The sequence below is a fragment of the Dama dama genome, chromosome 19 (assembly GCF_033118175.1).
Source record: "Dama dama isolate Ldn47 chromosome 19, ASM3311817v1, whole genome shotgun sequence".
Classification (NCBI taxonomy): domain Eukaryota; kingdom Metazoa; phylum Chordata; class Mammalia; order Artiodactyla; family Cervidae; genus Dama; species Dama dama.
In genome coordinates this window covers 88,069,004-88,357,361 of record NC_083699.1, presented here as the reverse complement: position 1 = coordinate 88,357,361, position 288,358 = coordinate 88,069,004, and the positions used below count along the sequence as shown (strand labels likewise).

At 43.9% G+C, this 288,358-nt stretch overlaps 2 protein-coding genes across 4 annotated transcripts; both read left to right on the top strand.

Annotated features, from left to right (window-relative positions):
- Nucleotides 1-91,228: 91,228 nt before the first annotated feature.
- NMNAT3 (nicotinamide nucleotide adenylyltransferase 3) lies at nucleotides 91,229-226,069 on the top strand. Of its 2 annotated transcripts, XM_061167708.1 has the most exons (6): nucleotides 91,229-91,478; nucleotides 144,130-144,279; nucleotides 196,762-196,945; nucleotides 210,221-210,303; nucleotides 222,771-222,859; nucleotides 224,891-225,045. In XM_061167708.1, the coding sequence occupies exons 2-6, from the start codon at nucleotides 144,171-144,173 to the stop codon at nucleotides 224,903-224,905; spliced, it is 480 nt and encodes a 159-aa protein (XP_061023691.1). In that variant the 5' UTR covers nucleotides 91,229-91,478; nucleotides 144,130-144,170; the 3' UTR covers nucleotides 224,906-225,045. The 2 variants fall into 2 exon arrangements, with proteins under 2 accessions (XP_061023691.1, XP_061023690.1); XM_061167707.1 differs by lacking the exon at nucleotides 222,771-222,859 and having other exon boundaries at nucleotides 91,242-91,478; nucleotides 224,891-226,069.
- A 32,831-nt stretch (nucleotides 226,070-258,900) lies between these two features.
- RBP1 (retinol binding protein 1) lies at nucleotides 258,901-285,624 on the top strand. Of its 2 annotated transcripts, XM_061167704.1 has the most exons (4): nucleotides 258,918-259,161; nucleotides 259,642-259,820; nucleotides 282,920-283,021; nucleotides 285,382-285,624. In XM_061167704.1, exons 1-4 carry the CDS (start codon nucleotides 259,089-259,091, stop codon nucleotides 285,433-285,435), a joined length of 408 nt encoding a protein of 135 aa, XP_061023687.1. In that variant the 5' UTR covers nucleotides 258,918-259,088; the 3' UTR covers nucleotides 285,436-285,624. The 2 variants fall into 2 exon arrangements, with proteins under 2 accessions (XP_061023688.1, XP_061023687.1); XM_061167705.1 differs by lacking the exons at nucleotides 282,920-283,021; nucleotides 285,382-285,624 and adding an exon at nucleotides 273,994-275,606 and having other exon boundaries at nucleotides 258,901-259,161.
- The last annotated feature ends 2,734 nt before the right edge of the window (nucleotides 285,625-288,358 follow it).

The window sequence follows — 288,358 nt, the reverse complement described above, 5'->3', positions numbered from 1 at the left end:
AAAAAAAGAAAATGAGCTGTGCTGGAATTCTTCCTTTACAGAAATCTAGACCCTGAGCTATCCCATCCTAGTTCTCAGGAACCAAGAAGGACCCTTCCTCAAAGGTGACCACCCCCATCCCAGGACCACCCCAAGTGATGGCTGTGGTCCCACAAAGGAAGTGGTCCCTCCTTTCTGAGAGTATAAAGGTATGGCATATGAAAGGAGACATGGCTCCATCTGGCTCTAGAATATAGGATTGCAATCAGCCCAGGAGGTGGGAGGTTTTACCCATCCCTGCTGCGGTGAGTGTAGACTGCTAATGGCTCAGGACAACCGTCTCTCTCTTGAGATCTCTTCAAGAAAATGAGAGATACCACGGGAACATTTCATGCAAAGAGGATGGGCACAACAAAGGACAGAAATGGTATGGACCTAAAAGAAGCAGAAGATATTAAGAAGAGGTGGCAACAATACACAGAAGAACTGTACAAAAAAGATCTTCAGGACCCAGACAACCACGATGGTGTGATCACTCACTTAGAGTCAGACATCCTTGAATGCAAAGTCAAGTGGGCCTTAGGAAGCATCACTACAAACAAAGTTAGTAGAGGTAATGGAATTCCAGTTGAGCTATTTCAAATCCTAAAAGATGATGCTATTAAAGTGTTGCACTCAATATGCCAGCAAATTTGGAAAACTCAGTAGTGGCCACAGGACTGGAAAAGGTCAGTTTTCATTTCAATCCCAAAGAAAGGCAATGTCAAAGAATGTTTAAACTACCACACAATTGCACTCATCTCACAGGCTAGCAAAGTAATGTTCAAAATTCTCCAAGCCAGGCTTCAACAGGACATGAACCGTGAACTTCCAGATGTTCAAGCTGGCTTTAGAAAAGGCAGAGGAGCAAGATATCAAATTGTCAACATCCATTGGATCATCAGAAAAGCAAGAGAGTTCCAGAAAAACATCTACTTCTGCATTATGGACAATGCCAAAGCCTTTGACTGTGTGGATCACAACAAATTGCAGAAAATTATTAAAGAGATGGGAGTACCAAACCACCTGACCAGCCTCCTGAGAAATCTGTATGCAAGTCAAGAAGCAACAGTGAGAACCAGACATGAACAACAGACTGGCTCCAAATCTGGAAAACAGTACATCAAGGCTGTGTATCGTCACCCTGTTTCTTCAACTTATATGCAGATACATCATGCAAAATGCTGAGCTTGATGAAGCACAAGCTAGAATCAAGATTGCCAGGAGAAATATCAATAACCTCAGGTATGCAGATGACACCACCCTTATGGCAGAAAGCAAAGAACAAAAGAGCCTCTTGATGAAAGTGAAAGAGAGTGAAAAGTCTGGCTTAAAACGCAACATTGAACAAAACTAAGATCATGGCATCAGATCCCATTGCATCAAATAGATGGGGAAACAATGGAAACAGTGACAGACTTTATTTTGTTGGACTCCAAAATCACTGCAGATGGCAACTGCAACCATGAAATTAAAAGACACTTGCTCCTTGGAAGAAAAGTTATGACCAACCTAGACAGCATATTAAAAACATTACTTTGCCAACCAAGGTCCAATGCTATGGTTTTTCCAGTAGTCATGCATGGATGTGAGAGTTGGACTATAAAGAAAGCTGAGCATTGAAGTGTTGATGCTTTTGAACCGAGGTGCTGGAGAAGACTCTTGAGAGTCCCTTGGACTGCAAGGAGATCCAACCAGTCCACCCTAAAGGAAATCAGTCCTGAATATTCATTGGAAAGACTGCTGTTGAAGCTGAAACTCCAATACTTTGGCCACCTGATGTGAAGAACTGAGTCATTGGAAAAGACCCTGATGCTAGGAAAGACTGAAGGCAGGAGAAGGGGATGACAGAGGATAAGATGGTTGGATGGCATCACAGACTCAATAGACATGAGTTTGAGCAAGCTCTGGGAGTTGGTGATGGAGAGGGAAGCCTGGCGTGCTGCATTTCATGGGGTTGCAAAGAGTCAGACATGACTGAGCAACTTAACTGAACTGAACCCTCTCTCCAGAGAACCGCCCTTGACTGGGTCCCAGAGGCTACAACCCCACCCTCTCCTGAGAGATGGGTGCAGCACTGTCCCATGGATGGAGCCTAAAAGGAATTAGGTCTCTTAATTAGGTTAACTTGCAACCTCACATTTATTTAATCCATGATTCTAAAATTTGGGAGTACAGAAGAATCACCTGGGGGCCAGTAATTTTACAAATTGACTTGCCTCCTGTTCCAGAAGACTGAGGGATTGTAGTGAGAGCAAATGTCTAGCCTACCACAGGAATACCTCCACAATAGAAGTGATAAAGACCCAACTCCTAACCCATGGCCTTATGGACTATTCCAGGTGTGGTCCCCACCTCTGACAGCGTCCTTCCCAACTCTCTCCTCCACTGTCTGCACTCCAGCCACAGAAAGGAAATGAACCACTCTTCGTCCCACCTCAGAGCCTTCACAGAAGCTGCAGGAAAACTCAGACCCCACTGTTGACCCAGTTAATTCCTACTCCATATCTCATTTAAAAAATCCCTTCCTTAGAGCCTTCCCTAATTCCAGACTTGACTCCACCCCAAAAACCTGCATTGCATGATGATCACCTACTGCCCGTCTCCCCCCTCATGATCTTTTGTGGTTTAATACAAAGTTCAGAATTACTTGTTCTAGTTCTGAGAAAAATGTCATGAGTGTTTTGATAGGAATTGCATTAAATCTGTTTGGATAAATTGCTTTGGATAGTGTGGACATTTTAATAATATAAATTCTTTCAATCTGTAAGCACAGGATACATTTCCTTGTACTCTCTTCAATTTCCTTCGTCGAGGTAGAGAAAATGTATATTATGCTACCAATTACCTGTAAAGGAGGATTTATAAATTCACAAAACAGTCTGCTTTTGTTCACTGTCTTAGCCCGGTGCCCAGCACAAGGCAGGTGTGCTTGCTTCTGTGCTCTGTCGCTCAGTCGTGTCCAACTCTTTGAAACCCCATGGACTGTGGCTCGCCAGCCTCCTCTGTCCATGAGATTTCCCAGGCAAGAATACTGGAGTGGTTTGACATTTCGTTCTGGGGATCTTCCTGACCGAGGGATCGAACCCACGTCTCCATCATTGGCAGGCAGTTTCTTTATCACTGAGCCACCTGGAAGGTTCAATAACAATTGTCTGGCCAATGGCCTTGCCATCTTATTACTGTCCTTGTATGGCTGAAGCATTCTTCCTCCCCGTATGTGTGCTGTGTGCCAGGATTGGGCCAAGTTCTGGGCACAGCAGAACAACTGGGTCATCTAGTGCACACGATTGAGTTAATTGGGGGTGTTTGGCTTGTGGGCATTAAGGCCTATGGACATGACCTCTTTGGATACTCAAAGGTTGAAATAAGCTAACCTCCGAGCCTCACTCAGGGACAGGCATGCTTTCATTTTAAAGCATGGTTATATATCCAGATTGCCATGATGTACCCACCTCTCCTTGGTCATAACATAGGTGGTTTGAGCTAAGCAGTGCTTTCTCTGGGAAGACAATGAATGGGAGAGAACCAGCCACTTCAGTAAAATGCCCTCTCTCTCTTTCTCTCTCTCTGTTGGATTTGGACAGTTACCTTGACACCTGTGTCCCAGCCAACACTCAGTGCTAAGAGTTTTTCCCAAGCTACTTCTTTCTTCACAGCAGTTCATTCTCATTTTAAACTGCCCTCGACCTCCACCACCCACAAGGTATGTATGGTATCCCATGGAGTGGCCTAGCCATATCACCTTACCGTTGGGAGGCCTCTAAACCACCGTCCTTCCTCATGTCACCCTGTGGCTTTGGACCGCCTGGTCTAAATAAGCTCAGTTCTCCTAGAGTCAGAAATGAAGCATCAGAGAGAAGTCTGATATGGAGAAACAAAGGAAGCAGTGCCTCTCTCCCCAGGGAGGGGTGGTATTGGGCAGCTGGGAAGAGAAGACTTGGCAGGGCAAGGGAAATTCTGATGGACATAGGTGTGTGAGCACCTTTCACCTTTCAGGACCAGTCCCGGGCAAAGCTGACTGCTGAGGCTGCTGAAGGAATGTGAGAGCAGGCAGGGAGTCAGGCATCCAACTGGCCTCAGATGCCTCGGCCAAGGCTGGCCTTCTAGGGAGGCAGGGGAGGTAGGATGGAGTGCCATGAAGCACCTTCTTTTCAACCACCTGTCTCTCTGGCCTGCCTCAGAGCCCAAAATGCCTTTACATGCCCCTCTGGGCGAGGGTTCCCTGGGTCCTGATTCAAACATCAAAGCACCATGGAGCCCACCCTGGAGAGTCATCATTTATTCTGTAAACTGGAATGTGCCCTAGTAACATCTAGGGAGATTTTTAAAGTCCAGAACCCAGACAACACCATGCCAATGACATCAGCATCCCTGGATAAGAACTCAAGCATGAGCATTTTAACTCCCTAGGTGTTTTCAATGCATGCTCAGGTGAAACCTCACTACCCACACTTCGGTGGGGATGAGCTTCTCAGGTAAGACCAGTCTAAGAGCAAGGGGATATATGGCACAGAGATGTGGAGGAACAGGCCAGGTATTGGGTGCTATATTTATCATCCCCACACCAGACATATGGGAGAGGCGTTATCACTCCCATGTCCACAATGAGAGGTCCAGAGCTGGGGAAGTGAAAGGGTAGGGCACAAGCCAGCCCAGTGGTACCCCAGAGCCTTCACTCTTCTCAGGGTTCTGCCCTGCCACTGAGAAGGGAGGACAGGAACCCGCAAGTCATTGGGGACACCTGGGGACACTGCAGCTGTCCTGCTGTCAGGGTATCTCCAGTACAGGTGTGCTCCCAAAGGAACCTGGTCTGAACGGGTGTGGCACTTTCACAACCCAGTGAACCAGCAGAGCAGCGGTGGGTTTTTTTTTTTTTTTTTTTGCCTTGGAAAAGTCATGATTTGTCTGGAATCTCCACTCTGTGTGCCCGTGCATTTATCTTGGGCAACTCTGACCACAAAGATCATATTTTTTTATTTATTATTTATTTATTTATTTGCTGCACTAAGCCTGTGTTGTGACACACGGGATCTTCATTGCAGTGTGCAGGCTTACTCTAGCTGTAGCTGGGACTCTCTAGTTATGGCATGCTGGCTTAGTTGCTCCCTGGCAAGTGGGATCTTAGTTCTCTGACCAAGAATCAAACCTGCACCCCCTGCATTAGAAGGTAGATTCTTAACCATTGGACTGTCAGGGAAGTCCCAAGACCAGCTTTTAAACAGAGTAGGTGACCTCCCAAATTTCATAAAAATCTGACAGGCACAAGAAAGATAGCTAAATGTCTCCTGCACCTACCTTCCCCACAGCCTGAAGCCTCACCACTAGGGCACCCAACCTTCCTAATTAAACCCCTGGTTCCCAAGCTTTCTGAACATTAGAAGCACTTGGCTGCAGTCATGAAATTAAAAGATGCTTGCTCCTTGGAAGAAAAGCTATGACAAACCTAGGCAGCATATTAAAAAGAAGACATATCACTTTGCAGACAAAGGTCCATATGGTCAAAGCTATGGTTTTTCTAGAAGTCTTATATAAATGTGAGTTGGACCACAAAGAAAGCAGAGCACCAAAGAATTGATGCTTTCAAACTGTGGCTCTGGAGAAGACTCTTGAGAGTCCCTTGGACAGCAAGGAGATCAAACCAGTCAATCCTAAAGGAAATCAACCCTGAATATTCATTGGAAGACTGATGCTGAAGCCAAAGCTCCAATACTTTGGCCATCTGATGCAAAGAGCAGACTCACTGGAAAACATCCTGAAGCTGGGAAAGATTGAGGGCAAGAGTAGAAGGGGGCAACAGAGGATGAGATGGTTAGATGGCATCATAGACTCAATGGACATGAGTTTGAGCAAACTCTGGGAGATGATGGGGAACAGGGAATCCTGGCACACTGCAGTCTATGGGGTCTCAAAAGTCAGACACAACTGAGAGACTGAACAACAACAAGAAGTATTGGGGAATTTTAAAAATTCCAATCTTCAGGTCACCCCCTGTATCAATTAAATCAGAACATCTGGAGATGGGAGTCAGGCATCAGAAATTTTTAAAAGTCCCTACAATATTACAACATGCGGCAAAGTTGTGCCTGCCATTGGGTCAGGCAGTGCTCTTGGTGAGCACCTCACAAACTGCCAAGGACAGGGGACCCATCACTGCCTACCTGCCCACCCCCCACCCCCACTCCCACACCCTCCCAGGTCCCAACATGATCCAAGTGCTCAGATTTCTTCCCTCCTGCCCAAGAAGGCTGCTCACAGCACAGTTTTCTCCCTCATCAAGGAGCCGAGACCAGTTCTGAAAAAATGCTCCCTGGGCTGATTCCCTGGCTGTCTCTTTCTCCCCTCATCTGCAGCTTGGTTTTCAAACTGGATCAAGCATCAGAATTCCCTAGAGGGCTTATTAAAACCAGGTCCCTGGGCCCCACCCTCTAGAGTTTCTGGTTCAGTGTGTCTTGGGCTGGGGCCTGAGGACTTGCATATCTAAAAATTCCCAGAAGATACTGATGCTGCTGGTCATTGAAGGGTCACACATGGAGAATGATTGGTCAGAGGAAAAGAAACAAAATGGCTTCTCAAAAAAGTTAACAGAACAGTGGTTGGCAGAGGCTTGACATAGGAGACCCCCAGGGGTGCTCAGAAAAAATGCAAAATGATTCTTTTATTAATCTTTTATTAATTCTTTTATTAATTTTTATTGGAATATACTTGCTTTACAATATTGTGCTAGATTCTGCTATACAGTGAATCAGTTGTACATAAACATATATCCACTGTTTTTTAGATTTCCTTCTCATGTAGGTCACCACAGACCATTGAGTAGACTTTCTAGAGTTATACAGGAGATTCTCGTTAGTTATCTATTTTATACATGCATGCATATGTGAGGTTGCTTCAGTCATGTCTGACTCTATGCAACCCTATGGACTATAGCCTTCCAGGCTCCTCTGTCCATGGGATTCTCTAGGCAAAATCCTGGAGTGGATTGCCATTCCTTCCAGGGAATCTTCCTGACCCAGGGATCAAACCCATGACTCTTATGTCTACTGCACTGGTAGGCGGATTCTTTACCACTAGCTCCACCTGGAAAGCTCATTTTATACATAGTAGTGTATATATCAGAGAAGGTAATGGCAACCCACTCCAGTACTCTTGCCTGGAGAATCCTATGGACAGAGGAGCCTGGTAGGCTACAGTCCATGGGGTCGCTAAGAGTGGGACATGACCAAGCAACTTCACTTTCACTTCTCACTTTCATGCATTGGAGAAGGAAATGGAAACCCACTCCAGTATTCTTGCTTGGAGAATCCCAGGGACAGAGGAGCCTGTTGGGCTGCCGTCTATGGGGTCTCACAGAGTCGGACACGACTGACGTGACTTGGCTGCAGCAGCAGCAGTGTATATATGTCAATCCCAATCTTCCAATTCCTCCCACACCCCCCATAAGTAAACATAGGTTTGTTCTCTGCTTTTGTGATGCTATTTCTGCTTTGTAAATAAGTTTATCTGTGCTATTTTCCTAGATTCCACTTGTAAGCAATGTTACACAACACAATACTTGTTTCTATCTTTCTGACTTACTTCACTCTGTATGACAATCTATCAGTTCATCAGTGTCTCTGCAAATGGCATGTCATTCCTTTTTATGACTGAGTAGGATCATCAAAAAAGCAACAGTGTTCCAGAAGAACATCTACCTCTGCTTTATTGACTACACCAAAGCCCTTGACTGTGTGGATCACAACAAACTGTGGAAAATTCTTAAAGAGATGGGAATACCAGACCACCTGACCTGCCTCTTGAGAAATCTGTATGCAAGTCAAGAAGCAACAGTGAGAACCAGACATGGAACAACAGACTGCTTCCAAATCTGGAAAGGAGTACATCAAGGCTGTATATTGTCACCCTGTTTCTTCAACTTATATGCAGAGTATATCATGCAAAATGCTGAGCTTGATGAAGCACAAGTTGGAATCAAGATTGCCAGGAGAAATATCAATAACCTCAGATATGCAGATGATACCACCCTTATGGCAAAAGGTGAAGAACTAAAGAGCCTCTTGATGAAAGTCAAAGAGGAGAGTGAAAAGTTGGCCTAAAACTCAACATTCAGAAAACTAAGATCATGGCATCTGGTCCCTTTATGACAAATAGATGAGGAAACAATGAAAACAGTGGCAGACTTTATTTTGGGGGGCCTCCAAAATTACTGCAGATGGTGACTGCAGCCATGAAATTAAAAGACGCTTGCTCCTTGGAAGAAAAGCTATGACCAACACAGACAGCATATTAAAAAGCAGAGACATTACTTTGCCAACCAAAGCCCATCTAGTCAAAGCTATGATTTTTCCAGTAGTCATGTATGGTTGTGAGAGTTGGACTATAAAGAAAGCTGAGCACTGAAGAATCGATGCTTTTGAACTGTGGTGTTGGAGAAGACTTAAGAGTCCCTTGGACTGCAAGGAGATCCAACCAGTTTATTCTAAAGGATATCAGTCCTGAATATTCATTGGAAGGACTGATGCTGAAGCTGAAACTTCAATATTTTGGCCACCTGATGCGAAGAACTGACTCATTGGAAAAGACCTTGATGCTGAGAAAGATTGAAGGCAGGAGGAGAAGGCGACAACAGGGTATCAGATGGTTGGATGGCACCATTAACTCGATGGACATGAGTTTGAGCAAGCTCCAGGTGTTGGTGATGGACAGGGAAGCCTGGCATGCTGCAGTCCATAGGGCTGCAAAGAGTCGGACATGAATGAGCGACTGAACTGAACTGAATATTCCATTGTACATACATACCACATCTTCTCTATCCATACCTCTATTGATGGACATTTAGTTTACTTCCATGCCTTGGCTATTGTAAGTAGTGCTTCTATGAAAACGGGTGCATGCATCCTTTCAAATTATGGTTTTGTCCAGATATATGCCCAGGAGTTGGATTGCTGGGTCATATGGTAGCTCTATTTTTAGCTTTTTGAAGAAGAAATTGATCCTTAGTGATTAGAAACCTCATCTCTTCAGCTCCTTCAAAACTCATGAGAAGGAGAGAATGAAAGAGGGGCTGAGTGAGAGATGGCTGGTCAGGGAAGGTCCGATTTGGCCATAGTTCAGGGCTCCCTGTGTTGTAACACAGAGAGATATCCCTGCAGGGTGTGGGGGTCTGAATTTTAGATCACTTTTGTCCAGATGAAAGTGTCCATGCAACTGGTCTTCCAGGGAGAGAACCTGCATGAAGCAGGCAGTTCTTTAATTTCCTCTCTGAAGGCAGAGTTTCCCTTGTACCCTCAGTTTCATTTTCTGTCACTCAGAGAGGCAGCAATGAAATAGTGCTCAGAAAAATTACATTCCCAGCAATTTCAGAGCATGCTGGATCACGAAGCATGCACATAATGGCTACTTCACAAAAGTTTGATAAATGAGATGCAAAATATACAGCTACTCCCTCTGAACAGGGTAAGGGGCCTTATTCCAGGGGTCATTTTAGATAATGAAAACCACAATTAATGAGTTTGATTACAGGATTCATTAATGGTAGTGAATGTTAAGAAACTAAAAACAAGCCTCTCATCCTGGGGGCACTGAGCAAGCCACATCAGTTCAAAGCCTGACTGGTCATGGTTTCAGGGGAACTGGCTTCTGAACTCTGTTCTGGACCTCTGACCTTTCTGGATGACCTTGGGTAAGTCCCAGACACTTTTTCTGCCTCACTTTCTCTAGCAGGAGAGCAGAGAATCACATTTCCCTCTTGATTCTTAGATACCAGTTCTGGGCGTAGGTGGTGGTGGTGGTTTAGTTGCTAAGTCATGTCCGACTCTTGCAATCCATGGACCGTAGCCTGCCAGACTCCTCTGTCCATGGGATTCTCCAGGCAAGAATACTGGAGTGGGTTGCCATTTCCTTCTCCAAGGGATCTTTCCAACCCAGGAATTGAACCTGGGTCTCCTGTACTGCAGGCAGATGATTTACCAACTGAGCTATGAGGGAAGCCATCTGGGCCTAGAGTTTGCTGCAAAACTGGTCCCTTGGGTCTGCTGCCCAGTGGACTGCTCAGGATCAAGTTGGTGGCAATAACTGACTTTCTATCCAGTTGTCTGGTTTCTCAACATAGCAGAAAGGAGAGCAGTGGGGAAATAGAAGCGCTTCTATCTCAAATAACCATTTCAAACTCCATGATGATGAAGAATGGTGAGTGCATGTGTGTATTTGAGCCTAGCTGGGAGTGTGTGGATGTGCATATGAATGTGTGTTTCATGAGTGTTTTTGGTGAGTGTGCATGAGTATGTGAGAGTATGGATGTGTGTGTGTGTGTGTATCCGTGTATGCTTGTATTAATTAGGAACCTGAGTGTGTCTGAGTGTGTGTTTACCTGTATGTGTGTGTGTGTGTGTGTGTGTGTGTGTGTACACCAGTTTTGAGGTGTCCTGACTTTTACCCTCTATTAGTGGACGTGCCTCCTGCTGGTCTTTATCTCCTTAGACTATCCTCACAATAGCTCCAAGAGGCAGTTCAATAATGCAAGCTGAAAGACATGGAAACAACCTAAATATCCATTGGCAGATGAATAGATAGACAAGATGTGGAACATATATACAATGGAATAGTACTCAACCATAATAAAGAATGAAATGAACCTAGAGATTATCATATAAAGGGAAGTAAATCAAAGAAAGAAATACCGTATGGTATCTGTTACATCCGTGCATGCTAAGTCGCTTCAGTTGTGTCCAACTCTTTGTGACCCTATGGACTGTAGCCCACCAGATTCCTGTGCTCATGGGATTTCCCAGACAAGAATATGGAAGTTGGTTCCCAGGCCCTCCTCCAGGGGAGTGTCCAGACCCTAGATTGAACCTGCATCTCTTATGTCTTCTACATTGGCAGGTGGGTTTTTTATCATTAGTGCCACCTGGGAAGCCCATGATACATGGTACCATATGCTATATCAATACCATATGATAGCTCTTATATGTGGAATCTAAAGTATGAAATAAATGAACTTATTTATGAAACCCAGACAGACTAATAAACATAAAAACCAAACTATGGTTACCAAAGAGGAAAGAAGTAGGGAAAGGATTAATTAGGAGTTTGGGATTAGCAGATGTAAATCATTACATATAGAATTGATAAACAACAAGGTCCTACAGTATAGTTCAGTTCAGTTCAATTCAGTCACTCAGTTGTGTCTGACTCTTTGCTACCCTATGAATTGCAGCACACCAGGCCTCCTTGTCCATCACCAACTCCCTGAGCCTACCCAAACTCATGTCCATTGAGTCGCTGATGCCATGCAGCCATCTCATCCTCTGTCATCCCCTTCTCCTCCTGCCCCCAATCCCTCCCAGCATCAGGGTCTTTTCCAGTGAGTCAGTTCTTCTCATCAGGTGGCCAAAGTATCAAGTTTCAGCTTCAACATCAGCCCTTCCAATAAACACCGTGGACTGATCTCCTTTAGGATGGACTGGTTGGATCTCCTTGCAGTCCAAGGGACTCTCAAGAGTCTTCTCCAACACCACAGTTCAAAAGCATCAATTCCTCGATGCTCAGCTTTCTTTACAGTCCAACTCTCACATCCATACATGACTATTGGAAGTGCAGGGAACTATATTCAATATCCTCTGATAAACCATAATGGGAAAGAATATGAAAAAAAACATATTTATATGTATAACTAAATCACTTTGCTGTACAGTAGAAGTTAACACTATAAATTAAATATACTTCAGTAAAATTTTAAAAAAAAAACAGGCTGAGGTGTGTGTGCAACAATTTGTAATAGCCTTTCAAAGCAAATCGTTTGAGGCAGAAGACCACAGCATTATAAAAGCAATACTATGTCCAGTCTGTTCATATGTTGTTGATTCTGCAGTGGTCAAGGCAAGCTGTGGCCCAAAACTGAAGACCCTGTCATCTGGAGAAAACAGAAAAATTTTATGCTTTCAAAAGGGCCAATTATTTCCAGGCCACAAACAGCTACATTATTAATGCTTAGCCAATAAAAGTTTTCATTTAAAAAAATGCCCAAGTATTTTATGAAGACCTGAATATACTGGACCTGAGTCCATTCAAGATTTAACTATGAGATGTAAACAGATGCTTTCAGCAGGATGAACTGAAGCTGAAGACATCCTAACATCCAAACAACTGTTTGCAGACACTAGCAGTCTTCACCACCCCCAGGGTTTCAATAGGCCCATCAGTTCAGTTCAGTCACTCAGTCATGTCTGACTCTTTATGACTTCATAGACTGCAGCACCCCAGACTTCCCTGTCCATCACCAACTCCCGGAGCTTGCTCAAACTCATGTCCATAGAATTGGTGATGCCATTCAACCAGCTCATTCTGTCATCCCCTTCTCCTCTTGTTTTTGAATGAAAACAAGCCCTTGTCAAAGGAGAAATCACCATCTGAGACTGAGAATGGACAGGTCATGTATGAATGTTCCATGAAGATGAGGAATGATGTCCATGGGCTGAGAGGATGAAGCGAAACCTCCTCGGTTCCAACTTCCAACTTGGTGTCTGGGTGTAGCAGATGCACAAAAGCTTTTATAAACTCAGTGAACACATGATCAGATGAATCAATAAATCGAATACTGTTAAGGAAGAAAAACAATGAATCCCATCCTGGTTTATGGAATACCTTTATTAAAATGAGTCTTGCCACATGATGCTTTTATCCTTAAACCTGCATGATCCCAGAAATGATAGGTTTTTCCAGAAGAAATTCTAATAACAAAATAATGATTTTTCAAGTACCAATATCTTTGCTGCCAAAGGGATCAAATGCTATGAATAAGTTTGATGTCAATGTAGTGCTTTCTATTGCACAGTGACTGCTTGTTGTAAAGATATCTAAAACATTTTGATACAATTCAACTACTTTTTGTTGAGCAACAAGTGTGCTGGGGGCTCAGCAGCCATAATACCCAGCAGAAAGACAAGATCCATTCCTTACTGTAGAGCTCCATGGGTCTTTACTCAGCCTATTAACACACAATCTTTGTAACCTGGGAGATCTGCACTCCAAGGCACAGGTTCATCACTTTAAGGTAGAAGGTAGATTGCTAGAGACAGGCAGAGTGAGACTGACAAGAAACAGTATCATACATTAAAAGGAAGAAGAATTGAGTCAATGGAGAAACCTCTAAGATGTATTAGTGCAAAAGGCAAGGTAGAGAAAATGTGTAGTGCGCTACCAATATCTACAAAAGGAGGGTTTATAAATACACAAAACTGATTTACTTATATTAAGAGCTAGCTATCCTTAAATATACCTTGATTTAGAGATTTAATTTAGAAACCATGTAAATATTTTACCTAAGTATGAAATAAAATTGAGTTTTAGAAAAGCAATCCCTTAAAATCAAAATGAAATAAGTGAATCTAACTCTGTACTCAGTTGTTAGCATAACCACACACAGAAGGATTATTCCCTGTGATTTTAAAACACAGCAGTTTGACTCTACATCCATCACTATTGAAATATATCTTAAGGACAAAAAGAACTGCAAAAGATTTGTATTGCTCTTCTCAGACTGTTGTGCATGTGTTGTGCAGTAGAGCAAATGAGTCATGATCTGGTGACTTTGAGAAATAGCATTTGCAATATGACAGAAAAAAGCATATACATATAAGACCAATGAGGTTCAAAACTCACTACTGGACACATCATTGCACTTCAGAGGAAGAGATCCAACTCCACCCACCAGAACACTGACGCAAGCTTCCCTAACCAGGAAACCTTGACAAACCACTCGTTCAACCCCACCCACAGGGAGGAACCTCCACAGTAAAGAGGAACCACAAACTTCCAGCATACAGAAAGGCCACCCCAAGCACAGCAATATAAACAAGATGAAAAGGCAGAGAAATATTCAGCAGGTAAAGGAACATGATAAATGCCCACCAAACCAAACAAAAGAATAAGAGGTAAGGAGTCTACTTGGAAAAGAATTCAGAATAATGATAGTAAAAATGATCCAAAATCTTGAAAACAAAATGGAGTTACAGATAAATAGCCTGGAGACAAGGACTGAGAAGATGCAAGAAATGTTTAACAAGGACCTAGAAGAAATAAAAAAGAGTCAATCAATAATGAATAAGGCAATAACTGAGATCAAAAACACTATGGAGAGAACCAACAGTAGAATAACTGAGGCAAAAGATAGGATAAGTGAGGTAGAAGATAGAATGGTGGAAATAAATGAAGCAGAGAGGGGAAAAAGAATTAAAAGAAATGAGGACAACCTCAGGGACCTCTGGGACAATGTCAAACACCCCAACATTCAAAACATGTGAGTCCCAGAAGAAGAAGGCAAAAAGAAAGGCCATGAGAAAATACGTGAGGAGACAGTAGTTGAAAACTTCCCTAAAATTGGGAAGGAAATAGCCACCCAAGTCCAAGAAACCCAGAGAGTCCAAAAACAGGATAAATCCTAGGCAAAACACCACAAGACACATATTAATCAAATTAACAAAGATCAAACACAAAGAACAAATATTAAAAGTAGCAAGGGAAAAACAACAAATAACACACAAGGGGATTCCCATAAGGATAACAGCTGATCTTTCAATAGAAACTCTTCAGGCCAGAAGGGAATGTCAGGGCATACTTAAAGTGATGAAAGAGAAAAACCTACAACCCAGATTACTGTACCCAGCAAGGGTCTCATTCTAATATGAAGGAAAAATCAAAAGCTTTACAGACAAGCAAAAGCTGAGAGAATTCAGCACCACCAAACCAGCTCTCCAACAAATGCTAAAGGATCTTCTCTAGACAGGAAACACAGAAAAGGTGTATAAACCTGAACCCAAAACAGCAAAGTAAATGGCAAAGTCATCATACTTATCAATAATTATCTTAAATGTAAATGAGTTGAATGCCCCAACCAAAAGACAAAGACTGGCTGAATGGATACAAAAACAAGACCCCTATATATGCTGTCTACAAGAGACCCACCTCAAAACAAGGGACACATACAGACTGAAAGTGAAGGGCTGGAAAAAGATATTTCACACAGATGGAGACCAAAAGAAAGCAGGAGTAGCAATACTCATATCAGAAAAAATAAACTTTGAAATAAAGGCCGTGAAAAGAGACAAAGAAGGACACTACATAATGATCAAAGGATCAATTCAAGAAGAAGATATAACAATTATATATGTACCCAACATAGGACCACCACAATATGTAAGGCAAATGCTAACAAGATTGAAAGGGGAAATTAACAGTTACATAATAATAGTGGGAGACTTTAGTAGCCCACTTACACCTACAGATAGATCAACTAAACAGAAAATTAGCAAGGAAACACAAACTTATAATAATACAATGGGCCAGTTAGACCTAATTGATATCTATAGGACATTTCACCACAAAACAATGAATTTCAACTTTTTCTCAAGTGCACACAGAACCTTTTTCAGGATAGATCACATCCTGGGCCAAAAATCTATCCTTGGTAAATTCAAAAAAACTGAAATCATTCCAAGCATCTTTTGTGATCACAATGCAGTTAGATTAGATGTCAACTACAGGGGGAAAAAAACTATTAAAAATAAAAACATATGGAGGTTAAACAACACGCTTCTGAATAAGCAACAAATCACAGAAAATATTTTAAAAAAGAAATAAAAATATGCATAGAATTGAATGAAAATGAAAATACAACAACCCAAAACTTATGGAATGCAGTAAAAGCAGTGCTAAGGGAAAGGTTCATAGCAATACAAGCTTACCTCAAGAAACAAGAGAAAAATCAAATAAATAACCTAACTGTACACCAAAAGCAACTAGAAAAAGAAGAAATGAAGAACCCCAGGGTTAGGAGAAGGAAACAAATTATAAAAATTAAGGCAGAAATAAATGAAAAAGAAAAAAAGGAGACCATAGCAAAAAAAAAAAAAAAAAATCAACAAAGCTAAAAGCTGGTTCTTTGAGAAGATAAATCAAATAGACAAACCATTAGCCAGGCTCATCAAGAAAAAAAGGGAGAAGAATCAGATCAACAAAATTAGAAATTAAAATGGAGAAATCACAACAGCCAGCACAGAAATACAAAGGATCATAAGAGTCTACTATCGGCAACTATATGCCAATAAAACGGACAACTTGGAAGAAACAGACAAATTCTCAGAAAATTATAACTTTCCAAAACTGAACCAGGAAGAAATAGAAAATCTTTACACACCCATCACAGGCACAGAAATCAAAACTGTAATCAGAAATATTCCAACAAACAAAAGCCCAGGACCAGACGGCTTCACAGCTGAATTCTACTAAAAATTTAGAGAGGAGCTTACATCTATCCTACTCAAACTCTTCCAGAAAATTGCAGAGGAAGGGAAACTTCTAAACTCATTCTATGAGGCCACCATCACCCTAATACCAAAACCAGAAAAAGATGCCACCAAAAAAGGAAACCACAGGCCAATATCACAGACGAACATAGATGCAAAAATCCATAACAAACTTCTAGCAAACAGAATCCAACAACATATTAAAAAGATCGTACATCATAACCAAGTGAGCTTTATTCCAGGGATGCAAGGATTCTTCAATATCCACAAATCAATCAACATAATATACCACATTAACAAATTGAAAGGTAAAAACCGTATGATTATCTCAATGGATGCAGAGAAAACCCTTGACAAAATTCAACATTCATTTATGATAAAAACCCTCCAGAAAGCAGGAAAAGAAGGAACATACTTCAACATAATAAAAGCTATATATGACAAATCCACAGCAAACATTATCCTCAATGGTGAAAAATTGAAAGTCAGGAACAAGACAAGGGTGCCCACTCTCACCACTACTTTTCAACATAGTTTTGGAAGTTTTGGCCACAGCAATCAGAGCAGAAAGAGAAATAAGAGGAATCCAGATTGGAAAAGAAGAAGTAAAACTCTCACTCTTTGCAGATTACATGATCCACTACACAGAAAAGCCTGAATTTTCCACCAGAAAATTACTAGAGCTAATCAATGAAAATAGTAAAGTTGCGGGATATAAAATCAACACACAGAAATCCCTTGCATTCCTATACACTAACAATGAGAAAACAGAAAGGGAAATTAAGGTAACAATTCCATTCACCATTGTAATTAAAAGAATAAAATACTTAGGAATAAATCTACCTAAAGAAACAAAAGACCTATATATAGAAAACTACAAAACACTGGTGAAAGAAATCAAAGATGACACAAGTACATGGAGAAATATACCATGTTCATGGATCAGAAGAATCAATATAGTGAAAATGAGTATACTACCCAAAGCAATCTATACATTCAAAGCAACCTCAATCAAGCTACCAATGGTATTTTTCAGAGAACTAGAACAAATAATTTCATAATTTGTATGGAAATACAAAAAACCTCAAATAGCCAAAGCAATCTTGAGAAAGAAGAATGGAACTGGAGGAATCAACCTGCCTGACTTCAGACTCTGCTACAAAGCCACAGTCATCAAGACAGTATGGTACTGGCACAAAGACAGAAATATAGATCAATGGAACAGAATAGAAAGCCCAGAGATAAATCCACGTACCTATGGACACCTTATCTTTGACAAAGGAAGCAAGAATATACAATGGAGAAAAGATAACCTCTTTAATAAGTGGTGCTGGGAAAACTGGTCAACCACTTGTAAAAGAATGAAACTAGAACACTTTCTAACACCACACACAAAAATAAACTCAAAATGGATTAAAGATGTAAAGATTAAGACCAGAAACGATAAAACTCCTAGAGGAAAACATAGGCAAAATACTCTCTGACATAAATCAAAGCAGGATCCTCTATGACCCACCTCCCAGAGTAATGGAAATAAAAACAAAAATAAACAAATGGGACCTAACTAAACTTAAAAGCTTTTGCACAACAAAGGAAACTATAAGTAAGGTGAAAAGACAGCCTTCAGAATGGGAGGAAATAATAGCAAATGAAACAATTGACAAAAAATTTATCTGAAAAATATACAAGCAGCTCAATTCAAGAAAAATAAACGACCCAATCAAAAAATGGGCCAAAGATTTAAACAGACATTTCTCCAAAGACATACAGATGGCTAACAAACACATGAAAAGATGCTCAACATCACTCATTATCAGAGAAATGCAAATCAAAACCACAATGAGGTACCATCTCACACCTGTCAGAATGGCTGCTATCAAAAAGTCTACAAGCAATAAATGCTGGAGAGGGTGTGGAGGAAAGGGAACCCTCTTACACTGTTGGTGGGAATGCAAACTAGTACAGCCACTATGGAGAATAGTGTGGAGAGTCCTTTAAAAACTGGAACTATAACTGCCATCAGTTCAGTTCAGTTGCTCAGTCGTGTCTGACTCTTTGCGACCCCATGAATTGCAGCACGCCAGGCCTCCCTGTCCATTACCAACTCCTGGAGTTTACTCAGACTCATGTCCATCAAGTCAGTGATGCCATCCAATCATCTCTTCTTCTTTCGTTTCCTTTTCCTCCTGCCCCCAATCCCTCCCAGCATCAGGGTCTTTTCCAATGAGTCAACTCTTCTCATGAGGTGGCCAAAGTATTGAAGTTTCAATATGACCCAGCAATCCCACTGCTGGGCATTCACACTGAGAAAGCCAGAATTGAAAGAGACACATGTACTCCAATGTTTATTGAAGCACTGTTTACGATAGCCAGGGCATGGAAGCAATCTAGATGTCCATTGGCAGACGAATGGATAAGAAAGCTGTGGTACATATACACAATGAAATATTACTCAGCTATTAAAAAGAATACATTTGAATTAGTGCTAATGAGGTGGATGAAACTGGAGCCTATTATACAGAGTGAAGTAAGTCAGAAAGAAAAACACAAATACAGTATATTAATGCATATATACAGAATTTAGAAAGATGGTAACAATGACCCTATATGCAAGACAGCAAGAGAGACAACAAATGTAAAGAACAGACTTTTGGACTCTGTGGGAGAAGGCGAGGGTTGGATGATTTGAGAGAATAGCATTGAAACATGTATATTATCATATGTGAAATAGATCACCAGTCCAGGTTCGATGCATGAGACAGAGTGCTCAGGGTTGGTGCACTGGGATGACCCAGAGGGATGGGATGGGGAGGGAGGTGGGGGGGGGGGTGTTCAGGATGGGGAACACATGTACACCCATGGCTGATTCATGTCAATGTATGGCAAAAAACACTACAATATTGTAAAGTAATTAGCCTCCAATTAAAATAAATTAATTAAAAGATTAATGAGGTTAAGTAGTTCTATAGTCCTAGAACTGAATTGGTAGCTGCAGTATTAACTTCTAGTATATCTTAAATATATATACACACATATGCATTTTTTCCTATATGAATTCTTTACCATCTGAGCCACCAGGGAAGTTCAAGAATCCTTGGAGAAAAGGTCTGGGGCAGAGATTTCATAAGATAAGTCTACAACATCTTTAGGGAAACTGTGTAAGTTTTGAAGGGTCAGGTCAAAAGAACTCAGGAGCAAACTCAAAAAGGCTCTAGCTGGCCAAAGGGAGGCAATTTGAACTTCAATAATGATAGTAACTGAAACAGATTTCACCATCAGATACATTTCAATCCACAAGTTCATAAAAATAAAAAATAAACTAATCATCACTGGAAAATACAAATGAAAAACTAATATCTTAAAAACTGGTGAAGAGAGGGGGAAACAATAAAGCATTAATTTGCTTTTCTTAAATGAACTATCCCTCGGGTAACTGTAAAGTTGACAAAGAGAAGCATCTATTTACAGACATTTCCAGCTAATAAACAAAGATGGCATCATCGAATTGGTGTATCAACATTTTGGCGCTATCAATGAGTTAATAGTGTAAGCAGTGAGCATCACTGTCCCAGAAAGATGGTCAGGCACTGCGTACTTCCTGATAAAACACAGCACTACCTGTGAAGTGGTCTTATAAGCTGAACTTGAATATATCAAGCCTCTAGATCTAACTTCCAATTTATAAGAAATACAGGCAACAGAGGACCTGGACCACACAAATACAATCATCAAAATTCACAGTGTGATAAACTTTTCAAGACAAAAGATCCAGACTAGACTTTCTCACAAATAAATCACAAGAGAAAAAATTTATAAGGAAATCTGTAGATTAAAAGAGACTTAAAAATTTATGTCAGCTTATCACTTACCTCAATCTTGATGCAAACAAAGTATTAAAGATATATATGAAGCACTCAGGGAAATTTGAACACAGATTGGTCATTTGATGAAGTCAAGGAATTATTGCTAATTTTTTGATGTAATAATGGTACTGTGTCTATTTTTTTTTTATTCCTTATCTTACAGAGGTATAACCTGAAATATTTAGCAAGGAAATGATACAATAGCTGGAGTTCACTCTAAAATAACCTGGAGCAGGTTGGGAAGGAAGTGGGCAGAGAGGATTAAGAAAAAAAGACGAGCTCTGAATTGATAACTATTGAAGCTGGGTGTTGGGTAAATGGGAGCTCATTATACTATGTCCTCTACTTCTGTGTATGTTTGAGATTTTCCATAATGAAAAATACATGAAGAAAAAGCAACTGACAGCCTCATAGCAAAGAGAAACAAAAAGATAAATAAAGCAACAAAAAAAGCAGTAAGCAGTATGCAGTGTCTAAGAAGGCAGAAGCATGGAATAGACTGTAAAGAGCCTTCTCAATAAAAGAAGGAACCAGAAAACCCATGTAAGTTCCACCCACCTGAAAAATTTCATTCAGGGAGGACTTTACCCTAACAATGGCTGTAAACTGAGCTTCACCAAATTTTTTTAATTAATTAATTTATTTTAATTAGAGGCTAATTACTTTACAATATTGTGGTGGTTTTTGCCATACATTGACATGAATCAGCCATGTGTACATGTGTCCCCCATCCTGAACCCCTCCTCCACCTTTCTCTCCATCCCATCATTTTATTATAAAAATGCCACATATATATGTGTGGCATATACATATATACATAGCATATATGTGTGTGTGTATATATATATATATATAATGATATGTCCCTGATGATGTCATTTTTTCCTCTTATTTCACAGGCGAGAATGCTGAGTCTCAGCTATGTACATGACATCCAAGGCTGCTCAGCTGGTCAGGGCTGGAGCTGCGACCACAGGCTGGAGTTCACCTTCCCTGCAGAGAGCTTGAGTTTCCCCTTCTCCACATTGTTTCCTCTCTGGGAAGGACACCAGTGTCCCTTGATGGACCCAACAAGTCTCTCCCTTGGATAAGTGACACTCTGCTCCCCAAAATAGCATATCCTGCCTAAAATAAGCAAACCTCCCACAATCTACTGACTCTCACATTCCCAGGGAACCCCTTTTTCATTCAGTGTGCCATCACAGTCCAATTTCACCTAATCACACTATTAATGTTGAAAGATGTTTTCATTAGCATTTGAGGCTTCATGGGCTCATTAGACAGAAATACTCACTTGCAGGTGGCAGCTGTCAGCTCCTAAGGAGGGTGGCTGCAGTTCAACACACTTAACGCAGTGCCATGGGGCCTCGTTTCTGCGGTGGCAGGTGTGAGATGCCACGTGCTCTAAGTCCCCTTCTCTCTGTGGGAAGAAAGGCTTCCCTTGGTTTAGTGGACATTGGAGCTGGAGAATTTGCAGTAAAGGCAGCTAAACTGATTCAGTTCCTTGATGCAGAGTGAAAAGCAAAGCCATCCACTGAGAAGGTTGGTGATGCTGTATCACCCTACATGCCCAGAAACATACAGAGGTCCATCCCATCAGATCAGGAGGTAGGGGGCTTATGTGGCCCTCTGAGCCAGTCCCTTCATCTTCTAGACTTCACCGCTTCCATCTCAAAGATACGGGTGGCAATCCCCACCAAACCTAACCCTGTGGGAACAGAGAAAACCATGCAGGTGACCTGGGATCGCTGTAGTCACCACCAGCACAGATATTTTGGATCAGCCAACTCTCAGAGCAGGGACTCCAGTAATGTCAGCCTGCAAGTGACAGCTGCCTACTGGGCATGCGCTTCCCACAGTTCATCCTCACAGAGACCCTGTACAGAAGGCAGCGCTGTGATCCCCATTACAAATGACCACACTGAGACATGGAAGGGAAATAAATTTTTCAGTCGCCCCAAGAGAGGGTGGCAGAGCTAGGATTAGACCCCAAGTCTTGTTGATGTCAAAGCTATGCCCTTAACTTCCTGCTACTCTGACTTTGTCCCCTTGAATCCTAGAACAAGGGTAACATGTGCTAAATGCCCAATCAACACTTTAAATGAATAAATGAAAGAATGAATGATTAGTAACCCCCAGAGAGAATGATGTTCATGCTGGTGGGGAGAAGATTGTTCAGCCCAGTGCACTGAAATTGTGTCTTGGGTACTGCTGTGTTGGAGATGCCCATGGTTTTGTAAATAGCATTTTTCTGCCTATAACGGCAATAATACATGTTTGCAGTAGAGAATTAGGGAAGTGCAGAGAAGTGTAAAGAAGAAAATAAAACTCATCCATAATCCACTCCTGGAAAGGTAAGTACTGTTGACATTTGGGCGTATTTCACTCCAGGAAAAGAGAGAATCTTAAATAGTGCAAGGCTGAGGCAGCCCTTGTGGTCTCCACATTTGTACCAATAACACTCAAGTCAAGGGGTTCAGTAGAATTCCAATGGCCCCCTTCCCTGACAGCAATAATAATAATAAGCATTTCTATAGCACTTACCATGTTGCAGATATTACTGTAAACATTTCTCATATTAACTAATTTAACAGCAGGAGAAAGAGCCATTTTATAAGGTAAATTTCAAGATTTTATAGCATCATAAAATTCAGCCAATAACATTAAACACCTCTCTTTCTTTCCCCTGCCACTCACAAGGAAAAAAACAGTCTTTTCCAGGTAATAAATGAGCAATGACTTCTTAATCATCTGCTTTTAACAAAAAAGCACTGGGCAACACTCCTGATAAAAAGGGTTTCTTGTCCCTGCAGGCTCTCACTTGGTCATAAAGGAAATGGCACGAGCCCACTGAACAGTAACCATCACTTTAGACTGGAAGTATCAGCAGTATCTGGGAACTTGTTAGAAATGGAAATTCTTAAGCCCCGTCTCAGAAATATTAAATCAGAAACATTGAGTTGGGACCCAGCTGGCTATGATTCAACATGCCTTCTGAGTGATGTGACACATGCAAAGTTTGGGAGCCTACACTTTAAATATCCTAGCCCAACGATTAAAGGGTTGATGCCAAGCACACCTGATGTCCAACTGAAGGGGGAAAAGCCACTGTGGGGCTGAAGCAAGTAGGGCAGCCTTCCCAGAGGAGGTGATTCTTACCTAGAGCTCGAAGTCATTCCCTTTGGAAGAAGGAGAAGTAGTGTGGCAGAGGTGAGGGAGCATTGGTTGGGCTTTTGGACTCAGACAAGAGATGGACGCCTCACCTTGCTGCATCTGGAGCAGCACAGCCAGACATAAGGGAAGTGTTCATTCCCTCACCTTCAGATTTCAGCCCTGTCATCACCAGTCAATAGCTGTCAATGGTGATTACTGTGAAGAGGCAGAGAAATGCCAACTGGGCAAAAGGGAGTGAGAGGTGTTGGCAGTGAGCAGTCCAGAGACGGTGGGGAGGTGAGTCCTGGAGCACGGGCAGGCCTTCATTGATCATCCTGTCCCCAGAGTCACTCCCCATGTCCTCGGTTACCATCAGCCCCCAGGACCCCAGAGTCCCCAGATATGGCACCCAAGAACTACAGCACAAGAGGCAAGCTATCCATCAGCCCACGGCAGTATATCCACAGAGGATCTGTCAGATGGACAGGCATGGACTGGGGTGGGGCATGGGGTGCACTTACAAAACAGGTCCACATTGGTCTTGTTGGTTTCCCTCAGATCCATTACTTCCTCTTCCTTGATTCTGCTCTGTGGGACAGAGGGGCTAACTCCTTAGGCTGCAATTCCCAGGCTCTGAGATCTGCTCACTTCCAGGTGGCTCAGCTCATGAGCAAGGCAGGAGGAAGAGAGAAGCCTGGTGTTTATCTCCCGCTCTCTCTGTTGCAGGAGAATGGCCAGCCATAGTCTCCATGGTCTCAGCACCCGTGCAGCCCCATCATGGGCTGGCAAGCTTCTTCCGTGTGTCCCCACCCCCACCTCACCAGTGCCTGCAGCCAATGGTATAACCATATCCAATTTGCCCCACCAAACTGCATGGTGTGAGCTCTCATTCTCCCTTGGACCATCTGACCCAGTGCCCACACACCCTGGCCACCTCTGAAGTCATCCTCCTATGTTCAGAGCCCTCCTGGGGCTCTCAGTTCTACAAAGGCCCAGACTCCTTGGCAGGCCCCAGACCTCCTCCTCCCATCTGCTCCACTTTGTCTCATACACTCCTCTGGCCAAAGAGAAAACCTTGCCAGTCTGAGCCACATCTTGTGCCCTAGCCCTAGTCCTTCCAGGTGTCTTATCCCAACCACTTCACCTTAAATGTATTGATTTATCAGAACCTTCTCCTTCCTTCCATGTGAATGTCCCCTACACCAGGAAGCACACCCCGCTCCCCGCCCTGCTTATACACCCTCTCCTCTGATCTTGAGGTCTCTTCTGCCCCTTCCTTGATCTATCTCACCTACAACATTTGAACATCTATGAGGGATTCGCTCAGTCCTGGTCCCCAGCTCTGTAAGGACAGGACCAATATATTCCAAGTCTTTTTCCCACAGTACCTGGCATAGAACCTTCCAAGGAATAGAGCCCTAATTGATAGCCTACAGCCTTGACACCTCTCCCATCCAGTGGTCTTTCTAAAATGATCATTTTAGCTGCCTGGACCTCCTGCGAGCTCTGCAACAGCCCTCCTGCCCCTAGGGGAGAGTCTGCACTTCTCTGTGTGCCCTACACACCCACTTCGATATGACAAGGGCTGTGGTGGGTGCCCCAGACCAACTACTGACTGGGCAGTTTTACTCTGTCCTGAACTGGTCCCCCCACCTGTCTCCCATTCCTGCTCAGTACTGGACACTTAACAGGAAAATAGTCAGACCCCCACCCCCACTCTACCCAGCCTGACAGCTCAGCAATAGGCTCATGCCCTGAAGATTAGAGCATGGGGAGTGAAAAATGAAGCCTTGGTGGAGCAACTCAGGCATTCTAGAAGCATCCGTGCTTTGGAAAAATTGCCTGCAGCTTAACACTCTAGAATTCTGATCCCTTGCTCCATCTCCCCACGGGCAGCTCAGCCCTGAGGGCTGAGGTCCCAGAGCACAGAATAGAAGCTTGAAGGTGTCTGTGAACCAAGGGATGATGGAAATAAAAAGGCGTGGGAGATTCATCTCCCAGGAAGTCAGAAGTATCTCTTCAGCAGAAACCTCAATTTAGATCACCAAATAGTTAGGGAGTGGCTACCATATACCAGGAAGTAGAAGAACCAAGATGGTGGGATTTTAAGAACACTGTCTCTTCAGCTATGCATCGTCTGGTCTTTGCATAGTGACTGTGCCTGCAAAGGCTGGGAGAATCAAAGGGGAAAGGCAGGAAAAGAGGAAGGAGGAGGCAGAGTTCCTGTGTGTGCCAGGATCTGGGATCCAGAGATGGACAGGGAAGTTCCCTGGCCCTGCAAGACCTGAAGCATCCTGATTGCTCAGACAGGACAGTCCTTGAGATGGTCTCTTTCCCAAACTTGTTGCTTGGCTCTTGAGAACAGGCCCTCCTGTTGATTGAGAAGTCAATCTGAGAAGTCAAGCAGAGCTATGAGTGCCCCTCGGCATCAGGAGGCCACCTAAGAGAGACCCAAGGAAATATAAAAGCAGCCAAGTGTGAGGACTTGACAGCCAGGGCTCTTGTACCCCCAGGTGGAAGGGAAGGTACTCACACAGCAGATACAGTGACATCCCAGGTGGCTTCCTGGAGGAGGAAGACATGGAGCAGAGACTGGAAGCATAGGGTGGGTTTATCTGAAGGGAGAGGAAGGAACAGGAGCATGTGAGCAAATGGACAGGGCAGGAATACACACAAGAGCAACAACATGGGGTGCAGAGTGAGAAGTTAGACAACGCATACACCAAGAGGAGCTTCCTTAAATGAAAATCCCTCAGTCGTGTCCGACTCTTTGCAACCCCATGGTCAGTAGCCTGCCACGTTCCTCCGTCCATGGAATTCTCCAGGCAAAGAATACTGGAGAGGGTAGCTGTTCCCTTCTCTGCAGGATTTCCTGACCTAGGGATTGAACCCAGGACTCCGGCATTGCAGACGAATTCTTTACTGTCTGAGCCACCAGGAAAGCCCAAGAAGACTGGAAAGAGTAGCCTATCCCTTCTCCAGGGGATCTTCCTGACCCAGGAATCAAACTGGGATCTCCTTTATTGCAGGCAGATTCTTAACCAGTTGAGCTACCAGGGAGCTCCCTTATAGAAAAGCATTAGTGTGTGTGTGTGTGTATGTATATAATAGATGCTTAAGCAACAGGGACCTACTGTGTAGCACAGGGAACTACAATATTTTGAAATAACCTATAATGGAAAAGAATCTGAAAAAGAATATACCGAATCACTTCGTTATACAACTGAAATTAACATAACATTGCAAATCAACTATACTTCCTTCAATGAACTTAAAAAATAATACTAAAATATAAAATTTTAAAAATAAAATTTTTAAAAAGTGTTAGTAAGTGCCTATACAGTCATTAGCACAAACTGACAGTGCTACCCTTAGCTGTTTTTCACCTGTTCTCACATGCACGGCTTCCCTCAATTATTCCAACAATCCTCTTAGCCACCTCTTATCAATGGCTTCTCATATTCTCCACTCAGTCATTTCACACCCTTCCCTTATCTTTTAAGTTCCTACCATCTCCTCATGCCCCTTGCTTTTAGCGCATGATCTGTGTCCTGCCTCCCACAGAAATGGAGACCTTCTAGGAAGTTTCCTCTGTAGCCTCTCAAGCTAAGTTAGACATTCACTGCTGGCTACCTGAAGTCCCAGCACGAATGCATTTATGGGCTGCCTTTCCTGTTAGCAGGCTTCCCTGGTGGCTCAGTTAGTAAAGAATCTGCCTGCAATGCAGGAGACCTGGGTATGATCCCTGGGTCAGGAAGCTCCCCGGGAGAAGGAAATGGCAACCCAATCTAGTATTCTTGCCTGGGAAATCCCATGGACAGAGGAGCCTGATGGACTATGGTCCATGGGGTCGCATAAGAGTTGGACATGACTGAGCGACTAAACCACCATAAGTGAGATCATATGGTATTTGTCTTTCTCTGACTTATTTCACCTAACATAATGCCCTCAAGACTCATTTATGTAGTTGTAAATAGCTACATTTTCCTGCTAGATTGGACATTCCTTGAGGGCCTGTCTTATCTCTTCCCAGTCCCCTGGGTTCAGCATGTAATCTAGACCAGAGTAACTGCCTAGGACATGTTTGCTAAGAGGATAAGTGACTCAGACTTACTTATCAGGTGGGCATTATTTTCTCCATTTAGTTAAGGGAAATCGGGTCAGAGAAATTGATAGAACTGTCTAAGGCTCCCCTTCCAGTGAAAGGCAGAACAAACCCCTAAACCCACCACTCCTGATCCCAGTGTTAACACTCTTCAGACCCTAAGATTGTCAAGAGAAGAGCCAGCAAATGCCCCCAGGATGGGTTAACCTTCCTACCTGGCCAAGGCTGCCCTGCACACCACCGCCCAAGGCAGCACAGATGGGAGAGATGGAGGCCTTTGGCGGCAGTCTCTGTAGAGTTGATGCGTCTGCTCATTTCTGATCCGTATGTGGGATTTCCTGCCAGTCATCTGCAGACGACGCTGGATGAGAGGCCGGCTTCTGGAGGAGCCGCGTGGGTGGAGCGTGGCCAACATATGGCTCCTATGCCTTCCTGTTTATGCATGTTGATGTTTCCCCACGCTGTGTGCTGAGCCCGTATCTTCTGTTTGTTTTGAAGTTAGTGTAATTAGTGAACTGGGCTTGACTTCTCTCTCTGTGCCAGCTCTTGGCTCACTTCTCACTGAATGGTTCTATTAGAGGCTTTTCCAGGGATGTGTTATCAATGCTGTGATAGCATTCACCCTTCCAGGGATGTGCCGACCAGCTGCCACATACTACCCAGAGAGGGGGGATGCCAAGTCCACAGCAGCAGAGAGGACAAGATGCCACACTTTCCCTCACTTCAACCCCTCTCTACAACCACAGTTGGTAGGACATAGGGTATCCTAAAGTATGTTTTTAGGGGCCTTTCAGCACATGCAGGTGGCAGTGCTTCATGTGACTCTGCCACCACTTTGTTCAAAACCTCTCAGAGAGCCCCCTTGTTCTACACAGAACTTCAGAAGCACCTTCATGCAGATCCATTGCATTCCAGCCCTGTCTTACACTTACTTCCACACTCAGCTCTCCCCCGATCCTAAGTACCACTCACCTATGCTCTCTTTGTTTCCCACACCTGGAACGCCTTTCCTGCTCTGCCCCATATGGGATCGTATGTGATTCTGCAGATGGTAACTGTTTTGTTACTGCCAAGTATGGTTTATCATAACCATTCTTCAGATGAAGAAACTGAGGTATAGAAAAGTTGAGTAACTTGCCCATGGTCACTCAGCTAGCAAGAGGCAGGGCTAGGATTTTGCCCTGATATCTCTTTCACCATAAACTCTATGATTTTAAACATTTCATGCCTCCATACCAGACTCTCATCTCTCAGGATTCAGTTCCTGCTTCCTCTCCTCTCTGAGATCTCTTCTGAATCCTGTTTTACCCTGCCAGAGCTTCTCTGTCTCCCTCCCCACCATTTCTCTAGGCAGACTTCAAGCTGAGCACCTGAAATGCTGCACAGCCCCGGGTCTCTGTCGCCCCACTGGACCAGGAGCTCCACAGGCAGGGAAGGGCTTACAGCCTGCCAGTGGCCCTGATGCTTCTAAGATGCATGGACACACCTGTAGGTGATCACTACACTGTTTTAATTTTTTATTTTTATTTTTTAAGCTTAACTTTTTATTTTTAATTTTTATACAATTTTTACAATTATTACAACATGTTGGCTATATTCCTTGTGTTGTACAACACATCCTTGAGCCTATTTTATGCCAATAGTTTGGGCCTCCCCCCGCCACTACCTTGTTTTAAAATGAGCTAATAAATGGGTGGCAAAACCTCTAAGTACAAATGGCGGCAAGAGCTAATTGCATCCTGCATTTAGGAGGGTCCCACACTCAGGGCTTAATGCTCTGTTTTGCTGCCTTGAAATTCATAATAATCAATTTTTGAACCTGCATTTTAAGTGAAGCACGTGGGTACATGGAACAATGGAGCCTGGACTCAAGGCCAACCCTCAGCTTATCCATGGCCCCCACTCCTGCCACCTCCCTGCTTCCCTGGGACAGGCTCTTGGCTGCCTGCTCCTTTCCTCCTGGTGTCCTGGGCTGTGTCTGGCCTGCCCTTTCCACCCCTGCCCTGCTCAGCATGGTGACCAGCTTGCATTGCTTGGAGGAGTCCCGGGCTGTGCTGTCATCCTCCGCCCCCCAGATGGGCTTGGGTGCAGCCACAGGGTGATCAGATGAGTGGGGCAAAGGGAAGCTGTTCTGACTCGGGGCTGGCACCATCGCAGCATATCCAGTGGGGACTTGCAAGAGTCCATCTGTCCCTTTACTGGGGGGGACAATCCATGTCCCTGAGTGGAGGTAGACGAAGCACAGGGAGTTGGACATACAGGTGAAGGAGCGGTATGAGGGCTGGGACAGAGGACAGTTCAGGATCTCCTCCCAAGAGGGGCAGAGCTTGTGCAGGTCAGCAAGGATGAGCAAGACAGGGCATTCTATCCTATTTTCTTTCTTTCTTTCTTTTTTCATTTATTTTTATTAGTTGGAGGCTAATTACTTTACAATATTGTAGTGGTTTTTGCCATACATTGACATGACTCAGCCATGGATTTGCATGTGTTCCCCATCCTGATCCCCCTCTCCCACCTCCCTCCTCATCCCATCCCTCTGGGTCTTCCCAGTGCACCAGCCCTGAACACTTGTCTCATGCATCCAACCTGGGCTGACACTCTGTTTCACACTTGATAGTATATTTGTTTCAATGCTATTCTCTCAGAACATCCCACCCTTGCCTTCTCCCACAGAGTCCAAAAGTCTGTTCTGTACATCTGTGTCTCTTTTTCTGTTTTGCATATAGGGTTATCATTACCATCTTTTAAAATTCCATATATATGCATTAGTATACTGTATTAGTCTTTATCTTTCTGGCTTACTTCACTCTGTATAATGGGCTCCAGTGTCATCCATCTCATTAGAACTGATTCAAATGAATTCTTTTTAATGGCTGAGTAATATTTCATTGTGTATATGTACCATAACTTTCTTATCCATTCGTCTGCTGATGGGCATCTAGGTTGCTTCCATGTCCTGGCTATTATAAACAGTGCTACAATGAACATTGGGGTGCACGTGTCTCTTTCAGATCTGGTTTCCTCGGTGTGTATGCGCAGGAGTGGGATTGCTGGGTCATATGGCAGTTCTATTTCCAGTTTTTTAAGGAATCTCCACACTGTTCTCCAAAGTGGCTGTACTAGTTTGCATTCCCACCAACAGTGTAAGAGGGTTCCCTTTTCTTCACACCCTCTTCAGCATTTATTGCTTGTAGACTTTTGGATTGCAGCCATCCTGACTGGCATGTAATGGTACCTCATTGTGGGTTTGATTTGCATTTCTCTGATAATGAGTGATGTGGAGCATCTTTTCATGTGTTTGTTAGCCATCTGTATGTCTTCTTTGGAGAAATGTCTGTTTAGTTCTTTGGCCCATTTTTTGATTGGGTCATTTATTTTTCTGGAATTGAGCTACAGGAGTTGCTTGTATATTTTTGAGATTAATCCTCTTTCTGTTGCTTCATTTGCTATTATTTTCTCCCATTCTGAGGGCTGTCTTTTCACCTTGCTTATAGTTTCCTTTGTTGTGCAAAAGCTTTTAAGTTTCATTAGGTCCCATTTGTTTATTTTTGCTTTTATTTCCAATATTCTGGGAGGTGGATCATAGAGGATCTTGCTGTGATTTATGTTGGAGAGTATTTTGCCTATGTTTTCCTCTAGGAGTTTCATAGTTTCTGGTCTTACATTTAGATCTCTAATCCATTTTGAGTTTATTTTTTTGAGACAACCTCTTTAACAAGTGGTGCTGGGAAAACTGGTCAAGTACTTGTAAAAGAATGAAACTAGAAGACTTTCTAACACCATATCCTATTTTCTATAAATGTCACTCCATAAGCATCATTATTTTAAAAAGTGTCTGAAGCCTGGGAAGGGTGCACATGGTGGCCACGTGTCAATCACATGGCTACACCTGTCTGCAAGGAAGGGCAGGAGACACAAGCCAACTACTTGCCCAGGGCAGCCATCGGCCAACCTCTGCCAAGTGAGCAGGGCTGCAGCGCAAGAACACTGTGCAAGAGGAAGTGGGTAGCCTTTGGAGTAAACAGTCTGGAAACTCCAAATGTCTGTCAGGTATTTTTTTTTTTCATTCATTTTTATTAGTTGGAGGCTAATTACTTTACAATATTGTAGTGGTTTTTGCCATACATTGACATGAATCAGCCATGGATTTACATGTGTTCCCCATCCTGATCCCCCCTCCCACCTCCCTCCTCATCCCATCCCTCTGAGTCTTCCCAGTGCACCAGCCCTGAACACTTGTCTCATGCATCCAACCTGGGCTGACACTCTGTTTCACACTTGATAATATACATGTTTCAATGCTATTCTCTCAGAACATCCCACCCTTGCCTTCTCCCACAGAGCCCAAAAGTCTGTTCTATACATCTGTGTCTCTTTTTCTGTTTTGCATATAGGGTTATCATTACCATCTTTTTAACTTCCATATATATGCGTTAGTATACTGTATTGGTCTTTATCTTTCTGGCTTACTTCACTCTGTATAATGGGCTCCAGTGTCATCCATCTCATTAGAACTGATTCAAATGAATTCTTTTTAATGGCTGAGTAATATTTCATTGTGTACATGTACCATAACTTTCTTATCCATTCGTCTGCTGATGGGCATCTAGATTGCTTCCATGTCCTGGCAATTGTAAACAGTGCTGTGATGAACATTGGGGTGCACGTGTCTCTTTCAGATCTGGTTTCCTCAGTGTGTATGCCCAGGAGTGGGATTGCTGGGTCATATGGCAGTTCTATTTCCAGTTTTTTAAGGAATCTCCACACTGTTCTCCATAGTGGCTGTACTAGTTTGCATTCCCACCAACAGTGTAAGAGGGTTCCCTTTTCTCCACACCCTCTCCAGCATTTATTGCTTGTAGACTTTTGGATTGCAGCCATCCTGACTGGCATGAGATGGTACCTCATTGTGGGTTTGATTTGCATTTCTCTGATAATGAGTGATGTGGAGCATCTTTTCTTGTGTTTGTTAGCCATCTGTATGTCTTCTTTGGCGAAAAGTCTGTTTAGTTCTTTGGCCCATTTTTTTTTTTTTTAATTGGGTCATTTATTTTTCTGGAATTGAGCTACAGGAGTTGCTTGTATATTTTTGAGATTAATCTTTTGTCTGTTGCTTCGTTTGCTATTATTTCCTCCCATTCTGAGGGCTGTCTTTTCACCTTGCTTATGGTTTCCTTTGTTGTGCAAAAGCTTTTCAGTTTCATTAGGTCCCATTTGTTTAGTTTTGCTTTTATTTCCAATATTCTGGGAGGTGGGTCATAGAGGATCTTGCTGTGATTTATGTCGGAGAGTGTTTTGCTTATATTCTCATCTAGGAGTTTCATAGTTTCTGGTCTTACATTTAGATCTCTAATCCATTTTTAGTTTATTTTTGTATATGGTGTTAGAAAGTGTTCTAGTTTCATTCTTTTACAAGTGGTTGACCAGTTTTCCCAGCAGCACTTGTTAAAGAGGTTGTCTTTTCTCCATTGTATATTCTTGCTTCCTTTGTCAAAGATAAGGTGTCCATAGGTACGTGGATTTATCTCTGGGCTTTCTATTCTGTTCCATTGATCTATATTTCTGTCTTTGTGCCAGTACCATACTGTCTTGATGACTGTGGCTTTGTAGTAGAGCCTGAAGTCAGGCAGGTTGATTCCTCCAGTTCCATTCTTCTTTCTCAAGATTGCTTTGGCTATTTGAGGTTTTTTGTATTTCCATACAAATTATGAAATTATTTGTTCTAGTTCTCTGAAAAATACCGTTGGTAGCTTGATAGGGATTGCATTGAATCTATAGATTGCTTTGGGTCGTATACTCATTTTCACTATATTGATTCTTCCAATCCATGAACACGGTATATTTCTCCATCTGTTTGTGTCGTCTTTGATTTCTTTCATCAGTGTTTTATAGTTTTCTATATATAGGTCTTTTGTTTCTTTAGGTAGATATACTCCTAAGTATTTTATTCTTTTTGTTACAATGGTGAATGGTATTGTTACCTTAATTTCCCTTTCTATTTTCTCATTGTTAGTGTATAGGAATGCAAGGGATTTCTGTGTGTTAATTTTATATCCTGAAACTTTACTATATTCATTGATTAGCTCTTAGTAATTTTCTGGTAGAGACTTTAGGGTTTTCTATATAGAGGATCATGTCGTCTGCAAACAGTGAGAGTTTTACTTCTTCTTTTCCTATCTGGATTCCTTTTATTTCTTTTTCTGCTCTGATTGCTGTGGCCAACACTTCCAAAACTATGTTCAATAGTAGTGGTGAGAGTGGGCACCCTTGTCTTGTTCCTGACTTTAGGGGAAATGCTTTCAGTTTTTCACCATTGAGGATAATGTTTGCTGTGGGTTTGTCATATATAGCTTTTATTATGTTGAGGTATGTTCCTTCTATTCCTGCTTTCTGGAGAGTTTTTATCATAAATGGATGTTGAATTTTGTCAAAGGCTTTTTCTGCATCCATTGAGATAGTCATATGGTTTTTATCTTTCAATTTGTTAATGGTGTGATGAGAAAGCCATGTGTCACTCTGCAGAGAACAGGTTTTATTTCTTGAGGCCATTTACACTTACAGGTTTTGTCACCCCTTAATTAGCTCATTTTAAAACAATGTTGTCTCTAGGGAAGGACCCAACAATCTGTGTTCCAGTGAACCCTCCAGGCCATGGCAGACCTCTAGCCAGCAATGCATGTAGACCACAAACTCTCACAGTGACTCCAGAGGCACAAATCCTTCAACAGAGGCAGGGAGCCCCAGCTCTACTACTCACATAGCTATGTGACCTTGGGCAACTCAGTTAACCTCTCTATGCCTCCATTCCCATGTGTAAGATGACAAGGCTCCCACCTCATAGGGTTGCCCTGATGATCAAACGACTTGAGACAAAAGCACTAGCACACAGTAATTGCTCTGTATGTGTTCATTAATCAAAATAAATAAAATAATGATGGGAGTTAATATTGATCAAACATGTACTATGTATCTGACACTTGGCTCTACCTTTGGTGATAATTTCGTTTGATTCTTACCCAGGTTGTTACTTTTCTTCTCATCCTATTTTGCAATAAGGGAAGCTTAGGGAGTGAGACCCCAAGGCCAACAGAAACTAGGTCCACTGCTTCCTGGGCCCATGGTACTGAGGTTCACTTTGGTCCTCTCTGGAGAGGAGATGGGGGGCTTCCCTGATAGCTCAGTTGGTAAAGAATCCACCTGCAATACAGGAGACTCTAGTTCCATTCCTGGATTGGGAAGATCCCCTGGAGAAGGGAAAGGCTACCCACTCCAGTATTCTGGCCTGGAGAATTCCATGGACTGTATAGTCCATGGGGTTGCAAAGAGTCAGACATGACTGAGCAAGGAGAAGAGATGGAAACATTTGCCTAATTTGATTGTGATAAGAACTAAATTAAGTTCTGAAATGAACCTGGTACATACTAGGCCCTTATCACACCCAGCTGTATAGCAGTAATATGTGTTCTGTGACCTTTTGTGGGTCCTGCTAACCCCCAGCTGTGATGTTATTTGCAGGACGAGGTTCCTCTACCATTTCTCTCTGGCTCTTAATTGCCACATCTCTCTCAAAGCCCCACTAGGAAGAGAGAAACAGACTCGCATCATTCCCCAACTTTGCCCTGTAAAGCAGCTGGGGATGGAGTCTGGATTTCCCCATTTCTTTACCATTTCTTGGCTGTTTTTCTCTTTGAAGAAGGTATATAAATATTCAGAGAACACTGACATTTAGATGCCCTACAATTTAAGGATCTATTTAAAATTAAGCATGCTGAATAAAAGTCCTTTATGAGGTGTTCTAAACCCCTATAAAATACCACCGCCGACATCTCTGCAAGCGGGTTATTTGCAGCTTCATAAACAGGGCAAGTAGTGGGTGTCTCAGCTGCACTTGGCTCTACCCTGGTTCCTTCTCATAAATGTGGATCGGACCCTTGGAATGCTGTGTTTATGAGCCTGGCAGAAGCCACCAAGCCCAGCCTAGGGTTGAGGATCCATTCAAGAATTATGTCCTGGGACACTGGTAATCTTCAAGCGGAGGGGAAAAGCAAACTGAGACAGGGTTTAGGAAAAGCAGTACATCAATCTCAAGGTCTGAAATGTCCTTCCACCTTTATATCCATTTATCTGCTTGTCTGCTAGTGAGAGACAGACAGTCTGGAAACTTCCCTGCATTCCTCCTGCTGGGGCTTCCTGTGGATGTGAGGGGCTGAGGCACCCCATCCTAAGACCTACAAAGGGGCCTTTGGGCTGTGTCCAATGACACCTTTTGCCATGCTTTCTCAAATAAAGTAAAGTTATAGTTCAAAGGAAGACTTACACACACACACACACACACACACACACACACTGTACCAATGTTCTTTCTTGGTTTTTATATTGTATCAATACTACAATGACATAAAATGTAACTTTTGGGAGAAATTAAGTGAAGATGCAGGACTTCTCTGTACTGTCTTTGCAACTTCCTGTCAATCTATACAGGAAGTCCCCCACCCTTTTGAACTTTCAAAGACGTGAAACTCAGGCATAAATGAAATTGTTTCTTGCCCCTATTGCTGATGATAATTCAGCTCTACCATCTCCCACTTCTCTCCCTCATCCAGTCAGTAACTCTTCTTGCCTTTTCATTTGATACCAACCCCTATAGGCCAGCTGTTATACTGTACTACTGTACTTTTCAAGGTACTGTACTGTGAGATTAAAAATGTTTTCTTTATTTTTTGTGTTTGCTGGGTTTTTATGTATTACTTGTGCAAAAGGTATTATAAACCTATTACAGTACTATATAGCCAATTGTTAGTTGGGTTCCTAGGCTAACTTTGTTGGACTTATGAACAAGTTGGACTTACGAACATGCTGTTGCAACCGAACTCATTCATATGTAAGGGACTTAGTGTAATTATTTTTACTTTAAACAAATTCAAAAGGAGACACTAGGTTTTGAAGAGTGCATTCTAGGCTGCTTGGTAAATGGCACATGATGAGAGGGGGCTCTCCCCACTTTCCCCAGGGAAGGGTTTCTTGAATGGATTTTGGTGATTTAGATTTTTCATAAACTGATCTTTTTAATTCAAACTCCAGGAAGGGAATTTGATTCAATAGACATTTGCCAAAATGTCTACTAAGTATCCTACTCTGTGCTAGACTATTGAGTTTGAAATTTATCAATTATAATTATAGTAAACACCAATAAAGCATTATAGAGAGTCCTATGTTTACTATACTAAGACCTATAAATCTTCACACGGGCTAGTCCCTTAGTCAGCACATAAAATTTTCATTGATTGGTTGACTGATTCAGTGCTGCTTTGACTATATAAGTCTCAATTAATTTCAATTCAATAAATGATTCCACAAATGCCTATTGAGCACCTATTATGTAGAGACTGGGGCTCAACAAATACAAATTAAATCAATTGTATGCTCAGTGCAGAGGGATTCAAGTTTGTGATGCTAATTCTGGCCAAACTTTACTAATCTTAATAATGGCAGTCACAGGGCACTCTGCCTATTGTTCATAGCAACCACAGTGAGGTAAGTAGTATCATTGTCATCATCATCATCATCCCCATCTCATAAACAGGGAAGTGAAATGGCTCACCCAAGTTCACACAACTAGTAAATAATAGAGTTGGGATTCAAACCCATAGAATGGTCGGAGAGTCTAAGTTTTTGACCACGATGCCTCTTCCTAAGACACAGAAAATCTGTACAAAGGGCTAGGCAAGAACAACTCACTCTGTGTTGAAAGATGAGAGATTTCCCAGAGTGGGTGACACCAGAGCTGAGTTCTGACGAGTATGAGCTTGATCAGCAGAGCTGGAGGTCAGAAAAAGTGAGTCACCTGATTGACTGATCAGTCAAACCTGGTGTCCTCCTTAGCTCTGTATACCAAGCCCTGCTTCCCTTATCATTGCCTGGTGGTGCCTGTATTTCAAAGCCCTAGGAATTTGGGCCCTATGAGACCATATATGTCTACCATTCATGCAGCCTGGCCCTTGCTTTGTGAGCTCTCAAGGAGAAGTCTCTCTCACCATCTGAAAGTGCTGGTTTGTCTTCTACAGCTAACTTAGTCATCTGTCCTACTTCCCTGGGTGGCAATGACTTTTTGGTACCCAAACATAACAAAGATAAATTTAAGGGCGAAGATGAGAATTTTTTTTTACTGTGGGAAAAAAAAATGACCTAACTTGAAATTACCTTTTAAATCAATTTTTAAGTGTACAATACAGTATAGGCATACTGTACAGCAGATCTTTAGAATTTTTCATTTTAAATGACTGAAATTCCAGTAAGAATTTTAAGATGGAGACTTGAATCCCAAGCAGTGGGTTGGGTACTGTCCAAGGTCCTAAAATACTAATACCAGAGCTGCAGTTTCTCCATGAGTCAACAGAAAATGCTGGAACAGAAAGAGAACCTTAGCCACTATTTTATTCAACTATCTTATCAGTGTCAAAAATGAGATAGAAATCAAAGAGATAAAGGCAGAAAGTGAAAGATTTTCCTCAAATCAAATAAGCTAGAAAAAAAAACACACAAGACCATTTTGGAAATTTCAGTGTTCAAAAGGTAGGTCATTTTTCCAAAGAGGACACGATGGCCCCAGTCAAATGAGCACTGGATGGGGTCCACTGCACTCTAGTCCAGATCTCAGTTCTGTTTTTCAGATAGTAATGCCTTCCATTCCAAGCTAACAATGATCAAAAATAAAAATGAGATACTGCATGAGAAGGCACTTTGATATCACGAAAGCATAAACACATAAGAAATTGTTATTGCTAGTAGAGTAATAAATAGTACAGCAAGCATTGCTGTGTTAGACAGATTTATTCCTACCAAATAAAATCTCTTAAGTTTCTGATTCTCTCGCAAATGTGTAAAGTAAAGCTCTAAGTGCTCTTTTTATGGAATCAGCCAAGCCTGTTAATAAAAAAAGGCCAGCTCCCATTGGAACAACACTCATCCCTGATGCATCCCAAGTGATAAGGCAGGACATTTGACAATGACTTAATGACAGGACAGGAAATTCACCTTCTCTGGGACAGATAATGAGGTGTCAGAATATGCAGAGAAGTTGCAGGCCTGACCCTGTTAATCTGAACAACATGACCCAGAAGTGATGCTGGGTGGGAGATTATGTTTTCCAGTCCCAAGCTAAAAGCACACTCAACTTTATCACATCCAAGAGAGTCAAAACATGTATATTTACTCCACAAACACTGTGGAGTTCCTGCATTCTGTGGTCTCTACCATCCAGTAACTCACTAGAAAGGATGTCAAGAATGTGATTATGAAGTATCTTGAGCTTTCATCTGAGGACTTTAAATATCATCCCTAAAATTTGCCTGACAAATTTAAATAGAAGAACAGAAAAATCAGTTTTTAGAAAGATAGTGGAACTCCCATGGAGACCAAAAAAGGAACTGAAGGCAAGTATCTCAGCAAGAGAGAATCAATTTTAACCTAAGAGGGAAAAAACATGGAGAAGAAGGTGCCAGTTCCAGAAGTAGTTTAATAAAAAACTCTTGTCTGATAGGCTTAGGGAAGAGAAGGGAATTCTCGAATGTTATCTAGATTCCTAGACTGGCACTTTGAGCTGACATTTGGTGCCATTTATCAAGCTACTGAATACAGAAGGAGAAGAAGCAGGCTTGGGCGGGGGTTGGGATGGTGAAGATGATGAAGTCTATTGGCATATGGTAAGTTTGGAGGCCCTGGGAGCAGGAGCAGTCCTTGGTGGAGATAGGTCTCTAATGCAGGCAGAGTTCTTGGCTGGACTGAGAGTAGTTAGCAAGTGAATGGTAGTTTAAAAAGTGTGGGAGCTTGGTCAGGCAGGAGGTAGACATTGAATACACCACAGATCCAATGCCAGAACCTCAGGGGAGCCAGGCCACATTGAAGCAGAGGGGGTCTCATGGGAGACCAAGAAAGATCAACCAGAAAAGTGGGAGGAAACCCAGGACACAGTGATGTCAAATGATGTCCTGCAGAGCCCGAATCCCCAGAGGTAGGGTTCCAGTCAGATTTGCCCAGAATGAGAAAGGCCAGCTCTTCAAGTTCTAAAATTCCCAAATAAATAAATAGTAGAATGTTTCATATGAGATTTTTCTGAAAAGTCTGTTCAGGAACCAGAGAATCAGAAAACATGACTCCTGCCCTCAAAATACCTCAATCTAGGGTATGGACCCTGAGAGCTGTGAGGAGTCAGAGAAGGTTCAGGGAATATGGCAGTACTTAGGAAGTCTTTGCAGAGAGGGGACTTGACACTAGAAAAGTGGGAAAGTGTTGGAATGTAGACTGGCGGACCATGAAATATAAACAAAGACTAGAATGGAAGGAACAAGATCCCTGTGGGGTGCACCTTGTCTGAATGCACTGGGTTTTTACCCATACCCTGCCTTGCAGTTAAATTAAATGATGCAATTGCTCTAAAACTCCAAGTTCTGTTTGCCTGCAGGCCTTTGAATGTGCTGTGTCCACTATCTGGGCTGCTTTACACCTTTTCTTGCCTTACACCACTTCTACAGTGCACATGCTGCCCCAGGCTGGTCAACAGTCTGTGAACTCCTTAAGGACTGAAACTATATCTAATCTATATATCTCTAGATTAGACTTAATGCTATTAAATCCACACTATCACATTTGTTAACTGAATCAATGAATGCTAAGAAACAGCATGAAGTTGGCTGGAAGAGGCAGGGAAGATGCTCTGAGAAACAATGTGGTTTTTAACTGATTAACCAGGTGCTTGAGTTTTCAAATTTACTTCATATTATTCCAATGTGAGACCAACTGACAGATCAATAGATTTTATAGTGGCAGTGTGAGGCTTGAATTAGATTTCAGGAGAAGGAAACATCATCTCTAGGTTTAGAAGTTTTTTTGCTTTTTGTTTTAGCCTATCAATATTTTAACCACAAAAGGCACTTTAATGCAAAGTAGGTTGGGTAATCACTTCTGAAACATTCTAGCAACACATCTCTGTGAGCCTAGCTTTATGAAAAGATAAATCTTTCTCTTCTTAACTTTTTAATATTGAGAGAGTTCCGTGGTTTGGGAAAATTGTGGTTGACCAGTTGCCACTTCCTACTGAGCTGAGCTGAGCCCACCCAGCTACCCAACCCTATTCCAATGGTGTTGATTGGAAATGACTTCCCTGGAGGCTCCAGGCTCAGCACCACTTCTCCTTACCTCCTAATTGGAATCACTTCTCTTCCCCTCACCCCCTCATCCCTCCTCACCATGATGAAGAATGCAAGCTCTGAAGCCAGACTACTTGGATTCAAAACCTCTTGCTACTCTTTCTAGATAAAGAATTATTGAGAAAGCACTTAACTTTCCTGAAACTCAATTTTCTCACTTATAAAGTAGAGATTTTAATTCACCTACTTCATAAGGGCAGTTGTTCTTAGCTGGAAGCAATTTTGCCTCCAGGAGACATTTGAGAGTGTCTGGAGACATTTTTTGATGGTCATGATGGGTGGTAAGTGCCATTGGCATCTAGAAGATAGAGGCCAGGGATGCTCCTAAACCTCCTACAGGACATCCCAAGGGACAGCTTCCACCACAAAGAATTATCCAGCCCAAACTGTCAACAGCACAGAGATTGAGAAACTCTATTTACAGGGTTATTATAAAGCATTTGATACTTACCACCTCCTCCCCAAATTCACCTTCAAAATCCCATCATTTCCTTTGGCCTCTAGCTCCATATTCAAAATCCTTCCTTCATCTCTTCTTACCCCCATCACTGCCACAAACATCCTGATGAAAGCCCACATCTCTTTACGCCTGAGACTTTCACCTAATCCCTAATTTACCTTCCTTGGTTCCCCACTTTGGAGCAAACTCTGGGCTGCTCACCACCAAGGCTTGGTATTTTCCTCTATGTGTCTTATACACCAATTGCAATGCCTGAGACATGGTGGGTGCCAAGTGAATGTTTGCAGGACCAGCTTGAGATCCATGCCTTGCTGAACAGGCAGATCATCGGTTCCAGTACATTGTCAGGCACTAATCTCCAAAATGCTGCTTAGAGATAAACTTTTAGCCATCTCACCCAAAGTCCCAATCTTTACTTGTAACTTCATCTCCTATCACCCTACATGAACTTTTCTTTCCAACCACACTGTCATGTTCACTGTCTACAAAGCACATCTCTATCTAGTCTTGTCTCTTATTGTACATTTGCTCAATCAGTGTTTCCTGCTTTGGTTCCTCCTTCTTTCTTTTCATATAATCAAATTATTTCCATCCTTCAAACCCAAACCCAAACTCACCTCCTCCAAAAAGTTTTCCTTGTGACCCCAATCCATCAGCCACTCTCTCTTTCACTTTTTCTACACATGGTCACCTTGAGCATGATGTTTCTCTTTCTGAGACTCAGTTTCCAAATCTTTGAAGCAAGCATTGATGAAGTGTTTTATTCATCTTCAAATCCACAAAATTTCTCCAACCAACTACTAAACCTACAAAGAAGTAGAGCAATGTTTGAGAAATAACTCTGCAGTCTATATCTGTAGATGTTATTATTTGAGTATATCTCCTAGCTTGTTCGTGAGAGTTATTGTTGTTATTCAGTTACTAAGTCATGTCCAACTTTTTGCAACCCGATGGACCACAGCACTTCCTTGTCCTTTACCATCTCTCGGAATTTGCTCAAACTCATGTCCATTGAGTCGGTTATGTCATCCAACCATTTCATCCTCTATCTCCTCCTGCCTCCAGTCTTTCCCAGCTTTAGGGTCTTTTCCAATCAGTCAGCTCTTTGCATCACGTGGCCAAAGTATTGGAGCTTCAACTTCAGTATGTCCTTCCAATGAATATTCAGGACTGATATCCTTTAGGATTGACTGGTTTGAATCCTTGCTGTCCAAAGGACTCTCAAGAGTCTTCTCCAGCACCACAGTTAGAAAGCATCAATTCCTTGGCACTCTGCTTTCCTTATGGTCCAACCCTCACATCCATACATGACTATTGGAAAAACCATAGCTTTGACCAGACAGACCTTTGTTGGCAAAGTTATGTCTCTGCTTTTTAATGTACTGCCTAGGTTTGTCATAGCTATTCTTCCAAGAAGCAATCATCTTCTAATTTCATGCCTGCAAACATCACTCTTTTTCTTGGAGCCCAAGAAAGCAAAGTCTGTCGCTGTTTCCATTGTTTCCCCATCTATTTGCCATGAAGTGATGGGACCGGATACTATGATCTTCATTTTTGGTTTTTGGATTTTTTTTAATATGGTTTTAGTGACAATTTATTTATTATATGTAAATTACTTAGAACATTGTTGCCATGTATACTCAGCCAGCTTTTTCACTCTCCTCTTTCACCTTCATCAAGAGGCTCTTTAGTTCCTCTTCACTTTCTGCCATTAGAGTGGTATCATCTGCCTATCTCAGGTTGTTGACATTTCCCCTAGAAATCTTGATTCCACTAGTGAGTTGCTCAGCCCAGCATTTTGTATGATGTACTCACAATATGTCAAATAAGCAGGGTGACAATATACAGCCTTAACATACTCCTTTCTCAATTTGGAACCAGCCCATTGTTCCATGTCTGGTTCTAACTGTTGCTTCTTGACCTGCATACAGGTTTCTCAGGAGGCAGGAAAGGTGGTCTGGTATGCCCATCTCTTTAAGAATTTTTCACAGTTTATTGTCATCCACACAGTCAAAGACTTTAGCATAGTCAATGAAGCAGAAGTAGATGTTTTTCTGGAATTCTATGCTTTTTCTATGATCCAAGAGATGTTGGCGATTTGATCTCTGTTTCCTCTGCCTTTTCTAAATCCAACTTGTACATCTGAAAGGTCTCAGTTCATGTACTGTTGAAACCTAACTTGATGGATTTTGAGCATTACCTTGCTAACATGTGAAATTAATACAATTGTGTAGTCATTTGAACATTCTTTGGCATTGCTCTTCTTTGGGATTGGAATGAAAATTAACCCTTTCCAGTCCTGTGGCCACCTGATGCAAGAACTGACTCATTGGAAAAGACGCTGATGCTGGCAAAGATTGAAGGCAGAAAGAGAAGGAGACGACAGAGAATGAGATGGTTGGATGGCATCACTGACCCAATGGACGTGAGTCTGAGCATTCTCTGGGAGTTGGTGATGGACAGGGAAGCCTGGCGTGCTGCAGTCCATGGGGTTACAAAGAGTCGGACATGACTGAGTGATTGAACCGAGTCCTGTGTCCACTGCTGAGTTTTCCAAATTTGCTTTATAATGGCATCATATTTTAAGATTTGAAATAGCTCTGCAGGAATTCTATACCTCCACTAGCTTTGTTAGTGGTAATGTTTCCTAAAGCCCACTTGACTTCACACTCCAGGATGTCTAGCCATCATGGTTACAAAGATCACACCATCGTAGTTATGTTGGTCATTAAGACCTTTTTTGTACAGTTCTTCTGTACATTCTTGCCACCACTTCTTAATCTCTTCTGCTTCTGTTAGCTCCTTACCATTTCTGTCCTTTATTGTGCCCATTTTTGCATGAAATAGTCCCTTAAGTGAAAGTGGCTCAGTCATGTCTGACTCTTTTGCGACCCCATGGACTATACAGTCCATTCAGTTCTCCAGGCCAGAATACTGAAGTGGGTAGCCTTTTCCTTCTCCAGGGGATCTTTTCAACCCAGGAATCAAACCCAGGTCTCCCACATTGCAGGCGAGTTCTTTACCAGTTGAGCCACAAAGGAAGCCCAAGAACACTGAAGTAGGTAGCCTATCCTTTCTTCAGAGGATCTTCCCAACCTAGGAATCAAACTGGGTCTCCTGCATTGCAGGCAGATTCTTCACCAACTGAGCTATCAGGGAAGCCCACAGATATAGTTCCTTGGTATCTCTAATTTTCTTAAAAAGATCTTTAGTCTTTCCCATTCTACTGGTTCCCTCTATTTCCCATTTTACTGGTTTCCTCTATTTCTTTGCATTATTCACTTACTTTCATATCTCTCCTTGCTATTCTTTGGAACTCTGAATTCTGTTGGGTAAATCTTTCTTGAGTACTTCTTGATTTAAATTGTCCAATCAGTCCACTTAAGGTAAGAAGGAGAGATCATTTTATTTATTTGAGGAAGGGTGGATCAGGAAAAACCAAATAGTTATCAAAATTCCAGTGCCTTGTTTCCCTATGGTCCTCAACCCCAGGTTCTTAGAGTGGAAGGTTGACCATATGTTCCCATAAGCTTCACCCTCAGAAGATTTAGCTTCCATTAATAAATGTAACTGGGAGCAATGAAGCATGTGGATCTCATTTTAATAAGTCAGCACATGTAAATGAAGACTGTGGTTAGCAGAAACATTTTTTCCTGGAAAACGAGACATCTCTTCATGCTGCAGCATGTTTGGGGGAGGCGCTCAGGATGGGGGATGAGAACTGCTGAGCCTACGTATAGACAGCCATCTGCAGACAAGGTTTGAGCAGCCCTAAGAAGCCACCATCCCCCTTGAGTCTCTGCCGTCCATCTGACACAGCATCTGAAATCCCACTAGCAGAGGCTCAATTCAAGCCTACACACATCTGGCTCCTCCTTCAGGGTTGACTCCTAATTCTGCCTTCGAAACTAACCCTGTTTCTCCTCTGGGACAATTTAAGAAGGTTGAGTGGAGAGTACAAAGAGTTCCAGAAACTTTTGCATTCTTTGGAGAACCTGATAAAGTTGTCTGTTTTACATGGTAATAATGCAATAATTGGGCTTCCCCAGCGGCTCAACGGCAAAAACAAAAAAATCTGCCTGCAATGCAGGAGACATAAGAGAATACAAGTGTGACCCCTGGGTTGGGAAGATCCCCTGGAAGAGGGCATGGAAACCCACTCTAGTATCCTTACCTGGAGAACCCCCATGGACAGAGAGGCCTGGCAGGCTGCAGTCCATATGGTTGCAGAGTCTGATACAACTGAAGTGACTGAGCACAATTAAGTAATTAATTTATAGTCACACACTCACTGAGAAACCCCAGCCTCAAACTGTCACAGCTGAAATGTACTAGAGAAAGGTGAAAAAGAGTTTCCTGACCCTGGGTCTTCTTCTCCAATCTGAGAGGCAATCCCATAAGGGAAAATCCATCAGAATGAAGCAAATGAAGCCTTAGGGTTGGGGTCCTGGCAGCTGCCAAAATTGCCAATGTCTGACCAAGACAAGTGGTTCTTTCATTCACACATTCAACAAACATGGTGTGCCAAGCCTGCGGATCATGCCAGTGACTATTTCAATTCTCTGAGGTCTGATGTACCCTAAATCCTCTGGGGTTGTTGGAGGGCAGAGGCACACATCCTTGACCCCATAATCTCACTTCTAGATATTTATCAGACAGATACACCTACACACGTGCAAGATGTGTAAGATGGCACACAGGCAGCCACATTTGCAGCAACATTGTGGTAGCAAATAATTAGAAACAACCTATATGTCCATCAAAAGAGAAATGGTTAAGTGGATTATAGTACTGCAAGAAGGAGGTCATGATGACTACCTAAAACAAGAGCAATCCAGCATGTTATGTTAAATTGAGAAAGCATGACAGTGTGTGGAGAACAATACTATTCTAAGTAGCTGCCTGTATTTGCAAATGCATAACCCCTGGAAGGACACACAGGAGCTGGTACTGGTAGCCAAATCTGGCAGAAAAACTGGGTGGAACAGGAGCCAGAAGGATGGCTTACTCTTTTTTGTGCGTTTCTTATTTGTCTCTTTTGAATGTGAGCCAAATGCACATTTGCAAAGAATAAATAGCTTTACAGAAGAAAAGAAAAGCAAGGGTTTTGTATGAGAGTGTGAATGTAAGCCCTTCCACCAACTAGCTATTTACTTGGGGTAGGTACCTGGGGTAGGCTGTCTAACCTTGCTGAGCTTTAGTTTGCTGAGTTTCTAGTCAGGGACAATATTATCGTTCACATCACATTATCGGGAAGACTAGTGGTCCATGTCAGAAGCTCAGTATTGTCACCCACAGCCACCAGCATTCTGGTTACCCTCATCACAGCAAGAGAAGAGTAGCAAATGTCTGCCAAAAGGCTGGTGAGTGCCTGTGTCAGAAGATGGTGTTTCTCTCTCCTTGGTCATCGGGTGATCTCTAACCCTGACCAAGGCTGACCCTGACCTTGAACTCACTGTACTCCTAAATCCTGTTCAGATAATTCCCTAGTCATGACCCTAGTCATGACCAGGGCAGATGTTGGCCTAAGTGGAGCCTGCAGGAGAATCAGAAAAACAGTGGAGAGTCAGGCTAGGGGTATGGCTGTGACAGTTTTGGTTTAAAGTCTCTTCAGTAAAACTGCCCTCACTGCTGGCAGGAGTGTGAATTGGTCCAACACTTTACAAAACTGTTAGTATTGACTAAAGTTAAACACAAACTTACCCTATAAGTAGCAATCCCACTTCTCTATATATACCCAACAGAAATGAGTACATACACCCACACAAAGACTTGCACAAGAATGTACATTCATAGAACTTTATTTATAATAGTCAAAAAATGATAAGCACAGAAACATCCATCATTAGAAGAATGGATAAACAAATTGTGGTATATTCATGCAATGGAATACCACTCAGCATTAACAAAGAATAAATTATTGTATTGAATAAAATACTGAATAAATTTTTGATACCCAAAGCAACATGGACAAATCACACTGAGGTCATATTGGATTAAAAAACAATCCAAACACAGAAGTAAACATACTGCATGTATTCAACAACTGGCAAAGCAAATCAATAGTAATAGAAGTCAAAATAGTCTTTATTGTAGGAAGGTAGGTACTGAGTGGAAAGGGACACTAAGGAAACCTTGAGTGTTAGAAATCTTCAGTATCTTGACTGGATGGTGTCACATGGTCATCCACATAAGTAAAACATCATCAAACTGTGCCCACAAGATCTGTGCATTCAATATATTTTATGATGTGTATAGTATATTTCAACTAAAAAGGAAAAAATGTAATAATAAAACACACCTCTCCCATAAAGTTTTCCGAGCTTGTCTCTGCACTGATCCACCCTCGCTGGCCAGAAAGTCCATACTGTTATCTAAGTTGTCGCTGCTCCTATGTGGGGCTGGACCTCCCCGTCCTGGCTCTGTTCAAATTGGTCCTGGAAAATGGCCTCCTTTCAGAGATGCCACCATGTCCCTTGGGGCCTGGTCGTGCAGCCAGTTCCCTCTAGTGTGGAGACAACAGCTCCCACTCCCCACCCTTCCACACACCAGCTTAGGCGGGACTCGCTAGCGTGGAGCAAGGGAGGCAGGATGCTCTCCTCAAGGCTGCCCTGTATCCTCCGGGGAAGCCACCCCAAAGTAGAGCAGTACTTCTGAGCAGCTGAGGAGCAAAAATCCACCTGCAACTTCTCAGAGAGGTCCTTTGCTATTTATTTGGTGTCAAAACCAGAGAGGAACAGCTGGAATCAGAATTGCTAATGTTCCAGTCTGAGGTCTTCAGAGGGTGCTGGCTTCCACTCTAAGCTCCCTCTGCTGGTTCATTGGAAAATATATCTGCTTGGCCACGATCTACGTTCCGACTAAACTGGCCGCAGCCAGAGTGCCCCATGCTGGAAAGCTTTCATGTGTCCTCCTCCTTTCTCATCTCTTCCCTAGAGTCCTCAGGGTGAAATAACAGATCTCCTGATCAGTCTTACGGCAGGAAAGCCCAGTGGACAAGGGAAGTGGAAGGGTGGTCTTGAGACAGATGATCATTTGGGCATCATCCCTGCCCCCAACACATACACACACACACACACACACACACACACACACACACACACATTTCTGATAACTCTGGCTCCTCAGGGGGAGACTAAGAATTTCACTTACAGAATAGTTTTCCCCAAGAGTTATGGAAAACCACCCAAATCACACTGTCTTCCAAGTCCTAATTTACCCAGAGTTGCAGGTGGCCTTGGAGGCCAGGGTTACAAGCTGCTTAAAATAAATGCATCTATTTCCATCTCTGGGCCCCTCTCCAGGGAACCTTGTCCTTCAGGAATTCTCAGGACTGTTTTTAACTGGAGAAAGCTAGGAGATTTGTGAGCTATGCCCAGCTGAACATAGGCCTCTGCTTTTGTTCCAGCCTAGGGCTTCAGAATTCCCTCCGGTGTCATTAAAACCACTTGAGTTGTAATTATAGTTCTTTGGCCCACTGACCCCTGGGAGTGGGGGGCACAGAGGCGAGAAACAGAATGCACTCTTTTTAGACTCTTCAGCTTTTCTCCAGTAATAACTATTTAAAGCCCTGTCAAGCTAACCAATTGCTGCCATCTTGTCAGAAAGATGTCTTTTTTCATCTTTCCAATTGCAAGACAAGATTGGATGTAGGTAAAACTTAGCTTTAAAGTCCTTAATAGCTGTTTGAAATGATAAAGATTATAGGAGCATCAGTACACCATGCACAGCCTGCCTCTGCTCTGGTTTCTATCTGGGTCAGCTTTTCCAGCACCTTCGGTATTGGAGAATATATTTGTTCAGATCCACAGAACCTGGTAGAACAAAGTATGAGCATCATAATAGCCTGGACTCTGAGGCAATAAATTTGAAAACATCTAGTTGATTATTTAACATACCACCCAAGTAATAATTGCCATCATTTGTCCAAAGCAGCTGGCTTCCTATTGTATGCACTTGGGCCACATGATGGCTGAGAGTCACGTGGGTACCACATTTCCAGGGCTTCCCTGGACCACGTGTGGTTCCCTTCCTGACTCCACCCCAAGCCACTGCCATCCTCTCCACTAGAGGAAGCCTCTCAACCTGCTGGGGAGTAAGCATGATGCTGTCATGAGGATAGCAAGAAATCTGCTCTCATCTCCTCAAAAAGTGATTCATGTCACAAATCATGATTTTTAGGGACAGACCGAGTTGAATCTTGGGCAGCCAGGAAGCCACCAGCCAAGTGGGTCCAGGGTCCCCTTCACACACATCATCCACCTGGTCTGTCTTTTAGCTCGGTTAGTACCGCTCAGCCCTGGCACATTCAACATGCTGGTGTGGCTGGGAAAAGAGCATGCAGGTGCAACATTCCAGGTAGAAGATGTGGCTCCAGGGCAGGTCAGGAACTGGCAAGAGGAGGCAGAGGAGGACCTTCGGGCAGAAGAGCCAATCAAGGAAGGAACCACTGTCTGGGAGGAGGGCATGCCAAGAAGGGGACTGAGCAGGAGAGTGGATAGTGACACTAGGTTGTCAATAGTTGCTATCCCCAGGAGAATGAAGGTTTGAGTGACCGAAGAAATTTGGGAAATGTTTGATCAAAGTTAAATGGGTTTCTTTTCAGCGAGACTTTTAAGGAGACCCTTTAATCTGTAAATGATGAAAATTATGAAATCCAACTTTCCATCCACATCAGATCTATAGGAAGATTGATAGTGACTCTTTGTGATCCTCTGGCTTCCCCTTATAGAGGGTATTAGTTTGCTTGGGCTGCTGTAACCAAATACCACAGGCTGGTTGTCTTAACAGGAATTTATTGCCTCGCAGTTCTGGAAATTAGAAAACTGAGATCAGTATATCAGTCAGGCTGGTTTCTTCTGAGGTCTCTCTCCTTGGCTTGTCGATAGCAACTTTTCTCTTTGTCTTTATATGGTCTTCCCCCGTGTGTCTGTGTCCTAATCACCTCTTCTTATAAGGACACCAAACATACTGGATTAGGTCCCGATCTAATGGCCTCATTTCATTTTAATCATCTCTTTAAAGATTGTATCGCCAAACAGCCATATTTTGTGGCACGGGGGTTTAGGGCTTCACATTGCCTAATGAATTCACATTGCCCATATGAATTTGGGGCAGGGGATGTTTCAGTCTGTAATGCAGACCTTCTCTTCCCAGCTTCTCCCACAATATTGCAAAGTCTATTTCTTTTCATAAACCCTTTATTCTGTGACATGCACAGTGGCTCCACTTCCCCAAGTTCTAACACAGAAATTGGCAGTAGAAGTGGAATGATCCTGTAAAGGAAAATGAAAACAAGAGACATTGGTTTGGGACTGGATGGCAGTAGCTAAAGTAGTGAGATCAGTGCATGCTCAGTCTCTCAGCAGTGTCTGACTATTTGCAACTCTATGGACTGTAGCCCGTGCCAGGCTCCTCTGTCTATGGGAGTTCCCGGGCAAGAATACTCGAGTGGGTTTCCATTTCCTTCCCCAGGAATCAAACCCACATCTCCTGTGTCTCCTGCATTAGCAGGCAGATTCTTTACCATTGAGAAGTGGGATCAGGGAGTGCCTCAAACTGCAGTTTGTCTCCAGCCTGAAGCAGGCGGTTCTGGCTATGGGTGGGCTGGAGTCCCTCAGGGTCAGGAAATACCCTGGACCAAAACTTCCCCCGCCAGCCCACCCATGACTCACTGTGTCAATGGCTGAACCCAGAATCTGAAGAGGCAGCCCATATCAAGGATGTCCAGCCTGGTCCTGCCACCAAGCAGAGCACCAGACAAGAGGCCCCAACCCCAAGGAGACAGCCATCTCCTCCAGATGACCAGACACACATGCAAAGCAATTAGAGAATCACCAGCAAGAATTATGTCTGTGTGTATGCCACAGACAAGCACCTTCTTCCTTTTCCCTACGTTATGCTCCAGTCAAACCAAACCACTTACAGCTTCCTGAAATGTCAGGCTATTTCATGCCTCAGGGCCTTTGTTCTAATGCTCGCTCCTAGCCAGAAGCCCTGCCAGGGTAGCTGCCCAGCAAGCATCCATTCATCTTTCAAGCATCACCTTTCTTATGAAGCTTTTTCTCTTGCCCCCCACCCCAGGGTGGCTGTTATCTATTAAGCACTTGCCATGTGCCAGTAAATGTGCATGGTAGTTCATTTCATCTTCTTGATAGCTCTATGAAATAGGTGTTCTTGGCCCCTTGTTGACAGGTGATAAAACTAAGGTTCAGAGAGATTAAGTGATTTGCCAAGTGCACCTAACTTATAGGAGGTGCAGCTGGGCTTCAAACTCAGACTGTTGTGATCTAAGTCTGGCTCTGTACATACTCATATATGCAGTATAGACTGCTCCTCTGAACCATGTTTGAGCCAGAGACTGAGGCCATGCTGGGATGCAGATCAGCATCCCACTGTGTATTACAACAATCTGGGGGTCAGCAATCACATCTGAGAGCAGGCCTTTCTAACCATTGCACTTATTAGCACCCAGATAGACACAAGATTTTGTGTCCATGGACAGGACACAAAAAAGCTCGTCAACATCAGGAGGGGCACTCTCCACAAACAGCTCCCGCTATGTATTTATGGGAACTGTACAGATGATCAAGGTGGTACCATAGACAATGGGAGAAGCAAAGATTGCTTAGTCAGTGGTGTCAGAAAACTGGTTTTCAGGAGGAGAAAAAGAAAGTCACATCATTATAATAAAAGATTCTAGATAGAAAAAACACCTAAGGGTGGAAAACAAAGCTATAAACTTCACAGAAGAAAATATAGATGGATTATCATTGCTGTTTAGTCCCTAAGTTGTGTCCAACTCTTTGCAACCCCATGGACTGCAGTACGCTTATCTCCTCTGTCCTTCACTGTCTCCCAGAGTTTGCTCAAACTCATGTCCATTGAGTCATTAATGCCATTCAAACAGCCCATCTTCTGCTGCCCCCTTCTCCTCCTGCCCTCAATCTTTCCCAGCATCAATTTTCCAATGAGTTGGCTCCTCTTATTAGATGGCCAAAGTCTTGGAGCTTCAGCATTATTCCTTTAAGAGAATATTCAGGGTTGATTTCCTTTAGGAATGACTGCTTTGATCTCCTTGCAGTCCAAGGGACCCTCAAGAGTCTTTTCCAGCACAATTTGAAAGTATCAATTCTTTGGTGCCTGCCTTCTTTATGGTCCAGCTCTCACATCCATTCATGACTACTAGAAAAACCATAACTTGACTATATGGACCTCTGTTGGCAAAGTAATGTCTCTGCTTTTTAATACACCGTCTAGTTTTGTCATGTGTGCTGAGCTTAGTTGCTCAGTTGTGTCCTGCTCTTTGCAAGCCCATGGACTGCAGCCCTCCAGGCGCCTCTGTCCACGGGGGTTCTCCAGGCAAGAACACTGAAGTGGGTCACCACGCCCTCCTCTAGGGGATCTTCCCAACCCAAGGATTGGACCCAGGTCTCCCGCATTGCAGGCAGATTCTTTACCAGCTAAGCCACCAGGGAAGCATTATAGCTATTATCAAGTACCCCAAAGCACAAACAAAATAACAAAAATAGGCAGATATCATAACTTGGTAGTCATGAGGTTTAACAAGAGCATCATAGACAAAATGAACAGATCAATGACAGACTGGAAGATATTACAATATCCAGTGCCATCGATGGATTAATATGTACTCGAGACTCTACCAGGAACTCCAAGTCATCAAGAAAAAAGGAAATCCAATTAATTTTTTAAGAAGCAAGGATATGAATATATGAATTTACAGAAAATGAATAATGAGTTGATATTCTCACCCCTAGTAATCAAATATATGCAAATTAAATCACAAATGAAACTGTACTTTATAGCTATCAGAGTAGCAGAAATTAGAAAAATGGGTAATCCAAGTCCAGGTGAGGAGGAGCGACGAAAAGAACATTGTGTGCTGCTTTCTGGGAGTTTAAATTTGTTACAGCTGTTTTGGAAAGCAATTTAACAGAATTTAGTAAAATTATGTGTATTTATGTCCCATGATCTGGCAATTCCACTTCTGTTTGCACAACCCAGAGATTCTTTGCAGATTTAATATGAGAACCAGTATGAGCATGTTTGTCAACAGCGTTGTTATTTCTGAGAGCAGGAAGTTAAACTTTGGGGTCCATCACTGGAGGGATAATTAAGTGAAATGTGCTGGAGAATCAAATCCCAGGCAGCAGTGAGAAGCTGTGGACTAGAAGCCCATAAATCAGCATGAATGGGTCTTAAAAGCATAGATTTGAATGGGGAAAAGTCAAAACCAGTTTGGATTTTATGGTGCAATACTCTTTAAATCAATTAAAGCCAGGCATGCATAAAACAACTTCAGGTATTTTACAAGGTGACATATATTTAAGATTTTTTACATAAAACTTATTAGAGTAATAGCTTATAGGGAGCTAAGGGGAGATAGGTGTGGTGATCAGAGGTGGGAGAAATAGATAAGTAGTAAACAAACAAACATCTAGAGAGGGGTCCTTCACAGATGAATGGTGATGTGAAGTGTGAACCAAAGGGTATGAGGAGCTGCCGAGGCCAGATCGGAGGAGGAAAGAACAAGAGAGAAGGCATGGGAGCAAGAGAACCATTTCCCCAGCGATGGACCTGGAGTTAAAAGGCCTGGCTTCTAATCCTGATTCTGCTACTTGATGAATTCGACTTTGAGCCACTTACTTCACTGTACTCTGTCTCAGTCTCTTCAGCTGTAAAATGGAAATGCTAACAGTACCTACATTAAGGGATCATTTGAATGATGGGTTAGACAGCATCCATGCACAGCACCCATTAGTAGCCATGGCTGAATGGACAGTAGCCATGAGTGTTTCTGTATCAATTCTGTGCTCAGCAATTATGCTGTGTACTTTAAAAGCCTAAAATGACCTGACAGTGAAGACACACTCAGAGTCTTTTAATCAGTCATTGCACGGATCGTTCTATTCTACCAGCAGAATATTCATTCCACCCTAGACCTCGTCACAGCCATAGAAACCACAGTGTCCTCCACTGCCGCCTCGTTTGTATTGGACAAGGGCAGGGCTGCTGAGAGCTGGATAGGAGACTGGGAAGGGCGTGGCTCTAGAGTCAGAGACTATCTGGTTTCCTGTCCTGGATCTGTACTCATTCCTTCAGCTCTCTGTGTCTTGTCTTCATCCATAAACACAGATAGGAACAGCATCTCCATAAAGTTGTTGTAAGCATGAAATGTGATCACTGGGCAAAAAGCTCCTAACGCATAGCAAGTGCTTTGTAAATAAGAGTCGCTATTACTGGTGGCAGGGATAGAGGGGACATTCTGAATTAGGTGAGAACATCCTAGCAAAGACCAAAAGACGAGGGAATAGTGTACATAAAGCCTGCAAAGAGCCCTTAGTTCTGCCCTAGTTACTAGTTAGGGGTGTGTGGTGGGCTTCCAGTGCTGAAAGACCCCAGCACTTAAAGGAGGGAGTCTGAAAGCAAAACAGAGTGCTGAGAATCAGTACTTGCTTCAGAGCTGAGCATGCTGGGAAGTTGACACTGTCAGATCTTGCAAATGATTACTCTTATAAATGATTATTCTACTTCCCTTGGGAGCTCAAGAGGAGCTTATAAGAGAGAAACTCAGCTTCCCAATGATGGGACTGTTTTTGAATCAGAGTTGGCATTTGCATCAATTTGGTTGATGGGGAACAATTCTTTTTTCCCACTCCAGCATGATGGAGTGGGATAAAAGAGTTTGGCTCTTTGCACGAGAGGAAAATGTGTCTGAAACTGCAGCCCTGGGGAAAAGATGAAGGGTTGTTGGCTTCACCAGTGTCATGGGAAAGATGACTGTGAGGGGGAACACGATGTGGGGCTGATGGGGTCCAGCAGGGCACAGTCAGCTGGTGACATTCACAACAAGGACAAGTTCCTATGCATTTTTTGCTTTTTATTGATGTAGATTTTGTTCTGATTTCACTGATTCATCCTGCCAGTGTGCCCTCGATCTGCCCCCATCACAGATATCAGAAATCTTCCCAGGGCTCTTGTCTGCATTTGATGGTTCATGGCTTGGACGATTTGATGGTTCTCCTACGGCTTCAGAGTCACTTTAGATTTTCAAACCTCTTCCCTGCCTGAAGCCTACTTGCCCAAGAGTAACTCTGCTTTGATAGGATGCTATTCCTCGCTTGTCTTCAAGACCCTCCAAGAACTTGCCCTCTGACCTGAACTTCCCACGGGCTCATGGACACTCTGCAGATCTCTCCTCATTCCCATGGCCACACTTTTGCCCACCCTGCAAGGTCCTCTCATTCCTTCCCTCCTCTCATAAGCAACTCCATTCAGGCCCAGTTCACTGAGCTCCTGCCTTGTGGCCAGGCCAGAGAAGACAAAGGCAGAGCGGAGAGAGATGAAGGGAAGAGATGAGCCACAGACCCTGGGAACTATCTCAGTGTGGTCAGCAAAATAGTAATGGGGAGCAGGTGGCTCAGTGGGGGCCCCAGTAGGGGAATGGTCAGAGGGAGTCCCCTTTCAGGTACCAAACTACTGCCTCCAGGAAGCCTCTCCCAACCCTGCTAGCATGACTTCTTCAAGCATCATCCTAGTATTTGAAAGGCAGTCGGTGCAGACATTAAAGGTTCAGACTTTGAAAACTGGCTGCCTGAGTTTTGAATTCCAGCTCTATTACATACAACTGTGTGACCTTGGGCTAGTTACTTAACCTCCCAGAGATGTTTCCTTATCTGTTAAAGGGAGGTAATAATAGTACGGACCTATTATAAGGATTAAATTATATACACAGGTAACGTGTGTGCTCATGCTCAGTCACTGAGTCAAGTCCAGCTCTTTGCGACTTCAAGGACTGTAGCCCACCAGGCTGCTCTGTCCATGGAATTTCCCAGGCAAGAATACTGAACTGAGTTGCCTTTTCCTCCTCCAGGGTATCTTCCTGACCCAGAGATGGAATCCATGTCTCCTGCATTGGCAGGTGGATTCTTTACCACTGTGCCACCTGCAAAGCCCCATATACACAGGTAAAGCACTACTTCAAGCAGTATCTGGCAGTGTAGTGGTGGCAGAGAATGTTTGCTGTTATTGTCTGAGACCTTCATACTACACTGCCTGTGGGGCTTCTCTCCCATGAAAGAACTGCCCTAGAAACACTGTTGGAAGGTGGTATTCAGCAAGAGATTGACTTTCATCTGCATTGATACATGTATATTACCAGAACACTCTGCCTTTCTCTTCATAATGACAATTCTGTTAATCATAATCTACCTCATTAACTCACATACTGTCCATGGACTCTTTGAGAGTCCGCTAATAATGTTACATTTTGATTGGCATTTTTAAAAATAATAGTAATAAAAGAAACTTCTGTCTTAAATGTCCAAGAATAGATTCTGCATAAGTCTTGCAGCTTCAGGCCTGGTACAGAATTGGAAGAGGAAGTGATCATTTGTCATCTTTCTTTACAGACTGCATTTCTGGCATCACTTCGTGCTAAATGGGACTTTTTAAAAATAGTCTTAACAAGCATTTTGACAGACTCTGTTCTGGATACCAGAGAATATAGCCAAGGAGAGTCAGCATGTGTGAAATCTGACCCGGCCCCTGTCAAACAACCAGTGACTGCAGTCCCCTCCCAGGGGGTTATCTGATGGCAGCAGGGACACGGGCTTAAGAGGACCATTTGGGAACATGGTACTGGGTTGACACTAAAGCCCTACATGCCTCTCTCCTGAGATGACATGAACTCCCAGGAGTTTGAGGCAAGTTCAGCCAATGAGAGGTTATTCCTACCACAATGGCCACCCCTCTTCTGGGAGCAGTGAAGGAGACCCGTCAGGGACACTGCCCAGGTTGATTCCTTTTGGAGCCTTGTCTCTTCAAGGTCAAATCCAGGTCAAACCTAAAATGTCAGTGAACACAGGCTGAGTGCCTTTAGACATAGGCAGTAGGTCTGGCAGGAGGAAGGGTTGTGCAAAGAGGGAAGAACCCAGACCCTGTCACCACAGCAAAGCCTCGAGACGTGGATGGAGCCGGGTCTGCAGGGGCAGAGGCTCCTGGGTTCCTAGTCTCTGTGCACTCCAGTTCCCCATCTGTAAAATGGAAATCATAATAACTGCCTCACGGGGAGATGATAAGGAATTATAGTGCTTGATGCTGAAAATATGGGAGTGATTGCTATTATTATGATATCAGCAGGAGAGAAGACCCTGGGGAGGCAGGGTAATTGGGCATACACAAAGGCATTCTGGGGAGAGTGACAGGGACCTACTGCCAGCCAGAATACCAAAGCAGTCACTGCGTACTGCCTCGACATCCACCCAAAGTGGTTCCAAGGACAGCTGACTGAGGTCCACAGCTTTGTACTTGCTATGGCTCCAGACTCCTCAAATCCCTCATCAGCTGCAAATTCTAGACCCTCTGCTCTACTCTTCTGTAGCCCTGGCCACTGGAGCTTTCTCTTGCTCCTCCCCATCCTTTTTTTCCTCCCCACTCCCCTGTACCCCCAACCCATGATATAATCACTGCTCTGTCTTGTTGTCTTCTTTTGTCCAGAGGGAAAGTGAAAAATCAAGTTGGAACTGGGGAGTAGATGGAAATGAGCCATCCTTGAACATCCTTGACTCAAGCAGATGTAGTAGCTACCAGCAGAGCTAGTGCCCAAGCTATGACCCAGGGGGTCCCATGTGGAAACACACTGATGGAAGAAGACATTGAGTCCCCAGTCCAAATTAGTACACATGGGAAAATGATCACCCAGAGAGGGAATGAGTTATCAACCGTTGAAAGCTTGTGGTAGAGCTAATATTCCAGACCCCAATCGGAATCTTTCCCCTAGACTCAGTCAAATGACATCCAGGCTCCAAGGCATCTTTGAGACCTGACCTCCAGCCCCTCCTTTCACAAGTGGGCAACTGAGTCCCAGGACTCAAGCTGCAGGCCAGGTATCAGCTAAGCTGGAATGAAAATGCAGGTCCCTTCATTCTACATAGCCTCCTTCTACCCTCCCTCAAACACTTGCTTTACAAGGATCAGAAAGATATGGACAACTCCCACCCAAAGACCCAAACATTTTCTCCATCTCTCTCTTTCTCTGGCTTTAGTGCACATGCAAACATGTGCACACATGTGCACACATACACATATGTACCAGCTGTTGCTAATGGCATGTGTAAGGGATTGTTTATCTATTCCTCTTTGCATTTCAAAAAATACACTTATCAATTTATCAATATTTACCAGTCAACTGATAATCAAACTCCTTGGTACTCAGTACTGTGTTTACTTCAACTGATAATAAAGGCAAAAGATACCAAATTTTCTCTCAAGTAATTCACATTCAGGTGGGGGAGACTAACAGGACCATGGATGAATCCTTGCTAGGGAGAAGCTGCTGGTTGAATTCAGTGGAAGGAAGGCTGTGGAGTGAGGAAAAGCTGGAGAAAGATGCCCTGTTCAGATTTCTTTATTGAGAGATAATTCATATACCATATAATTCACCCACTTAAAGTGTACAATCCAATGGCTTTTAGCATATTCACAGAGTTGAGCAAACATCACCACTATCACCTTTCCAACATCTTCATCATTCTGAGAGAAACCTTGCAGCTACTAGTAGTTATCTGCCATTCCCTCGGCCCCAGTCCTAGACAAGCCCTAGTCTACTTTCTTATTTTAGACACTTGTCTGCTTCGTAGGTTCCTATAAATGAAATCATATAATGTGTGGCCCTTGGTGACTGTCTTCTTTGACTTAGCATAATGTTTCCTGTTGTAGTGTCAATTAGCACTTCATTCCTTTTAATGGCCAAATAATATTTGCTTGTGTGAATATACTACATTTTGTTTCTCCATTTCTCAGCTGATGCACATTGTGATTGTTTTCACTTTTTGGTTATTACAAACAATGCTGCAGTGACACTGAGTGCAAGTTTTTGTGTGGGCATGTTTGCATTTGTCTTGGGGGTATACCTAGAAGCAGAATTGCTCGGTCTATGTTTAACATGTGAGTAACTGCCAGACAGTTTCTGAAGGGGCTGTGCCAGTTTATACTCTCATCTTACCAGCAGTGTTTGAGGGATTCAATTTCTCCACATCCTTGCCAACACTTATTATCTGTCTCTTTGATTCTAGCTGTCCTAGTGGATGTGAAGTGGTATCTCATTGTGGTTTTGATTTGCATTTTCCTAATGGCTAATTATGTGCTTATTGGTAATTTGCATATCATCTTTAGGAGACTGTATATTCAGACTCTTTGCCCATTTTTAAATTTTATTTATTTATTTTAATTGGAGGCTAATTACAATATTGTAGTGGTTTTAAATTATTTGCCTGCTAGAATTTTTAACCCTTTCTCTATTAAACAGATTGATTTTCAATTACGTTAAGATTAGTAAATATTTTAATTTAGTCAAATACTCATTTTTAAAATGTTTTTGACTCTCATGCCCCAAATTACATCATATTTTTCACTTTTTCCCAAAATTAAAACCAAAAAACAAACAGATTATCAGACAGCCAGAGGGATAGACATAAACTATTAGGAAGACAAGTTTAAGCGTCTATGCTGTAAACCAAAGTTTTTGAACTCCCATTTTTTTTAATTAAAAAAAAATTGAATTACATTTAGTTGATTTAAAATGCTGATCTAGTTTCAGGTGTGCAACAAAGCGATTTAGTTATTTTATATGTGGGGCTTCCCTGGTGGCTCAGTGATAAAGAATCTGCCTGCCAACACAGGAGATGTGGGTTTGATCCCTGGGTCAGGAATATCCCCTGGAGAAGGAAATGGCAACCTGCTCCAGTATTCTTGCCTGGGAAATCCCATGCACAGAGGAGCCTGGAGGACTACAGTCTAAAGGGTTGCAAAAGAGTAAGACATGACTTAGCAACTAAACAATAGCAACAACATATATGTGTATATAATATACATGCTATCTATTCTTTTTCAGATTTGAACTTCCATTTCTTACCAGACATGTGAGGGAGATCAGTGCTGGCCATCTCTCTTACAGTTGTGCAAGCAGAGTGGGAACCAGGCTGAGATGGAGGAGAAGCATCATCCACCTTGGAGGCAGCCACCCAACGTGACCTAGAGGTGACAAATTCAGAAATGCCTCACACCTTGTGGGGGGTCTCTGGCAGCCCCCAGTCCTCCACCCACCCGCCTAGTCCCTCACCCCCACATAGTCACCAGCCAGCTTGAAGGAGGTCACAGACTGTGTCCTGTTCACCGTGAGGAGCATCCTCTGAGCATCTACCATGTGCCAGGTTCTGGACCAGGCGCCACAGTCTTCAGCAAAGTTATCCCCTGACTTTCTTTAACCACAGTCTGGTGAGGAAATGGGCAGCTTCTGGCCACATGATCCACACTACTACTGAGTGAGGTAGAGGGGCACAGTGAGAGGGCTTGACTCAACCCATGTGTCCTGGGAGGCTTCCTGGAAGAGGAACCCCAGGCTGGCTCGTAACGATTTAATAGAAGTCATTCAGGCATCCCTGACTCAGGATACAGCCAGTCTATACCCAAGGAGGAGAGAAAACTGCTGTGACAGCAAGTTCAAGTTGGTTATGATCGATAAAGCTCAGAATAAAGTGTACTCTTGATATTTTTCTTCATTTGTTTGTAAATTTAATACATCTTGGTCAAAGAGAAAGGACAAAACCTCTATCTACAAGAAATTCCCCAATCATAGGCACTTTCTTTGCCTTCTCTGAATTCCATCACTTCCAACTCCAGATTTAAACAGATACGCTTTATGTTCACAGATGGACTATAACTTTCTCAGAAGCAGGGACCATCTCTCAGGGATAAGACAGAGACCTCTCTGAGGTCAGACCCTATGTCTTTTCTATCTGTGTGTGAATCCACCCTTCAACCCTGACTCTGAGAGCACAGTGTGGTACATAGAAAGGGTCCTGCTAGCCCTGAAAGGTGCAGGGCAGCCTCTAGGCTGAGCTGACCCAGGCAAGCCTGGGCTGGGGTCATGGACTCTTTAAGGGCAGGGCCAGGTGTTACTCATTTTGGGGGTACCCTCCAATACTCTTTTTAGGGTCCCACCCACACAGAGCCTTGCACAGCCCCCTGTACACAGGAGCCATTCAGAGCATGGCTATTAAATATAGCTGAAACTTTCTGAAAAATCAAATACAATCATACCGACATAATAATGGCCTTCTTTTTAGATGACTTTGTAGAGGCAAATAAGAGTGCTCTGGAGAGGCCCTGCCCCTCCAAAATGGGCAGCCATCCAATGCCTCCTTCCTGCCCCAGCCCTGAGTTCTGGGCTGAGCTCTGCCGATTGAGAGGGGGCATCTAAGATGCCAACTGAGCTTTGCCCTGAAACAAGGGTTTCTGCTCCTCAGGGGAACTGGCCCAACATCTGTGATGGTTACCAGGCAGGGAGCTATCCTTCTGTCAAGGGGCCTTGCAGGACTGAAACTTAGACTCAGGGGACAGGTGAGAAAGGGGGGACAGATTTTTTTAAAACATATTAGCAGTAGAACTCTTGGCCAAACCAGCACAAAGCTCTATGAGAAACTTCACTGTAAAACTATTCAGATGGGGACTTCCTCAGCAGCCCAGTGTTTAGGACTTCACCTTCCAATGCAGGAAACATGAGTTCAATCCCTGGTTGGGGAACTAAGATCCCATATGCTGTGGGGTTCAGCAAAAAAAAAAAAAAAAAGGCTTTTCAAGTGGAAGAGGGAGGACCAAGAAATGCAAGGAGTGAACAAGTGTCAACGAGCACAAATTAGTTTGGTCTCCACTTGCTGCATGCTCAGTCTCTTCAGTCGTGTCTGACTCTTTGTAACCCTGTAAACTGTAGCCCGCCAGGCTCCTCTGTCCATGGGGAGTCCCCAGACAAGAATACTGGAGTGGGTTATCATGCCTTCCTCTAGGGGATCTGCCCGACCCAGGGATCAAACCTGAGTCTCTCATGTCTCCTGCATTGGCAGGCGGGTTCTTTACTACTAGCACAGCACCAGGTAAAGCCAAGTAGAAATGGTTTAACTCAAGTGACATCATTAGTTGAGTTTTAATGTGTATCAAATAATAACAATGCGTTGAATCAAGCAATAAATAATGCTGTAAAGTTTAAAATGACCAACAGCATCTCCTGACTTCAGAGGGGGCTGCACCCTGAAGCAAGTGGTGCCAGATTTTCAGAGCCTCTCATTATGACAAACCCTTCTTAAATCTTTGTCCCTAATTTTTATCATTCTCATTCTTAGAGGTTCCCAAATTGTGTATGTTTCAGGCACCACAACTCCTGAATCTGTCCCCTGTGTGACCTCCTTACCATCCTTTGTGCCTCAGTCCTGCTCCTCAAAGGAAAAACATTCCAGCTCCTCAGCAGGTTTTTTTCTGGTGTGTATCTTCATCTTGCTAAGTAAGAGACTTATGAGGCCAGTCCTTGCTCTGTTTTAGGTAATACCCATCATCCATCATCTTCTATTATAAAAGGTAAGAAGGTCATGGAAAGGGAGGGTGAGAGGGAGGGCCAAGGAGGGGATACATGTATGCATATGGCTGATTCATGATGCTGTGCAGCAGAAAGTAATACAACATTGTAAAGTAATTACATTCAAATAAAAATAAATAAATTCAATTAAGTTTTTAAAAAATGTGAGGAGGGAGCCCTCTCTCCTTCTTACCCTTCCTCACCATCTTATGAGCTTTCTTTCCATCTGCCCAGTTGATTTGCATCACAATTTTGGATTGAATTACTGTAGAGTGTACATTTCTAGAGCCATATAAATACGGTTCACGACCGAGCCAAATAGCATATGGTAACTACATTCACTTTCTTGTACACGTTTTCATTTTTCCTGAAGTTGAAATTGCCGTCCCTTCTGGTTTGTTTGTTTCCTAGACCTCGATCACTAATTCATGCTAAACTTGGACCTAGTTGTAAAGCACTCTCATTACAGTTAAATATATGAGATAATCTCTACATTCCATTTCTTGTTTCTCTGGTGACACCGCCCTGGGGCCCCTCCATCCTCCTGCTCCAATCTGAAGAGTTACTCTCCAGAACTGCTCCACAGCTGTGCTCAGGACATCCTTGATCATCAACTGGCCAATCCCTTCACCTCTCTCTGTGCTGCCTCCCTCGTCTCCTAGTTCCTGTGGGTTTTGTTTTGTTTTGTTCTGTTTTTGTCTTCTTGGACTCCATTTTTGTGGAGCACACTCTTCTAAAGAGAGGTAATTGTTCTATCCTTGACAGTTTGGCCATGCAGAGAATTTTAGACTAGAAAATATTTCCCCGAAGAATTTTGAAGAATTACTCTTTATCTGCTGGCATCCTGGGTTGCCATTAAGAAGTCTGATGCTGTTTTGAGTCCCACTTATTTTTATATGATTCATTCTTTCTCCCTTTCCCTCCTTTCTCCCCTCTCTCTTTGAGAGTTTTTAGGATCTTTGCTGCAACTCTGGTACTCTGGCCTTCATGTAGATCATTTTTCACCCCCTGTGCTGGGCATGTGAAAGGCCCTTTTGTCTCTGAAATTCAAGTTCTTCAGTCTGAGAAATGTACTTGTACAATGTCTTTGATAATTTCCTCCACCAATCTTTTCTGCTCTTCCTTTCTAGAACTCCCATTAGTTAGATTTAGACTGTGTAGATTGAGTCCATAATTTTATTTTTCTTTCTTTCCTCTCCTTTTGTCTCTTTCTTTTCTTTTTTTCTTCTTTCCTTCTGTCCTTTCTTTCTTCTCCATCCTGAAATATTTTTCCTGACTTCTGCATGGGTGTGGTAACCTACGCAGTCAGTATTCTTGTAGGAGGAGAGAGGAAAGAAGCTGACCTCTCCCTAATCAATTCCAAACTTAGACTTGATTTCTCCATTTTCAATGTCATTCCCAGGTCCCCTTCCTGCTCTGTGTTACAAGTCCTGGTCTCAGGGACTCCCTGGTAGAGCTTCTTCAGAGCCATCCCCCAATGCCAGCTAAAGAAGAGGAGGTCTGAGGGTCTACTTTCTCCTTTCACAGACTCATATCCTGTCTACCTGTCTCAAGTCTTACTCTTGTGTTTGGAGCCAACTGGACCTCCCCATTCCTGAACCTCCTGACTCTGGATGGGAATCCATCAGGTCCTCTGTTGCATCCCTGCTGAGGTCACATGCATTTCAGCCTCACCACCACCCACACCCCATTTCCCCAATTCCTTTGCTCTCTCTTCCCCACTGTCCTCTTTGCTCCTAATCTCCATATCTTGGCAGATTTATACTATTTTCATTCCTTTTTTCTACCATTATATTGGTGTCTCAGGAGGCAGTAAGGATAAATGCATGTGTGCAAACTATCCTGTTTAACTCCAAGACTCTACTTGTATTTCTTCTGATGTTTCAAAAAATTGAAATTTTATATTGTTTCACACTGAACAGAACTGTGCCTTGTATTCCACAATTTAAATGCCAAATCTCTTACTTTAGACAGTTCTAACACATTTTTAAGAGTCTTAAGAATATCTGGGAATTTTAAGAAAGGCTGCAACCACTCCACTTCAAACTCTGTATGCTCTGCTTAAGATCCAGTCATCAAGTATTCAGTGGGAGTTGACTGAATTATTATTGCATTATTAAATTGGATACTTTCAGGTCCCTGCAAGACCTAAGGGTGGTGGCAGTGAGCACAAAGGACAGGTTCCAGACAGGAGGGGAAGGGAGATACCTGGAGGCAGTGTGGAGAGGAGGTGAAGGGAGGGAGAAGAAGGAGGGTCCAGAAGGAACACGAGGACTCCATCCATCTGTTGTCACCTCAATCCCACTGTGCAGTTGGACCACTGGGTGGTCCAGTCACACCTACGGGATGCAGGTGAGGCACCGAGCGGTGCTGAACGTGGTTTCTCCAATTGGACAGTGAAGGGAGGAAGCAGGCCTTCACTCTTCAGAAAGATGTTCAAGAAATGAAATGAGATGGATGATAAATCTGAAAGCTCTTGGAAAGTAAAAGGGCTATATAAATACACAGTGTCTTTATTGGATCTAGCATGGCTCAGGCAAATCCAACCCTAACTCACTGTAACTTTATGCAGCAAGTTCATTGAATTATATCCATGGTGCAGATAGAAATAGCCCTTGCACACGGCACATGTATGGAGTGCCTGTGAAGAAATGCAAGATCCATTAAGGAAATTAAAGCTCCAAGGTGACACAGGAAGAGATCTGCTCCCTTCCCTAGATCTCAGAGGACATGTATTAACAAGGCAGTATATCAAAATGGCGGGAGTTCGGGGCCTGAGTCATCAGGTGGAGACCAGCCCTTACTGACTCATATCAGACTTTATCTAAGTCAGAAATGAACTCCTGTTCTAAGCCACTGAGGTCGGGGGCCTTATTTGTTACCATGACATAGCCTAACCTGCCCTAAGAAGCTTGAACTAAGAAGGGCTGCTGTCAAAACATGGATATCCAGAGAGGTGTATGGTGATAAGGGGATGAGATGAGAGAGAGCTGCTCAGATACAAAGGCCCTCCCCTTGAGCCTGGAGGGAGAGCTGGGAGCAGAAATTGGGCCCCTAGTTCAGGCTTCATCAAGCATTCTGGGGAAAGTCAACAAGAAGTGGCAGGGCTGGAAAACATTTACCCCATCAGATGTTACTCACCCATCTTCTATGTGGAGTCTGCCACAGGCTGTCTTCCTCTGTCTCCACTCTGCACTCCCAATGTGGTACAACCACAGTGCACCTCTCAGCCTACGTGGAGCCCTGTCTCATGGAGGCCTGTTCCTGCCTCAGCTGTCTCAAGGGGGCACATTAGCCACAGTCTCCCTGACCATAGAGACTTGGCCCTTCCTTGGAAGCATGGGACCTCCTTTTAGAATTTACAGACCTGCACAATCACCCAACCTCCAGGCTCTGCCACACAAGCAGGTGCAGGAAGGGTGGCCTCGTTTTACCAATCTTCCCAATTCATGTTGAAACACAAGCCTACCCTAGCTGCAATTAAAATCTTAAGCTTTGAAGAGTTCCCTTTAGAAATACATCCTATGTTTCAATAGTTCTTAATATTTGAGGGAGGGGGGTGCCATGTAACCCTGTGAGGATCTGATGAAATCAGAAAAACACATATGCTAATAACAAAATGTTGCTACTGGACTTTTCCAGAAGATTCAGGATCTCCCATAAAGCCTCATGCTAGGGGAACAGAGTCACCATGTGCTCTATATCCTAAAGTGAACACAAAGCAACTAGAGTCAGAAACCACCCCTCCCACTAAGGGCAGAGGGGAATGGCAGAACCAGGCCTGCCATCTTCAGCCATGGGCCACCTGGCCCTTTGCCAGTCTATTATTTTTTCAAATTGAGTTTTATTAATAACATCATAGGCCTGAGTTTGATGAGTGGGGACAGTCTGCTGAGCAATGCAGACACATGCGTTGCTCATCCCACCATGCAGACACATGGACACCATTGATCTTAAGACTCTCTGGCCCCAGGGGCTCCTTGGCTTGCCCTAAGAAAAGAGAGATACATCTCTGTGTGGGTTGCAAGGATGAGGGGCAGGGCAGACTCGGACCAACACCAGCTTCACTCTAGAGGCCAGCTGCCCAGGAGTAATATCCCAAGGAGAATGGGGGTCAGCGGAGCAGAGAATCACAAGCCTTTGCTGAAGTCAGCACATGAAGCTCCAAGAGATGACTGAGGAGCCTGCAAGAGGGGAGAGCTGGCTTCACAGCCCTGAGTGGATTGGTGGACATGGTCTTCACAGACACCTCCAAAGCTGATGCTGGATGGAGGGGTGGTTGGTGATGAATAGGGGGAAAGTTTGACACATGTTCCCTGCAATTTAAGGTATATGTTTAAACAGAGGCTACAGCCCAGTTCTCTGCTAGAAACTTCTCAAGGTGGGAGGCTGGCGGTAGCAGCCCACACCAGCAGAGTAAGTCAGAATTGTGGTATCAAGAGTCTACCACCACCACCACATGTGACTTGTGGCTGGTACAGGAGAGAACTCTTCTTCTCGACCCCATGAGGATAACACCGAGGTTAGAGGAGCACACAGAAGCCATGGGCTGTCTAAGTGACCAGCAGCCAAATGACACATGATTCATGTCTCACCCAGAAAGGGGCATTAGAAACATGGACTATGGAGAAAATAAAGAAACATCGTTTTCCCCTTTCTGGAGAAATCCTCAGCTGTGAAGAAGCTGAGCACTGTCCCCAGAGCTCATGATCTGATCACCATTGATGTGGGGACCCCCACATCAGCCTCCAGCCGGAAACAGACTCCCAGCAAAGCTTAGCGAGGCCAGCAGCACCTGCCTCCCTCCACTGGCCAGTGATCACAGAAAAGGGAAGACTTCTGCTCCCCCTTTTTCTCTTCTTTGCCCTAGACCTGCGATCCAAGGGATGGAGAAGAGCAGGTGTGTGCATGGCTGACTGCACCCACAACTCTCAGGTGCCAGGCAGGGGAGCAAACCCTCCCCCCTCCTTTCTCCAAGTCCTAAAGTCTCAATGTCTTAGTCTATTTGGGCTGCTATAACAAAGTACTGCAGAGTGCATCGCTTACACACAACAGGAATTTATTTCTCACAGTTCTGGAGGCTGGAAGTCTGAGATCACAGTGTCCACATGCATGGCCAGGTGAGGGCTGTCTTTTCGCATGTGTACTTGTCCTCGTATCCTCACATGATGGAAGGGTGAAGGAGCTCTATGGGGTCTCTTTTATAAGGAACTAATTCCATCCATGAGGGCTCCATCCTCATGATGTCAGCACCTCTTTGAAGCCCCACATCCTAATACCATCACCTCTGGGAGTTAGGATTTCAGCATATGATTTGGGGGGGGGGGGTGCAGTGTTGGTGGTGGACATGAGCATTCAAACCATAGCATATTGGTAGAGTCTTCCCTAGGGGAGAAGAGAAGGGGATACATAAACGGAGTTTCAGGGACTTCCCTGGTGGTCCAGTGGTTAAAGCTTTGCCTGCCAGTGCAGGGGGTACAGATTTAACCCCTTGTTGGGAAGCTAAGATCCCATATGACTCATGACCAAAAAGCCAAAACATAAAACAGTGTCATAACAAACTCAATAAAGACTTTAAAATGATCTACATCCAAAAAAGTCTTAAAAGAATAAATGGAGTTTCAGATTTCAACTGGACTCAACATCTAATAGTGGCAAGTGGCAGGAAAGTGATGGAATCTTGCCATGATGTTGCTAAAGAGAGGAATCAACATACCCAGCTGAAGGCAATGGTTAGAGAAAGATGAAACCATCTCATGTTCCTACCCCAAGTTAGTTAAGACTGTTCAGTGAACAATGCAAACACCCAAAATTTGGCATCTGATTGCACTATGTACATGAGCAACCAAAGACTTTTTAAAGTCATCCCCCTCCCCCATTTTAAAGATGAGTAAATCCAAAGAGGGTAGGTGGTTTTTTCAAAGACGCATAGGTCACTGCAGAACCTGGAGAGATGGTTCCTGATGCATTAAATGGAGTGCTTCTGTGTGGTTTTGTTCTTAATCATCCAGCTTGAGCTACAAGAGCAGTGCTCTAAATTCAAACCACTGAATAGCCTCTTGTGTCCCAGGACTGCCTGAGTTAGTGTAGAAGCCAGCATAGGTGGAAGAGAAGAGCTCTGAGATGGTGCTTTGCATCCATTTCAGAATTTGAGATCCAGGAAGCAGGGTAGGAAGGCAAGCTGCCCAAGGCACTATTTTGCTTGAAGCTCTGTGCGTTTCAGCACACACACATCCACATTGACACCTAAGTCAAATAAAGACCCAAACAAATCAAAACTACAAAGACTGTTAGATGGTGTACCCCCTTGGAATACCTACCCCTACTAGTCCCCTCCAGAGCTGCTGATTGTGGGATTTTAAGAGTCAACTGCCACAAGCTCTAATTAAATGGAGAAATGGAAGAAAATGTGAATAATAAACACAAATCTCACATGCACTTCCGAGGGAAGATGTGTGTTTTCAAGTTTACCTTAAATACCACTGAACCGTTTCATTTTTCAAAAACTAGAAGCCAGCCTTTCTTTCCTGTTAGAAATTGTGCAAACATGGCACATCGTCAGCATGCCTTGCTAACCACAGATTCCATTATGTGTTTAATAATTGACTATTCAATAGAGCATTGATGCATTTTGTCTGGAACTAATTCACCTTTGTCTGTGCCTCGGCACGAATGTTCGGTGAATCACAGATGGGATCGCAGAAGTGTTTCGAGTGCTGCTGCCCAACACAGAGTCACATCTCGGGATTATTCCTGTCAGGCCCTGTGCTCACAAATGTTCTAGCATGCTAAAGCCACTTGAAAATGTGATGTATGGAAGCCGCCAAGTGCGGGACAATACCTCTTCCCTTCTAATGAGGATTCACAATTCACAGTCTGCAGGCCACTTAAACCAGGGAGGAAATTGTTCACTGCAAAATTAACAAAAATGGATGCCCCAACAGCCCATTAAGACCATGTTGCTACCCAGTTGGAAATCAGGCTGAGATGTGTTGGTTGGGGAAGGCAAGTGTTAGCAAATACATACGTCTTGGACTTCTCTGTATTGGAAAGAAAATCCCTCCTCTCTCCTAAAGAACTTCTACATTGCTTTTCTTTTTTAAATAAATTTATATATTTGTAATTGAAGGATAATTGCTTCACAATGCTGTGTTTGCCTCTGCCATACATAGCAGGAGTCAGCCATAGGTATATATATGTCCCCACCCTCTTGAACCTCCCTCCCTCCTCCCACCCCTTCCCTTCACCCCTAGGTTGTTGCAGAGCCCTGGTTTGAGTTCCCTGTGTCTATAGCAAATTCTCATTGGCTATCTGTTTTACCTATGGTAGTGTATATGTTTCCATGTTACTCTCTCTATTCATCCTACCTTCTCCTCCCTCACTGCTGCCTATGTCCTTAAGTTCATTCTCTATGTCTGTGTCTCCACTGTTGCCCTGTAAATAAGTTCATCAGCACCATCTTTCTAGATTCCATATATACATGTTAATATATGATATTTGCTTTTCTGACTTACTTTACTCTGTATAATAGGCTCTAGGTTTATCCACCTCATTAGCACTGACTCAAATTGTGTTCCTTTTAATGGCTGAGTAATATTCCATTGTATATACATACCACAGTTATTGGTTGGGATTTATGAATTGGAGCAGGATGAAAAACAGTACAAATGGAGTATAATTTTATGATGAACTGGATGCACCATCCTGCAGGGCTCTTTCCTGGGGAAGAACCACTGCTATGTCTGGGCTCAAGTGCCGACTGGGGTTGGCATAGCATGAATGCCACAGGTTTAAAAGGAGGGGGGGAAGAACTTACTCCAAAGCTGTTCTTATCCATTGCAATTATCTTGGCTGTTTTTTTATGAGAAGCAGAGTGCTGGCTGAAATGGGCATGTCCTCCAGCAAGATAAGGCCTGGTTGCTTCTGCCCAGCCATGAAATTGTATTCTAGTATGTGGAAAATATTTCTTTTTAGTCTTTTGTAAAAGCTGGGTATATGATTTGATAGCAAGCACATTGTTTCATAAAATGATCCATTTATTTAAAAACCCAGCCACAGTATTTGATATCAAGACTGCCTTCTTGTTATAGCTTGAATTTATCAGTGGAATTTCCATTGCTTGGGGATATGAGATCTATTTTTTTTTTAAGTGATTGTCCTAAGGTAATGAATGATTAAATTCATCTGTTCCATTAAGGGACTCTATAGTCTTCTTTTAATCTCAGGGGAGGAAAACTATTGCCTGGCTTTCTCTGCCATCCTTGTTGCTCTGATTTGCTTCATTTTGTTGACTTCAGTGCAGACCAGCATATTAGCATAGCCCAGGCTTCTGAGGACCACCTGCGCTTTCGGGGGTAGCCAAATCCTATGATTTGAGCTGCAGTTATAATTAAGTCTGAACCTGGGCCAACACTGGAAAAGTTTGGCCAGCTGATCAATTCTTTTTCTCATTAATCAGCAGAGTTGTTAAAATACCCTCAAACCATTGCCTAGACCTCAAATCCTCTTGAATGAACAGGACCCAGCTGCTGTTTCCCCTTTATTATCTTTTTCCAGAACAGTCTAGCTAGAGAATGTATGTTAGTTGCTCAGTCATGTCCAACTCTTTGTGACTTCATGGACTGTATCCCACCAGGCTCCTCTGTTGATGGGATTCTCCAGTCAAGAATACTGGAGTGGGTTGCCATTCTCTTCTCCAGAGCTAGAGAATGAGCCCTCAGTACTTTTAGCTATAATAACAACATAAACTTATAGAGGCGCAGGGCATGCACGCTCAGCCATGTCCAACTCTTTGCGACCATATGGACTGTAGCCTGCCAGGCTTCTCTGTCTATGGGATTCTCTAGGCAAGAATACTGGAGTGGATTGCCATTTCCTCCTCCAGGGGATCTTTCCAGCCCAGGGGTCAAACCCATGTCTCCAGCATCTCCTGCATCAGCAGGCAGATTCTTTACCACTGAGCCACCTGGGAAGCCATAAACTTATAGAGCGCTTATTCAAATGCAGGTTCGGTTGTGTTTGTACCTTTTAATTTATTTAATTATAATAACCATAAAAGGTAATTATCTCAAAATTACAATATGGAAACTGAGGCACAGAGAGTTAACAATTTGCTCAAACTCACACAACAAGTAATGGAACTGGGCTCGGAACACAGGTGATCTGTTGCCATAGCCTATATACTAAATCAGTATGTTTGCTGCCTTGTGTGAAATAAAAATGCAACATGTGACTGTGTCATTAATGACTAAAGGCTTTTGATCATTCTTGCCATGAATTCCTTCACTCAGACTCTGGAAATTACACCTCATTGTGATCAACCTTAAAGGAGCAATAAAATATAGACTCTTTCCCTCCCAAAATCCAAATGGAATAGGAAGCTGAGTATTATGCAGTGGCACAGAGAGGAAGCAGGAGAAGCAAGATTGCCGGCTGTGTTCCTGCTTGCTCTGTGAACTTGGTGATCTAACTTACCTCTCTGAGCCCATCTGCCCACGTGCATCATGGGGCACTGCCTCATGGCACCCCATCACCTTGCAAGACAGGTGTGCACACACAGGTGACAGTGGTGGTCGCTGTAAGATGATGGAGAGCCAAGGTGTAGGGTAGGAACATACTCAGATATAGCTTTGGTCTGCAGTTCTGACTTCTAGATTTACACAAAGTCTCAATGTAATTGTGGTCTGGAAACCATGCCATAAAAAGTGGGAAAGAGGCCAGGGCAGTCTTCCTGAAGAAGAAGTTGAACTGGTCGGAATCATGAAGTTAAAGATGGCTTTCAGATGTTAGGAGCCATAGCTGTTTGATGGGACCTTTGGTAACTCTAGATAGCCCCTATGCCACCACCTGTTTGTCCTGGACCTCAGTGGCAGAATAATAAGGTGCTACCCAGAGTGTGGAGAGGGACCCTTCCCAGAAGGGGGAGCAAACTCCCACACGCTTGGTCAAGTCTATCATCTTCTCTGGGAGTAGATGGGAGTAGACTGAAGGGCAAGGGGAAACCCACTTCCCAGGATAACCTCCCCCGACTTCATGATCTGGGGCCTCCTGCCAGTACTGAGTGGGGCAGGCGTGACTCGGAGGGAAGAGAAAATGAGAAGAAACGGATAGTTTGTGCATTCATGCAACCAAGGTGTCCTGGGCCCTGGTACTGCTGGGTGCTGTGGTAAACAGGTACAACCTGTTTACCCCTTCAGAGATGGAAGAGGATACAAACAAAATGCATACACACACACTCAGTCTGTAAATATCCATTCTACCGAAGGCAAGGGCCTCATCCATTGGCACCCTCACCGTGTGCACCCACAGCACACTGGCTGAGGACTGTCACTGCCTCTAAGCTGCCCAGACACAGAGGGCCTCCCCTGAAACCTCACACCCCAACCAAGAGGCTAGAATCTGGAGCCCACCAGGGGACTCTGAGTTCTATTGCTCTAGCTACTGTATGAATTTCAAAGGGCTTGGTAATAGGTAATTCTACCAGAGAGGGAAAGGTTACTAGCCAGACCCCTACCTGCCTGGTTTCCTGTCCCACATTCTCTCCAATCTACACACTTGGGGCAAAGAAAGAATTGCCATTTGCTGACAGTCCAAATGGGCCAGACACTGACTTGGAGATTCAACTCTATAAAGTAGGTGTTAGAATTCCTGTTCATATTGACGACTAACAGCCCCAAGCATGAGAGACTATACAATTAGCTAAATAGCTATACAATGCTAAATAGCAGAATTAAGATTTGAGATCATCAGATGTACCATGGGCCTGTCTGATTCACTCTTCTCACTACAGCCTGGCTTATAAGATGCTTCAAGCCCAGACTGCCTCCCCAGCCTCACCTTCCCTATTCTTGCTCTCCCTAAATTATCTGTATCCCCCAGGTGTCCTGGCGCCAGTGCCCAGGCTCTTCTAAGTCCCACCTCTCTCTGTCCAAAGCCTCTCAAAACTCAGCTCAGATACCATCTCTGCTAGAAGAAGACACCCTGGATACTCCCAAACTCACCACCACCACCAAGGCTGAGCTGCCTCTGGGCTCCGTGGCATTTGTCATTGTTGTTGTTCAGCCGCCCAGTCATGTCTGACTCTTTGTGACCCCATGGACTACAGCATGCCAGGCCTCCCTTCCCTCACCATCTCCTGGAGTTTTCCCAAGTTCATGTTCATTGCATCAGTGATGCCATCCAGCCATCTCATCCTCTGATGCCCTCTTCTCCTTCTGCCCTCAATCTTTCCCAGCATCAGGGACTTTTCCTAATGGCACCTGTGCTGATCTCTATATGACTGACCAGTGTCATTGTTCTGAACTTTTGTGTCTTTGAGGTCAAAATTGGGTTAGATTCATTCTCTAGCTCAGAGCCTAGACCTTGACCTGGCTCAACTGGGACTCAAGAATTATTTATGGGAAGAAAGGAAGGAAGGAAAAGAGAGAGGGAGGAAGGCAGTGAGAAGGGAAGGGAGGAATCCTGTCCCCTGGAGTCTGTCATACCTCCCTTTCTGCCCTACCTGGGCGGTCTGACCTGTCCCCACTCCCTGACTCTTAGATCCAACAAAGACTGATTTCTCTGTCCCCAGATCAGGGGACAGATTCCCAGGCTGGGACAGTAAATTGACCCTGCAGTCAATCTTTAGTCTTCCCGAAGGGCACAATTTGTTGGCTTGTGTTTCGCAGTGAATTTTTAATCACATCAGCCGCTCCCCTCCCCCTGACCTGACAAGCCTCAGTGCTGCCTGTGCTAAGAGACTGGGGACTCCGTTTGCCTGGGATCTGCAGTGAAACTAATCAGAAAGGAGGATTGTTGCTTAAGCCTCTGCACTGACGGCTGAGCCTCCTGCAAACATTTTCATATGGTAACTGTCCCCACAGTTCTGGGGGCAGTTCAGAGCTGAGAGCACTGAGTTGCAGGGAGAATTTTCTCACACCAGGTTATAAGGTCCATTATTACCAGGAAGGTTTGGAAGTTAGTGAAATAAAATGTGTAATAAGGGCCAGTGTGGAACTAGGCTTCCCAAGTTATAAAGCCTTTCACGTGTATGACCTCAATGAATCTTTACAACGACATAGGGGAGAGATCATTAAAGCCATTATTTCACTGGATGCTTACGAGAGGCTGGACCCTGCTCACACTTGCTTTATAAATACTATCTATTTATGTCCTCAGCACCTATGAGCCAGGTTCCGTTAAAGATTCTTATTTTATGGATGGACCCCAGGAATGTTGTTTCTTTTCTAAAGTCATACAGTTGGAGGATGGGAGGTCTGGAGCTTGAAATCAGATCTGTCTGGTAACAAAGGCCATACACTTGACCACTTTCACAAACAACATGCCCATTTTGCAGATGAAAATTAGTACGGGACTTCCCTGGTGGTCCAGTGGTTAAAAATCAGCTTTGCAAAGCAGAGGATACAGGTTTGATTCCTGGTCTGGGAACTGAGATCCTACATGCCATGGGGCAACCAAGCCTGTGCACCACAATTAGAGAGCCTGTGCACCGCAACTACCGAGCCCCCCACTTCTAGAGCCCATGTATAAAAAGAGAAGCCCACACACCATAACTAGTGAAGCCCATACACACCACAACTAGAGAAAGCCTGTGAATTGCAACAAAGGCTCAGCACAGCCAAAAACATTTTTTTAAAAAAGAAAAATGTGTAAACAGTAGAACCAGGACAGGATCTGAGCAAAGCTGCAGAGAAATGAGCCTAAGATATGGAGTCAGATAGAAAGGGATGGCCATCTCTCTGCCACTTACAAGATGTGTGTCCTTGGGCAAGTTGCTGAGTCTGCATCTTCTCAAGTGTAAAACAGGGACACAGCACCTGTCTTGCAAGATCATTTGCTGCAAACCTTCTCCAGGTGCTGCTTTGAGAAAATCGAAAGCTTTTCATTTTGGACATCTTCTAGACTCCTGGTACAGTAAGCCTTCTGAAGGCATTGAGTCACCACCGGCTCAGGCTCTCTCTGTGTTAAATGTTCATTTACTCGATGGCCACAGGGTGAAAGGAATCATTACTATTGTTGAGCCCGACTGTGATTCAGGCACTGTGCTAGGCACTGTCACATGCTTGCCACAGGCCTGCAACGCAGGGATTTTAAGGCATATTACAGGTAAGGAAACTGAGGCACAGGGAGGTAAGGTGAGGGTCTCAAGGTCTGGTCTGGGGCAGAGGCCAGGTCACCTGGCCCCACCACTCTGACTGCCTCATCCTGCCTGTAATTGTCAAAGCTGTCCGTCACCTCCAGGAAACTGCCTTTTTTTGTTCAGGACACCTGCCTTTGGATGAGGAAACAAAACCAAATCTTGTCTATATTGGTTTTGCTGAATTTTAGACAGCCCACCTATACTAAGTATGTGGCTTCTCTGGTGGCTCAGACAGTAAAGAATCCACCTGCAATGCAGGAGACCTGGGTTCTATCCCTGGGTCAGAAAGATCCCCTGGAGAAGGGACTGGTAACCCACTCCAGTATTTTTAACTGGAGAATTCTATGGACAGGGGAGCCTGGTAGGCTACAGTCCATGGGGTCGCAAAATGTCGGACTCACTGAGCAACTAACACTAACACTACTAGGTTAAGAACTTAATTATTCAGCCTTTTATTTTTTTACTTTTCAAAATAAAATGCATTCATCACCTTGGAAAGAGTTTTTTCCCTCCTGTTTGCAAATAATGTTATTTAGTCTTCTTGATACCCAAGGGAATTTACTTAGAAGTAAAAAAGAAAAAGAAAAAAGAGGGAAAAGAGAGAAAAAGAAAGGAAGAAATTACCATGAATAGAAGACCTATGGGACATAATTACAGAAATACTGCAGGTTCTGCATTAACTGGAAAATTGCAACCATTTCATTGTGGGAGTAAAGCTATTTTCTTTTATTTTAAAGTGGATCCTTCACCTTCCAAAGGGCTAATTATGGTGCTGCCTACATCTTGTGTTCATGGGCTCCAATTTCATCTTTTCATTAACCACAATGGCAAATAACAAAATTGAACTCTGGAAGCATCTCTGTGACGGCTCTGGTAGCAGGTAGGAGGGACATAGCGATCACTCATCTTGTGACTCAGACCATGTTTTCCATAATTGAGCCCACCGTGGACCTTGTCAGAGGCCCCCCGCTCTAGCTCAGCCAAGAATTCATAAAACAAAGCAGGTGGGCGGCTGGAGCCAGGAGGAACTCCAGGGAGGGTGAGTGGAAGGGAGAGCAACGCAAGAGCTGTTAGAAAGTAAATGCCCTAAAATGATGTTTATGGAGAGTTTTTAATGATGTGAGACAATGTTTGAAATCTAATGCTTAGGAGAAAAAGCAGGATATACCTTATGTAGACAGTACGATTTCAACTATGTGAAATATCTATAACTCAATCTAGGACTATCATTACAATATTGGACTATATCTGATATTTAATACATCTCAATCACCAGATTTTTTTATATAATTTTATTTCTTTTTGGCTGCGCTGGGTCTTCATTGTCGTGCAGGCTTTCTCTAGTTGTGGCGAGTGGGAGCCAATCTAGTTGTGGAGCTTGGGCTTCTCACTGTGGTGGCTTCTCTTGTTGTGGAGCATGGGCTCTAGGTGCATGGGCTTCAGTAGCTGCAGCACATGGGCTCAGTAGTTGTGGTCCTGGGCTCTAAAGCACAGGCTCAATAATTGAGGTGCAAGGGCTTAGTTGCCCTGAGACATGTGGCATCCTCCTGGAACAGGGATCGAACTGGAGTCTTTTGCATCTCCTGCATTGGCAGGTAGATTCCTTATCACTGAGCCACCAAGGAAGCCCCCAGATTTTTTAAATGTCCAAATATAACTCAATCTCACAGAAAGGCAGGGATCCAAAACCTCCTCCTGGAGATGTCAAGGCTCCCCCGAGAAAGAGGGATTTCATTTTTCTAGGGGTTGCTCTTCACCTCTTATTCCAAAGCCTCTCCTGGTTCTGTTGTCAATCCCCTCAAGAGACCTCAGCACCATTCCCCTGGCCCCTGCTCCTCTCCCTAAGCCACTTTATCGCTCTCTGAACAAGGACCTATCTTCTGCATTTGCCAAGGCACCAGCAGCATTAGGCTGTTTTGCAAAAGAGACTTTTATCCAAAAGTTTTGAGGATGGGGGCAGTAGTGGGTAGGACTGGGGGAGGGGGAAGTATTGCACAGTAGAGGGTGCGAAAACGCTGAGAGTTAAAAAAAAAAAAAAAAAAAAGCATTTGTCTCTGAATTTCACTGTACATGCCAGTGCTCCGACCAAGCAAAACCTGCTTGGCCCCTTGACTGACAACGCAGGCTGGTGTCACTGGGTTTCACTCTCCGCCTGTGTAGGTGTGTGTTCCTATTCCTCTCTAGTTTTCTATGTGTCCCTCTCTGGGTCTCTGGGTCTTTCTGTGTTCTCCATTTCATCCTTCTTTGTCTTTCTCTCTCTCTCTGGGTGTCCCTCACATTTTCCTTACATGTATCTCTGTCTCAGATAACCTCAAAGGCTTTCATTGTGTTCACATTCTTTCTTTCTGGAGCCCCCTAAACAGAACCCCTTCCTCTCTGCTTTCAAGAGAAGATTTAAAAAAACTCCTGTCTGATTAGCATGCAGAGAATTCAGAAAACTTTTGTTTCAACATTTCAACACATCCAGACTAGCCAGGTAGAGCAAGGGAGGGGAGCTAAAAAGCCCATTAAGGTGTCTTCCCAAACAAATGCCTTCCTTGTCCTTCTGCCCAAACGCAGAACAGCTGCAGCTTTAAAAATAGCTTGCTTTCATCTTTTGAAGGAAATATGCCAAAATTTTAGCATTGGCTGTCTTTGGGTGGCAAGAAGTGCTTTAGCATTATTTATTTCTACCTATTTTTCTGAGTTTTCCAACTTGCCCAAGGCAAGCCTGAACTACTTTATCATAATAAAATCTCCCATGTATTATGCACCTGCCAGACACCCGATTTAATCTTCACAACAGCCTTAATGGGTAGATGTTATTATGCACATTTAGAGGTTCAGAGAGGTCACGCAATTTGCTCAATGTCACACAAACATAGGTGGAGATCCAACCAGACATTAGGCTCCCAGACACTAAATCCTCTGCTTCACCTGCAGGTGTAAAGGCTTTCCACACCTGAAAGCTCACAAGGTCATTCGAGCTGCCTTGCTCTACTCCTCACTGTAAATGCAAGTGGTTCTGCAGGTTATGACTCACAATACTAACCTTCCTGGGAGGATTCTACTTTCCTGCATCAGATCTGTGGCCTGTGGGATGACTATACATCTTAAGCCTGTTGAACTTGAAAGTGTCGTATGATCTACTCGGGTCATTAAAACATGAATAGAAAGGCCATATCACTTTTGTGCCAAAGCAGTAAGATCCAGCTTGTGGTTCTCTGTCTTTCTCCCTTCTGCCACAAGGCAACATCCCCAAAAAGGTCCAAGTGTAAACATGGAGCAGAGCTGTAGTTGACCCAAGATGTACATGTAGCCTGAGCAAGAAATAGATCATTGTTTTTATAACCCATTGAGATGTGGGGATTGTTTGTTACCATATCATAGCATAGCCTAAGCTGACGAACTCTGTATACGCAAAAGTTTACAAGCATAGGGGCTCACTAACATGTTTCATACGTCCTCCTCTTGGAAGGGAAAAATAGGGGGAGTCTTGCCCAAGGCATTAGTGTGAAGTTCAACTTGTCTTTTTCAAAAATGATGTTGGGAAAATGATCTCCTCCCCTAGGGTGTATTTCTGCAGCACATTCTCCTGATGGGGCAAGACTGTCAGAATAAGTCCCAATTACAGGTCCTGGAACTGCCCAAGGACACACAGGGCAATTAGTGCACAGCTCTAAGTCTGAGAGGAGCCCATGGAAGGGAGCACTCTGCCACTGACTGTGGCCACAGCTGGAGGCTCAGGTACCATCTGGGCAGATGGAGAGCAATAAAGATGGACCGCTCAGGGTGGTGCAATCAATTACCACATTTGGTCTGAGATACAGAGAGCAACACAGCCTTCACAGGCAACTTGTTTTCCATGCCTTTAGCAAAGATGCCTTCGAGGGAAGAATGGAGAGTTAATCCAAAAGCTGAAGGCTCAGAAGAGAAAGAATTGCTGTCATCACTGAGGAATGGGCAGGAGAGAAGACACCTCTGCCTCAGGAGGAAGCAGTCAAGTGATTTTTCAAAGAATCCCTGGGGGGAATGAACACAATCATCTCACCCCTAAGTGACCCAGTTGGTAGTTCTGTTGCTGAAGTATCTTTATTCAATTTGTTCTTTTCTCTGGCTGTCTCATCATTCCTGCATTCTTTAATCTGGACCATCCTTCTTTCCTTCACTCACACCATAGTTCATTCATTCTTTCATTCATTCAGCCAGTGGGACCTCTGAGCACAGCACTGCTTCAGATGTCTGCAGCCTGACTGGCATAGACAAAGACCGGTTGGTGGAAGGTGTAGCAGACACAGATCCACTGCTCAGATCCACCTTCAGAAACAGTGGCTTCCATATGGGAGGGGCATGGCTTCCTGACCACCTCCAGCTGGTAGCCCTAGTTTTCAAGCCAAGGTCCAGCTACTCTCACAGCAAACTCTGGCCAATGACTTAGCTGACTGGGCCTATAGGGCCTGGTCATTTCTATCCAACACAGGATGCCTCTAGAGGGTGATCTGAATCCTGGAGCTCCACCAGCTGTCAAAGACCATGGGGTCTCCATCACGGTCTGCTGGCTGCCCCTGCCCATCCTACTTCTGCCCTTTCTCTTTCAGAAGCATCACTCCCCTGTAAACTTTTTGCACCTTTAACTCCATCTCAGTGACCGCTTCATAGAAAACCACACAGGCACAGAAGAGGAAACATGGGAGGGAGAAGAGAAAGCACATAAGGAACTCTGTTGTCTGAGACCAAGTAGTGTTTCTCTCCAGCTCCTTCTCAGAAGACAGATCAAAGCTGATGCTGACTACACCAAGGCTTAAAATTCAACATTCAAACAACTAAGATCATGGCATCTGGTCCCATCACTTCATGGCAGATAGAATGGGGAAAAACAGTGGCAGATTTTATTCTCTTGGGCTCCAAAATTACTGCAGACAGTGAATGCAGCCGTGAAATTAAAAGACACCTGCTCCTCGAAAGAAAAGCTATGATTAACCTAGATGGTATATTAAAAAACTGAGACATCACTTTGCCAACAAAGGTCCATATAGTCAAAGCTATGGTTTTCCCAGTAGTCGTGTACAGATGTGAGAGTTGGACCATAAAGAAGGCTGAGTGCAGAAGAACTAATGCTTTCAAATTGTGGTGTTAGAGAAGACTCTTGAGAGTCCCTTGGACAGCAAGGAAATCAAACCAGTCAATCCTAAAGGAAATCAACCCTGAGTATTCATTGGGAGGACTGATGCTGAAGCTGAAGCTCCAATACTTCACCACCTGATGCAAAGAACCAACTCATTGGAAAAGACCTTGATGCTGGGAAAGATTGAGGGCAGGAGGATAAGTGGGTGATGAGGGATGGGATGGTTGGATGGCACCATTGACTCAATGGATTTGAGTTTGAGCAAACTAAGGAAGATAGTGATGGACAGGGAAGCCTGGTATGCTGCAGTCCATGGAGTCACAAAAAGTCGGACATGACTTAGCAACTGAGCAACAACAGCACCATAAGGATCTCTGTCGCCTCTTGCTAAAGCTGTCTCCATTTAGGAGACAGGAGGTTAGTAGGGAAGGCCAGAACTTAGCCTTGTGGCCCTACAGACTAGCTGGCCAGACTGGCCCTGGACAGCCTTCTCTGAATGTAAACATTAGTGTTGACTCTGAAAAGCTTTTAGAGTGCTCCAGACTCTAAGGGACCAATGGAGGTCAGGGCCTTGCTGAGGAAGAAAAGTGGAAAGGGCAATATGGTTTGGCTGCAAGGACATGAATCATGGAGGGCAGCATGGAGGAGGAGGGATGCTTTATCTGAATCTTAGAGTGAGCTCCCGAAGGACACAGGTAGAAACCAGGACCCATGGCCTGTTCTGCACTCATGTGTTTAGAAATCAGAATAAGAACAAGGCATCACTCAGGTCCCTTTGGGTGTCAGCAACAGAAACTGACTCTGGATGATGTAAAGGATTTGCTTGGAGGCCATGGGAGAACAAAGAATCAGGCAGGAGGTAGATAGAAACCTGGAAGCTCTGGGGCCTCATGTGGCAGGAGCTCTTCAACAGCTCCTCCAGGGCACTGCTGCGAAAATAGAAGGATGCCATTTTAGTGTCTTGGTTTGTCCACTCACTATTCAGTTTCTAGCGAGGGGCAGAGTGCCCTCGCTTTAGCTAGGATGTGATCTGATGCCTTGAGTAGTAGGCATGCCAAGGCAGGATGCACACTCCAAGAGGTAAGAAGAGATCCAGTAGGACATGAGCTCACAGGGCCAAGAGAGAAGTTTCTACAAATGCAGCAGTGAGCATTATCAACGGCAGCACACAGGGACAGTCAAACGGGGACAGAGATTTACCCACAGGAATTAGTAACCAGCTGATTGCTTACTTCAGTGTGGAGGCAGGGATGAAGTTAGATGCTCTGGGTAGAGGATTCAATGGGAAGAGAGAAGATGCAGACAGACCACTCCATTGAGAAGTGTGGAGAAGAAGAGAAGGCAAGAGATTGGTTGTTTGAGAGGACCCATTGGGTAAGGGTGGATTCTTTTTAGAATAGGAGAGATTTGAGGTTCTTAGATGCTAAGACAAAGGAGCAGAGGAGAGGCAAAGGTGAAAAAAATATAAGAGTGGGTTGTACAGTCAGGGCTCAGGGGCAGGAGGATGGCTCAAGAACCTGGGCAAAATGACTGGCCTTTGAACTCTCTTTGCCATTGCTCCTCACTGCTCAGAAAGTATTATTATAATTATTTTTAATATTTATTTGGCTGAATTGGGTCTTAGGTGCACCATGCAGGATCTTCATTCGGGCTCATGGGCTCAGTAGTTGTGGTGCATGGTCTTAGTTGATTCAAGGCATGTGGGATCTTAGTTCCCCAACCAAGGATTGAACCTACATTCCCTGCATTGCAAGACCAATTCTTAACCCCTGGACCACCAGGGAAATCCCTCAGAATGTACTAGACATCACAGGCTTTTGCTCTCTGCTTGCTTAAGAAGATTATTTTAACTTCAAATCTGACATCAGCTTCTTGAAGGCAGGAATCATGTCTCTGTAAGTAGAACAGGAAAATGAAAAGTGAAAATGAGCACGTTAGTCGCTCAGTCATGTCTGAATTCTTGTGACCCCATGGACTGTAGGCCATCAGGCTCCACTGTCCATGGAATCCTCCAGGCAAGAATACTGGAGTGGGTTGCCATGTCCTCCTTTATAGGGATCTTCCTGACTCAGGGATTGAACCCAGATCTCCTGCATTGCAGGCAGATTCTTTACCACTGAGCCACCAGGGAAAGGTGCTGTATAAAAGGGATGGAGAGACCAGAGTTCCAGGACCAATCTGTATTATTAGATTGTGAAAGCTGTGTGTTTCTGACGCCCAACTCCAGGGGCCTGGTCAAATAGGTATTTAATTTTCTTACAAAATAAGAGGTCTGTAGGCAGGCAGTTCAGAGTTGGTACAGCAGCTCCATGGCATATTTGGTATATCAGACTCCTTCTATTCATCTGCTCAGGCACTGGATAAATAGCCTTAACATGTACTTTAGAGCAGGGGTCCCCAACCCCGGAGCAGAAGACCAGTACCAGTCCATGGCCTGTTAGGAACTGGGCTGCAGGAGGTGAGAGGCGGGTGACCGAGTGAAGCTTCATCTGCATCCCCATCACTACCTGTCACTCTCATTACTGCCTGCACCATACCCCGCCCTGCTCCCATGACTACCTGAACCATCCCCTCTTCCGTCCATGGAAAAGTTGTCTTCCACGAAACCAGTCCCTGGTGCCAAAAAGGCCGCCAACTGCTGATTTAGAGGTCATGCTTGTCACGTCATAGACTCAAGATGGCTGCTTGGCCTCCAGGCCCACATTCCAAGACAGAAGAAGGAAGAGGTGAGGACTCCTGTGTTTGAAAAGAAAAACCTTGCTACTAACCCCACACAAACTCTTGCTTGCTTCTCATGGCCTTCTCTAGCTGCTCAGCAGTCTCCTGCTTTAAACAAAACAGGCGTTTCATTGTATCCTGATTTCTCTGCATCCCTGGCTTCCTTCCAGCAGCAACTTTGTGGGGGTCCCTTGGGGATTTGCCTCTCTCCACCATGAGGCTTAGCAGAAGAGTCAATTCAGGCTCCTTCCTTTCAACAACCAAAGTCGAAGGGGTTTGCCAACACCTGCCCCAGGACAGCCAGGGGATTGTGTCCTACTCTTGGCAACTGTGAGGGGCCCTCCTGGGACCCAGGCTCTTACATGAGTGAAATAAAGACAGAAGTGGCTAAAGCTTAGTCATCTATCCCTGCAGTGACATCCTCCCCAGACCATGCTTGCTAAGAGATCATTCCTAGGGTTTTCACTTTCTAGGTTTTCAGAACTGCTTTCTTTCTGCCTGCCCCTTTGTAAGTCTGGATTTTCAACCGTCCCATAAATTATGAAGGTCCAATCCTACCAATAAATTCCCAGTCTCAGCAGAGACTTTTCCATTGCTTATAACAACAATAACAAAAAAATTCTGACACTACTCCAACCCCATCTCTGACAAGCTATGCATAGACCTGGAAAAAACATCTAACTTCTTCAGGTCCTCTCTCCTTATCGAAAAACAATGGTTTATTACTAGAGTACTTTTCAATGTGAACGATGCATTACGACTTTGACCTTTTTCAGAAGGCTTGCATTGTACAAAGTGAGCCTGGATCAACAGCATGGTCTGAATTAGAGTTTTAACAACAGGGTTAGAATATAAAAGCTCCATCAGTAAGATGCTGCTACTGGAACATTTCTTGGACAATTAAGCCCAGGTAGAGGCTCACCAAAACAACTCCACTGCTGGTAGCATCAGTGTACGATGTTTTCATTAGCAAACAGTCACTGCCCATTGTCGTCTGGCCATGATATCCAGGCCTCACCTACCAATTCTGTAGTTTCAACTGTTCTCCATTCCAAATCAACTTCACTGCACCATTATAAAACCCATTTTTTAGGGAATTTTTGTCTTCACCTTAAAGTCCTTTCTGCAGCAGACACGCATCTGCCTTACAAACCTTTAGAATACAGAGCAGAGGACTCTGTAAAACTGTAGTCCATACCTTCAGATAAAAAGAACTTTGTAGGAACAGCAAAGTGGCCCCAGTTTGGCCTTATGTTCTAGAAAAAACTCATTACTTAGCTGCATTTAATAATCCATGAAACATTTCTATTAACTTTCGTGTGTGAATCATGTGCCTGCAAAATGGGTAAAAAAAAAAAAAAGTGGGAAGCAGAAATAAAAGATATGCAGAAAATAAAAATAAGTGAGATCGTAAATATTTGATTAAGGTCTCAGTTTTCAGGTAAGCAGTTACAATTTGGGGCCCTCGGATACCAACAGAAGCCACAAAACACCATTCTGAATTATTAAAATGACCAGGGGAAACTTTTCTTACTACGTTTGAATGAGTACATAGCCCTTCAAACTAACCTCTGCTTAAATACTAACACAGACATTGGTCAAATGTAAAAGAGTCAAAGTTCTAAGTTGAACACTCACCTGTAATTATGAAGCAGATTATATAATGCATCTCACCACTTCATTTTATTTCACTTTTTCTCTCTCTCTGCTCTCACGATCCTTCCCAACTTGAGAGGAATCCAATCTGGATGAGTTGAAAGTTTGCATTCTAGGATATTTTTTAACTGTACGCTTACTGATTTTGTTTCTATTTTTCTTAAGTTCAATGCATTTGTTCATTCAACAAATATTTCTTGATTACCTACTAGGGGCCAGGCACTGCTCTAAGTGTGGCAATACGGAGTTCCCTGGAGGTCTAATGGTTGGGTCCACACTTTTGCTGCAGGGGGCATGGGTTCAAACCCTGGGTGGGAAACTAAGATCCCACAAGCTGTGCAGTGTGGCCAAAAGTAAATAATAATAAGAAGAAGTGTGGGGATATATCAAGGAACAAGATATATAAAGACTGAGTCCTTTGAGGACCTTACATTTAAGCAAGGGAGACAAATAATAAAGAAATACGTATTCTGGGACTATGGTGGTCCAGAGGCTAGGACTCTGTGCTCCCAATACAGGAGGCCCGGGTTCAATCCTTGGTCAGGGAACTAGATCCCACATGACACGCTAATTGTTTGCATGCCACACTTAGACCTATTGCAGACCTTTTCTTTCTTTTTTTTTTTTTTAAAGAAACACACATTCCAATGACAGATAGTAAGTGCTGTGAATGGGACGGTACTTGGGAGTGTTCATTGTTTATGTCTTAGGCAGGTGGTCTGTTCAAAAGCTAATCAAGTGGGCAAATTACCTTGGGAGTTGGGGGAATATACCATTTCAGCCAGTGAGAACAGCAGTTCAGTATCTCTGGGGTGCAAACAGGCCTAGGGTGTTCAAGAAACAGCGTCAAAGTCAAGGAGCCTGGGGGTGAGGAGTGGTCACTGTCAGGAGTGGATGGCATGGAAGGTTCATCAGGGGGATCCTGTGAGGCCTTGGAGGCCACTGGGGACAACTTGCTGTTTCATGCTAATTGTGGTGGGAGCCGCTGAGGACTTCTGAGTTGGGGAATGCTGTGTCCTGATTCATACTTCAAAAGGATCAGTTTAACTCAATAGTAACTGTGACCAGTGGAGCCAGGTTGACAAAATGGTAGCTTCTAGTGGAGGCCTGGTGCATCAGCCATGTAAGAAAGAATCGGCATAGACATTATCTGTTCATTACCTATAAGAAAATATCCACCTTTTAATTAATTAAGTAAGTAATTAACTTGTTTGTTTTTGGTTGCGCCTGGGTCTTCATTGCTACACATAGGTTTTCTCTAGTTGGGGCAAGCAGGGGCTACTCTTCTTTGTGGTATATGGGCTTCTCATTGCAGGGGCATCTCTTGCTGCCAAGCAAAGAATCCAGGCTCACAGTCTTCAGTAGCTGTGGCATATGGGCTCAGTTCTTGCGGCTCAAAGGCTCTAGAGCACAGGCTCAGTAGTTGTGGTACATGGGCTTAGTTGCTCTGGGGCATGTGGAATCTTTCTGGATCAGGGATGGAATCTGTATCCCCTGTGTTGACAGATGGATTCTTAACCCCTAGACCACAGGGAAGTCCAATATCCACTTTCTAAAGTCCTTAAATGGATTGAAAAAGTTGTCCCATTTGATTATTTTAAAAGTCCACCAGTCTCCTTTTCTACATTTTACTTTCAGCAGCCAAAGCTTGCACTTTCTGAGAGCTCAGAAGCCAAGGTTATGGGCTCACCCCACCACAGAGGTTGACCCATCTTGCAGTACCATCAAGGTCCTGTCCAAAAGCAAGTTTTCCAGAATGTTCTCAGGTCACACCTGTAGGCCTGAGATGATATGCAGAAAGTGCTTCATCAGGTGACAGAAAAAAGCTTTGGAGTAGTTAGAGCTTGATCTCATCTGGTAACCACATTTTACATGCCTAGAATTAATTTGCAAAATGTTCAAAATGAGCTACCCTGTCAGTTCCAGTGTTTTCCTTTTAGTGACCTCCCTTCTTCACTCTTTCTTGGGTGGGATAATTCTGAGCCAGGTTCTTTACACATTCTTTGCTTTCTAGAGTTTTCCTACAGGACCAAAATCCAACTATATGTAGCTGGCTTAAAATGCATCCCAAATAAATTTACTTATTGGCTTCCCAAAGAAAGCATTTGCATTTGAATCCCTGTATCAGGTTCTGCTCCTAATGGACCCAAATTGCGATGCCCTCTGTGTAAAACCCTCCCCCATCCTGAGGTGGCTTTACCTGGCCACTTCCTTGACTCATAACGGCAGAGAGGATTCAGGAGAAATGAAATTTACCCATAAAGGAGTGATAAAAAAAAATTACCCTGTTATATTGGTGATTCATGAGCCCTTTGTGCGCTGAAGCAAAGGGCCTGACCCTATCTAGATAGTCCCTGATCTACAGTATTAGGAGCTAACTCTCTCTCCAGAATGGATGTCTCAACCACTGCTCCTCGCCCCTCCCTGACCTGGGTTAAGTGAAGCAGGGCTATTATGTAAGGTTCTTACCTCCCACCACTAGAAGACACTACCTCACACCCAGAAAGCTAGGCTTCCTCCTGTTGGTGTTCAGTCTCTCAGTTGTGTCTGACTCTGCAACCCCATGGACTGTAGCATGCCAGGCTTCCCTGTCCTTCACCATCTCCCAGAGCTTGCTCAAACTCATGTCCTTTGAGTCAGTGATGCCATCCAACCATCTCATCCTCTGTCGTCCCCTTCTCCTCCTGCCTTCAATCTTTCTCAGCATCAGGGTCTTTCCCAATGAGTCAGTTCTTTGCATCAGGTAGCCAAAGTTATGCAGCTTCAGCTTCAGCATCAGTCCTTCCAATGAATATTCAGGATTGATTTCCTTTAGGATTGACTGGTTTGATCTCCTTGAAAGGCAATGCCAAAGAATGTTCAAACAAACACAAAGTTGCACTCATTTCACATGCTAGCAAAGTAATGCTCAAAATTCTTCAAGTGAAGCTTCAACAGTATATGAATTGAGAATTTTCAGATGCTCAAGCTGGATTTAGAAAAGACAGAGGAAACAGAGATCAAATTGCCAACCCATTGGATCATAGAAAAAAGCAAGAGAATTCCAGAAAAACATCTACTTCTGCTTCAATGACTAAGCCAAAGCCTTTGACTGTATGGATCACAACAAACTGTAGAAAATTCTTCAAGAGCTGGGAATACCAAACCACCTTACCTTCCTCCTGAGAAATCTGTTTACAGGTCAAGAAGCAACAGTTAGAACCAGACATGGAACAACAGACTGGTTCCAAATTGGGAAAGGAGTATATCAAGGCTGTATATTGTCACCCTGCTTATTTAACTTATATGCAGAGTACATCATGGGAAATGCCGGCCAAATGAAGCACAAGCTGGAATCAAGATTGCCGGGAGAAATATCAATAACCTCAGATAAGCAAATGACACCAACCTTATGGCAGAAAGTGAAGAAGAACTAAAGAGCCTCTTGATGAAAGTGAAAGAGGAGCATGAAAAACCTGGCTTAAAACTCAGCATTCAAAAAATGAAGATCATGGCATCTAGTCCCATCACTTCAGGGCAAATAAATGGGGAAACAATGGAAACAGTGACAGACTTTGTTTTCTTGGGTTCCAAAATCACTACAGATGGTGACTATAGCCATGAAATTAAAAGACGCTTGCCCCTTGGAAGAAAAGCTATGACCAACCTAGACAGCATATTAAAAAGCAGAGACACTACTTTGACAACAAAAGTCTGCATAGTCAAAGCTATGGTTTTTCCAGTAGTCATGTATGGATCTGAGAGTTGGACCATAAAGAAAGCTGAGCACTGAAGGACTGATGCTTTTGAACTATGGTACTGGAGAAGACTCTTGAGAGTCTTGGACTGCAAGGAGATCAAACCAGTCAATCCTAAAGGAAATCAGTCCTGAATATTCATTGGAAGGACTGATGCTGAATCTCCAATACTTATGCTTCCTCTTGAACCAAGGCTTAATCTGCAGTACCCCAGAGAAAGAAGCATTCCTTGCAAGGATAGGTCACTGCCCATCCCCACTTTGGCATTCTGTGTCAAGCCTCTTCTTCATTGGGTCAGGGCCCTGACTTAGAATGATTTAGCCCTTGACTCAACCTATAGTTCCAACATGCTACACACAGATTTTAAGTTCCTAACCTTTCTCACACGCTTCCCACTTTGCTGGGAGATAAACCATGCTATCAATAAGAGAACAGCCAAAGATCATTATACTCGAATTTTTTAAAAATCTCAGAGTGAGAATGGCCTTTATGGTACAAAATCAAGAAGCAATAAAAAGAAAAGGGCAATAAATTTGACCAGTATTTAAAATTTCTGAGTTGCTTAAAAAAAAAAAAAAAAGGAGGGATTTAAAAAAAGGGAGAAAAATGCATATACATGGATAATACATGCATAATACATGGGCTTCCCAAGTGGTGAAGAGGTAAAGAATCTGCCTGCTAACGCAGGAGACACAAGAGATGTGGGTTCAATCCCTGGATTGGGAAGATCCCCTGGAATAGGAAATGGCAACCCACTCCTAGCATTCTTGCCTGGAAAATTCCATGGACAGAGGGGCCTGGTGTGCTACAGTCCATGGGATTGCAAAGTGTCAGACATGATTGAGCACACAGACAACATGCATATACATATGAAACCACTTAAGCCTCCACAAAAGGCTGTTACCTCTGATTTCAGAGAAGGATCCTGAAACTTGGAGAGGTAAAGAGATTTTACCCAAGGTCAGCTTGTTGAGGCACATTTCACACCCTAAGGGAGTCACTCCTGATTCTATAGGAAGATAGATGAGGGAGGAGAGATGGAAGGGGACATGGGAGGCAGAGCAGAGGAAGGGGAAGGGCTGAACTACCAGGAGAGAAGGGGTGTCAGGGAGGGCATGGACACTGCCTCCTCAGTCTGAGTAAGAAGAGGTGGACTAAGCCGATCACCTGTCACCTGTACAGTTAGTGTGTGCTAGCTGTGTGCCCTGTGCTGATTCCAGAGGAATCCTAAAAGTAGGGACAGTATGCCACTCCAGCCAGTCTCGTGGGAGCAGTGTGAGGATCAGATGACCAGGCAGGGACCCAGAGCCAGCTTTACAAAACACTCTGTACTAAGAACCTGTCATGGATGCTAGGAAGGGCTGGGAATGAGGTGTGCAGCAGTCATAAAACCTTGACATCATCCTCGATGCCTCTTTCTTGCACACTTCAGATGACTCCATTAGGAAATCCTATTGGCAGAAACGGATGCATCTTGACCTTCACTTCTCCTGTAAGGACTGGGAGTTATGGAGGGTTCTGGGTGAGCAGAGGAGGCCAGGCTGCACTGGGGAAGCAAATTCAGGAAATAAACTACCTACAAAGATCTCAGAGAATATGGATCTGAATCTCCAAGGCCCCAGCATTTTGTTGTGATTGCTTTGCTCATTCTAAATAAATTTTCATTCACAAGCCTTGACCCTGCAGGGCTTTCTGTAACAGCCCTCTTTTCTCCCCTGCCCCCACAACTGTATAAGCTTCAGGCCCCAGAAAACCTTCATCCACTCCTGGTTTAAGGTCTCAAAGCTCACCAAGGCAGGACTTGAGAACAGAAGTGTAAATTTGTCATGAAAGTGGAGGCAGGGCCGCAGTAAAGAGTAAATCCTCATCTAACATGGCAGAAAGTCAATAGATAAATCAAGAAACCGCTATGTAAGCTTATTTTTTAGGGACATGGGGGTAACCACTAGAACTCAACGGAGGAAGTGATATAAAGGACTGCGTGGAGGGCGCAAGGGAGAGGACCCTATTGCTTTCATGTCAAGAACACGTAAGTAGATAATTTTATTTTGTAAAAACATTCATGCGTTACTCTGATATATTTAAAATTTTGATCTTTAAAAAAAGAAAATAAAAAATAAAAATAAAACGGAATACAAAACAGAAAAATAAAATGCAAAAGCACACACAATAAAAGCCAGTGAATGGGGGCAGGGGCGGGAGCGTGGGGCAAGTGGGCGTGGTTTCTAGGGAGGGGGCGGGGCATGGGACCCGGGTCTCCTTAGGGCCCGCCCCCAGTGAGGAAGTCGGGCGCCGGCGGTTTCTCCCTGACTCCGCCCACCTCGGAGAGCCGGAGTAGCGCAAGGTCAAGTTCTCCTTAGACCCGCCCTCTCACCCCGCAGCGCGGGGGCGGGGCGGGCAGGTCCTGGGCTGACCCCGCCACCCACCCCGGAAAGGGCCTTTCATGCGCAGGCCTGGCGCGGTCCTCGCTGGGCCTTCGGTGCAGGGCTGTTGGCGGGCGAGGAGCCCCGGTTCGGCGCCTCCGGGCCCCTAGTTCCCTGGAGTCCCCGGAGGCTCGCCGAGTGCCTCTGCGGAGCCCCGCGACGCGCAGGTAAGCGCAGTCAGGGCCGGACCTGTTCAGCCCGCCTTTACCCCGGCTGGCGGCCGCCGACACCTGGCCGGCGTCGGGGCGACAGGTGGAGGCGGGGCGCGGAGCCCGATCGCCCGTCCGGGTCGGGTGGACACTAAAGCGCCTCCTCTCTACCTCTGGCGCCGCCCATTCTAGCTACAGCTTTTTCAACCTAACCCCAGCACCCCTGTGGCTCAAACCCGAGCCTACCTTCAGCACTCGTGCACTCAACAAATACAAATAAGGTTTCACCAAACACTGCATGCCTCTGGGCTCCGTGCTGGCGGTATAGTGCCGGCCAACGAACGTGGTGCCCACCCCCGTGGGTGGGAGAGACCCACAGCAAATAGATAATCTCCACACGTGAGTGTAAAAGTTAAAACTGAAAGATCGGTAGAGACAGTACGTGCCGAGTGCTGGGAGAGCAGGTAGCCGGTGGTCCCTATCTATAGAGAAACCGGAAGCTCACTCTTCAGTATGAATGTAAGGGTTCCAAAGCGGAGAACCACAGAGCAAACACACTTATTGGGAGGGGCTGTGGCTTGTTTGGGAAAAGGACGGTTTGGGGGCCTGGCCCACTGAGAGCTGGAAGAAAAGCAAGGTCCTTAACTTCCTCCTCTGTAAAATGGGACTGTTCCTCCCCATTAGCGATTGAGACGTTGCATATAAATGACTTGGTGGTATTCAAACGTGCAGAGTGAGTGAGGTAAAGGTGAAGATGTTTAGATGGAGCAGGGCATTGGTTTGGGCCGAACACTGTGCTGCTTTCAGCAAAACTCACTTCCCCTCTCCTGGAGTCCTGTTTCCTTGTCTGAGTAGAATCTCTCAAACAGCTTCTTCTCTGAAATGACGACCGCTTTAGTCACTCATTCTTGAAATATTTAAATGGTGCCCACTCCGCACTGGTCCTGCCCTCCTGGAGCCCACGTTGGGTGGATCAGGTGAAGTATACTGACAGTCCCAGTCTGGTGAGCGTGGTGCTCTGGGAGCAGAGCCTGACCCTCTGGCCTTGCCAGGGACAGCCCTTCTGCTCCCGGCCAGGGCCGGGTGTGCATTTCCCAGAAAGCCTCAGTTGCTGCTGCCACACACAGAACACAAGGCTCATACTCCTCAGCTGAGCATTGACTTTACTATTTTCATTGGTGGCAGTACCCCTTCATGAGACAGCAACCCTGCTGGTCCCTTGCTGAGGAACCCCAGGGATTTAGGAGTGCGTTGGGGGCTTCAGAAGACACCTGGCTATTGACTGCTTGGTATATTTTATTGTCTTGGATGATGCCAATTCCTTCTTTGGCTCTGTTTATACTGTTGGTGTAGACTGAGGATTTGCCCCATGAAAACAGGCCAGGAAGCCCAGAGAGTGGCGAACACAGTTGAAGGAGAAATCTGGCATGGTTTGTGAATAGGGATTTTAAAAAAATAACAACAGAAGGTTTCTGGGGGAAGGGAGAGGAGAGAGGGCAGGCTTTGGGCAGCCACTATGTTTCAGACGGGAGCAATACCACTTGTGGAGAGCAAAAGGGGAGTGCTGGGTTAGGCAGTCACAGACCCGGGTTCAGATTATTTGTTACTGCCTAGCTGTGTCTGACCCTGGGCAGGTCACTTATTGTCTGATTGTGGGAGCTTAAGACAGTGTTTGATATCTAGTTGGCTCCGAAGAAATGTAACCTCCCTCCCTCTTCCCCTAAATAAACTAAAACAGTGGTAGTATTTGTGCTTACTTCAGAGCCTCATTATGGGGATTTAATGTACCTAAAATACATAGATCAGAGTCTGACATGTAGAAGTTACTGCTGCCATCACAATTGTTATTCTTTATTCTGGGAAAAAATTGATAAAATGAGATGGGAGGTTGGTTCTGAGGAACTGTGCGGGGTGATTAGTGGAGAAGTTGGGTTATCTCTTGCAGTGGTTTTACCGGAAAGCATCAGCCCTGGCAGCAGAAAAGGGTGTTCTGTGTGATAAAGGGCCTTTTGGGCAGCCAGGCTGTCAGAAGACTCAAGCCAAAGAAAACAGCAAAAGCATAGGGGTTGGGGTGGGGTAGTAGAGTTGAAAGAGACCTAATGTTGTCTTGTTTGGGTTGTCTCTAGCCCACAGCCAGATGTGGGTCCCCAATGAGAGCTGCTCCTGCCCCTTGCTGGCTCCTGCCCTCCTATGGGTATGGTAATTGCCTGAGACTGGTTGGTCCATGAGCTGTGTAATTCAATTCTGTAAGCCCTGTACCCAGCAGAGTACTGGGCCCATAATGAATGAATGAATGAAGAAACCTAAACCTGCAGGGCAAATTTCCCAGTGTGTTTAAGTGTGCTGTTAACAGAAAAGAGTATGAAAATAGGGAGAGATAGCTAATGTTTTTAGGCCCTTGCTAAGGGCCGTTTTCATGTATGTTAAAACTTAGTGGTGAACACTGCAGCTTTGGAGTTAGATGAAATTGCTGGTGTGATCTCACACGCATCACAGAAGCTCTTACATATAAGTATGTGCACTTTTGCATCTGTAACGTGGGACTCATTGTCCCTTATTCACAGGACATTTAGTAATACTTCCATATAAGTATGTGGCTTGCTATCCTCAGCACACAGGCTTCCCAGGAGATGCAAGAGACATAGGTGTGATCCCTGGGTTGGAAGGACACACACACACACACACACCCTCATCACGCAGCATGAGGTATCAGAAGTACTCAGTCAATAATAGCTGCAGTTATTATTATTATCTTGATAACTGCAGGTAATAGTATTATTATCTTGATAATCCTCCCAGTGATCTCCACTGTGAAGACAAACAGAAGGCCACAGACACAGATGGGTGGCATTGATTCTGAGCTCAGTCCCGTCTGGAAGCAGAGGCTCTGTGCAGTCTGGGCAGACACTAACCAGACAGCTTTATGTGCATTTCATTCATTACTTAAAGCACTTGACTATGTGAAATCTTAAAAGGAAAAAGAATTGCAAAATGATAATTTATGTGCCTTTCAAGTTCAGGTATTTTATCATTGAGATAAATCTTCCATGCATCTATGTTAAACCACTTTGGGCTGTCGAAGCTTTTAAATAAAGTGGTTCGTCCTGACCAGTGTCTGTCTTTGCTCGTTTATCATAGTTCCCTGGTCGACAGACAGATCCCATTTTGCAGGGCAGGCCTCAGGACGGCAGCTCCTGCCCCACTGTTTTAGACATGCAGTTCGGCATGGTGTGTTTAACAAACCACAGTGGACTCATGATCCCTTCATCACTGTCTCACTCACGTACTCACAGACCCACAGCACCACTCTTGGAACTAGGAATAGAATTCTAGGCATTCTGTGGTCAGTGTAAATCTGGGGAAGTTGGCTCCAGGGGAATCTCAGATTCCCAGTGATGGGTTTGGGGATGAAAATGCCTTGGATGAAGGTGGCAATGTCTTCTAGAAGTCAGGGCTGTCTGCCCTTCCCATCCAGAAGTCCCATCTCTGGGTCTGACCTCCTGCTGGGTAAAGGTCTGATCTGCATCTCTGTGCCTCCCTGCTGCCCCTGCCTCTAGCCAGAGCTTCCCTGAAAGCCAGAACCCCTGCAGCACATTCAGGAGCACACCCTGCTTAAGGAAGCCTTTCTGAATTGACCCTGTGTTCCCATGGCCCCAGTGGGCACCTCTGCTGGGTATTGCTTCTCCAGCTTCTCTGTGGGCCTTGAGCACTTCCAGAGCTACTGGACTGAGCATCCTTGGTACCCAGCACCTGTCTTGCTCATTGTCCTCTCTCCTGCCCACTCCCCAACCCCCACTTCTATTCATTCTTCAGGCAGCATCCTGGGGATTAGAATGCTGAGAGAAAGTGACACAGCCTCCACCCTCATGCGGCCCAAAGACGTCATGAGACAGATTATTGATAAAGACAGCATTGAGCACACGACCACACATATATTGTCAAATTTTAAACTGAATTTACTGCCTTGAAGGAGAAGCCTGGCATGCCAGGAGAAGCATAAGGTGGGATAGATATAGAAATGTATCAATATACATAGAGGAGGCCCATAAATGTTAGTTGGGATCTTATACTCAATTATTTATATATCTTTGAAGATTATTGGATAGTATAGTGTTTTTCTATAAGTTCTGGCAAATAATATATTTTATGTGACCAGGGTAATCTTCTAAGAATGTGTACTTTAAAAATCATTGTGCTTTGGCTTCAAAATGGGAGAATAATGCTAGCGCTGCAGTTCACTTACACCCCAGGGCCCCAGGCCACGGACTGGTCTGGTCCACACTGCACAGCGGGACTGAGCAGTGGCTGGCCTGTTAGGAACCGGGCTGCGCAGCAGGAGGTGAGCGGCAGGCAAGGGAAGCTTCATCTAGATTTACAGCTGCTCCCGTCACTCGCATTACTGCCTGAGCTCCACCTCCTGTCAGATCAGCAGCAGCATATAATAAATAAAATGTGCCTGAATCATCCTGAAACCACCCCACCCCCCAATCCGTGGAAAAATTGTCTTCCATGAAATCGGTCCCTGGTGCTACCTGCTGACTTAACCCTTTACAGTTACAGAGCCCTGCCTTGGATGTTGTCTTGCTGGGTGCGCTAGTTCTCACTATCACACCTCTTATACTGGCTGGTGGCAGCTAACAGACATCCAGCTTGCCTCACGGCAGACGAGCACAGTGGGCATCGAAGCCCCGTCCCTTCAGAGCCACAGGGTCCACTGAGAGCCTGTTTTCCCTCCTCCTTCGATACCTCTGGGCACCAGGCTGAGGTTCCAGCATAGATTTTATGATGTTGCGTCTAGAGACCTGCGATTTGAAGGGAAAGGGCACAGCTGACTGCTCTTGTCCAGGTCGGGAGGGGTACCTGCATCCGGCAGAGGGTAGCTGGGTGGGTGAGCTGGCAGCGAGCTACTCCTGCAGGGCCCTGTCGTCCCAGTGTGGTCCCTCTTGAGGAGCCAGGGTCCTCTCTAGAGGGATACCATGCCTGCCTCAAGCCCAGTCAGTCCCTCTGAGAACCAGGAGAAAATCATACTAGAAGTCCAGCTTTAAATAAAACATGATCCAAACAGCCCCAGGAAATGTTCCCTCTCCATGACTGAATGGTATTAAAGAGTTACTTTATTTATTTGGCCAGTGCTGATGGCAAAATACATCTTCGATCCCCACCTGTCTCAGAGGTGGACCTTATTACGAGAGATGAGCGGCCGTCTTCCCCGAAGCAAGGGAAGGGAAGCTGCATCGCAGTGCAGAAATTGAGCACCAGTCTTGGTGGGGTTGGGGTTGACTGCTGTATTCTCAGGGTACAGCTCTAATAGGATTGTAATCGCGTGGCTCTGAGCCACGGAGAAAAGAAGTGACTCTGGAAATCTGCCTTCCATAAGGCTGACACACAGTGATGGTATTTATGCCTCTCAGAAGTGCATGTTAAGTGGTAGGTATTTATGAAAAGGGTTCTAAGGAGTAAACATGCCCATCAGTCATCCCGGAGCTTTTTAGAGCCCCTAAGATGGTTTTAAATTAGAGCCTACCTTCCTTCCTGCCGTCCCCCTTCCATCAGCAAACTGCCCCCTCCTTGCTTCCTGTTATAAAAACGAACTGTCAAGGCAGGACACAGCCCAGGTAGGAGCGTGGGAACCGACTTGCAGAATTAACATAGTCAAGGCAGACATGTAAGGGGCAAGCACCTTGGTTCTGGTCCTTCCCAACCCAGTCACAGCATTGGGAAGAGAGGAGTATGGAGCATGACTGACCAACAAGATCAGCCTAATTGCTCCTTAACCACCGCCACCAGCTGCTCTGCTTGTCAACCAGTCTGCTTGCTGAAAAGGGTTGGCAAGTGGGGGGGAACAATGATGAAGACAAGTGATGCAAACTAAGCCAAATTTGGGCTCAGTCAGTGGCATATGGGAGAGAATGAATGTCAGTGTCAGTCAGGGAATCCCACCAGGCCAGGGAAAGAGCAAGCTTCAAAAGGCTAGAAGTTTCTCTGTGAGCAGGTGATCATTAAAACAGAATGCCTGTTACATGAATTAGTGTGTAGGCATCTAACTTGAAATCATTGCTGGCTCTCAAACGTTCATTTTAAAGATCAGAAATTGGTGTTTATTACTCGAACCCTGTACTTAGTTTCAAAGACTGCTCTGCTTTTTATTTCTCCCATCTGGCCTTCCTCTTTGAAACTTTTTTGACAGTATTGGCCCATCTTGTGTTAATATTTTTTTGTGTGAGATAAGGGATGCCAGTGTCACCCAGTTTATATTTTATGACTAATCCAAGGACTGTAGATGATAAAAGTAGAGGGGCTGCCTGTTTGACATGTCACTGAATTGCTACCCTTTGGCTTCTGGAATTCTGTCTTAAGAAAATAATTTGAAGAGTGAAAAATGCCACTATATAAAGATGTATCATTGTTAATAATGGTGAAAACTTAGAAGTGACTTATTCTACAGTAAAAGAGGGTAGTCAAGTTTCAGAGGACCAGGTTGGTGAAATATTTAAAAATAGGAAGGTTAGTAATGAGGGAAGTCATTACCTGTTCAGTGAACAGAACACTGTTATATCAAAGATGTATTCAAGAAAATAGTCTAGGGACTTCCCTGGTGGTGCAGTGGCTAAGACTCTGCACTCCCAATGCAGGGGCCCCAGGTTCAATCTCTGGTCAGGGAATGCCACAACTAAGACCTAGTGCAGCCAAATAAATATTTTTAAAAACTAGTCTGTAAAGGATGCCTTGAAGGGGACAAGAATTGCAGTTGAACAGTGGAACAATGGATAACTTTTTCTCATATTTTAAACTTTCTATTTTTTTTATTACTCCTCTAACATGTTTTAATTCTAAAACAAGCCAAATTAAATAATGATCTTTATGCTAATTGCCATTTGAAGTTCACTGCCTTCGTGGCCTTATCCTAATTAAATCTTTCACTCAACAATTTCTAAGGCCAGGTTTGGCTCCCTGCCTCCGTCTCTGGTCGAGGTACATCCTCTGGGTCCACTGGCTGAGTGGCCCAGAGATGTGCTAACTCTGGCTGTGCAGACAGATTTTCTGGGTTTTTTTAAATTAGAGGAAGCTACTGTCCCTCCCTGGCCTGCAGCCTCACACCCTTCTGTCATTATTTCTCTTCTCTGTTCCCTACCTAGTCACCAGTGGTGGGGTGTGGATTGGGGGTTTGGCTTTGCAACCCTTGGAAGCCTCACTGGTAAAGTTTCAGCAAACTCTGTCCACAACACACACATACACACACTCACACACACGCTCACTCCCTAGGTCAGTTACCACTGTAACTGGTAACCCACAACACTCTGGCTTCTTGCCCTGCTCAGGTCTTGGTATCCTGTACCTCGGGGCCTGGATTTTACATTCTTGATGTCAGTCCTACCTGGGTCAGCCCTGTCCCTGCATCCTCTGCTGCTTCATGCTAGCAGCAGTTCTTGAACTCAACTGGCCATACACTGGGAAATCATGACATGTGTCCTTATTTGAGACAAAGATTTGAGTCTGCGTGGCTTATTTGGGAGGAGACTCCCAAATAAAGAAGGGAAATAAGGAAGTAGAGGAATGGGCCAGAGAAGCGCACATCGAGCAGGTCACCAGCGTGGACCACTGGAGTGTAAACCTACTAGGAGTCTCCAGCAGCCAGTGTAGAACACCCCTCCCAGAATTAACCTCTCCTGGGGATTGGCAGCTGCGTATGTATGTATCTCACTGTGACCCATCATTGGTTGAACATTACTCCTTATGGGGAGTGATTCCTCTGGGGCTTCCAACAGCCTCAAACACCAGGTAAAGCACCAGGGCTAAGGGACGTCGATGCTGACGCACAGAAGATGCTGGCTTGCTAAACGATGAGTCCTGAGAGGTCAGGGCACAGCTCAGACAGTGTCTGCTGGATATACTTCCCTAAACACCATGAGAATGATCAGTGCACTAAACTGGAAATAACCAAATTCATGGAACTTCCCTGGTGGCCCAGTGGTTAAGAATCTGCCTTCCAATGCCAGGAGCGAAGGTTCAATCCCTGGTTGAGGAACTTAAATCCCACATGCCACACCATGTGACCAAAAATAAAAACCAAATCCATAATTCTGTGCTGAATCAGACATCCACTTATACTAAATTGAAGACTACATTAAGGATAACCAACCCTCAAAATTTATGAAAAATCATACAACAAAAACTTTAAGAAGAATACTACCATATTTTCCCCTGTACGTTGGGCTAGACTTTCAATATTTGATTTGTCACAGAACATAAGTATTCTGCAGCCATGCACTTTGAGACCCAACACTTTAAAAGAGGGCCTCAGTATATAATAAGATTTATCTTTATTGTGGCAATGTTCCCCCTCTTCTATTGTAGCTAGATTTTTTTCCTGTTATTTCTCAAGTATACTAGGATGATGCTAAAAGAAAAAAATCATTGGGAGAAAACATTGAACCTCATTTGTATCAACTCGTAATTAAATTATATCTCCAGTGTCAAGTTTTAATATTAATACTGGATTCACCATCCTGACACTAATACCAGAGGATGGGAGAGAATTTCTGTAGTTATGGCTTTAGACACTGTGATAAATGTTTTGTAGTCATTGCCTCTATATAGAAACACTCCATCTCCAATTAAAGATTTAGTAAGCTCTTCATCAAAATATCTGTTAACAATTGAGGCGCACACTACGGTTGTGCTGACATTTCAACTTCTATATTCACTCTATAGTTTTAACTCCCATTCCATTTTATATGCCTGTTTTTGTTTTTGTTTTTTTTCTATGCATGGAGGAGGAATAATGGCAGAAATTTGGGCACGTATTGCAGATTCTAGAAACATTTCCATGTATTTATTATTATTATCTATTGGCATATTTGTCGCTATAAATGAAGGCGTTTCTCCAAGAGATGATTTAAAATTGTTCATGTAGCAAGCTCAATAGGATTTAGTAGCTAAATCTCATATGCTTTGAGTTATGGGCATTTTGGTATTTGCTTAAGGATTCAAGATCCTAGTGTTTTAGAGAAATGAGGCCATTTCCCTTTAAGGTATGGTTTTGATATACATTCCGTAAACACTGAGATAGTGAATGCTTGGTGCTTGCACCCTATTCCCATGTCCTGGGTACACAACAGACATCATTCCCTGATGCCTTAACCTGCATCCTTGTCCTCAAAGTGCTCCCTGCAGCCACTCCAGCTCATTGGTACTGGCTCCCTAGATGAGGCCTATGGGCTCCCTGTTCCATGGCCCACCTTTTCATTGTGCTTGGCCCTGCCATTGCTGTGAATGGTCAACAAAGGAATCTTTCACAGTCTCTCTACCAAAAAAAAAAGAATTCCAGAGGCAGTTGGTTCCCTTATCTTGTGCTTTTTCAGTCATCTCTTTGTTGTGCAGATGGCAGTCATCCAGTGTGTTAATGTTTGTCTCCTTTTTTTCCTTTTATTATATGCATTTTGATTTTTCTCTTTCTTCCTTTTTCCCCTCTCATGTTGCTCAGAAGATAAAGCAGGGAGCCCCAATTTATTTGCTGTTTGGTCTCATCAAGTTTAGTTGCAGTGCTGTGTGTTGATGGAAATGTGTTGATGATGAACGTTGGTGAGATTTTCCTTTCTTCCCCCACCTCTTCAGGAAGAGCTCTCCTCTAGAGAGGTCACAAGTGACTCTGTGTTGCCAAATCTTCCAAAATTTTCTCAGTCTGTCTTCAGTGCAACAGTTGACACCTCTGGCTGTGCCTACCCCTTGAACTCTTCTTTTGTGCATTTTCCTCCATCCTCTCTGATGATGATTCTTTGACTTCTGTCTGCTCCCTTTCCTCCACTGGTGTTTTCAGTGGGGGCACCCCCAGGCCTCCTCTCTTGACTTCCCTTAGACTCCACATGGATGACTTCATCCTCACCCCTGGTTTTTAACGACTACCTTTACCTGAACACCCCCTGCATCCTCAGTTCTATCATAGCTCCCCTCTGGAGCACAGACCTTGGTACCCAGCAGCCTGCCAAAGGGTGCCTCTTGTGGCCCCCATGAGCATCCACAGTCACATGTTTCATTTGTTTAGACTATTCTTACTTTCACAGAGCCAACTAAATACTTGCCCCCAGGGTGATTTCTGCTCCCTCCTTGGGGTTATAGGTAAACTGTTCTAAGCATGTCAGAAAGCTTCCATCTTGGAAAATCAAATGTTAAGACAAAGGCACAAACCAAGGACTGCTTCTCAAAACTCAAGGACTGAAAAGAAAACAGGTATTTGGCTATGGTCTCTACAGTTCTGGGGGTTGACTGGGTTCAGTGAAGCAAGTCTCACCTTAGGGGTCTCATCCAGGGGCAGTTAGTTGGTGGCTGGGGCTGGAGCTATCTCAGTGACCCTCTCACTCAGGGCCTGGCAGCTGGGACCTGGTTCCTCCCTGCAGGAAAGCTGGGTTCTAAGAATAGGCATCCCAAGAGGACCAGGCAGAAGTTCCATCACCTCTCATAACACACCCTCAGAAGTCTCAGAGCATCATTTCTTCTGTATTTATCCACCTACCCAGCTGCAGAGGGACAGAACAGAGGCATGTCAGTGTCACATTGTGACTGTGTTGGAAATGCACCTAGCTATTGTCCCCAAACGTGTCTATCCCTTCGAGAACTACCCTAAATGCCACAGAAGCTTTACCTTTTACTTAAAAATATTTTTGGAATAGATTACATATTTACACAATTGGAAAGTCAACAAAAAAATAAGTATAAATGTACACAGTGAAAATGGTCTTTCTCATCCCATATCCCACACCCCTGCCTCTCCATAGACGCCACTACCTTGTAGCTCCTTCCATCCTGCACTTACCTGCCTCCTCTCACCGGACCATGGACTCCTCTGGGTCCTGAACGGTAGCCGCTGTCACTCATCCCCACACTGCCTGGCATGGGAGCTCTGTGTCCACGCCATGCAGAGGAGGCCTGTGCCAAGGAGCAGAGAAGGAGGAAGAGCAGGGTAAGGTGACTGAGTATAGGTTTCTGGGTGGCCTGTGGTCTACCTTCGCTAATTTCATTTGGAGCCATATCTCTTAAAGGCAGCTACCGCTTGAGGCCTACGTGGGTCCTCTTTCCATCTGTCACTGAAACTGGATCCTGGTCCCACCCTGTCCTGCCTGGCTTCATGGGTATACCCCAGGAGGCTTGGGTTCAAAGCCTAGTTTTTGTGCTGTATTCCAGTTCAGGCAAGGACCACTCTTTGACAGCTTGTCTTGTCCAAAAACAGCACCAGCAGGGATTGCTGGAGGAAGGTGTAGTCGTAAGATATCATTAATGAGTTGCTGTCCTGATCAACATCCAGGAAAAGAAAATTCTTTCCTGCTTGAGAAAGTATCCTTAAATCATGTAGTTTCATTCTTTCTCTGCTAAGAAATGTATTCCCTAAGGAATATCAATTGTTTTTGTTAAATTAAGGAGGCCAATCTCTAACACCCATGAGAAAAATTGACAGTTGTGCTAGTTGTTTTAAAAAAGGCTTTCTGAGAATGTTTAAGATTCTTATCTGTTATAAGGAAAGAAACTTCACTCAAACTAAGTCATGCAAAACTAGAAATATGATTATTAGAATAAAAAAAAGTTTCAGTGTGTCAGGTACAGCTGGATCCAGGTGCTCAGATGATGGACTGGGAATTGTACCTTCTCTTATCTTCCTGCAGTTCCTACCACTGTGCTGGCTTCACTCTCTAAGATAGTGACAATGGCAGCTCCAGACTTTATATGGAGTTTACACTTCCTGATTTCAGTGTTCATATTGAAAAGGGGCTCTGATTTGTCCTGTAGTTAAAGTTTTCTGGCCATCTTGATTGCATGACCTTCCAGAATTGTATGAGTAGTAGCAGTGCAGTTTCCAAAACAAAGAGATGCAAGACCCACACATAAAGTGGCCCATTGCAGGTGGGGATTCAAATTTCAGACTGTGAGGAGCACCTGAATTGCTGGTGGTAGGCCTAGGAGTTAGTTAAAAAAAAAACCTCATTGGACTGATGTCTCTATTTTTGTATATATTTGATTTTTTTGGGGGGGTGGGTAATAAAAAGTGGTTTTTAAAAGAAATGCAGTATAAAAAATAAGAGCAGTTTTTTTTCTGCCTTGGTTTGGGAATTCTCAACAAAAAGGCCTGCACATCCCTGTATGTTTATTGTCTGATTTTCTCACTCTCTCATTTTCTTTTCATTGTGTAAAGAAACCTTAATCCTTACTCTCCTCTAAGCTAGAGATTGGGGCAGGGGAAACACATAATATTTGACTTAAGATTTGTGGGGTGTGCTGGGAAGGCCCTGGGGGTAAGGCAGTCAGGCACTCTTTTAAGTCCATATCTCCATGTTTCCCAGGACAAAAGGCTTGGAAAATTCCAGTCAGAGGAAAGAAGGAGTCTATGCTATCTCCTTCTGGTGGTCAGTACTAGAGCATTGGTTAGTGTGGACAGAGCAGATAAGAGTTTCACGGAGTCCTGGACTTCCCCACATATCTTGCTGGGGGAAGTTTGAAATCCTCAGACAGTCACAGACTGGCTGCTAGAAGAAATATTAGAGAGTGTTTAGGTAGCCTTTTTCATTTTGTAGGTGGGGAAACTGAAGTCAGAGGGGTTACATGACTTGCCCAAGGTCACACAGTGAATTAGCAGGAGCTGAATCTGGTACCACTTAATAGTTGCGTAACCTTCAGTAAGCCCCATTACCTCTTTGAGTTTCAGTCTCCCTCACCTGTTGTGGGGGACAGAATAATGGCCCCCCAAAGTGTCCACATCCCAATCCCTGTGATTGGGTTTGAAATCTGTGATTAGGTTTGGTTACAAGGCAGGAAGGAATTAAGTTGCAGACAAAATTAATGTCACTAATCAGCTGACCCTAAATTTATCTGGGATCATCCAGATGGGCACCATGTAATCATAAGAGTTTTTATAAATGAAACAGCAAGGCAGGAGAGGCAGTTAGAGTGATGCAGTGTGAGGAAGACTCAGCTGGCCTTCGCTGGCTGGGAAGATAGAAGGGGCATGAGGCAAGGAATACAGTGGCATCTGGAAGCTGGAAAAGGCGAGGAACGGATTCTCAGATTTTCCTGGTGACCCGGTGGTTAAGAATTCTCCTGCTAATGCAGGAGACATGGGTTCGATCCCTGGTCTGGGAAGACTCCACATGCCATAGGGCAATGAAGCCCATGGGCTGCAACTCCTGAGCCCGAGCTCTTGAGTCTGTGAGCTGCAACTACTGAAGCCCTTGTGCCTAGAGCCTATGCTCTGCAACAAGAGAAGCCACCACAATGAGAAGCCCGTGCACCACAACAAAGAGTGGTTCCTGCTCACTGAAACTAGAGAAAGCCCTCTCTTAGCCACAAAGACCCAGTGCAGCCAAAATAAACAAACAACATTTATTTTGAAAACCTCCCTTGTTTGGGACTTCCCTTCCAATGGTTAAGACTCTGCACTTCCATTGCAAGGAGCATGGGTTTAAAGCCCCGGTCTGGGGACTAAGTTCTTGCATGCTGTGTGGCATGGCCAGAAAAAAAAAAAAGGAAAGAAACAGATTCTCCCTTGGAGCCTACAGAAAGGAATGCAGTCCTGCCAACACCTTGATTCTACTCATGTGAGACCCCTTTTGGACTTTTGACTTCAAGAACTTTGAGATAATAAAATGTATGTTATTTTCAGTTACTGAGTAAAGGAGGGGAGGTTATCATGTCTTTCTCAAAAGACTGGAGTGTGGAGTCAGGGAGATAATGTCCAAAAATTACACAGCAAACCCCCAGCTGTAGTAGACACTTAATAAACAGTGTTGATGGTGAGCAGTGGTGGTGATGGACAGTGGTGATCATTAACACAGAAGAAAGGGAGAGGAGCTGATGGCAGGTGCTTTTGAAGATCCAAGGTTGCTGCCTTGGTGAGGTGTGAGGTTCAGAGCTAGCAGGAGGCCGGTAGGAGACACCAGATGGCCCAGGTCATGGCCAGAGGTCCCATTCAGGGAACACTTCTGCTCTGATAGTCCACACGGCTTTCCTCCCCCAACTCTTCAGTGCTTATATCTGGCAGCACTGTCCTACATGGGAGACATGGGAGCTGGGAAGGGCTGGCCCTGGGATCTCTCATCAGGCAAGCCCTGCTTTAGAGATCTATGGGATGTGGGCCACTCTCTGCCTGGACCCCGCTCAGCCTCATGCCTTTGGCTGCCCTCTGGCCTTAAGTGTGATCACTGCCACCCCTGGTGGTGGCCGCAGAACTTCAGGGAGCTCTTTACGGCCCAGGCAGTGTGCCAGGTGCTCCACAGCAGAGCCTGGGTCACTGTCTCCTCCAATCTTCATGACCGTCCTCTGAGGCCAGCCTCATGTCCCGTGTTACAGAGGAGCACAGAGGCTCCCGAAGTGCAGGCCACCTGCTCAAGGTAGAACAGCTTGTCAGTGGCAGAGCTGGGCCTACGGCTGGTTTCCTCTGACCAGATCCAGCCTCCTGGACAAGACTGGTCACTGGGTGGGAGAAGGCTGACTGGAGGGGCTTGGGAGTGCTGTGTTTGGGTTGAGGTCCCACAAAGTCTCCAGAAAGGGCCCTCCCACACTTCTGGGAATGACAGAGCCCTCAGGTGGGAGGGGGTGAGCACATTTGCTTCCTGGGGGCCTCATAAGGGCATTCACATCTGCTCTGTCTCTCTCTGGGTCATCTAGGCTGTATCAATATTTTATTTCCTCAAAAGACATATGCTGACATTTGGACTGTTAGATGATATTGAGGAATTTTTGTTGATTGTTGTTAATTTTGTCAGGTGTGATCATGGTATTATGGATAGGTAAGAAAGTGGCCTTGCTTTAAAAAGTGTCCTGTATTTTTAAAGTATTCAGAGGTGGAATGTCATGGTGTTTATAATGTGTGTACTTTAATATACTTCAAGAGGAAAAAAAGTGAAGTAAATGTGGAAATGTATTAATGAGCATATGGAGACAGTTGTGTGGCAGTCCATTACATTATTTCCTCTACTTTTCTCTATGATGTAATTTTTTATAATAAAAAGTTGTTTTGTTTTGTTTTAAGTCATTTGCTGATGCCTTAGGACACACTTTGTCTAAGGCTGAATTAGACATAGCTCTGTAGCCCGACGGAGAAGGAAATGGCAACCCACTCCAGTATTCTTGCCTGGAGAATTCCATGGACAGAGGAGCCTGGCGGGTTACAGTCCACAGGGTCACAAAGCGTCGGACAGGACTGGAGCGACTTCGCACTGCACTCCGGAAATCCACAAATAAATGACAGCAGAAGTAGGCGGAGCTTGGGAGCAGAGGCGGAGGGGCGTGCAGGCCGGGGGCGGGGCAGGGGCGTGGCAGGGGCGTGGCAGGGGGCGGGGCAGTCCCCAGAGGGCCGGGCGCCCAGGGGACGATTCTGGCTGTCCTAGCTGTAGTTGCTCTTTAGAGCTGTTGGTAGTCAGTCGGGATCGTTTTTGATGGCTGACCGCAGACAGAGTCCCTGCGGTGTGCGACTGTCCTCCCCCAGGCGGGCTGAATTGTCCTTCCTGGTGGCGTTACACCTTTCATGTGTTATGCTAGGAGGCAAGGACTGTGGTGTTTTGTCCAACATTTTCTCACGATACAGACACTTTAGACGAATTCATTTGTCGCGGCTGATTCCCAAGCACTTTTTTTGTTTGTTTGTTTGGCAAATTCTGTAATCTTTTGGGTTGCACATGAAGGTTCCTTTTTCGAACTTAGCATTGGAAGAGATAATCAGATTCCCTGATCTCCCATCAGCCTCCTCTTCCTTTCCATTTTTCCTTATCAAAATAGGCAGTCGGTGAAGAACAGCCCTCAGAGTGTTTGTTCTTACCTTATCTTCTCAGTATTTCCAAGGACTTTGCCAAATCTGTAGAACTGTGTTGAACGTCTTTTAATACAGATATCACTGCCAACCAAGAGGCCAGCCTTGGCCAAGTACTGGTTTAGTTCTCTAAATACCATGTTATTCTTCCATGAGCACTCTGTTTCTTCCCTGTAAGCCTTTGGACATAGGAACACATAATAGGTGACCTCTGAGTGGTAATTTCATAAATTCTGGGTGAAATGAATTGTATCAGATCAATATATCTGTAGACTCATCACATTTTCTGAGCTGCAAGGAACTCTAAGATGAATCTGGTACAGCTCTGTTAGTGGAGGAAACATTCATTTTAACTGCATAGTCAATTCTCAATTAACAAGGGTAATGGAGTGGAAGGAAGTCAGTGATAATCAAAAATCACGGTGAAAATAAAATTATAGTCAACAGTGGATTTTCTGGGGGCCAATTAACTGGTTTGTGAATTAATTGAGGTTAAGCCACAGTGGACCCCAGGATGTCATTGCCATGGTTATTGGTCAGCAGCTGATCACCAGCTGGCCTGCCTCCACCCACCCTGTCTGTCCCAGGGAGGAGAAGGGTTTCCTGCGGACTGGTCAAGCAGAGCTAGCTGACCTTGGCTAGACTGGTACCATGAAGACACAGATTTCAGTACTGGGAATTAGATGAAGACTGCTTTTAGGGCTTGTTGACCCACCCCTTGAGAGGTGGTTCTCAAACTTGAGCTGCATCAGGCCCACCTGGAGGGCTTGTGAAGCCCCAGATTGCTGGGCCCCAGCCCTGGTTTCTGATTCAGTAGATCTGGAGTGGGGCCTAAGAGTTTGCATGCCTCAAGTGCCCAGGTGATGTGATACCCGCCAGTCCAGGAACCTCATTTAGAGAACTGTGGCTTTCCAGACCATTCTGGTCCTCCCAGCTGCACATTAGAACCACTTAGGGAGCTTTATAAACCTACTGATGGCCAATACAACTTAGCCAGTTATACAAGAGGCTGTGGAGGTGGTACCCAGGCACAGGTGACTTTCAAGCTCCAGGTGATCTGAATGTGCATCTAGGGTTGATGACCACTGCTGTCGGAAAATGTTCTCCAACATCTCAGTTATCTGCATACAAATCTCGTGGTTTTTTCCCCCTATCTTTACTCCCTGTATATTTAATATTTCTTTAAAGTTTTATATGTAAATAAACTTATTTTAAAAGCAAACTATATACCCCCTTCATGTAGGAAAATTAGTTTCACAGGCAAGCTGTGCCTGTTACATGCTTGTAATAGCAAACACATTAAAGAATGCTTAATATATGTTTGGCTTAGAATCATCTTGCACCCTATCACACTTTGGGAGTCTCTACCCTAGAACTATGCTTTTCACTGTTTTTTTGATAAAGGTGATGGAAAACAGTATTTCTGCCTTTCCTCCCCTCCCACTGGTCAGGCAAGGTTGTACTAACTCTTGGCACACCTGGTTTTTTCCCCTCAGAGAGACAGGTTGGAATGCAAGTGAGTGTGACTTCATTACAGAGCAACTTCGAGTAAGAGATAGTCTTTACTTTTAAGAAACAAATTCAGCAATGGGAAAAGAATCTAGATAAACTGTGGTATGGCCAGAGAATGGAGTACTACTTGGTGATGAAAAGGAATGACTGATGGACACACCCCCTGGGTGACTCCCAGACAGTGTGCTGCGTGAAAGCCAGACAGAGACTAGACACTGCGATTTAGAACAGTAGTTGCTTGTGAGGAGGGGTACTTTGTGGGGCGGTAGGATGTTCTGAATCTTGATAGGGGTTGGGGTTGCATGGCTGCATGCATTTGTCACAGTTTGTTGAATGGTACCCTCAAGATCTGTGCATTTCATTCTATGTTCAAAAAATGGGAAAAAGAGTTAAACCAATAGTGAACTCCAGTCAGTGATATCCTTGCTGCTGTTTTCAGGGAGAAAGGTGCTGCTTTCTGCAGCTTACTTTGAAAGGCATCCAAAAGCTAAGCTGAATTGATGAATGGATAGATGGATAGATATACGACAAAACAAACACAATAAAATATGAATGGTAGAATCTAGGTAGGAGATATCCAGGTGTTCCTTTTAAAAGTCTTTCAACTTGGCAGGATGTTTGAAAATCTTTCCCATGAAAGATTGAAGAAAATTTGACATATACATTCAAAATAGCAAACCAGCACTTCCCCACATGTCTGAACTCTGCATCTGCTAGTGCAAGGGCTCCCTCAGAAGACAGGCTGGAGGGTCAGAGGGGTGAGCCAGGTGTGGAAGGGTGGGGGGCTCTTAAGAGAGGCTGCTGCCCTAGGAGACAGGCTTCCTGTGCTGGGGCCCCTGCAAGAGGAGAAAGTCAAGGACACTCCCTTCTTCCACCTATGCTGTGTCCTGGGTGTCCCCTGGGAGGGGCTGCGCAGAGGCTGTGTCAGATGTGACCTGCAAAGACCACCTGGACCCCGTCATAGAAAGACAGTATGAGTGGTGAGCAGTAGAGGGCCTTCCCAGGCTCCTCCAGCCAGCAGAACTCCAGCACACGCCAGCCCAGCGTCTCCCTGGGTAGCTCTGAACCCAGGGTTGTGGCTGGGGGAGAGTGGGGGCACTGAGGCATGAGCTTCCCATCATAGGGACCAGGCAGGTGTGGTTGTGGGCTGTCTAGGGGGCCCACAGCACTGACCAGGGACCTGAGGCATCTCCCTGGACTGTTGGGTCCTCCTCACCCTCCGCACGCCCACACTGCACGCCTGTGACACACCTCCACAGCACAACCCCACAAGACATCCGCAAGCTGGAAACAAAACCTGTAACACAGGAACTGTGAGTCATTAGTCTGCCTCTTACCCAGGGTACAGCCCAGGGGCCAGCCTCTCAGTAGCTCTGAGGATCTGTTCCAAAGAGATGGGGAGGAGGGAGGTCAGCATATCTGAGATTTTGGCGAAGCGTAGGTGTAATCAAGCACACATCTCAGTGGAAGATTGCTGCTAAGTCACGAGGATCAGACGTCCTAGTTAACAGTTTTAGTGCCTTTCCAAGTATGGGAGGTGCAAGAACTGGAGCTGTACAGTCAGGCCGCTCAAGATGGCTATTCTCTTGTCCCCTGGACATCCCATGCCCGACCAGTGCCTGCTTCACCTACACCCTCTGCACTGGACTGACCTTCCTAGCTACTCATCCCCACCCTGACTAGTGATCATTCGTATCAAAAGGGGCCGTGAGTGGTGTGCTCCCCTCTGCTGGTTTCTCTGATGACCGAGGAGCCAACCTGAAGTAATTCCCTCTATAACTGGCAACCTCCCCCTACCCTGGGAGCAGACTGCCTCGCGTCCTGCCCGCCAGGTGCCGTGTCCCTCCAGGACTCCACTCCAGACTCGTAAGCTCCCCCATCCTTTAAACCATTGATGACTCTACTGCTGACTGCAGGCTTTCTTCGATCTGGAAGCTGAACAAGCCCAGGGCTTGTAGGCCTGCAGGGTGTGACCCAACAGGGGTTCATAAAAATTTCTCCTGAAAATATCTAACTCTCTGAAGTCCTCTTCTGCCAGATTCTCCCAGAACACGGAGTGCATTCTTCCTGAACCCCTTTCAGGGTGTTTTGAAGATTGATGACTTCAGTGGCTGAGGACTTCATTCTTGTAGAACCAGATGGCAAGTGACATTCTAAGTGGCACACCCCAACTTGAGATATACTGGAAGGAGAACAGTTTACTCCTGAGGGAAGGAGTTACAATTGATGTCTAAAGGATGGTTAATATGTTGATTACATCTATTGTTTCCTACAAAAATGAGTGAGCACACCTTAAATAGCAGAAAGCCTGTGGCCTGGTTGGAGGGGTAATCTGGCCCCATCTTGGTTTTTCTGCCTTCATGGCAGCAGGGAGTGAAATGACCCAGCCTTTGTGATCAGACAGGAACTTGTCCTGATTCTGTTTTGAGGTACCACATCCTTGGATGAGCCCAAGCTTCAAGAGACCATCAGAAACAAGATGAAAATACATACTTCTCTGCACAGTGCTTGCAAAGATAAAAGATAACACAGAAGACAGCTCAGTCACCAGGCACAGTATAGACAAAATAGGAGTTAGACCTAAAAAGTGCATAGTACAGAGTACGCTAAATAACTCTTAGCTGTGCCCGTGGTTCCTATTGATTATTGACTTAACATGATTGGTATTTATTATTGTCATCCACAAGGGTTGAAAATGTAAAGAGAGCAGAATTTAGAATTTCTGTGGCTACAATGACATGAGCTTTTGCTTTGACCACAAATGGCATTTTGAACATTTAAGTAGCTGCTTGTCATTTTTTCCATGCGTTACCCCCAGCTCCAAAGCAGGGTCTGGGTCCTCTGTACCCTGAACACAGTCCCACAGGGAAGATATTAGGAATCTGGGTGGTTGGCATGGTTTCTTGATGAGCAAGTCATCCCAATAATGAAACTGTGCAGCTCATCAGAGCTGGGCTTTAGAAACAAAGCACCTTCCAAAGGCACAAAGCCATGGTTGTGTTCTCATTTACATGCTACTCTGTCAATTAACGTTACATGCCAATTAAATGGGACATTAAGCTGCCAATAGGCATGCAATGCTGCATGCTCGAATCCTCTCTGCTTCACTCAGTGACCTGAATTCCTCACCTCCCATCCATTCTCAAGGCTCTTCCTCACCAACATCTCAACCCCAACAGAGACAAGCCATGCCCCTGTGCTGGGTCTCCTGTGTAAGCGAGGTTCAGTACCCCAGTGAGTGTGGTTGGATACTTGTGGAATTCTAATCAGAATATGACCAACCGTTTCAGTTGCTTGGATGGATCTGAGTTAGCAACAATCCCATGTTTAAAAATCCCTCCTAGAAGCAGAAAAAACAGGTGCCTGAGAGTACGAGGGATACCCCTGGTATCTAAAGCAGCGGATTTTCAAGGAACTGTTCTGCTGCCAGCCCTGCTCTTTCTAGTTTTAGGTAAGCTGATCACAGTGCACAAACAATTGCACTCATCTCACACGCAGGTAAAGTAATGCTCAAAATTCTCCAAGCCAGGCTTCAGCAGTACATGAATCGCGAACTTCCAGATATTCAAGCTGGATTTAGAAAAGGCAGAGGAACCAGAGATCAAATTGCCAACATCTGTTGGATCATAGAAAAAGCAAGAGAGTTCCTGAAAAACATCTATTTCTGCTTTATTGACTATGCCATAGCCCTTGACTGTGTGGATCACCACAGACTGTGGAAAATTCTTAAAGAGATGGGGATACCAGATCACTTGACCTGCATCTTGAGAAATTTGTATGCAGGTCAGGAAGCAATAGTTAGAACTTGACATGGAACAACAGACTGGCTCCAAATCAGGAAAGGAGTATGTCAAGGCTGTATATTGTCACCCTTATTTAACTTATGTGTGGAGTACATCATGAAAAATTCTGTACTGGAGGAAGTACAAGCTGGAATCAAGATTGCTGGGAGAGATATCAATAACCTCAGATATGCAGATGACACCACACTTATGGCAGAAAGAGAAGAAGAACTAAAGAGCCTCCTGATGAAAGTGAAAGAGGAGAGTGAAAAAGTTGGCTTAAAGCTCAACATTCAGAAAACCAAGACCATGGCATCTGGTCCCATCACTTCATGGCAAATAGATGGGGAAACAGTGGAAACAGTGGCTGACTTTATTTTCTGGGCTCCAAAATCACTGCAGATGGTGATCGCAGCCATGAAATTAAAAGATGCTTACTCCTTGAAAGGAAAGTTATAACCAACTTAGCATATTAAAAAGCAGAGACATTACTTTGCCAACAAAGGTCTGTCTAGTCAAGGGTATGGTTTTTCCAGTGGTCATGTATGGATGTAAGAATTGGGCTATAAAGAAAGCTGAGCACAGAAGAATTAATGCTTTTGAACTCTGGTGTTGGAGAAGACTCTTGAGAGTCCCTTGGACTGCAACCAGTCCATCCTAAAGGAGATCAGTCCTGGGTGTTCACTGGAAGGACTGATGCTGAAGCTGAAACTCCAATACTTTGGCCACCTGATGCAAAGAGCTGACTCATTTGAAAAGACCCTGATGCTGGGAGGGATTGGGGGCAGGAGGAGAAGGGGACAACAGAGGATGAGATGGTTGGATGGCATCAATGACTCAGTGGACATGAGTTTGAGTAAACTCTGGGAGTTGGTGATGGACAGGGAGGCCTGATATGCTGCAGTCCATGGGGTCACAAAGAGTCAGACACGACTGAGCGACTGACCTGAACTGAACTGATCACAGTGCACAAACACACTTAATCCAGGGAGCCTGGTCTGACACAGCCCAAAAGCTAGCATTTCATTTTTCAAACCCTTACTTTTATATTGCCATTGGCAACAGATATGGCAGTGCTTAATTCTTCCCTCCTTCTGTGGCTCAGGCACTTTAGTAATTTAAAAGCACTTCTTTTCTTTCTTCATCTAGAGAAGTAAAAATAATTATAATAGAAGATGGGCAATTTGCAGCTACAATGCCAGGCTGATAATCAAAAACTTATAAGTGGAAACATGAGCATATGTTTATCACTTCTTGAAATTAGGATGCAGTTGAAAGTAGCTGTGGCCTCAAAGAAAGGGCATTATGGAAGGGAAAGCAGGCTGAGTTGTTTGTTGGAGACCTGCCTGCTAATGAGGTTTGTAAGTTGCGGTTGCCTCAGGAGCAGTGAATAACGGAAGGTGTCCCTGGGGGGCTGCTTTGCTGCTCAGGAGACCCTCAGGTAATCACTTGTGGATTGATCATTCCGTGTAAACGTATCTGGGCTCCCAAGCCACCACCATTAGGATCAAGCTCCACCTTGGCAACACAGAACACAGGCCCTTGGCAACCAGGTCTTGGAGAACCCTGTCATTTCCCCCCTCCACCACCCCATCCGCCTCCACCATCCTTAGCTACTCTGTTGACCCTTTTACATCCCTGAATCTAGCAAGCCCTATAGCCTCCCACTTCCCCAGGTTTGCAAACTGTTTTCCCAACTCAGCCCCCTACCTAACTCCTCTTCATTCTTCAAAACCCCAAACACCTGTTACTTCCTCTTGGAACCTTTCTGTATGCCTTTTGCACACTGTCAGCCTGACTGGGATGGGAACCCTCTTCTGTGCACTCTGCCTCCCTCTTACTTCCACTTACGCTGATTCCGATACGCGTTTTGAACAGCAGGTAGCCTATCTGCCCCCCACCAGCACAGCCCTTACCCTTCTATCGCCCCACTTCCTGTCCCACTGCCTGACACATAGTAGATGCTGATTGATGTTTGCTGAATGAAGGGATTATTAATGACAGTGAAGGAGTGTGAAACAATTTTAAAGTTTGTCTTTAAAACACAGTTATCCCATTCATGAAATAAATCCATAATGCATTCTATAGCCAAGTGGGAGGTTTGGGTCTTCTGTTGTCCACATTCATTTCTGTGATGAACTGATGGGTGGGTCATGAGGTTGGCCTGCCCAGTTTTTAAGTCAAGAGCAAAACTGGCCTTAGATACCTCGTGGTTTCACTTCACTTCTGTCTTCTATTCTGTGTATCATAATCAGGAAAACAGTATGCTTACTGCTTTGCATCTCATTTTTGTGATATTATTGGAAGCATGGAAGGGCACACACGTGCTTTTAGCATGAAAAGGAGGTCAGCCTTATTAATAAAGCATCTGTGAGCCCAGGAAGCAAATTCATCTCCATGTGTGCCCTTCCTCTGTAACCCAGGGTCCAGCTCGCTCTCTGCCTACCGCTGAGTAGACACGTCCACCAGTGACTGACTTTCTCATCACTGCCCTTATTTCTGAGCAGTTTCGGGCTCGTGGGCAGTAGAAGTGTGACTTTTACATTTAAATCAGCCTCCTTGTTTGAAGTTGATTTTATTTTTATCTTCAGGTTAACTTGCTGGAGGCAAGTTACCTTTCACACCCCAAGCCATGGGAGAGAAGAGGAAGGTGTGTTTCCTGCCCAGGGTCTCCCCTGTAAGACACTCCCGTAGAGTGGGGATGCTCCAGAGCTGTTCTCAGGCCGGGGCTGTGCCAGCTCAGATGAGAGAAGAGAGGAATTCGGTCTGGGAGGGAGCAGGATCTGACATGAGGTCAGACACTACATGTCCCGACAGGATCCCTTAGCTTGTCTCCATCCTTCTGACCCATGAAGTACATGGCGGCACGAGCCAGGATCTCTGGTCCCCCGTATCTGCATCTGGCTCTGAGATGTGGTCACGCCCTAGGTCTGAGTTAGAACGTGTTGTCCTCTGTGATTCTGGCAGTGAGTGAGTCCAAGTTAGGGAGGGGAGGGGGCTGTCTTGGCCACCTGGATTTGCTAGAAAGGTTCAGGAGCTGGGGTAGGACTGGCCTGTGGGGAGGCTCATTGCTCCATTCAGCCAGTGTTTCCTAAGCCCAGATTACCTTCCAGTCCTGTGCCAGACACAGAGATCCTAAAGACAGCAAGCTGAGCCAGGCTCTTCTAGTCTGGAGTGCGTAATCGAGGGGGCCAGGCAGGCCAGGCATATACACACACTGTCCCTGACCCCCCAGGCCTGGCCGAGCCCCCTGCCCACCTTCTCCTGCCACACCTCTGGCATGCAGCACTTACCAGTCAGTTGCATTTGTTCCCAAATGTGTTGGTGCCCACTGTACCTGTAATAAGTCACATGACATTGCTAAATGTTGCATAAACTGATGGATCAGGGTAGGGTGGGGAAAGTGTAGGGCTTTTTGAGGATTGAATTGAATACTTTGAAAAGGCTCAAAAAGATGAGTGGCTGTCCTTCCCACCCACCAGGTGTTGGTGAAAGAACTTGACTATAAAAAACTGGTGGGGCGGGGAGCAGATCAGAAACATCAAGACAGATCCTTGCCCTCAGCTCCCCCTGGTACCCTCTCCACCTGGAAGAAGCTGGCATGGGGAACTGATGCTGACGGATAGGGTTTGTGAAGCTCCAAACCCTGCTCAAAAACAGAGCCTTGGCGCTGCATCAGACTGCTCACTTTTATGGGTCCAATTTAAGGCTAGAGTTTTGCCTAGACTCTCTGGGAATGATTCCCTGCTTTGACCATTTGTTTCTGCTTCCCCAGCTAGAAATGAGAGTAAGAAGGCATCTTCAGCAGCTGGGGTGGGGCTTAGGGCTGACTGCTAGAAGCTAAGATTTACACGGCCATATTACGGACCACCTCTCTGCCTTGTCAACAAGCTTGGGCTCCATCCTGAGGATAGAAGGGAGGATGAGCTCAGTGTATTCAGGAGAGGCTGGACAGGGGAGCAGGGAGCAGGGTAGCCATGTTGTGGCCCCATGAACACAAGGAAGGCCAGGGCCAGGCATTATGGGGGGTGAGGGGTGGAGAAGAAAGGTGGTAAGAGAGGGACCTGGGATGTAGAATGCACAGGAATCCATGATGGATGACTTGAGAGGAGGGTGATGGGGGGGTGGGGAAGGGGGCCTTGAGTCCCTTGCACACAGCTGCCTAGATGATGGTGCTGTTTGTTTATGGAAAATCAGAGAATGTGGTTTACGTAAACTGAGGGGGGCGGGGGTTGCATTCCAGGTGGACAGTAGAGCTCCCAAGAAAGGAAGGAAGCAAGAGGTGCCTGGCCAGATGCCTGCATCATGTATTCAGTGATCATTGATTAAACACTGTCTGTATATTAGGTTGAAGGCCAGGAATGCCAGGAACAAGTGTGTTGGTTTCAGACACAGAGGAAGGAGGCCCAGCCCGGGAGAGATGCCCAGCTGCTGGGTGGGCAGTGAGGCATGAGGTTTCCACCCCTCAGTGCCGTCCCCAGGGCTACTGACGTGGGACGAGGAGCCGCTCTTATGAGGAAATAGTGAGTTATGACCAGCTGAGTTCGGGGAGGTAGTAAACGGTTGTGGGGAGGGTGTTCTAGACAGAGGCCAGAAACTCACCTGAGGAAGTGGAAGCAGAGAAGCAGAGGGAGAGGTCAGCATTTTATAGTTTTTTATTACTTTTTAATTACAAGAGTTTTTTTGTTGTTTGTATTTTTAAGAAAAAAACCCTTTTTTATCAGGTTTTTAACAATATCACTTTTGCATCATTCCATGACACATTGAGAGGTGTGAGGTTTCTTTGCCTCAGAATTTTTTTAAAAAATACCTACTCTGAGTCTGGTTTTGTTTGCAGAATGACCTCTTAGGAACCTTTTCATCCAAGCATAAGTATTTTTATAAACTGGAGTAGACACAGGAAATGACAGAATACCACCAATAAGATGATATTTATGAAGCAAAGTTTCCTTAAACTGAAATGTCTCACATTTTTTTCTCACTGTGTCTGTCTGTTCAGCATTTTAACTCCATTGTTTCATAAAATAAGGGTAGGATGCATATCTTGAAACCTGTTCTGTACTTTGAATATTTTTAATCATCTTTTGAGTGAATGTGCATCTCCTTGGTGAAGGACCTCAAGCTCAGGATTTTCTTGTCTTTGTTTCTGGACTTCCAGAATTAGAGCCAACACTGACAGTGATTGCCAGCTTCTCTCCGGGGAGAGAAGAGATGGTGGTTTACTGGGTCTCCATCCTCCCTCCTACTGAAAGAGGCTGTGGGGGATCTGTTTGCTCTTGCTTTCAAAATTAAAGTGACTTCAATTTAGTTTTGAGAATTTTGCAGTTCCACTTAAACATTGTGCTGTTGGAGTCCTGGGAATCCAGGCTGTGAAGTCCCCCGAGTGTGTGCTCACAGGTCCACACTGCTGTCATCTGTTCACACCCAGGTCTCGGGGGACAGCCTGAGAGCCCACCGTGTGGGGTCAGGGCTCAGCTCGCTCCTCCACCATATGTGACCTTGAACAAAGTAGTTCACTTCTCTTTGCCCCAGTTTCCTCATCTGCAAAGAGGGAATAATAGTATCTAATTGAAATAACGTGTGTAAGCCGTTAGCAACGGTGCCCCATAAATAGTAATGACAATAGTAATGGTCACTTCAGTCGTGTCCAACTCTTTGCAACCTCATGGACTGTAGCCTGCCAGGCTCCTCTGTCCATGGGATTCTCCAGGCAAGAATACTGGAGTGGGTTGTTATGCCCTCTTCCAGGGGATTTTCCCAACCCAGAGATTCAACTTGCATTGCCAGCACATTCTTTACTGCTGAGCTACCCAGGAAACCCCCAGTAATGACATGATCTGGCTCCAATGCAAACTCTCCAGCTTTCCTTGGCTCATTCACACAGAGCCACTTAGCCTTGTTTCTGGGCTCCTCTGCATTTTATGAGTACCTGCACTAAGTTGGATTATGGCTCATGGGGCTCTTCCACCAGCAATGGACCACCTCTGGACTAAGATGCTATTGAATCTCCTCTGGGAGCCCACATCTGGCCCAGGCACCTGCTGGCTCAGGGCAGACCCCAGAGGGCAAGTCTTCTCCAGGCATCTGTCCTCCAAGCATCCCCTCCAGCTTGGGCTCTAGGTGAGGACCTAGACCTTTCAATTCTCAGGCCTAAAGCTGGGTGGAAGATGACAGCTGGACACAGATCAAGCAGTGGGCCCCAGATATCCCATCAGTAGAAGGGAGATTCCTGAACACCTGGGAAGAGTAGAGGGCATTCAGAGAAATACTTGCTTTGGCACAACAGAGGAGAAGTGGCTGGAACAGGAGCCCTGAGTCATGGCTTAAAGAAGCTCTGACAGATCATTAGGGGGTTGAGTGGGGGTGGGGGAAAAATAAAGAAGGGTCATTTTGCACCCTTGTCCAGGATTCTGAGGCCAAGACTCTGGTGTTTGCTCTGTCCTCAGACCTGCCAGGAGCTTCCCCTGTGGGTCAGCAATAAAAAATCCACCTGCAGTGCAGGAGACGGGGGTTCAATCCCTGGTTCAGGAGGATCCCCCAGAGAAGGGAATGGCAACCCACACCAGTATTCTTGCCTGGAAAATCCCATGGACAGAGGAGCCTGACGGGCTATTGTCCATGCGGCCACAAAGAGTCAGACACAACTTAGTGACTAAACAACAGCAACGGACCTGCCAGCTTCCCACACAGGCAGCCTGCACTGTGCCATTGGCCTGAAGTGAAGTGAAGTTGCTCAGTCGTGTCCGACTCTTTGCGTTCCCTTGGACTGTAGCCTACCAGGCTCCTCCATCCATGGAGTTTTCCAGGCAAGAGTATTGGAGTGGGTTGCCATTTCCTTCGCGTGGTCCACCTTAACTCCAGCAGCTGCCTTTGAGCCACACCCCTGGATTCTCAGGAGCCCGAAATCTCATCATCTAATGAAAAAGCAGTTCAAAGCCATTGGTGGTGGGTCAGCAATATCGTCTTAGATAAAGTGCCACACATTATTAGCTTCCACTCTCTTAATATCACGGATGTTGGGCAGACTTCCTTCTCTCAGAATCACCTCTGGCTTTGGACTCATTTGGCATGAATATATGTGGAATCATCGGCAGAGTTTTTAATCAAATTTTCCCCCCCTTTGGATTACTGAGAAATGTACTTTCTCCAGCTAAGGTGCACTACAAAAACAGCTTTGCAGAAAAGAAAAAAAAAAAAAAAGGACTTCTTATAAAACTTAGAGATAAAATTCATACAGTGAGAGCTGCTGCATGGTTTCTGACTCAAGAGTTTTCATGTTACAAATGTTTTATGTTCTGCAGGTCTCTCTGTATTATCTTTTCTGTCAAAGTTCTTCATATAATCAGGCTTGAATGAGCCTCCAATATTCTTACAGATTCTTATAGAAATCATAGTTAAGGTGTCATGACAACTCTGTGGAGGTCCCAGGTAGCTCAGTGGTAGAGAACCCACCTACCAGTGCAGGAGATGCAGGTTCAATCCCTGGGTCAGGAAGATCCTCTGGAGGAGGAAATACTCACTCCAGTATTCTTGCCTAGAGAATCCCATGGACAGAGGAGCCTGGAGGGCTGTCTGTGGGATAACAAAGAGTCAGACACGATGGAGCAACTGAGCGTGCATACACACAGAATGACTCTGTACTGCTTATTTTCCAAAATGTTTTCCTTTTACAGTAGAAATGTCCATATTTAATTAAATTAGGAGGTGATTTTAAATAATTACTTCTGAGGTATCAGGTGAGGACAGTTTTATGTTTTTTTATGTAAAAGACCATGAGTGGATTTTCTCTGGTTATTTCTTGGATCCTACTGTTGAGAGGAAATCAGATACTCCTTTTTGTAAGTGAAGTTACAATATCTTCCCTGAAGAGTTTTAGAAATAAGCTCCATCTCTCCTGGAATGATGTCTGAGACTTCTGCTTCCAGGAAAGGAAATGTAGAGAATTCCTCCAGGCCCTTTCCAATCTCGTATTTCTCTGAATTTATTACCTGTGCAAAAGGAGTCTTTGCATTCCCTGCTTTTGTTCCAGGCTGCCAGTCTCATTAGGCCTAGTGATGAGGATTACATGTCATGATGCAATCCTTGGGTAAAATCTAAAAATCTCCATAACCTAAGAGCTTGGCTTATAAGGCAGTGGCACAGTGTGTTAGAAGTCTCAGCCCAAGCTCTGATTCTAGCTCTGTTACTACCTTACTGTGTGGCCATGGATCAGCAGCTTTGCCTCTCTTGTCCTCAGTTTCCTCAACTATAAAACAAGGAGTTTGATCCAGATTCTGTGAATGGAAGCACAAAACCAACAGGGTTCAATATTTGTTGGTTTCTTTTTTTTTTTTTTTCTTTGTGCACCATACAGCCCGCGAGATCTTAGCTATGGGACCAGGGATCGAACCCACACCCCCTGGAGTGGAAGCACAGAGTCTTAACCACTGGACCATCAGGGAAGTCCAATATTTGGATTAAGCCTAAGCCTTGTAGATACAGCAGTCCCTCTGCTTAAGGACAAATCCAGCTCCCAATCTTTTGTTTTTGCAACAGTTTCTTTAAAGGAGATGAAAGTCTTTTTCTGAAATTTGTAGTAAGGAATCATAAAATGTCATGACTTCTGATGATTTGCAGCAGATCTTGGAGAAACATAGTTGGAAAAATAAACACTTCATATTATATAGGGGAGAGAGAGTACTGGTTCCTTTCACTCCACAAAAAGCAGTAATTTCTCTGAGAGCCATCACTGCAGAGGTATTGGCAGAGACCTGTTCCCTTCACAGCCCTGTGCTCAGAGGGCATGCTCAGAGATGGAAGTGACCCACGCCCCTGCTTTTATCTGAAAGGGAATTGCATGTCATGGTTTCTTATTGTCCAGAAATCTCATCTTTGCTTTGATGTCCCGAGGTACACTCCTATCACATCTCTAGTGCCCCTGAATTGAATGGGGGGAGGTCAATGCATATTTCCCCAGCTTTATTCATGCCTTTTTGGTGCACAGTCCATCAACCTGATTGTACATTGATCCCAAAGAATGCTTTCAGTGGGCAAGTAACTAGGGGACTCTTTCAATCCAAGATCCCTGTCTTGCTGTGTGATGGAGTATTGTTGGGGTGCTCTTTGGGGTGCACTCTGAGGGTGGAAGCTGAGAGTCCTTTTCTAAGGCATAAGCTCCTCTCCTGCTGGGCAGCTCACTAAAGGAGGGCTGTGCTCAGACAGTTCTGCTCACCAGCAAGAAAACCACCCTTCCAGGGGGCAAAACCTTTCAAAACATCCTCACGTAGAATTTCTCTGTGCTCCAAAGACAGGTTCCCCTTGGCTTTGATGCAAAACAGATGAGCCAGTGAATAGAGGGTTTGCCCTGCTCCTGTGGAAGAGACAATAGACACACTTGCCTGGGACTCTGATCTGCTATGTGTGCGTGCTCAGTCGCTTCAGCCATGTCTGACTCTCTGTGACCCCATGGACTATAGCCCACCAGGCTCCTCTGTCCGTGGGAATTCTCCAGGCAAGAATAATGGAGTGGGTTGCCATGCCCTCCTCCAGGGGATCTTACCAACCCAGGGATCGAACCCAGGTTTCCCTTCTTCACTGCTGAGCCACTGAGGAGGCCTCCTGGTCTGCTGACTATGCCATTTTTTCTTTTATAAATAAAAACATGGCACCACCGCTAGGGAACTTCGTGTAAAAACCAGCGTTTTTGCCTCCAGCCCTGCTACATTAGCTGGCTTACAGGCAACCTCAGGAAGTCACAGTCAGTCTCTAAAGATCGCCAGGTGCCCAATCCTCCCTCTGGCCACAGTGAACCTAGTACCTACATAGTATGTCTTTATTGCATATTCATCTTTTCTTTCTTAAACCTGCAAAAGGAGTACACACTTAAGGAGAAAGAGGACTCATGTAAAATAAGAAGTCCAAGTCTGTCCCTCCTCCTACTGTCCCCCAAACAAACCCTCCCCTTTCCAGAGATAATGACTTACATTTGATGAGCACTCATCTGGGAGATACACACACACATATAGGTGTATATATTATGTATTATTCCCATGTATTGCAACATAGATGGCTTCATTCAACCAAAATGAGATAGTACTATAATACTGTCTATAAAATTCTTTCTTTTCCCTTCAATGTTTACTCACTGATAACTTCCCTTTTCAGTTTATGCATAGAGATGTTACTTTTTAATAGCCGTGTGCCAAAATACCCTTTTGGCAGATGTTCTGGTCTCTAATATTTCACTCTTCCAAATAAACCTTCAGAGAATAGTGTTGTGACATACCCTCACAGGCATCTGGCTATGTTTACTAACAGCTACAATGAATTTAGGGTTTCCCAGGTGGCTCAGTGGTAAGAATCTGCCTGCAAATGCAGGAGACTCAAGACATGCAGGTTTGATCCCTGGGTTGAGCAGATCCTTTGGAATAGGAAATGGCAACCCGAACCAGTATTCTTGCCTGGAAAAATCCCATGGACAGAGGAGCCAGGCAGGCTATGTTCCATGGCGTCTCAAAGAGTGGGACATGACTGAGCACACAATGCATTCATTTGAAGATATGCTACACACACACACACACACACACCCCAGCCCTAACACACATACACACACACACACACACACACACACACACACACCCCAGCCCTATCTAAGCTATGAAGTTAATTTATGACAAGTTTCTTAAATCCTTGGTACCTCCTTCACACTTAGGCTTCCCAGGTGGCTCAGTGGTAAAGATTCCCCCTGCCAATGCAGGAGACACATATTCAACCCCTTGGTTGGGAAGATCCCCTGGAGAAGGAAATGGCAATCCAATCTAGTGTTCTTGCCTGGGGAATCCCATGAGCAGAGGAGCCTAGCAGGCTACAGTTCATAGGGTCCCAAAGAGTTGGACACAACTGAGCAACTGAACATGCAGATACTCCCTTCACACTTACATATTCAGATGTTTGCTTTAAGAACTAGACATTGGGACTTCCCTGGTGGTCCAGGGGCTAAGACTCTGTGTTCCTAATGCAGGAGGCCCAGGTTCTATCCCTGGTCTGGGAACTAGATACCACATGGCACAACTAAGAGTTTGCATGCTGCTTGCTGCAACTAAGACCCGGCACAGCCAAATAAATTTTTAAATAAAAAACTAGACCTGTTTGCTTCATGCACTCAGCCCCGAGTTTCAGGAGGAGAGTGGCCCAGAGTTGTTCCTGAGGACCTGGGTTGGGGGTGGGGGGTGGGGGGTGGCTGCCTGCTTTTCTTACCCTGTGCTTGGTGGACCTGGCTATTGTACATTCAGCCTTCTCACTTGCCACTTGCTTGGAGGCAGGAAGTTGAAGTCTGCCACCGCCAAAGGAACCAGAGTGTTTGGGATGGTTTTGTACAAACCAAAACCTTCCCCTGCAGCACCTCTAGAAGCATATTAGTTTCCTAGGGCTGGTGTAACAAAAGATCACAAACTTGGTGGTTTTAAACAACAGAACTTTATTTTCTCAGAGTTCTGCAGCCCACAAGTCTCAAGTTAGTATCACTGAGCCAAAATCAAGGTGTCAGTAGGCCCACTTGCCCTCTGGAGGTTCTGGGAATGTGTGTGAGGGGCAGGACATCTGTCTCTTGCCTCTTCCAGCTTCTGGTAGCTGCCAGTATTCCTTGGCTTGTGGCCACATCACTGCAGTCTTCAAGACTGTCATCTCCAAATTTCTCTCTGTGTCATTCTCACGTGGACTTTCTTCTCTGCGTGTGTCAAATCTCCCTTTCTCTCCTCCTTAAATGTGACTGCATTTAGGGCCTTCTGCATAATCCAGGATAACCTCCTTAACTTAAGCACATCTGCAAAGACTTTTTTTCCAAATGAGGTCACATTGACAGGTTCCAGGAATTAGGACCTGATACGTTTGGGGACATCTTTCAGTCTCTACTATGGGATTCTCCAAATCCCATAAAGAAATCTTCTTTTCTAGTGTATACTTTAGCTTCCTGCTGGGGCACACTTGATCTTTCCTTTGAACTTTTGAAGAATGCATTTTCATTCATAAGACAGAAAGAGATGTTAGTTCACTCTGTGCATTGAAAAGTAGGTTAGAAAGTCAAGGTCAGACAGAAAATCTCTGGCTGACAACCTCTTTAAACTGGAGACTACATGGCATGAACTGCATGTGTAACTGCGATGAGTTAAATCACAAACGTGTCTGTCTTCCTATTTTAAGTTGGAAACATTTAGGCTTCCCAAGTGGCTCAGTGGTAAAGAATCTGCCTGCCAAGCAGGAGACCTGGGTTCAATCCTTGGGTTGGAAAGATACCCTGGGGAAGGAAATGGCAACCCACTCCAGTATTCTTGTCTGGGAAATTCCATGGACAAAGGAGCCTGGTGGGCCACAGTTCATGGGATCGCAGAGTGAGACACGACGCAGTGACTGAACAGCGGCAGCAACCATATTATAGTTTGCATGCCTTCACTAGAAGGAGTGGAGAAGCTGTCTGTTCTTCCTTCCCTCCTACAGATCAAACCATGAGATTCATCTTTTAAACCTGCACAGAGAATGTACATACAAGTATTTTACTGTTGTGAAAACAGTGTGGGGGGGGGCGGGGTGGGAGGGGGGCATTGAGCAGTATTAAGGGCGTAAGGACAGGAGCAGCCAGCACGTGCGTCTCAGGTGGTTGATGCTGAAATACCAGGATGAGGTTCGTGGGCACACATTAACTGACAGAGCGTCAGCTCCTTCAAACTCACCAGTGTGAAAGGCCTATTATAGCTTCGGACCTGGCCCTGCCCTTGCCACATGAATGCTAATGTCTCGTACTTCCATTTCCCAATTTCACAGCAGACCTGCATGCTCATGAATTAAACTGCATTGCTCAGCATTATCCATGTGTGTTCCAGGATTTAGTCCAAAATGCCCCAAACTACTGCCTATTTCAGCAGAACTCCCTTTGGCTACCACCTGTTAATGTGTTATAGAGACATTAGAACAGTGATTTCAGAGTGCAGACCAGGCAGGTGGAGAACACACTTCCTTGCACAGAGGTCTGCCGGCAGGCGGAAGTGACCCAGGGCAGTGAGCATGAGAGGATACTGGAAGCAGCCTTTCAGACGGGGTGGGGCCCAGGCAGACCCTCCTCACCAGAAACACAAGAGGTGGTGTGTCTACCAATTTTTGTTATACAGAATCTGGAATATGAATGGCTAGAGTTGAAAAGTAACTAATCAGTTCAAAGAAATGAAATAAAGAAAGCCCTGAATAGGGCTGGTTTTTGTCACTTTCTACGACAGTGAAGGCAATCAAAAAACATACTGAGATGCTAACCACTGAACCAGGTTATCAAAGGTAAAAGAAATATAGTAATGCTTTGCTTCCCAACATAATAGACTAAACACTGATACTTTTGTAATCAAAATAATGTGACTAATTCAGAAGGGCCTTTTAATATAAAGTTATAGCTTCATCCCTACCCCATTTGCCTGCCTCCCAAAGGTAGCCTCTTTAAATTATTTGGGGAGTTAAACATACAACTCTTAATTGTATTCCAATTGTATTTGAAGATAGCCATTGAGTCCTGTTAAGAAAGATAGGTTTAACGCATTTATATTTTGTACCCTTCCCTTCTTCCTTCCTCTCATTTTCGATGTTTTTATTATTTTTTATTATTCTACTGGTTACCTTTTTACTTTAAATAGTATACTTTATTTCTTGAGTCACAAATGATGCTTTCTTAATATCCATTCCCCTTCTTTTTTCCAAACAAATCCAGTTTTGTTGGAAGTAGAAATGTGCCATCTAAACAAACTACACTTCTCTGTTTTCCTTGTGAAATGGACAGTCATGTCACTGTGTTCTAGCCAGTGAGATGTAAGCAGTTGTGGATGGGGCTTCAGGAAAGTTCTTTATAAGGGTGCTGACTCAGCAGGTTGGCCTATTTTGCCCTTCTCCCCACTTTCTTCTTCTTACTTGAAACACAGATGTGATGGCCAGAGCCATAGCAGCCATCTTGTGGCCATGAGACAAGATGAACTAGTCTATATTCTAAGAATGACAGAAATCTAGAGGGATCCAGAGATACTTATGATAGCAGACCTGCTATACTACCCCTGAACTGCCTACCTTCTAGCTTCCTTTTTTGGAGGAGAAGTTTACGTGCTATCTTGTTTAAAGCACAACATTCCCCATGTCTATTACAATCAAATCTCTGTTTCTTATTCATAAACTGTAGTCAGTATCAAGACTTTCTACGGGGTAAGAAGAAAATACTGGAGCTTCTCCTCTTTGTCCCATTATTCTTTCCTTAACCATTTCCCTTCTGGTAGCTGTATTCTCACATTGTCCAGGGTGTTAGCATTATCTTTCTATTATGGATTTGTAATAGACTGACTCCAAAAGTTGTATACCATTAAATAGCATTTAAGTCATTTTGACTGTGTGAATGTTCACTCCAGGGTCAAGTACCCTTGGACCACTCAAAGGGACGTTCTTAACATCAGAGTCAAATGAATTTTCTTTTCTTATGTTCCTTCAGGGCTTAAAATTGTGTCACATTTTAATTTACATTATTATATAGCTTTCTGTTTTACTTGGATGTTTTTTCTTCTAGTTACAGTTGAGAAAGAAATGCTTTCACTCTAATCTCAGCTTACCCAGGCTCTCAGCACACACCTTTTCCTCTTCTGCCTGGGACGTGCTCTGCCACCTGCACCGCTCTCATCCCAGTTTCACCAGCCTCCTAGGTTGTATCCCTTGCTTTCTACGTTATTAGTTTTTCTTCTTAGTTTTGCTGAAACACACTCTAGTGAACTTCTTAAGAAAGTGTGCCTCAGAGGTAAACTGTGATTCCATTCATGTCTAAAAATGTGTTTACTCTGTCTTTATACTTAAATGATAGTCTAGCCAGATAGAGAATTCTAGACTCAAAGTCATCTTCTTTTAGAAGTATGCAGCCATTGCTCATTATCTTTGGCATCTAACATTGCAAAGGAGAGGTCAGATGCCAGTCTTATTTTCATTCCTTTGTCTATGAACCATCTTATTCTCTAAAAATCCTTAGCATCTTCTCTTTACCCTTAGTGTTCTGATTACTGCAGATCAAGTGTATTAGCAATTAGGTGTTTTGGTTGCAAGTCACAGGACACCAGCTCAAAGCTGCTTAATGTTAAAAAAACTTACTGGCTCATGTAATTGAGATGTCCTAGTTAGGATTGATTTTAGGAGCCGTTCAGTCAGGGCCCTGGCTTGTTTCTCTGCAATTCTCTTGGTTTATGCAGCTGGGTAGGTCTCAAAGCAATCTGGAGAGAACAGAAAACAAAGAAGCAAAGCAGAGGTTAATGAGCAAGCCAGTGCAATCAGAGCTTGGCATCAGAGAAGGCTCACCAAAGGAGATCTTTGATTTTAAAATTTTAATTGTGGTAAAATACACATAACATAAAATTTATCATCTTAACCATTTTAAGTGTATAGTTGAATAGTGTTAAGTACACTCACAGTGTTATACAATCATCTCCAAAATTCACATCTTACAAAACTGAAGCTGTACTCTTCTCCAAACTCCCCATCTAGGGTCTGGCAACCATTCTATTCTCTGTCTTTATGAGTTTAACTACTCTAGGCACCTCATGTAACTGAAACCATAGGGTATTTGTCTTTTTCTGATGCTCATTTCACTTAGCAGTGTCCTCAGGTTTCATCTTATGTTGAAGCATATACTAGAATTTTCTTTTTTGAAGGCCAAATAATAGTCTGTTGTATGTAAATATCACATTTTGCTTATCTGTTCATCCATCATGAACACTTGGGTTACTTCCACATTTTGGCTATTGTGACTAGCTCTGCAAATATCTCTTTGAGACTCTGCCTTCAGTACTTTGGGGTATATACCTAGAAGTAGATCTGATGAATCATATGGAAAGTATATTTTTAATTTTTGAGGAACCTCTGTACTGTTTTCCGCATTACTTGCACCATTGTACATTCCCAGTAGTCATGCACAAGGATTCCAGTTTCTTCACATCCTCATCAACACTTGTTGCTTTCTGTATTTTTGGTAGTAGCCATGCAGATAGGTATAAGGTAGAAGCTTATTGTAGTTCTGATTTGCATTTCCCTGGTGATTCGTGATGTTGAATCTTTTTATGTGCTTGTTGGCCAGTTGTATGTCTTCTTTGGAGAAATGTATATTCAAGCCCTCTTTTAATTGGGTTATTTGTTTCTGTTGTTGTTAAGGAGACTTTTTATGTTGCCCAGGGGAGCAAAGTTAAATAGGTACAGATGAATTCAGTAGGTAAAAAAAGCATTCTAGGCAGAGGGACCAGGCTTCCACAAGTCACCAGGCTGTGCTGGGCCAGAAGCACAGACAATCAGGCCGCCAGGCACTGAACCAGAAAAGACATAGCTGTCCCCACGTGGAGAGCTGGGGGCAGGAGGAAGTCCTCCAGGGGAGCCATTGAGGGTGTGAAGACAGTCCCACCAGAAACAGAGCTGACCTCAGGTCCCCCTGGGGACATGGGGACAGTGAATGCAGTTGAGAGGGGTCTGTTAAGAGGCTCAGGAGGCAACTTCCCCTGAGATTAGATTCTGAGGGCCCAGGGTCAACCAAAAATTGTGTTCAAAATAGTCCCTGGAAAATTCCCAGTACATTAGCCACATGGGGTCCAACATACCACCCCTCCCTGGGACCCACACAGTGGGATTCCCTCAAGGACAGGTGCAGTGTCTGTCTCTGGCTTGCAGCCCAGATAAAGTGGCTGCTGTGACTTTAGGGACCATGTCATGCAGAAGGTCACGGTCTTTTCACACTGGAGTCACACTTGGCCAGCAGACGTGCACACACCATAAGGGTGAAGCAAGAACCAAGGCCTCCTGAAGTATATCTGCTTGGATGCTTCAGGCCACAGGTAACTTACTACATGACCAATAGTTGTGTCAGTTAAAGTATTTTAACAGCTCAGTAATAAAGTCCAGAGAGAGGTAGTACTAGGTTAAATCAGTGATTTAATGAGACCATGACTCTGGGTAGCCCTTTATCGCTGCAGCTGTCTATGCCTTTCCTACATGGTGACAGGAGGGCTGTGGCAGCCCCAAGTGGCGCCTCCTACACCAGAGTCCAGAGCGGGGAGAGGCAAAGAAAGCGCCTTCATGTTGCTGCTCTTTCCTCCAGTCCGAACATCTCTCCCAGAGGCCCCTCCTCTTACATCTCATTGGCCAGGACCGGGTCACATGCCCACACCCAACCAATCACAACAAAGGGGACAGACTGCCATGGCGGATGTGTTGCCATGGTTTCTGTATGGGTCAGTGTGCCTCGTCCCTGAGCAAAACCTGATTTGTTGACAAAGAGAATGGGTGATCACTGATACAGGAAGGACTAGCATAACTTCTGCTACATGATACTCCCTCTGGAACATCTGCTCGTGGAAGACAGTGAGCTTAAATCATTCATTTTGGCTATATTTTCTTTCACACTTACTAGTTTGTTGATCTAGTGAGACCTTCCCAGCCAAAATTCACCTGAGCCACAAGCCTGTGGGAGGAAGCTTGTGTCTTAATTTTGGAGGATACCTCCAGATTTCTGTGTCTGGCTTTACCCTATCCTTTGGGCATGTGGTGCTCTGTCATTCCTCTGACCTGAGTGGGTTCTAACTCTATCCATTGAGCTTGAGGCCCGGAGATATTCCTGTTTCCCCTGCAGCCAGGACTCTCCTTGACTGGGCCTCTGGGTAGCATCTCTGCTCCAACTCCCAGGAACTCCGTGCTCTTGCTTTGTACCCTCATAGATTACCATGTAACACAGTGTCCTGTAAAAAATGCCAAAAGCCAGAGGGTGCCATGTAAATAATTTTGTTCTTCAGAAATCATAGGAGCAAATTAATATCTTTGCATAGTAAAAAAAAAAAAAAAAAAAGGCACCAAGTCCTGACTTCGTGGGAGGGAGCCTGGTGCGGGTCATCTGGAGTGTTGTGTATGACGTGCTGGTAGATATATTGGGCCCCTGATTCTCCCAACCCAGGCCTAAGTTGCCTGAAACACCGACTTCACTAAATCCCTGATTCTCTGCATGTAGGGCTCATGCCCAGAGATAAATAGTGGCCTCATTTGGCTTGCTCTGGCAGGAACAGATTGAATCTGCCCTGGACCAGTGGTGTCTTTCATCAGGGCTGGCACAGGTGAATCCTGTTTCCTAACTTTTTAATGGAAGGCTTCCTCCTTCTCTTAGAGTTGTGTAAGAGGTGAGGCCCTGATGTGTCTCTTTCATTCATCTTCATGACACCCGCATGGATGGGTATTGGGATATCCTCATTTTACAGAGAACTGGAGGACTTGTTCAGAGGCATAGAGCTTGGAACAAATAGACAAGCATTTTCCATTCCAGAGGTCCCCCAATTGCAAGCACAGGTGACCTCAGTTCAAGGCCAGAAGTGCTCCTTGGGCTTCATTGTTTGAGTATACATGTCCTGTATGCATGAGAAATGTTGACCTGCGCATCAGCTTCTGTGGAGACGTGGGCAGGGCCTGTGCTGCCTCTCCTGCTAGTAGATTCTGAAGCAGTAACAGGCAAGAAACAAGACAAGGTTTGTCTGTTAAAGATTCATAGAGGCTGCAGTAATTTCTATGAACTGCCTGCCATTTGGCCCTCATCTCTGACCAGCACAAAAGTGATTGTCCATAGCATTAAATATATGTTGAATGAACTCGGTTAAAAATTTTAATTAATCACAGTCCAAAACCTGGCTCAAGTCTGATTTGACTTCATAGATCACTGCACAGATTTGCAGTTATCTGCTCATGACCATCGCACTCTGCTTATAACTCAATAAAGAAGGGAAGATGGGCTGCTCGGCTTATAATTTCTGGAGGAAATTATATTACATGAGATGGGAAAGGATTGCTCTGAACTTGGTTATATTGTGCCCAGTGAAATTCTCAAGTGAACACCTATCTTTCAGAAGAAAGACTTGCCAGCATCTCCCTCAGCCTCCACTGGCCTGTCCTGCTTTCATGTAGGTCCCAGCCAGCTCCTCAGCTTTCCAGGTATTTCAGGAGCTCCCTATCACATCCCCTCCACTCCCCTGCCCCATGCCTGGAGAAACTTGACAGCAGTGGCAACTTGTTTTCTTTTCAAGTGAATGAATGAACAAGCAAGGTAAACAAGTTGCCTTCTTTGCTAGAATTTTTCATTTGAATTTAAGACTGGTCCTAAAATTCAGTCCAAAGGGACTTGGGATAGAATAGAAAGCAGTTGGATGGAGCACAGAGAGGGGTTGGAAGGTAAGTGATGAGCCTGGTGAAACAGGTCATGACCAGATTATAAGGGTTTATGGATGTCATGCTCAGGAATTTCAACATTACTCAGAATCTGATTGGGTGGCAAAGGATTTAGCAGGGAACAGATGTGCATGTTAAAAGATCCCTTGGGCAGGTAAGCTGAGGATGTATAAGAGGTGAGATTGGAGACAGGAAACAGGTTAAGAGTGCACTCAGGTCCAATTGAGAAATAATGAGCCCCAGTCCAAGACAACGACTGTGGAATTTGAGAGAGAACTGGATAATAAAGATATTACAGAGGTGGATCTGACAGGCTGTCAAGGCCAGGGAGGGAGAAGAGCCCAGATGGCTGCCAGTTTTAAGGTTTGGTCTCTAGAAGGGCCCTGGTGTCATCCTCTCTGTCATTATGAACAGTTCTGCATTTTGCTGCCATATAGGAAAGCACCTCCCCTGCCCCCCGCCCCAGGGCTATAGAGGGTATGGAATGGCTTTCCCAACACTAACTATGTCTCCCTGCCCCCTGTTGGACTGGAGCAGGGCCTTGGGCATGCACCCTGGACAAGGCCTGGGCAGAGACAAGAGAGGGAATAGAAGAGACAAATGATGTGTCTGAAGGAGGAATCAGGATCCTGAGTGGGGCCTGGACAAGGCAGCAGACACAGTTCATGGGATGAGAGCAAAATTCCAGTCCAGAAGGGAACTGCCACCCCAGATTGCAAGACAGAAGTTTAAATGGGTTAAAATAAAGCAAATTGGAGACCAGGAAGCATTGGTTGTTGGAAGCAAGGGGGAAAGGAAGTTTGGAGGGTGGACAAACCTGGGGCTCTGCTCTTCTGGTTTGGAGGATGTTTCCTCAGTTGCCTCTTCCTGCTTCAGCCTGGACTAGTGCTCCCTGGCTCCCATTTTTATCTTCTTTTCACTTTTACCTTGTCCCCCAGTGAATAAAGTGAATATTCCTTATCGGCCTTCAACTCTTCATGAGAAGCACTGCGATCCTTGCCCTCAGGGCTTTACAGTCTGTTCTGCAAGAAAAGTGTGAGGGCTCAACCTTATAGACAGTGTCACCTTGAAGAAGTCAGAGAAAGGAACACTTGTCTTCCAGGTGGGCCACCAAGGGGAGCTCTGTGGGAGGGTTGGCCTAGAAGAGATTCTAGCTCTAGGAAGTGGCTTAAACAGAGACCCTCCCCTCCTAAATGCATAAAGACTCAGAGGACTCATCAGAATGTGGCAGGTGGTTCCAGCTTGGTGAGGAGGTGGAGCACACGGAGGGAACAGAGAGAACAGTCAGGAGACAATTAGGAGAGGTAGAATGAGGCCAGAGTCTCCAAGTCTCCTTCTGACGCCAGATGAATGACCTGACCTAGCTCATAAATGCCAGTGGAGAACAAAATTACTGAAGACTTTATCACTGGCTTAGCATAAAGGCCCAGATTTTGTAAAGTGCTTGGTGCATAGTAAACACTCAATGGTTTATCACATTGGTCTGAGTGATTGAACCCAAACTTTAGAACTAGTTCATCTGCTCAGAATATTGAGAAAAGAGTGGATTGGGACCATATTGGTGGAGAGGTGATTCAAGAGTTTCTCTCACCTTATCACATGTGAAAGCCCTCAGTGGGGATGAGGGTGACTGTCCAGTCCACATTCACTGCCCCTCTCCAGGAACAGCATTGTACACTGGTGTGAGCCCCAGTCACCATGTATATACCGTGGGACCCCATCCAGGCTGGGCCTGTGACACTGTCCTATCCCCAGTCCATCCTGAAATCTCACGTTCAGCTCTTCCTTTATTCTGTGCAGTGGCCTGGTGGCCTTCTGATCATTCTGTGCTCCTTCAGTGCTTTGTCTTTGGTGGGGAAGGGAACTGAGATAGCCAGAGCTCATTTCTCTTATTTGCACTTGCCCTAATTGGTACAAGAAAGTGACGAAATCCTCTAGTAGGGCAGGTCTCAGTTGTGATGAAAGGTGACCTCATGCAAAGAATATTGGATGCACTTGGAGGCTAATTGTATTGGAGGGACATGAGGAAGGATGATGAAGTGTCATGGCTAACTGGCAGGTCTTGATAATTGGTGACTGAAAACACAGATAAGGGGTACAGGCAGTCCAGAGGCAGGTGTGGGAGGTGGTGAATTCTGTTTTGGACACACGGAATGGTTAGAAGTTCTGGAGAACCTCTTATGGGCCAGCACTGTCCTGAGTACCCTACCTGGTCAGGTCCAATAATCTTCATGACAATCTGAGGAGGTATGTGTAATTAGCTTCATTTTCCATATGGGTCACTAAGGCTCAGATAGTTGATTAACTCATAACCGCAGGGCTATTCACCAAATATTTCTGGCTGTCTAACTTCAGGACACAGAGTCAGATTATATTTTCTAGCTTGTTGAAGTCAGGTGGGTTTGCTGGAAGTGACATGTGCCCATTTGACCTTCCAGAGCCTTCTTTTTCTCTGCTACAGTGAACGACTATTCCAGATAGTGACTCCTCCACTGACTTGGGTCCTGGATTGAGGACAAAGACGACACAGAGCAGAGCCCTCAGTAAGCAAGGACTGGGCGTTTAAAGGAACATGAAATAAACCTTCATTGTTTTAAGCTACTGAGATTTGGGGGTTGTTTGTTAATGTACCTCACCTGGCCTCTCCTGACTGATACGCTCAAGGTCACTCAGTTTGGAAGTACTTATTGGCTTTGAATCCATGTCTGTCTGGCTTGTTATCAAGCCAGTGCCAGATGGCCATCCATGGACCTATAGGGGCCCATAGCAGGGTCATGAGTAGTGCAGTAGATTTGGGTGTCATCTCTACAGTTGGGAGAGGAAGCAGAGAGTAAGGACTGGGGAGTTAGTCTGTGGACTTTGGCATAAGACTTCTCTCTCTCCCTCATGTTTTTTCTCCCCTGACGATTTGTGGTCGGCTCCACATGCCTGCTAAGTAAGTAGGACATCATTGCTGCCTGCTGGGTCTGGTGGTTCAGAGACATTGGCTTGAGCTTGTCGACAGCTGCATACTCATAACATTGCTAAAAACTTCATAAACTCTGAAGTCTGGAAATAGCCCAAGTGATTTGAGGTTTTGCTCACTTGTAAATGTTTGAGTATTGTGTCCACAAATTGCAAATTGAGTAACTCAATTTTGAGGCACAGCTGTTATTTGGAAAAGACCCATCTAGGAACGCAAACTCCTTGCAAAATGATTGCGCTTCATTTTTGTCAAGTATCAGAAAACCGTTAAACTGCCAAGCCATATGGCAAATGCCCACTCGAAGCAGAGTAAGACAGCGCACCATAATGAATCTGTTTTGGGGAGAAGGAGATAGGACAGAGTATGGCTTTTGTGATCCACAGAAAAGCAGATTCACTACTGCACATTTCAGCCTTCTAGAGTCCTGAGTAAGGATTTTTCCTCCTATGAAAAATTCATATAAAAAATTAAGTGATGGTAGAATTTTTTGTTAGGTGTATTTTCCCTTTCCAACAATATCCATTTGAGTTTCTGTATATAAAATAGGTTTAACAGGGACAATAGAAACTTAAAAGTTTATGCACTTTTAGTTGCTTTATATCCAAATTCAATAAACATTCCTTGTGTGTGTGTTAGTTGCTCAGTCATGTCTGACTATTTGTGACCCCATGGACTGTAGCCCACTAGGCTCCTCTGTCATGGGACTTCCCAGGCCAGAATACTGGAGTGGGTAGCCATTCCCTCAATTTAAACTGATTTAGGTTTAGTTGCATATAACAGAAAATAGAAAATAATAGTGATTTAGGAGATTATTTCTCTCCTCAGTTTAAAAAAAAAAAAAAAAACACCTGGAGGTCAGCAATCTAGGTCCTCAGGGCCCTGACTTTCTCTTGGCTTGCTGTTTGGAACCCCATGAATTGTAGCTCACCAGGTTCCTCTGTCCATGGGGAGTCTCCAGGCAAGAATACTGGGGTGGGTTGCCATGCTCTCCTCCAGGGGATCTTCCTGACCCAGGAATCGAACCCAGGTCTCCCACATTACAGGCAGATTCTTTATCATCTGAGCCACCAGGAAAGCCCAGGAATACAGGAGTGGGTAGCCTATCCCTTCTCCAGGGGAACTTCCTGACTTAGAAATCAAACCAGAGTTTCTTGCATTGCAGACAGATTCTTTACCAGCTGAGCTACCCGGAAATCCCTTCTCTTGGCTTATCCTCTGCCAAGCCTGCAGTTGATCCTCATTCTCAAGGTTCAAGCTAGCTGCCATACTCCAGTAATCATGTTCTAGACAGCAAAAAGGGAGAAGAGGAGAAAGGCATGCCTTTCCCTTTTAAATAGAGTTACTGGAAGTCCTACTCAGCACTTCTGTTCATAGATCACTGGCCAGGCCTTAGTCATGTGGCCTCACCCTGCTGCACAGGACACTGGGGAATGCAGCAGCAAGCCCAACCAAAGACTGGGAGAGGGGATGCTGGGAGCTCACTGCAGACTCTGTCCTACCTGATGTCCTCAGTAGCTGCCTGTTCTTCCTGCAGGATTAGGAGGACAGGGCCAGATTTCATTTAGCCCTGTACCTCCAAGGCACTAGCACAGTCCGCTACTTCATGCTCCTCATAGCAGACCCCAGGCACCGCTTCTCACTGTTACCTTCTCTGATACCTTCTTTGTTTGAAGTTGGCCAGTTGACTGTGATTTGGAGCAGGTTTCTTCAACTTCAGAAGATGCTGTTTCTACCTGAGTGACATTAAACTATTCATTCCTCTGCTTCTCAATATCAACTCAACTCAATTCTAAGATAAGTGATGCTTCAAGTTGATTGTTACGGCTAGAACTAGCCTAGAAACTAGGCTTCCCAGGTGGCTCAGAGGTAAAGAATCCACTTGCCAATGCAGGAGACATGGTTTCTATCCCTGGGTCAAGAAGATTCCCCTGGAGAAGGAAATGGCAACCTACCCTTGCTTGGAAAATCCCATGGAGAGAGGAGCCTGGCAGGCTGCAGTCCATGGGGTCACAAAAAGAGTCAGAGACAACTTAGCAACTAAAAAAAAACCCAAAAAGAAATCACAGCAGTGGTATGTGAGAGTGGCCTTTTGGGGGAGCCCTCTTCTGTGGCAGCAACTCAAGCTGATCTGAGCGAGTTACCTCCCAGGTTGGGAATGCGGACGTGTTCCTAAAGCCTGCCAGGTTTTGATCATGGGCAGCTATGAAATGGTAGGCTCTTTTTCAAGCAAGGTGAACAGGTATGTGGAAGTGGATGTGAGGTTGATGAATTCTGTTTTAAGTATAATGAAAGGGAAGAGAAAAGAGCTAATACTCCTGGAGAACCCACTATGGGCCAGGTACTATGCTAAGTGGGTCAACTCCGATAATCCTCAAGACAGCCCTAAGAGGTATGTGTAATTATCTCCATTTTCCATGTGACTGAGCCTCAGAGAAGTTGATTAGACTCTTCACCGGAACTCAGGCACCAGCCCTTTCCTTCCAGGCACGTTGGAAGAATCAGCACCAATGTGTGCAAGGTTTCCGCACAGTGCCCAGCCTGTCACTCAACAAACCCTGTAGCTGCTACTCAGTTCCTCCCTCCTATGGCAGTGAAATCAGTCCCAGCTCCTGAGTGTGGGGTTGCAAGAGACCTCGTTCCATTCCTTGGCCTCCTCCAGATCTTTTGAAAGTTCTCAAAACTGAAGAGCCAGGCTGCCTGCTTTCCTGCAATCCTCATAATTAGGACGAGTGCTTAATTGGCATGTTTGTTTCCTCCAAGGGGTGGCTGGCGGAGGCGCCTCACACGACAGAGGAGGCTGGGTCTGCTTTTGTTCTTAGCAGTACTGCGTGCCCATAGCAACAGTGAGCATATCTGGTAAAGTTGAAAGAAAAAGTGCCCCAGAGTTTGCGTGAAGGTTGATTGCCCTGGAGAAGCTGACGCAGTCGTGCAGATGGAGATGATCTCCCTGGGTCCTGAAAACTGTGCTTGTCAACTCCACAAATCTAAACTGTGTCTCTTGTTTTCTTTAAGTAGAGGAGTCCAGTCAAGAGGTCTGTGTAATGAAAGATGTTTGTGGAATCCATTTCCATTCTGCCCAAAGCCATCTGCTTTATGTCTAAAATAAACAGGGATGTTTTCAACCACTTTCCCCGGGCCAGGTCCCATTAGAGTTACTCTCCGTGGGGAAAGGTAAATTGACTGCCTTCCTAGCAATGAGCATTAGTACATTACATCTGCAGTGACAACACTTAACCTTCCCGGCTCGCCTTTCTTTTCTGTGTCTCTGCAACGGCCTGTGACAAATGGGGTGAGGGTTGCATTTGCTAGAATTTAGTGTGTGCAGGGTCACTGGCCAACATCACATTACCTGGTGATTAAGGTGAAATGTAGGCAGTGAGAAAAGTCATCCTCTGGGAAGCTGGGGACTGCCTAACCTTTGCCAGGCAGAGGGCCCTGGGGGTAGCAGCCATCCTGGGGCTTGTTTCCTGACACACCATCCTGGGGGTTCTTGAGAGCTCTTAAAATCCTTCAGAGGTTCCTCATTGCCTATAAAATGAAATCTAGACACCCTCCCAGGCCCCTTGGAGGCCTGCGTGATCCTTGCACTCTCTGCATCCTCACCTTGGGCCGCCTGCACACCAGCTCACATCACATAAGGTCACATGGACAGTGTGTTCATCACCTTCTTTAAGTGGTGGTTTCTGAACCTTTGCAATGATGGTCCCTGTGCCCAACACACTCTTCCATATCCTCTTTACTGGCTCAATCCCTGAGCCTTTCCTGCCCCAGTTTGAAGGTCACAAAGAGCTTGCCCCAAAGAAGTGAGTGTATGAGTTTCCTGCGACTGCTGTAACAAACTACCATGCATTATTGGCTTAAAACAACACAATTTTATTTCCTTATAATTCAGGAGGTCAGAAGTCTGAAGTCAAGGTGTCAGCAAGCCTGCACGCCTTCTCAAGGCTCTAGGCAAGACTCTTGTTTCCTTGCGGGTCCCACTTGCACTGCTGGGCCACGGCCCCTCCTTCCATCTTCAGTGCTAGCAGCAGAGTATCTTCTTGCCTCTTGATCGCTGCTTTGGTCCTTACGTCATTCCCTGTGTGACTGTCCTGCCTCCCTCTTATTAGGACCCTAATCATGTTAAAATTGGGCCCAACTTGGGTAATCCAAGGTACCCTCCACATTTCTGATCCTTAATTTAATCACACCTTCAAAGTCTTCTTGCCTGGCAAAACCACAACTGATGACCATCAAGGCAGAGGAATGACCTTGGTGTCAGTGTGCAGGAGGCCTTTATATCCCTGTTCATGGGATCTTGGCATCAGAGGTGGTACAACAGGGCAGGAACATCTTGTTTGATTTCGGTCTGAGTTGGGTAGACTGGGGTCTTGGGGAGGGGCCTTGGGTGCTTCTGGGAAGCTGGAAAGGTCAGCTTATATCCCTGGAAGGCACAGTCTTGACTGCTTGGGACAAAAGCAAAGAGAGGAAGTCACTATCTGAAAAGGAGGTTGCTTGGTCAGAAACAGTCCCTCATTCTCTCATTCATGCCACACACATTCCTGAGCACCTGTGTGCCAGCACTCTGCAGGAGTTAAAGGGCCTAGATGAATAAGAAACTTCCCTTAGGAGTTCACTTCTACTTGAGGAAGAGTGACATGGAAACAAAGCAATGACGGGTCTGTGGTCTGATAAAAGAAGAAAGTAATAAATGTGTAAAATGTAACAGGTGCAGTTAGTACAGTGAGAGAGGGAGGCATTGGGCAGAGACTGAGGAGAAAGCCTTGAAGACAGGAGCAAGGTTGGTGTTTCAGGTGGTTGGAAGAGCATTTCCACAAGTGAGAAGAAAGGAGCATCGTGTTGTATTTGAGGAGAGGATGAGAGGCTGTTGGGCTTCCCAGATGGTACAGAGGTAAAGAATCCACTTAATACAAGAAACACAAGAGGCATGGCTTCAATCCCTGGTTCAGGAAGATCCCTTGAAGGCGGGCCTGGCAACCCACTGCAGCGTTCTTGACGGGATAATCCCGTCAAGCGCTGGACATGAGCACACAGCACGATGAGATGTTTTGGGGATGACTGTACAGTAGGAGGCGGGATCCAAAGGTGGAATCTGTTTGCCTTGCCTCCAGCTTAGTGATAAATTCCAAGAAGACCGAGTGCCACTTTCTCTACTTGTTAAACCCTTCAGCTGCAATTACTGCTTGTTCTTTGGACCTCCTTAAATGCTTCTTGATGAGAAGCATTTCTCAGTAGCAAAAGTCCCCCATGCTTGCTTCATCTCACTGGATACTATGACATGATAGAGCAGATGAGTCACTTTTTTTTCTCTTTTTAATTCTGTTTTATAGATGAGTCACTTATGGTGTGCATCTAGCTTTTGAGATGTGCTCAAATTTGAGCCAGGTTTATTCTCTGGTAGACCCCAGCAGGGAGTCTGTCTCAGTCCTGTCATTGTATTTCTCTGGGTTTGGGCTTGGGAGGGTGTTTAGTTGAAGCCAGCTGGAGTGTACAAATGATGCAACAATGCAGATGCCCTGACTTCATTCCTGAGCCTGGGAACATGTGCCCACTGCACCTCCTGCCTGAGGCACGGTTGGGACAGGGTTAAGTCACTCTCAGAGCAGCATGGCTCCATGTGCCTACACAAGGAAAGAAAAGACAGACAGACAGTTGCTACATATGATTTATTCTCCTTCCCAACATGGCACTGCGTCACGTTGATGCCACCATTCAAACTAATGTTCTAATTTACAGTTTCTGGGGACTTAGGGAAAATGCACCAAAACCCCAGGTTACCTGAGATGCTGCAGTTACATGTTTTAAGGGCCCTAAAAACATGATATTTTGTCAAAATAAAATAGAATTTTAAAAGGCCTCCTAACAATTGTTAAAAAAAAAAAAAAAAGACAAAAACCCAAACCAGCCGTCCTCTTCAGCTACACCCATCATAAGGCTGCTCCTGTGAGTAGCTCAGCACACTCTGCAAATACTCTTTCATTAAAGATCCGCCCTCCCCTGGAGAAAGCCAGGGGTAGCAGCTCTCACACGCAGTCTACTTTCTTCTCATGTAGCAGGGGGTGTCCCTGCTGCCTCAAAGGAAGTGGGAACCACAGTCTGCCTCAGTTGAGACTTTTTTTATCTTCACACCACTGTAGCTCAGAATACTCCCAGGACGACTTCTCTATGTACCTGAGAAGGTGCTTAAGCCTTCCCAGTACCAGGACATGGGTCCACTTGCCAGTGCCCTTTCAGTCTCCACCCAGGCCTCCTCTGGGCCAGGCTCTGTGCTGGAAGCTGAGATCAAAAATGAAGAAAACACCACTCCTGCTCTTAAGGGGCTTACTCTCTGGTTGGGAAGACAGACACAAGAGCAGTTTTTTCCAAAAAATGTGGTATGTGACTTACTAAAGGTAAGCAGAGATCAGTTAGCCTAGGTGTCAGAAAAGCCATTGTGGCAGATATTGTGAATTAGCTAATCCAATTCCCTACTCCCTTTCCCCTGCTGCTTCCAAACTGGAGGCTACAAAGCTAAAGACTTGCTCTTCCAGCTTCTCTTGCCTAGAGTGGCCACTCGACCTGTGGCCATGAGGCAGAAGCAAAATCTACAGAAAATTTCTTTAAAAACTTTTGTGTTCTTGCTTAAGAGGGTCAGCCAGTCCGTATAGCTCCTTGCTCCTTCTTCTTGGCTTGATTATAGTCATGGTGAATATGGCTATAGCAGCAATCTTGTGACCACGAGGGAAAAGCTGAGCAAATTGTAGGTCATTGTTGAGCCAGTGATCCAGTGCCAGCTGCTGCCTACTTCTAGATATTTCATCATGTGAAAAACAAACCTTTATTTGTTTAATTCATTGAGATTAGCTTCTGGAACTTGCAGCCAAATACCTCCCTAACTGATACAAACACCTAGCAGGCAGTCAGGAGATAATGATTGAAGTCACATAAGTAATATGATCACCTGAGTTGAGTCTTAGCAGATTGGCATGTGCTGTGAGTATTCCAGTTAGAGGAAACTAAAGTAGCATATATTGGGTTGGCCAAAAAGTTTAAGATGTTATGGAAAACCCAAACAAACTTGTTGGCCAACTTAAAATAGAAGCACTTGAAGTTAAGCAGGAGGCCATGAGGAGCTCACAGAGAAACCACTGACAAGGAGTTTATCACAGCTAGAGTATAAAGTGTGAAGCAAGTGGTAGTTGGATACAGCTGGTACAAGTGGCAGCAGGGGCCAGATTAAAACAGTTTCTTCCAGTGCAGAGAGGACCCAGGTTCCAGTAACCAAGGACTCTCCATGTTACCCTTTTAACTGCAGAATTACAGCCAAGGTCAACATAGCAAGAGGCGTAGGGAAGAAGTAAATGCATCCTTTTGTTGGTCACTCTATTAGTTACCTGTTGCTGCATAATGAATTACCCCCAAACACAGTAGCTTAAAATGTCACACACCGATCATCTCACAGTTTCTGTGAGTCAGGAATCTAGAGGCAGCTCCACTAAGCTGGAGTGTCTGGTTCAGAGTCTCTTACAAGGTTGCAGACAAGGTGTCCATGGGGCTGTGGTCTCATCTGAAGACTCAGCTGGGGAAAGATCCACTTCCACGTTCTCTCCCATGGTTGTTAGCAGGACTCAGTTCCTCGCAGGCTGTCATTACCAGAGGAGTTTCAATTCCTTGCACCATGGGTCTCTCCATGAGGCAGCTCACAACATAGCAGCCAAATTCTTTAGAGTGAGCAAGAGGGAAAGTGAAAGAGGTGAACAAGAGGGAAGCCAGAGACTCTGTAACCTTCTCTGAGAAGTGGAATCCTCTAGGGAGGATTCTACTGGAATCCTGACTAGAAGCAAGTCAGTAGGTCCTGTCCACACTCAGTGAGAGGGGTCTACAGATGAATACCAGGAAGTGAGGATCACAAGGAGCCTTTTTGAAAGCTGCCAACCACAAACATATTGCCACCACCTTTCCCCTTCCCCTCCTCCATCACTGTGGTCAATAGCAACATCTTGTTTATCATTGCATCATCATCATCACAGTGACAGTGGTTATTTATTAAATGTTTCTTGTGCACCCAGACGTTTTCCATCCATAGTTCATTTATCCTTACAACAACCCCATAAGTGTAGGCAATAATGTCCCCATTCTGCATATGATGAAACTGAGGCTTGAGAGGGACTATGATTTGCACTAGGTGACATAGCCAGTGAGGGGCAGAACTAGGATTCAAACCAAGGCCTAAACTCCAATGGAGCACTTCACCAACACTGTAGGAGGCAGTGCTCAGAGGTAAGAGAGCCCTGTCTGCCAGCCTGTCCAGGAGTCAAGGCTGTTTTCTGCTTTACTTTAAATTTCAACCTCTTTACTTTAACCTTACTTTAACCAACTTTCCCTGGTGCTGACACTACAGAGCAAAGGGACAAATGGGTGGGCCTGACCACCTCAGAATGCTTGGACTCCAGATAAAGGACAATGGGTGAAATCAGAAAAGATCTGTAGATTAGATAATAGTACCATAGCAATGTTAATTTTCTGATTTTAATCATTTCTCTGCTAAGAAAATGTCTTTGCTCTTAGAAAATACATAATGAAGTATTTAGAGGTAAAGAGATATTATGTCTACAACTTATTTTCAGACATTTCAGAAAAATAATTCTTTATAGGTATATACATGTATGCATGTGTATATGGAGAGAATGAATAAATGATATAGCAAGTGTGGTAAGATGTTAACATTTAGGGATTCTGTGTAAAGAGGGCATAGGAATTCTTTTTACAAAGTTTGCAGCTTTTTTTGCTAAGTCTGAAGTTATTTTAAAATAAATTTTTAAAAAGTGCCACTCCTCTACTCTGGGGCATTGTGACTTCTATTTGGACTATCAGAGGTGACATTTGGATTATCTTACATACTCCTCTGTTGACCCTAAGGTGACCCTCAAAGCACAGGAAGAGTATAGAGTAAGAAGGTACAAGAAAACATGGTTTCTAGGTCAGGCTGCCTGGGTTCCAGTCGACCTTGCAGCTTCTAAGCTCCCTGAGCTGTATAATGTATAAGTAACCACTCAGAATTGACTTGAAAAGATTTGTTGAGATAAGGGATATACTTTGGCTCAGTTCCTGGCCCATGGTAAGCCTCCTGTAAATGCTGTTATTCTTGCCTCCTCAGTCATCTTACAAGTAAGAAATAATGGCCTGTATATGGTTCAGAGACACTGATTTGGACAGTTGTCTTTCCCTTTATTAACCTACAAAAACTTTTTTTTTATATCTGATAAAATTTTCCTACATAACCACAACAGATGATCATAAAAATCAAGAAATACATATTAACTGTAATTTTTAGATGCCATTCAAGTTTCACAGTTATCTCAGTAATTGTACACTTGTCTTGGTGCCAACTTTCTGACATGAGTTTTTGTCCCAATGAAGGCAGGGTGGCTGAAGCAGCGCGTGTGGATGTGTCTGACAGGATGAAGAGCCGAATCCCTGTGGTACTCCTGGCCTGTGGCTCCTTCAACCCCATCACCAACATGCACCTGCGCTTGTTTGAGGTGGCCAGAGACCACCTTCACCAAACAGGTCAGTCAAGGGGCCCAGGCCTACAGGAGGAACTGGTCAGCTGGGCTTTTTGGGGCTTTGCTGGCTGCTGTCATCATCCCCATTATTAAAGCTGCTCATAGCATAAGTGGTGACATACATTTCTTCCATCATATTCAGAGGGCTAACACTCCTTAGCCATATGATGTATGGAAGTCATATCCCTGGCCATAGAGTTGAAATGCTTCTCAGGATCCACTACCCCCCTGTCCACTTCATGTTGACCATGAATGCTAAAAAGACACTGGGCCTGTTATAGAACCTGTGTCTCAATCAGGGGATCCTTCCTGGTGCCCCAGGAAGCATTTACCCAAACAGCCAGATGAATACATAGCACATGCCTTTGAGAACTCCTGCTACTCTTCAGTGGGTAAGCAAATATTCTATAATGGGGATTTTGACATTTTCTCCTTTGAAAGAATAGATCTTAGACAATTACAAATTAAGTCTTGTATATAGGGCATTTCTAATACAGATGGCATGGCTTTGCCAGAAATATCTAATCAGCTGGAAATGTTTAATCTGGGAATGTTTCATCTCTTTGACTTTCCATTTCATTATTAAAAGAGTAAAATGGCATTTGGGATCTGCTTGATTATTTCTAAAGACTGTAAGTCATTTATTTGTTGATGTCAGATACATATGAAAGTTTTATTCATTATGTGTTTATGTCTGTCTTATGTCTGGAGGAGGAAATGGCAACCTGCTCCAGAATTCTTGCCTGAAAAATCCCATGGACAGAGGAGCCTGGCAGGCTACAGTCCATGGGGTCACAAAGAACTGGACATGACTAAGTGACAAAGCACAATATCTTATGTATTCATGTACATGTTTTGTATTTTTGCATTGCTCAAAAATGTTTGTCTTTAAGGGCCATGTTTTTAATACCAAAATCAATTTCTGTTTACTTTCAATATAGAAAAAAATATTTGAGTAACATGTAAACCATTTCTTCAAAGAAATTGCATATGAATGTTAATTTATTTTTAAAAAATCTTTTTTATAAAATATTTTTATTATTCAAAAAGTGAAACAGGTATTTATTCTTAGTAAATGAATAGCTCTTACATAGGAATAAAAATCCAAACAATTCACTTGAAACTGGTCAAAGAAGAAATATAACTGGACAATAAACTTGAGAAAAGTTTCTCAACTATGATTACTAATATTCAATGAAATGCAAATAAAAAAGTAAGCATCACAAGATAACAAGCACCATGTGGGCAGCTACTATGACTGCTTGAACACTACACAATTACCACTATCTGTCACTAGGCTTATAGTTGGTGCTCAGTAAATATCTGTTGTGGAACTTCCCTGGCAGTCCAGTGGTTAAGACGTCACACTTCTGCTGCAGAGGGCACAGGTTCAATCCCTGGTCTGTGAACTAAAATAGTCATGAGTTCAATCCCTGGTCTGGGAACTAACCACATGCTGCGTAGTGCAGCCAAAAAAGTTTTAAATTAGAAAAATATCTATTGTAGGAGTAAACAGTGTGAGATTGACAAAGATTAAAGGCTGTCAGATTCAGTGCTGGCAGGAGAGGGAGGAAAACGAACACTCCCATGTATTAGTAATGATGGGAAATGATAAAACATTTTTGGAGGGCAGCTTGGTTTTCTGTGGAAAAAATAATTGAAGTCTATACTCACATCCATAATGAGGAGAAAAGCAATTAGTGAAAATTGAACCAGAACTGATGCAGATGTTAGAATTAGCAGACAAGGATCTTAAAAGTTACTATAGTTACATATGTTCAAAAATTAAGTAGAGACATGGAAAATATATAAAGGACTCAACTATCTAGAGATTAAAACTACAGTATCTGAGATGAAAATTGAACTGGTTAGGATTAACTATGGATTAAACATTGCAGAAGAAAAGATTAGTGAACTTGAAGATAAAACTATCTATCTAAACTGGAACAATTCAAAATGAAGCATAAAGAGAAAAAAGAATTTTTAAAAAGAAAGAACAGAATACAAGATAATTTAAATCATCCTGAGATACTTGTAATTGAGCTAGATCAATAGAAGGAAAAAAACAGGAAGAACAGGAAAAATATTTGAAGAAGTAATCACTGAAATGTTTTCAGATTTGATGAAAGCAGATGTCATGAAGTAGCTCAACAAACCCCAAGCACAAGAAACATGAAGAAAACAACATCAAGGTATATAATAATCAAATTTCTCAAAACAGGTAATAAAGAGAAAATCTTAAAGGCAGCTATAGAAGAACAAATAAGGAAGATAGTAAATTTCTTGCTTCTGAATTCAGCATAAGGGAGTTCAGTGGAATAGATCTTTAAAGTACTGAAAGAAAAAACCTGTCAATCTCGGATTCTATATCTGGCAAAAATATCTTTCAAAAACAAAGACAAAGTAAAGACATTTTCAAATCTATAGAATCTGGATGATGTCACCACCAGCAAACCTGCACCATGAGAGATACCAAAGTCCTTTAGGCAGAAGGAAGATGATACCAAATGGAAAAATGAATCCCCACAAAGGAATACAGAGCATTGATAACTACATGGGCAATTATATAAGTTGTTTATTATTTAAATGTCTTTAAAAGATAATTGACCATTTAAACAAAAATAACAGTGTATTATGGAGTTTATAACATATGTAGAAGTAAAATTTATGACAACAGCATCAAAAAAACTGGGAGGGGAGTAATAGAAGAATACTATTGTAAAGTTTCTATTCTACACATGAAGTGGTATGATTATCACTTAAAGGTAGACTGAAATAAGGTAAAAATACATATTAAATACCGTAATGCAACCACTGAAAAGGAGCAAACAGTTAAGACCCCCTCTGGGCAGGGGAATCTTGAAGAACAGACACTAATCACCCCTGCCTCCGGACACTATCTATCAGAATGTAAGCACAGGCTTATCAGTTATTAACTATTTGGAATGTAACTGCGGGCTTATTGATTATTGACTGTTTGAACACATAACACGTGAATGATGGGGTTATTGTAGTTGTATTTACCCTTCCTTTGTTTATGTAAGTCTCAAGGGAATTGGGGTAGTGGGTTTGGACACATGGGGTATAAAAGATTTTCACAAATGCTGGTCGGGGCCCTTGGCTAAGAGGAGACTCTGCCTTGGGCCCGCCGGTGTAATAAACTGCACTCCACTATCTGCAAAAAAAAAAAAAGAATTCAGAGGAGATGAAATAGAATCAGAATATATTTTGATTAAGAATATACATCATAATCTAAGAAGGAAGAAAAGGGGGAAAGAAAGACCAAAGAATAGATGGGACAAACAGAAAGCAAATAATAAAATGATAGATTAAACACAATCATAGCAATAATTACATTAGAAAATAGTCTAACAATGTCTGCTAAAAGGCAGACGTTGTCAGATTGGATAAAATGAGCAGGACCCAGCTACAATTATTTGATGCCTACAAGAAACATACCAAATATAAAGACACAAGTTCAAAGAAAATGAATGGGTAACTATCCCCTGCTAACACTGATTAAAAGAAAGCTGAAATAGCTGTAGTATGAGAGAAAGAGATCTCAGAGATAAGAATATTCACAGGGATAAAGGAGGTCACTTTGCAATTATAAAGAGGTCAATCTTTGAGAGGAAATAATAATCTTAAAACTATTTAAAGTTTAATAATAGAATATCAAAATATATTTTAAAAAGCTTAGGAGAAATAGACAAATCCCCAATTACAGTTTGATAGTTTAATTCTCTTCTCACATTGATAGAATAAATACTTAAGGATATAGAAGACTTGAGCAATATTATCAGTCAATTCAATCTAGTTGGCATTTATAGAACACCTACCAAACATCAACAGAATACACTTTCCTTACAGGGGCATAGAGAACATTCACCAAGATAGACCATATTCTGGAGTGTAAAAGAAGCCTCAATAAATGTATAAGGCTTGAAATCCTACAAAGTGTATTCTCTGTAGTGGAATTACCTAAGAAATCAGTATTAGAAAGATCTCTGGAAGATCCCAAATATCAAAGTGGAATAACACACTTCCAAAAAACCTAAATGTCACAAAGGAAATCAAAGTGGAAATTAGGGAATATTTTGAACTGAATGAAAATTAAAGCAGAATATACCAGAAATTTGAGGATGTCAGTATTTCAGGGGAACTGTGTAATGCTAATTAAACATTCTATTAGAAAAGAAGAAAAAGACTTCAAATCAGCAGCTTCAGCTCTATCTTAAGAGATAGAAATAGAGGAACAAATTAAACACAAAAATAAGCATAAGAAAGGAAATAATGAAGATTAGAGCAGACATCAATTAAATAGAAAACAGAAACACTTTATAGAGAAAATCAGTTGAACCAATAGTTGTTTCTTTGAGAAAATCAATGAAAGTTATAAACCTTTAGGCATACTAACAGGAAAATAAAGAGGAAAGACATAAATTTTTACTATTATCAGAAATGAGAGATATGACATAACTATAGATTTTGGTATTAAAAATATAAGGGTATACTATAAACAATTTTATGCTTACAAATTTGATAATATTTAAAATTGGGATAGAAGAATTCCTCTAAAGATGTGCTACCAAAGCTCATTCAAAAATAAGATATTTTTTTAAATGAGCAGAAACAGGTAACCTAAATAGCTCTATACCAATAGAAGAGGTTTAATTTATGGTTTAAAAAATCCCACAGAGGATTCTGGGAAGATAACAGAGTAGGAAGCACCAGGAATATGTTGTCTCCATAATAATGGCACCAGCCGAATCTGTCTTAACTATTTTGGAACACTGAAGTCTGTTCGAGACTGACTACTTCCAGGGGAGGACATGGACATATCAATTGCAATTAATTTTAGTCAACTTCAACTCTGAGCATGGTAACAGCAGCCCCCATCCCCACCCACATGGCAACTGTGTCTGTGTTTCTGAAACAGCCTGAACACAGCATGGTGGAGCCAGGTAGGAAACAAAGGACTCTGTCCTCCAAATTTGGGGGATCTGTTTTGTGATCTCTGATAGCTGTCTCTGATTACTGATGTGCAGACAAAGGTGGGCAGCCATCATTGCATTTCTTCTCATTGTACTTCCTGGTGTAAGTACCTTCCAGGAGACTTAGAGGATCTGTACCCTTTCCCCTTCCTCTCCGTTTCCCCTTTTGGCAACCAGATAGTAAAGACTAGGATATTCAAAATTAACTGCATATATGGGAAAAATTAGAAAGTGACTACACATGCTTAGGGGAAGTCTGGAAAAATACCTGAGAAGACTAACTTCATAACTCAGACTGATCTTCAGCAAAGAGACAGCCTACAACAGTCAAAAAACAATAAACAATAACCACAACCAAAAAATCAAATCCCAGGGGAGCAGAAGAACCTGATTTCCAGAGTTACCATGACATTAGAGTCACATGTCATTTTCAACAACAACAGAATCACAAAGCATATACAGAAACAGGAACATATGGCGCATTCAAAGGAAAAAAAAAATCATCAAAAATCACCCTTGAAAAAGACCGAATGGCAGACCTACTAGACAAAGACTTTAAAACAACTTTCTTAAAGATGCTCAAAGAACTAAAGGAAGATGTGGAGAAAGTCAACATACCATGTGTGAACAAAATAGAAATATTGATTTAAAAAAATAGAAAACCTAAAAAGAAACCAAAAAGGAATTCTTGAACTGAAAGTTATAAGAATTGAAATGAAAAGTTCACTAGAGATTCAAAGAGAGATTTGAATCACTAGAAAGGTTCAAAGATAAATTTGAGCAAACAGGGCAAAAAAGAATTAGCCGTCTTGAAGGTAGGACAATGGAAATTATCAAGTCTGAGGAACAGAAAGAAAAAAGATTAAAGAAAAATAAACAGAACCTAAGCACCTATGGGACACCATCAGGTGGACATTGTGAGAGTCCCAGAAGGAAAACAGAAAGGAAAGAACAGAGGGAGTATATGAAGAAATACTGACTGAAATTTCTCCAAATTCAATGAAAGATATAAATACAGACATCCAGGAAGCTCAGCCAACTTCAAGTAAGATGAATTCAAAGAGATCAACACTAAGATACATTATAATCAAACTATCAAAAACAGAAGACAGAGAGAATCTTGAAAGCAGCAAGAGAAGCAAATCATTACATACAAGGGATCCTCTTTTTTCAGTAGATTACTCATCAGAATCTTTGGAGGCCAGAAGGCAGTGGACTGATATCTTCAAGTGCTGGGAAAAAACTGTCAACTAAGAATTCTGTATCTGAGGAATTCCCTGGCAATTCAGCTGTTACGCTGCATGCTTTCATTGCCACAGCTATGCTGTGTTTGTGCTCAGTTGTGTCTGACTCTTTGCAACCCCATGGACTGAGGCCTGCTTTTGAACTGTGGTGTTGGAGAAGACTCTTGAGAGGCCCTTGGACTGCAAGGAGATCAAACCAGTCCATCCTAAAGGAGATCAGTCCTGGGTGTTCATTGGAAGGACTGATGCTGAAGCTGAAGCTCCAGTACTTTGCCCACCTAATGTGAAGAACTGACTCATTAGAAAAGACCCTGATGCTGGGAAAGATTGAAGGCAGGAGGAGAAGAGGATGACAGAGGATGAGATGGTTGGATGGCATCACTGACTTGATGAACATGAGTTTGAGCAAGCTCCAGAAGTTGGTGATGGACTGGGAGGCCTGGTGTGCTGCCGTCCATGGGGTCACAAAGAGTCAGACACGACTGAGCAACTGAACTGAACTGAACTGGACTGGACTGAGACCCACCAGGCTCCTCTGACCATGAAATTTGCCAAGCAAGAATATTAGAGCATGATGCCATTCCCTACTCCAGGGGATCTTCCCCACCCAGAGATTGAACATTCATCTCGGGTCTTCTGCAGTGGCAGGCAGATTCTTTACCACTGCACCACCTCTCATTGCCAGGTGTGCATGTTCACGTCCTGGTCAGGGAAGTGATACACCACAAGCCATCAGTCTGGGCCCCCAAAAAAGAATCCCATGTCTAGCAAAACTGTCTTTCAAAAATGAGAAGAAAAATTAAGACATTCTCAGAAAACAAAAGCTGAGGGAATTTGTTACCACTAGACCTACCCTGTACGAATTTCTCAAGGAGTCCTGCAGGTGAAATGAAGGGACCTAAGACAGTTAACTCAAACTTGTATGCAGAAACAAATATCTCAATAATGATAAACACATGGGAAATTATAAAAGCTAACATTATTGTAACAATAGTTTGTAGCTGTATATTTTGTTTTCTATACAATTTAAGAGATTAATACATTTAAAGAAAAAAAACTTAATTTAAAAATTAGTATTATTTTAATTTTGGTTTGTAACTCAAAGTCTGACTTTCTACATAATTTAAGAGACTAATTCATTTAAAAGAATGACTACTTCGGGGCACACAATGTATGATGATGTAATTTTGTGACATCATCAACCAAAAGATGTGGGGACAGAGCTTTAAAGGAGCAGAGATTTTGTATATCATTGAAGTTAAGCAGGTATAAATTCAAGTAAGAATGTTACAACTTTTGGATGTTAAATGTAATCCATGGTAACCAGAAAGAAAATGGCTATAGAATATATGGAAAAGAAAATGATGAAGGAATTGAAACATTTCACTACTAAAAAATCAACTAAAACACAGTAACACAGGATGAGGAACACAGAAGCTACAAGGCTTATAGAAAACAACACTATGACAAAGTCCCTCCTTATCAATAATTACTCTTTTAACTATAAATGTTTTAAACTGTCCAGTTAGAAGTTGAGGAACAAGATAAGAATGTCTATTTTTATTCAACATTGTACTGGAGGTTCCAGCCAAAACAATAGGCAAGAAAAAGAAAGGCATCCAGATTGGAATAGGAAAAAAAAATTATATATGGCATAATCATATATGGAGAAAATACATATAAATACATATCAATCTACCCCCAAAAAAGCTCCTAGAACTAATAGGTGAGTCTAGTAATCTTGCTAGTATGTGTAGGTTAGTTGTTCAGTTGTGTCCATGGAATTCTCCAGACAAGAATACTGGAATGGGTTGCCATTCCCTTTTCCAGGGATCTTCCTGACCCAGGGATTGAACCTGGGTTTCCTGCATTGCAGGCAGATTCTTTACCATCTGAGCCACCAGGAAAGCCAATGTTGCTAGATATAAGATCAACATATAAAAATCAGTTGCATTTCTATATACACATGCAAAGAATCATGTTAAAAATTTTAAATAATACCATTTACAATAGCATAGAAAAAATAAATAGAGATAAATCCAGCAAAACTGTACAAGACCTATATGCTAAAAACGACAAAACATTGTTGAGATAAAGACAACCTTATTAAAATAGAGAGACATGCCTTGTTTTGTGGATTGGAAAACTCAACAGTGTCAAAATTTCAGTTCTCTCCAAATTTACCTATAGATTCAACTCAACCCCAGTAAGCTTTTTTTAGGTAAAAAAATGATAAGCTAATTCTAAAATTAATATGGAAATGCACCAATGTAATTTTTAAAAAGAAGAACAAAGTTGGGAGACTACTGAATTTCAAGACTAATTATAAAGTTATAGTACTTGTTACAGTGTGGTATTGGTGTGAAAATAGTTAAATAGATCGATGTAACAGAATAGAGAACACCAAATTTCTCTCCCCACTGACATAGACAATTGATTTTTTGACAGAGTTGCAAAGGACAATGCAGAAGAGAAAGCATAATCTTTTCAAATAATTGTTGTTCAGTCACTAAATCATGTCCTAAGTTGTGTCCAACTCTCTGTGACCACATAGACTGCAGCATGCCAGTCTTCCCTGTCCTTCAGTTTGCTCAAACTCATGTCCATTGAGTCAGTGATGCCATCCAACCATCTCATCCTCTGTCACCCCCTTATCTTGCCCTCAATCTTTCCCAGCATCAGGGTCTTTTCCAATGAGTCAGCTCTTCACATCAGCTGGCCAGAGTATTGGAGCTCAGCTTCAGCATCAGTCTTTCCAATAAATATTCAGGGTTAATTTCCTTCAGGAATGACTGGTTTGATCTCCTTGCTATCCAAGGGACTCTCAAGAGTCTTCTCCAGCACCACAGTTCAAAAGCATCATTGTTCAGCGCTCAGCCTTCTTTATGATCCCACTCTTATGTCTATACATGACTACTGGAAAAACCATAGCTTTGACTATAGGGACCTTTCTTGGCAAAATGCTGTGTAGGCTTGTCATAGCCATTCTTCTAAGGAGCAAGCGTTTTTTAATTTCGTGGCTGCAGTCACAGTCCACATTGATTTTGGAGCCTAAGGAAGTCTGCCACTGTTTCCACTTTTTCCCCATCTATTTGCCATGAAGTGGTAGGACCAGATGCCATGATCTTTGTTTTTTGAATGTTGGGTTTTAAGCCAGGTTTTTCACTCTCCTCTTTCACCTTCACCAATAGGTATGGAATATTCATCTGTCACCCTCCCCCCAGAGAAAACACTCAACCCAAAGCCTGTACCATATACAAAAGCTAACTCAAAATGGATCATAAACTTTAATGTAACAACCTAAAACTAAAATTTCTAGAAGAAAACAGAAAATCTTTGTAATCTTATGTTCAATAAAAAATTTTTTAAATAAAGACACTACCAAAAGCATGACCCAAAACAGGGAAGTGGGTGGGAGACAAATTAGACTAACCTGAATCCTGTTATTTAAGGTATTAATAGGTAGAGGGGCCTCACATAGGACCTCAAGCATCTTTTTGCCTTTATTCTCAATCATTCCTCCATAGAAAGTACCCCGTCATTATTGAAAATCCAGAATGGATTCTGCTGTCTGTGTCTTTGCGTGTTACCCAGGAGGTTGACATCTTTCAACATTATTCAGATACCTACTGTGGCTTCTTCATGCCAGACACTGATGCTAGAAATAGAATTGATTAAATTGCATCTCCTGCCCAAACAGGATACACAGCGTAAGTGATGAGGAATACATGATTGTGGCACTGGGTGCAGAGGAGAGATGTCTCCCACCTGAGGGCTGGAGAAAGCTTTTTGGAAGAGGTGACACCAAAGGCTTAAAGAACGTAAGACTTAGCCAAGCACTGTTTAGAGGGCACTGTCTTCAGAGAAAGCCGCACAGGTAAAATGTGGAGGTGGAAGAGAATCTCGTTCTAGCACATGGGAGGGAGATGAGGCTGGTAAGGTAGGGAGGACCAGGTCTTGGTGTGTGGTGTGAATTTCTTCTCTGCACAGCTTGGCTTCAGTTCCCCCGACCCACAGCCCCAGTTGCTGGCTGCAGCTTCCCACAATCAGCAGAACTATGCACCAAGCCTTCACCCAATCCTTTGTCTCTCCTGGGAAAATATTTAAACAGAGCCTTTTCTCTCAATCAGAATTAGCTCACAATTAAGGCTGGATGAAAATCTGGCCTCACAGCTGACTTTCTTTTTTCATGAAGAAAATGAAATCTCCCTTCTGTTGGTGCATTCTCAGTGAAACAGCTCACAATTTTAATTCAATATTGTGTGCATATAAATTGAACTAAACAAGCTAAAGCAATTTATGTAGTACTTTTAAGTAGAAACTAATAGTGTCTTCCTAGTTTGCTGCAGTAGCTCTAGTTACTTTTTGTTTTGAGCTCCTTCCCCTTTGCCAAGCACACTTTCTTCATACCACAACTGTCCTTCCCTTTTTTTTTTCCCCCAAAGCAACAACAAAACCTTAAAAACTGACAGAAACACTATATCAAAAATTTTTTAACTGTCTTTAGTCCTATGATAATACACCCCTTTATAGTGAAAAAAATATATACATTGGATGAAAAATAGACCTGAAGGCTTTCATTGTTAATACCCTGACAAATTCATACATGCTCAAAGGAAGAAATGATGAACCATATATTTTTAAAAAATATTCCTTTACTTGAAAGAATGTTCGAGAATATGATAAGGGCTGATAGGAATGTGTGATTTCTGTGTTTTATAGTGTTGTCTTCCAGTCACGGTGCTATCTTGCCTTGCGCTGGGTGCTGCATGGGGACTTCTCGAAGAAGATTCTCAAACCTGTGATGGATAAATTTGTGTGGTAGCTGTGGGTGGTTTATAAAAAGTTCATTTGGGAGCTTTATTCTTGTTTTGCTGAGTTTTGACAGAAATAATTCGGCCCTACATATGACTAGTCAATAGCATCAGACATACCTAAAGCTTTCATTGAATATATTAAGAATTTGAGTCCCCATTTCTCTTAAGATGTCGGATATATTCCCAGTTGTAAGAAGTTGTTTTCCCAACATGTAGTCACAGACTTACTAATGCAGGTTGAATTAAATTTAAATCTTGTTTTCTGTTACTTAGTTTGTTATTTCTAGTCAACGTGATTTGGCCACTGGCCTATATGTGAGCAATAGCCCACTTGTATTTCTTTTTTAAAATCAGATTTTCTGTCTGGTTCATTAATACTTATCCCTTCAATGACTATTTAGTACCTGCTCAGTTTACGTATTTAACAAACACGTGTCATCCTTACTATCTGTCGGGTAGCACTCTGAATGAATCATATTTAAACAAAGACCACTGAACCTTCATAACAGCCTGTGAGGCAAATGCTGCCACTCTCCCCGTTTAACAGCTGGGGAGGCTGGGGCTCAGAGAGTTTGAGTGACTTGCCTGACATCACATACAGGGTAGAGCCAGTCTTCCCCAGAGTCTGTGCTTGTAGCTACCAGGTCATGTTGTCTCCATTTACTCAACAAGCTTCTTGTTGGGCACATGTCTGTGCTGCGAACTGTGCTAGAAGCAGAGATAACAAGAGTGGGCCCTGTGCCCCTGGGGGAGTGCCTTGGTCAGTTTGGGCTGCTCTAAGCAAAAATGCCATGACTGGGTGGCTTGTAAACAAGAGAAATTTACCTCTCACAGCCTGGAGACTGGAAGTCTCAGATCAGGGTGCCAGCATGATCGGGTTCTGCTGAGAGCCCTCTTCAAAATTGCAGACTCCAACTTCTCATCATGTCCTCAGTTGGAAGAGAGCAGAGAGAGAAAGCAAGCTCTCTCATGACTCTTATAGGGGCATGAATCCCAGTCATGAGGGCCCCATCCTCATGACCCCAACTAATCCCAGGCACCTCACAAAGGCCTCATCTCCTAATACCATCACATCAGAGAGTAGGGCCCCAAATGTGAATTAGGGAGGGGACAGGGGCTCTCAGTCTGTAATAGGGAAGCAGCTGTTAATCAGATCCCACAGAGGTGAAAATGCCTCTGAGCCAAGTTCCTAATGCTATCAGTGTGAACAGGGAGGCAGCTGGACAGAGACAGTGAGTCCAGGGAAAGTGTTTCTAAAAGTGGAAGGACTGAGCTGGAGAATAATAGTGAGGCACATTTTAGATTGAAAGTGAGTTGTCCGGGGTTAGGGGATGCAAGAAAAGAGCATTCTTTGACCAAGAAAGCCCATGTACAAATATCCCATGGGGAAGAGGACATGGCTGCCCACTGAGGGATGAACAGATGCAATAACTGAGAAGCAAGAACAGAGGGGAGTGCTGTAGGAGGTTAGGAAGCTATGAGGGCCTTGCAGGCCATTGTTAAGGAGTCTTCTTTTCATCCTAAGAGCTGGGAGAAAATCTGCATTTCCCTCCCTCCTCTTTCTGTCTGCCCCGCCCCCCCCCATACACACACACAACATACTAACACTATAGAGTTAGGGAAGGGAGAGGAGGCAGTTAAGGGGCCACTGAAGCAATACTTTCAATGAGAGGGTGACACAGTAATGAAAAAAAGTTGGTGGATGAGGAAGATCATTAGAGATTAAAGCTGACCTCTTAATGGATTGGGTCTGGGGGATAGAGAAAGCGCCACCACAGCAGACAGAGTCTGTAGGTAAAGCAGACTTGGGGAGGAACAAGTTCAGCTTTATATCTGTTGACTTGGAGAGACTTCTGAAACATCTGAGAGAAGGCAGTGACTAGAACTTAGAGAAGACAGGCCTGGAAATGGATGTTTGCAAGTTCCCTGTATGTTATAAATGAAGATACCCATCGGGGTAAGTGAGATCACAGAGAGAGCTATAGGAGGCGTAAGCTCCAGGGAGCCACAACATTTAGCAGCCTCACAAAGGAGTGCAGAGGAACCAGAGACTAAATTGTCAACATCTGCTGGATCATCGAAAAAGCAAGAGAGTTCCAGGGGAGAAAAACATCTATTTCTGCTTTATTGACTATGCCAAAGCCTTTGACTGTGTGGATCACAACAAACTGTGGAAAATTCTTAAAGAGATGGGGATACCAGACCACCTCACCTGCCTCCTAAGAAATCTGTATGCAGGTCAAGAAGCAACAGTTAGAACTGGACATGGAACAACAGACTGGTTCCAAATGGGGAAGGAGCACGTCAAGGCTGCACGTTGTCACCCTCCTTATTTAACTTGTATGCAACGTACATCATGTGAAATGCCAAGCTGGATGAAGCACAAGCTGGAATCAAGATTGCCAGGAGAAATATCAATAACCTCAGATATGCAGATGTTACCACCTTTATGGCAGAAAGCAAAGATGAGCTAAAGAGCCTCTTGATGAAAGTGAAAAAGGAGAATGAAAAAGCTGGCTTAAAACTCAACATTCAGAAAACTAAGATCATGGCATCTGGTCCAGTCACTTCATGGCAAACAGATGGGGAAACGGTGGAAACAGTGGCTGACTTTATTTTTGGGGCTCGAAAATCACTGCAGATGGTGACTGCAGCCATGAAATTGAAACATGCTTGCTCCTTGGAAGAAAAGCTATGACCAACCTAGAAAGAATATTAAAAAATAAAGACATTACTTTGCTGACCAAGGTCCATCTAGTCAAAGCTATGGTTTTTCCAACAGTCAAGTATGGATGTGAAAGTTGGACTATAAAGAAAGCTGAGTGCCGAAGAATTGATGCTTTTGAACTGTGGTGTTGGAGAAGACTCTTGAGAGTCCCTTGGACTGCAAGGAGATCCAACCAGTCCATCCTAAAGGAAATCAGTCCTGAATATTCATTGGAAGGACTGATGCTGAAGCTGAAACTCCAATACTTTGGCCACCTGATGCCAAGAACTGACTCACTGGAAAAGACCCTGATGCTGGGAAAGATTGAGGGCAGGAGGAGAAGGGGATGCCAGAGGATGAGATGGTTGGATGGCATCGCTGACTCTATGGATATGAGTTTGAGTAGACTCTAGGAGTTGGTGATGGACAGGGAGGCCTGGCGTGCTGCAGTCCACAGGGTCACAAAGAGTCAGACACAACTGAGTGACTGAACTGAACTGAAATGAACAAAGGAGGATGAGCTTGTGCAGGAGGGTGAGGAGGCCACCAAGTGGGAAGGAACCAGAGCAGTTTTTGTCACAGGAAAGATAGGGCATCCCGCATCAGTGCTAGTAAGGGGTCAAGTTAAACAAAGCTGAAAAATCACACATATGGGATTAGCAGCACGGAGCCAGTTCTTTGTGAATGCTCTTGTTGAAGTGGCAGCATTGACCACCAGAACGGAGGCAATGAGAGAGAGGAAAAGGAGGCAGTGGTGGAGACGGTCCTTCTAGGGATGGCAGAGGCCCAGGTGAAGTGGGGTTTTGAATGTACAAGAGCAAGGAGAGATTATTTGTAGGGGAGACAGAGAGCAAACCCTGGGAAAGCACTCATGCCCTGTCCAAAGGTGGGGAGAGCCGTACCTTCTGATTTCTCAAGAGAAGCTGCAAATACGAGCTTTATGTTTAAAAGATGGTTGATTCCTGCATTGCTTGGGATCACAAAATCAAATGTAAACAAATATTCAACTGTAATAAGTAGATTTCTTTCTCCCTGAGTCATGGGCTAACACTCTGAAACTCTTTACTAGGTATCCTGGTGGTGGTTTAGTCACTAAGTTGTGTCTGACTCTTGCGACCCATGGGCTGTACCCTGCCAGGCTCCTCTGTCCATGGGATTCTCCAGGCAAGAATACTCGAGTGGGGTGCCATTTCCTTCTCCAGGGAATCTTCCCAACCCAGGGATCGAACCCAGGTCTCCTGCATTGCAGGCAGATTCTTTACCAACTAAGCTATAAGGGAAGCCCAATCCTAGGTATCCTAGGATTAAGCAATAATTAAATATCTTATGGATAATGAAAGTCAGGCTTCTCATTCTTGAACAGTGGAGTTACAGATAGAACAGAGGGAACTTAGAAATACCCTCATGGTGTGGGATTGCAATTGAAGGTATTAATGTAAACTCATAGATAGATAGGTAAACTAGATTAGATAGATAGACAAACAGATATGTCTTGTCAGTATGCATACAGACACACATACATATACATCTGTAGCTTATTCCTATCTGTTGAGAGGGTCTAGAAATAATTATACTATAATAATAGTAATAGTACCATCTAACATTTCTAATCTTGGTTTCTAAATACTATTCTGTATGAAAAGCTCTCCTTGGAAAAATGGTCAGCTCTGGGGCTGGGGCGAGGAAGATGTTGAACATGGAACATCTTGTGGTGCCAGAAAATATGAAAGTACTTCAGTAATTGGGGCATGTCTAAATGTTCGTGGCACACAGGAGCCAGCTTGAAGGGGTTCCCACTGATAAAATATAGGATAATTTGAGCATGAAAATAAATAATGAAGTTAAGCACTATAACTTATTGAATAAAGTAACAGTTCTTGAATCTAAATTGATATAAAAGTGTATTAATTACATGAATAAACAGATATATGAGGAAAATATCTCCTAATCTTAAAAGTTATTTATCAAAAGGCCTAAATGAGATTATACACATGAAGTGTCTAATCCACATGACAAATCCAATACATTTGGTCTCTCCACTTGCATAGGAGCAGGTCCCACCCAGTGCAGGCTCAGAGCAGTTCCCTGTGGTCACCAGACAGGTTAACATAATATTCTCACATCTTTGCGTGGAAATGAGAAAACTGCAAAACAGTTTCTTCTGTTTTCTTTAGCCCCTTCTTGATATTTTATGATGTTATTGCTTAACGATCCTGCCCTGCGTGTTTGTAGCATCCCAGATTAAATTGCATCGTAAAGATAACAACCTGATTGAAAGCCTTGTCTGACTTTTTTCCCTTTGGACAACCTTGAGGAGGGGAAAGGTATTTTATGGCTCCCAGGATTTCCTTTCAGGAACTTGCATTTTAAATCAGAGCATATTTATTTCAATATCATTTATACCAGCATTTTTCTGTGTTAAATAAAAATGTCTGGTCAGTGTCCAGTGTGCTACCCCTGTGAGTTTAATGTTGATCCTCTATTACACAATGAATATAGAGAGAATTAAATGCACCATGATACACTGGTACATTACAATCTGAGATAAGGGGGGAAATTAAGCTATAATAATTCTATTTAAGGCAGCAGCAACCCCAGATCTGGGTCTTCTGGGCTTTTGGAGATATCATCAGAGAGTGAGTAAATATTATATAAGCTCAGCATGTTATCTTAATCTGGGGCTCACATGGACACTTATTAATCAAATAGAGCGATTTTAATATATATTCATGGGCAGTCTTCCAGCCTGGTCTGAAAAACTGTTTATTTTCACATTTCTAATTTAAGAGATCTTTCTGGAGAAGATAGATTTAAGAATGTTGAATTACTCCAGCAATTGTTTGGAACCAAGATAATTTGTTCCTTATCTTGTGAGGCTTTAAGGGTTTCACATTCTTTCAAGAGGAGGTGCTTTTCTGATTTAGTAACAAATCAGCATTTTCCTTATCCTTCTATGTCTACCTTGGGACATAGAAGGAAACAAATCCTGAAAGAGTCTCTAAGTGGGCAGTTTGCACAGCATGTACTCACACCAAACTCGGTTGCCCCAGGGTAAGGCGTGAACAGAAGCTTACCTGTGAGTGTGCTTCATATCGAGGCCCTCAGACGCTTCCTGACTCCCCACATTCTGGTTTCCATCTGCCTCACTGCAGTTCATGTGTACATGCTGTGAAAAACGGGAGCCATTGCTCATATCCTCATAAACCATGAAATGCCTCCCAATTTCCCCCCTCATTCCCCACTCTCTTCTCCTTTCCCCAAACAGGTAGAAAACTAAAACAAATCAATATTTTTTGTTTAATTTTTTGCTGCTTGATTCTTCAAAAGAAGTTGAAATTGCAAACCATAAATCCAACAAAAAACTAGTGTCCAGAATATAAAGAATCTCACCCCAATACCCTGTTGGTGTGAATGTAAATTGGTACAATCACTATAGAAAACAGTATGGAGGTTCCTCGGAAGACTAAAAGTAAAGTTATCATGGGACCCAGCTATTCCACTTCTGGGTATTTCTCCAAAGAACATGAAAACACTGATTTTAAAAGATATATGCTCATTGCAGCATTATTTACAGTAGTCAAGATATGGGTATAACCTAAGTGCCCATCTATAGATAAATGGATATAGAAGAGGTAGTATGTATACACAATGGAATATTACTGAGCCATAAAAAAGAAAATCTTGCCACCTGCAACAACATGGATAGACTTAGAGGGTATTATGCTAAGTGAAATAAGTCAGAGAAAGACAAATACCATATGATTTCACTTATATGTGCAATCTATAAAAACAAAACAAAGGAACAAACAAAACAAAAACAAACTCATAGATACAGAGATCAGATTAGTGGTTACCAGGGGGAAGGGGTTTGAAAGGGCTGCTAAATGGGGAAGGGGGCCAATTTTATGATGATGGATGATAACTAGATTTATTGTGGTGATCATTTTGTAGTGTATACAAATACCGAATTATTATGTTGTACACTTGAGACTAATAGAATGTTATATACCAATTTCAACTCACTTTAAAAAAAAAGAATTCTAAAAATTTAATAAAAACACAAACAACCTAATAAGAAAATGGGCCAAAGACATAAAGGCACGTTTCACCGAAGAGGATACATGGATGGCAGATAAACACATGAAAAGGTGTTTGGCAACATTAGTCATTAGGGAAATGTAACTTCTTTATAAACATAATAGGGTATTATCACACACCTGTCAAAATAGCTAAAATAAAAAATAATGACAAAACTAAATGCTTGAAAGAATGCAGAGAGCAAGACCATTTGTAAATGCTGCTGGGAACGTAAAATGGCTCAACCACTCTGGAAAACTAAAAGTGCAACTACCATATAACCCAGCAATTGTACTCATGGGCATTTATCCCAGAGAAATGAAAACTTAAGTTTGCACAAAACCTATACTCAAACATTCGTTACAGCTTCATTTATAATAATTAAAAACTGGAGACGGTCCAAATATCTTTCAGGGGGCGGACACTTAAACTGGGATACATCCAGACCATAGAATAGACTTAGTATAAGAAGGAACAAACTATTTGCACAACAACTTTGATGATGTTATATAACAATTTTACCCAATTTAAAAAAAAAAAAAAAGGGAATTCTCAAAGTTTAATAAAAACACAAACAGTCCAATAAGGAAATAGGCAAAAGATAACAAAAGTATGCATACTACAACAGTGTGTCATGTTTTAGATGATATAAGTGAATATGACTTCCCTGGTGGCTCAGTGGTAAAGAATCTACCTGCCAGTTCAGGAGACGTGGGTTCAGTCCTTGGGTCAGGAAGATCTGCTGGAGAAGGGAATGGCAACCTCCAGTATTCTTGCCTGGAGAATCCCATAAACAGAGGAACCTGGCGGGCTACAGTCCATGGGATTGCAAGTAGTTGGTCACGACTTAGGGACTGAGCACAAGAGCATGATAAATGAATATACCAAGGAAGTGTTTAACTAAAGATGAAACATAATATCCAAAAGGCAGCACTCATTGGTTTGCTGCTTCCACACACACTTTCATACCAATCTGAAAGGTGTCAAAATTAGTAGCTGCAAAGGCTATTCTTGCATGTGATTTTAGCTTAAAAGATTTAAGAAAATGTCCAAAATACCAGTTTTTGTTTTTGTCAGCTGTAACGTCACAGATATTCAGAACAAGAAAAATTCTATAATACAGGAGAGTCCAGGTATATGTCTTGTGTGGCTTGCCTCTGTTGCAAGATTGTACAAGCTTATGTGCAAAAACTAAGTCTGTCCCAAATTCCACACTAGCGTAGTTTCAGGCTTCTGCTAGATCAACTCCAGGCAGTAAGTATTGCTGAGTGGAAAAAGCCAGTCCTAAAAGATTGCATATTAAATGATTCCATTTATATAATATCCTTAAAATGGCAAAATTAGATAAATGAGAATGGACTCGTGATTACCAGGGGTTAGCATGAGGGCTTGGGGGCAGTGGGAGGGAAGTGGGTGTGATGATAAAAGCACAACACACAGTTCCTGAGGGTGAGGGAGCTATTATGTAGTTTGCTGTACACAAAACCTACAGACGAGATGAAATTTCGCAGAACTAAACACATGCACACACTCAAATGAGCCAAGTGAGTGAGTGTGGAACTAGTGAAATCTGAATAAGGTCAGTGCATTCTGTCAGTCCCCACGTCCTGGGTGTGATAGGAGGTGTCACACTGGAAGATGTTGACATTGAAACTACGTGAAGGGCACATGGGGTTGTTCGTATTATTTCTTACAACTACTTATAAATCTACAGTTATCTCAAAAAGCGTAATTTAAAAACAACAAAGATTGAAACAACATGGTTTGTGAATGAAAGGATGAAGCAAGGAAGTGACAGCATCCTTCAGTGGACCTCTTCCATGCCAGGGGTTTCCAAATAGAATAATGTCATCCTCAAAACAGTCCTCTGGAGGGTTAAGATTCCCATTTTACAGCTATAAGGAAGCATGAGGTCTGGAGAGGTGACACGTTTTACATGTGACCTGCCCAACAAGTGAAAGACAAAACCCCGGACTCTTAGAATGAATAGCCAGTGCCCTTGTCGTCTGTCCGCAGGGGTCCCCATCTCCTGACAAACCATGCTGTCTACCTGCTGCTGCCACCACCACACCAGCCAGTCAGTTCAGACTTTCAACTCCCTGAAGAGACGGCTCCAGGGTTAACATGCCAGGACCTGCAGCCATCTCTCTCTTCTAAATGGGAAGTGAAGATCATTGAGAATCGGCCACCAGCATTTGGCAGCTTTTTTAAGCAGATCATAAAGAGAACTCATGCAAGAGCATTCAGAAAATCCAGGCCAACATCAGATAAAACAGACAGCAAAGTACCACTCCCAGCAGCACAAAGGGCATTAATTAAAACACACTGAAAAGATGTGTCTGTATAAATACTCCTAAAAATGAGGTTGTTGGGAAAGAGTTTGACCTTGGAAAAATTGATGAGTTGCTGATAATTACAGGGGAAATAAATCTTAAGAGGACAAAATCATTTAAGAATGGATTTTATAAGCTAATGATGTTGGTTCCTTCTAGTGGGTGAATGGAACCAGAGTGGAAAGAATACGGGGTGGGAATAGAGTAGAAAATAGGATGAGGGAGGAGACCACCTTCTCTGAGTGTATACCTCTGTTTTCAGTCTGATTCTTAGAACCAGGAAACCTCATACTCCAAAAACTAAATACGTGATTAAGGTCAACCAGGATGTGAGGGGAACTTAGGTGAAAAACAGGCAGTAACAAATGAGCCTCTCTCTATTATAAACAAGTTTGTTGTTATTTAGTCACTAAGTTGTGTCAGACTCTTTTGTGACCCTATGGGCTATAGCCTGCCAGGCTCCTCTTTTGTGTGATTTCCCAGGCAAGAATGCTAGAGTGGGTTGCATTTCCTTCTCCACTAAATGAATACATAGCCACAATGAAGCCAGTGGGAAAGGAAAGAACCAACCTCAATAACTTGGAAAGCATCATTGTGACTAGACATTGCAATGCTAAAGACCAAAAAAAAAAAAAAAAAAAAAGCATACATAAATATTGTTCTCTAGTTAGAAAATGTGTTTTCCACAGGAGTGTAGGTAAACAGTTTTGAAACTGTATGAATACTGGGGGGCTTCCCAGGTGGCGCTAGTGATAAAGAACCCACCTGCCAATTCAGGGGAGTAGAAACTGTGGGTTTCTGTATGTCATTCTCCAATAAAAGAAATCACTTCTTGGAAAAATGATTCCAGAGTTGGGGCAGAGAAACTACAAAACAAGCCTGAATATCTTGTGGTTCCAGAAAGCAAGGGAATACTTAACAAATGATGGGAGTGTGTCAGTTCAGTTGCTCAGTCATGTCCGACTCTTTGCAACCCCATGAACTGCAGTAGGCCAGGCCTCCCTGTCCATCACCAACTCCCAGAGTTCACCCAAACCCTGGTAGCTCAGACGGTAAAGCGTCTGCCTGCAATGCGGGAGACCTGGGTTCAATCCCTGGGTCGGGAAGATCCCCTGAAGGAAATGGCAACCCACTCCAGTACTCTTGCCTAGAAAATTCTATGGACTGAGGAGCCTGGTAGGCTACAGTCCATGGGGTCACAAAGAGTTGGACACGACTGAGCGGCTTCATCTTTCACTTTCACTTTTTCACATGTCCATTGAGTCGGTGATGCCATCCAACCATCTCATCCTCTATTGTCCCCTTCTCCTCCTGCCCTCAATCTTTCCCAGCATCAGGGTCTTTTCAAATGAGTCAGCTCTTTGCATCAGGTGGCCAAAGTATTGGAGTTTCAGCTTCAGCATCAGTTCTTCCAATGAACACCCAGGACTGATCTCCTTTAGGATGGACTGGTTGGATCTCCTTGCAGTCCAGAGGACTCTCAAGAGTCTTCTCCAACACCACAGTTCAAAAGCATCAATTCTTCTTCACTCAGCTTTCTTTATAGTCCAACTCTCACATCCATACATGACTACTAGAAAAACCATAGCCTTAATTAGACGGACCTTTGTTGGCAAAGTAATGTCTCTGCTTTTTAATATGCTGTCTAGGTTGGTCATAACTTTCCTTCTAGGGAGTAAGCGTCTTTTAATTTCACAGCTGCAATCACCATCTGCAGTGACTTTGGAGCCCCCCAAAATAAAGTCAGCCACTGTTTCCACTGTTTCCCCATCTATTTGCCATGAAGTGATGGGACCAGATGCCATGATCTTAGTTTTCTGAATGTTGAGCTTTAAGCCAACTTTTTCACTCTCCTCATTCACTTTCATCAAGATACTCTTTAGTTCTTCTTCACTTTCTGCCATAAGAGGGGTGTCACCTGCATATCTGAGGTTATTGATATTTCTCCCAGCAATCTTGATTCCAGCTTGTGCTTCCTCCAGCCCAGCATTTCTCATGATGTACTCTGCATAAAAGTTAAATAAGCAGGGTGACAATATATAGCCTTGACATATTCCTTTTCCTATTTAGAACCAGTCTGTTGTTCCATGTCCAGTCTAACTGTTGCTTCCTGGCCTGCATACAGGTTTCTCAAGAGGCAGGTCAGGTGGTCTGGTATTCCCATCTCCTTCAGAATTTTCCACAGTTTATTGTGATCCACACAGTCAAAGGCTTTGGCATAGTCAATAAAGCAGAAATAGATGTTTTTCTGGAACTCTCTTGCGTTTTTGATGATCCAACAGATGTTGGCAATTTGATCTCTGGTTCCTCTGCCTTTTCTAAAACCAGCTTGAACATCTGGAAGTTCATGGTTCATGTATTGCTTAAGCCTGCCTTGGGAATGTGTCAGAAATACAAAAAAAAAAAAAAAAAAAGCCAATTTAAAGCAGCTTCTATTGGACAAATCTGGGATAATCTGTGGAACAAAATAAATAATGATACTGGATTCCATCCCATAGAATAAAAGAAGGATTCATGAGTCCATATTGATAGAAATAAGTGATCGAATGAATATGTAAATGCAGGAAAGGCAACATTTCTTCCTTCCAGTAGAATTCTAATTAATAAAGAATGTTGGAAATAGAAAATCACTATTTAGCCAACATCATAGTAATAAGTATTACACACCAAAATACTCAATGAATGCTAGAATTAGTGGGCAAAAGTATGATATTTGCATAGTCTCAAAGCATTTTCCCACAAGATCCTTAATTACAAATATATAGGAAAAAGTAAGAACTTTACAATGCAGAAATCTGGCAGACACCACTTCTACCAAGTTTAAAGGTAATATTAGCACCAGAATCAAAACAGATCAACCTCATGTATCCCAGATAATATGCACTGAGAAGGGCACAACGTCATCTCTGAGGCATTTTTACTTAAGATTCCATGAAAGGGGAGAGTGAATAAGCTGGCTTAAAACTCAGCGTTCAAAAAACAAAGATCATGGCATCTGGTCTCATCACTTCATGGCAAATAGATGGGGAAAACTGAAAACAGTGGCAGATTTTATTTTCTTGAGCTCCAAAATCGCTTCATACAGTGACTACAGCCATGAAATTAAAAGACGCCTGCTCCTTGGAACAAAAGGATAACAAACTTAGACAGCATTTTAAAAAGCAGACATCACTTTGCTAGCAAAGGTCTGTATAGTCAAAGCTATGGTTTTTCCAGTAGTCATGTTGGATGCGAGAGTTGGACCCTAAAAAAGGCAGAGCACCAAAGAATTGACACTTTTGAACTGTGGTGTTGGAGAAGACTCTTGAGAGTCCCTTGGACAGTAAGGAGATCAAACTAGTCAATCCTAAAGGAAATCAGTCCTGAATATTCATTGGAAGGACTGATGCTGAAGCTGAAGCTCCAATAGTTTGGCCACCTGATTGGTAGAGCTGACTCATTGGAAAAGACCCTGAAGCTGGGAAAGATTGAGGGCAGGAAGAGAAGGGAGCAGCAGAGGATGAGATGGTTGGATGGCATCACTGACTCAATGGACAGCTTGAGCAAGCTCCAGGAGATGGTGAAGAACAGGGAAGCCTGGCGTGCTGCAGTCCATGGGGTCATAAAGAGTCAGACATGACTTAGAGACTGAACAATGAACCACAAGGTGCATAAGCTCAATCTAATCATGAGAAAATAGCAGACAAACCAAATTGAGGGATGTTCTACAGAATGCCTGGTCACGCCTTTTCATGAAAGACTGAGGAACTGTCCCTGATTAGAGAAGCCAAGGAGACAGGACAGTCACACACAACATGAAATCCTGAATCAGTCCCTACATTAGAAAAACACAACTGTGGGACAATAGAGGGGAAGTATGAACATGGCCTGTAGATTAGTGAATAGAGTTAATATTAACTTCCTGGTTTAGATCCCTGTACCATGCTTGTATAAGATGTTAACATTAGCAGAATTTGAGTGAAGAATGTCTGGGAAGTCTTTGTACTATCTTTGTTATGTCTAAAACTATTTTGAAATAAAAAGCTAAAAGATGTAAAATTCCTAAGGAAGCCAGTAATTATATTGAAATCATTATCCAGATAACTAAGCAAATTTGTCATATAGGAAAAAGAATTTTATTACTTGAAACCAAAATAATTGTAATAGTATTACATTTGATTGGCTCCTGTTGGTCTTTGTAGAATGTTGGTGGCCCTTTCAATGTGTTGCAAGTGGTAGAAGTTGTGGTGCTGGTCAGAAGTGCTGATCATCATTTGAGGATGGTGGCAGTGAGTGTTGGTGATGAGCAAGTAGACTATGATTCCCTTAGTTGAGATCAATGCTTGAACTTGAACGTCAAGTGAGAGGTTTGTGTTTGAGGGAGCTGCTCATGTGATCTCATATACACTCCCGGTTGTGATATACTTTCCTAGGACTGGGTCTTAAGGGCAGTACACCTAAGTGTAATTCTCCTGAAATAGTTTGCCAGTGGGTTAAACTGAGTGTTTGACAAGTGGTCCTCTCAATGCTCATCCAATAGAACATTCCATGAAAACTAAATGAGCTTGGCAAACCCTAAGATTTCCATCCCCTTCTTGGAGTTATTGTGCACATCCACATGTTAGAGTCTCTCAGAGGATCTGTAATCTGCAGTAAAAACCTGTTTCACTTTGTCTTCCCCAGGATTTCCTAAGCCTATTGGATCACTGAACCCCTTTTCTCTGGGGCAGCTGGTGCCTATTAACTATTACACAGAAGAGGTACAGAAACACTAATCTAAACAGCACTGGAAATAAAAGTTAAAAACTTTTTAAGAAAAATGTTTCCCCACAGAGATTAGTTTTTTAGTGCTTGCTGAGAATGGTTAGCTTTAGGTTAATTTTGCAACTCTAAATTATGGCTTATTATTGCAAGTGAATAGGATCATTTATAATTTACATAAATCAGAATTGACCGATGCATATATTAGACATGTAAATTAAGGGTATTATTAGAAACCAACCTCAAAATGAAATTGCATTAAACTATATAAAACATTTACAACCTAAGAAATACATATCCTCGAAAAAAAAAAAACTAAGCATGTTTAAAATTGAGATACAATTAACTTTATCCTCTTGTTCCATACTCATAAAATTGGTCATTTGGTCATAATAGCAAAGTGGTCCTTGTTTACCTTAAAGCTCAGTTACTTTAGAGCTAGGTTAGTCAGAGAACCATGAATAACTGAAAGGAAGTGGTCCCCCTACAGTCACTGCTGACCCATGCTTCTCCCCTGACGCTTAAAACTCACCTGAGATGCTTGGGATAAATGAAAGTTCATAAAGAGCTTGTAAATCTCACAACAACCAGAGAGCACTTCCAGGTGCAACATGGCATATACATTTTTAATCATGACGTCAAGGCAGACCTCACTTTGAGAAGTACCAAAAAAGTGCTGGTGGTAAAATGTTGTCACCCCCTCATTCCTCCCAGGGTTGATCTTGGGAAGAATTCCAGTTTCAGGCTCCCTGCCCCTACTGCAGTTTCAGGAGCAACCCCAGTGATGGAGGTGGGCTAATGGCTGCTCAGATCTCTTCCCAATGCAAGATCTGTTAACCCCAAGGGCAGAGTCCACAGCCTCACCAGATGTGCTTAAAGAACAGCAAGATGGCCCCCTGATTCCTAGAGTGATCTCTTCCCACTCACTGAGCAGCCGTTAGTCTTAACACGAATAATGCAAAAAGGCAGCTAGGCAATTTAAATTTTATCTATAAAATTAAGCCCTAGGTTTCACCACAGTGTTTAACTCCATGACCTATTCTATTGAATCCCTTAGCAGATCTTGGACAGTTTCCTTGAGTGTAAATTACCATGAAGGTAAATTGAAAACGTATCAAGAAATGGGCAAGGATATTAGTGCAGAATCAAGGAGTCATCAAGCTTCAGTTGTTCTGAAGATTTTTTAAGTCTCTTTCCAGTACAGTTAGAGTGGAAAAAATTTATTTGATTAACAAGACTTTACCTTTCATAGGTCACCATCTGCCTTCAGCAGTGGTACATGACTTGGTTTAGATGCCTCCATCCAGAAAATCTGCTCTGCCTGTTCAGAGCCTCTTCAGGGCCCCCGTGTACATCTCCCCCACGTTGACCACCCCATGGTGACTCTTCATCTACCAGGACCAAACCTCCATGAGGGTGGGGCTCCCACCATAATCCACAGTGCTGGTGGTGCATTATCCAACTTAAAGTACCTGCCAAGCCAGCCCCTCTTGCCTTAGTGAGAGAAATGGTGCTTATGGTGAAAACAGGAGAGAAGGAGGGGGGAACTCAGATTCAACTGATATTTCTAGCATGCTCTCCATCCATGTGTTTGCCCTGAACTGGTCTCTGTCTCCTGCATGAGCTCATTTGGTTCAAGAGGAGAGAATGGGGAACTGAGAGGTTAAATAGCCTCTCAGGTTATTTAAGGTTATTAAGCCCCAGGTCAGAAACTCAGGTGTGTCTCTGCCTGCTCACCCTCAAGTTCCTGCCACCACAAAGCCTATCTTGAGAGGACAGTTGAAGGGACTGATTGCCCAGGATCAGTTATTCCTTAAAGCGAAATGAGGCTTCTTTGCATAGATCCCACATGCAGAGGCTGCCTGGGGCGAGGCTGCCCGGGGCAGTGTTTGGGCAGCTTTCTCGTGATCCTCTTCAGTGGACTACACACAGAGCCAGAACTGCCCCATTGCAGCCTGCCCCCCACTGCCTTGCTTCCTGTATGAAGTTCTAGCCAGATCTAAGGCCTTCAACAAGAAGCCACGAGACCCTGGCATTTGAGATTCTGCTAAGTACTTTTTATAATCCTCTCCTCTGAAAGGATAGTCATTCCATTCAGCAGGCAGAGATGCAGCTGCCAGGAGTTAAATAATGGAAAACAGAGACACGTGAAAGAAAGAGTTTCTGATACTCTGAAAGCACACAGGACCCCACAGAGCCAGCCACCCAACCTGAGGCTTTGTCAGTGCTCAGACAGACAGAAGGCGCTGTCAGTGGACCAGCGCCAAGTGTCTGAGGCTTGGGGAGATGATTGCAGAGAATGGGTTAGAAGAGAGAGGAAACCAAAAAGTCCTTTCTACCCCGGACCAGAGGAAGTTTAAACTCTATGAAATATTACCACTTTTTTGTTTACTCTGTCAAGTTTTTTTTTTTTTTTTTTTAAGAAATTGCACACCCAAACTGGGACGTTTGGCAGGAAAAGAAAGAGAAACCTCACGCTGACCAGCTTAAGCACTGAAAGGCTTGCTTGAGACCAGAGGGGGCTTTGTCATGTGCAGGAAGAGTTTGTTGACTGAAAGAAAGGCTCTTTCCCAGAAAGAAGTGAGGGGTGTAGAGGGCAGACAGAAGAAGAGGAGCATACACCAAGGGTGCTGGAGGCAGGATGGTCACTCTTCCGGTAATGGCCACCAGGGTCCCAGCCAGCCCAGTATGCTGCCAGACGGCCTTCACTCTCCATGGAGTCCTGGGAATGCTGAATCTGGTCTTCTCCCTGCTGCAGACTTCTGCCATCGAGACCTGCAGTGGACATGGAAACTGATGAGTGCTCTGGCCAGCAGTGCCCAGAGGAAAGCAATAAATAGGCAGTCTCAAGTTCATTTGGACCATGAGAGCTAAGAGCGAGCTGGCTGAAGAAACAAACAACCACATGAAGAAAAGAGCAAAACTTGTTAAATAATCTTGAGAGCTGACGATGCCAAAAAAGAAAAGATGCCAAAATGACCTCAAAGCCTCAGTAGCCTCAGCCGGGTCATATTCACTAGGCTTAGTGTAACCAAACATAGGTTCATCCGCTCGCCACTCAGCCAGTAAGTCAAGGAGCAAGCTTTGGTAGAGAAGAAAAGTACTTTATTCAGAAAAGCTGGCAATCTGGGGTGATGGTGGAAGATGGTGGACTTACGTCCAGAGACCACCTCCAAAGGTTCTGCTCAGCCATGACAATTTTTAAAGGGGAAAAGAAGCGGACACAATCTCAGGTAATCGTCAGGTGGGAGGTCAAATTCTTCATCATCTTTCCACTGCGTGCACACCTGCTGACTTCTCCAGATCTTCCTTGGGACACTGTCTTGTTCACATGGCCCTCCTGCGATTGGATGTTCTCTTGCCCACATGGTCTATCTGGGTCTACCTATAAATTTACTAAGCAGAAGCTCAGGGTAGAGGGTCAGTTGTCCTTTGACTACTTAATTCTTCATTTTTACTCCAAATGCAAGAAAGGAATCAACAGGTTAGGTAAGGTATTTTGTATGTTTAATAAAGCAGAAATCAGGAGCTAAGTTAAATGTTGCCTAATGATCTCCTCTTTATGACTAAGGTCTAGAGAAAATAGGGATTATCAAATAGAAAAGAGGCAAAGGAGCTTCTGACATTAGCTTGGAGGCCTAAGTATTCACACGAACTACACTATTAAGGCAGGTGCCTGTGTGCTAAGTCACTTCAGTCATTGTGTCTGACTCTTTACAACCCCATGGATTTTAGCCCGCCAGGCTCCTCTGTCCATGGGGATTCTCCAGGCAAGAATACTGGAATAGGTTGCCATTCCCTCCTCCAGGGGATCTTTCCAACCCAGGGATCAAACCCCAGTCTCATGTCTCCTGCATTGGCAGGTGGGTTCTTTACCCCTGGTGCCATCTGGGAAGCCCCCTTTAGTTTAGTCTAGTTGAGAGGTTACCTTTCCCTCTCCCCAACCTACTTATGGTCACTCCAACTTCTTTTCCTTGTTTCCATGTTTCTTAATTTCTAACAGCACTTGCAACTGTTGCTACTGGTATTTCTGAAAGGATTCCTGCCTTTCAGGGCTTTGTTTCTCAGGATGCTTTTCAGCAACAACAAAAGAAAGAAGTAAATGAACAAAAGGGTCCCTAAAGTGGGTAAGGGTTGGGCTGTGCTGGTGCCCAGGGGAACAGTGAGCTTTGTCCGGCAAAAGTCCCAGAACTGGAGGCTGCCAGATACCTGCTGGCATTACCTAACACTTTTCTCAACTGTTGTGACAAGTGTAGTTTTGTTTTAAATATGTATGGTAATTCTTAAGAACATGCTGATAAATGTGCCAAAGCATACTCCATGAAAATAATGAAATCTTTACTGTTTGGGATGCTGTTAAGTCTTTGCTTCATGGCTTGTGAGGTTGCTAAGCATTTTAAACACCAGAAACATTCTGTTGAAGCCCAGTCTTGTTGGGGGAGATGGTCTCATTTGTCCGAGTCTACTCTAGAGGCAGAATCTCTGTCATAGGCCCAATGGACCTGGTTTGGGGATGTTCACAGACAGAGGTGGGCCTACCTTCTGAGGCCTGGCTGCCTTTGTTGTTGTCGTTCAGTCACTAAGTCATGTCTGACTCTTTGTGACCCCATGGACTGCAGCACACCAGGCCTTCCTGTCCTTCACCATCTCTCAGAGCTTGCTCAAACTCATGTCTATTAGTGATGCCATCCAACCATCTCATCCTCTCTCATCCCCTTCTCTTCTTGCCTACAGTCTTCCCCAGCATCAGAGTGTTTTCCAATGAGTTGGCACCAGGTAGCCAAAGTATTGGAGCTTCAACTTCAGCATCAATCCTTCCAGTGAATATTCAGCATTGATTTAGGCTGTCTTAGGGCTCCCCAAAGCTCAGTTGGTCATCAGCACAGTGCAACAGAAAAAGCACAGGCAGACCTGGATTCAAATCACAATCCTGCCATTTGCTGGTAGTGTAACCATGGGAAAAATCACATGACCTTTCTGAATCTCTATTCCTGTTCTAGTTATCACTACTATATAACAAGCCACCATAAACTTAATAGTGTCAACTGACCATTTTGTTATGCTCAGAGCCTCATGGGGATGGCTTGTCTCCATTCCATGATGTTTGGAGACTCAGCTGAGAAGACTCAAAGACTAGGAATGAGTGGACAGCAGTAAGGACGAGTCAGCTGGAGACCTCTTCACTCACATGACTAGCAGTTGATGCTGGATACTGCCAGGGATGTCAGATGGGACACTGACTCTGACCATACTCACAGCTATGCTAGGGGGACTCTGCATAGGCTAGCTGGGGCTTTCACAGCCTGGTAGCTGAGCTCTAAGACCAAGTGCCCTCACATCACAAGGTGAAAACACAGCCTCAGAAAACATACCTTTTGCCCCAAGCAAATGTGCCCACCCAGATCCAAAGGGACCTCTAGATGGAGAATTGGCCAGAGACCTTTTAGAACTAACACCCAAAAAAGATGCCCTTTTCATTATAGGGGACTGGAATGCAAAAGTAGGAAGTCAAGAAACACCTGGAGTAACAGGCACATTTTGCCTTGGAGTACAGAATGAAGCAGGGCAAAGGCTAATAGAGTTTTGTTAAGAGAACACACTGGTCATAGCAAACACCCTCTTCCAACAACACAAGAGAAGACTCTACACATGGACGTCACCAGATGGTCAATACCGAAATCAGATTGATTATATTCTTTGCAGCCAAAGATGGAGAAGCTCTATACAGTCAGCAAAAACAAGACCAGGAGCTGACTGTGGCTCAGATCATGAACTCCTTATTGCCAAATTCAGACTGAAATTGAAGAAAATATGGAAAACCACTAGACCATTCAGGTATGACTTAAATCAAATCCCTTATGACTATACAGTGGAAGTAAGAAATAGATTTAAGGGACTAGATCTGATAGACAGAGTGCCTGATGAACTATGGATGGAGGTTCGTGACATTGTACAGGAGACAGGGATCAAGACTATCCTCATGGAAAAGAAATGCCAAAAGGCAAAATGATTGTCTGAGGAGGCCTTACAAATAGCTGTGAAAAGAAGAGAAGCGAAAAGCAAAGGAGAAAAGGAAAGATATTCCCATTTGAATGCAGAGTTCCAAAGAATAGCAAGGAGAGATAAGAAAGCCTTCCTCAGCCATCAATGCAAAGAAATAGAGGAAAACAACATAATGGGAAAGACTAGAGATCTCTTCAAGAAAATTAGAGATACCAAGGGAACATTTCATGCAAAGATGGGCTCAATAAAGGGCAGAAATGGTATGGACCTAACAGAAGCAGAAGATATTAAGAAGAGGTGGCAACAATACACAGAAAAACTGTACAAAAAAGATCTTCATGACCCAGATAATCACGATGGTGTGATCACTCACCTAGAGCCAGACATCCTGGAATGTGAAGTCAAGTGGGCCTTAGAAAGCATCACTATGAACAAAGCTAGTGGAGGTGATGGAATTCCAGTTGAGTGAGCTATTTCAAATCCTGAAACCTGATGCTGTGAAAGTGCTGCACTCAATATGCCAGCAAACTTGGGAAACTCAGCAGTGGCCACAGGACTGAAAAAGGTCAGTTTTCATTCCAATCCCGAAGAAAGGCAGTCCCAAAGAAAGCTCAAACTACTGCACAATTGCATGCATCTCCCATGCTAGTAAAGTAATGCTCAAAATTCTCCAAGTCAGGCTTCAGCAATATGTGAACCGTGAACTTGCAGATATTCAAGCTGGTTTTAGAAAAGGCAGAGGAGCCAGAGATCAAATTGCCAACATCTGCTGGGTCATCAAAAAAGCAAGAGAGTTCCAGAAAACATCTATTTCTGCTTTATTGACTATGCCAAAGCCTTTGACTGTGTGGATCACAATAAACTGTGGAAAATTCTGAAAGAGATGGGAATATCAGACCACTTGACCCACTTCTTGAGAAACCTACATGCAGGTCAGGAAGCAACAGTTAGAACTGGACATGGACCAACAGACTGGTTCCCAATCGGAAAAGGAGAACGTCAAGGCTGTATATTGTCACCCTGCTTATTTAACTTATATGCAGAGTACATCATGAGAAACGCTGGGCTGGAGGAAGCACAAGCTGGAATCAAGATTGCTGGGAGAAATAACAATAACCTCAGATATGCAGATGACACCACCCTTATGGCCGAAAGTGAAGAGGAACTAAAAAGCCTCTTGATGAAAGTGAAAGAGGAGAATGAAAAAGTTGGCTTAAAGCTCAACATTGAGAAAACTAAGATCATGGCATCCGGTCCCATCACTTCATGGGAAATAGATGGGGAGACAGTGGAAGCAGTGTCAGACTTTATTTTTTGTGGCCCCAAAATCACTGCAGATAGTGATTGCAGCCATGAAATTAAAAGACGCTTACTCCCAACCTAGATAGCATATTAAAAAGCAGAGACATTACTTTGCCAACAAAGGTCCATCTAGTCAAGGCTATGATTTTTCCAGTGGTCATGTATGAATGTGAGAGTTGGACTGTGAAGAAAGCTGAGTGCCGAAAAATTGATGCTTTTGAACTGTGGTGTTGAAGAAGACTCTTGAGAGTCCCTTGGACTGCAAGGAGATCCAGCCAGTCCATCCTAAAGGAGAGCAGTCCTGGGTGTTCATTAGAAGGACTGATGCTGAGGCCAAAAGTCCAATACTTTGGCCACCTCATGCAAAGAGTTGACTCATTGGAAAAGACCCTGATGCTGGGAGGGATTGGGGGCAGGAGGAGAAGGGGACGACAGAGGATGAGATGGCTGGATGGCATCACCGACTCAATGGACATGAGTTTGAGTAAACTCCGGGAGTTGGTGACAGACAGTGAGGCCTGGTGTGCTGCGATTCATGGGGTCGCAAAGAGTCAGACACGACTGAGTGACTGAACTGACTGAACTGAGAAGAGTATGTTGGCTGGGAGATAATAATGGGACCATCTTTATCACAGTTCTTCCTCTGCTGACCAGCCAGGCCAGGGAGTAGAGCAAGGCACAATGGCTGAGCACCAGCCACGCACCATGAACTGTTCATGTGTTAAGAAATTCTTACTAGTGTAAGGCATTTAAATAATTCTGGGGGCTGGGAGAACACAAGAGGGTAGTAGCTACCTCGTTTATTCTCTCATGGGGATGGCACGTACACAGAATGGCCACCAAGCAATCAGGTTTTAAGTTTCTCTTCATATTGCATCTGCTAATCTTTCATTGGCCAGAGGAAGTCTCACAGCCAAGCCCAAAGTCAAGTGGTGGGGAAGTACGTTCTGCCTCAGTGAGGCTGTGGCAGAGGTGTGGGTGTGCGATATTATAATGGCAGAGTGAGGAATTAGGACTAACAATCCAACCTACCATTTCATTTTCTAGAACAGAGAAAATTGGATAAGGATATTATGTCATTATAGCTAGTGTTTGACAGTATAATCTTGGATGCAAAATACCCATATAAAGTAGTAGGTTATCAAATTGCTACTAAAAGAATAAATTCAACATGACCACGTAGCATGTATCCCAGTATTCAAGGACAGTATAACTTAAAGGTATCTATTAATATATCACATTACTAAGACAATATATTTTTATGAAACTTAAGTCATCATCTCAATACACACTTAAAAGCCATTCCATAAAAGTACAGTACCTACTCAGGGATTTTTTTTTTTTTTTAAGCTCTTAGTAAATTAGAACTAGGATACTTATTTAGCATGATACACAATGGCATAACAACCCTTCAGAACCCTTGCCACAGAAGCAAGAAAGTAGAAAAGAATGCCTGCTCAACACTATCATTTTCTGATGACATCATTCAAAAATAAGAAATATCACTATAGGATGGAGACTCAGTTTTCATTATTGCAGGTGGTATTACTATATCACTAGAAAATCCAGGAGAGGCATTTAGAAAACTGTTAGAACTAGTAAGTTTAGTAATTCAGCTCAGATTCAAAATAAAGTACAGAGTTTTCTGTATTACAGCTATAATACAATGTGATGGGATATATAGATAGATAGATAAAATATGAGGGGGGGAAAAGATCCATTCACATGAGAAAGAGCTAAGGACATCTGTCCTCAGGGCTAACCAGAACCAAAAACATGAAGGGTACTGAAGGCAGTGGCTCTGTCCTCTGCTGAGAGACTTGACCCAGTGAAATATGACCAACTGCTCATGAGAACCGGCATTCATTGATTGGCTTTTTAGTGAAAATGCCAATGGGTATTTTTCTTTATTTAACTCAAAAAAGTATGCCAAATTTCTCCTGGAAGACTAACCGTGTGCTCAGAAAGCTCTCTAAGACATTAAAATGTAATTTTAAAAAGAGATTAGGGACTACTTTGATGGTTCAGTGGTTAAGACTCTGCACTTCCAATGCAGGGGGCATGGGTGCCATCCCTGGTTGGGGAACTAAGATCCCGCGTGCTGTGAGGTACGGCCGAAAAAATAAAATGAAAATAAAAATAGATTAAATGAGTGTGATAGGAACTCAAGACAGCACAACGAAACCTAAAATCTATGTGAAAGAAAATATGCTGTAAGGGAAAAACCAAAAAAATCAGTGATGGGGTACAGATTATTTAGTTAAACAGGAAACAAGGAAGTCACCTAAGTATTTGAAGAAAAAATATCAGTAATTTCCTACCTTATGTAATTCAGTCAGCAAAATGCTACAGATAAACCTTAGCAGTGGAGAAATCCCTGTCAATGGTGTCTCCTTTGACCTGTAGCTCCCCCTTGAAATACTTCTAAGATGGAAAGAATGATTCCAAAAGCCTAAATGTTGCCTGAATCCTTTAACTATGAAGAAAATAATGAAACTAAGACCTACTCAGACTCTGAGAGGGCCTCCCAGCCTTCCCACTGACAGATACACCTTTCTGAAGGCAGCTGACTGGTCAGAGAGAAGTCACGGAACATAAAAGGAACTGTATTTCCAAAGAAGGCCCTGCCCTGCAGGTTCAAGGCACCTGGCCTTCCACTTACAAGGATAAAAATTTTAAATCTCTGGTTCTTATGAGATTCAAGAGCAGAATGTGATAAAGCGTAGCCTGCATGAGGACAAGGAGGGGCTTTTAGAATGAAAAATGTCATCACCACATTAATGCTCAGTGGAGACAGGGAGCTGGGAGACAATTTCTGGCAGCTAAATAGGGAATTAGGTCACCAGTGCAAGGAATTCTTCCAGAACACAAGAAAAACATAAGGATAGGAAAATTATGAGACAGAGAACCAATGCAAGACTAAAGTAGAGGAGCAACAATCAAGAAATGACAGAAGAAAATACAGAAGGACCCTGACCAGTAATGGTTAGACTTACAGTTTTTTGGTTTGTAAAAACGATGCATGTATTTATTTATTTGGCTGTGTTGGGACTTAGTTGCAGCACTCGGGGTCTCTTGTGTCGTGACGGGTCTTTCGCTTGGTGCAGGGATTCTCTAGTTCTGTCTCAAGGACTCAGTAGTTGTGGTGCACAGGGTCACTTGCTCCACAGCATGTGGGATCTTCCAGAACCCAAGGATTGAACCAGTATCTCTTGCATTGCACAGTGGATTCTCAACCACCAGACCACCAGGGAAGTCCTAGACTTACAGTTTTCTTACTTTACGATGGTGCAAAATTGATACATATGTAGTAGACATTGTACTTCAGATCTTGACTTTTGATCTTTTCGTGGGCTAGTGATATGCGGTATGGTCCTCTTGTGATGGCAGGAAGTGGTAGCAGCCACAGCTCCAAGTCAGCCACGCACTCATGAGGGTGAACAACTGCTATACTTACCAACTGTTCTGTACCCATCGAGCCATTCTGCAGTACATTATCCATTAAATTTCAGGAGCTATTCAGCCCTTTATCATAAAGTTGACTTTGTGTTAGAAGATCTTGACCGACTGTAGGTTAATGTAAGTATTCTGAGAGTGCTTAAAGTAGGTGAGGCCAAGCTAGGATGTTCGGTAGGTTAAGTGTATTAAACACATTTTTGACTGAACGATATTTTCAACTTATGATGGGTTTATCTGGACTAGCCTTATCATAAAATGAGGAAGAGCTGTATCCTGGACATGCAGACTTGAGGCTTTACTGCCTCAAGTAACAAGGCAGTAATGAGGATATGGGGAGTTCTCTGGTTCAGGTGGTAAAGAATCCATCTGCAGTGTAGGAGACCAGAGTTCGATCCCTGGGTCGGGAAGATCCTCTGGAGAAGGAAATGGCAAGCCACTCCAGTATTGTTGCCTGGGGAATCCCATGGACAGAGGAGCCTGGCAGGTTCGGTGGGTCTGGTGCGTCCGACGCAGAGTTGTATCTGACTTTTTGCATTCATGGGGTTGCAAAGAGTCGGACATGACTGAGACACTTAACACTTTCACTTTCACTTTCATGAGGAGTTCTAGTTGGATGAATGCATGAGACTCAGTTGCTCAGTCACGACCAGCTCTTTGTGACCCTATGGTCTGTAGCCTGCCAGGCCCCTCTCTCCATGGGTTTTCCAGGCATGAATACTGGAGTGGGATGCCATGTCCTCCTCCAAGAGAACGTCCCAACCCAGGGATTGAACCCGAGTCTACTACAATAGCAGGTGGATTTTTTAATCTCCGAGTCACCTGGGAAGCCCCCGTTGGATGAATACCTGGACCTAATTGCTAGCCGCCAGACAGAAGTTGGGGAAGGTCCATGATTTGAAGAATTCTCTCTATATGTTTGCCAAGATTCAACAGGCAAACATTTAACATGCTTGTTTAAAAGAGTTCATACACATCAGTAGACAAATGAGCAACAAATATGAGCAGGAGGTTCACAAAAAGAGAAATATAAATATCTAATAAATAATAAAAATTACACAAGCCATTTTTAATGCAAATTTTAAACCCCAGGAAATTCCTACAAATTGGCAAGTGTTTTTATATTGAGTACTCCCAGTATGACCAGTACTGACCATGTGGAGAGAGATGAGCTGACTCATACTCTGCTGCAGTCTCTCTCCCCTTATTCAGAATTTCTGAAAAGAAGTTTAGCAAGATGTGGCAAAAGCACACAAAATAGTGAAGCCAGTAGTTTTCCTTTCTAATAATTTACCTTAATAATGTATCCAAAACTTAAAAAAAAGAGATAATCATCATATAAATGTGGGGAAAAAATGTATCCAAAACCTACAGCCAAGATCTACAAAGATGATCACAATATATTGATTCTATCATAAATTTTTTAAAAATCTCTATTACTATGCAGCTATGATAAATGGCATTTTCAGAGGGCTAATGACCAAGAAAAATATTTATGATATAATCTAAATAAAGAAGATACAAAATTGAGTTTCCATTATATGAAGAAGTAGAAGAAAAAGACAAAGTTAACCACAAATTAACCAAAGTATAAATGATATTATCCTCTGTTAATTTTTTATTCTTTAGACTGCTAGTACACTAAAATATAATATTTCTACAAAATGCATTAATTTTAAAATTTATTCTGTATATTTATAGCCATTCCCTCTCCAGGGAATTTTCCCGACCCAGGGATCGAACTCAGATCTCCTGCATTGCAGGCAGATTTCTTACCATCTGAGCCACTAGGGAAGTCCGTATATTTATAAACATATGTAATAAAAGTTAAGTTACTATAAGACTTGTAGTAGTACTTGTTCCATTCTTCCCCAGCACTGATTCCTGGTTCCCAGAGCAATCAGTTTTTTTTTTTTTTTTTTTTTAAGCAGTTTTCTCTACTTTTTGACTCCCTGTTTCTAAATAATATGCTTACACTGTTGTTTCTTGAATTTTCAGATTTAGCCTTTATCTATTGGCTTCCAATTATTAAAAGAAAAAAATAGTATTAAGTTAATACTATTTATACAGACACAAATATAAGCAAATATTAATTTAACCCAAAGTTGTGAACTAATCAATGTGGGAGCATGTGGTGGAGGTGAAGTATGAATGTGAGGGTGGAGGTGTAAATGCTAAATTCTCCATTTATGTAATTGCCTCCCCTGTAAGCTTTGGTTTTTTCCTAGAGTTAATAATTTCTCCATTTATTTGTTTCCTTGGTTCCCTTATACCTACCACTAATTTAGTCCCAAATTTTCCCCAGAAAGATTCTCTAAAATTCTTCTTAGTACAAACAGACTCATGTTAATCTGTCTGTTCCATTTTGTTTCTGCTCATATACTTCCAGGAAGCCTTCAGCGCCTATCTAGACAGCTAGATCTCCATGCCTGCCTTACCACTGTCAACTGAGGGTTTCCCATCACTGTTTTCCTGGGGACTGCCTTTGCCTGTCTCTTGATTTGGAACCCTTGTTTCCTGTATCCCATGCCTTCCATGCCTTCTGTGTTTGTTTGTTTGTTTTGGTTTTGTTTGGAGGGAGTGGATTTTCTGGGGGAGTTGCTTTGTTGTGGGGATTATTTTGTCGTTTTTGTTGTTTATACTCTTCTTTTGGTGGGGTGCGTCCTCTAGCATCTTTCTGCAAAAGAGTCTATGCAAGATAAAGTTTTTGAGACTTTACACATATAAATACAAGTTTATTCCATTCTCCAATGGACAGATCAATAAACTATAGCCCTTGGGCCAAATTTGGCCTGTAGCTTGTTTTCATGTGAGCTAAAAATGATCTTTTTACATTTTAAAGAGGTGTTTTTTAAAAAGGAATGTGCCACCAAGACTATAAGTGGTCCACAAAGCCTAAGCTATTAAATATCTATTCCTTAATATAAAAAGTTTGCCAGCCCCATCCTAACTAATTGGTTGCTTGACCAAATAAAGAACTCCATGCTGGAAATAATTTTCCTTTCATATTTGAAGACTTTGCTTCATTGTCTCTTAGATCCCAGAATTGCTATAGAGAGGTCCGGTGCTATCCCAGTCCTATGTATTCAATCTCTTATTTTCTCTCTGGGAACTTTTAGAATCTTCTCTTTAAATATGGTAATCTGAAATTTTACAGTGGTCTACCAATGTGTGAAACTTCTTTTATTCAAAGTGCTGAGCACTTAGAGAGCCTTGGACTCTGAAAACTTTTCAGACTCCTTCTAGTCTGGGAAGATATTTGTATTATTCCTTTGATATTTTTCTCCCTCTGTTCTATCTTTTAGGGATTTCTATTAGTTAGACTCTGGACCTTCCAGATCTTTTAAATGTATCTTCTTTTTAGCATTAAAATTTGTACCAGTTAGCATTAAGATTTGTACCATTAGGGTACCAATGTACCTTCCAATTCTTCTAACTTATTTTGTTGCTGCTGTCATCCATCAGAATGTAAGCTCCTTGAAGACAAAAACTGGTCTGCCTCATTCCTACTGTATTTCCCAGCACCCAGCCCAGCACCTGGCATGTGATAGGCAGTTGGTGAATACTGTCAACTGAGCGAGTATTTTTTTAAATTGGGGTGTAGTTGCTTTACAATGTTGCGTTAGTTTCCGCTGTTTAAGCAAGTGAATCAATATGTATACACACATTCTTCTCCCTCTTGGAGCTCCCTTCCACTTTCCCCCCCACATTCTACCCATTTAGGTCATCACAGAGGACCTAGTATATCATGTATAGCGAGCTCCCTGCGCTGTACAGTAGAATTCCACTAGCTGTTTTATACAGAGCAGTGCACATATGTCAATCCCAATCTCCCAGTTCATCCACCTCCCATGTCCACATGTTCATTCTCTATGTCTGCATCTCTATTCCTGCCCCACAACTAGGTTCATCTGTACCACATGACCCACCAATCCCACTACTGAGCAAACCATAATTCAAAAAGACACATGCACCCCAGTGTTCACTGCAGCACTATTTACAATAGCCAAGACGTGGAAGCAACCTAGATGTCCATCAACAGATGAATGGATGAAGAAAATGTGGTACATATATACAATGGAATATTACTCTGCCATAAAAGGAATAATATTGGGTTGTTTGTAGTTTCACAGATGGACCTAGTGCCTGTTATACAGAGTGAGGTAAGTCAGACTGAGTATTTTAATTTCTAAGAGGTTTGTCCTGTTCCCTGATTGTTCCTTTATAGAATATCCCATTCTTGTTTCATGGATGGGATATCATCTCTTGTCTTCTGAAAATATTATTTGAAGATTTTTGAAGTTACCTTTTGCTTTCTGACTTGCCTTTATGTCCTCCAAGTTCCTTTCCTCCTGACGACTGTTTTGGTCTCTGTCTTTCATGATCAGCACCTTTCTAAAACTGGTCTCTCCCTGGGCTGTCTATTCCCATCTGCAGATCAGGCCCTAAGTGTCATCTGGAAGCTATGGGTGTGTGGCAAAGCTGGTGGTCCTCATAGCATATGTCCAAGACCCCAGAATGTGTCTGTAAGTGTCCAGAGAGATGGCTCCAATCTGGCATTCTCAGAGCCAGACTTAGCCCTCCTGTCTTAAAGATGGTAACTCTTCCTCCACGGGAAGAATTATGGTTTGCTCAGTAGCTATGCCCAGGAGTCAGGGGTCTCTCTGGTCCAACCTTGGCAGAAAGCAGAAATCTGTTTTTTTGCCAGGATGGGAGAATAAGTAATCAGTTGGACCAAGGGCTCCTTAGACAAACTCCCAACCAGTCCTCCTGTGTTCAGGCCCTCTGGCACCCTCGCTTGGAGGTTGCTGGCTCCTCTGTGCTTGTGCCATGCATGGCAGTCTGCACCTTACTGTCTCCCCTGCCTGCAGACTCTGCCAGCTCTGGTACCCTTGTTCATCAGCTCACCAGCTTCCAAAATTGTGTTGACCTTTCCTATTGCTGTTTTCTTTCCCTGCTCTCTTTCCTTGTGATTTCTTACTTTTTTTATTCCTTTACTGCCATCTTGTTAAGAGTTCCAGAGTGGGTGGAGATAAGCAAGGAGTTCTTTCTGCCATGTTAAACACGCAGCCACATGTTACTATGATAGCCCCAAGGTAAGGAAAGGATAGCTTCGTACTAAGTGATGCGCTGGCCATGTTACCCAGAATAAGATGACAAGATCCTTGAGGAGCTCTCAACTTCATGCATGGGAAATACAAAGACAAACAGATAATTATCATACAAGTGCTGTAATAGAGATGTGTCTGGGCCACAGTGAGGTCACTGGAAAAGTACCTCTGTCTAACAGGAGGGAGCGCATGACTGCGCATGTGCTAAGTTGCTTCAGTTGTATCTGACTCTTTGTGACTCTATGGACTGTAGCCCACCAGGATCTTCCATCCATGGGATTTTCCAGGCAAGAATACTGGAGTGGGTTGCCATGCTCTCCTCTGGGGATCTTCCTAACCCAGGGATTGAACCCACGGTTCTTATGACTCTTGCATTGGCAGGCAGGATCTTTACCACTAGCTGCACCTGGGAAGCCCAACAAGAGGGAGAGAGGGGGTCACATAAGAGACAACAGAGGGATTGTAGTATTCTGGGGAAGGATAAACACTTAAATTCATGACCATTTAGAGGGCAAGACAGAGTTTTAGCTCAAATTGTTACTTTTATTGACTCTCCTCTCCTGGGAACTATAACAAAGCATTGATTTCTCAGTATATAACCTCCCCTGTCAAAATGAGCTAAGCCATCCCAGGTGACACCTGGGTGTCCAAGATGCTCAGCAGAGCAGCCTGGAGGAGCCCCTGGCCTCCCACCCCCTGAAAAACAGAGATTAAGGTGAAGATTAAATGGATGTAAATTTCCCAAGAGAATTGACACCCAGCAGGAGTTAGTTCTCCTAATCCCCATTTCTTTTAAAGAACAAAAGAGAAAGAACCTTCCATGTGTAATGTGGGACTCATGTGCAGAATTACAACTGCCTTTACTTTCTGTAACACTCGATTTACTCTAAACCACCGTTTCCATGAATGATTAAAAAAAAAATTGGCACTTTAAGGTAACTATCTTCTGATTTTAAACTTATTTTCTTATAGGTCAGTTTGCAATCAATTTTATATTTTCCTGCCTACTTTCCCAAGAGTGAGTTAAGCATTTGAGATGGCTTATCATCCTGGCATCTGAATGCCCTTCAGGTGAGGGATCTGCCCTTGACCTTGGGTGACAGCCTCTGTCTTCTCTGCCTCCACTTTTGAAGCCTCCTTGGCTTCTCTTGGCTCAGGAGCTACTGCTATCAGGACCCGTGCCGGGTTCTCCATGGTACTGCCAATGCCATGGCCCGTGTCTTTAGGCTGCACACCTGGACCTGTACCCCCAGCTAGTATCGCTCCTGACCCTTAATTCTCAGCACCCCGCCCCCACAAGTATGCCTCTTGAGGAGTCTGGGGATTCTCATGGACCTTAGTTATGTCCTCCTGAAGCTGATGCGGGACTTGGAAGGCTGGGAAGAGGGTGTTTTTCTGACACCATCTCTGCCTATACTCACCACACTGCCATTTCCACTGTGTTGATGCCATTCTGTGTTGGCACAGGGCAATGGGACATGGTCTCCTCCTAGAATTCCAGGTGGGAAGCAAAATGCGTGTCTGTCTCTTCTGCAATTTCCAAACCCAGCTGGATGCCTTCACTATGCCCTCCCCCTCCTAACACACACCAGACTTTGTCTCTGAGGGGTGGTAGAAGGGTGTAGGAAGCAAGCCTCAGTTCAGATTGAAACGCCCCATCACACAAAACTTACCTCCCAAGCTCTTCTCTGCCCTGTTGCTCATTCCTCCACCCACCCACTCTCAGCCCAGAAAGGACCTTCCCTTTTCATTTTCTCTCCTTTATCCTGGTATTACAATTTATTTTTAAACATTTTTTTTCTATTGGAGTATAGCTGATTAACAATATCGTGATAGTTTCAGATGCACAGCAAAGTGACTCAGCCAAACATATACGTGTACACCCTCCCATCCAGGCTGCCACCTAACACTGAGCAGAGTTCCCTGTGCTATGCAGTAGGTGCTTTCAGCTAGGAAGATATAACAGTCCTAAATGTGCACACACCAAAAACCTGAGTCTCAAAATACATGAAGCAAAAACTGGTAAGAGCTGAGAAGCAAAATAAGCAAATTCACAATCATAGGTGGGATTTCAATACTCCACTTGCAGAAACTGACAGAACTGCTAGACAGAAAATCAGCAAGGATATAAGAGAACTGAAATAACACCATCAACCAACAGGATCTAATTCATGTGCATGTAACTCTCCACCAATAACAGCAGAATACACATTTTTTCAAATAAAACAGGCCATATTCTGAGCCATAAAACAAACTTCAACAACTTTTAAAGAAATGAAATTATTTGGATTACAGTCTATGACCATAATGGAATCAAACTGAAATCAATAAAACAACAGGAAGATATTAGAACACTTGGATATTAAGTATACTGCTAAATAATCCATGGGTCAAACAGAAAATCTTAAAATAAATTTTTAAAAACATAGAACTGAGTGAAATGAAAATACACCATATTAGAATATGGCAAATCACTAGATTGTACACCTAAAAATGGTTAAAATGGTCAATTTTAAGTATATTTTACTACAGGAAAAAAATGCAACTCCAACAACAATAAACCTTGTTCTTTATCACAAAAAAATTAGTAAAATATGGCAAATAACATAGCAGCTAAAGCAGTACAAGAGGGAAATTTATAACACTAAATGGTTATTTTAGGGGGGAAAAATCAAGAAATAGAAGGCATACATATAGGAAAGAAGAAATAAAACTTTCCCTGTTTGCACATAACATGGTTGTCTATGTAGACAATGCCTAGGAATCTAATTTTTTTTTAATTTCATAGAATAAGTGAGATAAAGATCAACAAACAGGGTTCATCTGGTAGTCTAGTGGTTAAGAATCTGCATGCCAATACAGGGGACATAGATTCCATCCCTGGTCCAGGAAGATCTCACATGCCACAAGGCAACTAAGCCTGTGCGCTACAACTACTGAGCCTGCACTCTAGATCTTATGAGCTGAGCCACAACTACTGAAGCCTGCCCACCCTAAAGCCAATGCTCTGCAATAAGAGGAGACATGGCAATGAGAAGCCCGTGCACCACAATGAAAAGTAGCCCCACTTACTGCAACCAGAGAAAGCCCATGCTTAGCAATGAAGAGTCAGTGAACCACAATGAAGACCCAGCACAGCCAAAAACAAACAAATCTTTAAAAAAATCACCAAATCAATCACATTTATGTGTATCAATAACAAACATGTGAAAACCAAAATAAAAACATAATACCATTTACAGTTGATCTAAAGAAAATGAAATACTTAGGTATAACTCAACAAAGTATTTATATAATTTTCAAAATTATAAAGTACTGATGAAAGAAATCAAAGGAGACCAAGACAAATGGAGATGTTTACATGTCTGTAGATTGGAAGACTCAAAAAATAAGTAAATAATTCAATGAATGATTTGGAATCAGACTAGAGAGAGAGAAATACAAACTTAGTGAATTGGAATATAGATCAGATGAAATTATCAAGAATGGAGTGAAGAGATAAAGAGATTTGTTTCTAATTCCAGGAAAGAGGGTAAGAGACATGGGAGGTATATATACACAATCAGCTAGAAGAAGAGGACAGAGCACAGGGGACAGAGGCATTTTCTGAAGAGGTAATAACTACGCATTTTCCAGGTCTACTAAAAAAGAGACCAATGCCCAGATTTAAGAGATCTGTTGTTCCCAAAGCAGGGTAAACAGAAATCCCCTGTGTAGTCAAAGGAAATATTAAAAGCAATCAGAAAAATACAGTTTACCTTCACAGAAATGGCAGTTAGATTATAGACGGTTTCATAACAGCATCAGTTAAAAGTCGAAAAACAGCAGAAACTTCACTTCAAAAGATTGAATAGAAATGATAGCCAAACAAATTAGTTCATACACAGTGCAAGAATATTTTGGGGATGAGAGTAGTATCTTGAAAATATCTTTTCAGGCAGGAAGTTACTAACTTAAGAAAGTTCTACAGGATATATTCTGTCGGAAGGAGAGTGATTTCCAGAAAGCAGGTCTCATATGCAAAGAGAAATGGAGTGCAAAGAAAATGTCAGATACATGGGTAAATGTAAATGAGCATTGGTTGTATAAAACAGAATAATAAGTTCTAACAGGCTAAGGGGAAACAATAGGCTTAAAATATGTACAACACTAGCATGGACAGAGCTCTCCAGTCCTCATGTGATTCAGGAAGAGGGGAAAGGTCTTCATTTACTTTGAATGTGAGACTACATTTAATTCCAAATCAAGGAGGGAAAAAAAAAATAAAAGCCCAAACAGAAGCAGGACAAGAGGGGGGAAAAAAAAGAAAAAGAACATAAATTATGTGACAAGAAGGAAAATATAAGATGGTAGCTTTAAACTTAAGTCTGTAAGCATTCACATTGAATGTAAATTAACTTATTCCAAGCAAGAGTCAATAACTGTCAAGCTTGACCAAAAAAAATTATTTTAATCCAGCTATAGGCTATTTACAAAAGACTTGCCTAAAGGTTGAACACAAAAAGGTAAAAAAAATACATGACATGCATATACTAATCAAAATAAAACTGTTGGGGACTTTCCTGGTGGTCCAGTGGTTAAGACTCTATGCTTCCAATGCAGGGTGTGCAAGTTCAATCCCTGGTTGGAGAACTAGGATCCCACATGCTGTACAGTGTGATCAAATAATAATTTTAAAATAAGTTACACTATTGAGGCTAGGGTCTATATTACTATCAGGCATATGAACTTTAGAAAGACTTGATTCACAGATATGATAGAATCACAAATATATAGACACCTAAATAACATATCCTTAAAGTATATGAAACACAGGTTAAAAGAACTAAAAAGGAAAAATTCAAAAATTCATAATCATAGTGGGAGATTTTAACATGCCTCTCTTAGTAACTAATACAACACACAAAAAAATAAGAACATAGATTTTTAAAAAAGCAATTGGCAGTATTAAGTAGTTGGACAGAACATCACATAGCAATCATAGAATACACATTTTTACGTACACCTAGAACATTGACTAAAACTGATCATTTCCTAGGACATAAAGCAGGTATCAACACATTTCAGAGGATTGAAATCAGTAGAGTATGTTCTTCACAGTTGCAACTAAACAGAAATCAGAAACAAAAAGATTACCAAAAATCTCAATATGTTTGTTTGTAAATAATTCATGGATCAGAAAAGGTATAAAAATAGAAAGTATTTTGAACTAAATGATCATGAAAACTTTACATGCAAGTAAAGTCATGCTTATAGGGAAATTTTATAGCCAGAACTATATAGGCGTTCCTAACTGTATTAGGAAAATAAGACAAATGGCAAATTAGTTGGTTGCACATCTATCACCATTAGAAAAAGAGCAGCAAACTAGCACCAAGAAAGTAGGAGAATAGGATTAATAAAAATAAGAACAGAAATTGATGAAATGGAAAACAAACATTCAGCAGAGAAGTTCAATATTGCCAAAGGTTGGCCCTTTGAAAAGACTAATAAGATTACAAGCCTCTGGCAAGATTGAGCAAAGAAAAAGAATGGAAACACAACCAACATTAGGAATAAAAAGAACATCCCTGCAGATGGTATCGACTAAACAGATAAGAGAATATTGGGAACAACCTTATGCTAGTACGTTTCAAAATTTAAATAAAATGGACAGAATCCTAGAAAGATGAAAGTTGCCAAAAATTATAATGAAATTAAAATCTGAATTATTTTACAACCATTAAAGAAATTAAATCAGTAGTCAAAAAAATTCACACAAATTAAGCTCCAGCCTCATAAGACTTCACCAGTGGCTTCCACCAAACACTTAAGGGGAAAATATGTTATTCCAAACCCATATAGTCTTTTTTAGAGCATAGAAAAAGGGAACTTGTAACAGCTTTTATAAGGCTAGCATGACCTTGATATCAAACCTTGATTAGGACATTAAGAGAAAAGAAAATTGTAGACTTCTCTTGCTTCCTAAAAAAATATTACCAGAGTAAATCCATCAGTACATTACAAAGATAATACATCTTGACCTAACTTTTTATCTCAGGAATGCAATGTTAAAGATTAGAAAGTTAATCAATGCAATGCACTATATTAACTGACTAAAGGAGAAAAACCACATAGTCATTTTAGGAGTTGCAAAGAATTCATTTATGACAAAAGCTGTTAAACTATGAATAGCTAAGAATATCTTTTTTATTTTATTATGGTAACATTGATTTATAACATTATGCAAGTTTCATGTGTACAACATTATATTTTTACTTCTGTATACCCTCACCAGACTTCCCAGGTCACACTAGTGGTAAAGAACCTGCCTGCCAATGCAGGAGACATAAGAGATGCAGATTTGATCCCTGAATTGGGAAGATCCCCAGAGGAGGGTATGGCAACCCACTCCAGTATTGTTGCCTAGAGAATCCCATGGACAGAGGAGCCTGATGGGCCACTGTCCATAGAGTCACAAAGAGTTGGACACGACTGAGGCAACTTAGCACATATGCTTGCATACCATCACCATCAAAGATTTAGTTCCCAGCTTCACCATACCATTGATCTCCTTTACCCATTTCACCCTCCCTCCACCCCTCCCACTCTGGTGATCACTACTCTGTTCTCTGTTTGTGTTTCTTTTTGTTGGTTTTGTTCATTTGTTTTGTTTTTTTAGTTTATTTTTTATATTCCATATATGAGTGAAATCATACAGTATTCATCTTTCTTCTGACTTACTTCATTTAGCATATTACCCTCAAGCTTCATCCATGCTGTAACAAATGGCAAGATTTCATCTTTTCATGACTGAGTAGTATTCCATTGTATGTTTGTATGTATTTGTACATATATATATATATATAGGCTTCGCTGACCACAACTTCTTTATCCATTCATCTGATTAGGAACCTAGGTTGCTTGCATATCTTGGCTGTTGTAAACAATGCTTCAGTGAACATAGCAGTGTGTATATCTTTTTGAATTAGTATTTTTTGTATTCTTTGGATAAATATCCAGAAGTAGAATAGCTGGATCATATGGTAGTTCTATTCTTAATTTTTTTGAGAGATCTCCATACTGTCTGTCTTCTCCACCAAAAGTGCAAGAGGGTTCCCTTTTCTCCAGATCCTCACTCACACTGATTTCTTGTCTTTTTGACAATAGCCATTCTGACAGGCATGAGGTGATATCTCATTGTGGTTTTGATTTGCATTTCCCTGATGTTTAGTTATGTTGAGCTTCTTTTCATGTGCCTAATGGTCTTCTGTATGTCTTCTTAAGAAAAATGTCCACTCACCTCCTCTGCTCATTTTTAAGTTGGGATTTTGTTGTTATTGTTGTTCTTGTTGTTGTGTGTGTTCTTTATATATTTTGGACATTAAACATCTCTTTTAAAATAGCATATTTGTCATGACAGACCAGGCTAGGCTGAAGAAACAAACCTCACAAGTTGAGGAGCTTAATACACTAAATAAGGTTTATCTCTCTCATCAGATAAATCCCATGTAGGTTCAGAAGATCTGCAGGATAGTTTCCTCCCAAGCTCAGGGAGGAATCCCTGTGTCTCAGGGATTCTGGTAGGTCCCATAGACTTTGCTATCTTAATAGTAGCTTTCAGATTCACTATGAAGAGCTGGAGGGTCATGCAAGGGTTTTTATGGCCAAGTCTACATGGTGCATACATCAATTCTACCCACATCCCATGAGTCAGTCGCTTCAGTTATCTCCAATTCTGCGACCCTTTGGAGTATAGCCCACCAGGCTCCTCTGTCCATGGGATTCTCCAGGCAAGAATACTTAAGTGGGCTGCCATGCCCTCCTCTAGGGGATCTTCCCTACCTAGAGATCAAACCCACTCTCCTGCATCTCCTGCATTGCAGACAGATTCTTTACCAGCTGAGCCACCAGGGACTATAACTCAGTCAAATCACAAAAACCCAACCTAATTTCAAGAGAAACAGAAATATTAGCTTCCTATAAGCCCTGAAAGAGGAAAAATAAAAGTGGGTCCTAATGAACATATGGTATGTTCTCTGCCACACGTGAAAAAGGATATCCACAGAAAACTTATAGCAAACATCATATGTAATAACAAAGCTTGGAACTTTTTCCTCTGGTAGTGGGCATAATACAGGATACCTGCTAATACCATTTCTATTCAGCATAATACTAGAGGTCTTAATGCAACAAGAAAAATAAAGTGTTAAAGAATTGAAAATGAAACAGTAAAATTCTTGGTATTTTGGACATAGAAGATTAAGACTCTGAAGGTAAACTATTAGAATTAATGAGAGAGTTTTGCACGCGTACCAGATACACATTCAAGATATCTAAATCAGTTATATTTCTGCATATCAACAAGGAGAAAAAGTATTTTAGAAGTATCATTTATAGTAGCATCAAAAAATATCAAGAATCTAGAAATAAATCTTACAAAAGATATGTTAAGTGCTGTACAAGAAAAATTGTAAGACTTTGTTTAGAAATATTTAGGAAGACCTAAACAAATGGAAAGATATGCCATGCTCATGTAATAGAAGGCTCAATATTATAAAAAGGTCATTTCTCCCTAAGTTGAATTATAGATTTGATCCAATTCCTATCAAATTTCAGCAGGTTTTGGGGGCTGTTTCATCTTTGTGGAACTTAACAAATGCTGTCTAAAATTTATGTGGAAAGTGCAGAGTCAAGAATTGCTGAAATACTCTAGAAGAAGAACAAGTTAGGAAGATTTACTTAATCACATTAAGAAGTGTACTGAAGCTCTATTAAACAAGGCAGTGTGACGTTGTCTAGGGACAGTAAATAGTAAATAGAACCACAGAACATAACAGAGCGGAGAAAGCAGCTGGTACACAGATGGACACCAGGAATCCCACGTGGTGTCACTGCACAGCAGGGGGGTGGAGGGTCTTTTTGGTAAGTGATGCTGGAGTCATTGACTATCCAAATGGAAAATACTTCTAATAGGACACCCGTCATGCGCAAAGACACCAATGTGAAAAACAAAACTATAACACTTTATGAGATAATACAGGAAAATACCTTTATAACACAAAATGCACTAGCCATAAAGGAAAAAAACCTAACAACCCAACTATGTAAAAATTCAGGACATTGGTTTTCAAAGGATCCCACAAAGAGAACGATAAGACAAGTGAGAGAAGTTATTTAGGACATGTATAACCAGCCAACAAAAGGCCAATATTTGAAATAGTTGAAGAACTTTACAAATCAATGATAAAAAGGCAGAAACCTGAAATAAAGGCAAAAGATTTAAACAGGCACTTCACAAAAAATTAAGCTTGAATGCTTAATAGTATATAAGAATAAATGCTCAGGCTCATTGGTAAGCAGAAAAAGGAACATTAAAATCACAATGAGCCATAACTATACATCCATCAGATGGGAAAATCCTGACAATAACCCTGTATGGTTATTTGCTCGATGGTGTGGAGCAAATGAAACGCTCATACACTGCTGATTGGAGAGTAAATATCTATAACTGCTTTAGAAGATTGTTTGGCATTATCTAGTAAAGCTGCAAATACATCTACCCAATGGTTTAGCAGTTTCACTCTTAGGAAGGGTACATATCCTAAGAAATATATGCTTGTGCACACAGGGAGACTTGTGCAAGCATTTTCATAGCAGCATTGTTGGTAATTGTCTAAAGCCAGAATCAAATGAACTCTGTCAACAATAAGATAGATCAATTATTTGGTATATAATCATGCAATAGAGTATTATGTAGCAATAAAACTGGTTGGACTACATGAATTTTATTAACAAAATGAAAAAGGCTTATTGAAAGAACAATTCAGTATGATTCCATTTTTTTTTAAAGTTTCAAAAGCAGGCAAAAATCTTTGTTTTTTCAGGTTGCAAAAATACATGATAAAGTTATAAAGGAAAGCAAGAGAACTATGAAAAAGTGAGAATTGTTGTTGTTCTTGTTGAGTCGCTCAGTTGTGTCCGACTCTGTGACCCCGTGGACTGCAGCATGCTGGTTTTCCCTGTCCTTCACCATCTCCCAGAGTTTGCTTAAACTCATGTCCATTGAGTCGATGACACCATCCTACCATTTCATTCTCTGTCATCCCTTCTCCTCCTGCCCTCAGTCTTTCCCAGCATCAGGGGCTTTTCCAGTGAGTCAGCTCTTCGTATCGGGTGCTTGTGTGCCCAGGGAGAAAAGTGAGAATAGTGATTAGCTTTCATCAGAGTGTGGGGGTGGTGATAAGGGACTTCCATATCTTAACCTGGGTGAGGATTAGAACAGGATGTACTTTTTTTTTTTTCATTTATTTTTATTAGTTGGAGGCCAATTACTTTACAATATTGTAGTGGTTTTTGTCATACATTGACATGAATCAGCCATGGATTTGCATGTATTTCCCATCCCGATCCCCCCTCCCACCTCCCTCTCTACCCGATCCCTCTGGGTCTTCCCAGTGCACCAGGCCTGAGCACTTGTCTCATGCATCCAGCCTGGGCTGGTGATCTGTTTCACCCTAGATAATATACATGTTTCGATGCTGTTCTCTCAAAACAACCCACCCTCGCCTTCTCCCACAGAGTCCAAAAGTCTGTTCTGTACATCTGTGTCTCTTTTTCTGTTTTGCATATAGGGTTATCATTACCATCTTTCTAAATTCCATATATATGCATTAGTATACTGTATTGGTCTTTATCTTTCTGGCTTACTTCACTCTGTATAATGGGCTCCAGTTTCATCCATCTCATTAGAACTGATTCAAATGAATTCTTTTTAATGGCTGTTATAACTCTTTGTAAAACTGTATTTTTTCATGCTCTTTTACGTGCACGTTTAAATCTTATAATACAATTTTTAACATATCATGTACTAAGTTAAAATATTAACTCCCCTCATAGATATTACATTTCATCCTTCCCACAAGATGCTGCCAAGCAGGTATTATCCCATTTTACAGAAAGGAAAACTGAAGCTCAATTGACTCAGCATTTTATTCTTTCAAATATCTTGGTAACTTGCCTAAGGCTTCCTAGCGAGTGATGGAACTAGAGCTCCCACCTGAGTCCTGTTCAGAGTCTCTCTGAGCCCCATTCATGCTCTTTCCATGACGGTTCCCTATAGCTTCTACAGTTCACTGCAGCTCTAAACCTGGGCTGCCCTGTTCTGTCGCCGAGCCACACAGCATTGTTCATAGATGGCCCACGTCATTGCCAAGGTAGGTCTTCCCTCCCTTAGCAGCACAGTCCTCCAAAGCCAGTGGTGGCCCTGTGCAGTCAGTTTGCATCCCCCCACCCACCCACCTGGTCCAGGGGACATGTCATTCCTTTGTCTTTGATCCACAGAATCTCCTATTTGAGCTAAGCAGCCCTGTGTAGCTGTTTTCCCATACGTGATTAGAAGAGGCCCACACAGGGGGAGTCATTGTATTCCCCCAATGTGTTCTGACCCTAAGTGTCCACAGTGCCACCTGGGAGCCTTGCCTCAGCCAGACCCTCCCAGCCCCCTCTCAGCTACTCCAGGGCATAGAAGACTCTGGAGAAGAGGCACATGATGCCTAAGGTAGCACCTTGACCTGACCCAAGGGAGCTAACCTGCCCAGCAGAGAATTCCAGTGTTTGTTCCAACTCAGGATGAGGCCCCGAGATTTTTAGTGCCTGCCTGAATTCCAGCGGCCAGGTGGCAAGCCCCTGTACCAGCAACACCTCTGCTCTCCCCTGCCTAGGCAGGTACCAGGTGATCGGGGGTATCATCTCTCCTGTCAATGACAACTATGGGAAGAAAGACCTTGTGGCTGCCCGGCACCGTGTGGCCATGGCCCGGCTGGCCCTGCAGACGTCTGACTGGATCCGGGTGGACTCCTGGGAGAGCGAGCAGGCGCAGTGGATGGAGACAATCAAGGTGCTGAGGTAACAGTGGGCATGCGCTCGTGGGATGGGCAAGGGCCACGATTGTGTCCGCAGAGCCCGCAGGGTGGGAGGCACAGATGGAGGGTTGAGTGGGGCTTCAGCCAGATCTTCGAACCCAGGTCATGCAAGTGTTTATCCTTAGAGCAACAGAGACCGACAGGTTCACCTTCTCAGAGAGGCCCTGAGTAAACAAATCACAAACCACTACCCTTCAGGGTACTGTTTGTGGAAAACCCCAGTCTCAATTCAGAAGGCTGAAGCATCCAGGGTCCAGGGCTCCCACTCAGTAGCTGTGTGACATTAGACACATGATAACTTCTCCAGGACACATTTCTCACATGCAGAATGGGGACAGTATAACCTAACAAGGATCACAAAAATGTAAATCATTTTTCTGACCCAGAACCACAGAAGCATACACGGTAAATGAGACCTTGTATTATTGTCATCATCCACTAGGTTGAAAACTGTATCTACATAATGGGCCATCTTTTCTAATTGTACAAATTCTGGGTTCTCTAAATCTGGACTTTAAAAAGAGCTATGAATCTAGAGATAGTTACACAGGATTTTTTTTTCTTTTAGAATTGCTGTTAGTGTTCAGCATAAGTAATGGAGCTGTTTGAAAGCCCCAGCAGGCCCTGTATATGAGGACAGTCAGTACCTGACTTGTGTCTGGGAAACCTTCCTGGGAGTTTGCTAGGGAAGCAGGAAACCCCACCTGTCCTGCCTGTCAGAGGGGACTGTGAGGCGGGCCTGCCTGTCACTGACGACAGCCAGCTCGGCTGGAAGAGACTACAGACTGTGGGCTGTGTCTTTTATTCATAAGGAAGCACTAGACTTGTCAGCGAATAGACACAAGGGGCCAGGTTGAATAATTGGCAGGCCTGCCCATAATTTGGTTTTTACTTTTTACTTCTCTTGAAAGTCACTTGGGGGAAAAAATGTTTACCTTTAGAAGAAAAAAAGGTAAACATTTAGTTTCCATATCCTGTTCTTATTACATACCCTTTGCTGGAGAAAGAACCAGCTAGAAGTATTCAGTTACAGTGCTTCTTCAATATCTGTTGCCAAATTGAAGGAGAGCAAATATGAAATAATTGTTAGATCTATGCTCTTTTTTTTAACATAAGGAATAAATTTACACCTAGATCATCCTTTTAGAATAAACAATGTAGTCAACTCTCCTTTATCTAGGCTAACAGAGGGGAGTAGAAACAAATCAGATGATCCAACAAATCATTTAACTTTAGTGTGTAGTCAGAAACAAAGAGACACTGTCCTCCTCCACCCTATGAGAGGCGCTGTGGCCTCAGGCCCAGATCTTTGAGCCAAATTACTAGTGAAGTGACTTGAGGTAAGTGAGACAGGCTCTCTCTTCAACTAGTAAGATAGGGATGACATCATCTACTTCACTGGGATACTGTGTACATTAAATGAGGTGATGCAGGAAAACACCTGGCTTATGTGCTGTGCTTAGTCACTCAGTCCTGTCCGACACTTTGTGACCCTATGGACCATAGCCCACCAGGCTCATCTGTCCATGGAGATTTGCTAAGCAAGAATACTGGAGTGGGTTGCCATGCCCTTCTGCAGGGGATTGTCCTAACCCAGAGATCAAACCCAGGTCTCCTGAATTGCAGGCGGACTCTACCAGCTTAGCTACCAGGGAAGTGCCCACCTGGTTTATAATAGGTGTTTAATAATGTTAGGGGCTTCCCTGATAGCTTAGTTGGTAAAGAATCTGCCTGCAATTCCACTTCTGTTGATAAGGAATACCTTCCCTGCATCCCTAACTGGCCCATAGTTTATTCTCATAACAGATAAGCCATTCATGGATAAATAGGATTTGACCACAGTACCACATATTAATATCCTGCTACAAAATGCAGGCCTAAGATTTACAGGATGCATTCTTTTTCTCCTTTTACTGTATCCTTTAGACAGATGCTTCTCAGCCCTGGCTGCACACCGAATCACCAAGAGAGCTTTCAAAAACACAGAAGCCTGAGTCTTACCCCAGAGACTGGGATGTCATTGGTCTGGGATAGGGTATCAGGATTGTTAAGAACTCCCTAGTGATTCTAATGTGTGGCCAGGGTTGAGGCCCACAGTCTCAGTCACCAAGTGTGTGAATCATGTTTTATGATTAATACCGGGATCAATCCAAACCAGTGGTCCCAATCCTGGCTGTAGGACTCACCTGGGACGCTTTTTTTAAATGCTCAACCTCTCCTACCCAAGCTTATGATTTTTCTAGGGTAATAGGCAGGGTCTAGGCATGGATATTTTAAAGGTTCACAAATGATTTATTTTGTGCAGCCAAGGTTGAGAATCCACTGATAAAGGCAGCACTGTTTTATCAACCAGTTAAGAGTCTTTTCAGTATTTGGAGTGGCCTTCATTAGAAATTTTGTTTAATTACTAATGTTTTCCTAAGATTATCAAAAACATTTTTTAAGTGTGAAACTCTGGTTGAAATTGTAAAGTAAGGTGATTCTAGAAGCATGGTACAATGCCCTAGAATGCTCACACCCTTTTGCTCCATTTAGTATCCTCTTGGTAGTTCAGATGGTAAAGACTCTGTTTGCAATGCATCAGACCCGGGTTCAGTTCATGGGTTGGGAAGATCCCCTGGAGAAGGAAATGGCTACCCACTCCAGTATTCTTGCCTGATAAGTCCCATGGACAGAGGAGCCTGGTGAGCTACAGTCCATGGGGTCGCAAAGCGTCAGACACAACTGAGCGACTAACACTTACTTGGTGGAGTCAACAGGGAATCTACATCATGGCGACGGTGACATACATCACCATGAAGTCAGTTCACTGTAGGGTTTCTTTTTTTTTTTTTTTTTTTGAGAAGCTGAAATGTTTAATCAGCTCTTACTGTTCAATCAGTTCTTATTGCTTCTTTTTTTTTTAATTTTTTTATTAGTTGGAGGCTAATTACTTCACAACATTTCAGTGGGTTTTGTCATACATTGATATGAATCAGCCATGGATTTACATGTCTTCCCCATCCCAATCCCCGCTCCCACCTCCCTCTCCACCCGATTCCTCTCGAAACATCCCACCCTCGCCTTCTCCCACAGAGTTCAAAAGTCTGTTCTGTATTTCTGTGTCTCTTTTTCTGTTTTGCATATAGGGTTATTGTTACCATCTTTCTAAATTCCATATATATGTGTTAGTATGCTGTAATGTTCTTTGTCTTTCTGGCTTACTTCACTCTGTATAAGGGGCTCCAGCTTCATCCATCTCATTAGAACTGATTCAAATGAATTCTTTTTAATGGCTGAGTAATATTCCATGGTGTATATGTACCACAGCTTCCTTATCCATTCATCTGCTGATGGGCATCTAGGTTGCTTCCATGTCCTGGCTATTATAAACAGTGCTGCAATGAACATTGGGGTGCACGTGTCTCTTTCAGATCTGGTTTCCTCAGTGTGTATGCCCAGAAGTGGGATTGCTGGGTCATATGGCAGTTCTATTTCCAGTTTTTTAAGGAATCTCCACACTGTTTTCCATAGCGGCTGTACTAGTTTGCATTCCCACCAACAGTGTAAGAGGGTTCCCTTTTCTCCACACCCTCTCCAGCATTTATTGCTTGTAGACTTTTGGATAGCAGCCATCCTGACTGGCGTGTAATGGTACCTCACTGTGGTTTTGATTTGCATTTCTCTAATAATGAGTGATGTTGAGCATCTTTTCATGTGTTTGTTAGCCATCTGTATGTCTTCTTTGGAGAAATGTCTATTTAGTTCTTTGGCCCATTTTTTGATTGGGTCATTTATTTTTATGGAATTGAGCTTCAGGAGTTGCTTGTATATTTTTGAGATTAATCCTTTGTCTGTTTCTTCATTTGCTATTATTTTCTCCCAATCTGAGGGCTGTCTTTTCACCTTACTTATAGTTTCCTTTGTAGTGCAAAAGCTTTTAAGTTTCATTAGGTCCCATTTGTTTAGTTTTGCTTTTATTTCCAATATTCTGGGAGGTGGGTCATAGAGGATCTTGCTGTGATTTATGTCGGAGAGTGTTGTGCCTATGTTCTCCTCTGGGAGTTTTATAGTTTCTGGTCTTACATTTAGACCTTTAATCCATTTTGAGTTTATTTTTGTGTATGGTGTTAGAAAGTGTTCTAGTTTCATTCTTTTACAAGTGGTTGACCAGTTTTCCCAGCACCACTTGTTAAAGAGGTTGTCTTTTTTCCATTGTATATCCTTGCCTCCTTTGTCGAAGATAAGGTGTCCATAGGTTCGTGGATTTATCTCTGGGCTTTCTATTCTGTTCCATTGATCTATATTTCTGTCTTTGTGCCAGTACCATACTGTCTTCTTGACTGTGGCTTTGTAGTAGAGCCTGAAGTCAGGCAGGTTGATTCCTCCAGTTCCATTCTTCTTTCTCAAGATTACTTTGGCTATTCGAGGTTTTTGGTATTTCCATACAAATTGTGAAATTCTTTGGTCTAATTCTGTGAAAACTACCATTGGTAGCTTGATAGGGATTGCATTGAATCTATATAGACTGCTTTGGGTAGAATAGCCATTTTGACAATATTAATTCTTCCAATCCATGAACACGGTATGTTTATCCATCTGTTTGTGTCCTCTTTGATTTCTTTCATCAGTGTTTTATAGTTTTCTATGTATAGGTCTTTTGTTTCTTTAGGTAGATATACTCCTAAGTATTTTATTCTTTTTGTTGCAATGGTGAATGGTATTGTTTCCTTAATTTCTCTTTCTGTTTTTTCATTGTTAGTATATAGGAATGCAAGGGATTTCTGTGTGTTAATTTTATATCCTGCAACTTTACTATATTCATTGATTAGCTCTAGTAATTTTCTGGTAGAGTCTTTAGGGTTTTCTATGTAGAGGATCATGTCATCTGCAAACAGTGAGAGTTTCACTTCTTCTTTTCCTATCTGGATTCCTTTTACTTCTTTTTCTGCTCTGATTGCTGTGGCCAAAACTTCCAACACTATGTTGAATAGTAGTGGTGAGAGTGGGCACCCTTGTCTTGTTCCTGATTTCAGGGGAAATGCTTTCAATTTTTCACCATTGAGGGTGATGCTTGCTGTGGGTTTGTCATATATAGCTTTTATTATGTTGAGGTCTGTTCCTTCTATTCCTGCTTTTTGGAGAGTTTTAATCATAAATGAGTGTTGAATTTTGTCAAAGGCTTTCTCTGCATCTATTGAGATAATCATATGGTTTTTATCTTTCAATTTGTTAATGTGGTGTATTACATTGATTGATTTGCGGATATTGAAGAATCCTTGCATTCCTGGGATAGAGCCCACTTGGTCGTGGTGTATGATTTTTTTAATATGTTGTTGGATTCTGTTTGCCAGAATTTTGTTAAGGATTTTTGCATCTATGTTCATTAGTGATATTGGCCTGTAGTTTTCTTTTTTTGTGGCATCTTTGTCTGGTTTTGGAATTAGGGTGATGGTGGCCTCACAGAATGAGTTTGGAAGTGTACCTTCTTCTGCAATTTTCTGGAAGAGTTTGAGTAAGATAGGTGTTAGCTCTTCTCTAAATTTTTGGTAGAATTCAGCTGTGAAGCCATCTGGTCCTGGGCTTTTGTTTGCTGGAAGATTTTTGATTACAGTTTCGATTTCCTTGCCTGTGATGGGTCTGTTAAGATCTTCTATTTCTTCCTGGTTCAGTTTTGGAAAGTTATACTTTTCTAAGAATTTGTCCATTTCATCCAAGTTGTCCATTTTATTGGCATAGAGCTGCTGGTAGTAGTCTCTTATGATCCTTTGTATTTCAGTGTTGTCTGTTGTCATCTCTCCATTTTCATTTCTAATTTTGCTAATTTGGTTCTTCTCTCTTTGTTTCTTAATGAGTCTTACTAATGGTTTGTCAATTTTGTTTATTTTTTCAAAAAACCAGCTTTAGCTTTGTTGATTTTTGCTATGGTCTCTTTAGTTTCTATTGCATTTATTTCTGCCTTAATTTTTAAGATTTCCTTCCTTCTGCTAACCCTGGGGTTCTTCATTTCTTCCTTCTCTAATTGCTTTAGGTGTAGAGTTATGTTATTTATTTGGCTTTTTTCTTGTTTCTTGATGTAAGCCTGTAATGCTATGAACCTTCCCCTTAGCACTGCTTTTACAGTGTCCCATAGGTTTTGGGTTGTTGTGTTTTCATTTTCATTCGTTTCTATACATATTTTGACTTCTTTTTTGATTTCTTCTATGATTTGTTGGTTATTCAGAAGCGTGTTATTTAGCCTCCATGTGTTTGAATTTTTAACAATTTTTTTCCTGTAATTGAGATCTAATCTTACTGCACTTTGGTCAGAAAAGATGACTGGAATGATTTCAATTTTTTTGAATTTTCCAAGACCAGATTTATGGCCCAGGATGTGATCTATTCTGGAGAAGGTTCTGTGTGCACTTGAGAAAAAGGTGAAGTTGATTGTTTTGGGGTGAAATGTCCTATAGATATCAATTAGGTCTAGCTGGTCCATTGTGTCATTTAAAGTTTGTGCTTCCTTGTTAATTTTCTGTTTAGTTGATCTATCCATAGTTGTGAGTGGGGTATTAAAGTCTCCCACTATTATTGTGTTACTATTAATTTCCTCTTTCATACTCGTTAGTGTTTGCCGTATATATTGTGGTGCTCCTATGTTGGCTGCATATATATTTATAATTGTTATATCTTCTTCTTGGATTGATCCTTTGATCATTATGTAGTGTCCTTCTTTGTCTCTTTTCACAGTCTTTATTTGAAAGTCTCTTTTATCTGATATGAGTATTGCGACTCCTGCTTTCTTTTGGTCTCTGCTTGCATGAAATATTTTTTTCCAGCCCTTCACTTTTAGTCTGTATGTGTCTCTTGTTTTGAGGTGGGTCTCTTGTAGACAGCATATATAGGGGTCTTGTTTTTGTATCCATTCAGCCAATCTTTTTCTTTTGGTCGGGGCATTCAACCCATTTACATTTAAGGTAATTATTGATAGGTGTGGTCCTGTTGCCATTTACTTTGTTGTTTTGGGTTCACGTTTATACAACCTTTCTGCATTTCCTGTCTAGAGAAGATCCTTTAGCATTTGTTGAAGAGCTGGTTTGGTGGTGCTGAATTCTCTCAGCTTTTGCTTATCTGTAAAGTTTTTGAATTCTCCTTCATATCTGAATGAGATCCTTGCTGGATACAGTAATCTAGGTTGTAGGTTATTCTCTTTCATTACTTTCAGAACGTCCTGCCATTCCCTTCTGGCCTGGAGGGTTTCTATTGATAGATCAGCTGTTATCCTTATGGGACTCCCTTTGTGTGTTATTTGTTGTTTCTCCCTTGCTGCTTTTAATATTTGTTCTTTGTGTTTGATCTTTGTTAATTTGATTAATATGTGTCTTGGGGTGTTTTGCCTTGGGTTAATCCTGTTTGGGACTCTCTGGGTTTCTTGGACTTGGGTGGCTATTTCCTTCCCCATTTTAGGGAAGTTTTCAGCTATTATCTCCTCGAGTATTTTCTCATGGCCTTTCTTTTGGTCTTCTTCTTCTGGGACTCCTATGATTCGAATGTTGGGGGCGTTTCACATTGTCCCAGAGGTCCCTGAGGTTGTCCTCATTTCTTTTGATCCTTTTTTCTTTTTTCCTCTCTGCTTCATTTATTTCCACCATTTTATCTTCTACCTCACTTATCCTATCTTCTGCCTCCATTATTCTACTCTTGGTTCCCTCCAAAGTGTTTTTGATCATTTATTGCATTGTTCATTTTTAATTGACTCTTTTTTATTTCTTCTAGGTCTTTATTAAACATTTCTTGTATCTTTTCAATCTTTGTCTCCAGGCTATTTATCTGTAACTCCATTTTGTTTTCAAGATTTTGGATCATTTTTATTATCATTATTCTAAATTCTTTTTCAGGTAGATTCCCTATCTCCTCCTCTTTTGTTTGACTTGGTGGGCATTTTTCATGTTCCTTTGCCTGTTGGGTATTTCTTTGCCTTTTCATCTTGTTTAGATTGCTGTGTCTGGAGTGGGCTTTCTGTATTCTGGAGGTCTGTGGTTCCTTTTTATTGTGGAGGATTTATCCAGTGGGTGGGGTTAGACGATTGGCTTGTCAAGGTTTCCTGGTTAGGGAAGCTTGTGTCAGTGTTCTGGTGCGTGGAACTGGATTTCTTCTCTCTGCAGTGCAATGGAGTCCCCAGTAATGAGTTTTGAGATGGGTCTATGTGTTAGGTGTGACCTTGGGCAGCCTGTATGTTGACGTTCAGGGCTATGTTCCTGCGTTGCTGGAGAATTTGCGTGGTATGTCTTGCTCTGAAACTTACTGGCTCTTGGGTGGTGGTTGGTTTCAGTGTAGGTATGGAGGCTTTTGGATGGTCACTTATTACTTAAAGTTCCATGTAGTCAGGAGTTTTCTGGTGTTCTTAGGTTTGGGGCTTAAATTTCCTGCCTCTGGATTTCAGTTTTATTCTTCCTGTAGTCTCAGGACTTCTCCAACTATACAGCACTGATAATAAAACTTCTAGGTTAATGGCGAAAAGATTCTCCCCCGTTAGGGACACCCAGAGAGGTTCACAGAGTTACATGAAGAGGAGAAAAGGGAGGAGGGAGATAGAGATGAGCAGGAGGAGAAAAAGGGGGACTCAAGAGGAGAGAGACAGATCTACGCAGCTGTCTGTTCCCAGAGTGTTCTCTGTATCTCAGACACCTACAAAGATTCACAGAATTGGATTGGGAAGAGAAGGGGAAAGGAGGAAATAGAGGTGTCCTGAGGTAGAAAACAGAGAGTCAAGATTGGGAGAGAATAATCTTCGCTTTAAAAATAGGGCTTCTCTTCCTTTTTTTTTTTTTTTTTTTTTTTGTAAGGTTATAGTGTATTGAAAATGAAAATTAAGGAGTAGTAGAGGAGTACTAGAGGACTTTAAAAGAAATAAGAGAAAAAGAAAAATAGAAAAAAGAAGAGAAAAAGGAAAGAAAAAAAAGAAAGAGAAAAAAAATTTTTTTTTCCTAATTAAAAAAAATCATAAAAATCTATGAAAATGAAAGTGAAGGAGTAATGGGGGAGTACTAGGGAATTTTAAAGGAAAATAAAAGAGAAAAAATAAAAAAGAAAAAATAAAAAAAGAAAAAAAAATTTTTTTTTTCTTCCTTACTTAGGAAAAAAAAACAAGAAAAGTAAAAATATATCTAGGAATTTCTCTGGAGCTTTTGCGGTCAGTGTGGGTTCGGCTCAGTTTCAGATAGCTCCTCGTTCCAGCTTACACTTCTTGATATCTATAGGGCCCTTCCGGTGTAGTCCGTGTTTTCTACAGGGATTTTAATCTGTTGCACCAGTCCCTTCTGAAGCAGTTCCCTTTGTTTATTTGGCTTCTGTTTGCCGGTCTCTTCAGAGCCTCGTTTCTGCCCTGACACAGGCGGGCGGAGGTGGACTCTTATTCAGGTAGCTAGTTCCGTTGCTCTGCGGGGAGGGGCTGGCACTGCGGGGCGGGGCTGGCGCTGCCGGGAGGGGCTGACGCTGCTTTCTCCGTCTGCGCTGCTCAGGCTCCCGGCTGTTCTATATGGAGCGCGCCCTGCGCTGCGAGAGGTTCCAGCCCTCCGGTGTTCCACAAAAGCGCGGAAGGAAAAGCTGCGCCTGCTCTCTGTGCCTTCCCCGTCAGAGCGGTCCAGGCAGCCAGGGGCTTGGTGGGCGCACTCTCCCCAGGTGTGGCGCGCTCCCTCCCTTCCGCGGACCCAGTCTCAGTTTCCGCTGGCGCCAGTCGGGTGCGCGCGCCTTCTGCCCTCCGCGTCCCCAGCCCCAGTACCCGCCCGCGCCGGTCGGGTGCCTGCGCCCTGTGTCTCGCCGCGACCTTCCCCTACCCCCTGCCTCCTGCCTCCGGCGGGGCTGGGCCGGTCCGCAGCCTGCGAGCTCTTCTCTGGACTTTCTCGGTCCCTTTGTTCTGCCAACGGCCGGCAGTGTGTTCCGGCCGGTTAATTTTCTCTCTCTCTTTTGGTCTCCCACAGTTCAAGTTGGCAACTCACAGAAGCTCCCTCCGATTGTCCTCAGGGCACTCAGGCCCGGACCCTACCCCAAGCAATGCCGCCTAAGACTCCCTTCCCGGGACGGATCTCCGTCCTCAGCTCTTTTGTCTCACTTTTTATCTTTATATTTTGTCCTACCTCCTTTCGAAGACAATGGGCTGCTTTTCTGGGCGCCTGATGACCTCAGCTAGCGATCAGAAGTTGTTTTGTGAAGTTTGTTATGCATTCAGTTATTCTTTTGATGAATTTGTGGGAGAGAAAGTGGTCTCCCCGTCCTACTCCTCCGCCATCTTGGCTCCTCCACTGTAGGGTTTATTGACTGTTTTTCTCCTTCTCAAGTTGCTTATCTTTATTCTACATTTTTAAAAGCTGGGTCAGCTTTCATGCTTTTAGAGCACTTGATAGCTTATTTCACTTGCCCTTTCCCCATGCTAGGCAGGCCTTGGTCATGATGCCGTATGATGTGGTCCAGCAGCAGCAGCTCATGTGCCCCTTGGCAAATGTGAGCCTGTGTTGTCCTCATCCTACAGATGAGGAAACTGAGGCTCAGAGAGGCTAAGTTAACTAAGTTGCACAACAGATAAGCAAGTGGTGGAACCCCAATCTGTTGGACTCTGAAGCCATACATATGGCCATCTTAAAAACCAGTGATCTACAGTGGGGAACACCACGTGGCTGACTCTGTTTCTGCCATAGTGACCCTCTGATCAGGCTTACCTGGAGACCAGGGGCTGCTGAGGACACAAAGAATATGCCTTCAGGGTCAGTCATCAGGCCCAAGGCTGGACACACCAGGGTACCCCTCAGGCAAGCAACAAGAGGAAGCAATGACCCCCCACCCCACAAAGGCAGAGTGGAGGTCTGTGAGAAAGATGCATTTGGCACTGAAAGTAACCTTTTGCACACCAGAGTTCAGAGTTCCAGCTACAGTTCAATGTAGGGTCAACTTGAACCAGGGGCTTCAAGGCCAGTAAAAATAAAATGATAATACCAGCTTTTACTGATCACCTACTATGTGTGCCAAACATAATAACTAGGCAGCTCAGCAACTCTCAGAAGTAGATGAGTTTGGCCCCATTTCACAGATGAGGAAACAGGTTCTGAAAGAGTCAACAACATATTCAAAGTCCTACAGTGAGAAAGTAAAGATGGCACCCAAACCTGTTTCCATCTGATGTGAAATTCCAGACTAATCTGGGAGTGAATCCTCAAGAGGTGACGCTTTCTAAAACTGAAGCAGTAAGACAATAATGGAGGGACTTTCCTGATGGTCCAGTGGTCAACACTCCATGCTTCCAATGCAGATTCACTCCCTGGTTGGGGAACTAAGATCCTACATGCCATGTGGCATGGCCAAGAAAATATTTTAAAAATAAAATTTAAAAACAGAAACTGCATGGAATGAGATCTATAATGCCACACTGTTTATGTCAATTAAAATATATGCCTACAAAAGTAAAATAAAAAAATAAAAACTGCAAATTTATATTTTAAAAAGACAATAATGGAAGCACAGATGAGTCCAGCAAGGCCCTAAGAAGACTCAGGTGAGTCTCTGAGACCATCAGGAAGGACTTTGGACCTGAATTAAATGTATTTATTTATCTCCCTTCCATCTTTCCTGAATTCAGCTGACTTTAGGTAAGCAGTTTCCTAGGTACCAAGAATATACGGATAAATTAAATGAGTTCCTGTTCACAATCGGGGGGGGGGGGGGGGGGGCGTGGGGAGAAAGACTGAGAGTAAGGCTGTTAATAACAGCTCGTGTTGATTGGGCACTTTTCTGTGGATGGGCTGTGCTAAGCTCTTTAATTCAGCCTCATCATAGCTCTCTGAGGTGGATACTGTCATTGTCCCCAATTCTACAGATGAGGAAAGTGGAGGCAGATTGCTTAAGACACCCAAGAAGATTCCAGCGCTACTATTTGGAACCAGTATACCAGCCCAGGCAGTCTCATTCTAGAACTTAACTTCTACACTGCACCTTCTCCTAACAATGAGCATCAGCCTCTTCCCCAGACAGGGAGAAGCCCTTGCTCTTTCATGGTCTTGTGATACTCAGTGTAGACAAGGCCACCATTAACTTTCCTGACGTAATAACAGAGGTCAGCGAGGCTCTGAGAGTGTTTATGACTCACCCAGCAGCGTACAAGCAGGAGAGCCTACACTTGAACCCAGCCACTCTTACTGAAAACACCTGCTTCTCCCACCAGGCAATTTTCCCCAAACACAGCTCCAGTCAATGCAAAATATAGTAGGTGGGAGACGGAAGATCAGATTGACACAAGACTTAGTGCTTACCCGTGTTTGATTAAAAAGAAGGCACAGGTATCTTGATTTTTCAGAAGAGAGATTGCTAAAAGAACCTGGCCTACCAAATGGGTGTAAGTCTAATCACATCCAAACTGCTATCATATAATGAGATTTGCTCTGCACTCTACACCCCTCAGTGGACTTTGCACATCTACTCCTTTCATCTTCATAACCACGCTTGGGAGACAGGCACTGTCATCATTCCTCATTTTGCACGTGCTGAGACAGAAACACCCACCCAGGGTCCTACTGCTGACTCGTGGGAGAGACTGGATTCAACCCAGGCAGTCAAGCTCCAAACCAGGCTCTGAGCCATCACCCAGTCAGGTTCTAAAGTGCTAGCTTATGATCCGAGCAAGCCTCTGTTTTGAGAGGCAGCGATGGGCCATGCACTGTGCCAGCGCTTGAAAGTGTTAGTCGCTCACTTGTGTTCCACTCTTTGTGACCCCGTAGACTGTAGCCAGCCAGGCTCCTCTGTCCAGGGAATTTTCCAGGGGATCTTCCCAACCCAGGAATCAAATTTGGGTCTCCTGCATTGCGAGTGGACTCTCTACCTGCTTACTGTGTGGTAACTTACTTACCTTCACAGAAGTCTAAAAACTAGGTATATTATCCCAGCTTTTTACAACTGAAAATTTGTACTCGGAACTCAGGTCTGATTCTAATAGCCCAAGTCCTTAATCCCTATTCAGCTTTTATAAAAAGTGAGCTACTGAAAGAAAATACTTTAAAGAGTAGAAATCTGCTTGTTTTCTTCTTTCAACTGGGGCTCATAGAAGGCAGTCTTGGATAGGGTGGTCTGTGAGCACGCAGATATATCACCTGGTACAAGGCCTGGCACACAGTAGGCCCTCAGTACATATTTGTGGAATGAGCTACCTTAAATGGACAAAGGCAGAATGAGACTTGAAATCAGAGGCCCCCCTGGGTGGTGTGGGGGGACTGTAGGCCACGTGGATGCACCCTGAGCCCATATGCTTACCCCACAGGCATCATCACAGCGAACTGCTCAGATCTCTGCCCCTGATGGAAGACCCAGACCAAGGCAGTGCCAGCGCCCCCGCCTCCGCAGGTAGGTGCTAACCCTCTGCTCTATCGGGGGTGCGGAACATGGGAGGTGGGGTGAAATGTCAGGGTTTCAGGTGAGAACCCATGTGAGCCACAGCCCCTGGGCACAGGTAAGAGTTTTTGAGGCCTGCTTGGGGTGACACTTTCCATGTTGAAAAATCAGGTTAAACAGTCTGCCACTATCCCTTGTAAATTGTTGTTTGATAAAGTGGAATTTCCTGCCCCAAAGGAGGTTACCTACCTTGTGACTTCTGCTTGTGACCTGGATTACAGCCAGCACTAAGCAGGGATCAATTTCTGGGAGCTGCTGAGCTAGTTTGAGAGCCTTAGCCTTTCTGTATACAAAAGGCGCCATTATATCCCTTAGCCTAGCATTGGATAGCAGCGTTACTCAAGTGTTTTACTTGGAAGAGGAAACCTATTTCTTTTTTCATTTATTTTTATTAGTTGGAGGCTAATTACTTTACAATATTGTAGTGGGTTTTGTCATACATTGACATTATTCAGCCATGGAGTTACATGTATTCCCCATCCTCATCCCCCCTCCGACCTCCCTCTCTACCTGATGCCTCTGGGTCTTCCCAGTGCACCAGGCCCGAGCACTTGTCTCATGCACCGAACCTGGGCTGGTGATCTGTTTCACCATAGATAATATACATGTTTCGATGCTGTTCTCCCAAAACATCCCACCCTCACCTTTTCCCAGAGAGTCCAAAAGTCTGCTCTGTACATCTGTTTCTCTTTTTCTGTTTTGCATGTAGGGTTATCATTACCATCTTTCTAAATTCCATATATATGTGTTAGTATGCTGTAATGTTCTTTATCTTTCTGGCTTACTTCATTCTGTATAATGGGCTCCAGTTTCATCCATCTCATTAGAACTGATTCAAATGAATTCTTTTTAATGGCCGAGTAATATTCCATGGTGTATATGTACCATAGCTTCCTTATCCATTCATCTGCTGATGGGCATCTAGGTTGCTTCCATGTCCTGGCTATTATAAACAGTGCTGCAATGAACATTGGGGTGCACGTGTCTCTTTCAGATCTGGTTTCCTCAGTGTGTATGCCCAGAAGTGGGATTGCTGGGTCATATGGCAGTTCTATTTCCAGTTTTTTAAGGAATCTCCACACTGTTCTCCATAGCGGCTGTACTAGTTTGCATTCCCACCAACAGTGCAAGAGTGTTCCCTTTTCTCCACACCCTCTTCAGCATTTATTGCTTGTAGACTTTTGGATAGCATCCATCCTGACTGGTGTGTAATGGTACCTCATTGTGGTTTTGATTTGCATTTCTCTGATAATGAGTGATGTTGAGCATCTTTTCATGTGTTTGTTAGCCATCTGTATGTCTCCTTTGGAGAAATGTCTGTTTAGTTCTTTGGCCCATTATTTGATTGGGTCATTTATTTTCCTGGAATTGAGCTGCAGGAGTTGCTTGTATATTTTTGAGATTAATACTTTGTCTGTTGCTTCGTTTGCTATTATTTTCTCCCAATCTGAGGGCTGTCTTTTCACCTTGCTTATAGTTTCCTTTGTTGTGCAAAAGCTTTTAAGTTTCATTAGGTCCCATTTCTTTATTTTTGCTTTTGTTTCTAATATTCTGGGAGGTGGGTCATAGAGGATCCTGCTGTGATTTATGTCAGAGAGTGTTTTGCCTATGTTCTCCTCTAGGAGTTTTATAGTTTCTGGTCTTACATTTAAATCTTTAATCCATTTTGAGTTTATTTTTGTGTATGGTGTTAGAAAGTGTTCTAGCTTCAGTCTTTTACAAGTGGTTGACCAGTTTTCCCAGCACCACTTGTTAAAGAGGTTGTCTTTTTTCCATTGTATATCCTTGCCCCCTTTGTCGAAGATAAGGTGTCCATAGGTTCGTGGATTTATCTCTGGGCTTTCTATTCTGTTCCATTGATCTATATTTCTGTCTTTGTGCCAGTACCATACTGTCTTCTTGACTGTGGCTTTGTAGTAGAGCCTGAAGTCAGGCAGGTTGATTCCTCCAGTTCCATTCTTCTTTCTCAAGATTACTGTTTTTGGTATTTCCATACAAATTGTGAAATTATTTGTTCTAGCTCTGTGAAAAATACCGTTGGTAGCTTTTAGGGATTGCATTGAACCTATAGATTGCCTTGGGTAGTATAGCCATTTTGACAATATTGATTCTTCCAATCCATGAACACGGTATGTTTATCCATCTGTTTGTGTCCTCTTTGATTTCTTTCGTCAGTGTTTTATAGTTTTCTATGTATAGGTCTTTTGTTTCTTTAGGTAGATATACTCCTAAGTATTTTATTCTTTTTGTTGCAATGGTGAATAGTATTGTTTCCTTAGTTTGTCTTTCTGTTTTCTCATTGTTAGTGTATAGGAATGCAAGGGATTTCTGTGTGTTAATTTTATATCCTGCAACTTTACTATATTCATTGATTAGCTCTAGTAATTTTCTGGTAGAGTCTTTAGGGTTTTCTATGTAGAGGATCATGTCATCTGCAAACAGTGAGAGTTTCACTTCTTCTTTTCCTATCTGGATTCCTTTTACTTCTTTTTCTGCTCTGATTGCTGTGGCCAAAACTATGTTGAATAGTAGTGGTGAGAGTGGGCACCCTTGTCTTGTTCCTGATTTCAGGGGAAATGCTTTCAGTTTTTCACCATTGAGGGTAATGTTTGTTGTGGGTTTGTCATATATAGCTTTTATTATGTTGAGGTGTGTTCCTTCTATTCCTGCTTTTTGGAGAGTTTTAATCATAAATGAGTGTTGAATTTTGTCAAAGGCTTTCTCTGCATCTATTGAGATAATCATATGGTTTTTATCTTTCAATTTGTTAATGTGGTGTATTACACTGATTGATTTCTGGATATTAAAGGATCCTTGCATTCCTGGGATAAAGCCCACTTGGTCATGGTGTATGATCTTTTTAATATGTTGTTGGATTCTGTTTGCTAGAATTTTGTTACGGATTTTTGCATCTATGTTCATCAGTGATACTGGCCTGTAGTTTTCTTTTTTTGTGGCATCTTTGTCTGGTTTTGGAATTAGGGTGATGGTGGCCTCACAGAATGAGTTTGGAAGTGTACCTTCTTCTGCAATTTTCTGGAAGAGTTTGAGTAAGATAGGTGTTAGCTCTTCTCTAAATTTTTGGTAGAATTCAGCTGTGAAGCCATGTGGTCCTGGGCTTTTGTTTGCTGGAAGATTTCTGATTACAGTTTTGATTTCCTTGCTTGTGATGGGTCTGTTAAGATCTTCTATTTCTTCCTGGTTCAGTTTTGGAAAGTTATACTTTTCTAAGAACTTGTCCATTTTATTGGTATAGAGCTGCTGGTAGTAGTCTCTTATGATCCTTTGTATTTCATTGTTGTCTGTTGTGATCTCTCCATTTTCATTGCTAATTTTGTTAATTTGGTTCTTCTCCCTTTGTTTCTTAATGATTCTTGCTAATGGTTTGTCAATTTTGTTTATTTTTTCAAAAAACCAGCTTTTAGCTTTGTTGATTTTTGCTATGGTCTCTTCAGTTTCTTTTGCATTTATTTCTGCCCTAATTTTTAAGATTTCTTGCCTTCTACTAACCCTGGGGTTCTTCATTTCTTCCTTCTCTAGTTGTTTTAGGTGTAGAGTTAGGTTATTTATTTGACTTTTTACTTGTTTCTTGAGGTAGGCCTGTAATGCTATGAACCTTCCCCTTAGCACTGCTTTTACAGTGTCCCATAGGTTTTGGGTTGTTGTGTTTTCATTTTCATTCATTTCTATGCATATTTTGATTTATTTTTTGATTTCTTCTATGATTTGTTGGTTATTCAGAAGTGTGTTATTTAGCCTCCATATGTTTGAATTTTTAACAATTTTTTTCCTGTAATTGAGATCTAATCTTACTGCACTGTGGTCAGAAAAGATGACTGGAATGATTTCAGTTTTTTTGAATTTACCAAGACTAGATTTATGGCCCAGGATGTGATCTATTCTGGAGAAGGTTCTGTGTGCACTTGAGAGAAAGGTGAAGTTGATTGTTTTGGGGTGAAATGTCCTATAGATATCAATTAGGTTTAGCTGGTCCATTGTGTCATTTAAAGTTTGTGTTTTCCTTGTTAATTTTCTGTTTAGTTGATCTATCCATAGTTGTGAGTGGGGTATTAAAGTCTCCCACTATTATTGTGTTACTATTAATTTCCTCTTTCATACTCGTTAGCATTTGCCTTACATATTGCGGTGCTCCTATGTTGGCTGCATATATATTTATAATTGTTATAACTTCTTCTTGGATTGATCCTTTGATCATTATGTACTGTCCTTCTTCATCTCTTTTCACAACCTTTATTTGAAAGTCTATTTTATCTGATATGAGTATTGCAACTCCTGCTTTCTTTTGGTCTCTGCTTGCATGAAATATTTTTTTTCCAGCCCTTCACTTTCAGTCTGTATGTGTCTCTCGTTTTGAGGTGGGTCTCTTGTAGACAGCATATATAGGGGTCTTGTTTTTGTATCCATTCAGCCAGTCTTTGTCTTTTGGTTGGGGCATTCAACCCATTTACATTTAAGGTAATTATTGATAGGTATGGTCCCGTTGCCATTTACTTTGTTGTTTTGGGTTCGCGTTTATACAACCTTTCTGCATTTCCTGTCTAGAGAAGATCCTTTAGCATTTGTTGAAGAGCTGGTTTGGTGGTGCTGAATTCTCTCAGCTTTTGCTTATCTGTAAAGTTTTTGAATTCTCCTTCATATCTGAATGAGATCCTTGCTGGATACAGTAATCTAGGTTGTAGGTTATTCTCTTTCATTACTTTCAGTATGTCCTGCCATTCCCTTCTGGCCTGGAGGGTTTCTATTGATAGATCAGCTGTTATCCTTATGGGACTCCCTTTGTGTGTTATTTGTTGTTTCTCCCTTGCTGCTTTTAATATTTGTTCTTTGTGTTTGATCTTTGTTAATTTGATTAATATGTGTCTTGGGGTGTTTCGCCTTGGGTTAATCCTGTTTGGGACTCTCTGGGTTTCTTGGACTTGGATGGCTATTTCCTTCCCCATTTTAGGGAAGTTTTCAGCTATTATCTCCTCGAGTATCTTCTCATGGCCTTTCTTTTTGCCTTCTTCTTCTGGAACTCCTATGATTCGAATGTTGGGGGCGTTTCACATTGTCCCAGAGGTCCCTGAGGTTGTCCTCATTTCTTTTGATTCTTTTTTCTTTTTTTCTCTCTGCTTCATTTATTTCCACCATATTATCTCCTACCTCACTTATCCTATCTTCTGTCTCTGTTATTCTACTCTTGGTTCCCTCCAGAGTGTTTTTGATCTCATTTATTGCATTATTCGTTTTTAATTGACTCTTTTATTTCTTCTAGGTCTTTATTAAACATTTCTTGCATCTTCTCAATCTTTGTCTCCAGGCTATTTGTCTGTAACTCCATTTTGTTTTCAAGATTTTGGATCATTTTTATTATCATTATTCTAAATTCTTTTTCAGGTAGATTCCCTATCTCCTCCTCTTTTGTTTGACTTGGTGGGCATTTTTCATGTTCCTTTACCTGTTGGGTATTTCTCTGCCTTTTCATCTTGTTTAGATTGCTGTGTCTGGAGTGGGCTTTCTGTATTCTGGAGGTCTGTGGTTCCTTTTTATTGTGGAAGTTTCACCCAGTGGGTGGGGTTGGACCATTGGCTTGTCACGGTTTCCTGGTTAGGGAAGCTTGTGTCGGTGTTCTGGTGCATGGAACTGGATTTCTTCTCTCTGGAGTGCAATGGAGTGCCCAGTAATGGGTTTTGAGATGGGTCTATGTATTAGGTGTGACTTTGGGCAGCCTGTATGTTGATGCTCGGGGCTATGTTCCTGTGTTGCTGGAGAATTTGCATGGTATGTCTTGCTCTGAAACTTACTGGCTCTTGGGTGGTGGTTGGTTTCAGTGTCGGTATGGAGGTTTTTGGATGGTCTCTTATTACTTAATGTTCCATGTAGTCAGGAGTTTTCTGGTGTTCTCAGGTTTTGGGCTTAAGTCTCCTGCCTCTGGATTTCAGTTTTATTCATCTAGTAGTCTCAAGACTTCTCCAACTATACAGCACTGATAATAAAACTTCTAGGTTAATGGTGAAAAGATTCTCCACTGTGAGGGACACCCAGGGAGGTTCACAGAGTTACTTGAAAAAGAGGAGAGGGAGGGAGGGAGATAGAGATGAGCAGGAGGAGAAAAAGGGGGACTCAAGAGGAGAGAGACAGATCTACGCAGCTGTCTGTTCCCAGAGTGTTCTCCGTAGCCCAGACACCCACAGAGATTCACAGAATTGGATTGGGAAGAGAAGGGGGAAGGAAGAAATAGAGGTGTTCTGAGGTATAAAACGGAGAGTCAAGATTGGGAGAGAGTAATCAACACACTCCTGAATAAAAATGGGAACTGAATATTGGATTCTTAAATGTCCACAATTTTTATCGTATACTGAAAAACAAAGATTAAAAATCTAGAGTAGAGGTTAGACTCTTAAAAATACAACATTGAAAACAAAAACACAAAAAATTTTAGAACTATATATGAAGTTCAGTTTAAAAATAGGGCTTCTCTTTTTTTTTTTGGCAAGGTTATAGTGAAATGAAAATGAAAATTAAGGAATAGTAGAGGAGTAATAGAGGACTTTGAAAGAAAATAAGAGGAAAAGAAAAAAAAAGACAAGAAAAAAATTTTTTCCTAATTAAAAAAATCATAAAACTATATGAAAATGAAAGTTAAGGAGTAATGGGGGAGTAATAGGGAATTTTAAAAGAAAATAAAAGAGAAAAAATAAAAAAGAAAAGAAAAGAAAAAAAATTTTTTTTTAATTTAAAGAAAAAAAAAGGTAAAAATATATCTAGGAATTTTTGGGAGCTGTTGTGGTCAGTGTGGGTTCGGTTCAGTTTCAGATAGCTCCTCATTCCAGCTTACACTTCTCGATATCTATAGGCCCCTTCCAGTATAGTCAGTGTTATCTACAGGGATTTTAATGTGTTGCACCGGTCCCTTCTGAAGCGGTTCCCTTTGTTTATTTGGTTCTGTTTGCCAGTCCCTTCAGTGTCTAATTTCAGCCCTGACACAGGCGAGCGGAGGTGGTCTCTTGATTAGGTTTGCTAGTTCAGTTGTGCTGCGGGGAGGGAGGGGCGCTGCCTTCCCCGTCTATGCTGCTCAGTCTCCCGCGTGCTCTATATGGAGCGGGCCCTGCGTGGCGTTTGGTTCCAGTTTTCGGGTATTCCACAGAAGCGTGGACTTGGTTGCCCCTGCGTTATGTGCCTTCCCCAGCCCGAGCAGCTCAGGCAGCCAGGAGCTTGATGGGTGCACTCTCCCTGGGTGCGGTGCGCCTTCTCCCCTCTGCGGCCCCAGCCCCAGCCTCAGTTTCCGCCCGCTCCAGTCGGGTGCCTGTGCCTTGTGTTTAGCTGCGACCCTCCCGGCGGATGTTGACCATCCAGAATCTCAGGAAGTCTTTGGTTATAAACTGGAGGCCTGTTTGCAGTGTGGTAGGGGATGCTGTCTTTAGGGCCGAGTTTGCCCCTTTCCCCTCCCCCCTGCCTCCTGCCTCCGGCGGGGCTGGGCCGGTCCGCAGCCGGCTAGCTCTTCTCTGGACTTGCTCAGACCCTTTGTTCTGCAAACAGCCAGCAGTGTGTTCGGGCCGGTTAATTTTCTCTCTCTCTTTTGCTATCCCACAGTTTAAGTTGCTATCTCACAAAAGCTCCCTCCGATTGCCCTCAGGGCACTCAGGCCCAGTCCTTACCCTAAGCAATGCCGCCCGCTTCTCTCCATTCCGCCCCCACTTGCTGGTGGCGGATGCGGGCATCTGGGTACTTTTCTGCTGGGAGTTGCTTTTAGGCACATAATCTGTGGGTTTTATTTATTTTTCCTCCCAGTTAGGTTGCCCTCCAAGATTGGAAAACTTCCCCCAGACCCACCAGTGCGAGGGTTTCCTGGTGTTTGAAAACTTCCTGTATTAAGACTCCCTTCCCGGGACGGGTCTCCGTCCCTAGCTCTTTTGTCTCTCTTTTTATCTTTTATATTTTGTCCTACCTCCTTTCAAAGACAATGGGCTGCTTTTCTAGGCACCTGATGTCCTCAGCTAGCGATCAGAAGTTGTTTTGTGAAGTTTGCTCTGTGTTCAGTTGTTCTTTCGATAAATTTGTAGGGGAGAATGTGGTCTCGCTGTCCTATTCCTCCGCCATCTTGTCTCCTCCGAGGAAACCTATTTTTAAGAGATTTAACGTCAATTTGGATCTTCCTTTTAATTTGTAGCCCTGGGTTTCTACCCCGTGGTCAGCTCCTGGTGTTTGACGGAACCTTGTCAGCTGTGATTTCAGAGCACCTCCCATGGCAGCCCTGGTACCAGGGGTTAAATACACAGCCCCCTCAGGCACATAACCTGGAGCACAGTGATGGGGGGCAGGGTGGGCCAGGAGCAAGGGATCACTGGTATCACCCGGCCAACATTTTCACAGGCTCTTCCGTGGGACTGCCTCCAGCGACTCTCCCAACTTTAGCTGGTGGGACACTATTTCCCTATGAGAAGAGCTCCAGATTGTCGTGGTTAAACATGCTTACAATGCTGTCTTTTCTATAGGACTTTTCAGAGCCTTTACTATGTTCATGTGCATGTGACTCTATGAGGAAGGGAAGTAGCTTGCAGCCATTCTTAGCACATTTTAATCATGGAGATCTTTTTAATGCATATTAGTATTCCTTAGAACTGGTGCTGCCCAGAACACAGACTGGGAATCGCTCTTCTAAAAGGACTTGAAAGGTGGGGTGAGGAGAGATAAACTAGGAGTCTGGTATTGACATATACACCCTACTATATATAAAATAGGTAAACAATAGGGACCTACTGTATAGCACAGGGAACAACACTCAGTATCTTGTAATAACCTATAACGAAAAAGAATCTGAGAATATATATATATATATATATATATATATATATACACACACACACACACACACACACACACATGTGTTTAAAAATAAATTAATTAAGAGGCCTTGAAAATGCCCTCAAGTTTCCCACTGCAGTCCCCGGATGCTGATCAAAGCATCACTCACAGCAGAATCACCTGTGTGGCTTGTTAAAAACACTGAAGCCCAGGCCACGCCCCAGACCTCCTGAGGACAAGGGGCCTGGAACTCCATGGTTAACAGGCACGCTGGGGATCTGCTTTATCTCCAGTTTGGGGAACTGTGCTGTTGAGTGGGAACCCAAGAAAGAAGGAGCTGCCGAGTTTCCAATATGATCACCTTCTCCAGTATTTATTGCATTCCTCTGGCCTCCCTGTCTGCCTGTCCTCCAGAGCCAGCAGGGGCTCCTCCTCGCCTGTCCCCCAGCCCTGAGCACAGCACACAGTGCTCATTCTCAGCCCTCTGTCTTCTTTCTGAATCACCTCTGGCTCAGCAGTCACTCCTGATAGAGTTCTCGAGACGCTGGCTGGGAACAGAGGTGCCCTGGTCTGGAGACCATCTATGGATAGCAGTGAGTCTGGCTGTGGATAGGGGAACGGTCTGGAGGAGGCGGTGCCGCATCACCACTTGCAGGACCCATAGGTTATCTGGGGTGGGGCACTCCTTGGGCAGAGGAGCAGCTGAGTAAGGCAGGCAGGGCAGGAAGTGCTGGCCACCTCATGCCATTCAGGATGCTGGAACCTGTGGCGAGAGAAGGAAGTAGCTGCCCGTGAGGCAGGAGGGATTCCACACTGAGGCTCCCGGCATCTCACCTCTCTGCAGATGCTTCCAGAAGCCGTCTCTTTGCCTGGCCTGCCTCTCCTCCCACCGCCAGTTGTGGCTCTGCTGTTGAAAAGCTGTCTGTCCTGTAAGGCCCTTCTCTAAGCGGGAACCTTCCCTAAGAAACCAGTCCCCCCTCCACCACTTCACGTCACCCACTTTCTTTTTGGATGTGCTTGTCCAGGGGCTACTAGCCTGCTCTGCTTGGCCCTGTGACATTCGGGGTTTGTCCCTTATTCCCTTTCTCTACGTTCAGACCCTAAATCCTCCTCCTCTTGTTCTCTTCCAAAGTAACTGCTAAAAAAGGAAGTTTGAAGAAAAAAAAAGGAAGTTTGCATTGAATGAAAAGTGGGCTTTTCAATTTACCAAAATATATCTGGGGCTTTAAAAATGAGTGTGCCCTTTGCTTGATAAATTCCCCTTCTAGGAATCTGCCTGAGGAGGTAATTAGAAATTGGGACAAAGACTTAAGGAGAAAGATGTTTATCACAGCAATTTTTACAATGGCAGATCATAAAGCAACCTCAGTGTTAAAATGTTAGGGAATATATAAGTAAATTTACTATATATAATATAGGATGAAGAACCCACACAAAAGGTTTTCATGATAAGGTGAAACACTTAGGAGGTAAGTGGGAAAAAAATCAGGATACAAGACTGGATAATCTCAATTTATATAAACATATGTAAATGTACTTTCACATCTGTTTGCATGTTTAAATAGAAAAGACTAAGAAATACCCCAAAATATTGACAATTTTTTGTAGAAAGCAAAATTACTGTTGTTATTTTCTACTTTAAATACTTATATTTTCCACATGGTCCACAGTTGACACAGATTTCATGTTTATCATCAGAAAAATAATAGAGCAGTTAAAAGAGAAAGGTGGAGACTATCTCATGTAAGTTTGGCTTCTGATGAGGTAACCTGCATGCTACTAGTGGCCTATTTCTAAAGGACCGTTTTGTGTGCCCTGTACTCTGTCACGTGCTGTTCTGCTCTGCAGCTGAGCTCAGCGTCTTCTGGCTGCCAGGCCGCTGCTTTCCCCATCACTGCTGTGATTTGTGGTCCTCCTTGGACTCCCCCAGGGGCATGTAGATTTCCTTGTCCTGGGCCGTTTGGGTGTCACACTTTGGGACGCTTTCAGTCCTTTAATAGCCCAGTTCTGACACTTATGAAGGTAGTCCCTGCCTTAGCTGTTGGGGCCGAGCACAGCTCAGAGGATTCTCTTTCCATACAACCAGAGCAGATGCTTCATCTGTTTCCATTTCACACTGCCTGTTCCAAGGTGGCCTTGTATGATCAGTTTGGGCGTTCCCCTCATATACCAGAGGGCTTCCCTGGTGGTTCAGTGGTAAAGAATCAACCTGCCAATGCAGGAGATGCTTCAATTCCAGGGTCGGGAAGATCCCCTAGGGTAGGAAGTGGCAACTCAGTCCAGTATTTTTGCCTGGAAAATTCCATGGACAGAGGAGCTTGGTGGGCTACAGTCTATGGGGTTGCAAAGAGTCGGGCACACACACATCAGATCCCAATACCTGGCTTCATCGTGGGTATCCTGTCTAGACCCGGAAGTCCTGCACTCCAGACACCACCCTCTGTGCCTGTGTTCATGTGCTGTGCTAGGCAGGAAATTTCCATTGCGTTCTCGCCATCACTCAGCTTCCATAACTCCCAAAGGAGGCTTTATTACCCCTACTGCAGCTGAGGAAACAGGCCCGTCAGCTGTAACTACCCCAAGGTCCTCGCAGACCTGAGATTGGAATCCAGAGCTGACTGGCCTCAGGGTTGGTGCTCTTTAATGTTAGAGTGTGGGCAACTGAACATTCAAACGAACAGGTCCTGGTGGCAGTTCTCTTGCTTTCTGTGTGAATCTCTGCTTCATCTGCTCTCCAGAGCCTGTGGTTATTCAAAGACAGAGCACACTGCCCCAAAATGCCCATGGACATCTATTTATGTCACTGAGTCACTGGGCAAGGGCTCAGAGTGGATTGTATTCCATACTGTCATTGTTAATAAATTCAAACAGTATTTAATATTGAAGCAGGTGTGTGGAGATCATCCCCACAGAAACCCACAGGAGAAGAAACCCTGACCTGTGGGAGCAGGGAGGTGTGCCCAGACCCCAGGAGACCCTGGAATTCAATGCACATCTCTTAACCTCCCCCATAGGAAGAACATGAAACAACAATTCAATGGCTTGAAAGATCAAACACTGGTCTCTTTCTATATTACAGTGGTCAGATAAATAAGAAAGTAGAGTAAAATCTCACAGGTGTGGAACAGTTTGAATCCACATACATGTTGCAAGCAATGGGACCAGCCCAAATGAGTGAAAAGTCTAAGTTACTGAATAATTTTTAAATGCACTTAGGACGCTCTCCATAAGTGCCAGTGAGTGGATTGGTGGATAAGTAGGTGTATGGATGGATGGATGAATGGATGGATGGTAGTTAACATATACCACACTTTTTCTGTTCTCTGTTCTAAGTGTTTTATATTTATCAGTTCATTCAATTCTAAAATAATCCTATGAGATAAGTAGTGTTAATATCCTCATTTTAAACTTGAGGTCACATAGCTGTCAGATGGCAGAGTCAGGATCTGAATATGAAGAGTCTGGCTCTAGAGTCCTAGTTCTTAACCATGGAGAATTCATGAATACATATCTTAATAAATGTTTGAATATCATTTTATTATACCAGTAGTAGACTGCTAAAGTGTTTGAAGTATGTTTCTATGATTACATCTGATGCCTTAAAATGAGTAAAGAATCCAGTGCCATCATTTCATGGATGGGGAAACTGACGCCCAGGGAAGGATCTCAGCTCCAGGCCCGCAGCAGCCAGTACCCAACTGAGGTGGGAACTCTGACCTTTTTATGACATGTCCAGCTTCTCACTTTCCAGTGCATCACTGGTCTAGTGCTCCTTTGTAAACTCATCTCTCTAGTCCATGTCCAGGTTCTCTCAAAGGTTTCACAATAGAAGAGCCTAAGCTGACAATTTACATCAGGTTTCCCCCCAGCAGATGGTATCCCTGAAGCCCTTCCCAGCTGAGGTTTCATGGTGACTGAAAGATGTTCTTGCTCTAGGAGCCCAGCCTTTGCTGTTCACTGAAGCTAGAACTGACTTCCAGAAGGACCGGAGGCCCTGCTGGTTGCTTCTAGCATGGACTTAGTTTTTCTTTTTTCTGATTAGCCCATGCAAAGGGGACAGGAACAGGAATGGTGCCAGGAAAATCCAGGCAGAGTGATGCATGTACAGTTCCTGCCAGCAGGCGGCAGAAGAGCCCAGGGGTTTCAAATACCCCCCAGTGGAGGCTGGCTGACTCAGTTAGCAATGAATAACCTCAGGCAAGTCACACGCCCCTCTATGCCTCAGTTTCCCCCTCTGCACAATGGACATGACAATAACACCCATCTCTTGAGGTTACTCTGAGGCTCAAATGAAATTAAACACATAAAGCACTTAATAGTGCCCATAATAAACAGCCAATAATTGTTAAGTATTCTTTAATCATCACAATCATCAGTCTCTGTTAGAACAAATGCTACAGGATTATCCACATTGATCAGTTGTTCTAGAGTTTTGTTTTATTGAAAACAGATGAAAAGGTCACCAGCTGAGGTCTTAGAGACCTTTTAGTTACCCAAAGATCCTTTATAATTAACCTTTAAGATGGGATTGTACTTATAAAGGTACCAGACATGAGGGCTGGAATAGATTGGCCCTAGTGGTAAAGAACCCACCTGTGCTCCACATAAGAGAGACATAAGAGACACAGGTTTGATTCCTGGGTCGGGAAGATACCCTGCAGAAGAAAATGGCAACCCACTCCAGTATTCTTGCCTGGAGAATCCCATGGACGGAGGAGCCTGGTGGGCTGCAGTCCATGAGGTGACAAAGAGTCGGACACAACTGAAGTGAAGCAAGCAATATAAATTTATTTATTTATTTATTTATTTTTGGTTGCACTAGGTCTTTGTCGCTGTGAAGGCTTTTTTCTCATTGCGGCGAGCAGGGTCTACTCTTCAGTGTGGTGCGTGGGCTTCTCATTGCCGTGGCTTCTCGTTATGGAAAAGGAAAGGAAAGTGAAGTCGCTCAGTCGTGTCCAACTCTTTGCGACCCCATGGACTGTAGCCCTACCAGGCTCCTCCGTCCGTGGGATTTTCCAGGCAAGAATACTGGAGTGGGTTGCCATTTCCTTCTCCAGGAGATCTTCCCGACCCAGGAATTGAACCCGGGTCTCCTGCATTGTAGGCAGACGCTTCACCATCTGAGCCACGTGTCAATCTGTGCTTGTTGTGGAGCACAGGTCAATAGTTACGGCGCAGGGGCTTAGTTGCTCAGCGACTTGTGGGATCTTCCCAAATCAGAGATCATACCCATGTCTCCTGCACTAAAAGGCAGATTCTTTACCACTGAGCTCCCAGAGAAGCACAGGGCTGAAGTAGATTTTGAGAAAGGCGGTGACTTGCCAGAGGTCCATTGTCTATTAGTCCTAGGGCTTTAAGAACCTCACCTTCTATCAGAAGACAGAGTTCTAGGTTCAGCACAGCCACCTTTGGTCTTGCTGGACCTGCTATGGGCTCCAGTAACCACAGACAGCCTTGTGGTATGACACTGAAAAAAAATCCATTTTGGATTACTTGGCATTTTGCCAACCTTAAACAAAAGATTTATTGATTAAAGTATTACTTAACAACTGTATGTCCCTAAAGTAGTTTCAGGTTCATCACATACTTTTTCTCCTTAAGTCATGAACACATAGACATTGAGTTCCCCATAGATTCCAAGAAAACCATTTGGTGAAAATCTCAGACTATGATGCTATCTTTCCTGGCCATGAACTTCCTGTTACTTTCTTGAGATCCACCCTTGTTTTTCCAGCTGTGCCTGAGCTGAAGCTTCTCTGCGGGGCAGATATCCTCAAGACCTTCCAGACCCCCAACCTCTGGAAAGACACACACATCCAGGAAATAGTGGAGAAGTTTGGCTTGGTGTGTGTGACCCGAGCAGGGCATGACCCCAAGGGATATGTCTTGGACTCACCCATCCTGCATAAATACCAGGACAAGATCCACCTGGCCAGGGAGCCGGTGCAGAACGAGATCAGCGCCACATACGTCAGGTGGGCCTTGAGCCGGGGGCATAGCGTGAAGTACCTACTCCCAGATGCTGTCATCTCCTACATCAGGGAACACGACCTCTATCTCAGGGATGCCAGCCCAGAGAGGAATGAAGGCTTGCCAACCCAGGGAGGGCCAGCCTCTTCTTTTCCAACCAGCTCGTCCTGAAGACAGGGCACTTATGTTCTTTGTTTTCTGAAATCTTTCCATTTTGCATTTGGTTTGTTTTGGCAATGATTTTGCTTCTGCGGCATCTTCTGTCCCAGGAAGAGATACCTTCTTCGGGGAGGAGCAAAGGTCTGAGTTACAAGGATGGACATTTATCATCGAGGTTAAAGTGGCGTGGCAGCACATCAGGATTAGACAGAAGCTCTCAGAACCTCTGGTGGAAGAGGCCTCCTTGCTTTGTAAGTGGTAGCTATGGCATGAACACAGAAGGTGTTCTGCACATGGCAGGGGGCCCTGAGGGTCAGATCAGAATTGCCCACAAAGCCTTTTTTAACTGGGACCAGGTGCAACCTGTGGGCCTTGATTGAAGAGACTTGACAGGATGCTAATTACCAAACAGTGGGCTTTGTCAAGGCCTTTTTTCAACAAAACAACGCTCATGGAGGCCCACATTCAGGAGCAGCGCTTTGTTGATTGATACTGAGTCTTCTTTTAGGAGCTGTTGTCTGCCTGCCTCCTGGTCATTGGTAAAATTTAAACTAAAATCTTTCTAAGTGGTGATCCTCAAACAGTATTTTTGATACAGTATACATATATATATTTTTAACACAGCTATTCTATTATATAAATGCCAGGGTTCCTGATTTTCAGGTTTCTAAAAATGAACTGAGTTAAAACAGATGCCTTGACTGTTTTAGAGAATCTTTTTGAATGTTTTATGATGGCCTGCCTGTTGGAATATCGGCGAAGGGATAAATAATAAATTGACATCAAAAAGTACTAATGAAAAGTTTCTCTTTTTCTTCTTTGTTATATTATTAATGCCTGGTATATCAGCTGTTGCTTTTCTTTTTAGCTACTCCCTGAAATTTGCTACTGTTCAAGTCCAACCGGCATGAATTTAAAAGTTTCTAGTCCCAGGTACCAGCCATGGAGGAAGCAATTGCTTTCCAAGCAAAAGGTTCTCTAAGCTGTGGGTCAATGACTCTGTTCAGGTGAGCCCTGGAAGATGCCCCCAGGAGCCCGGTGTAGGTCCAGGATTTGTCCTTCCACTCTGATTAGGAGGAGATTTTGATTGGCCAAACCCTGTTTGAGTTGACTCTTTCCACGTGCTGACTGAATGCATTTAGAATTTACTTCTCCCTGACTTTGCCCTGGTTCATCCTTGTTACAAATTTAATCGTGCAGAAGCCCAGAGTTGGTGGGAAGAATCTAGTATCTCCCGAAATATATCCCAGTATCTGCAGGTGTGTCAGGATGGACATGAGTGAAGTTGGGAATCAGGGTTCCCTGTGAGGAGAGTGAAGGGGGGAGCCCTCCCATGGGAGTCTCCAGACTTATGCCCCTGTAACCTCTAAGCTGCTGACCTTTTCCCACTCTGATGAGCTATGCCCTCAGAGGCTCCCTAAGGACCCTGCTAATTCAGAGGAATAGGAATCAAACAGACTTGCCCCAAGGCTGGCACAGCAAGCTGCATTATGTAAACTAGCTCCCTTCTCTACGGTGGGCCTCAGTTTTGCAATCTCTAAAATGGGGAAGTTTGGCTAGACATCCTCTACATTCTCTTCCAGCTGATTTTCTGAGACTCTGAGTGCCTCTGACTTCAACCTCTCCACCCTTATTTGGGTCCAGTACACTTCTAGCCCAACTGGACACTCCCCAAGGGCAGGGGTCTTTGTATTCTTTGCTGCTGTATCCTAAGTGCCAAGAAATTTGCTACTCCAAGTGTGCTTGCAGGCCTAGTGTTTGCATCCCCGGGGAACTGGTTAGAGAGACAGACTCTCAGGCTCCACCCCACATCTACTGACTCACTCTGTAGTTGAATAAGGTTCCCAGACCGTTCAATGCACTGGCCTAGAGCTGTCATTCAGTCACCAAGTCATGTCTGACTCTTGGCAACCCCATGGACTGCAGCACGCCAGGCTCACCATCTCCTGAAGTTAACCCAAGTTCATGTCGATTGAATCAGTGATGCCATCCAACCATCTCCTCCTCTGTCATCCCCTTCTCCTCCTGCCTTCAATCTTTCCCAGCATCAGGGTCTTTTCCAATGAGTTGACTCTTCGCATCAGGTGGCCAAAGTATTGGAGCTTCAGCATCAGTCCTACCAATGAATGCTTAGGCTTGATTTCCTTTAGGATTGGCTGGTTTGATCTCCTTGCTGTCCAAAGGATTCTCAAGAGTCTTCTCCAGCACCACAGTTCTTCGGCATTCAGCCTTCTTTATAGTCCAACTCTCACATCCGTATACATGACTACTGGTAAGACCATAGCCTTGACTATACAGACCTTTGTTGGCAAAATGATATCTTTGCTTTTTAATATACTATCTAGGTTTGTCATAGCTTTCCTGCCAAGAAGCAATTGTCTTCTAATTTCTTGGCAGCAGTCACCATCTGCATTGATTTTAGAGCCCAAGAAGAGGAAATCTGTCACTGCTTCCACCTTTTCCCCTTCTATTTGCCATGAAGGATGGGACCAGATGCCATGATCTTAGTTTTTTTTAACATTGAGTCTTAAGCTGGCTTTTTCACTTTCTTCTTTCACCCTCATCAAGAGGTTCTTTAGTTCCTCTTCACTTTCTGCCATCAGAGTGGTATAAAAATTATTCATTTTGTTTTGAATAAACTGTATGTATAACTGAAACTGCATCACATTTACTCTGGTAAATAGCCCCCACTGTTCTGTGTGGAGTACAGAAGGCAAAGGAGGGAAAAGAGAAAAACAGCCCACAGATGTAGTATCCAGAAAAAGTGATGAAGAGGGAGCCTGTGGGTTTGAGGCAGGGCTTCTCACCTTGAGCACTACTGGCATTCTGTACCAGAGAATTCTTCACCGGGAGGGGCTATCCTGTGCCTTGTAGAAAGCTTAGCAATATCCCTGCCTCAGTTCAGTAGCTGGTAATAATATCTGCCCATTTTAACCAAGATAATCACCAGACCCACTAGTTTAAGACTATGGCTTAGAGTGGGAGGGGGATGTTATTGAGACAGGGTCTCTGCTTCCCAAGAGAGAAGATTAGGAAATGGCAGCTGACTATCTTACAAAGGTCTAGTTTGGGGGTAGGGGGATCCCTACCAGTCATGAAGTCATGTTTATTCTGGGGGACCCAGTGCTGTTGACAATAGCAATCAGAAGCCACATCCTTGACTCAGAGGCACCCCACCTCAGTCTCCCTCTAATCCCAGTGCCCAGAATAGTTTTCTCTTCCTTCTTCACAGGCCGAGTCTTCCAACATACCCTGTACCCTCAGTCCTGATGTTCAGGGCCTGACGAATGGAGACTCCCAATGAGTGGGAGCTAATTGTTCTATGATTATAATTATTCAAATTTCAAGATTCATTTACTCAAATCCCATTTATTGAGGACCTTGCCTATGCCAGGCACTAGACTAAACACTAGGAAAATGATGTGAGCAGGTGGACATGGTCTCACCCCTTGAGAAGCTTACAGACCATTGTAACAGATGGGAATCAAGCATTTCCATGACAAAACATGATTTCATACCATCTTGAGGGCTCCAGTGGGCAAATCCACTATGTACTCTGCCAGCCAGAGGTAGCAGTTTCCCTGCGAAGTAAGGAAGCTGAAGCTCCAGCTCCTCGTTTGCCAGGCCCTTTCCAACACCCTGGAGGGATCTTAATTATGTGGGTATCTGATTTCACATCAAATTTTTATTCTTTTTCTGGAAAGGGGCCTTCAAGATTGTACAACGTTTAGACCCCTTAAGACTCAGGGATTCACCCTGATGACAGAGTGTAGATAGCAAAGAAGACAGGATGGATTTGAGACCTGAAAGACAAATCCCCAAGACTTGGGGATGGGTGGAGGCAACTGACTTTCAGGTGGAATGAAGAGCACACACAAAGGCCCTGTGGCAAGAGAGGGCAAAGTAGACAACATGACAAGCTAGATTCATCAGCACCTCCTTAAGAAGAAGTTGAGTATTATAGTGTGGACCTGACAGTAGGCATCTGGCATGCCAGCATCAATCTCCCTGACCAGCCTCCCTGGGGGCTCAGGGACACTAGGCCCAAGTAGGCTGGAGAAGATCTCCTGTCTGATTCATGGTTATACCTTGTGGCTGCCACCAGGCAAAACATTCATTTCGTAGCCTTTACCAAGGCTAATATTTGTTGTTGTTTAGTAGCTGTCATGTCTGACTCTTTTGTAACCCCATGGACTGTAGCCCGCCAGGCTCCTCTGTCCACGGGATTTCCCAGGCAAGAATACTACAGTAGGTTGCTATTTCCTTCTCCAGGGGATCTTCCTGACCCAAGGATTGAAGCCACATCTCCTGCATTGCAATCAGATTCTTTACCACTGAGCCACCAGGGAAGTCCACCTTTATATATATTGTCCCCTAAAATAAAATATCACAAAAGATCTACTATATATATACATACATATATATATTTGTATGGTGGATATACATCTACTCTATATGTAAATATATATCTACATATATTTTAGAATTGTTGAATATTTTATATTAGAATTGTTAAGATATTTTGGAATTGTTAAGAATTTAGAATATTTTAGAATTGTTAAGATAATCCCCAATAGATATACATCTACTATATTGTGTGTGTGTGTGTGTATATATATATATATATATATATGTATATATATATAGTATCAACTATATATACATATATATTTCTGCACTCTCACTTGTCTCATTGATTCACATAGCCTCCCTTTTTTAGTATCAGAAGAGAAAATACATGTCACTGCTGTGCTCCTGATTTATTGCATTGACACTGACCTGCATACCTGATTTCACATTCTTCTCCATTCCTTCAGGCCTTCTTTGCATCTCGTTTGCCAGGGTGTTTTGTTTATTCGGCAAGAACAGATAAAACAGTGGTTTGGACTCCTGGGTAAATAGAATTTCTAGCCTTAAATAAAGGTTCTCCTGTGCTAGTGTATGCTGCCTAAGTGAGCGCAGCTCTGTATCCTGGCCTGAGGAAAAGATTTTTCATTTATAATCCTGTCTGTGTCACTTGGGACAGAATGATGTGAAATCCCATTTTAAACAGATAGCGCTCCGGATTTGCAAGGCACACATGGTAATTGAGTTAATACATGAATATGAATTTCTTCTCCCTAGCCTCACACTTTCTATGCTAACAGTGTTTCTGCCTTTGCTTTTTGCAAGGGTCTCAATGCATAGACCATGTTCCATTTCAGTCATGTTATTTTCTTGGACCACAGCTCTGCATGTTAGATATATATATGTGTGTGATCTTAATCAATCATAATGCACTTAGGCACACACCTCAGAATATTTTAGAATTGTTAAGATAATCCCCGAAAGCCTTGTTTGTGGCACTAGAAGGGACCCTAAAGTTAATCTGGTAGGTCCCCCCCTTCCCAAATTATCAGAACACTGAAATCCCAGTGTTCTGTATTGCTATTAGAAACAATAGTACCATGTTTCTTGGACAAGTCTGGGGAGCCCTACCTCTCTTTCTCCTGCTGGAAATCCATTATGAGCATTTGCATGCCTTGTCAGTCTTACTTTCTGCACATGCCTCATATGCAGCCTCTTTTCTCCATCTATCCTGTCCCGTCTCAGGCCAGACCCTCCGTCATCTCTTATCTGGCCCACCAACCACTCCCAGCCCCTGCGATCCCTTCTCTATATTGGGGCCAGAGCAGTCGTGTGTGTGTACAAAACTGGGTATATTCCTCCCCTGCCCATATTCTCCCCAAGGGACACCAGGAGACTCCAATAGAAGCCACAGACTTGAAGAGCATGTTTACAAAATGTAGATCTAATAAATGACTGATGTCTAGTATGTTAGTCTCTCAGTCTTGTCCGCCTCTTTGCAACCACATGGATTGTATCCCACCAGGCTCCTCTGTCCATGGAATTCTCCAGGCAAGAACACTGGAGTGGGGCTGCTGTTCCTTTCTCCAGGGGATCTTCCTGAACCAGGAATCAAATCTGGGTCTCCAGCGTTACAGGCAGATTCTTTATCATCTGAGCCACCAGAGAAGTCCCCTAGTATATGTACAAAACTATAAAAAAACAAGACTAAAAACCTAATTAAAAATGGCCCAAAGATTTGACTAGTCATGTTCAAGAGAGGGTTAACCTAGCAGGCCTGATGCAGCACTACAGAAGACTGGCCCTTGGCTGGCATCTGAGAAACTGGCTTTTGGAATATTGCCTACGTGTCTAACTGATAAGGCTGTTTTGTCTGCCTGGGGCACTGGACCAGCTTGCCTAGACTGTTTGTACAAGCAGTGTGATTTGTAGTGAACACCTGCCTTCCTTCTAGGAGTTTGGAATGTCAGTAATCATGGCAGGTCGCGCAGGCAGAGTGCCTCTATCACCAGCCCATGAAAAAAAAAAAAAAAAAAAACAACCCTGGATTCTAAGTCTCGGGCAGCCTTTACTGCAGAAACAATACACAGAGTTGCTGCATTTCACCACTGAAGGAAAAAGCATGTTCTGTGCATGTTCTTCCCAGGAGGTAAAACTCTGGATGTCTGCACCTGGGCTCCTCCACACTCCTCCCGAAGTGTTTTTTCACCTGGCTGGCCCTGCTCTGTGCCCCCTCACTGTAGTGACTCATTGCCAGACAGGTAACTGCCTCTGAGTCCTGCAAATCCTTCAAGCAAGTTGCCAAACATCGAATCCTAGAAACAAGGACACTTCACCAAAGACGATGCAGGAATGACAAACAAGCACAGGAAGGGATGCTCAGCCTTGTCAATCTTTAGAGAACCACAGTGAGCTGCCATCCACCACCCTCTGGAATGGTTAGAACCAACTGAGCAACCCTAGGTATCCTTGCTTGTGTCCATTCACACTTGTATGTAAATGTTTATTCACTAGAGCCAAAAACTGGGGAAATTCAGACGTCCATCAGCTGGTGCTTGGATAAACAAATGAGTTGCATCCATGTAGTGGAATACCATTCAGCAATTAAAAGGAGAAAAATTAGGGATGGATACCTGCAACAAGGTGAATGAATCTCAAAGACAGGTCAGATGGAAAGAGCCAGGCATATGGAACGATATATTATATGATCCCATCAGTATGAAATCTCTAGGAAAGGCAAAACTCTAGAGGCAGAAGGCAGACCAGTGGCTGCCCAAGGGTAGGCATGGGGATTGCCCATAAGTGGACACAAGGGAACTTTGGGGGGTGATAGATATATTCTAATATTAGATTGTGTTGATGGTTGCACAAGTATATAGTTACCAAAGCTCATCAAGCTATACACATAAAATAGAGTTTGTGGTATTTAAATTACACCTCAATAAAGGTGTCTTTAAAAAGTCCTCCTGCGGGCTCTCCTGGTGGTGCAGTGGGTGAGAATCCTTCAGCCAATGCAGGAGACTCAAGTTCAGTTCCCAGTCCAGGAAGATCCCACATGCCATGGAGCAACTAAGCCCGGTGTGCGCCAACTATTACGCCTATACTCTAGAGCTCGGGAACCACTATGCTTGAAGCACATGGGCCTAGAGCCTGTGCTCAGCAACACAAGAACCCACCACAACTAGAGAGTGGCCCCCGCTCGCCACAACTAGAGAAAAGCCCACACAGCAATGAAGATTCAGTGCAACCAAAAATAAATTAAAAAGAAAATTTTTTTTTAAATCCTCCTTAGCTTCCATTACATGCTTTTGGAGTAGAAACCTGGCTGAATAGAGACCTGGCTCCTCCCAGGGTTGGCCTCCTCTTCCCCCTAGTCCTCCCCCGACTCACCCCAGGCCCCCAGGCCTTTCACTCTCTGTTCCAGCCTAGGGCTTCTTTCAGTTTCTCACACCGTTCTCTGAGTCTCAATTAAGCCAGACTTTCCCAGTGAACTCCCAGCTTCCTGCCCTCCTCTTTGGTGAGAGAATTTCATCACTCTTGAAATGACTCATTCAATAGCAACATCAAGTTCCCTGAAAGCAAGGATTTGTCTTGATCATTGTGCTTTTTCTCTAATACAACTCCTGGCTCATAGTAGGGACTCAATAAATATTGCATAAAAATAATACCTGAATAAGCATCTTAAGAGCTCCAAGAAGCCCATGATAAACACACCTGTTTGTATAAATCAGTGTTTTTGAAGCATGTTTGCACTCAGAATCCTTTCTATACACACACTTGACAGTATGAGGAACATAGAACTCAAAGTGTAATTTACAAAGTTCTTATCTACAGTTTTTTCCCCTAGCTTTTTTCTGCAATAGACATCCTTGTAGATAAGCCCTTACAAGCTAGTGCTCTTGTGGGATAGATTCCAGGAGTGGTACTGCTGGGTCAAACGGTGTGTGTACTTTTTATTCTAATCAATGTTACCAGATTGATTTTTTTTTTTTAAGTAAATTGAATTTTTTGAAAAAACAGAATTTCATAGAGCATCTGAAATTTCATTTCCTTATTCTTTTGCAGGGAGTCACCTTCATTATCTTTCATATACACCACTGCAATACCTGTCTCTTTATTCCAACAGATAATCTGTGTGGAAGAGTTTCAGGGACTCTCGCACCTTAGAGAGTTTGCTGCACACTGTTCCCGGTATTTCCTGGGTGCCTCAGTCAAGGATTCTTTCTTCTTTTGGTACATAGGAGCTCCTCAAGCTAACCCAAACAACACAGGTGGGAGCACAGGTGTCACAAGGATGTCAGGAATGGAAGAGCCCATGGATAGGACATATATACTGGTTCGTGAGAAACTGGAGAGAGGAACTTCCCCGGTGGTCCAGTGGTTAAGAATCCACCTTCCAATGCAGGGGGTGCCAGTGGAGAAACTAAGATACCACTTACACAGGGCAACTAAGGCTGGGCACCTCATGAACATCCAGCAGAGCCAAAAAAAAAAATGACAAAACTGGAGAGAAAGAAGAAATTGATGTTCCCCACCCTCCCTGATCCTCCCTCCTCCTCCCCTACTTCCTCATCTCCCTCCCCCTCTGCCCCCACCACTAATTGCTATGGTCCTCAGCCGCTGCTCATCCTCAGCCGCTGGCACACCTGTACCCACGTGACCCTCCACCTTAAGCCCTGTCTCAGTGTCATGATTCTAGATTCCATGACTCACTGGCCCTGGCTGGACTGGTCCACCTGGTCTATGCGGCAATGACATTTCTACAAGGGTGGAAGGTGGGCAGGCAGGAAAGAAGTGAAGGATACTTCCCACTCTCAGGTAAGCACCCACAAAATTGCAGAGTAACCTAGCATCTGTGTATATGCCTCTTGCTCCTGTTCTGCTGCAGGTGGTGCTGCTAGGAAATATGCTCTTGTGGGGAGAGGGGGAGGGAGGGCAGGATGACAATCAAATGTCAATCTCTTCTTCTCCACCCTTCCTTAACACTGTGGGCAGAAGGACCAGACCCCAGGATGGTTTGGGCAGAAGCTAGAGGGAGTCCCCCCAGGGCCCACAGGCATGTGCTTGAGTAGCCGTGGGTCTGGGAGGACTAGGGAGGGCAGAGTACAATGGCTACAGCTGGATCGTGAGCCGGTCCCCTCAGCAAGATCCTGCAGAGGGGCAGGGACTTCCTCCTCGAGTCTGCATGGACTACTGGACACGGAGGGTCAAGCCAGGCACGGGTCCCCATCGTCCACAGCAGCCAAAAGCCATGTCTGGACCCTCACAACCTCACTGGGAGTCCTGACTTGGCCAAAACTCAACAGGCTTCTTGGCAGAAGGATGGTAAGTTGGTACAAGCGGATGTTTGCAAGGTGAGTGTGGATTTCCCTGGCATCTCAAGGTGTTATGTCACCCAGAGACCTGTCTTTCCCAACCTCTGCTCTAACTGCCCTCTCTCTTCTCTGGGGAGAGCCTCTACTCAGCGATCCTACAGCCCCAGCCACCCCAGGTGCCCCTGTTTCTGTGGCTGTCCCCCTCACTTGACTGCACTCTGAGAGTGTTACTGAGTCCAACTTATACGGCTCGCCCCATGACAGGCCAGTAAATTGAGAGATGAGTCTTTGGGGCAAGGGATAGCAACTTTATTCAGAAAGCCAGCTGAGAAGATAGCAGACTAGTGTCCCAAAGAATCGTCTTCTCTGAGTTAGAACTCAGGCTTCTTTTACACTAAAAGAGGAGGGGGTAAACTCCTGGTTTGGGGATGTATTCATTTCTTCCTGCATCCAGGTGGGCCTGGTCAGGATGTTTCTTGTGACCTAAACAAAGGTATTTTAGCTTAATCCTCATTACCTGGGAGGCAGGGTTCCCAGAGATGGACCATTATGTATAATAAGCTTACAGGCAACTTCCCTTTAGTGATTAGCTTGTATTCAAAGCAATGGGATGTAAAGGTTAGAGTAAAAGGGGCAGATCCAATACAGGGTCACACTTGTTCTTCCCTATTACAAGAGGAGGGGCTCAGCGTCTCACTGTGCCCACAGCAAGCCCCCCATGGGTGGACATCCAGATGGTCTGGTGAAGGCCTGGCACCTACTCTCCTTCCTAACAGCACCTTCAGTTTCTTTTAAGGACTTCTCTTCCTCACTGGATTCAGCCTGGTGAGCACACCCAGATGTTCACTCCATGCAGTTTAAATCTAGAACACAGTGACCACTAAAAATGGCCAGAGTAGGTTAATCCCGTGGCCAGTTCCAATACAGGGTCCCACTTGTTTTTCCTATTTCTCTCTCCAAACATGATTGTGTCCTTCATAATCCTGCCAGTGTATTTCCTCATTTTTTAAATGCTCCAGAATCTGTTTCTGTTGCTTGTAACTGGGAACTGCAGAAGAGGAGGAGGAGGTAAGGAGGAAGGGAGGGAGGAAAACTAACTCAAAACACCCAGCGAGTGAGTGAGACCAGACCACAGTCTAGTTGGAAAGCCTGCCATCAGCATGGCAGCCGTGGACAGGGCAACAGTGGCCACAATGAGCAATACTGTCCTCCTGGAACAGCCAGGCCAAGCCCGCACATTCACATCTGTGGTACCACTGGGTCAGCCATGGAGATGATTTCAGACAATTCTCTTAGCTTCTCACAAATGATGTCAGGCTCATGGGGTCCTCCCATCATGGCACTCACAGACACCTACAGAGCTCCTGCTAGTAGATACAGGAAAGCCTAGGCCCCCGCCATCAGGTTCCCTGGGCTCTTAGGAGAGTACCTCCAGCATCCTCTAGTACTGAGTTGGGATGAAGGGAAGGGGCCAGGACAACTGAGCAGTAAAGAAGCTAGGGATCATTTTTATTCTATTACAGATACTTTCTCATTTTCCTTGTTATGGCTTCTTAAATATATTCCTCACTTAAAAATGGACATTTAATTTCCAAATACAAGGGATTTAAGTATCTTTGATATTAATTTTTCATCTTGATATTTCTCATTTAAATGCTTTCTTCTTTGCAATCAGCCTTTGTGTTTTTTCAGTCTTCTAACTTTATTGAGGCTTTCAACAGCTAAGTCAAAGCTTTCTCTTGTTAAATGTCATACTGCACTTGAAAATATATGGGTTATTTTCAAATATCTTTTGATCTCTAACATAATTCCACAGTAATAAGAGAATAGACTCTATGACTTCAACACCTTTAGACCATGAAATTTCTGTACCTAGTCTTATGTCTCTGGATATGTTCCAGTATCTCCTAGTTTATAGTCTATGGGAACTTGAATAGAATTTATATCCTGCTGTTGTGTGAAAATTGTATAAATCTCAATGATGTTGAATTGGTTCATAATGCTTTTCAGGCCTACTATATTCTCCTACTTCTCTGTACATTCATTCTATTAACTTTTGAGAGTTTGATATTGAAGCTCCAATTAAAAGTCTTAACATACCTACTTTAATCAAACAATTGTAATATATAATGGAAAAACATGTAGCTTTGTTCTGTATTTTCCAAGTCTCCTGTAAATGTATTATCATATTTTCATAATTTAAAAAATAAAAGTCAGGACATGGAAGCAACCTAGATACCCATCAGCAGATGAATGGATAAGAAAGCTGTGGTACATATACACCATGGAATATTACTCGGCCATTAAAAAGAATTCATTTGAATTAGTTCTAATGAGATGGATGAAACTGGAGCCCATTATACAGAGTGAAGTAAGCCAGAAAGATAAAGACCAATACAGTATACTAACACATATATATGGAATTTAAAAAGATGGTAACATAACCCTATATGCAAAACAGAAAAAGAGACACAGATGTACAGAACAGACTTTTGGGCTCTGTGGGAGAAGATGAGGGTGGGATGTTTTGAGAGAACAGCATCGAAACATGTATATTATCTAGGGTGAAACAGATCACCAGCCCAGGTTGTGCCGGGGTCCAGCCTCGGCAGGATCCAGGGGGCACTCTCAGGATGAACGGCGTCAGCGAGAGAGAGAAGACACGTGAGACCAGCCTTGATAGGGCCAAGTCTGCGAGGGAGAGAGAGAGAGTGTGTGACCAGATGGGGGGTTCAGCCGAATCTGGCAGAGTCTGGCAGAGTCTGGCAATGCTTTATTTTTTACCGTAGCTTTTATACCCTAAGTTAGTACATTTCTAAGGGGAAGATAGTTTAACATTACATCAGCTTGTTCTTCATGAAACCAGGGTGTTTTCTGCATACTTCTTTGTTTATGAGGGTCTTATACATTATCTTCTGGCCTTGGGGCCTATTAACATTTTATGCAAGTCAGGTGAATGTAAACCTATTTTCTGTTTCTATGGTGACCTTAACTGAAAGGTAGCAGTCTCATAGGGCAACAGTACAGAGTAGAAGTATAACCTGGTTAACATAAAAATTAATCCTTCTGCAGAAGTTGTCAGTTACATTTATCTAAGTTTACCCCAGACTGACTCTGCGACTTCGGTGAGGCAGCCTCTGCCTAGCACTCCTGGCTGACAATTAACAACCATCTCATTGTTAGCACACTAGGGCTAAGCTCTTATTTCTCTAGATCTTTAACTATATTAACAATGGTTTCTATAACACAACCTTAGCACATTAAAAGCAAAAACACAGCAAGCAAAACACAGCAAGCAAATGTTAACCCAATAGCTACTTTTAGAATAATTTTTCTTGTGTTTTCTAATAGGGCTTTCTCATCCCCCGAAGGGCTCTATGTCTGTTAGGGCCTTTATATGATCAGGTTCTTTATGTTATTTTATGATTAGGGTATTATAAGCAATCATGCATATTAGTACCAAGGGCATAAATGCATTTGCCAAACAAACTAAAATACCAGCAAAGGAGCTTAAATTAAAACACTCCTTTCACCCTGGATAATCTCATAAAATACCACCACCTGGGAAACTTTTTGATTAAAGTTCTAAATTGATTCTTATTTGGGAAGAGATTGGGGAAGGCCTTCTGCCTGTGTCACAGAAATTAGGGAGTAGTCTATTGAGGCAGGCATCAGAAAGACAGATATCATCTTTAAGGTGAGTGCCAGAGGCAGCTTTTCAAAATCCCTGAAAACCTGATCTGCCTTGCCTGTCAGGCTTTCTCCTCGTGACCTTGTCATGGGTGGGATCTTGTAAGCTGGCCTTTTTGAAACCCCTGAAAACCTGATCCGCCTTGCCTGTCAGGTTTTCTCCCTCATGACCTTGTCATGGGTAGGGTCTCGTGTGTTGGCTCCCAGCAAGGTTGCATGCATGAGACAAGTGCTCGGGCCTGGTGCACTGGGAAGACCCAGAGGGATCAGGTGGAGAGGGAGGTGAGAGGGGAGATCGGGGTGGGGAATACGTGTAAATCCATGGCTGATTCATGTCAATGTATGACAAAAACCACTACAATATTGTAAAGTAATTAGCCTCCAACTAATAAAAATAAATGGAAAAAATAAAAAATAAATATTTTTAAAAATTGGTAAGATGAATGGATAAGGAAGCTGTGGTACATATACACCATGGAATATTACTCAGCCATTAAAAAGAATTCATTTGAATCAGTTCTAATGAGATGGATGAAACTAGAGCCCATTATACAGAGTGAAGTAAGCCAGAAAGATAAAGAACATTACAGCATACTAACACATATATATGGAATTTAGAAAGATGGTAACGATAACCCTATATGCAAAACAGAAAAAGAGACACCAAAGTACAGAACAGACTTCTGAACTCTGTGGGAGAAGGTGAGGGTGGGATGTTTCGGAAGAACAGCATGTATATTATCTATGGTGAAACAGATCACCAGCCCAGGTGGGATGCATGAGACAAGTGCTCGGGCCTGGTGCACTGGGAAGACCCAGAAGAATCGGGTGGAGAGGGAGGTGGGAGGGGGGATCGGGATGGGGAATACGTGTAACTCTATGGCTGATTCATATCAGTGTATGACAAAACCCACTGAAATGTTGTGAAGTAATTAGCCTCCAACTAATAAAAAAAAAATAATTAATTTTTTTAAAAAAATTGGTAAGAAAAAAAAATATGCCAGGGGTCATGTCTTCAAAATCCCAGAGCATAAGCATCATCAGGAGGGTCTGGTAAAAGCACCCTTTTCTGGGCTCACCCAGACTGGGATTCAGGGAGCTGAAACAAACCCAGGGATCTAAGTTTTAATAAAACCCCAGGAGCCTGAGGCAAGCGGTCTCTCTGGAAAATGCCATCTAAGACTCAACCAAGCGAAGGAAAAAGGCATGCAGGTGGATGTGTTGTTCAGCATGCAGCTTGGCCGATCCTCTGTAGAGCTTTTAGAAGATGGAGAGTATCTGTCCTTCACCCCCTCCCAAGGCAGCTCCTCCTAAACGATCGTTCCATTGCTTAGCTGTCACACTGGTGTCAAAGACATGCAACATCCTCCTGCCACCTCGTGGGAAAAGGCTGACTTCTCAGTTAGCGTTTGAGCCTCCAGGTCCAGTCATTCTCTTTCACTCCTGCCTGTTCCCTGAATGGCCATCCACGAACCCTGTCCTCTGCATGGCTGGAGATCCTGTCTATAATCAACCACGGTTTCCTGCTCCCCAACGTTTGCATGAGCCCTCTCTCTAACCTAGGACGCCCTTCCTGCTTCTCTAAGCCTCTCTGATCACTTGTTCCTGGTGACCTTCCCAAGCTCCAACTTCTAAAAGCCCTCACTCCCCACCCTGGTCCCCGTGGACCTCCCTTCCTCCAAGTTCATGTTAGTGTTGCTTTGTGTCAGGTGACCGAAACTGACAAGGGATTTCCTGTCCCTCTGAATCAGAGGAAGGTCAGAGGGTCAATGAGAAGAACTCCATTCTGACTGTCTGGCCTGGAAAGACTGGAGTGGACTGGCAGTGGCTGTGGTGGGCAGATGTGTAGACCAACTCTCAGCTGGACTGGGAGGGTCCCCCGCCTATGCGTGGGTTCTCAGTGGCACACTGGGCATCTCGGTTCACCCCTAAGCCTAAAGATGACCAACTGTGCTCCTGTTTTGTTACCCCTCCCCCATGCCCCCCACGCCCAAACCTCCTGCCTCTCCCCAGTCTTCTCTCCTGCAAGCTGCACTCCACCCACCTGCCCTTGGATCGAGTGTCATTGTCCAGTCATCCAGAGGCCCAACATAACTAAGGCCACCTTAGTTCCTCAGGTGAATCCCAAACAGACAGAAAGAACTAACTGAAAGGTGTGAACCCAACAAAGATGGAAACCCACCCCCCCACCCCTGCTCTCCAAGGGGGGAGCACAGAGAAATCACTCTGCAGAGTAGCAGTAACAGAAAAGGATGCTGGCTTTGGAATCACATGGAACTGGGTTAGCATCATGATTTCTTTTAACCTAAAACTATGTGGCCTGCACCTTCATCTCTCCAACTCTGTTGTTTGTAAGAGAGTGATAAGAAAACACCTACCCCATCATGTGTCTCAGGATAAAGTTAGTGTTTGTCTCTTGTTTGTCACATGAGCCTCAGACAGCAGCTGGCATCATCTTCCATCATCCTCATCAGGCCTGTTGGAGAGGAAGTATTTGAGCTGTCCCTGAAGCTTCTCACCATCAATTGTCACACTACCACATCTCGTCTGGGGTGGCTTCACATCCAGTCACTGGTTTGGCAAGAAAAACAAAGGCAAATGCCTTGGCCAGGACGCCAGGAGCCTAAGTGCAGAGAGAACTCCTCTCAGTGGAAAGAGGCAAGCTTTTGACTATGCTGTTCCTTCAAGTCCTTGTATCAGTGAGCCTTGGTGGTGGAAAAAAATTGCTCTAAGTCTCAGCAGCTTAAAACAAGAAACATTTATGATTTCTCATGAGTCCAGCAGTTAGCTGGGTGCTTGTAGGCCAAGATAATTGATCTTTGCTGGCCTTAATTAAAGGTTTTGTTCCAAAAGGCTTCTGGAGGCCTCACTCAGAACTGGTATGACATCACTCCTGCCACAAAGCCTATTGGTAACAGCAAGTCATGAGGCCAGTCCAGGTTCAAGTGATGGGGAAATACCTCCCCACACCATCTCTCCATGAGAAGAATGACCAAGTATTGTACATTACAGCCATGTCTGCAGTCAACCACACACCTCAAGCTTTTCTCTGCATCCCTTCCAGTTTCTAGTTATGGCTTAAAGTGAAAAAACTGTGTTATAAAATAAAGATGGTTGGACGGTTGGGAGAATGGACAGAAGGGTAGCTGGGTGGATGGGCACCACTGTGTATGAGTGGGTAGATGGGTGAACGGGTAGATGTAAGATGCATTCAGTGGTGAAGTGTGACAGGGTAAGTGAATGGAGATGGTTTGGATGGATGATGGGCAGGAGACTCGCATCCTACTGTCATCCTTAGAGTCAAGGGGCATGGTCACACAGGAAGAAGAAGACCATGCTTCCGTCCTACATCCCTTGCAATCTCCTGGTGGGCAAATGAGTCACCTTGCTGCCCACGGCACTGCACCAGAATCTCTGTTGCCCAGGGCCTGTTACCATGACTGCATGTCTCTCCTTTCCCTCATGATGACACCCCTTAAACTTCTCAGTGCTCCCCATTTCCTACAAGATAGAAGCCAAGTAACTTGCTGCAGCATCAAAGGCTCCCCACAGCCTGGTCCCACTTGTCTCCCCAGCATTTTCTTCTGCTATGACAGACCATGCCATCCCTCTCCCACCTGCTCCCCCTAGCCATGCTGTAGCCACATGATGCTCCCCCACTTTCCTTGAAGACGCCAAGCTTTCCTACACCTCCCTGATTTTGTATGTGCTGTTCCCTCTTGGAAGTGATCCTTTTGCCCTCATTCAAGTGGGCATTTGCTTACTCGTCCTCTAAGACTTCATCCCCGTGCTCCACCACCACCTTGTCCTTGAGGGCATCTTCTACAAGCCTCCACTTATTACATTTCTGTCTCCCCTGGACTTACCTTCCTTGGGGTCATGTCTGGCTCATGGCAGTGTCCTCAGCATCTGGCCCAGTTCCAAGAGCCTAGAAGGTACCCGGTGTTTGCTGAAAGGATTCATCCCTTGCAGCTTTGACATGTTCCCCCCTGCCCTATTCTCTCAGTGAGTGTCCACTGTGTGTCCTGTTCCTGACCAGGTGTTGGACTAGCCACAAAGCATTGACAGTCTCGTTGAGGGAGCGAAAGCAGGCACACACACATGTGCACACGTGATCTTCCAGAAATCAAAGCTCTGTCCACCAGAGGCAGCATGACGCCAACACCTCTGGGAGAGCGCAGGGCTTCTAGAATTCATGGAAGAGGTCACAGTGAAATTGGGACACGGGGACTTTGATGGGTGAGGAAGAGAAGAAGGCTTTGCGGGCCAAGGATCTGCACGAGTGAGGCCTGGCTGTGAAGACACATAAGACCAAGCCACCAGCCCAAGAAGGTGACTCAAGGGGAAACGAATATAGGACTGGGAAAAGATGCTTAGGTCAGATGGTCAAGGGCCTCGAATGACAAGGACAAGTAGGAAGCTAGAATTTATTGAGGGTGAGAAGGCCAGGTTGCTCAAAACTATCCTGTGAGGTAAAGGTTCAGAGACATCAAGTGACTTACCCAAGATAATACAGCTAGGAAATGGTAGGCCTGGGACTCAAAACCAGTCTGACTCTAAAACCCACCTCCTCAAAACTAAAAACAGAGCTACCGTATGATCCAACAATCCGTCTGCTGGGCATATATTCAGAGAAAACCTGGTTCAAAAGGCTACATGCAGCCCAATGCTCATTGCAACACTGTTTACGATAGCCAAGACATGGAAGCAACCTAAATATCCTTCGAGAGAAGAGTACATAGAGAAGATGTGGTACATATATAAAATGGAATATTACTCAGCCATTTGCAGCAACATGGATGAACCTAAAGATCATCATGCTAAGTAAAGTAAGTCAGACAGAGAAAGACAAATATATGATATCCCTTATATGTGGAATCTAAGAAGTATGATACAAATGAACTTATTTACAAAACAGAATCAGACTCACATGAGGAACAAACTTATGGCTACCAAAGAGGAAAGGCAGGAGGCAGGGGAGGGGTAAATTGGGGGACTGGGATTGCCATAGACTCACCACTGTATGTAAAAGAGAAGATCGATGAGGACCTCCTGTATAACACAGGGAACCCTGCTCAATATTCTGTAATAACCTAAATGGGAAAAAAAAATTTTTTTTAAGGAATTAAAAAAAAATTTTGTTTAAGGTATATGTGAGGGAGGAGCCAAGATGGTGGAGGAATAGGACGGGGAGACCACTTTCTCCCCTACAAATTCATCGAAAGAACAATTGAACACAGAGCAAACTTCACAAAACAACTTCTGATCGCTAGCTGAGGACATCAGGCACCCAGAAAAGCAGCCCATTGTCTTTGAAAGGAGGTAGGACAAAATATAAAAGATAAAAAGAGAGACAAAAGAGCTAGGGACGGAGACCCGTCCCGGGAAGGGAGTCTTAATACAGGAAGTTTCCAAACACCAGGAAACCCTCGCACTGGCGGGTCTGGGGGAAGTTTTCCAATCTCGGAGGGCAACCTAACTGGGAGGAAAAATAAATAAAACCCACAGATTATGTGCCTAAAAGCAACTCCCAGCAGAAAAGTACCCAGATGCCCGCATCCGCCACCAGCAAGTGGGGGCGGAATGGAGAGGAGCGGGCGGCATTGCTTAGGGTAAGGACCGGGCCTGAGTGCCCTGAGGGCAATCGGAGGGAGCTTTTGTGAGACACCAACTTAAACTATGGGATAGCAAAAGAGAGAGAGAAAATTAACTGACCCGAACACACTGCCAGCCGTTCGCAGAACAAAGGGTCTGAGCAAGTCCAGAGAAGAGCTAGCCGGCTGCGGACCAGCCCAGCCCCACCAGAGGCAGGAGGCAGGGGGGAGGGGAAAGGGGCAAACTCTGCCCCAAAGATGGCATCCCCTACCACACTGCAAACAGGCCTCCAGTTTCTAACCAAAGACTTCCTGAGATTCTGGATGGTCGACATCCGCCAGGAGGGTCGCGGCTAAACTCAAGGCACATGCACCCAACTGGCGCGGGTGGAAACTGAGGCTGGGGCCGCGGAGGGGAGAAGGCACACTGCACCTGGGGAGAGTGCACCCGTCAAGCTCCTGGCTGCCTGAGCTGCTCGGACCGGGGAAGGCACAAAACGTAGGCGCAACCAAGTCCAACTTCTGTGAAATACCCGAAAACTGGATCCGCATGCCACGCAGGGCCCGCTCCATATAGAGCAAGCGGGAGACTGAGCAGCGTAGATGGGGAAAGCAGCGGCCCTCCCTCCCCGCAGCGCAACTGAACTAGCGAACCTAATCAACAGACCATCTCCGCCCGCCTGTGTCAGGGTGGAAATTAGGCACTGAAGAGACCAGCAAACAGAAGCCAAATAAACAAAGGGAACCGCTTCAAAAGGGACCGGTGCTACAGATTAAAATCCCTGTAGATAACACCGACTACACTGGAAGGGGCCTATAGATATCGAGACGTGTAAGCAGGAACGAGGAGCTATCTGAAACTGAACTGAACCCACACTGACCACAACAGCCCCAGAGAAATTCCTAGATATATTTTTACCTTTTTTTTTAATTAAAAATTTTTTTTCTTTTCTTTTCTTTTTTATTTTTTCTCTTTTATTTTCTTTTAAAATTCCCTATTACTCCCCCATTACTCCTTAACTTTCATTTTCACATATTTTTATGATATTTTTAATTAGGAAAAAAATTTTTTTCCTGTTTTGTTTTCTTTTTTTTTCTTTTTCTCTTATTTTCTTTTAAGTCCTCTATTACTCCTCTACTACTCCTTAATTTTCATTTTCATTTCACTATAACCTTGCAAAAAAAAAAGAGAGAGAATCCCTATTGTTACCGAACTTCATATATATTTCTAAAATTTTTTGAGTGTTTTTGTTTTTAATATTGTATTTTTAAGAGTAACCTCTACTCTAGATTTTTAACCTTTGTCTTTCAGTATGTGGTATAAATTTTGGACATTTAAGAATCCAATATTCAGTTCCCAATTTTATTCAGGAGTCTGTTGATTACTCTCTCCCAATCTTGACTCTCTGTTTTATACCTCAGAACACCTCTATTTCCTCCTTTCCCCTCCTCTTCCCAATCCAATTCTGTGAATCTTTGTCGGTGTCTGGGCTACAGAGAACACTCTGGGAGCAGACAACTGTGTAGATCTGTCTCTCTCCTCTTGAGTCCCCCTTTTTCTCCTCCTGCTCATCTCTATCTCCCTCCTCCCTCTCCTCTTCTTCATGTAACTCTGTGAACCTCTCTGGGTGTCCCTCACGGTGGAGAATCTTTTCACCATTAACCTAGAAGTTTTATTATCAGTGCTGTATAGTTGGAGAAGTCTTGAGACTACTAGATGAATAAAACTGAAATCCAGAGGCAGGAGACTTAAGCCCAAAACCTGAGAACACCAGAAAACTCCTGACTACATGGAACATTAAGTAATAAGAGACCATCCAAAAGCCCCCATACCTACACTGAAACCAACCACCACCCAAGAGCCAGTAAGTTTCAGAGCAAGACATACCACATAAATTCTCCAGCAACGCAGGAACATAGCCCTGAGCGTCAACATACAGGCTGCCCAAAGTCACACCTAACACATAGACCCATCTCAAAACTCATTACTGGGCACTCCATTGCACTCCAGAGAGAAGAAATCCAGTTCCACGCACCAGAACACCGACACAAGCTTCCCTAACCAGGAAACCGTGACAAGCCAATCATCCAACCCCACCCACTGGGTGAAACCTCCACAATAAAAAGGAACCATAGACCTCCAGAATACAGAAAGCCCACTCCAGACACAGCAATGTAAACAAGATGAAAAGGCAGAGAAATACCCAACAGGTAAAGGAACATGAAAAATGCCCACCAAGTCAAACAAAAGAGGAGGAGATAGGGAATCTACCTGAAAAAGAATTTAGAATAATGATAATAAAAATGATCCAAAATCTTGAAAACAAAATGGAGTTACAGATAATTAGCCTGGAGACAAAGATTCAGAAGATGCAAGAAATGTTTAATAAAGACCTAGAAGAAATAAAAAAGTGTCAATTAAAAATGAATAATGCAATAAATGAGATCAAAAACACTCTGGAGGGAACCAAGAGGAGAATAACAGAGACAGAAGATAGGATAAGTGAGGTAGAAGATAAAATGGTGGAAATAAACGAAGCAGAGAGGAAAACAAGAAAAAAGAATCAAAAGAAATGAGGACAACCTCAGGGACCTCTGGGACAATGTGAAATGTCCCAACATTTGAATCATAGGAGTCCCAGAAGAAGAAGACAAAAAGAAAGGCCATGAGAAGATACTCGAGGAGATAATAGCTGAAAACTTCCCAAAAATGGGGAAGGAAATAGCCACCCAAGTCCAAGAAACCCAGAGAGTCCCAAACAGGATTAACCCAAGGCAAAACACCCCAAGACACATATTAATCAAATTAACAAAGATCAAACACAAAGAACAAATATTAAAAGCAGCAAGGGAGAAACAACAAATAACACACAAAGGGATTCCCATAAGGATAACAGCTGATCTATCAATAGAAACCCTCCAGGCCAGAAGGGAATGGCAGGACGTACTGAAAGTAATGAAAGAGAATAACCTACAACCTAGATTACTGTATCCAGCAAGGACCTCATTCAGATATGAAGGAGAATTCAAAAGCTTTACAGACAAGCAAAAGCTGAGAGAATTCAGCACCACCAAACCAGCTCTTCAACAAATGCTAAAGGATCTTCTCTAGACAGGAAACACAGAAAAGTTGTATAAACGCGAACCAAAAACAACAAAGTAAATGGCAACAGGACCATACCTATCAATAATTACCTTAAATGTAAATGGGTTGAATGCCCCAACCAAAAGACAAAGACTGGCTGAATGGATACAAAAACAAGACCCCTATATATGCTGTCTACAAGAGACCCACCTCAAAACAAGGGACACATACAGACTGAAAGTGAAGGGCTGGAAAAAAAATATTTCATGCAAACGGAGACCAAAAGAAAGCAGGAGTCGCAATACTCATATCAGATAAAATAGACTTTCAAATAAAGGTTGTGAAAAGAGATGAAGAAGGACACTACATAATGATCAAAGGATCAATCCAAGAAGAAGATATAGCAATTATAAATATATATGCACCCAACATAGGAGCACCGCAATATGTAAGGCAAACGCTAACGAGTATGAAAGAGGAAACTAATAGTAACACAATAATAGTGGGAGACTTTAACACCCCACTCACACCTATGGATAGATCAACTTAACAGAAAATTAACAAGGAAGCACAAACTTTAAATGACACAATGATCCAGCTAGACCTAGTTGATATCTATAGGACATTTCACCCCAAAACAATCAACTTCACCTTTTTCTCAAGTGCACACGGAACCTTCTCCAGAATAGATCACATCCTGGGCCATAAATCTAGTCTTGGAAAATTCAAAAAAACTGAAATCATTCCAGTCATCTTTTCTGACCACAGTGCAGTAAGATTAGATCTCAATTACAGGGAAAAAAATTGTTAAAAATTCAAACATATGGAGGCTAAACAACACACTTCTGAATAACCAACAAATCATAGAAGAAATCAAAAAATAAATCAAAATATGCATAGAAATGAATGAAAATGAAAACACAACAACCCAAAACCTATGGGACACTGTAAAAGCAGTGCTAAGGGGAAGGTTCACAGCATTACAAGCTTACCTCAAGAAACAAGAAAAAAGCCAAATAAATAACATAACTTTACACCTAAAGTAACTAGAGAAGGAAGAAATGAAGAACCCCAGGGTTAGTAGAAGGCAAGAAATCTTAAAAATTAGGGCAGAAATAAATGCAAAAAAACAAAAGAGACCATAGCAAAAATCAACAAAGCTAAATGTTGGTTTTTTGAAAAAATAAACAAAATTGACAAACCATTAGCAAGACTCATTAAGAAACAAAGAGAGAAGAACCAAATTAGCAAAATTAGCAATGAAAATGGAGAGATCACAACAGACAACAATGAAATACAAAGGATCATAAGAGACTACTACCAGCAGCTCTATGCCAATAAAATGGACAACTTGGAAGAAATGGACAAATTCTTAGAAAAGTATAACTTTCCAAAACTGAACCAGAAAGAAATAGAAGATCTTAACAGACCCATCACAAGCAAGGAAATCAAAACTGTAATCAGAAATCTTCCAGCAAACAAAAGCCCAGGACCAGAGGGCTTCACAGCTGAATTTTACCAATAATTTAGAGAAGATAGCTAACACCTATCTTACTCAAACTCTTCCAGAAAATTGCAGAAGAAGGTAAACTTCCAAACTCATTCTATGAGGCCACCATCACCCTAATTCCAAAACCAAAGATGCCACAAAAAAAGAAAACTATAGGCCAATATCACTGATGAACATAGATGCAAAAATCCTTAACAAAATTCTAGCAAACATAATCCAACAACATATTAAAAAAAATCACACACCATGACCAAGTAGGCTTTATCCCAGGAATGCAAGGATTCTTTAATATCAACAAATCAATCAGTGTAATACACCACATTAACGAATTGAAAGATAAAGCCATATGATTATCTCAATAGATGCAGAGAAAGCCTTTGACAAAATTCAACACCCATTTATGATTAAAACTCTCCAGAAAGCAGGAATAGAAGGAACACACCTCAACATAATAAAAGCTATATATGACAAACCCACAGCAAGCATTACCCTCAATTGTGAAAAAGTGAAAGCATTTCCCCTAAAATCAGGAACAAGACAAGGGTGCCCACTCTCACCACTACTATTCAACATAGTTTTGGAAGTTTTGGCCACAACAATCAGAGCAGAAAAAGAAGTAAAAGGAATCTAGATAGGAAAAGAAGTGAAACTCTCACTGTTTGCAGATGACATGATCCTCTACATAGAAAACCCTAAAGACTCTACCAGAAAATTACTAGAGCTAATCAACGAATATTAAAGTTGCAGGATATAAAATTAACACACAGAAAAATCCCTTGCATTCCAATACACTAACAATGAGAAAACAGAAAGACAAATTAAGGAAACAATACTATTCACCATTGCAACAAAAAGAATAAAATACTTAGGAGTATATCTACCTAAAGAAACAAAAGACCTATACATAGAAAACTATAAAACACTGATGAAAGAAATCAAAGAGGACACAAACAGATGGAGAAACATACTGTATTCATGGATTGGAAGAATCAATATTGTCAAAATGGCTATACTACCCAAAGCAATCTATAGATTCAATGCAATCCCTATTAAGCTACCAATGGTATTTTTCACAGAACTAGAACAAATAATTTTACAATTTGTATGGAAATACAAAAAACCTCGAATAGCCAAAGTAATCTTGAGAAAGAAGAATGGAACTGGAGGAATCAACCTGCCTGACTTCAGGCTCTACTACAAAGCCACAGTCAAGAAGACAGTATGGTACTGGCACAAAGACAGAAATATAGATCAATGGAACAGAATAGAAAGCCCAGAGATAAATCCACAAACCTATGGACACCTTATCTTCGACAAAGGAGGCAAAGATATACAATGGAAAAAAGACAACCTCTTTAACAAGTGGTGCTGGGAAAACTGGTCAACCACTTGTAAAAGAATGAAACTAGAACAGTTTCTAACACCATACACAAAAATAAACTCAAAATGGATTAAAGATCTAAATGTAAGACTAGAAACTATAAAACTCCTAGAGGAGAACATAGGCAAAAACACTCTCCGACATGAATCACAGCAGGATCCTCTATGACCCACCTCCCAGAATATTGGAAATAAAGCAAAAATAAACAAATGGGACCTAATGAAACTTAAAAGCTTTTGCACTACAAAGGAAACTATAAGTAAGGTGAAAAGACAGCCCTCAGAATGGGAGAAAATAATAGCAAATGAAGAAACAGACAAAGGATTAATCTCAAAAATATACAAGCAACTCCTGCAGCTCAATTCCATAAAAATAAATTACCCAATCAAAAAATGGGCCAAAGAACTAAACAGACATTTCTCCAAAGAAGACATACAGATGGCTAACAAACACATGAAAAGATGCTCAACATCACTCATTATCAGAGAAACGCAAATCAAACCCACAATGAGGTACCATTACACACCAGTCAGGATGGATGCTATCGAAAAGTCTACAAGCAATAAATGCTGAAGAGGGTGTGGAGAAAAGGGAACCCTCTTACACTGTTGGTGGGAATGCAAACTAGTACAGCCGCTATGGAGAACAGTGTGGAGATTCCTTAAAAAACTGGAAATAGAACTGCCATATGACCCAGCAATCCCACTTCTGGGCATACACACTGAGGAAACCAGATCTGAAAGAAACACGTGCACCCCAATGTTCATTGCAGCACTGTTTATAATAGCCAGGACATGGAAGCAACCTAGATGCCCATCAGCAGATGAATGGATAAGGAAGCTGTGGTACATATACACCATGGAATGTTACTCAGCTGTTAAAAAGAATTCATTTGAATCAGTTCTAATGAGATGGATGAAACTGGAGCCCATTATACAGAATGAAGTAAGCCAGAAAGATAAAGAACATTACAGCATACTAACACATATATATGGAATTTAGAAAGATGGTAATGATAACCCTATATGCAAAACAGAAAAAGAGACACAGATGTACAGAACAGACTTTTGGACTCTGGGAGAAGGCGAGGGTGCAATGTTTCTAGAGAACAGCATTGAAACATATATATTATCTATGGTGAAACAGATCACCAGCCCAGGTTGGGTGCATGAGACAAGTGCTTGGGCCTGGTGCACTGGGAAGACCCAGAGGGATCGGGTAGAGAGGGAGGTGGGAGGGGGGATGAGGATGGGGAATACATGTAACTCCATGGCTGATTCATGTCAATGTATGACAAAACCCACTACAATATTGTAAAGTAATTAGCCTGCAACTAATAAAAATAAATGAAAAAAAAAAATAAAGGTATATGTGAAAGTGAACCACTTTCCTGTACACTTGAAACTAACACAATATGTTAATCAACTGCAATACTATATAAAATAAAAATTGTTTTAAAAGAAGATAATACCCATCTCTTCATTCTACTGGACTCTTATCAGTCAGGAGGCAGAGGGCAAGGTGTAGCAGGAAGGGTGGTTATGGATGAGATGGGTCTCTTCAAATATTATGATCATGCCATTTGGACTGTGTTCTCTGTCCCTGAATCAATGAGCTCCTGGCCTATTTCTTCTCTTGTTGGAAGCAAAACCCCCATGAGCCACCTAAAATGTCTGTTTACCTCTGCTGCTTCTAAGGAGACAGGACAAAGACCCAGCCTTGTGGCTAGCCCTGGACTGAACAGATGACTGTAGCCCACCCTACACCAGTGAGCCTCCCTGTCAAGGCCTCCCCACCTCCCGGTCAGCACAGCTGGATCTGTGTTCATTCTCAGGGAAGTCCTCCGAGGACAGGTCACGTGCTGCCTGGAAATCAATGTGTTTGACCAGTTGCTTCCCTTTCATCTTTTCATTGTATAATTCTGCCCCCCGAAGGCAAAAACACTGGTCTGGCAAGATTTGTTCTTTTTAAATCTGGCTGGAGCCTCACTAAAGTCCATTAATCTTTAACTTTTTATAGATTTTTCTGCTTAGAATATATGCTCTGTGCTTGCATTTCACGTGGGGATTCAAGCCCTGCTTCCATATTGATGATGACTCTGAAGACTTATGTTCTCTCTGGGGTTTTGTTCTGTGGGCTTATTTATCAGTGCCAGCATGCCAAGAACCCCATAGATCTCTGCCTCATTCAGGAGACAACCAACGGCTAAGACCCTGGTCCTCAGTTCACACAGAGCCAGACACGAATCCAGTCCCAGCCCTTCGATTCTACCTGTTCAACCTCGAGCAAGTCACATGCATCTCTAAGGCTCATTGAAAATGAAGACCCAAGGGAGTCATATCTCACGCGGGGTTGAATAATCAGCACAAAGCCCATATACAGCGGTAATAATTACTGTTGAAGAGTCCTTGACTCTGCAAGGACACCCGCTCCTTACCCCTATCCCTTACCTTTCTTCCAGTCTCCCCTTTTCTTTTAAGAATAACTGCTGGCTCTTTCTCTGTCTACTAAGTCAGCCTTTCAATGCCACCTCTAATTCTCCCTTCTAACCAGCATCTCTGATTAACCCCATAAGAAGGTCCAGGGTAAAGTACACAGAATCATGGTCCTCTGTAAAAAAAGACAAGGAGATGGGAAGAATTTTGATATGTACAATGCAGTTTTTTCAAATTTATTTATTATTCAAATTTATTATTTTTAATTTATTACATTAAAAAATATGTTTAAAGTATCATCATGTATATATATATGTATAACTGAATCACTTTGCCATAGAGCAGAAATTAACACAACACTGTAAGTCAACTATTCTTCAATTTTAAAAAGAGTATCATCAAAGTGAAAACACAAAATTTATAAATCTTTTGTTAACTCTCAAATCAACAAGGCCGAGTACACCAAGTACTTATAAAAGACAGCTTAAGAGAAATGATTTAAAAACAACAACAACAACACTGGCCACCTCTCCCCAGACACTGGCCAAATAAGCCTATGAAACAATAGCAAACACCATGTGGGTCAAGAATCTGCCGACACCTATTTTCTGTCTAAAAGTTGGCAAGGACTGCTCCTAGTTGCCTAACTTCACAGATGAGCTGTGCCACTCCCCACATTAGTCCTTTTGTGGGCATGCCCTAGGGGAGGTATGCTGACGGGCCACCAGCAGACAGATAAATTATATGGACCCTTTTCCCACCTTTTGGTGACTCTGGTTTAACCTAATTGCTAATGACAAATCATTTAAAAATTCCTTTACTAATTGCTTCTGACCAAAACCATTCCCACTTCACTGTCTTGATACTTTGAGGCATGGAACATCTCTAGTCTTTCCACCCACCATATCTCCCACTGCATGAAATGGCCACTTAAAGACCAAAGTCAGACTGGAACTCAAATACTGACTTCTGATTTCCTACCAGCTACATCTTTATTTTAGATGCTATCTTTCAGCCAAACCAGTACTCTGGCGGACCACCTGTCAGACATCTGTGAAAGTGAAAGCATTAGTCGCTCAGTTGTGTCTGACTCTGTGCAACTCCATGGACTGTATCCCACCAGGCTCCTCTGTCCATGGAATTCTCCAGGCAAGAATATGGAGTGGGTAGCTGTTCCCTCCTCCAGGGAATCTTACCGATCCAGGGATTGAATCCAGGTCTCCTGCAATGCAGCTGGATTCTTTACCATCTGAGCCACCAGGATGGCTGAGGGACATATCAAAGGAATGATTTCAATGAGCCCAGAATCTTGCATCTTTTATATATACAAAAGTGCTAAATTCATTAAATTGAGATGCCTGCTTTTACTTTAATTAACAGTAATCTTTTGATGTTCTAACTACCTGGTCTTTGTTGCAAACTCATATAAATCCTGGCTCCTCCCTTACCTCTTTGGAACAGTTCCTTAAAACTGTCTGGGAGGCTGTGTCCTGGGCTTAAGACCTGTTTTGTTCACTGAAAACATAATTCTCAACCTGTGCATTTTTTATTTTTTTTACTCAACAAAGCTTGTGGGTAATCCCCTCCACATGACATCTATGCCTGCTCCACAGAAATCACAGGATTCAAAAAAAAAAAAAAAGGAAAGAAATCACAGGATTCAACAGGACCCAGACCATTTTCTAGGAAGCATTTTCCTTGCAAATATATGGCTGTGGGGTTGGATCCCCGGGTTGGGAGGATCCCCTGGAGGAGGGCATGGCAACCCATTCCAGTATTCTTGCCTAGAGAATCCCATGGATAGAGGAGCCTGGTGAGCTACAATCCATAGGATCACACAGAGTCAGACATGACTGAAATAACTTAGCTGCTTATAAAGAGGCTCCAGATTAGACAGTTGGGAGTCAGGTATCTTTGCAGAAAGATGTTAGGCTGGGGAGGTGGACTGGGGTACATAACTAAAGGTGTCCTTCACAAAACTAACACAACCAACATCTCCTCATTGAGTGTCCTGGATCTACCCACTGGACCAACGTCCTTACTATGGGCAAACAAACTGAACTGAAAATTAAGAGATAAGTAAGCACTTTCTGGGTATTTGATAATATTAAGAAATTAATATTATTGGTTATTAGCTGTGATAATGATGCTGTGGTTTTTTTTTTTTTAAAGTCTATCTTTTAGAGATACTTCTTGAAGTGTTTCCAGATGATGAGATATGATGTCTGGTATTTGACTCAAGATAATTTTGGAAAATGGGGAATGGGCGGGGATATAGATGAAACCAGATCAGTTCAGTTCAGTTCAGTCGCTCAGTCATGTCCGACTCTTTGCAATCCCATGAATCACAGCACGCCAGGCCTCCCTGTCCATCACCAACTCCTGGAGTCTACCCAAACTGTCCATCGAGTCAGTGATGCCATCTAGCCATCTCATCCTCTGTTGTCCCCTTCTCCTCCTGCCCCCAATCCTTCCCAGCATTAGGGTCTTTTCCAATGAGTCAACTCTTCACATGAGGTGGCCAAAGTATTGGAGTTTCAGCTTCAACATCAGTCCTTCCAATGAACACCCAGGACTGACCTCCTTTAGGATGGACTGGTTGGATCTTCTTGCAGTCCAAGGGACTCTCAAGAGTCTTCTCCAGCACTGCAGTCCAAAAGCATCAATTCTTCGGCGCTCAGCTTTCTTCACCGTCCAACTCTCGCATCCATACATGACTACTGGAAAAACCATAGCTTTGACTAGATGGACCTTTGTTGGCAAAGTAATGTCTCTACTTTTTAATATGCTATCTATGATCAGCCATGGGTTAATAATTGTTGACACTGGTGATGGGTCCATGGGAAGTCTATGTATAATTATATCTCTGTTTGTGGAAGTTTAAATGTTGCCATAATAAAATCGTTAAGAAAGCAAAAAAAAAAAAGTAAAGAAAGGAAGGAAGAAGGAGCGGGGAGGGAGAAAGGGGAAAGAGGTGAAGAAACACTTCCCATGCAGTGTAGATCACAATCTGTAGAAACAGCTGTCATGTGTCGATGAAAAGTAACTGACCCACTCTGCAGAACCATTTTCTGGACAGAAATAGATCCCCGGGCCACCTCCCCAAAGTGGGTTTAAGATTCTGGGGCTTGTAGACCTGGTGTTTCATTTGCATATCTGCATATTCATGGATGCATTAAAGAGAAATATCCTGAGCAGACCTCTGTGCCCCTCAGCCCCTGTGGCCTTTTGACAAGCCCTCTCACTTCAGAACATGGTGGACACAGGGAGGCAGCTTTGTTGAGCCACCCTTTCAGACATTAACCTCACAGATGGCTCAGTGGTAGCTCGAGGACTGGAGTGAGGTGGTTCTCTACAACATAATTCCAGACACATATCTGAACACAGGAAGGGAGAAGATTTTACAAGTCTCTAAAATAAAATGAGTTCTTGAGAAGAGAAACAAGGATGAAGGAGGATTTCTTTATCAGCACGAGGCAGGAGCATGAGCCACTTGTCCCCTCCTAAGAGACTCAGTCTGGGATCGCAAGACCCAGCAAAGAGGACGGACACTGGAAGGCACCTCCTGCCCCGCCTCTTGTGAGGAGCATCTCTGGAGGAGGGACAGGACTCAGGGTCTGTCCCAGGGCTCTGCTCCAACCCCGCTGCCCTCCAGAAGCTCTGCTGCCCCATGGCTGGGTACACCGGGCCAGTTGCTTGACCATTCAGTGAAACGGGACAGGACTTCCTGCCTCACACGGACATTGTAAGGATCATGGGAAATCGAGGCATTGATTCATGGAAATGGTTCTCTGAGCTCTGATTTACCTCCACAGAGCTCATGATTTATCCCCATTTACCTTCCCCTCCTCCTGGGAGGGGACACAGCAGGGCAGGCATATACTTAGCCACTGGGAGACTAAACAAAGGCAGATAGGAACCAGGAAAAAGTAGGCCGAATTAAGTTCCATGTGCCCAGCCAGCCAGCTCAGAAGACTGAGGCTAGGTGAACAGAAGATGTCTAAAGTGGCCAGGGGAGGGAGGAGTGGCCAGATCTTGGTTCTTGGGGATGAACAGCAGAGGACCCACTGGAAGGGTGGGGGAGGAGCAGATTTCTGCCTGGAGCATGAAGGGGACCACTCTGGGCATGCAAAAGCCAGCGATGACTTGGCCCTTTTTATGTGCCAGGCACTGTGCTGGACATTTGGCATAAACGTCTCAGAAGACTCAGCACAAAGGTGGGGGAGGGTGAGAAATCCACCTGCCTGAGATGGATGATGTAGGGAGCAGGGAGAGGAGTTTAGACCAGTCAAGGGTCTAAAGGAACCAAGGAACAGTCAGTTCACTGCTTAAGCCTTTGGCTGATCCTCTGTTCTAGTGAGTCAGGCTAACAAAGAAGTTCAGGGCCATGGCTGGTCCTGATTAGATGCCTTAGAGAGGCCAAATCAGGTGAGAACCCACTACACTTGACCAAGCTATGGGGCTTTGTTCTTACACCTTTAAACTGGGCAAGGCAGGGACAGGCTGCCCCACAGTCCCGGAGGTGAGCTCCAGGCTGGCCAGGGAGGGATGCAGAACCAAGGCCTGTGTGAACAACTGATGGCCTGAGCATCCCACTACAGCTGAGAAGAGATGGGAAATAGGTCTGATGAGGGCTACAGCTGTCCACAGCACTGGCCTCAGTCGGGAGTGATTTTGCTCCTCCCTGCACACCACCCCCCCAGCCTGGGGCATTTGGCAAGGCCTTGAGACATCTTTGGGAGGTGACAACTCCCATCCCTGCAGATGCCAGGGATGCAGCCTAACATCCTACAGTACATAAGAACCCTCATTCCACCAAAGAATGACATGGTCCAAACTGGCGACAGCGTCAAGGTTAAGAAACCCTGGTGTTGGACTTCCCTGGTGGTCCAGTGGATATGAACCCACCTGCCAATGCCTGGGACACAGGGTCAATCCCTGGTCTGGAAAGATCCTATGGAGCAACTAAGCCCACGCACCACAACTACTGAGCCTGCACTCTAGAGTCACCATAGTGAGAAGCCTGTGCATTGCAACAAAGAGAGGCTAAAATCCAACCCACTGCCTGGGATGAAGCTGCCCCTACCCTGAGGAAGAGGCATTTTTTTCTAACTCAGCCAGAGCAGTGTGAGGACTTACATGGGCCTGAGGATGGGGGGACAAATGAGAGGTGCCTGGGGATTGGAGCCACAGTCATATCAGAGTGGGAGGAGAACGTACCTGCTGTCACCCAGACTGCAAGTTGTACAAAAAGCAATTTAAAAGAGATATTTAGTCTTTTAATAGAGGGTCAAAAAGTCAACCCACATGATTATGTCATCTTCTTGCTGGCAAAGACAGAGGTTTTAAAGCACGATGACATTCCTACCAGGTGAGAAATGAGATGAGCTCAAAGATCTTCACTGCAGTACTGTTTCTAACAGTACAAGATCAGAAAATAATATTCCCATAAATGCCCATCAGGGCAGGACAAGCTGGATAAACAATGGCATGTCCTACAAAAGAATGAGGTCTCCAGAAATAAAGTGAAAAAAAAAAAGCCAAGTGCACAAGCCTGTGGAGTACTACACTGCCACCGGGTGAAAAGGGTGTGAGGATCAACGTGGTACTGATAATTGCTTATATTTGCATAATCCTGGTGGCTCAGCCAGAAAGAATCTGCCTGCCAACGCAGGAGATGCGGTTCAGTCCCTGGGTGGGGAAGATCCCCTGGAGATGGAAATGGCAACACACTCCAGTGTTCTTGCCTAGGAAACCCATGGACAGAGGAGCCTGGCCGGCTACAGTCCATGGGGTCGCAAACAAGCGGATTTCAAACGTCACTCAGCACCAGAACCACCCAGAGGGCCTCTTTTAGCCTTACTTACTTCAAGCAACATCAACCTTGTTTTTATTGGGGTTGGGGCGAGGGAGGTGGGAGAGCCTCATTTTTCTTTCCAGGAGTTGAACTGCCCAGCCTTCCGGATCCTGGACCCCCACAGGCCGAGCCACCCGCGGAGATTTAAGACAAAAGCCTGTGAAAGGTACCGTTCCCTAGTTACTCCAGCCAGCCCCGAGACTGTTTCCCAATCCTCAAGTGGCCGCTGAATGTGAAAAGTTCAAGGCGCCTGAAGGAATCCCGCAGGAACCTAAGAGTTTGGAATTATCTAAGTACCCTTCACCCTCACCCCATCTCCCTTTTCCCTCTCAGGGAAACGAACTGAAGGTTTGAGTAACCTGGCCCTCCGACCTCCCCGCCCCCGCCCCACTGAGAGGGGCGGAGCGACCGATACGACGGATCCTCCCGCCGGCTTTGTGCGCGCTTGCAATCCAGCTGTCGCCGCCCCAAGAGCCCCCTGCCGCCGGAGGAGGCACATTTCCGGGCCGCCCACCACCCAGATCGCACTGCCTGCCCAGATCTGCTCCGGCCCGTTCGGTCGCCGTCGGGCCCCAGTCGTCCCTCCGAAATGCCGGTCGACTTCACCGGGTACTGGAAGATGCTGACCAACGAGAATTTCGAGGAGTACCTGCGGGCGCTGGGTAAGCGCTGCCCGCCGCGCTGTGTCCGGGCGCCCGGCCGGACGTCTGAGGGTGGGATCCCAGCGCCGTCCCGAGCCAGCCGGCCATCTGCCTGCCTCGTCAGGCCTTGCCGCCGCCCCGTGCACCCGGCCGCGGACCGGGCGTCTCCAGGAGCCAGAGACCTGCGAATTGCCGAACGGGGGTTGTTAGGGTTCATGGTGGTCAGTGTCTGATATTTGGCTCTCAACGTGGAGGATTTCATTAGAAAAGCTGGGCTTGATTGGTTAGTTTTTGTTTTCAAAGGTTTAGCATAGGGCAGAAAACTTTGTTGTGGGAAAGAAAGAAAAGGACAGCCCAGCTGCACGCAGAGGTCGTGCTAATCGAGCAAGGAACTCCAGTGGTTTTCTTGGGGTGGGGGAAGCAGGCTCGTAGGGCCCCACTACTTTGGCAGCAGTTCTCCAAATGTTTTCAGCCAGCTCTCTACCCTGGCACTCCCTGCAGATGTCAATGTGGCCTTGCGCAAAATCGCCAACTTGCTGAAGCCAGACAAAGAGATCGTGCAGGAAGGCGACCACATGATCATCCGCACGCTGAGCACTTTTAGGAACTACATCATGGACTTCCAGGTTGGGAAGGAGTTTGAGGAGGATCTGACGGGCATAGACGACCGCAAGTGCATGGTGAGGCTTTGCGTTTACCTGGGCATCTCCTTCCCAGGGTTCCTGACCCCCAGGGGTCTGGGTGATCCCAGAGGGGAGCAAGGGCCCTTGTGTTCTGAGGGGCAGAGATGTTCCACTCCCAGCCCCCAAGGTAGGCAGCACCTGACTCATCAAGTTCCCCTTACATCCTAACCAGACAGTAACAGGAAAGCTGTGGTTTGTTGAATCTCTACCATGTCCTGGCTTTGAGCCAATGCTTTCTTTATATGCTTGACTTCATCCAATCTTCACAACCCTTGAGGGAGGTCTGAGGACACCCATTTTACAGATGAGGAAGCAGTCTCAAAGAGATGTGCCTGGAGTAGCACAGCGAGGGCAGGGCTGGGCAGGAATTCCAGGCAAATCTGTTGACTCTATCTGTACCGTAGGCTAGGGGAGGAAGGAGAGAAGAGAGGAAAGCAAGACCAAACATAAGCAACCTTTTTCAAGTGTAAACTTTCTACATGGCAGATCATGAAGTCCACTCTAGGGAGCAGGGGGCACTGTGATCTCTGCCTTCTGACCTGTCCCTCCTCATCCCCAAACTGGGGTTTGGCTCCCGGCCAGTGCCTTCCCTGTCTTCCACTGCTTCCAGGCGGCTGGCTGCCTTTGAACCCCGCAGCCAGCACCTACTCAATGGGTCAATGCCCCTGCAGCCCAGGCCGGAAGGAGCAGCAGTGGAGGAGGGGAGTAAGCCACCCGTCAACAAGGGTGGGAAGTTGGTGACCTGGAGACCCCAATTAGCGCCACCACGCTGCCTCCGGAAGGTCAGCTTTGGGCCTCCATCAACATTCTGGGGGTCGCTGGGAGGTCAGGGTGCTGTCTGCCTCGCTCTCACAGTCATGGGTCCAGACCTAGGGGCCTGCCTTGCTTACTGATGAGATTCTCCTCATTCTTCTTCCCTATCCCCTCCCACCATTCACTGAGGGGCTGCTCCATGCCCTGCACTTTGCCAGCTGTTTTACTCCACAGTGAAGGAGGGATTACTAATCCCATATTTCTCAATGACTGAGGCTCCCGGGCGAAGAGATTGAAGAAGTGGGACTTTGAGGCCCAGACTCCTGCTCTGGGATAAGCTCCTCTGTAGGTAGCCTTTGCGGAACCTGGTGCCGGGGCTTTGGTTGACTGTGGTTGAAGGAGTGCCAGTGTCTGGGGATAAAGAGCCCCAGGCCAGGATGACTCACCCTTCCTGACTTGTTGATTCATCTGAAGGGGATCAGGAGTCAGTGATTACACTCAGAATTGTGGCGGAAGAGGGGGTGGCTGGCAAGGCGGATCCTCAGAGAGGCCACTGGTGGGAGAAAACACTGTGGTTGTAGTGAAATGTCAGGTCATGCTTCTAACGCCCAAGGCCTCTTAATCCTCAGAGAGGCTCACAGTGGGAAAGGAGACTTTCAGTCAGAGTCTGCCTTGATAAAGTGGGGGCCCTGCCTCTCGGACCACTGCCCAAGGTCTGGTCCCTGGCTCATTGCCTGGAACCGAAGGTGAGAACAGTCCTTGTCCCCAGCCTACTCTTGAGGTACTTACAAGGCACAGCAAGCATCTCTGTTTATTTTGGGTCCCTGCCACTTCTGGAATGTGCTGGCTTATACTTGCTTGGCTAATTACCTTTGCGCTTTCATTCCCACTCTTATCCATTAATGCATGAAGCTTTTATTGATCACCTGGTAATACTAGTTAATACAAGCAGACCTCGGAGAGACTGCAGGTCCAGCCCCAGATCTCCACAATAAAATGAACATCGAAATAAAGTGAGTCATACAAAGTTTTCCTTTTCCCAGTGCATATAAAACTTTTGGCTATACTAGACTGTGGTTTATTAAATGTGCAATTATATTATGTGTAAACAGCAGTGTATACACCTTAACTGAAATGCTCACCATCATCTGAGCCTTGGGCAAGTTGTAAGTTGTAATCTTTTTGCAATATAGTACTGTCAAAGATTACTGCTCACAGATCACCATAACAAATAGTGAGAAAGTGTGAAATACTGGGAGAATTACCAAAATGTGACACAGAAACCAAATGTGAGCAAATGCTGTTGGAAAAATGGCATCAATAGACTTGTCTGATGCAAATTTGCCGTGCACCTTCAATCTAAAAAGCGCAGTATCATCAGGGACTCCCCGAGTAGTCCAGTGATTAAGACCCTGCACTTCCAATGCAGGGGGTGCAGATTCAATCCTTTGTTGGGGAACTAAGATCCTACATGCCCAGCAGCATGGCCAAAACAAACCCACAATATTTTCAAAGTGCAATAAAACAGGGTATGCCTGTACTCATCGAGTGCTGAAGTACTGTTCCAGTTTTATATTAACTCACTGAATTTTCACAACACTGATTTTAACCCCGTTTTACAGACGAGAAAACCAAGGCAAGATTTCTTGTTGTGTGACCTTGGTGGATTAAGTAAATGGCAAAGGGTTTGCATGTGGTCTGACCCAGTGGAACATGTCACAATCTCTGATATCCAGGAACTCACAGTCTTTGTGGCAGAGACAGATGCACACAGAGTCAGAACACAGTGTGACCAGTGGTGATAAAGGGAAGCACCAGAAGAAGGGATCCCAGAAGGAGTTCCGGAGGTGGTGATGTCACAACTTACTATAACAGGGTGGATGGGTGGGTGGGTAGGAGGGAGGGAGGGAGGGGTTTGGCCACCCTCTTTTCATAGCCATTAGCTCTGTGGTAGGTGAACAGATCAGGGAGCCCAGCAGCTGGGCAAACTCAGTGACAGTGGGTGAGGATCCACGGTCAGGTCTGCTGTCTTGGGATTCATGGAGGCCCCCTCCCAAGTAGACAGCAGGCACTTACCTTGCTGTTGCCTATGGAGAAGATGGACGGCCCTCTGCTCCGGCCTTCCTTTGGCCCCTGACTGCAGAGAAGTCCTTCTTCCCAGCTGTCCAGTTGGATTGGGCAGCCACAGGGAAGAGCCATGGCTAGGGGAGGGTGCAGGATAATACAGTGATAGCAACTATCTAGCCTGGTGCTTGTGAATGGAGGGGAGCTGCCTGCAAGAGGCCACATGGCCCAGGCCAGGGCCCCCGGGGGTCCTGAGCAAGGTGGTTGCCAAAGATAATGTCCTTTCTGCTCCCCGTGCTCTGCACCCAGCAGCAGGAGCTGTGGCTGGAGGAAACCAGTTCTCAGCTTCAGTTGGCCTCATTCTAACACGTTCTTCCCAACACATTATGAGTAGCTCATTTCTCACCTGTGGTGTTCATTCCTCTCTTGGTCCTACAAGCATTTCGTTGGTGTTTATCTTTGCAGCCCTTGTGTTACTGATACGAATCACGCGGGAGTCCTGCCTCCCTGGAGCTCAGTGTAATGAAGGCAACAGACCAAAGCAGCCAATCATACTGAGATGGTGTGCTGATGGAGAGGGGCAGGCAGAGAAGGACCCCAGGTCTGGGAGGTCAGGAGCTGTTCCTGCAGAAAGTGGAGTCTCAGCAGCGGCTTGAAGGATAGGCAGGAAGTGGGCAGACAACAGAAAGGGGATGAGAGCAAAGCCAAGGTCAAGAGAATAGCTCTTGTTATCGTTGCTGTTCAGTCACTCGGTTGTGTCCGACTCTTTGCGACCCCATAGATTGCAGCCCACCAGGCTTCCCTGTCCTTCACCACCTCCCAGAGCTTGCTCAAACTCATGTCCATTGAGTCGGTGATGCCATCCAACCATCTCATCCTCTGTCGTTCCCTTCTGCTTTCAATCTTTCCCAGCATCAGGGTCTTTTTCAATGAGTCAGATCTTCGCATCAGATGGCCAGAGTATTGGAGATTCAGCTTCAGCATCAGTCCTTCCAATGAATATTCAGGGTTGATTTCTTTTAGGGTCAATCCTAAAAGATTTGGTTTGATCTCCTTGCAGTCTAAGGGAGTCTCAAGTGTCTTCTCCAACAGCACTTGGTACTTGCTATTTCAAACCTGTCCCACATCAAACCTGGGCTCAGCCTGGGAGCACAAAGGCACCCAGGCCAGTGGAGGGGCCAGACACATCCTCAGGCCTTTACCACCCAGTGCAGTGGTGGAAGCACGGTGGGCGGAATACAGGGCTGGTGGGGCGAAGGGCAGGCAGTGGTCAAGGAGGGCTCCCTGGAGCTGTGGGAAGCCTTGAAGGACAAGTAAGAATTAGGGTGAATGTGAAAAGCATTTCAGGCAAAGGGAACCAGAGGTCACAGAAAGCCCAGAGGTCAGAGAAGGCCTGGCTGGGAAGGGTTTTATCAGGGAAAGAGGTGCAGTCAGCAAAGACTTCACGTGGCCAGAGTGTAGGGTGTGGCTGGGGAAGAGGGAAGTGCTGGGGCCCAGTAGGGGGCCTGGAAGTGACCAGATAGGCGCCAGAGAGCCTGGGAGAGGTGTGGTCAGGCTGCCATCCTCCCCAAAGGGCCCAGAGAGCTCTGCTCCTGCCTCTTTCCCTGGGAACCTTATCTGTCTTCTAGAACAGCCGCCAGAGGATGAAATCCGGCCTGCAGATGTGTTTTGTTTGGCTTGCACTATGTTTGACAAATTTCAGAGCCAATTGCCAGTGATTGCCAAAGACTGTTATGTCACAGAAAAATCCATATTCCTGGCTGTTCATACCCCAACAGAATCAAGACTGCTGAAAAGGCTGGGTGCCCTTTTACTCCTGTGCCATGTAGATCCCCGGGACGTGGTCGCAGTTGCTCCCAGTTGATGGGACCTTTTCCACTTTACCCCAGCCCTCGCCCACCCCATTACCTGAAGTCCAGGATCAAAGAGTCATATATCATTGTTTGCCTTCTGCATTCCTTAGAGCAGTGGTTTCCAGAGCTGAGATCAGCAGCAGCAGCAGTGTGTGAAGACTTGTTAGAAAAACAGATTTTCCAGCCAGACCCCAGGCCTCCCAGATCAGGAACTTTGGGAGTGAGGCCAACAATCTGGGCTTCAATAAGCCACCAAGTGGTTCTGGTGCAACTAAACCTTGAGAACCACCACTTTGGAGAAAAGAAACCTCTCTGTAAGTGTGTCTCTAGAAAAAGTGGAAAACACTCAGTGATATTTTTTAGGCCCAGTGTAGAGGGCCGCAAGCCACCAGATGGCTTAGCCCATTCCTGGACCCCTCTGGACATGACAGCCACGTCCAGAACCACCTGAAATGGTTCTGCAGTCTTGCCCCAGGCTGACGGGTGGAGGCACTTAGATCTATGGAGCCCAGGATCACTCAGCTCACATTTCCAGTCAGTTCTGTTCAGATCTTTACATGACCACAAGCAGTCAGTGCTGTCATCTTGGTGGAAATGTGTCAAGCCTGGGTACAGCTTTTCTCTACTGCCTCCTGCATGCCTTTATCCATTAAAATGAAATTGCAGGCCCAGTTTGAAACCAGTATTATTTATTGAATCTAGCAGATGGAGGCTTTGGCAGAGTGGGGGGACCTGCCAAAAGGGAGGTGCTCCTTCACTTCAAATACTGTTCCCCACACCCGGGCCAAGGAGCCCCTCAGCGCAAAGAACGATCCAACTCCTGATTCCAGCTCCCCTGGCATGAGCTGCTTTTGTGGGGAGAAGACGAGCCTCGGCCAGGGTCCCAGCCAGGAACCTGGCTCTGCGTGCTGGTGGCAGAAGGGTCATTTGTCATCCCACCGTGGACCCTGGGGAAATGGCAGCTTTGTTCACTCAGGAGTGGGCTCCTCCTCCCAGGCTGAGGCCTTGCCTCCAGCTCCAGCTCCAGCCTTGAACTCGGGATGACCCCTTCCACAGAGCCTGCCTTCCACTTCCAGCCTTCTGTTGCTGCTGTCTGTTTTTATTGTAAAAGGAAGAAAATAATTCAAACAGCACAGGAGACAGTGGACTGAAAAGGAAAGGCCCCTTCCTTACTCAGCCTTGTTCCCACTCCCCAGAGGTAATCACTGGTACTGTTTCTGGCTGGTCTGTTCCAAAATCTTCCTCAAATATAGAAGACAGCAGCTCTGTAGCTATTGAGTAGGTAATTGGTCAATTGTTAGTGAACTAAGTCGTGACTCTTGAAACCCCATGGACTATAGTCCGCCAGGCTCCTCTGTTCATGGGATTTTCCAGGCAAGAATACTGGAATGGGTTTCCATTTCCTTCTCCAGGGGATCTTTCCGACCCAGGAATCAAATCCACATCTCCTGCATTAGCAGGCAGATTCTTTACCACTGAGCCCCCCGGGAAGCCCCCCCAAATTGGTCAGTGTTTCTACTGAAAGGCAGAAAAGACAGAGAAACAGAGAGAGAGAGAGAAGGAGGGAGGGAAAGAAGGAGAAAAAGAAAGGAAGAAAGAAGGGAGGGAAGAAAGGATCTACTTCTTTGCACATTGTTATTTGCACATGATATTTCTTCAGCATCTTTCTGTATCAGCACTTACATGTTTCATTTCCTTCCCTCCTTGACTTACTTTCATCCATCCATTCATGCATCTAAGTATCTACCAAACCTCTGTAAACAGTGTGGCTTAAACTCTTTTGCTAGCTTTCTGATCCTATTCTTGATTCATTAAAGAAATTTCTTTGATTATTATTTTAAAAAAACAAAAACACGATATCAATGGCAGAATTCACTCCCTGGGCTGCAGAGCTGAGAATGCCACTGGGTTTGAGAGCTTTCTGAGAGCCGCCCCTCCCCAGATCAGGGCCCCAGCATTTGGCTGGGTCCTTTCCAGGAAGGAAACACGGAGTGTCTTTCATGTCTTAGCTGAAGTTCTTCGACCTTTGAAATGAGTGTCAGCAGCATGCTTTTGAGGATTACAAAAAGGAGAATTAAAGCAACCCAAATAAAATTCACAAAGTAGCTTTCAAGAATCACACTTGTTTGTTAGGTTTGGGGTTTTGTTGGGAACAAAGGAAAATAACATGTGCTAAATCCTTACCAAGTGCCATGCCTGCCTCTGATGATTTTAGCACTTTTTTCTCTTTTTGTCCCCACAACAAATGCTGTTCAGTAAGTATCATTATGCCCACTTTACAGATGGAAATCTGAGGCTCCCGGTGAGGAATCTTTTTTAGCCCAAAGTCATTCAGTCAGCTGGTGGCAGAGGAAGGATTCTGACTTTCTGTTTACAACATTCTACATTACGAAATCTTTCATGGAGCTCTGCTAAGGACCAGCACCTCAATTCCTTATTGTGACCCTCGTCACAACCTGGATGAAAGTGGTGAGACGGCTTGGAGGTATGGAGAAAGGAGTGCTTGTATTAGGGTCAGACATCTGGTTTTGAATCCTCTCATCCTCCCCTCTTACTTAGTTAATAAAGTGACCTTAAGTGACTGAACACACTGCCTCTGTTTTCGCATCTGCTAAATGGGCACTGTGATTGCCACTCCACCTGGCTCACAGCACATTCTGAGGACTAGGGCGATAGCACAGGAAACAGGGCCTTGTGAAGCCACTATACTATGTCCAACAAGCAGGGGGAAATCCCTCTGAGACCCAGGACTACAGGCAGCGTTCTTGTGATGGCCACATGTTTACTGGAGGATTATAACTGTTTGTTTTTCTGATCGACATTGCTCTGCTACCCACCCAAAGAAGCACCTTCTTTTTGGTGGGAATGACCTCTACTTACCTGTGGGTTCTGGTGAAGCTGCAAATCCCAGTACATCATCTCTCCTGGGTTGAGCACCTTAAACCAGGGCCATGACAGTGTCCTGTGGCCTGTCCCGTGATTGTGTGTGTGACTGGGCCAGTCATTTGTTTCCTGCCACCTTCCATGGCTGCAGGAGATATCGAACAGAAGGAAAAAATAAAATGAGGCCAGTAGATAAGATGAAATAATTGAGGAAGAGAGAGGAAGAGAGAAACCGCAACACTGGAGGGCTGCCGGAACTCCTGATACAACACCATTCCGAGACTTTTCACGTCCTTGAACCAGCAAGTATGTTCCCTTTCTTTTTCCCCTGAAGTGTTTTGCAGTTTTCCTGTTACTTGAATCTAAAAACATCTTGTGACATAGAGTCCTACAGATCATAGATTAAGAACCACGTATGAGTTACAGCAGTAGTTCTCAAACTTAAACTCGCTCCACATCCAGATTTTCTGATTCAGAAAGTCTGGAGTAGAAACCAAGAGCTTTTCTAACAAATTCCTGACTGATGCTGATGCTGTGGGTTCAAAGACCATGCTTATGATAACTACTAAGAAAGAGAAATGAGGAAGTGGGCTGGCCCATGCCCAGGTTCTGATGATGTTCTTTTCATGGTTCAGTGTGCTGGAGTTAAGGGTGGCTGTTTTGGGGGACTAAATGAAAGTGGAGAGATGCACTCGAGTCCATGTGGATGCCTGGAGACACCAAACTTGCAGCAGCCCATGATGGTTTGTGACTCAGGGTCTGAGTAAGTGATACCAACAGTGTGTGCAGCTGGACAAATGCAGGATACAACAGAGCAACTGGGAGTCTTGGCTTTGAGATGGACCTGGGTTTGAATCCTGGGTCCACCCTCCAGCTGTGTTTCCTTTGGGAACATACTCTTAACTCTTTGGACCTCAGTGTCCTCATTTGTAAGCAGGAGCCAAAAATATTATTAGTACCACTGATAGGATTGTTGTGAAAACTATGTGGTCATGAATTATCTCAAATTTCTATTGCTGTGTAACAAACCACTCCAAAACTTAGTGCTCCAAGACTCCAAAACAATAACAGTTCTTTATTTTCTTCATGCATCTGCAATTTGTTCAGGGCTCAAAAAGGGAGGCTCGTCCCTGCTGTGTGCCACGTCTGTGAAGCATTGGAGGGCCCACTTTCCAGATGGCTCACTCATACTCACTCTCTACTAGCTCCTTGAGCTTCCTCACAATATGCAACTGGGTTCCAAGAAAAAGGGGGCCAAGAGAATAAAGGAGAAGTATATGACGTTCTTATAATCTACGTAGCCTCTGAAGTCATATAGAAAGAATTTTGCCATACTCTCTTGGTTCAGGCAGTCCCAAAGGCCCACCCATCTTCCCAAGGAAGGGAACATGGACTCCACATCACAGTGCAGATGTGGCAAGGTTCTAAAAGAGCATGTCAGGTGGAAGATACTTTACAAAATTCAATGTGCTATATGCAAGCTAAGCGGTTACCACAGTGTTGGTGTATGGTGAGTACACAGTGGGAGTTGGAATATTATTCTCTGACTAAAGCTTGGAGGTCTGTCAGGGCTGGGCTCTTGTCTCTGACTAATCTCAAGCAGCAGCTGAACCCACAAGGACTCTGAGGGGGTGGGAGAGGGTGTCTGGTGCCTGGAGATGGGTCTCTGCAGGCAGAGCGGGAGCTCCACCTCCCTGGCCGACCACCCAAAGCAGGCCCGGCATGAGAGGCTGGTGTGTGGGTTGAAGAGGAGAAGGACAGCCTCAGAGTGTGGGGAGTGGTCCAGGGCTTCACCCTCAGCCCTGTTGTACCCACCTCCAAAAGTCCCAGACAGACAAGTCTAAACACTGTGTCTACACACAGCTGAAACTGCCTGTGCATGTGCCCTCAGCGTGGGAGCCTCCTTTTTGCTGGTTTACCACCTCAGTCACTCAGGATTTCTAGGCCCTCGCCGGTGAACCCAGACTCCTATCTGCACAGGACCTGGAACTAGGAAACCCCCTCCAGGCACCCAGAGGCTGTAGACATGACTCCCCTTTCTCCACGGAAGTCTGCCCAGAAGTCAACATTGGTAGACATCTCAACTGGGCTCAGGGATTTATTCCTATATGACTTGGAGTTGACTAGAAGTGCCTCTGACAGCAGAGACTGTGCCTGGTTCACAGAAGCTTCCTCCCTGGGAAGCATTTTTGTAGCTGTCTGTGTTGTATAAATGGAGTTGTGCTAGAGCGTCACACACACACACACACACATTAACACATACCACCCCTTGTCCTCAAAGAGGAACCCCGGGTCCCCTCACGCCACCTGAATTTCTACCTTGAGAGCACATTTATTTTGGTTAAGTATCTAAAGACTCTCTACTTGTTTCCTTTAGTGTGCAAATAGCTTAGATTCCTTCTTCCCTCCCTTTCTTTCTTGACCTGAGGGTCCAAGGACAGCATAGGAATAGTCTAGGGGAAAACTGTGTAAAACAAGACGAGTGTGAAGAACATGAAGTCAGGGCTGAAGGAGAACCCAGCCTGCAAAATCGGTCTTTGCCAGCCTTACAGTAGAACCGGCTCTGCACTCAGAAAATGAGTGGGGGGAAAAAATCCCATCTGATAATGTGCAATGAGTCAGAAAAATTATCTTATTCTTTGACTCAGAGATCCCACTTATGGGATTACATTCCAGGAAAATAATTCAGAAGATAGGCTATATCCATTATTATTTGTACAAAGGAATTTGTAGAAGCTGGGCAGTAATAATCCTCAACAGCCCATAGAATCAAAGCCACCCTCTGAGGGCTGTGTACGGCAGGCTCCGCCCTAGTGTCTGATGTATAATGTGTTACATATTCAGTCCTCCAACAATCCTAGAGCTGAGAGGTACTCTTCCTTTTAACAGACAGGGACCTGTGATCCTGCCAGGGTCACACTCCTGGTTAACCATAGTCCAGGATTCAACTTCAGACCTCTGACTCCCAACTTTGTGTGGTTTACACAACAGGCCGCCTCCTGCTATTGTCCCTAAACGCCTGGGACCGCAGGCATTTAGAGTGACTGTGGGCTTTTAATTCCATAGACCACTGTGTAGCCATGAAAGTGATTGCTGTGAAGATAAATGAAAAATGTTTATGGACAACCCATCCACAAGTTCCATAGATTCTGTTTCTTAATCTCTCTCTCCCCTTTCCCCATCATCTGAGTATCTCTTGCCTGTAATAATAATAACAGTTAACATCTCTTACACTTAGCATGTGCCAGGCTCAGGACTTTCCATGGAGGATTTCATTTAATGACTCCAGTATCTTCACACTGATCTCCCTTCTGCCATCTTTCACATTCTTAAAAGGGAAACGGGCATTTCCCTGGCAGTCCAGTGATTAAGACTCTGCACTTCCAATGCAGGGTGAAAGGGTTCAGTCCCTGGTCAGGAAACTAAGATCTCACATGCTGCGTGGAATGGGCAGAAAAAATTTTAAAAAATAAAAAGAGAACTGGATCATGTGTCTACTCCCCAGCTCAAAATCCAAAGACTCTCCCCAGGGCTAATGGGCAAAATCCAGACAGCATTCAGGACCTCAGAACATGGCAGCGCTTGCCTATCCAGCCCCACACCCGCCTCACACCTTTCACTTAGCCCCATCCCACCATTTGCACATACCATCCTCTTTTGCACCTCTTTGCACTCTTCCCTGGGGTAAGTGCCCTGCTTCCTCTCCCTGGGAGGATACTTACTCATGCTCAGGACCAGCCCAGGTTTAACTGCCCCATAGACCTCACCCTGACTCCCCATCCCCCTTCATCCTCCCCGTTACCTCCTCGTCCCTCTCCGCAGGTGCTGCCCCAGGGCACCTGTGATGCTCAGTGCATTTGAGATGCTAAGCAGTGGGACCCACACCTTTATATCTCCAGTGCCTGGCACAGTTAGCTCCAGTGTGTTTATGAAATGAGCATATAAGTAGTGGAACCTCAAACAGTATAGGTGGTCCTCACTGACCATATCTACGAGATCTACTTGGCATTAAAAACTAGCTAATGTGTCTTTGAATCCTCACAATTCTATGATAAAGATGCCAAAATTCTTCCTAGATTGAGGGAAATATTATTAAGAAATGAATAGACATCATTTGACTGAGATCAGGGAGCTAGCTGGTGGAGCCAGGATTTAGATCCAGGCTGTCTAACTTCAGGTTGTTACCAGAGAAAGACGGAGGGCTCTGAATTAGTTTCTCTGTGAGACTTTTGCAGTCTCAAATGCTTTTTCTCCCAGGGAAGCTGTGATGTCCTGGAATGGGACTGGTAGGGGAGGTGAGAGGCTTGGCTTTCATCTCATTCTCCCTGACAGTGGAGGCTGCCCTGCTGGCCAAGATCTGCAGCTTCCAGGCTGAGGGTAGCTGTTCTTGGCCCTCCTCTAAACTCTTGCTTGTCCACAGTCCATTTCCCTTGAAGGCAGGGCCGGGCAGTCCGACTACAGCATAATCAGTTCAGTTCATCTTTGGAGTCCCATCTCTGCCGCTTAACAAATTGGGTGTCATTTAGCAAGTTACTTCACCTTCCTATGCCTTCACTTGTCTGTGAAATGGGAATAATTATCAAGTAAGGGGTATCTGCTTCACAATGAAGATTAGATGCAGGAAAGCCTGCAGTCAACTGCTCCATCAGTAGGAGCGGTTATCAGTAACTCTCTCACTTTGTAAATTGTGTCCTCTGGGAGACAAATTCTGCAGGTGGTATTGTGTGAAGAGACACCTAGCCACTTAGAGAAGAGCTAGCAGGTTACATGTGCAGAGCTAGGATACAGGGGCACCTGCCTCTTTATACCCACTGAGAACAGGGGCATGGAGGGCAAGGCCGAGAGCTAAGAAGAGTCCAGCTCTAAAACAGGTCCTTCCAAACCCTTGTTTCATTTCCTCCTGATGGCTCTGTTCTGTGGCAGGACTCATTAGCCCCCTTTTGCAGATGAAGAGTTCAAAAGGTAAATGGCTGCGGTCAACCAGCTAGAAAGAGGTGGAGATGGATTGGAATCCAGACTAGCCTCTGTCCAAGGCTGTCATTGGGTCCCTCACCAGTGCCCAGCTAGGTCAGGCAAGTTGCTGTCTGATGGCTAGACTAGCCTCACACACAGTCTGCCCGGTTCAATGGCAATAGCATCCATGGCAGCAAGATGTTCCTGTGGAGCAATGGGCAGGCTGTGGGCTCAGAGGCAGGGAGAAGTGGATGGAAACTGTGACTCCTGCTCGTTCTGGCTGTGTAGCCCTGGGCATGGCCCTAAGCACTCCAGGCCTCAGAAACTCAGAGCCCATGTTGTTCCAATGGCTAACCTGTTTCTGTGAGGCTAATCTATGGAAATGGACTTCCCTGGTGACTCAGATGGTAAAGCATCTGCCTACAATGCGGGAGACCCGGGTTCAATCCATGGGTCGGGAAGATCCCCTGGAGAAGGAAATGGCAACCCACTCCAGTATTCTTTCCTGAAAAATCCCATGGACTGACGATCCTGGTAGGCTACAGTCCATAGGGTCGCAAAGAGTCGGACACAACTAAGCGACTTCACTCACTCACTCAATCTATGGAAAAACAAACAGCCACATTGCCTAGGATGAAAAAGTGAAAGTGTTAGTGACTCAATCGTGTCTAACTCATTGCAACCCCATGAACTGTAGCCTGCCAGGTTCCTCTGTCCATGGAATTCTTCAGGCAAGAGTACTGGAGTGGGTAGACATTCCCTTCTCTAGGAGATCTTCCTGACCCAGGGATCAAACCCAGGTCTTCTGCATTGCAGGCAGATTCTTTACCATCTGAGCCGCCAGGGAAGCCCCTTCCCAAGCTAGGACAGCTTGTCTGTAAAAAAAAAAAAAAGGGGGGGGGGAGGGGTGTTCATTGCCTGAAAATTTGCAAGAGTACCCCTAGAATGTTTTCCACCATTTTATTTATACTGTTGAGTCAACAAACAATACTGTGCGTTTTCTCTGCTCTAGATGCTAAGGTGGGGGCTGGTGTCCTGCAGTGGATAAAAGTATCATAGACTCAAAGGAATTCTTCATCAAGACATCCTGACCTGCTTGCCTTCCCTGGTTACTGAGCTATCATCTCTTATCTTCCAGGAATTGTTTGTTTCTGTTTGCTTTGAAAGATAAACAAAAAAATAGAGGCCAGAAGTTCCCATGGAAGAGATGAGGCCTCCCCCGAGCAGGCTCTGCCCTTCTGAGCCCCTCTGAGCACCTTCATGCAGGACGGCCCCTCCTTTACTCCACCCCAACTGCAGGTGGACTTGGAAATAGACCAATTCCTTGTACCTGACCAAGTAGTAAAGCCAGCTCTGCCTGCCAGATAGGCAAATATTTAGATTTTCCATTGTACCAGATTTGGCGGGTTGGAGCCACAAAGTTGTGAAGTGAGGAAAAAGAGATGCTGGTACATTCTAGGGTTGGAGCGCAGAGTTAGTCTCCCTGAGGGGTATCTTTTCAGAAGGGTCCAGCCAGGCAAAGCCCATTTGGAAGCCTCACTCACGCAGCCCCTGAGCTCCCTGCATCTGTATAGGCTATTCCCTCAGCCTGAAATTCCCTCATTCCTCTTTTCCAATTTCTGTTTCTTAACCTAACTCTTGATGTTTTTTGGTGTCGATTCCAGCATCACCTCCTCCAGGAAGCCTTCCCTGATGGACCTCTGTCTCCACTTCAGAGTCTGATGAGGTGCCCTCCCACTTCCACAGTCACCGTCACCTGCCTCTACCAGCACTTGCTGTTCTGCAGGAATTCTCTGTCTGTCTTCAATAGTCTGTGAGCTCTTTAGAGCAGAATCTTCACCTTCCATGCTTCTGTTTCTAGCATATGAGGCTGGTGTGCAACCTATCTTTGCTGAATGTTGTTCACTTACACAGAAAAGTGACAGTTGTTAGTCACTCAGTCATATCCAACTCTTTGCAACCCCATAGACTGTAACCCGCCAGGCTCCTCTGTCCATGGGATTCTCCAGGCAAGAACACTGGAGTGGATAGCCATTCTCTTCTCCAGGGGTTCTTCCCAACCCAGGAATCGAACCCCAGTCTCCTGCATTGCAGGCAGATTATTTATCATCTGCGCCACCAGGGAAGCTCTCGATTACACAGAGCTGTGATGCAAAACCTTATTGTTCATTCAAGAGTCAGCTTATATCAAGGAAATGCAGAGCCCAGTAGCCAAGAGCATAGGCTCTGAGGTCAAACCTCATCTCCCCACTTCATGACCGGGGGACCTTTTTTCAAAAGTTATCTATTTATTTTTGGCTTCATTAGGCCCTCTGGTGGCAGCGAGTGGGCTCTTTAGTTGTAGTGCCCTGACTTAGTTGCTCTAGGGCATGTGGGATCTTAGTTCCCTGACCAGAGATCAAACCCATGTCCCCTGTATTGGAAGGTGGACTCTTAACCACTAGGGAAGTCCCAATGGCTGAGTGACCGTAAAGCCTCAGTCTCCACATATGTAAATTGGGGAGAAGCATCACTGCCCCAGGAGGTTTAGGGAATCAAACTGATAAGTTAGTCACAAGTCATGCCTGACTCTTCGCAATCCCATGGACTGCAGCATGCCAGACTTCCCTGTCTCTCACCATCTCCCAAAGTTTGCCCAAGGTCAGGTCCATTGAGTCAGTGATGCCATCCAACCATCTCATCCTCTGTCACCATCTTCTCCTTCTGTCCTCAATCTTTCCCAGCATCAGGGTCTTTTCCAGTGAATCAGTTGTTCACATCATGTGGCCAAAGTGTTGATATGACCCACACTTTAATACCCTGCCCAGCATGCAGTGAGTATTCAGTACCTGATTTGGGGGTGATGATGATGATGGCAATAATGACAGGATGCTGTTCCACCAGGAAGTACCCAGCAAACAGTACATAGGTGGCATTGGTGCTAGTTAGATGTCTGCCTTCCCTCCAGGCTGAGCTGCTTCATGGCAGAGCTTGGGTCCAGTCCAGACTTTGGGCCATCCTCAGTACTGAGCCCCTGGAATGACTGAGCCCTGTTCCATAGGAACCCCACAACTTTCTCCAGCCTCACTCCCTCTTCCCCAGAAACTTGGCCTCACAGGACCTTGAGCTCTCTGATGGTTTGTTGTTTTAAAATTAATCCCGGGTACTTTCTGGAATTTTTAACGACTTTTTAAAATGACTTGTCAAGATTTAACATTTTATTGTTTTGTCTTAAGATTCACGTTATCATTTGCTCTTGGCTTCTTCATGGTATTAAAATCACATTTGTCCATGCCCATGAAGGCCTGCTGTGGCTTTACGGGTCTGTAGCTGTTGCTTCTAACAGCTTTTATGTACCTAATTACTTGTTCGTGTTTTAAGGTCTTATTAATCTAGTTTTAACCTGCTTTAAGAATGAATCGGCTTTTCCCCTGAATGTGCTAATTTTAGGTCATTGCCAGCCCCCTGGTAATGGATCAGAAGATCACCCAGGCTGGCCTTCCAGGCAGGGGAGCTCGTGGAGTCATCCAGAAAGAAATGGGTTCAAGTGATGGCTCAACCCCTAACCCTGAGATGGCTTGGGCGGGTTACTTAACAAGCCTAATTTTGATCAGCCGTAAAGCTTGAACTGTAAAGCTCCCAGCACCGTACCCAGCACTTGGCAGATTCTCATTTACCTTCCCTGTCCTTCCCACCCTCCCACTTCCATATTTAACAGTATTAGAGTCTTAAAAACCTCCTCCTTGTCCCAGAAACCCTCATAAGGTGAAGCACCAAACTCCAGGAGGAATGGCCAATTTGTATCTTTTATCCTTTCACATCACGTATAGAAAGTGTCTAGTCACTGTCTGGATTTTCAATTTTCCCCTTAAATTTAAAGAGCACAGGCTTTGGAGGGCTCTGGCCTTTGCAGGCAGAACCAGTCATGGACACGACCTCCCTTCTTAGGATTTGGCTGTGGAACCACAGAGGCAATTGGGTCCAGCCCTAGGCCTCCGAGCAGAGGCCTCCCAGAGCTGGGAGGGCGAGTGCAGAAGGACCACTGATCCATCATCCCCCTGTTTGTGGGAGTGGATGTTTGGGGCTCTAAGGATCGTTACAAATTCTTGGCCGCTAAGTTGAATTTCACTCTCTGTGGTTCATGCCAGGTCACTGGGTCCATTTAGTGGGAATGGTCTGTCACTCCCAGTACAGGTCACTCAGACGAAGTGAGGGGCCTCAAGGCGCCCTTGGAACCAGCTTCCTCAGCCTGCTTGTGGGAGCTGACTTTTCTATGTCACCTCCATGCCAGCTTGGGTTTCTAAGTGGTCAGGGGAACTGGATAATGTCTTTTGAAGTGGCAGTCCCCTGTCAGAGGACTGACTGTCTTCACTCATCTTTTGGTGCATGTGTTTCTGGGAAAGCTGCTGACAAGGCCAAAGTGTTGGGGGTTATTAGTTTTTAATAGAAAAGTTGGACCGGCTTTGCTTTATAACCAGCCGCCTTGGGCTGCGACTCATTTGCAGACTTCAGATGGCCTGTGAGAATTACTGTTAGGAGGGGAGCTGAAGGTGGCCATACGTTCCCCTTGTCCTTGACTTGTCTGGGCTTCAGCTCCAAGGTGGGGCCCCAGAGCCCATGGTGCGGGGCTGGGGTGGGGGAGGACACCACACTGTCTGTCTCCATGATCTGTACCATACCCACCTCAGGTCCCATTGGCACCTGCCTTCCTGTGCCTCTTAAAAAGCAGCAGGAACATCCTCTTGCCTAAAAGTGCCCCACTAGACCCTGATTACAGGATTAAGCCATGGTGAGTGTCCAAGCTGGGAAATTGAATTGAATGACCTCTTAAAGACCCTTTCGGATCTGCATTCACAGTGCAAGCTGAGCCTCATTCCAGACTTTGCCTGATGTGCCAAAGGTGGCTGCTCACCGCAGAGGGAGGTCACAGAAGAAGTCATTGGGTTCCGGGAAAGGTTGTTATCATAAGCTATGTTTTGTGTTATAAGAAAACAAGCGACCATTGTTTGTTACCCACCCATTTCCCAACATTCTTTCCTTCTGTCCTCTCATGTGTTTGTAGATGATCACCCTCCTCCCTGACTCCCCACCCCTTTTCTGTTCTTAGGACAAATCTGTTCCTCTGGGAAATGGCTGGTTTATTCCCACAGGATACAAAGCTTAAAAAAGAAAAATCCACATCCACCAAGTGTGAACAGGGAAGAGCAAAGTGGGAGAACTCAATCGCATTTTCAGAGCCACCATAGCTGTCAGTGGGGAGTCTCCAAATAGGTCTTCTACTTAAACAAAGACAAATTAAATTTTAGGGGAAGCAGATATCACAGGGCTCCCGGGTACCCGAGTCAGCAGGCAGCCCTGCAGGGTCTCTTCTTGGATCCAAGTCTTCTGGAAGGGAAGGCGCTTCTGAAACATTTAGCCATGATAACTAGCTTGTCCATCACTTCTCTAATCTCCAACTTTTAAAAGAAAGGCTTAAAAAAAAAAAAAGAAACAAGAAACAAATGCTTTAGTTATTGTTCAACTTTGACAAGCAAATCCCACTCTTGTCTAAGTTCTGAATGTCATGATCACTATTACCTAGGGCCCCATACACAGGTCCTATGCATTTTATGTACATTTTCTCTCATCCTCAGCATAAACTAGTAAAGTGGGTCTTGTCGTTATCCAAAGCCACATAACAAACGACCCCAAAATGTAATACGTTAAAACAACCACCATTTACTCTCATGGTTCTGTGGGTTGATTGGGTGTTCACAGCTTCATGTGACTGCATTCAGCTAAAGGCTCTGTCGAGGAATCTCAGTTCTCCTACGGTGATCACTTTTTCTCATCCTCTGGAGCTTATCATGCAGTCTTGTCATGCTTATCTCTCCAGCAGAAGAGCCTCAGTTCAGTTCAGTCACTCAGTCATGTCCGACTCTTTGCGACCCCATGGACTGCAGCAGGCCAGGCCTCCCTGTCCATCACCAACTCCCAGAGTTTACTCAAACTCATGTCCATTGAGTCGGTGATGCCATCCAACCATCTCATCCTCTGTTGTCCCCTTCTCCTCCCGCCCTCAATCTTTCCCAGCATCGGGGTCTTTTCCAGTGAGTCAGTTCTTCACATCAGGTGGCCAAAATATTGGAGCTTCAGCTTCAATATCAGTCCTTCCAAAGAACACCCAGGACTGATCTCCTTTAGGATGGACTGGTTGGATCTCCTTGCAGTCTAAGGGACTCTCTAGAGTCTTCTCCAACACCACAGTTGAAAAGCATCAATTCTTCTGCGCTCAGCTCTCTTTATAGTCCAACTCTCACATCCATACATAACCACTGGAAAAACCATAACCTTGACTAGACTGACCTTCATTGGCAAAGTGATGTCTCTGCTTTTTAATATGCTGTCTAGGTTGGTCATAACTTTTCTTCCAAGGAGCAAGCGTCTTTTAATTTCGTGGCTGCAGTCACCATCTCCTGTGATTTTGGAGCACAAGAAAATAAAGTCTGTCACTGTTTCCACTGTTTCCCCATCTATTTGCCATGAAGTGATGGGACTAGATGCCATGTGGAATGGCCTGTACTTCCTTAAAGCACAGCAGCTCCATCCCAAAGGGGAGGATCCTGAGACGATGAGCCCCCAGGGCTTCTGAAAGCACTGCTTGCATTGTGCTTCCTGCTGTCCCATTGGCCAAGGCGACTCACACCACCAAGGCCAGAATCAGTGTGGGAGGGGCTTCCCAAGGGTGTGAACATCATATGAGCCACTGGGGATCCTGATGGAACAGTCTGCCACAGAGGGTACTGTGAATCCCTCTTTTGTAGATGAGCGCCCTGAGGCTCAGAGAGGTTCCTCCTGTTGCCCAAGGTCATTCCCCACAGCTCGGGACAGAGGGTCCAGGTCTGTTGACTCCAGGGAATGTGTTATTTGCTGACAATATTGGGTCAACCTGATACAGCATTGGAGGGAGACAGATACCAGGAGCTGAGCTTCCCAGCCCCTTTAACCCAGAGGACAGCCCAGCAGGCTCCCTGGCCCCTTGGTGAGTGTTGCACCAGCAGACCAGAGCCATGAGGCTATGTGAGGGCAAAGGCAGCATCAGGAGGCATTGAAGGCATGCTCCAGGCCACGGTCCCAGTTACAGTCCAGCGCTATGACCCTGTCCACCTCCCCCTCCTTCAGCACTGGCCTGCTTGTCCTTAATGACTCTGTTTGGAAGGCCTTCCCACTTTAGAAAGCTAGTCACATTTCCTCAAGAATAAGGGCCCTCCTGCCTCGGTGCTTCCCCTGACGCCAGCGCCTACAACAGTGAGCTATAACCACCTGGCGTGTCACTCCCCTCCCTTCTCTGTGCTGGTCTCATAGGGGCATGGGTCTTCAGGACCCAACTCTGGCTCCCAGCACCCACACCCAGCAACGGTTGGGCTGAACTGAAGGATGTTCCTTCTGGGGGCTGCTCAGAGTCTTAGCATAATGCCCGTGTTTTCTCTGCAGTCCCTCAAAATTTACCAGACGTCTGCTGGGTGCCCTGCCTGGGCTGGGAAACAAGAGGGCACTGAGCCATGTAAGGCCCATGTTCCAGCCCAGGTTCTTTTCCTCATTAGCTGGGTAACACTGAGAACGTCACCTAACCTCTCTGAGCTCAGCCTCTCCTGTATCTTCAATACAGACGAGAACAGGTCTCTTTTCTGTCTAACTCACCCAGGGTCAAGAGTCAACAGGAATTCTAGGCTGAGAAAGTACCTCCTGTGGAAACTGACATAGCATTTGTGTGTTTGGGATCCTTCTCTCTGAGGATCTGATTTGTAGGGCTCTAACAAAGAGTTCTCTACACTCCAAGAACCTTCCACTCCCTGAATCCCCAGATCTATCATGAAGCCTGAAATTGTACCATCCATCATTCTTTTGATAAGGTATTTTTATTATCTATATCCAAATGGTCCCTATTAAAAGATGCCAAATGATCTGGAAAGGGTAACGTGTTAGCACCGGAGCAAAGCCTGCTTTACCATTAATGAACATCTCTTTCATGCTTGTTCTCTGACATTGATGTTGGAAGGGAAGCAGGTGTAAGTCTTCTGGAGATCAAAGTGGTGATGTTTATCAAAAGCCTTAAAAGTATGCCCACTTTTTCATGCAAGTTTTTTTGCCTCGGAATTTATTCTAACAAAACATTGTTCAAAACTGTATACACAGAAGTCTTATTTATAGTAGCACAGAATTATAAATAACCTAAATGTCCAAGAATAGGTAAAGGGCTAAATTATGGTGTGCATGTACAAGGAAATACTGCCAGGACTGCCTTCCATGGGCCTGTGATCAGGGCAGCTCTACAGGCTTCTGTCCCCAGAAGGGCCCCTCCCTTGGTTTAATACTTTGCTGTCACTGTCTTAAAATTCTTGCGTGCTTGCTAAGTAGCTTCAATTGTGTCCGACTCTTTGCAACCCCAGAACTGTAGCCTGCCAGGCTCCTCTGTCTATGGGATTCTGCAGGCAAGAATACTGGAATGGATTGCCATGCCTTCCTCCAGGGGATCTTCCCAACCCAGGGATCTTACGTCTCCCGCGTTGGCAGGCGGGTCCTTTACCATCCTTTATCATCCTTAATCATTTTTAAAAAAAGAGTCTGCATTTTCATTTTTTGCTGGCTGGGCCTTACAAATTATGTATCCATTTCCTAAATATGACATAACAATTAATGCTTATGGAGAATATTTATCAAAGTGGAAAATTGCTTCTATTAAATGAAGAAACAGGTACAAAACCATGAATGATGCAATCCTGAACTGGCGTATCTTATGTCTCCTACATTGGCAGGCAGGTTCTTTACCACTTTGGAAGCCCACTTTTTTTAAAACAAAAACATTATACTTAGAGATCCTGGCAGGTTACAGTCCATGGGGTCGCAAAGAGTGGAACACAACTGAGCGACTAACATACATACATATGTTCAACTTTCATACATAGAGAAAAAAAGACTGGACAGAAATGCACCAAAATGCTAGAGTAATTATCTCTGAAGAAGCAAGATTACAATATTCTTTTTATTACTGTGATCTTTTTTGAGCATTTCTTGCATTTTCTAGGATGGAGGTTATGAATATGCTCCTTGGCTCTAATGTTTCCAGTAGAGACAGAAGTGTATCTCTTGTAAGTGAGCATCATGGTTCTTTCTTGGCCTCTGGGTGCATCTGGAGCCCTCTGTATGCAGGGGATACTTCCGAATAAACGTGAAGAGCAGCTCAGTTGATGAGAAGGCCAAGTATTCTTAGAAGCTTCTTCAAGTTGATTTCAGTCCCCACCTCCCTTCACAGGCTGGGTGTGCACAAGGTGTTCAGCGAACGGTCATCCTGTCTGTGGCCTGAGGTCACTGGTAGCCTTTATCTTACACCCAGCTTCTCAGACGTTCACTTCATTCTGCTCTGACTTGGAGGTGGGACCTTCCCTCTGGCTTGGGGCTGGACATGTCCCCCGAGCGATCTCCGGACCAGGGAAATAAGCCGCTCCCACCCAAAGTCCTCCCATGCCCCTCCCGCTCTGGGCTCCCGACAGAAAGCAGCTTGATCCCTGGGCGGAGCTGGGGGCACACCGGCTCCACCTGTCCCCCTTGTGCCCGCCTCTCAGGGCAGACTTCATCCCAACAGTAGGGGGTGGTAGAGATCAGCAAACCCAGGTTGGAGACTGGGGATGGAATAGGAAGGGGGAGGTGGTCCTCCTGTAGGGAGTGCACCCCTCACTCCACACCCACTTCCCAGATTCCTCCTGCTCTCCTAAATCCTTTTCAGGAAATTGCTAACCGTCTTCTCAGCTGAGCAGGGCAGGAACACAAGAATCCTAGAAGCTTACCTCTGTGCAGCCAAGGTCTCTTGAGTTCATGGCCTCTGGCCGCCTCATATGACAAATGAGGACACTGGGGCTCAGAGAAGTGATGGACTTGCTCAGAGCCTCACAGTGAAGGGACGCATGGGGTTCTAACCTCTCCAGCGGGGAGGACAGAGCTCACATGGACCAGAGGTGGGTAGCTACAGATACAGGAGATGCCCACTGCACACAGGTCCCAGTCTAGACCATGGGCTTCTGGCTGTCTCCTGTCTAAATTCCAGCACTTCCAGCTCTGTATTTCTGGATAGGTCCATGTGCAAAGACTGGGCCTCCTCCTGCTGTCTGTCTGGCCATCAGCATGCCCAATACCTGTGGTGGCACAGGAGGCTCAGGGAAGATGTGAAAGCTCAAAGGTGGGGTAGGGTGGCGGCCTGACCGGAAGGGCAGACAAGTTGCTTCCTCCTCTTTCCCCACCGCGGTCCCCTGGAACCTGGAACCAAACACAGAACCCTCTTGAGAAGCTTCCTGAGCATGCTCCACATCCGTGCCTGCCCCAGCCCCATTCTTAGCCTTTGCACTGTCAGCCCCACCCCAGTGACTTTTTCTCTCCTAATTACCCATTTACATTTATGAAAGTTTTTGTAAATTTTAAAACTGATTTGCATGTGATGGGCAAGGAGCACAAAGCGGTAGATTTCTCTAATGAAACTGACTTGAGCGCACCCTGGATTCTCAAGGTTGGGGCTGCCCCTACCCCAAAGCCCAGGGTCTGCTGGCTTCAGAATGACAACTATATTTTTTGGCCCGGCAGACCACGGTGAGCTGGGATGGGGACAAGCTCGAGTGTGTGCAGAAGGGCGAGAAGGAGGGACGTGGCTGGACCCAGTGGATTGAGGGTGACGAGCTGCACCTGGTAGGTTCTGGAGGTCGGGAAGGTGGGTGGGTAAGCCAGGCTGGACCCTGTCCTGGTCATGTTGGGGCCCGGGTGGACTTTGGAAGAATGCACCATGTCTGGGCCTTGGCTTTGCTCTGAAACTTCTCTTCCAAGGCCCTGGAGAAGATGCTTGAGTGATTTTAAAAACAGAGCAATGTGTTTAAGGTCGGGCTGACCCAACTGTCCAATCAGAGGGAGGTGAGGAGGTGCATCTGCTAACCATCAGATGTGGAACCAAGCCTTTTAGCATTCCATATCTCTTTCAATTGTCTCAGCAACCCTACGGGCCAGGTACTGTTATGTTTCTTATTTTGGAGAAGACATGGAGGCTCACATCCCAGTAACACAGCTAGAAGATGACAGAACTTACGTGTGCTCCCAAATGACACCCGTTTTCACCATGCCAAATTGTGACTAGCCAGAACCAGGGTGACTTCTCTAAGCTTCTCAAGACATGATCTTGTTACCCCAAAACTGGGTTCACCTCTTGGTGGGTATCAAACCCAAAGATACAACCAAGCCACAGATTGGGAGAAGGAAGGATTTATTACTTGGAGCAAGTAAGAAGAACACTGGGCATTTTTCTGAAAGCCATGTCTTCCCAAACAGCAAAATTGGGGAAGTTTTAAGCCAAGAGCTCATGCGTATTCATGAAGGGTCTTGAGCAGAGGAGAATTCAGCATTGAGATGGGGCAAAGGTCAACAGAGTCCAAGCTTTAATTGATTGAAGTCACAAGGGTCAGAAAATGTCCATCCTTCACCTGAGTGGGGGCTTTAGTTCCTTCAGAACCCAGAGACTGTCATGTGTATCCCTTGAGGAGGAACTCAGCCTCTGTTTTATCACAATTCTTTGACTGCTTTTCCTTGACTCCTGCATTTCTTCACTTGCCTTAAGATCATTATTTACTGAGACCTGTTCGAGGGTGGGCATTAGATCACAAAGTGGCTTCAGTCAAAAATGGTTTCTTTTATGTCCAAGGACCCCCCTGCCCTATCTGCTCACAGTCTCAACAGTCTAGGTCAGGAGAGAAGCCTTTCTTGGTTCAGGTGTGGGCCCTCCCAACCCTGTCCTCCAGCCTGGGACTGCTTGTTAAAGCCACGTCTACGCTATCATTATGGGGAAAAAGCACATCCACATCCAGAGTAGAGGCCTTAGCCCCTGGGGGTCTAAAGTACCACCTGCCCTCTGAGCAGAGACCTCACATCACTCCTGCTCCCTTGGAACTCTGTGTTCTTAGAAAGGAGCCACATACAGGTGACCAGAGTTCTAATCTGATTCACCAGGTACTTTCGGGAGGTGCTTTCTTTCCCTCAAGCTCATCTGGAAAACACCATCCTACCACAAAGGGCTTCTGCCGAGATCAGGGTCTGTAGGAGCTTCAGGACATGTGTGCACTAAGAAGAGGCACAAGGACATCATATTCAGAGGCAGCTTACAGCCTGGGCTGCAATGCCTGACCTTGAACCAGTTTCCTTCTTGAGCCTCCATTTCCCCAGCTACAGAGCAGTGAGGGTGGGTTATGTGATCTTCGTCAGCCCTTTCAGCTCAAAAGTTCCGTGACTTTTTGCCAGAGGTTACAAAGTAGGGGACACAGGCCTCTTTTATTTGGCCATCCATGGGCTTCATACTTTTTCAGCTAACAACTTAAAAATTAGGAGATGTTACATAAATATTCAAATTTCCAGCCTCCTACCAAAAAAAAAAAAAAAAAAAAAAAACCAACTTGGAAGGTGTAGAAACACTGTGCTATCATTCTTGCAGGCGACATTCAGTAGGGGCTACCCTGCTGCGTTTTAGTACTACCTGGGAGCTTTTAAAATAAAAATTCCAGGACTCCACCCACTGCAATGCTAATATAACTAGTCTAGCCTGGGACCCAGGCATTTTTCAAACTCCCCAGGTAACTCCAATGTGCTTGGAACCACCATGCCAGTTTGCAACCCTGGTCTCAGTGACCTGTTGAGCCCTTTGGGGGTTGAGCCTTGCTTCTGGCCCTGAATTCTTGCAAATCTGTGCACAGTCTCTGACCTGGGCTCAGGCCTGGTGTTCTTAAAGCCTTTTGGCTCCTTGAGGGTAGTAGGAGGAAGGAGGCATCTGAGGGTCCTGTTGGTCAGCTCTGAGCCACATCTGCCTCCACCCAGTTCTATCTAGAGGGCATAGCCAAGACTGATGTCCCCTGACACAGTTCATCTGACTCTCCAAGGAACTGTCTCATTCAGACCAACTCTTGAGGAAAAATAGCAGTCACGGATTATTTTCAGAGTTCCTGCTCCTGGACATGCTGAGCCCCAAGTGTGACCTTGCTTTGGCCAATAACAAGAATCTGTCTTTGTTTCAGGAGATGAGAGTGGAGGGTGTGGTCTGCAAGCAAGTATTCAAAAAGGTGAACTGAAGCTTGAGCAGATCTTGGTCTCTAGGAATGAGTGACATGATGGGGGCACCGGGGTCCCCCCCCCTTTCTGCACAGCATGGGACAGAGATGCCTGGCTACCCCCGCCTCTGTTAACAGAGTCTGTCTCTTGGTGTTGTCTCTTCCTTTTCTTCAAACGAAGCCATCCCAATAAAAGTGATTTCTGCTTGAGATGTGTGTTTTGAGGAAGCTTCAAAACCCCACTGTGCTCACATTTTCTCTGAAGGCTTCTGAAGCTGGCTTCTCTTAATGCCAACCCAGAGCAGAAGTGAAAAATTCAGCTACATGCCTGCAGGTTTAGTCCTGAGGTTAACCTATGTGGTCTCTCCCTGGGGCATAGGCTTGGGTTCGAGATGTGTGGCCTGACATTCAATTGTCTATGTGTCAAGTACCTACCATGTCACGTGTCCAGTGTGGGCCAAGGTGTGGTGAGTGCCACGGAAGAAGGCCAAGATGTCCTCTGCCTGGGAACTTATAGCCTTGTGAATGAGAACCAGCCAACAGTGACTTCGTGACTGCACTTACAATTGTACAGGAGACGCTCCAAAAATTATTCATAAATGAAATGGAGCTGGATAGGATTTTCAGCTCAAAGCTAGAATGAGGTGAACCTTAATGAAAGGCAGTTACCAATTGGGTTGGATTTCAGAGGTGTCATAAACACTCCTCACCACCCCAAAACCATCCCCACCTCATCTACGGGCTGATGCAAAGCCATCTTCTTCACTGTTACAGATGAGGCATAACTGCAGATCCCCCTGGGAGACAAAAAGCAGTCTCATGTTCTCACTAAAGTGTAAATGACTGCTAGCTGCACCTTTGCATAAAGGAATGGGGAAACAGTGAGGGAATGGGAGCTAAGGGGTAGGAAGAACCACTGGGAAGGGAAAAACTCACTCATGATCCTCAACATCAAGCTAGCCCAGGCTGGGCCCTGCCCCTTGGGAGGAGCACTGTTAGGAGTCAGATGAGCTGAGTTGGAATTCCAGCACCACCACTCATAGGGCCACCATACCTCTCTGGACCTCACTTCTGTAGTCAGAAACCCGCAACAATAATCCTCCTCCCTTCCTGCACAGGAAGGTCATGAAGCTTATCATGCATGTAAAACTCGTGGACTGCCCAGTGCTAGACCAGTGGCTCTCAGACTGGGCTAAACCTTGGACCCACCTGAGGAGCTTTTAAAATTTCCTGTCCCTAAGCCACTCTCCAGAACCAACTACATCAGAATCTCTCCAGGTGAGATCCAGGCATCAATTTTTTTTTCAAGCTCCCCAGGTGATATTAGTATGCCACTGGAGTTGAGAATCACTGCCCGAGGTGGGTGTTTCTAACCTGGGGGTAATCCAGCCCTGATCCACGGGCATTTGGTAATTTCTGGAGACATCCTTGATTTCACAGCTTAGGTTATGGGTGCTCCTGGCATCTATTTGGATAGAGGCCAGTGTGTGTATATTAGTTGCTCAGCTGGGTCCAACTCTTCGTGACCCCATGGACTGCAGCCTGCCAGGCTCCTCTGTCTATGGGATTCTCACGGCAAGAATACTGGAGTGGGTTGCCATTTTCTTCTCCATGGGATCATCCCGACCCAGGGATTGAACCCAGGTCTCCTGCTTTGCAGGCAGATTCTTTACCATCTGAGCCACAAGGGAAGTGACCAGGGATGCCTCTAAATATCTTTCAATGTCCAGGACAGCTCGCACAATGAAGAATTACCAAGCCCAGTGTGTCCACAGTGGCAGATTGAGAAGCCCTGACCTAGAAAAACATAGGAAATGTTTGTTTTTTGATTGCTGAGATTATTTCCCTAACCCAGACCAAGGACATGAAAGTTCAGAATGACCTAAGATTCTAAAGACCCCTTCACATTTGTAGCCTTGGTCTTTGTCCTTGAGGGTATAGAACTCAAAGACCAAGATTCTTGTAAAGACCATCCATTCATTCATCACATGAACGTTGCATGAATGCTCAGTCCCTCAGTTTGCAACACCATGGACTAGCCTGCCAGGCTCCTCTGTCCATGGAGCTTTTCAAGCAAGAATGCTGGAGTGATTTCCTTCTCCAGGAGATTCCCGATCCAGGGCTTTAACCTTACTCTCCTGTGCTAGCACCACCTGGGAAGCCCCACCAATGCTTAATGAAGATCTATTAAGCAGCAGGCACTGAGCAAACACTACATCTGTTCGGCCACCAGGCATTCCCATCCCATCCCTGGTAACTGAGACCCCATCAGACTTTTCCGCTCCCAGTACATAAATGCCTCACTCAACCATTAGGTTCTGAGGCGGGGTGGTCTCAATGGTGTGGCCCTGCTGGTGTGAGTGTGTGTGTGATGTACAGAGACGCCCTGGGAGTCTCTGTTCCCCAGGGGAGACTCAGTCCCACTCACTGATTAGCCTGAATATCAGGACCTATTTCACTGGGCAGTGGGAGCCACAGGAGGTTTCTGAGTGGGAGAGTGGCCAGATCCATCTTTTAGCAGAACTAATCTGGTAGCCATTCTCTCCAAAGAAAGAAGAGAAAAGGTGAGGAATAGCAGTTGGAGTTTAGCACAGGGCAGTCACATTTAATTGAAATTCACTTCACATGAGATTAATCTTTCCAAAGAAGTACATGTCAAGTGGGAGGGATGTTTCTTACTGTACATAAATCTATCACCGCGGAAGCAGGCTTTGGGCTTTTAACTGCTACTTTCCTGTTGGAAAAGCCATTTCCAATGGCTTGCAAAGGGCTTGCTCCTAAATTGGCAGCAGTGTGTATCACTTGCTCAGCCCTCTTTGAGGCATTTTAGTACTTCTCATTTCCAATGCAAAGCTATTGACGTTGGCTCCATCTTGGGAACACTGCTGCCAGCTCCACCACTTAACTGACACTTGGATGGCATTGTTACCAGATATAAAAAAGA

Excerpts from the sequence above, each read along its gene's own strand:
- RBP1 (XM_061167704.1), top strand. The coding sequence starts at position 259,089 with ATGCCGGTCGACTTCACCGGGTACTGGAAGATGCTGACCAACGAGAAT. Across the intron at positions 259,821-282,919 it reads TAGACGACCGCAAGTGCATG|ACCACGGTGAGCTGGGATGG; the intron begins GTGAGGCTTTGC and ends TTGGCCCGGCAG. Across the intron at positions 283,022-285,381 it reads AGGGTGACGAGCTGCACCTG|GAGATGAGAGTGGAGGGTGT; the intron begins GTAGGTTCTGGA and ends TCTTTGTTTCAG.
- NMNAT3 (XM_061167707.1), top strand. The coding sequence starts at position 144,171 with ATGAAGAGCCGAATCCCTGTGGTACTCCTGGCCTGTGGCTCCTTCAAC. Across the intron at positions 196,946-210,220 it reads GAGACAATCAAGGTGCTGAG|GCATCATCACAGCGAACTGC; the intron begins GTAACAGTGGGC and ends CTTACCCCACAG. Across the intron at positions 210,304-224,890 it reads CAGCGCCCCCGCCTCCGCAG|CTGTGCCTGAGCTGAAGCTT; the intron begins GTAGGTGCTAAC and ends TTGTTTTTCCAG.